This window comes from Colius striatus, chromosome 20 (genome assembly GCF_028858725.1).
Source record: "Colius striatus isolate bColStr4 chromosome 20, bColStr4.1.hap1, whole genome shotgun sequence".
NCBI lineage: Eukaryota > Metazoa > Chordata > Aves > Coliiformes > Coliidae > Colius > Colius striatus.
In genome coordinates, this window is record NC_084778.1 from 3,962,919 (window position 1) to 4,192,921 (window position 230,003).

A 230,003-nucleotide genomic window follows, 5' to 3' on the forward strand; every position below is an offset into this window, starting at 1 on the left:
TTTCTTCTCTCAACACTGTGTTCTGCTGTGGCTGCTCTGCAGCCTGGACCTCAGCTATTTTTGTCTACCTAAGAACTTTCATCACCAGTGAGATTTCTTGGAAGTGCTCTGCTGGAAAACCAAGTGCTGATTTGATCTTGTGAAGTGCTGCCAAACGGTATTAGCAGTTTTAACATCCCTGCTGTGGCATCGTCCCTCATACCCTCTGCAAGGAATCTGCAAAGGCCAAGCTGCTCCATCTTTCCAGTTCACAGTTTACTGTCAGTCTTCAGGAGGACACCACACTCCATTGCTGGAATCACTGCAGAGAGGGATGTAGGCAAAAGCCAGAGTTTCTGAATCACCATCTTCTCGAGTGCCAGGGCTGCAGCTGTCAGCAAGCATGAGCACAGGGCAGAGCTGAGGAGGAGGCTTCTTGTGGGTCAGACTTGCTCACCCAGGGATCTGGAAGGCAGAGCTCTCTGAGGTTGGCCCAAGGAAATGAGAAGGTTTTGTTACTGACTGCTGAGAAAATGAGTGGATGACTCATCAGGCTTCTGCCACACGTGGCTTTTACAATTGGTTTGTTGAAATTCCAGGTAACTGGGCTTTTATCAGCTAAAAAGGGAAATGAGCTCAGTTACTCTTTTTAAATCCAGAGCAGTTTATTTGTAGACTGACGGCTTAAACCTATATAACAGTGATCACTTTTGAGACAACCAAATTCCCACTTGACATTCCTTCTCCCTTTCAGTTGAAGAATGTCCTGAGGACCAAGGTCTTGCAGCTTTGCCGGTTTAATTAGATCTGGGACATCTTTTTTTGATGGATAATCCTTTTTCCCTGCTTGTCCCTCTCCTAATGACTGCACACTGCAAATGAGCCCCAAGAAACAGGAGCCAATTTACTCTCCTTTTCATCAGAGCCCTTTTAGTGCTGCACACCACGCTCAGCTTACACAGAGTTTACATCATCCAATCACAGGATCCCAGAATGCCGTGAGATGGAATGGCCACGCTGTGCATGGTTCCCCTGAAAATCAGTTTTATGTCCTAAACTCAGCACTTGTGTCTCCAACAGGAAATGCCAGAGCTGGGAAGCAGATGTCTCCATGAGATACCGCTGAGAAGTTAAACGGGAATCAACTGGAGATGGACACTGCCAACCTTTTATGGGCTGCAGTGCAGTGTTTTCAGAGCAAGCTACTCTGCTTGTTATTCCTTATCCTCTCACCTGCCTCCAAAAAGGAATTGAGCAAAGATCTGGATGGAGGAGGAAACTCTGAGGGGCTTAGATATCTCCTCAGGCACACCGTAACAAAACATGGAAGGGCATTAAAAATGTCTTTAATCCCCTAGAGGTCTGGCCTGAGGCAGAAGCACATTCGGGCAGATCACATGTGTTTGGATGGGCACTGGGAGCAGCCCTTTGGCCCCTGCACCTCTCAGCTTGTGGCTGTGCCCAGACAAGAGCCCACCCTGCACCTTTCCCAACGCCATGCTGGGGCTTTGTCTTCAGGCTTTATGTTTTGGAGAGGATGCTGCAGCATGTGCTGACAACTGTGTCATGACACAACCACACAGAATCACACAGAATCACAGAATCTTAAGGGTTGGAAGGGACCTGGGAAGCTTATCCATTGCAACCCCCCAGCCAGAGCAGGGCCGCCTAGAGTAGGTCACACAGGAACCCAGGTGGGTTTGAATGTCTCCAGAGGAGACTCCACAGCCCATCTGGGCAGCCCCTGCCAGTGCTCCCTCACGCTGAAGAAGTTCCTCCTTATGTTTCTTTGGAACCTCTTTACGAATTTGTTCATGAGGTCACCCCTCAGCCTCCTCTTCTCCAAGCTCAACAGCCGCAGCTCCCTCAGCCTTCCACCAGAAGGGAGATGCTCCACTCCACCACCTTTGTGGCCCTGCTCTGGGAGAATCATTGTGCGCTGGCATTTCTGCTCTGTACGCAGTAACTCGGGCTTGGATTCTCACTGCACTAGCAAGCCCCCGCCGTGAGCCCCTGCCCTGCTCCTTCGGGGGCTTTCGGGAGGGGAAATGCTTAGAGCAGGAAGCCAAGGGCCGCTGTCTCCCGAGGGCGGCAGAAATTCCCGTTCTGGCGGCGCGCAGGGGGCTCGGCTCGGCCCCCCGGCCCCGCTCAGCCCGGCGCGGCCCGCAGGGGGCGCCCCGCTCCCCGGCCCCGAACCGGGCGCCCCGTTCCCCGGCCCCGCTCAGCCCGGCGCGGCCCGCAGGGGGCGCCCCGCTCCCCGGCCCCGAACCGGGCGCCCCGTTCCCCGGCCCCGCTCAGCCCGGCGCGGCCCGCAGGGGGCGCCCCGTTCCCCGGCCCCGCACCGGGCCGTGACGCAGCGCCGCGTCAGTGGCCGCCGCCGCCCCGCCCGCCGCGGCCCCGCCCCTCCGGCGGCCGCCCATTGGCGGGGCCGCGCTCCGCCGCCGCCTCCCGCTGCCCGGCGGCTCCGCGGCGCGGCGAGGCCGGGCGGGCGCCGGGGCCATGGCGAGCGCGGCGCGGGGGCTCGGGCTGGCGCTGCTGCTGGCGCTGCTGCCGGGCCTGGCCCGCGCCACGCAGAAGAAGGCGGAGGCGGCGGCGCCGGGCGAGACGCTGCGGTACCTGCACTCGGCCGAGCTGGGCGAGGCGCTGCGGGCGCTGGCGGCCGCGGCCCCCCCGGGCCTGGCGCGGCTCTTCAGCATCGGCGAGTCGGTGGAGGGGCGGCAGCTGTGGGTGCTGCGCCTGACGGCGGGGCTGGCGCCGGAGGGGGCCGGCGAGGAGCCCGGCGGCGCGGCCCTGCCCGGCCGGCCGCAGGTGAAGCTGGTGGGGAACATGCACGGGGACGAGCCGCTGGCCCGGCCGCTGCTGCTTCGCCTGGCGCAGGAGTTGGTGCGGGGCTGGACCGACGGCGACACGCGCGTCGTCCGCCTGCTCAACACCACCGACCTCTACCTGCTGCCCAGCCTCAACCCCGACGGCTTCGAGCGCGCCCGCGAAGGCGACTGCGGCGGCGGAGGCGAGGAGAGCGGCCGGGTGAACAGCCGCGGCCGTGACCTCAACCGCAGCTTCCCTGACCAGTTCGGGGCCACTGAGCCCGACCTGGAGGCCGTGCCCGAGGTGCGAGCCCTCATCGCCTGGATGCGCCGCAACAAGTGAGTGCGGCGTGGCCTGGCCCGGCCCGGCCTCCCCGAGCGATTCCCCTCGGCCTGGCAGGGCCAGCACTGGGCTGCGGGGTCACGGAGAGCCTCGGCTCTGCTCCTGGACGCTTCAGCCTGCTTTCAGGCTTTCCCAGTACTTCCTAGCAGGGATGGGAGGAAAGCTGTTTCCCCACCTGTTTCTTTCCAGCCTACCTCAAGTGTTGGGTTGGCACTTTATTGCAACCACGGACAATCCTACAGCTGATGCCCAGATTCACCCGTGGGAGAGCAGTTTTGTGGCCAGTTTGCTGTGCAGTAGCCAAAGAGCTATGCTAGCCCCTCTGACCACAGCCTGTGCCCTGCATGCATGCAGACATTCCTGGCCTCTGTGGCCATCTGTGTCTCTTCCCACCTCCAGCAGCCTGTTGCTCAAAACTTCTTGTCTGCTTTGTCTTGAGCCTGTCTGTTGGTCTCATTCTTGGGGCTGATAATGCTTTCACCATGATCTGTGGGATGCTTAAAATATTTGGCATTTACTGTATAACTGATCTGTTTACCAGCATGTTAACAGAGTTATGTTGAATAAGACTTCCCTCCATCTTCGTGTTTGATGTAAAAGTCCCTGGGTTTAGCAATAACACTGTGCAGCAGCGTTTCCAAATTCAGGTGCTGTCTCCTGTAGCCTCTTCCTTGTCTGTGCTCCTGTTGAAGCGTGCAGGACTGAGCCTGCAGCGCCCACGCCAACCGTTAGGCTCTCACCTTCCAAGGGGATGAGTGGTGGGAAACTGCTGTGCCTGGAGTGGGTCACTTTGGGAGGGGAGATGGTGCCTTTGAAGGCCAGCTCTGGTTTGGGGCCTGGGGTAGCCCTGGAAAATGCAGCAGCCAGACTGGGCACTGTCACTTTATTAGCTCCATATTCTTCAGAGAACTCTGGGTGGTCCAGACCAGTAAGGTCAGCACAATCAGCTGTGTGCAATTGTGCAGAGAAAGCCAGAAGGAAAGTCTGATCAGATACAAGCAACACGTTGAAACAGAATGGGAAGAGATGGAGAAAGGGAGAGAGGATGGCTGATGGCCACAGTGTGCTGTAGGACTGTGGGTTAGATCCAACACACACAACCTTCAGTATCATGTAGAACATTTGCTTAGTTTTAGGGAACAAAATTTGCTTGGACAGACTATCTTTATTAAAACTTGGTGGATGGTGATGCCCATGGGAGGGGAATTAAGGTGGTACTCTAGAGGTGTTAAGAACTCATGCATGTTATTAATACCATTTAAAAAATATCTTGAGTTTTGGGGGTTTTTGTTGCAAGTGTTGGAGGTGGAATTCATGTGTAAGCCAGAGGGAAACAGGAAGAACACTGTGCTCTGGATCCCTTCACCTGGCAGCACCAGCTCATACTGGTACAATTGTTAGACTAACATAACTACTGATAGAAATTGAATGGGTAAGCAGAGCTATTTGATTAAAAAAAGAGATAGTGGGTGTTATGCAAGTCATGTGTGCTATTTTAAGCAAGGCAAAGATATTTGTCATGTTACCTCTGCTCAGAAACTAAATCCCGTTTGACCGAATGAGGAGAGCCCTTTTCCCTCAGTGCTGGGTTTGGTGGAAAGAGGAAGAATGCAGGCAATTACCTTTGGGATTCATTGAAATGTTTGTGCTGCCAGGGATCAAATTATGGTGTGATCTAGGGCATGCTGTGCTATATTTTCTGACCTGGGATTCTGGCAGCTCTGTCACACATCCCAGTTTTATTTATGCAAGTCAGTTGTGTTGTACGTATCAGGAGTTGCTCAAAGCTTGATGAAGAGCTGTGGATGTTGCTGTATGCACAGGGTGCTGCTGTCACAGAGTTTGAGGGCTCTGTCTTGGGGTGCAGTGAGAACCTTGTTTAATCTCCAGTAATACCATGTGTCAGTTTGGAGAGCGAATAAACCAATCCTAAAGAGTTGGTTTATTGCAAGAGTCTGCTAACTTCCCCACCATGCTCCCCCTTGGACACTCTTCAGGCTGTCTAACACCCTGCTTGCCCTATTGGAGGCTGCTGTTAATACGAGGGAGTATGTCTTGTAGGTAACTCTGTGTTGGATGAGTGCATGTTGTTAACATAACCTTGGTGTAGCTGCAGCTCCATGGGCTTGTCCCAGCACAGGGCTGGCAGAGCAGGCTCTGATCTCTCCCTCTTCCCAAGGGTCAGCTCTTCCAGTGGGAGCATTTTGCTTTGTTGATCCCAAACAGAGTTTAGAGACTCCTGAGAACACAAAGTTTGGGTGAGAAGGCAGCAGAATAACTGGTTGGGTGGCTGTAGCTGGTTTCCTGTTTAAATTGTTCCAGTGTGACTCTTTTTCTTCTTCCCATCCGTAGGTTTCTGCTCTCTGGCAATCTCCACGGTGGCTCAGTGGTTGCAAGCTATCCCTATGATGACTCTCCCACACATAATCCCACAGGAGTGTACAGTAAATCAGCTGATGATGAAGTGTTCAAATATCTGGCAAAAGCTTATGCCTCACATCACCCCATAATGAGAACTGGCAAACCCAATTGCCCTGGCGAGGAGGGAGAGACTTTCCAAGACGGTATCACAAATGGTGCCCAGTGGTATGATGTGGAAGGTAAGGTGTGCCAGCTCTAACTCTGCTGCTGTGGATCCCCTGACAGACTGTCTTATAGAAACACTTTCTTGCTCCCACTGAGAAGTGGTGTCCAAACCAGTGGTGATTATCACAGAGGAAGGGACAATGGGTGAAGTGGTATTTTTAGCTTTGAGTGTGTTCTGGCAGCTTGAGATGAAGGGAGGTGGCATCACAGGCACACCAGTAAGTGCCTGATGAATCACAGCCTGGGAGATGTTCATAGGGAAGAGATCACAGCAAACTGGAGAATTCTTCCTGGCCCTATTAGATGCTGGAGAGTGATCCTGCATGGGGGAAGCATAATTTGCCAAATGACATGTCATTAGCTCTCTAAACAGCTACTAAATTTTGACACTGGAAAGAGGAAACTATTGTTAAAGGTATTAAAGCAATGCCAGTGTTCTGGGATGGTTTTTTAACTTCCAAACATGTGATGCTGTAGATTGTTATAAAATAGCCTTCTGTAAAACTATGTAAAATTGAATTATGTGGTCTGAGCTAGCCTAGCTGCTCTCACTGGACGTGGGGTAGGCAGCTTTCCTGACAACTGCTCTGTTGCTAGACCTGTGCAGAGAGTGATAACCAGCACAGCCTGTTCTTGACCAACAGTATGGTGGGATCTGAGATGCAGTCTGCTGGTGCTTCCAGGAAGGCTGCTGATTGTTCCATTGGGCAGCTACATTGGAGGGGTTCTGAATATAAGCAAATCACCTCCTGATGCCACCACTCTGGCTCAGACACACAGTGGGCTGCTCTGTGCGTGGGGGGCTTTGCTGAAAATAGGAGTTAAATGACACTTTGACGAGATGCTCCTGTGGAAAAGGCTCTGTGAGCTGATAGAAAGAGAAATCTTGGCTGTAGAGTTCCACCATTGTTGTGCTCCCTCTGTAGGTGGTGTACAAACAGGGCTTCACCTGGCAGTGCAGAAATTTCTGTGGTGAGGACACAACTAACACCTTGCAGAAATGATCTGAAGAGGTTGTGTTGCTTTACTGTGCTTGGGCTGCTCTGTTCTGCCTCCTGCTAGGGCTGAGGGATGATGACAGGAGTGCTGAGCAAATGGCAACATCAACTGTTATTTATCATACCAAGCTTACAACTTAATCAATTCTCGTGGTGTCTTTCCCAAACGTAGCCTTCAGAGCTGACTTTGTCTTAACTCTCCACTTTGCTTTGAAGGAGGGAGAGGGATCTGTTATTGGGTCTGAACACGTCATCTCTGTGCTGGAAGAGGAAGTGACTGAATCATTCCCCAGGATTTCACTGGTCAAATAAGATGTCGTGTTCAAATAAGATTCAGTTTTGCTTCTTTCTCTAGCAGCTGTCCAGCACACCAACCCTGGTGTTTGCTTGGCTCAAGGTTCACACTGCTCCTGTGAAGGCAGCAGGAGGAAGGTTTGTGTAATCTGGTGAATTTGCTTATGAGGGAACAGGATATCCTGGATGATCTGTGCTGCCTTGTTCTGGTGGCAGTGGTTATCAGCAAACATCTCGGGAGGTTTGTTAGCTGAAGCTCTAGGGTTTTCTGCCCTTACGAAGTGGAATGGGTGTGCTCTGAAGGAAGGGTGGCTCTAGAGCTTTGTGCCTGTTCTCCCCTGCCCCCAGTAAGCAGCATCAGGGTTCACTTCATCCTCCTGTGAGGATGCAAGATGCCTGGCTAGTGTCTCACAGACTGCCTTTGCCTTGTCAGTGAACAGAGCAGAGGTTTCACCTACTTTCCTTTCACAGGAAATGACAAGGTGTGAACTGAAGACCAGTTTGCTCTGTGCTGCTATTGCTGTGGTTTATATTATGTCCAATAGCATCCAGCCTCTGCAGAAATAAAGCCTTTCACTGTGACAAGCCACCGTGTCCAGCGCAGCACCAATGGCTGTGGGTGATTCACAGGCACAGATTACAGGGAGGATGTTGTGTGAAGTTACTGTAACCTTTCAAGGTTGTAAGTGTTAACATTTATTTTTGGTGATGGCTGAAGAGCAGGCAAAGGGGAATCAGTTGTGTGCAGTGTATTGTATGACAGTGGTGGCAAGACCCCCCACAGTGTATTGAGTCAATTGACTTGCTCAGCTCTGTGCCAAGGACTAGTGAGGCTCCTACTCGGATCAGGAGGCCTTTCCCAGTGATTGCAGAACTTCAACCTGTGGTAAAGTGAGGCTGGGGAAATCCCAGTACCCTGCAGGAGCTCCATGGGCTGAGCTGAGCTCTCCATACATAGCACACCGTTCTCTCAGCGGTGCAGGGCACACTTCTGACCTGCAGATCAGGTTGTGCCAGGAGAGGCTGCAGGCTCCAAGTGAACTAAAGCCAGGAAAAACAAAGAAATGAGAACATAATGTCTCAACAGGTGGAAATTTTCCTGCTACATTTTATCATGTGAAATCAAACATACTGGAGAGCAAACTGCCACGGGATTCATTGTCCTGGAGTTACCAGTGCAGGTTTATGCTGGTGCCAGGCCCCATTAACTTTCATTTGAGTTTGCAAACAGCCTCTTGCGTGTGTCAAACCGAGGTGGCAAGTACAAATCTTTGGAGTCATTGTTAAGGTCAAGTGTGCACAGAGGAAGATGGCTGTCTGCCAGACAGCTGAATTTGGCTCCTGCATTCCAGCTGCTATAGATAAGCAGTCTGTGACTGGGATGCTTTTTAGAGGCTCTTGTAGTGCTCTTACTCTTCCTTCTTTTTTAAGTTCTGGGGCTTTTAACTACTGAGTGTCTGAGATCAAGAATACACATGTAAGTCTGGACTGTCCAGGGGAAAGTGGTTAAGAAACTGCTTAAGTCTTATCTGTGGGAAGAACGTGCTTGCCTTTATTTTGTGAAGAACCCTATTCAGAAACTGAATTCAGTGCAACAGCTTTGTAAGGTCTGCTTGGTATTTGCAATCCCTTCCTAAAAGTTATTTTCCTTGCTAGTTTAACTCCCTAAATGTTTGAATTGTTTCTGGTGTCTGCTCAAAGGTACTTCTTCAGGTTGAAAGTGGGGTTATGTGGATGCCTATTAGGTTGTTTTGATGTGATTACTAGCCACACCGAGCCTCTAAACAGCTTTAGTGGCTTCAGACTCAGAGCAGTTAAAAGGAGTGCTAAGAGCAGCGGGTGCTTGTGGCATCACTGCAGTGGCCTCTGTTTCTTGGCTTTGGCAGAAGGCATTTGCACAGTGTGAGTTCTGGTAGAAGCTTTCAGCCATGGCTCTGGGATGTGCACAATTTGCTGCCCTTACATGTTTCTGTTTTCATAAAGTTCTTGCTGCCTGTTTTTCTTCATGAGAAAAATATTGTCTTGATGGTTCAAAAGTCTGGGCCTCTTTTCACACCTAACACGACCTGCTGAGCAGCGCTGTGGTGGTGCAGCTCTTGGGAAGAGTGCTTCTCTGAGAGAGCCCCAAGAAATCTGCAGAGCTGTGCTGCTCCAGGCTGTGTGATGCAGCTGCTGGAGTTGAAGACTCAAACCTCACCTCCTCTGAGTTTTAATGGTTACAGACTAATGGACCCAAAGCATTCTGTTGCTGCTCACCTTGGTCTCCTGCTATAAGACAATCAAATCTGTCCTCAGATTAAGCAACTTGTGCCGTGTATTTAATCACTTCTCTAGCTTGCTTTGTGCCATCTGCTCTCTCTGTAGAGCAGACACAACTGTTTCTTTGCTTTAACTTAGCTGCAGATCTCTTATCTCATGTCTGCTCCAACAAAAGCTGGAATTAGAGAGGTTTCTGCTCAGTGCAGTTTGAAAACAGAGTCTTTCCTGGCTGGCCTGGAAGACTTCTCCTGGCACGTGGTATATTTATGGTGTCTGGATCCCCAGGCTTGACTCTAGAGAGCTGCATTCTGCCTGATTTGAGCTTGCCAGGAAGCAGAGGCACACTTGTCAGCATGAACTCTGCAGACCTCTTGCTGCAAGAGGTCTGGGATCCTTGCCTTAAGTGCAGTCCTGTTGCTCAAGGAGTGAGACAGAACAGGAGAGAGGTTTGTTCTGAGCATTCTTGTGACTTACTGCCAGTCAGGGACTTTCCTTACTGGGACTCAAAGCTGCTGACTTCTGCATTGCTTTCCTCACTTTGTTGAGTGGCAGAAGCTTTACATAGTGTGGGCTGAAAGACACCCTGTGATTAAAAAAAATCTGCTGAATAAATCCATCAAGTTATCCCATGTATTACCCAAAGAGATAGGAGGAGTAGAAGCACTGTAGTGTGACAGCCCTCTGCCTTGGGTGTGCTTTTTGTGCCCTGCTCCTTGTGTGCCGTGCTCTGCTATTGACAGGCTGTGTAAGGATCTGTCTTTACAGTTCCAGATCTTCTCTGTAGCCAGGAGAGCTTGTGCAGATGGTATATGGAAAAATACATCATTCCAGTAAAAATAACTGTCCTGCTCTGCTGCAGGGCCGTGTGAAGGCCAGATATGTACAGTGGAAACAATCCAGATTTTCAGGCATGCAATGGACTACTTTGTCAAAGGGGCAGGCTTTACCAAACTCGATGTAGCAAGCTCTAATTTAGTCCATTGCTGCTCTATTATGAGTGAGCATCTGTCCTAAATTTGCTTGAATGGCAGATGAAGCACTAAATATGCTTCATAATGGCTCTGGTTTACGTATGGATGTTTTCAAATGCATTAGCGTCCTGCTATGAACAGATGGTTCTAGGCTGGCAAATTGTTTCACTCTGCACGGTGTTTACTGGTGAGGGAGTAGCCTGCTGTGGGTTAGTTTTCTGATCCTGGTAACAGGAGCTGAGTAAAACTGGGTATGTATCAGATTCACAAGATGAATTCCTCTAACCTTGTGAACTGAGTTTGAGTCTGAAGGTCCTCAAACACTTTTTGACCCCTTGTGCCGGACGGAAAAGTCTCTTTCCTGTTTTGATCTCAGCCCATGCACAAGCTGTAGTGCTGTTTCTGGCTCTAAGTGACATTTAATTTGTTGCAATAAAAGCTTCATGTTCCCTTAGCAGCAAGCTCCCAGAAGAACTGGGAAGTCTTTGGTGTGGTAACAACCTGCATGTCTTGCTGGGGGTCTGTCCTAAATCCTACTTGATGCTATCAGTCCATCCCTGCTCTACCCAAGTGCAGTGGAGCTAATGAATCCAGAGCAGTGGTCTCTGACCTTTTGGGACAGGGAATGCTGACAGCCACCACATTTATAAGCCTTCTTTCTCTGCTTGGTAAAGTGCTGCTGATAGCTTTTCCTGGCCATGCATTAACACAGCCTCTGCAAATGCCAGGTAGTGCATTTGCATTGTGATATCGATCCATTCTGGCCAGTTAATTGGCCAGCGCCCCAGAGAGTCCCTCATTTGTGCAGGGGCTTGTGAATGATTAGGAAAGTGCTCAGACAAAGCAAGCAAGGTTTATTAGCACAGCATTAATGTAACACTGTGGGCAAAGCAAAGGATGGGAGTGCAAAGTATGCATTTTCTACAGAGTTACCTGCTGGAGTCCTGCAGACTGGTGCCATGACATGTGCCACAGGCTGTCTTCTGCTTTCCTTCCTCCTCAAGTTTGCATCTGCCTCCTGCAGAGCAAATGTAGAGCTGTTCCATGACAGATCAGCTTCTGAGAGCCAATTTGACCTTCTCAGCTCATGGGGGAGAGGCTCAATGCCTGGGCTCCTGTGTCCAGCCGCAGTGGTGGGAGCCGTTCAGTTGGTGTGTGAAGGTCCCTGGGCTAAGTGGTCCCAGCAGCTGCTGTGCAGGTTGGGATGGAGCTGCCAAGGCCATGTCACTCCAATCTGCCTGGGCTGTAAATGAATCAGGTGTGTAACCCAGAAGATGTCACCAGTGTATGTAAAACAGTGAGATGTTTTCCATGCTGACACCACCACCTGATCTGGCGGTGGGAATGATCCCCTTATGTGACCGTGACATCTGGCTACAATCACGTGGTGGGATTTTTCAGTGACTCCAAAACCTGTCTCACAGACTTGTGGAGTTTTTTTGTTGCTGTTGAAGACACCCATGACTGTTTAGAGGGCTGAAGTCTGAGCTTGAGATCATGAGTGCTGATATCTTTGGGCCTCGGGTCCTGCTGGTACGTGACTCATTCTTGTTTGAGAAACAGGTTTGCTTGCTGTGCGTTCAACATCAGCTTCAGCAGTGGGGTCAGGACACTTGCTGGAACGAGGTCACCTTTTTGATTTGTAGCACTACCTGTGATTTCTCTGAAGGGCAGGAACAGCAAGGTGAGCTTAATAGCAGGAAACAACTGCATTCTGGTGCTCACAGAGGCTTGGCTGCTTTCACACTAACAAAGCTGACCCCGCATGCTGCAACATCCTTAAATTGATGGAGACTGTTGCTTTAGAGAGGAAATGTGGGAGAATGGTGGTTACTTGGCTGAGACACTCAGGGGAAAAGGCAAGTGACCCAGTTGTAGTTTCTGAGATGAACAAGTCTGTGTCCTGTTCCCTTTTTGCAGGACCTTGTTGTTGTGGGCTCACAGGAGTCCTCAGCAGTGAGAGAAGCATCGCTGTCCTTCCAAATCAAGAGGAGAGTTTCCTGAAAGTGACTTACTGTGGTTCAGGGCACACTGTCACCATGTCAGGCCTGGCTGGACTTTCTGCTAGGGCTGCTCTGAATATCAAATAAATAGAGACTTTCAGATGAGGAGCTGGAGGAAAAGAGCACCTGAGGAAGTAGAGAAGGGGAAGCATTGCTCTCATCTAGAATTTTGCTAAGAGTATTTTGGGAGAACAGCTCTGGGGTCCTTGAAACTGATTTTGGCATGTGGCTTCCAGCTGCCACCTCCTGGCTTGGTCATTTGGTGTGCTCTTTTGTATCAGAGGCCCGAAGCTCATTTTGGGTGCAGTAACTTCTCTTGCAGCAAAGCCTCACAAATCTACAGTAGCTTGGAAGGCATAGTGAAGGACTCAGCAGCACTGATGTTCAGACTCTGGTGTGTCTGCCCTGGTGAACTGAATTTATAGTGTCTGGAAAATATCTTCACCGTCAAATGAACCCACATGAATTTCCAAGTGCTGTGCTGTCAGCTCCAGCTGCTGCAGCAGTGAGACTGAAGGGGCTGTCATCTTTGAACTGTCTGAGGTTGATTTCAGTGACCCAGTGTGCCAGATACTTGGAGAAATGGAGTTCAGTCTGCCCCAGCACAGGCTCTCACGGTGATCTGGCCTGACTTAGATGGTTCACTCTGGAGCTAGAGCAGCAGCACAGTGGTGTCGTGGGGGACTGAAGGATAAGGGAAAATGTGCATCCTGTGGTCTGTGCATTGCTCTTGGCAAATGTCTCTGCCTCATTTTCTCAGGTGGGATGCAGGATTACAACTATGTGTGGGCCAACTGCTTTGAGATCACGTTGGAGCTGTCCTGCTGCAAATATCCTCCGACCTCTGAGCTTCAGCAGGAGTGGGAGAACAACCGGGACTCTCTCCTTGCGTTCATTGAGAAGGTAACGTGGGCTGGGATGGGCACGAGGGCAGCATCTGGGAAACTGCTGTGTCTGTAGTGGGCTGAGAGCTCTGTGTCCAGGTGCTCTTGTGGCTTTGTTTGCTGCCTGTGGTAACACAACCGCTGCAGTTGCTGCTCAGAGGTTGGTGGCTACAAAGCTGCTGTGTATCTCTGTGGTTCCGCCACAAAACCCACATCCTCTGCGGTAGCAGAGCTCTGCTCAGAGGGGCCTCGTGGGACTCAGTGTTAAACAGAGAGACTGAGCAGTGCAGGTCTCAGTAATGCACTAAGTAATGCAGTATGGCCCCAGTGCTATGAACCTCCAGTGATCTTCAAAAGCACCAACAGTGCTGAGACCTTGGCTTGCAGAGTCCTTTGCCAGGCTGTCTCGTGCTCATGTATGAGTTGACTAGGTGACTGTTTAGGCTGGGAAGGAAGGAAGCTGCATTTTGTCCCTTGTTATGACCTGTAACTCTGTATATACTGTGTGCCCATGCCAATGAATTGGAGGATTTGTTAGGGAGGACCAGTTGAGAGATCTTTCTGCCTTCCCAGTGCGTGCTGGAATTCCTGTCCTTGCTGTCTGGCTGAGCACTGTGAATCATGGTCCGGTGTGTCTTTGCCTGGCAGCTGTCCTGCTCTGCTGTGTTGGGGGAAGGACAGGGGGCTATTGCTGGCTGAGGACACAGTTCCCCTGATGTTGCCTGTCTTCTTGCATTGTTTTCCTCAGGTCCACATTGGTGTGAAGGGCTTTGTCAGGGATGCAGTCACTGGAGCTGGCCTGGAGAATGCCACCATTGTTGTTGCTGGTATTGCTCACAACATCACAGCGGGCAAGTTTGGTGATTACCACCGACTGCTTGTGCCTGGGACCTACAACGTGACTGCAGTTGTAATGGGGTAATGTCTCTGTGGCAGCCTGTGTCCACACTGCCAACTGCTTGTATTCCTTCACTTGATTTCTTCTCCCAAAGCATCTTGTTGTGTATTGAAGGGGCTTGACTGGAAGCTGCAGCAGTAAGGGACTCCAGCTTAGAGCTACAGCTGTATGTGTTCACCTCATGCCCTGCTGCAGCAGGGTGCTGTTGGGTGCAAAGCATTTTTGTCACCTTTAATTGCTTGTATCAATTGCATTTTACTTTCTGGGCAGAGGGAGAAAGTGGAGCAGAGTGACCTCAGTTTATATTGTTTAAAGTCAGGGTACAAATGTGTAGCTTGCTCCTAGGCTAGCCCTGTGAAATGCCTGTGGCTTCTTCCCCAGTGAGTCTGTAAACAGGAGCTTATGCCTCTGTGGCACAGCAAGGACAGCAGTGTAGGGGTCCAGCAGCAGTGGGATGAGTCCTGTCAGCTTGTTCACTGATGACTCTCTCATGTAATTGTTCACATCCCAGTGCATTTGGGCTGGGAGAGGTAGGCTGGAGTGGTGGAGAGGCTGCAGAGGGAGTTTGCCTCCCTGCTGAAGCCAGCTGGATTTACTTTCACAGATACACACCAGTGACCAGAGAGAACATTGAGGTGAAGGAAGGAGCTGCAACAGAAGTGGATTTTTCCTTGCAGCCAACTGTAATGCCACCAGCGCTTAACGTCACACAGTTCACAGCAACCCCTGCTCCTGTCTCTACCGTCATCCCCACCTCTGTGCAGGCAGAGCCCCCAAGCCCAACCTCTCTCCATCAGCCCATCCAACCTGTGGACTTTCGCCACCATCACTTCTCAGACATGGAGATCTTCCTGCGGCGCTATGCCAGCGAGTACCCCGGCATCACCCACCTCTACTCCGTGGGCAAGTCGGTGGAGCTGCGCGAGCTCTACGTGATGGAGATCTCTGACAATCCTGGCGTCCACGAAGCAGGTAACCTGGGAAGTCCTCTTTTTAGCAAGGCACAGTGACAGGCCCTTTGCTTTGAGAGACTCTGTTGGCAAAGCAGAAAGGAACGTAGAGCTGGCAGCTGTCTGAAGAGAGACAGCTGCTCCTTGCAGGATCCTTCCTAGACAAGGTGCAGTGGGTGGCACTAGTGTGAGTTAGAGCGTTGCTGGGATCAGCTACACTGGTCATAGAGCTCTGGGGACAGAAGGACCCAGAGGCTTCACTGAAGCAACTTTCATCCTTTTGCTGTTGTGGAAACAGAAGGGTAAATTTTAGGTAAACACCCTGCAGCCTTGCAGAAAGGCCTGAGACAGCAATGCTGAGGGTGATGAGATGTCCCCAGGCTGTAATGTAAGTGGTTGTAATTGTCTCTTTGCTATGGCTGTGTACACAGGTGAGCCAGAGTTCAAGTACATTGGTAACATGCATGGGAATGAAGTTGTGGGCCGAGAGCTTCTCCTGAATCTCATTGAGTACCTCTGCAAGAACTTTGGCACAGATCCTGAAGTGACTGACCTGGTCCAGAACACAAGGATCCATATCATGCCGTCCATGAACCCTGATGGCTATGAGAAGTCCCAGGAAGGTATTGTCTGCCTTGAAAAATCTGTGGGGTTTCTAGGTCTGAGAACAAGGCTTTGGATTCAAGGTACCTCTCGGAGAGATTTGGAAGCTTCACTGGAGCAGAAGTGCTCTCCACACAGGGAGGCTGGGAAGGGACTTGGTGCATGCTGTGGGATGAGAGGGTCAACCCCATGCTGCAGGATGGGCAGTCAACAGATGCTTGAAGCTGTTGGAGAGAGCTCCTATGCTCTTGTGCTGTATGCTGCCCCTCTTTGGGTTCCCTTACAGTTTGTGGCTATCCCAAGGCTTATTTTAATAAAAGACATTCCTTGGACACAGTTCATACTTTCTGTGCTTTGGTCCATACTCTTAGTAACATGCAATGTGGGAGCCAGGCTGTCTGCAGAGCGCTTGTCCAAGGGTAATATAGACTTTTATCATGATGTTGAAATTGGCAAAACCATCCTTCAGGGAAGTCCTTAAAAGTGTGTGACTCTGGCAGATTGGCAGAACAGTCTTCCAGAAAATAGTTCTGGCCAGCAGAGCTCTGTTTGGGTTTAACAAAGAACTTGTCTGACTAGTTTAAGAAGGTGAGCTCTGAGGTTTCTGCGGGTCATAACATCCGGCTGCTGAGATTGTTCATGGTTCACTGCCTTGCTGCTAGCTGTGGTCTGACTGGCACTGACAGCCCGTGCAGACACCCGCTGAAAGTGCTCTCTGACACCTCTGTGCACAGAGAAGGCCTGTTGCTAAGGGGCAATGTGGGGATCCTGTCGAGCTGGGGTGTAGGAAGCCAGCACTATTGTGTTCTCTGCTGTTTTCCATTAACTGACAGTTGTAAGCCCTGTAGTTAAGAGGATGAAGTGCCTCTGCAGTGAAGTGGGACCTTGCTTAGGGCAGAAGCTTGAACACGTGTTTCATTTGCAGGAGACAGAGGAGGTACCATTGGCAGAAACAACAGCAACAACTACGACCTGAACCGGAACTTCCCAGACCAGTTCTTCCACGTGACAGACCCTCCACAGCCAGAAACTCTCGCTGTCATGGCCTGGTTAAAGATGTACCCGTTTGTGCTCTCAGCAAACCTGCACGGAGGTACGGCAGCCAAACCGAGCTCCTTCCTTTGCAGTGAGGGCTGAAGGCTGGGAGTTTGCAGGGATATCTCTGTGATGTTCCAGGTGTGAACTACTGGCAGAGAGCTCTGGCCTTGGCCTTGATGTAGAATGGCAGGAGCAGCAGCAGCCAGGTTCCTGCAGCAGGGCTGTGGCTGTTTGCAAAGGGCCTACGCAAACAAAACATACACCAACGCTGTTGTTCATGCTGCTGGATTAGGGATCAGAAGCTGAAAACCACATCCTCAAGCACAGCTGTAGGGAGTTGAAAAGGCTGCTAGAGGATCCTAACCACTTCTCTGCAGGGAGCACGTGCATTGGGGAGTAGCTAGTGCACTGCTCACTGGAATGTGGGGATGGACTCTTAGCAGCTAGGTCTGGGAAGGGGATATAGTGCTGTGGCTGTTAAAGGCTGCATAGTATTTATAAAGTGAAGGGAACAAGATGTAATCCTGAGAGTTCCCTGCCTTGAATCACATGTCAGAACTATGAAATTTGCTGTAATTTAATTATCTTTTCTTCCTAAGTCTCTGTATTGCAGCTTATTCCCTAGGCAGTTTGTCTGCTGGCTTGTAGCTGTGGTAACTTGCAGGTGATTGCTTTGTGCTGGCACATTTAATTTTGTAGTGCAGAAGTACTGAGTGTGGGTAGGAGAGAGCTGGCAGCTCTCCAGGAGCAGTGGTGTCTGGGGTTCCACTCTGCTATTAGTACAACTTGCTTAGGAAAAGCTTCTAATAAGCCAAAGATATTATAATCTGTCAGTGCTTGCAGTAAACTCCAGAAAGCTGAAAAGGTACAGCAGTTGGGCTAAGGGCACCATGCATGTTCTAAGGAATTCCTCCTCTTACTTTCTCTTTTCTGTGAAAGTGATCATTGTGAGGTTGTACTCACCCTTCCTACATGTAAGAGCCAAACCTTTGATGGGTCATGGCTTGGCTTCACCTTCCCAACTGGGAGTGGTCTTATCTCTTCCTGTGCTTTTGTTGTCTCTTCTGTCTGTTGGGCTTCATGATTTGTTTTCCAAGTCTTGAAGCGCAAAAGACATGGCACTCTTTGGAGAGAAAAAAGACAAAATTCCTCTATTAGGCTGAGAGGTCATTTGGAAAGTGTGTAAGCATGAATCAAAGCTTGTTTCCCCTGCAGGTTCTTTGGTGGTTAATTACCCTTTTGATGACGATGAACAAGGAATAGCCATATACAGTAAATCCCCAGATGATGCTGTGTTCCAGCAGCTGGCACTTTCCTACTCCAAGGTAAAGCTCTAAGGGGAAAACAGATGCATCCTGCTGGGTTGGCTCCTGATGCTGTGAGGAACCTCCTGGGCAGCCTGTTAGAGGAGGGTGCAGGTCTTGTTGGGTGCCTGCTGTTGCAGGCACAGCAGGAGGGTCCTGCAGGAGGCTCTTATTGCATGAGTGGTTGTCCACTGTCTGTGGATGTGAGTGTTCTGTCTGCAGGCTCTGGAGGAGGAGCGTTCTGCAGACCCAGGGGCCATTGGTACTGAAGGGTGGTAGAAGTGTTGTACACAGACTGGGAGGGAGAGCAGGGATGTCTGTGGGCTGGGTGTGGGTGCAGTCTGTTTGTTCTGCAGCCATACAAACACCTCTATGTGAACCTCTGTATTTGGTAACCCTGAGTGTGTGACTAATGTTAGAACAAAAGTGCTCATGGCTGTAGGGTGCAGACTCAGCTTCACATGTTGCATCTTGTGTTTTAGGAAAATACAAAGATGTACCAGGGAAGCCCTTGTAAGGATATGTACCCCACTGAATACTTCCCACATGGCATCACTAATGGGGCTCAGTGGTACAACGTTCCAGGTAAAGTAGACCCAAAGTCTCCTGCACTGTTTACTTTCAAGTTAATGCATGTGCAGCTTAAAGAATTAAGTCTGCTCTGTCACAAACTCTGCATTGGTCAGCCCAGATTACTGAGATTCACATTTCGTTTATCACCTCCTAAATAATGTACCCAGATAAAGTTACTCCTGGGAGAAGGAATTTATAGTGTAGTTTTTCTGGCTATAGGCAAAGTGGTTTCATAACATTTTACAGCAGTGTATTAGCATGAAAAGTATTTACAAGAAAGTTATTTGTTTGCCATTTTGACATCCCTTTGAAGCTTGAATCTTGCCCTGTGTAAAACCCTTCTTTCTTTAGCTATAAAATACATGCTGTAGTTTGTACTTTTATCTTTCTCTGCTAGTCAATACTTCTCTTTTTTGAGCTTTCAGTTGCTTTCAGGAAACCTTGTCAAAAGGGGTATTTTTACATTCCTGTTGTAGGTGGGATGCAAGACTGGAATTACTTAAATACAAACTGCTTTGAAGTGACCATTGAGTTGGGCTGTGTGAAATATCCGAAAGCTGAGGAGCTGCCCAAGTACTGGGAGCAGAACCGCCGGTCACTCCTCCAGTTCATGAAACAGGTGAGATCTTTGGACCTCAAGCAATTGTGTGAGCTGCATGTGGGGTTTACTTTAACTATGCCAGAAGGAACAAACTAATCTGGGGGCTGAAGCAAGTGCTGCCTCTTGGCCAGACTGGGTACCTGTTCCACAGAAATCCTCATCAGAAGATGTCTCAACTCCTCCTCTCCCCTCCTTAACAAACCAAAAAGCTGTATGAAAACAGCAGCCAGGTGGGCTGTTCATTTCCCACTCTCTTGGCTTTGCTGCCTAGGCTGGAATGGCCCTTTTGTGTCATTCCCATCTGAGTTTGGGATTGGTGGTAGTCCTACACGCCTGGAGCATGCAAACAAAGGTGTGGAACAGATTGTGCTGTGGTGGCACCCCGAGGCAAACAATTGCTCATTGTACTCATCAGGTGATCTTAGTCCATGCCAGCTGCTGGCGAGTCTGACCTGAGCCCTTCTGGGGACTTGGTCCTGTGGGATTGCTGGACCTGCTGGGCTGGGGATATGTGTGTCAGGGCTCCCCCAGCCATGCATGGGGTGAGAGGCAGAGCGAGGGCTGGCACTCAGCAGGGCTGTGGGTCCGTGCACAGGTTCACCGCGGCATCTGGGGATTTGTGCTGGATGCCACAGACAGAAGGGGCATCCTCAACGCCACCATCAGCGTCGCCGACATCGACCACCCCGTGACCACCTACAAGGATGGAGATTACTGGCGCCTTCTGGTCCAGGGGACGTACAGAGTCACAGCATCTGCCCGGGGGTGAGCAAACAGCTGTATGGCTGACTTTCCACTCAGGAGTGGTCCCATAGCCTCCTGAGGGATGGAGAGGCACTCGTGCCTACCTCTGCTGTAAGCAGAGATAGCGATGTGCCACTACCCAGATGGCAAAGGCTGCTCACCTTGTGCTGCTGTACAGTCTAAATCTTCCCTTGTTTTGAGGTGCTGTGGGAAAGAAGTTGATAACTTGGTGTCTTTAGGGGAAATTCTCTTGCAGGCAGCTGCCTGTAGAAGTGACTTCATCACTTCAATTGCTGCCAAAACTTCTGTGTTGAAGCAGCCCGGCCTGTTGTTCTGCCAGTCTGCCACATAACCTTGCACCACCTGAGCCAAAAGCAGCTCAGTGCCATGTTGGGCCCTTGAGCTACTTCCTGTCTTCCTGCCATTCCCATGTCCCTTTGAAATGTTCTTGCTCTTCATTTTTATGCTTCTCACGTTTGGCTGGGAAGCATTAGCAGTCCCATGGGAGTGTCCAGTCAGGTAGGGGGATGGATAGCTTGTTGTGCAATGTCTCAAGTGCCTGCCATTTGCCTGTGCCTTCTCTTCCCTGGGCAGGTATGATCCAGTCACTAAGACGGTGGAAGTTGGCAGCAAAGGTGGGGTGCAGGTCAACTTCACTCTTTCACGGACAGACATCAAAGTGGAGGAGGGGAAGGTGCCAGTCTTGAACACCCCAAACACCAGTGACCCCAGTGAGAAGGAGTTTGAGACCCTGATCAAGGATCTCTCTGCTGAGGATGGCCTGGAGCGCCTGCTGCTGACCTCCTCGGGGGATATTGCTCCGTACCGATACCGCCCCTACAAGGACCTCTCAGAGTTCCTCCGAGGCCTCTACCTGAACTACCCACACATCACAAATCTCACCAGGTGAAAACTCAAAGCAGCAGTTCTCAGCTCCTTCCTGAGCAGCACTCTGTGATTGTCTTTTTTCAGATTTAGTTCGAGTTAGCTTGCCCTGAGCCAAAGTCTCTGCCCTCCTGCAGGTGACCAGCTGCTGCAGTCCTCTTTGTCTTTGTGACCTGTACTGCTTACCCTCTGTCAGCTTTAGAAAGCACATATCTCTTTGTCCCAGGACCTCATTTGCTTGTTGTTACCAGGCACAACATGCTCATGTGCTGTTCTTGCTGGTGCCAAGACTGCTTTTCTGATCTGTAGCCTCTATTGTCCTCCCAGTTGCATCAGCCCTGATTGTGTTCCCTGCTTTGCTCATGCTCAGTTTGCTAACTTAATGGCATGACTGAAGCAACAACTTCTCCATTACTGGAAATAGGTTTGCTTTTGTCCTCAACTCCAGGTGCTTTATAAATTAGTTTGATGTCCAGATGTATCCTGCTCTGAAGGAAAACAACAAAACTTTGTTTGTCATGGGCTATACAGAGCTACATGGAGCATTGGGTGTCCTGTACCAGACCTGCATATGTTCTTACACAGATGCTTGTGTTCAAACTGATAACTATAATGAATTCTCTTCAGAGCTGCTGCAGATCACCTCTCACAATGTGGTTATATTTTGTGTCACTTGTCTCTGCAGCCTCCTCGTGGAAGCTGGCAGCAGTTCCTTCCCACACTGGAAGGTCAGGCTAGGGCTGCAGTGCTGCTCTTGAGATGATGCTCTGGTTTCTTATCTCTTGGCAGTTTGGGTCAGAGCGTCGAGTTCCGTCAGATCTGGTCCCTTGAAATCTCCAACAAGCCCAACCAGTCTGAGCCTGAGGAGCCAAAGATCCGCTTCGTGGCTGGTATTCACGGGAACGCTCCCGTTGGGACAGAGCTGCTCCTGACACTGGCAGAATTTCTTTGCATGAACTACAAGAAGAACACTGTTGTTACAAAGGTGAGGAGCCAGTGCACAGGATCTTGGAGGCTTCCAACTATATCCTGAGAAGACAATGCTTCCTGGGAGAGACTTGTCTTGTGGCTTGCAGTGGTCCTGTGCGTAACAGGGAGGTGTTGTGAGATCCACGGGGCAAGTGGGAACCTCTATCTGCAGTTCCTAGGATGAGGCCCAGGCAACTGAGATGTACAGAGAACAAACCCTACTAATTGCTCCTTGTCCTGTTTCTCCTCCTTTTGTTCAGCTGATTGACCGAACTCGGATTGTGATTGTTCCTTCCCTGAATCCCGACGGACGTGAGGTAGCGCAGGAGAGAGGCTGCACCTCGAAGATAGGCTGGACTAATGCTCATGGCAAAGATCTGGACATGGACTTCACAAGTAAAGCAAACAAAAGCCAAGTGATATGTAGTGTCCCTGTAGAAATGCAGACTGCTGTAGAAGTGCCCTGCTAGGGGTAGATGTAGTGGTTTGGTTACAGGGTTTACCTGTAGAGAGCAGCACTCCTGCCCTGGAGCTCTGCTGGGAAACTTCCAGAGCTTGAGATCCCCCTTACAAAAGGCAATTTGCAGTCTCATATTTGCAAGGAAAAGATGAAGCAAAGTTCTTTAGGAGTAGTCCAGAGGTTAGACAAGGCCTAATGTATTCTTCCTGTTAATTGATTCCTTTCAAGCCCTGATTTCTGAGAAATGCCCTCTGTTCATGCTTCCCAGAAACAGTCTCCTTTCATCATGCTTTTCTAGTTTCCATGTAACAGCCTCTTGTGTCCATAGCACTGTATCAGCCCACCCTTCCCAGGAAAGAACCCAGGTTTGGCTGGAACCATACCAAATGCTTTCTTAAGAAAATGTCTATTTGATGACATAAGCAAAGGCCACTCAGATAGCAAAGGAAACTTGCCAGTTCTCTTTCCTTTCTTTTCTTGTGATTTCAAGGCAATAATTCCCGATACTCGAGGGCACAAGAGCCTGAGACCAAAGCCATCATGGACAGCTTGATACTGAAGCAGGATTTCAGCCTCTCAGTTGCACTGGATGGAGGATCTCTGCTTGTCACTTACCCGTATGACAGGCCAGGCCAGGCAGGTATGGCTGACTCCTCCAAGGGCTTGCACACACAGTCACCCTTGGGCTATCTCTGCAGAAGTTCATGTGACTGTATGATGTAAGAGCTTTCTGTACTGTAGCCTCTTTCTGTGTTCAGCCCTTTGTATGTGGAGCTGACAGTCTGTTAAATAAAGCTGAGAAACCTCACAGGATTCAATTAGGGATCAGAACACTCACAGTTTCCATTCAACAGTATTTCAACCTTCCCTCTGCTAAAGCTGCTATGAAGTCTGCTTTTGCTACCACCCCTCAGTATTAGAGGACATCTGGAATGCCCCTGAAACTGTGTCACTGTTTAACACAGAGTCATAGGGTTAGAATGGGCATCTTACACTCCAGTGACTAGGAGTTGCACACTCAGTGTCTCACTTTTCTCTTTGTAGTGGAAAACAAAGAAACACTGAAGCATTTGGCATCTCTGTATGCAAACAACCATCCACTGATGCATTTGGGCCAGCCAGGTTGTCCAAATAAATCAGGTATGTTTGGTTCAGTCCTTTGACCTCCCTGTTAGCTTGTGCTGGGCTCTGCTAGGAGCAGGTCACTCTAACAGCTGTGTTCTTTCTCTCACAGATGAGAATATTCCTGGTGGAGTGATCCGTGGCTCTGAGTGGAACAGTCACTTGGGAAGTATGAAGGTACTTCACAGCACAAGGCTTTCCATCTCTGTTAAGCATCAAAAAGCATGTTTGTTCTGTCGTCTGGGAAAAACTTGCCCACCTCCAGCTGCACTTGGCACAGCTTTTGAAACACCATCTCTTTTACTGTAACTGTGGGTTTTGGTTTTGCAGGATTACAGTGTCATATTTGGTCATTGTCCTGAGATCACTGTTTATACCAGCTGCTGCTACTTCCCGAGCGCAGGACAGCTTCCCAGCCTGTGGGCAGACCACAGGAAATCCCTCCTCAGCATGCTGGTGGAGGTGAGCCACGGGCTGTGGGAGGCAGTTCTGGCAAGGAATCAAGGAACTGGGCCAGGTGGGGAAGGGGGAAGAAGAGAGCAGCATGGAGAGTCTTTGTGTTTCTATAGGTGGTGTGTAATTACAGACTGTCATAGTTTAGACTCTGTTAGGAGTGGATTGAACAGAGGAACTGTTGGATAGATGGAACAGAGGCAGCAAGTGACTGGGAAATGTCTTGACAGGAGGGTTAAACATTTGTGCTGTGTTGTCTCATGGTGGGCTGAGCAGTCCTTGCAGTATTGTGTGCTCTCATTTACTAGGGGGGGTCAGGGATGGAGCACGTGCTGTGTTTTGAGGGGAGGGTTAGATCTATTTTAGTGACAAATGTGCTGTGGATGCTTTGATCTGAATGTGAAGTGTTTGAAATGCTTTATTTCAGGTTCATAAGGGAATCCATGGCTTTGTCAGAGATGAGAGTGGCAAGGCAATTTCTAAAGCTCTCGTTGTTCTTAACGAAGGTTTGAGTGTCTCTACTAAAGAAGGCGGCTACTTCCACGTGCTCTTGGCTCCGGGTTTGTATAACATCAACGTGATAGCCGAGGGCTACCAGCAGAAACATGTCAAGGTATGTGAATGTCTATGTCAGAGATCTCTTGCCTAGCTGTGGCTGTGTTTAGTGCCCAGGGCAACTGTTTTCCCCCTTGATATAATGGTTGGAGAGGAATTTCCCAGCACAGCAGGGTTGTTTTGGGCAGTAACTTTTCTTTCCATTGCTCCTGTCTTTGGCATCTGCCCAGTCCTGCACTGCTCCTCAGGCATCTCTTTTGTCTGGACACCTATCAGAGGTGCAGGCTTTGATACAGGCTGAGCTCTGGTGTCTCTCTGCAGGTCTTTGTCCGCCAGGATGCTCCCAGCTCCGTCTTCATTGTGTTTGACACGGAAAACAGGATATTTGGTCTGCCAAGGCAGCTGGTTGTAACTGTTGCAGGTAAAGTGACTCTTGACCAAAGCTTTGAGATTTCCTTTCTGTGCTGGTTCATGCTGACAGTGGCTCTTCACTGAACCGGAACAATATCCTGTGAACTTAGGCTGTCTCCTGCTTTCCCTTTTGAACATGTGCTTTTCCTTGCAGACTGGTCCAACAACCCTTGGTTCTGGTGATGGTCTGGGCTGATGGGAGGGAAGGAGTAGAGAGTATTGCAGGGGTCTGAAGGGTCCAGAACTGGTGTCCAGATACCTGGATTAGGGAGAGCCTGTTTGTGCATAGAGCTGGGACCAAAGAAATCTTGCTGCTTCACCAAGGTTTCTCTGGGCAGTGTGGCACCAGCTATGCATTAGGAGGTTGGGGGTTTTTTGTTGAAGTGGCAGCTACTGGAGAGGCTAGAGTTTATAGCCAGTGTTCTGCAGAAAAGCTCAGTGAGCACAAACAATAAAAGCCAGTGCAGTTCTGCTCCCTTGCATGGCATGTCTTCAGTGGGAGGAAAGAGCAGGGTCATAGTGAAGTGAGGAAAGTGGTTGTGACTGTAGAAGGGCAGAGAGATGGTGGCAAGCCTTTGAGTCTCTGAGGTGAGGGAACATGGCATTAACTTTCATGTCTTCTCTCTGGCAGCTGCAAGTATGTCTGCTCTTGTCCTCACTGCTGGGATCATCTGGTGTGTCTGCTCCATTAAGTCCAACAGACACAAGGATGGCTTCCACCGCCTCCGCCAGCACCACGACGAGTACGAGGATGAAATCCGCATGATGTCCACCAGCTCAAAGATGTCCCTCCTCAGCCATGAGTTCCAGGATGAAACAGACACTGAAGAAGAAACATTGTACTCCAGCAAACACTGACACCTCCAGGCAGGACAGGAGCTTCCCATGGACCAGGCCTGGTGGTGGGAGGCAATCCCTGTGGTTCAGTTTTGAAATGTTAGTTTGCAGGAGGTATCCCCCAGAAGTATGTGGGTGGCAGCTCCCAACTTCCCTCTCTTTGCTCTGTTCCTGTGTACATGCAAATTGGTGGGTGTTGGAGGCTGTGTTTGGGTTAAGGACATGGCTTGTTACATTTGTGGGTGAGGATCTGTGGGTTTAGGTGACATTGTTTCAAAGGCAACTTAAGGTGGCCAGGAATGTTCCCAGCACTTCCCCAGCATCTCAGCACAGTGAGCAGATGATGGGAAAGTGCCACAAGACCTGCAAGGAATTGTAGTTACAGAACTCCAAAGTGGTTTCTCTACCTGTTTTGATTTGATGTTTTCCTCTCAGTACCTGGGGAAAGCCAGATTCTTCACTTGGCTCCACGTTCTGCAGAGCAGCCCTTGGAAAAAGACCAAAAAAACCCCAAACCTTTGATTCTCAGTTGCTCCCTTGGAGCTTTTCCCTGCCATGAGATGCTGTGGCCTGCTGTGATCTGCAGTGGTTGTGGAGCACCTCTGGTGTATTGTTAATTCCAAGCAGTGACTTGGCATCCTGAGAGCTGGAGGAGAGGACATCCATTCTTGATGTGAGATGGAGAAAAGAGCGAATGTCAGAGCTTCACTGAACTCTGACAAAGTTCAATTGCTTGCCAGCTCTGCAGCATTGCTGTTCCTGACTTCTGGGGAAGAAAAAAGCTGTATCCCCATAACCTCTGCTTGCTTTTCGTTTGTGTCCTAGACCTGGTCTTTGGGGTCTTGTGTTAGCCTTACAACAGCAGTGTCTGAAAGAGCAACCAAAGGTTGTTCTAAGCAAGTGGATCAAGTGATTATGGTGGTTACTGTAGAAAAGCAGTCTGTTATTGACTCCCCCTGATCAGTTTTGCTCAAGTCCACCACTGTTCAGGAGGAATCAGTGGAATCTGACCACTGCCTTGTATTTGAGCATTACTGGGGCAGCAGGGAGAGGTTGTGGGACTATCCATGGCCCAACTTCAGTCTTAGATTTTGAAGAAAAGCTGCACCATTTGCCATTGTCCACCTCATACTATTTAGTGATCAGAGCACTTTGGAAACACTCTTTCATCGAGCTCTGGTGATGGTGGGTATCAAATGCACCTCACACTCCACTCTGTCTGGCTGTTCCAGCGTCTCTGAAGTGTGTAGCAAGAGCTCCACCTGGTTGTGACTGCAGTCGTGGCTGCTGCTCTGGGGGTGCAAGGCCTGAGCGAGAGCTGAATGGCTGTGCTGGAGAGGGGAAAAGCAGCCAAATTCTGCTTTGTAGCACTTGGCAGGAATTTGAAAAGAGGAGCCTCAGTGTGCATTCCCAAAGCACAGGCAGAGGGGGTGTGGAAGGGATGTACAGAAGGGCAGAATGGCTGAAATGTTTGATTCCAAAGCCCTCATACATCTCTGACATTCCTCTGCATTCTGGGCAGAATAGGGCAGAATTCTGGGGTTAGAATAGGCACTTATTTTCTTACTGCTCATTTTCTTCTTGAATCCTTTCCTGCCTGACCTGAGTGCTGCACTGCAGGAGCCTGGCACAGCCATGTCTGGGACGTCTGGTTTGCTGTGTGCTCATCTGTTCTCCAGCATCCTGAGGAGTTCACTAGTGAAACCTGCACATGGTATCTATGAAGGAATGTTTGCACCCAAAACTATGCTGGGATCTGTTGTACAGAGCTCTGACACGGTCTGCTCTGGGAGAACAGCACCATGGGCTCCCTGGTGAAGGCTGTGTCCTTGTTGGGCTGTGTCACTGTGGGAAGGAGTTGCTCCTGCCCTCTGCCTCTGGCAGCTGCCCTTCCAGAATCACATGCCTGTGGCCATGCTGTGTGCTCATCTCAGCTGATTTTGTGCAGCTATCTGGAGGACATAGCTAACCCTTACACACCAGTATGCCTTCTTCCCTGTTCCATGGGGCATTCAGTTGCAAGAAACGTGATAAGAACTATCTGGGGAGACGTGCTGGAAGGAGGGAGAGGAGGCCAAGCATGCCCCCTGCTCCTATCTTGCATAGCTCTGGGGTGAAAGCTGCTTTTGTTGCCTCTGTTCTGCAGGAGCTGTGACTGTCTCTGTGCCTGCCCTGCTCATCCTTCTGAGCCAGGGAGGGAGTCTGGTCTTGGGCTGTGACCCTTTTCCACGTGCAACAGGCTCCACTAACCCTGCCTGATCTCTGAGCTGTTCCTGCCTCTGAGAGCTTTACCAAGAGACACAGCAGGGTGGGGGTTATATGAAAGTTGAGTTGCAAAGGGCTCTTTGTATGCTGGTTGGGCTTTGTTTGGTAATGGACTGAGCTGACCTTGCTTTGTCCCACTAGCAATAACTGTGGTTAGGAGCTGCGTTTTCCTCGCAGTAGGTGTGTGTTTTAAGGCAAACGGAGTCGAGATGTTTTGCAGACATGTGAGACTTCCCCCAGCAGAGGCTCAGGTGGGGGTCTGGCTCTCGCTGCGGCACTGGAGCCATTTGGTGCCAGTTTTGGGAAGGCAGGAGCAGCTTCCCCTGGTTGTCTGTCCGTCCATCCGCAGCAGCGCCCGTGTCCCTCCTGGCCAGGAGCCGCCTCCCCGCGGGCGCCGGTCCCTGCAGCGTGTGGGTCTGTGCACTGTGCCTTCAAATGTACATTTATAAAGGGACTTGAATCGCCTCCTGGGACGGGGCGGCGTGAGGCGAGGCTGGGCTCTGCCCTCAGCCCGGCCCTGTTTTTTACCTGTATACTGAGAGCCAATAATCTGTATAAAACTATTTTGATGTCCACCGGGCTCCTCTCGTTCTTACCAAGGGGGTCTGGGGTGCTGGGGGCTGCTGTGGGCGGAGGGTGTCAGGGTTTTGGGGGACTGGGGGGTGCTCAGGGCCGGGGGGGGCGGCGCGGCTGGTGCTGAGGGCTGCCGAGCCGCTGGGGGGCGCTGTGGCGGGAGGCCGGCCCGGCCCGTGGGGCGCCGCGCGGGGGAGACGCTCCGCTCCGCTCGGCTCGGCGGCGCCGCCTCAGCGGGCCGCGGCTGACGTTGGACAACAAAGATGGCGGCGGGGAGCAGCAACTACTGGGAAGGCGAGTGGGGCCTGAGGGCGGCGGGGCCGGGGCGGCTGCGCGCCGCGGGGCCTCTCTGGGGCACGGCCCGGGCCGGCCAGGCCGCAGCCAGCGCCGGGGCCTCTCTGCCCGCCTGTGGGGGTGGATCTGACGCCGCGGGCGCCCGGAGGCTGCTCTGGCCCCGGCGGCCCCTCAGCCATGAGGCGCCAGTGCCCGGCTGAGCCCCGCGCCGCGGGGAGCCGCAACCCGCGCCCGACCCTCCTGGTGGTGTGGGACAGCGCCTGCGGGCGTTCAGCCGCGTCTTCTCTTCCCCTTTCAGCGTGGGGTGCTCCCCGGTCTCCGACACCCTCCCCTCCCCCAGGCCCATCCCTCCCTCCCTGGGGCTCCCGAGCCGTCTGTGCACCCCCCGGAGCGTGGCGTTCCCGGGCGGGTTTGTGACTTTTCCCCCGCTCTCGGTCGCCCTGTGTAGATCTCAGGAAGCAGGCGAGGCAGCTGGAGAACGAGCTGGACCTGAAGCTAGTCTCCTTCAGCAAACTCTGCACCAGCTACAGCAGCACCCGAGACGGAAGGCGCGACAGGTATAGGTACTAACCCGATTTTTTACGTTTTAAATGCTGCTTGTGGTACTTGGCTCTGTTTTACAGTCTGCTCAATGCTGGTCCCACCTGTGGCTTCTACCCTTATCTTCTCATGAAGCTTATTTCAGCACTTCTCGGTACGTGATGCCGGTGTTCTGGTTGTAACACGCAGTGATGTTGGCACGAGGGTTGGAGAGGTGTGTGGGTGGCAGCAGTGCATCGTGAGAGCGTGTGTGGCACCAGGAGAAGCTGGATTCACACCTCAGTTTGTAACTGTGGGGTTAGTGTGTGAACTCATCATAAGGTTTTTACATCAGCTTAGTTTTTTCTTCTCTTTCTTGTTTTAAACTAGCAGGAGGTTTTCAGGGACTTGGGTATTAGGGGAGTTTAGCCTCCTGCCTCACAGGTGGGCTGGTCTGGGATGAGTAATCCCAGTTTTAATGGTAAGGGAACTGGAGCACTGAGCAGCTGTGACCAATCCAAGGTTTGCACAGGAGACAAGCCTTCTCTTCACAAGGGACAGCTGGCTTTCTCTTAAGATGAGAAGTAACAGTGGGAGCTATATATGTTTATATATGTATATGGACCAGATAAAAACATGTGTTTATGAGTAGTTTCTGTTTGCTTTAGGCAGATTCATCTTTGGCTGAAGAATTAAAGTGATAAAACTCTTCAAGTCTTTCATGCTTTTGGGCCAGAGTTGAGGTCTTCCCTGCCATTCCACAGCACTGATTGTCCTCTCCTCTGTCCCTGTGTACAACCTTTAAAGACTGCCATTCTTTGCTTTTTAACTGTGGGTCCCATCAGTGGTATTAGTGGTGACTGGAACCATCTGTACCAGCGTGGGTATTTTTTGTTTAATTAAATTCTTTGACTGAATCCATTTTGAAGCTTTTTCTTGTTCTTGAAGCCTGAGAGAGCTTCAAGAATGATGATTCACTCTTAAATCAGATTCCTAGTCTCTATCTTGTTTCTGTCTCTGAGCTGTTACATGCTCTGTAATCTTTATTGTTTTAATCATTTTTGCTGTCCTATGCAAAACTTGCTTCTCCTACTCTAGTTATGGTAGATTGCCAAAGCAAGGAGTAGTCACTGAAAGGCCTCAGTTGTCATACTTGTGCAGGTTGGCATACCCCGTGTTGTGCTTCTGTTCTGTTGCTTAGCTGTGATTTTCATTGTGGTTTTAGCTTATTTTAAAAAGCACATAGGGAAAGTGTATGTATGAAGCTGCAGCTGTAATAAATTGTGTAGAGTGCTGCTAATTGCTCAGCAGGTTGTCCTAATGCTGTGTTATTAAGGTGTAACTGTGTAGTTGGTGTAACTTACTGGTACTGTCATGCTCCCTCCTGCCAGGAAATAAATCAAGCTTAAAAGTTGGAGAGGGAAAGGCATTGGTGCTACATCTGCTGGTAGCAGACAAATGTTTGGTGTCAGGCAAATCTTCCAAAGGCAGGTTGCATTTTTACCAAGTGTTAACGTGTCTTTAGTTCAGATAAGAATTAAAGATATGTATGATAAGAAAATGTAATTTGTCTGAACTTAATTCACGTCTGTAAGACACTTGGGTAGTGGAGCTTGGCAACATCTAACACTCTGTTTCCTTATTTCCTGCATCTGTGAAAAGAAGATTTGCTTTGCATTAACTATTTATCTTCTTTTTCCTTAGCTCTGACACAACTCCTCTCTTAAATGGATCAAGCCAGGACAGAATGTTTGAGGCCATGGCTGTAGAGATTGAACAACTTCTGGGAAAGGTAATTGGAGTTACTTCACTGTGGTTTTACTTCAGCATCTAGGAAATATCACAGCTCAAGATTTCTGTGGTGAATGTTAGGAAGTACTAGCGGGGGTGTTAGACAAGTGTTTCTGAAGGTATGTGTTGTTAGAGCTGTTTCCTTCAACTTAGGCTTTGCAACTTTCTTACAAGAATAAGCCATTTCATTGTTTCAGGGTTTTGTGGGTTTTTTTTCTTTCTCTAGCTTACTGGAATCAATGACAAAATGGCAGAATACACAAATAGTGCTGGAGTCCCTTCCCTGAATGCTGCCCTGATGCACACGTTGCAGCGTCACAGAGACATACTGCAGGTAACAAATGCACATCCTTCTTAGGTTTAATTTGTTTCTTTGCTTGGAATAACTCTTAGCAGTGCTGGTATCACAGTGTGCATGAATGGCTTACCAGAAGATTTAAATGCTCCTTGTCCTATCTCTTTATGTCCTACCGGTGATGGTACCTCACTAAGAAAAAGCAGTAAAGTGTGATGTCTTTTACAGAGCCAAGGGGGAAGGGTGCTGTCATGAATTACCTTGTCTGTGTGGTGTGTCACACAGCAATAGGAGAGGAAATGTCACATTTAAGATAAGAAAATATGATTTTTTCTGCTAAAGGGACTTGAAGGAAATGTGAAGGCTAAACTATAACACTACTAATTAGTGTTAGAAACCAACCATGTGATAAATCAACCAAACTGGTGATGTTTTCCTGGCATAGTAATGTTACAAATACATGGTTTATTATTTATTGTCTGGTCATATACATTATCTCTTTTGTACCTGTGCAATACACAATAGAAAAAGCACAGTGTTTGGTAGAAGCCATAGCATTGATATGAAAAACTCTGCCCAATGTTAGTGGACACCAATTACCAGTTAAATTGGTTTCTTGAACAAGTATTAGCTGCCTGAAATGTTTGCAAATGTAAAATTGCAACTCAGATGTTAAAAACCAAAAAGTTGTCTTCACTGTTCAGAAAAGACTCTTTGTGGGTTTTTTTCTGGTGTGACTTCACCGAGAAAATCCAAGAATGTCTTCACCACCTCTAGTAAGCAGGTGTTGCCAGAGCTGCTGATTCCACCAGCAATGTGAGATTCCAGCACGAAATAATAATACATCAGAAAGGCAGAGAGAAATGAGATGGGGACAAAGGCTTACAGTAGATTTCCCTCTGTGACCTCAGCTATCAAAAGTCACACATACTGCAAAAACAGTGACGTTTAAAAGTAATAGGCATTAACTCTCAAGCGTTTTTGATGTTATTTTAGCAAGTTGGTCTTCCACTTTCTAGTACAAAACAGTAAACATGTTAAAAGATGGTTGGATCACACTTGAGGATATTGCTTTGTGTTAAACTGATCTCATGGCCCACGTTTGACAGCAGTTGTTTCATTACAGGATTATACACACGAATTCCACAAAACCAAAGCAAACTTCTTGGCAATACGAGAAAGGGAGAATCTGTTGGGCTCAGTGAGGAAAGACATTGAGTAAGTAAATAGAGTGGTTTATGGCAGGGGCCTGGGACTATCCTTGGAGGGAGACGGCAGCAACCTTCCTGTAGGAGAGCACTTGGCATAGCTTACTCATCTGTGCTCTAAGCAAAGCAAAAAAAAGATACTGGGCATTAACAACTTTTATTAAGGTTGTGATAAGATTCTGCTTTGGTTTGGGGTTTTGTAACTGCAGAATGAATGCTTTTAAAGTGAAAGTCTTAAGTTGTGCCAGTTCACATTAAAAATATCTGGAACTTTTCTATTTAGTCACTTCAGAATAACAAAGCCTGACAAGTGTGTGATGCAGTTAGTATTGTCTAATGAAAGCTCTCTGGAAAAACTGGTTTTCAACTCATTATTGTTTACATTTTAGATCATATAAAAGTGGATCTGGAGTGAATAACAGAAGAACAGAACTATTCCTGAAGGAGCATGAGCACCTTCGAAAGTAGGTGTTATTTGTTTTTTACTCGGAACATGCTTCATTTCAAGTTTAGGTAAAAACTTTGTCCACCATGAATGACTTGCACTACGTGTTCTGTGGCAGCACTGCTGCTTATGTGGCTGGATAAGCATTTATTACTCATGCTGACTGTGAAATGCACATAGTAGACAATAGTTGTGATAGTTTTCAGTGATACTTGGCTTTAGGAACTTGTCAGCACTAAGTGACGTTTATATATTGTCTTCAGTGGACTTTTTCAAGTCACTTGTGACTCATTTCATGCTTCACCTCTCTTCTTAAGGAAGCCTTTACAGGATACTAACTGGGATGAGGGTTGAAACACAAACCAAAAAGCATCAGTGATTTTGCTGTTTTTCCCTCCTCCTTCCTTGGTCAGAGTCAGACAGAGAAAAACATTTTCCCCCTTTGGTCTCTGCTGACCGTGTACAAAAGGTGATGGAAGAGACTAATTCCAAAGTTATCTGTGCACTTAAAAATTGATTTTGTTTTACTGGCCAAGATAGCAAGCAAAACCAGAAAGCACTTTCTATACTTAACTAGGGCAGGAGTAGCTGCTTTGGGTGTTCCTCCTGTCAAGAAGTGGTAGTAGCCCTGATCTTGTGCCTCTGACTACAGCCGTGCTAAACTTCCATCTTACACAAGAGGGCAGACTTGCACGTAAAAAAGCAAAGAAGTAAGAAGTTACCTGTGGCTTTCTCAACTGGGCTTTCTGAATGGTAACTTCACTGTCTGTCCAGAGCTGCACAAAAAGCTTTCACAGGAAGTTAAACCCTACATTTTCGATTTTGACTTATCACCACTTTGTCCTCACTTCTCCTTAATGTCTTTCGAAGTTAATTGATTTAAAGCTTGAATTATGACTTTCATTAGGCTGAATTTATTATTAAATGTGTATGATGAAGAAATGTGAAGTTTCCAGGAAAAAAACCCCACAGTCTTACAGTTCTGGAGGTGGAATGTTAACTGGCATTGATTCTTTCAAGTACAACATCTGAAATAATCTAAGTAAACCCCATTCTTTCTTTCTTGATGTTATGTTTTGATTGGGGTTTTGCTTTGGTTTTATTTTTTTATGGGAGAGGTATGACATTTATACATTTGACATCTTGTTAAAACAGACTACAAATAAAATCTTTCTGGAATTGTAAAATAAACTTCTAAGAAACTGACATTCCTCTTGAGTTTCCAGAGTTTGAAAAGTTTGGAACAATAAAGAGAGGAAAACTTAAAGCATTTTATAAACATTATCTGTCTGCAGAATTTGAGCCTAGCATTTGTTCAGGCATTGATTACTTTCATCTCTTTAAACATGCCAAAATCTCCAGGATGCTTGTAGGATAAAAATGCACAATTATGGAACAGAGTGAAAAATAATATTGTATTTTTATTAATTAAAGTACTTTCAGAAACAGTTCAACATCTTCCATATGAGTATTTGGACAGGTCAGGATGTGAAAATAAAAGCTTAATAAAAAGGTCATGACATTGAGAAAAAGAAACCAAGAAATAAGTGTGACTTGGAGATCTTTAGGAAACAGAGCCAAAACTAATCATGGAATACTACTGCAAGGTGGAGATAACTGTGGGGTGTAGGAAGAAGCCTGGTGTAGAAGCAGAATACAACCTTGGCAAGAAACCAAAGCTTGCAAGATGTTCAAAACTTTTGAACTGAGAATTCATAAGCTCAAAAAGAGATACTGGCAGAGGGAATTACTAATGAGTTTCAACATATTTGTGTCTTCAGAGAAAGCTATTGCTGGCAAAAGGCTGTAAAAGCTAGCAAAAGGTCCCAGGAAATCACCAGGAGCTGGCAGATTACACCAAATGTGTTCCTAGGATAAGCTGACAAGCTTTATGTGAGTTTTGATGCTGAGTATTTGCAGTCCAGGGAGTCAAGGTGTTGGGCTGATTGATAGAACTACATGCTGAATATATGGACATTGTCACAAAGCCACAGCAGTAAAAATCCAAATGTAGTTTTAGTAAAGTTATAAAACCAATGAGAGGAGCTTGAAAAATGGAGATGAGAAGGTGAACTTTGCAAGTGTGTTATTATATGCTGCAAAGCAATGAGAGAATGCCATAGGAATGATAGATTCCTATCAAATACTGGAGTGTTCACCTGGCCTTGACCCTGCTTGATTTATGATATTAAGTACTTCACCCTATTACATATTTATTCCATGATCTGATAATGGAGAATGTATGAGCTATTACCCCTCTGCAGAGTATCAGACTTGTCTGTCTGCCTCTTGCTTTATGCACCGCGTGAGACGGTCAGCGGAAACTTGAGTTTACTCTTGGCACTGCTGTGGGTGAATGCTCTGTAAAAAGCCTGCTGGCAGCCATGGGCAGTGTTGTTAGTGGTGGGATCTCACTTGGGAGTAAGAGCAGGAGAGCCAGAAAGCTCTTCTCTGGGAGGGACTTGGGACAGAAGCTGGACCTCTGCTTTGTGCCTAAATCTGCACATTTTGAATGGCTTCTCTTCTGGAAGAAGAATGAAAGAGAAACTGTCTTAATTGTACACATGTAGGTCATCATAGAAAAGGAGAGGAAATAACATCTGTGAGCACAAAGTTTTGATGAGTAAAAGAAAGCACCAAGGGAATGGCAACAGCTGAAGTGCTGTGCCTGTAATACCTAAAGCTGCTCTCCATTAAGCTGTGAGGATCATGCATCCATTTGTATCCACACTCTGGGGGTGGGGCTGGGTGCTGTGTCAGGGCTGCTGGCACAGGCAGTGGTGCTCTGGGCCCCTGGGGGTGCTGGGGCAGCCCTCACCTGGGGGCACAGGGGGCTGAGCTGTGGTGAGAGAAACCACATTGTGTTCTTGCTTCTGAACCAAAAGCCTCATAGTTCAATTCATTCTGTAATTCAGCTGATTGGGAGTTTTATTGGGAGAGGAGATTTGTCTAGAATTTTTCGTGACTGCAAGTGGAAGGCAACTGAAGGGTGGTTTTACCCACCTCTGGAGAGGAAAACAATAATGCCTACATTTTTTAGTAAAACTTAAAGAGCCGTTGATTAAAACAAGCCCAGAAGACAGGTCTTGTGGAATATTGATGCCCTGTTCATGTTTTTGCCTAATACATCAGATCTTTTGGCATGCCAAATGCCTAAAGAAATACCATATTGAGCATGGTCCCATCTGCAGTTGATTCTTGGCTGCTTGTTTTCTCAGGTCTGTCTCATTCAGTACAGGTGTTTGTCTCATCTTTTTGCCAGGGAGGTAAACAAGTCATCCTTTTTCTTGTAATATTGTTTTCCATCTAAAGAAAACAGTTCTGATGAATAGGTCCAGCTTAGCATTTTAAAAACTGCTGCCTCAGAGGAAAGAGTCCTGTCAGCTTGGTGTCTGCCCTGAGAAATCCTGCATTCATTGGTGAGTTACAGACTCAGTCAGCGAAGCAGGGACTAATGTGTGTGATTTGAATTCACAATACTGTGTGTGTTTGCAAGTGACATTTTTCCTTGTGTTAGGACCTTGCATTGCATATGCATGATACCCCAGCAGGTGATACTGGTGAATTTGTGCAAAACATGGATGAAGGCTTCCAAGGTTTAGGTAGAAATTACAGCTCTTGCTCTACCTATGATGAATCCCCTGGAGATGCAAACTACACTGCTTAGTAGTCTCCAGCATTTGCTGTAGTAGGTTTGTTCTGTCGTTGCCAGGCCACCGTATGGCTATTGCTCTATTAATCAGCTCCAGTGCTCAAAAAACAGACTTTTGTCCTCTTAATTGTCAGAAGACTCCATGTTTCTGGTGAATGGTGCTAAGCAGTCCTTCCAGTAAAAACAAATTCAGCTAAGAGTACAGGTGTTAGTGATCCAGGTAGAGGAGATGAACCAGCTAAGGACATAAAATGCCTCTGTGTGTGTCTTCTAATGCTTAGCACTGGCAACAGAGAGGGCAGAGGTGCCAGAGTAACTGAATGGGAAACTTTGAAGGAGAAAAGGATGAGAGCAAACAAATCAAAGCAGGATGTGTTCTCCATGTGAAAGAGAAAAGAGGAATGAGAGAGGTGAGCAAAAGAAATAACGGGAATCTGCAGCAGTTGCGTCATGGTGCTATTAATAATACATACCTGCTCCGTGGAGATAGCTGGGAGAAAGGAATGTTTGTGCAGTACTCCATGGATGTGAAGTACACTGGACTACCAGCATATTTTTATGACCATTATTGTTGTGTTTCATTTTTTAGTAGAATTATTTCAGGTTTCCTGTTGTTGTTTGGGCAGAAATGGCCACATTCAGTAGAGAACAGTCACCGGGAAACGGCTTTCAAACGCTGTTTGTAATACAGTCCAGATTTTAATAGAGAGGGAGACTTGATTATTTTTCCTCAAAATATTGATGTTGCTTACAAATTCTTACTTTATTGCCAGTTTGCACAGAGAAGTCAGCTTAGTGAGCTGCAGAGACACCTTGCAGGGTTTCTGATGACGGGTGTGTCGATCTTTGGGGGAAAAAGCTACCAGTTTTGTATCTTAATTTCATTTCCTTTTCTTTTGTTATCCCTGTTCTCTGCTTCACACACCCATTTTCTGTGCTGTTGCTGCACAGCTTCCCATGGATTTCCATGGACTTCATGTTGGATTAAACACAAAGAACTGCTGTTGTCTCCCCTTCCATCCTCTCCCTTGCCTCCAGTTGCAAGGGGAGGACACAAAGCTGCCAGGGCAGTAACTGCTCTGGCTGACACATGGTTTGCCACTGCACCTCCTTCATCTTTTTCTTGGAAAGAAAGAGACTATAGGAAAAAAAGAGCTAATTCACCAGTTCTTTTCTCCTGAAGCAGCAGGGAGGGAGGAGTGTGATGAGCTTTTTCCCTGGCTGCCTGCTCTGCAGCCTCAGAACTGCTGAGCTCTACTTTAGTCAGGCCCAATAAGGGTTGAGGGCTTTTTTAATTGCAAAACTTGCTTCTAAATTGAACTTATTTTTTGTTCATGTCAAAGCAGAATGTGGTGTTCTCATCCCTCTATTCTCTTGATTTTAATACAGATTTTTAACTGAAGCAGCACTTGATAATGAATTATTTTCTTTGCTTTATAGCAGTTATGAAAAAACAAACCAGATCTGCTGTGAAAGGACAATACGTGCTGTCCATGGACTCAGCTTGGACTGTTGGCCAAGAAGCACTGAATATGGTGTAATTTGGCTGCAGATTTGCTGTGCAGTGGTAATGGAAGGCTGCAGCACTTTGTCTATTGAACTGGAAGATACAGTGCAAGGAGAGATTGAGGAATCTGGGTTAAATTGTTTCTCTGCTGGCCGTTAATTGCAAGAGCTCTCAGCTTTCCCAAATACCACTCTCTTGTTTTTTTTGTTTTTGAAATAAGGAAGTTTGAGAAACTATTGCATTAAAAGTGTGTGCTGGTGTCTCAGCCAGCCAGTCAGGATGGCTGGGAATTACCTTCCTGACTGACTTAGCATTGAACATCCCTAATACAGACTTTTGGAAGAGGGTTATATCCTCTGTCTGCAGCATAAATAATGTCAGCAGCACAAATGAAATGGTTTTCAGGGAAGGGATTTGAACAAGGGAGGATTTTTTGGGTGTTGCAAAAGCTTACTTAAAGATGCATAACAACTTGTCCTGTAATCCTGTTTCAAAATACAATTCTCTCTTCAGTTTTGCTCTGTCTCCTGTTTGCAGAGTTTTCTAAGTTGCAGTTATGCATCAGTGATTGCTTCCTACAGGCTTATCCTTGCATGGGATTGAATGGGTTTTATCTCCAAGCCTGCTGGCAGAAGCTCTGTCCTGAAGATTCATGGCAGAGTGGCACAAGGCCACTTTGTAAGTGGCTGGATCATCTTTCCCTTAACAGTCCCAGTCTGAATACAAGACTTAGGCAGATATATCCTCAACTGCAACACCAGACTGAGCACAACTTACCTCTTATCTTAGTAGTAAATGCTCCTGAGGGAGATTGTTCGTGTCTTCTGGAAAAAGTGCACCTTCACTGTATGTGACTGTAATTATATGGCTGTATGAGCAAGTTATTGAAGTGGTTTAATGAGAATTTGGGGAGATTCAAAGCTTGCAAGCAATGAAGGAGACACTCTTGGGTATTGTTATTATTTATAAATAACTTAATAAAAGATTGTGACAATCAGCCAAGCACTTCAGGATTTAAATGAGTTTTTCCCTCTAAAAATAGCTTGAGCTTCATTAAAGTAAAACCAACTGGCAATTTTCATCTTCTTGTGCTGCATTTAGGACTTAAAAAAAGCAAACCTAGCCCAAAGATTGTATTTGTCTCCCAAGATTGATTTGCATGCTTCCCTTATAGTTGGATTGCTTTAAAAAGTACTGTAATCAATCATTTCCCTCATGTTTGATGATTGATTGATATCTTTATACCTCAGTATGTCCAAAATGAATGATATTTCAAGAAAGATGGGGAGGGCACCAAGCAAAAAAGCAATGAACCCACCACACACATGCAGAAAACCTGCTTTGGGGGCTTCCTTTGTAACTTCCAGTATAAAATGGAATTAGCCAGTGACATGGACATTGGCATTAAGAACCTCAAACTCACTGTTTTTTGTTTCTATAAAATGGCAAGGTTTATACATAAACTTCCATGTACACCTCCAGCATCAAGGCTACAGAAACTGAGATCTTTATGGATGTCTGCAGAACCTAAAGAAGGAAAGTCTTCATGAGACATTGTCAAAGATTACCTGAGTGTATCGTGGATGGTTGGGACTAGAACTCAGCTCTGGGCTTTACCTTAGAAACAACACTATGCCCTTGATTTGGAGAGAGGGAAGGATCTAAAACCAAACTTCAAACTTCAGAGCTTCTTCTGTGTTTGCTTTTGAAGTTTCTTGCTCTTTTCAGAAATAAACAAGTCAGTGATGTGTGGCTTGTTTTTAGCTTTCCTTTCAGTGCTGTTTCTTAACTAGGACAGTTCCCCCCCGCCCCAGGGGCTGTATTGAAATTAGGATTTTGACAAGTGCTGAAATACTTCTTACATGGATTGGTTCTGAAAAGCAGGTGCATCTTTTGAACAGAATCAACAGTTGTGGAGTTCTATAGACTTTCTTTTGTGGAATGTGAGAGTCAGTTCTTGCTCTGACGTGGCATGCCATGTTTGGCAGTGTGGCTGGGCATTTCATTATTCTTTAAGGTCAGAAGCGCTTGCTCATTATTTGCTATTGGAACCTCCAGTAAAAGCAAGCTGTTGGATTTCATGTGATGTGTGTGGAGGTGTTAAAGAGTGATAGTTTCCATTTTTCTCAAATACAGAGCATACCTCTGGAAAGTTACCACAGTGCTGCATAAACATCATTCTGGAGTTTATTTAATTCGAACCTCTGTACTAATGAGGTTCTTGTCATTCTTGGCTGCTGAGTGGTGGCCTACACAGGCACCTTCGTGTGTTGCTTTACTGGTGGTTTGATAAAAGGCATTGACTCCCATCTCTGAGGATACATATTTTCTGTCCATTTTTCTATCAAATTCCCACTTAAAGCATTTCTGTTTTAACCCAATAATACAACTTTGCTTAGAGCTCATCAAGGACTTTAGTTTTGTCATCAAGTGGAAGATGCAGAGTGCTTTCCCTCTCATTTGAGAGACTTGTTTACATTGAATATAGTCACACCTCTGGAAGAGTGCATCATGTCCAGTCTTAGATGAAAAGACAAGCTTAAGATTGGGTCAGATTGGGTTGGAAGAAAAATGTTGAGATCTTCACCCGCTGGTGAATTGTACCTGGAATTTGGATTGTAGATGGTTTAAGTGTAGTGTGCACTTCATATTTTGAACCATGGGTGTTCATTATGTTGTGTAGATAAAGGTGCAGTTTTACTAATCATTTTGTGAAGTTTCTGTTCAGATAACAGGCAGGCAGATAGTTGCTACATTAAGTATTTTGGCCAAGTCCTGGGTGAAAGCCATATTGCTTTCTGTATCTACCAAACAAACCTTCAAAACCTCAGCAGGTGACAGTGCAGTTAGGAAGCAGAATACATTTCCATCAATGTGTATTTTACTAAACTCAAATTGAGTTGTCACCTTAGAGGTAACTCACACTTCATTTCTGTGTCAGCGTCACTAGGAATTTAGAAGATATTCATTACCAAGTTGTTTGTATGATGGGGCTCCTCTGGTAGATGTTCACCCTTGGGTTTTCTTTACTTGGTTACTTGAGTGTGAGGAGTAGAAAAATTTTGTTAGCTTTAGTCAAAAACCACTGAGCTAAAATGCCACAGATTGTGAACAACTTGTGTTTCTTGGAAGTTGTGCATCTATCGTGTGTGTGTGCCCACACAACCCAGGAGCCACAGCTTATCTTGGTAGAGCTCATTTTGTGGTGGGTCAGTGTTGGATATTGAAGGTTGTGGCTTGGTTTTTGAGGGCTTTTCCCTTTAGTTAAAGATGTAATCCAAATGATATCTTTTAAACCAAGGGGAGAGAATGAAAGCAGCACTCCCACTGAATGCCAGTCCCGCCTGCAGCGTGTAAAATTTGAGGAAATGCCGATATGGTCCATTAGTAAGTTACTGGAATTGTTCTGACAGTTGTGGTTAGTGGTAATGACTTACAGTAAGGCCTACCCTTCTCAGTTCATTTTGCTTTGTTCCTGTGAGTAATATGGAGCAATTATAGGGGAGGGTCAATCTATCCAGGAACTCTCACAACCATGGATAGAGGGCCTCTAGAAGCCTTATTCCGTGGTGCCATCCTGGCATTGGTTTGATGCTCACTAATAGGCAACCAGCTGCTGCACTTCATTTAGACAATGGCAGCTGTTTGCATTTTAAGTTTTTAACTGCGTTCTTTGGGTAAACTGAATGCTGCAGATTATTGAGAGGGCTCTTACTTCCTTATAGATTCACTTTAAAGGAAGAAGTATTGCTGTTGCTCACCCTCCTGGGACTCTCAAACATCAGACGCTCTCCCCAGTAGTCTTTCTATGTGCCAAAGAGCTTTCTTGGCTAACTCCTCCTTTGCAGAAATGTTTGTTTCACTCTGTTGATAATTCCCAGACAAGTTCATGGGGTTCAGTGGGAGGTGCAGACTGTGGCTTTTGGAAATCCAAGACAAACAACCCTCTGATGTTCAGACCTGTCAAGGTGGATCCCTGTGCTTGGGGATCTCCTCCGCAAACGTAGAGTGTCCCTTGGTATTTGTTTGCATACATAAAGCTGAGTTAGAAGCTTTTCATTGGTTACACTGCATATATAGACATGTTTGCAGACGTTAGCTGCAAAGAAAGTGCTTCTGTTAGTTTCTCTTAAATCCACATTGTTGGAATGGATAAGCTGCTGAGATGTTTACTTACTGATGTAGCTAGGAGTCCAATTTTTAGAGAATTTTGCCTCTGAGATAGAATTGCAGGTTGGAGGAAGGTTTCACCAGCTTTTTTTCCTGGAAATCCTTTGGCAGGTTCTTCCCTCTGCTGAAGGACATATCTTTTGCATGGTTTTCTTTTCTCATCTATAACGTACATGTGAACCATCTGGAAAGAAAACATCAAATAGTGTTAGTTAACTCCTGACTAGAGCAATGGATTGTGCTCCAGTGCCTTTCATTCTACATTTAACAGACTGCTTTCATTGATTAAAAGCAGTATGATGTTGTGCTGGTGTGCTTTTTTTTCTTTTCCAACATTGCAACTGTTCCTCATTCTTACTGAGAGTGCTTTCTGAGTGTCAGACAGCCCAGGACAATCATCTGCACAAATAAGCTTACGTATGTGTTTAGAGTCTGTAGGTGTGATGTTCTTAAGAACGTGTTCTTCTGTACATTGACTTAATGCTCATGGGTTTTATGTTTGATTGGTGTAGGCTCTTTCATTTTACCTCCTGCAACAGAAAACATAAAAACCTTGCATGTCCTTAGCATCTAGATTTGTGCTTTAATTGCCATATAAGGGGAACCCACAAGAGACAGCAGTTTGCCTCTATGTTTGAACCTTTCTCTGCTTTCGGAATGGTCTCTCTTCATCCCTGAAAATGCTCATTTTTCACCTCATGTCTTTGTTTTTGGCCAGCTGGAAACATAAGATTTATGCTTTGTAGTCAAATATGTTCCTTTTCCTCCCTGTGCTGTTGCATGCTGTGCACTCATGGCAGGTGCTACTTCTGCTCTCCGATAAAAACGCAGGAGTGAATTTTTACTGTCTGCACAGTCCTGTGTTATAAATTTTCTCTCTCTGGACCCCATCTACCCTAGGTGTCTTTGTCTTGCCATGCTCTTGTGTTGGGACTCAGTCAATGAATATGCTTCCACGTCAATTTTTGTCTTCATTAGCAACTGTAGGTGACTGTCCAAACTAGCTCAGCAGCTCCAGTGGAATTCACTCCATGACACTAAGTGGAATCAAGCTTGAGACAAGTCATATAAAATCTGAAGTATCTTGATTGTTATCACAGAGAGGAGAAAAGTGTTCTGCTTTGCATTCTTCTGCTTGAGTTTTTTATGATCTTCTGAATTTTTTAGATGACGAAGTATGTTGCTGGCAAGCAGAACCAATCGGTTGGAGCTGGGGTTTTTTGCATGTGTGTGCACAGTGTTTCTTTCACTCAAGTTAAAAATGATTACTATGATGGAAATAACTGACTGCTCAAGTCTGATTTGTTTCTCCTTAATCTGTATATTTGTATTGGAGTGTCAAGGTTATTTTGCAATGTTTCCTGGAATTTCTACTTTACTTGGTGATGCAGGGCTATGAAAATTGTGTGCAGTCGAGAGCCTTACTTCTGTATCTTGTTTTCCTGAGAAGTGTAGTGGGTATCTAGCTAGTAAGTCAGCAGTAAAATCTATGGATATGGGAGAAGCCCAGTTCTCACTTCAGTAATCATCTATACTTCTGAACTTTAACTACTAGCACAGAGATTTGCTTTGAAAAAAAACAAAGGCCATAAAGTTGTAACAGCTTGATGTGGAGAGACGTCTATCCTAAGGCACAGGTCACGTAATTTTTCTTTTGGATTAATTTACCTGTCTGCATATTTAAATGACAAAGTGTGCAATCTTTTCTGAAGACAGCAGTTGCACAGAGGCCTGATTGTTTCATATGCATGACTGCTACAGTTGGATTTTTGCCATTTATTACAGTAGGTGGTTTCCTCAGCATCTTTCAGCATTTCTTTCCTATAGTATTTTTAAATGGCTTCGTCCAAGTGCCATCTGTCTCGACAGGTGAGAGTGCATAGCTCATGGAAACAGATGGCAGATCAGATTAATACTGCCCAGAACCAGTGTTTGCTTGTTTGCATGTTCATAAGGTGATATCCACTGGTTTTGTATTTGCTTGGAAAGCAGAAGAATAAAGTTAAGAGTTTTAGTGGGGTTTTTAGTGGGATGGGAAGAATATACTGGAAGCTGTGTTTAGTAAATCTGTATTCTTCTCAGCTACTTCTTTAAGGCTAGAAGCATTAGTTCTGTCTGCCCTTACCTACAAATCAGGCATTCTGAAGAAAACTCATATGCATCTCGTCTTTTTAAATGGTTGGGTTGACCTCCAAGGAAGCTGAGAAACATTGATCCCGTGGCTCCAGATGCCTGTTAAACACCTGCTGTTGGTATTTGCATCTCATGTCCCTGTGTGTAGTAGTGAGAACTGTTTACTGCTGGATTTATACATTGTTATTAACTTCTGCCTGTCATTTTACAGGCAGCTCCATTTCCAGGGTTTATTTTTGTATGTGGGTATACATATTAAAAAGAATGCAGTAAAATGTAATTGAATCTGAAGGTTTTAAATACTTTTTGTGTTTATGTCTCTAATTAATGAAACTGCCGGACTACAGCTTTCTGTGGCATAAAAAGCAGTCAATTTCTCTGCTGCAAATTGGAAAACCTGATTTTTGTGCTCTGAAAACCTTGGAGAAGCACCCTAGTTCACATTAGGTCTCTGAATGTGTTCAACTTCCCTGTCCTCTTCAGTTCATCAACATACTCTTCATTTCATCAGTTGAAAGAGCTGCTAATGCTGGTGATTTTTCCCAGGGTAAGGTGTTCTTGGGTTTTTTAAAATAGGACTATTCTAGCAATGTTTTGTTCCACAGCATTTTTAGAAGTGTTACTTATTTACAGCTTGGCTCCTGGTATCTTTTAGTTGTTAATAGTTTTTTGTTTAAAAAAGGAGCAAACCTTTTGGATAATGATGCATTCCTCTGCACTGTGTGCTTTTCAGACTGTTTTCTGATGGTTTTGCAGTTTGTTCTTATTATGCACTGCCCACATAATACACTTGTCTGTTAGGGACTGTCTATGTACTAGAAGCACATTCTCAGTTGAATTTGATGTCTTTGAGAATCAGTGGTTATGGGAATCTTTAATGCATGGCTTTTCTCTTGCGCTTGCCTTGGGGACATTATCAGATGCTGTGAGACATGAGACTGCTGACATCATTCTGTGTACACAGCTATGGTGTTTTACTTCTCTGTACCAGTGGTAATAAATACCACACACTGAATGAAAATGCTTTTAGTTGACTGAACCAATGTACTGGCAACTGATGTGACTCTTAGGAGCAGGGCTTTGTTTTGGGAGCTGAAAGAAGTGTTCCAGTTCCAATGTTTCCAGTGTTTGCTGCCCCAGTTGAGTCCCTCTCAACTTAAAATCAGGCAAAATATTTTTAGTGCTCTCTGTGCTGTCTCCATATTTCAAGCCATGGACTAGACTGAAATAGCAACCTTCATGTTTTCACTCCTCTTCACAGACAAATAAGGACATTCTGTTAGCATCTCCCCGTCCCCAAGCAGTTTACACACGCTGCACAACGTGCTCCTTGGCCGTGCCTCCAGCTGGAGATGTGGGGGGATCTCCAGAATTTCTGTGGGTAGAAGAAAAGTTCCAAATCGAGTGGCTCTGGCTGAGTCAGAGGCAGAACTGTGCTGCACCGGAGGCTGTTGATATCTTCCCTTCCCAGGGTGGCAAAACACTTAGAACAAGGAGAGTGGAAGATGAGGACGGTCATGACCTTTCAGCATCTTTTAATCCTTTTAGTTTGGCAGCAATACATTCTGCTTTAATACTGGAAGCGATATCCAATGCAACATGTAACTTCTTTCTATCAGATTGCACTTGAAGGAAACCAAACTCACTCATTCTACAAGAGTTTGGGTAAATCTGTGAGTTAAATGGAGCGATTGTAGGGATGCATCACTGTTTCTGCAGGATGGGAAGTGGGGATGCAGTCACCTCTCCTATGTCAGTGTAATATTTAGGGCATTAATTACTCTAACAAGACATGTTTTTCTGGGATGTCATAGTTGGCTGTAAAACAGCGACTAAAAAACTGTAAGAAGCTGAGTACAGAAGTGAAATTGCTCAAGTCTTCTGAGGATCTTCTTTGCCATCTTAGAATGTCTCACATCCATTTTTGAAATGAAGTGTTCTCTCTGTGGTGCTGTATTTTAGGCTGTCCTTTTCCCAGCGATGCTACACAGAAACTTGATTAATATGTGACAGCAAGAGGGAAGGGAGGTGTGTTATCAAGGTCTTTCTCTTACAGATGGTGTGTATTCTGCTTCCCATAAGCATTGCTTAATTCTCATCCAGCTTGTATTACTAGAGAAAGAACTTGCCTCATTAACCACCATAAAACAGCATTTGGTAAACTTCTTAAGCAGTGTTTTGAGATGTTATTACCTGGAACCAACTCTCAGCTTTTATTGTTAATTATGTCTTTTGAAGGGGGGGCAGGAATGACCAGGGTTAAAAAGCAATGACATTAGATACTTCCTTCTCTAATACTCCTTTCAAAACTGTCTTGCACTCTTGGTACACGTCAGGCTCAGTTAACATTAATTAGCCATGAATCATGCAACCCATTCCCCTTTTTTTGTGTCTCAATGTCTTTGTGTGTCCTCCTGAGCATCTGTTCTTGCATACAGTTAGGAAATGCTCCTCCAGAGAATATTGCATAAATCTTCTCCAAAGACTCTCATTATTTATACCAAATCCATGTAGTAGCAAAAAGTATCAACATCCAGAAATAAGGCATCTAGGGGCAAATTTGTTAAGGTTTGTATCATGGCAGTCATTGATTTAATAAACTAAGATAAAACTTAATGTTTGTTACTTTTTATAACTTCTGTTTCTTTCTCTTTTGGCTTTCAGCTCAGATCGACTGATAGAAGAAACAATAAGGTAGGAATGGGCTGACTAATTTTCATTATTTTCTGTACAATCAGCATTTACATTCAATTGTGTCCAAAGATATCAGTCATTTCATGTATACAATAGCTATTGTTCACAACTCAGGGGCAGTATTACAATGAAGTGGTGGGTTTGTGGGGTTTTTTTCTGTTCAACATTGACATAATGGTGTTGCTTAAATATTTTATTCATCCTAATTTAGAAAATAAGCACTTCTGTTTAAAGGTAATTAGCCCCTACAGAAATAAAGGGAACGATTGAGCAGAGCAGGTTGAGCTATTGAGATCTATTCCAGTCTCAAGCTGTTTCTTCTCACAGTGAGCCTCTTCAACAGGATTTTCTGTAGTCATTCAATGTATTCAGCACCCTGGCATGCAGCTAATGTAGGTAAGGGCTTTTACCACAAGGGCTTGAGAGGTTATTGTTGTTGAACAGGTATTTATCTTTGGGGTTTTACGTGGTTTGAATACTTGAGCGATACCTTCTCTAACTGATCTGGGGATTTTAGCATCACAAATTACTCTTTATCATCTGTGCCCTTCCCAATCTTCCATTGAACTCTGAGATTTTGCAAACGAGTAATTTAGAGTGCCCAGCTTAATGGCTTTAAATTTTAGATTATTGCTTTAAAAAAAAAGGGAAGAAAGCAAACAAAGAGATGCTTACAGATAATGCATGTGCTGGCATAAGTCATGGCAAAGAGGAATGAGAGGTGCAGCAAGGCTCTGTGTCCATTAAGGGCTGGCTAGCTTAAATACACACAGCGGGCACGGTGTAATTAACGTGGTGAAAGAATGTGTTAAACCACAGTAAGGTGCAACGATGAATCAGAAGTGATCAGTGCAATAATGCCTGAAAATGCGGATGTAATCTCACCACAGCCTCATAGAGGCACTTGGCAAACTAAGCAGTTCTAGTGAATGCTTGTTTTACTTTGGGGTCTAGTCTTCTCTTGATTAAAAATCCTCTCCTTTATTGCCGTGCTTGGAGCCCTAATTTTCCATCTCATATAAATGCAGAACATTTCTTGAATCTCTTACTTGCTGCCACTCAGGTAACTGGAGCATTAAACAGCATAGGGTGATTTATTGCATTTAGTAGCCTGCAGAGTGACTGCTATTTTGTCATTAGAGCTCTTTGCCTTTTCCTTTTGGTGATGTGTCATCACAGAAGCTGAGCATAGGTGTGTGATGAGTGAACCTCTGTGTTGATTTCCCCGTGCAAGGGAATGGAGTCGTGGCAAACTGGGGCTCAGAACAACGCACCTGCCCAGCATCCTCCCTCAGTTTTGATCTCCATGGTGTCCTCAGTAGGTGTCCTGGGAGGTTCAAAACTGCTTTGTGTTGTGTTTGGATGAGCTGTGGTCCCATGGTTGACCACAAATTGACTGTGTCCACAGTGAGTGATTGTCACACAACAGTCCCAACCGCACAGCTTGGGGCAGAGCTCCTTGGGGCTGTTCACAGTAACATTCCTTCTGGTAATAAATGAACTGTCATTTTTATAAGAGGCTGGAGTGCAACCAGCCTTGTTGTGCCATTTATTATCTGTAGTAAATGAATCTCATGTAGTTGCCAAAAATGTTCTAGATTTCTTTTTGTAGCAAAAGAGCCTGTTTAGCAACTGCATTGAGCAGGAAATGTAATTGCATTTATACCATCTGAATTCAATTCCAACTCTGTTGAAACAGGAGTGAATTTTTTTAGTTTACTCTTTTTTTCTTGTCATCCCAAGTAATTGCAAGGATTCAGGTATGATATTAATTTGTGGCAAACCCTGCTGCAGTTTAAGTGATTTTACCAGATAGAAATTTACCCAGCCCCCAATGATCAATTGCTTTGTCTCTTGTAAACCAAGTAAAAGGAATTGTGCAGGGAAGGCTGTCTGAATGCAGATTCTTTGTGTGAAGTGAGAGGTAATTAGTGTATTCTGGCTACTGATGCTGCTCTGTCTTCAAGGTTTACATTTGCTGTAGTTCCTTACTCATTATTTGAGTGTAATTTGGGAAGTCAAGAAACTCCTGCTTATTTTTGCTCAGAAGTTGCTATTTAGCAGCAATTCTAAATACTGGGAAGTGTTTAGCAGTGATTCCATTGCCAGGGACTCCACAGTTAGTGCTCTGACTTTATGCAGAGAACCAAAGGAGTGCAGAGCTTCACCCTTCCTCTGTGTGGTTCTTCCATGGGAGCAAAGTGAATATATGGGCACTTAGGCTGACATGAGGCAGTACCTAAAGCAATGGGCAGGACTGTTGTTCCAGATGTTTTGTTAGTACTAAACTTTTGATCACTTTTTAAATGAGTTACATGACATGGGTTCTTACTGCAGCATATTTCTTTCCAGAAATGAGTGGGATGTGCTACTTTGTACTGCAGTTCTTTTGGAACAGCATTCACTTCTCTTGGCCAGATTGAAATCTTAGCATAGATTTTGCTTAATATGTTTGTTGTTCTCAGGTTTTCATTTTCAAACATTATCACATTTCCAAAATAGCAAATGATTTATTTCTTGTTTTCTAACAGCTTCTGTTTTTAGGTTGTCTCAGTTTGGAATTTTTTATGGTTTTGCATGTACAGTGTGACAAGTTCTTAGGATTTTATTGTCGTGCTGTTTCTGAGGCCTAATTCAAGGCTTACTTGTCAGTGTTTATCTATTAACAGATTGCACTACTCCACTCCCACTCTGAAGCCAGACCAAAACCATTAGATTTCATTTCAACAAAGATAATTTCCTTGTGTATCTGAGGTATTTCTTTAGGTAATAATTAGGATTTGATAAAAGGGAAGCTTTCACTTGCATTGAATCTTGACTTGACAGAATGGAAAGGAATGAGTTAGATTTGAGTCTAAGCTTTTTTCAGAAGAGCCTTGCCAGAGTGCCTGGGCAAAATCACTTGCATTTCTGGGGAGATGTTCCTTTTATTTCCATGTCAGGCTTCATGAAATGACACAATAGTCTTTAAAGTAACTGTAAAGATTGTCTATGTACAAAATGCACGTATGTATATTTATTTGTATGAATATATATGTCTATGCAAAGGATAAGTGATCAGAATGTTTACAAATTTAAAATTAGAGCTTACATTTCTATGCAGAGCCACAGAGTCCATGCCCCTAATCACAGCCATCATCATGTATTTGCATGAGCAAGTGTGATTCACAGAGTACAGAGCGAAGCAGAAGCTCCAGTAATAGATGAATTATTTGATTTTAAAACCCATCTTGTTCCTTTAGAGCTTTGTTTTCATTCTCTATCAGAGTAGATTTGACTGAGCTGTCTCAATGGCTGCAACACGGAGTTGACTTTTTGGAACGTTTCACTTGATCGTGAGCTGTGTGTGGCTGCCATGTGGGGTGAAAATACCCGACAGCTTAAACATTTGTCTAGGTAAAAACACTTTGCTTCCAAGTCAAGCAGCGTTAAAAGTGTATCTCTGCATGTTGGACTAGTTTGACTGTGATAATGGCTGAAAGTGTTTATTACTCTGTACTTTTTCATGCCAGTGAAAACTGCAAACGATGTATAAATATCAGATGGTTTGCTTCTGAAGAGAAATGTGGTTCTTGTGTACTCACAGCACTACTGAACACTCAAGGACAAACTTGAAGTGTAAGTGAAATTTTGAGGAAATAGGGCTGCAGGCACAGGGATTTCAGATATTCCTGCTGCTTTGTGGCAGAGTTGAGTGGGCTGTTTATGACCTTGGCCTTACCTAGAAGAGATTTCTCCAGTAGTGCAGCAATCTTTAATGTTACACTTAGCAATGCTTTAGTATTAGATACAGAGAGCAGGATACCATCTGGTTTTAGAAACTTGGTTTACACCCAACCCCAGTAGTTTAAGCCAATGCAGCACCAAGAATAGTTCATGCTGGTTTGCAAATGAAATCTTAAATCAAGGTCATCTTGATTCCAGTAAGAAGCATTTAATCTTTTATTGTAAATGTTGTCTAAGAAGTTCCAAAACATAAGAAGGGTGTACTCTTGATTTAGAGATATTACAGTGTTGAGTAGCTAAATGGGGCCAATATTGTGAATGGGAAGAACATGATTAATTTTTTTCAAATGTGTTTGTCAGTGAAGAAGTGGCAACAGTAAGTCAATGAGCATATGTTAGGGATGGGAATGAAACCAAAACTGTCTAATGAGGAAGCTGCAATGCTTCAGACTGTACAAGACCAATCAGTGGACTCGTGCCCCAGAGCTGTGTGTTTTCTGGTAGTTTTTAAATTTCATAGCCTTATTTACAGATAAAGAGGCTTAGGTAATCCAGCTCATGTTTTGAGTAGTCAAATTATACATGAAGAACAGTGCTTTTTACTTGGATTTGGCTTGGTTACTAGAATCCAGTTAAACCCTTGTTCATGGCTGTCACAGTTGCATTCATTACTAGGCTGTATCACATTAAAAATGGTAAACACTGCATTTGTTTTCTTCAGAGCTCTGCAACTCTGAAGCCCATCCAGCTAAATTTTTTCAAAGTGCTGGATAAGAGACATGAAGGAGATTCCAGTCTTGTAATGTGAGAACTTAAACAGTTAGATCCTGCCTTTTTATATGAAATGGACAGTTTCACTCCTCAGATGTTAAAGCAGGAACCTGGTGTTCCATGATAATCTGTAATAATTATTTCCAAAGGCATTTTGGAGGTGTCTGAGAAACACTTTATATGCTGGCATTCATCTTGTGTTTTCACTTCTGTAAATTAATGGATGCTTTAATGAGTTATTGGATGCATCTTTCAAAAACATGGGGCTTAATTCAGGAGTGCTTTGAGAAAGGCTGTATTAAAACTTCACCTGGACAAGTATTAGGTCAGGGTGGGGATGTAAAGTAAGCTGTAGGTTACTGAACAACCTGTGTCCTATGTACAATGAGGAAATCTTTTGTTTTCCAACTTGGTTCTAGTCTTGCAAAATCTTGAGTGCTCTTCTCAGTAGCATCTGTAATGCTTTGCTAGCCTGTGGCTTTTTACTTTAGAGGGCTAAAATACCTATGTACTGAATTGTAAATGTGTGTCTCAAATGCCATATCTTCTCATGTGGGATATGATTTGATGTACTTACTGTTCTAATTTTGTAGCCCCTTTTTCAGACCTAGATGATAACTGCTTGTTTAATATACAGCTGTTTATTCTCTGTTCAGAATTACTGCTAACACCTACTGTTAGATGCTTTCCTTTACATGCTCGTGAGCTCCTGGGTAGGCAAAGATTTGAGCTTTCATTTCTCCTCTAAGATAGTTTTCACTTCCTTTCCTTCTAATTTTAGTCCTGAAAAGGCTGTCCTGTGTAATCAAATAAATTGGTTGCATTTATGGGTTAAATGAGTTAGTGTATCTGCAGGAACAAGCACACACAATGTGCCAAGTTACAGTAGTTCCCTGTCTGAGATGCTGCTTCTGTGATTTTTGGGAGATGAAGAGCATTGGTTAACTGACTCAGGCAACCCTGTTTTAAACAAGGAGGCAACTGCAAGACCCTTTGCTTTCAGTTAATCATGAGTTTCATTTTCACTTGTGCTGATTTGGGACTTCAGAATTATAAAAGAAAAAAGTACTGTGTGTAGATAAAAAATACTTGAAGGTTTTTCAGAGTTCTGCCCTGAAACTTCCTTGGAATTTTTTTTTAAATCAATTTCTTCAGAATTTAGTGTTGAAATGATAACTCCCATAAATGATAACTCCCATAAATGATAACTCCCATAAATGATAACTCCCATAAATGATAAATCCCACAGAGCTTCTGATTAAAAATGTCCGTGTTTCTCTGACATGTTATCAAACTGTTTATATTCCCTTTGACTGATAAATTTCCAGTTTTCTAATGTATGTCCAAGTTTACCAGAATGCTGATATAACCTTAAAATAAGGTATTGATTTACCCTGTCAATGAATGTTTTTCTATTTAAAGAATTGCTGCATAGAGCTTTTGGAAGAGTATTTTCTGTGACATGAAAGCTATGAGAGCCATAGGCTGGCCCTTCTGTCACCTGGCTCACACATGTTTGTGTGATGAACTTGTCTTGCTTTCCAAGGTATTCTGCTCCTCCTAAAACCAAAATCATACCACTGATAACACTTGAGCTTTGGCTTGGTAAGCTTTTAGTTTTTATGGGCAAAACCAGAGCTGGGAAAGGCAGCCTCCACCTGAAGAAGTGGCAGCAGATCTTTTTCCCTTCAGTTTTTTTCTTTCTGTTTGATTTGTTGGGTTTTTTTCTTAATGTTCCCTGGCCCATTACCAGAAGGCTGAAGATACTATATCAAGGGTTAGTTGAGAGGGAGTAGGCAGATACATATTCCCAAAGGAACTCAACGCTCCAGAAATGTTTAAGGGTCATTGATCTGGGATGTTTTCTTTTTCACGGTGTTTGTGAACTGTGACACTGACCTTTTGCTGTAGGTCTTAAAGGACAATTGTTAGACTTGGCTCTGCTGGCTTTGGCCAACTATTCTTGTGATACTGGCTGTAGTGCCGCAGCAGAGAAGCCACTGGATGATCCCGAGCTGCTCAATCCAAGTGTCATTTTGTTCAGAGACAAACATGAAATAAAATGTATCTAATGTATTTGTTATAAACCATCAGAAAGGACAGTTCTGTGTTTAAAAGTGCACAGATAAAATGTGTGTGTGTGTGACTGTGTGTTGGGCCTGGAGGAGATATGCCAAAACTTTGCCTGTTTCAAGCAATGTCAGTGTTTTCTCTTGTGAGTGGCTTTAAATGATTTCTCTTTTTATTTAAGTGTAAGGGGTAGAGATTAATGGAAAGAAATGTGGTTTCATTCATATTGCTTCACGTCATTCATTGTTCTCTAAAGAAGCATTGCCTGCTTGCTTTCCTCTTGTTTTAGCTGCAGATTATTCTTAGCACCAACAACTTCATCCACTCTTTTTCTTTCCCCAGCATTGCCATGGCAACTAAAGAAAATATGACTTCTCAGAGAGGGATGTTGAAGTCAATACAAAGCAAGATGAATACCTTGGCTAGTATCCTTTCCTAAAAATTTGTGCTGCCAGTGCATAAGAAGAGGTGTGGTACAATCTGTCACTGTCATCTGGGAATCAACATGCTTTGCACTGTCACTGGCTGTATAACCTCTAGTGGTATTGCTGTTCATGACAAACAGATTGTTGTCTTACCAGTCTCTCTTGATAATCTCACTGAAGCACCTTCATCATGAATGTGGTAAGTTCTTTTTACTCAAATTCGGATTCTGCAACCACTGTGGCTTAATTTACAGCTGGAGATCTGCAGCAGCATTTAATGACCTTCCCTGCTGTGTGTTTTCATAGAAGTATCATTTCATTGTTCTTCCTGCTTTTTGCTTTCAAGACTGAACTGAAGCTTGGCATACATTGCTGCTTGTTATGGCTTACAGATAGAGTATTCATGACCTGAGTATTCTCTTGTGTGTCTCAAGTCTTCTTCAGATTATGGCTTGTTTGGTTTCCCTTCATATTCTGTGCTCATGGCTAAATATTGTGCCAGATTGTCAAGTCCTGCATGTTTGTCATTTTCCCACTTACTCCTTCCTTTGTGTCACAAGGCCCAAAGAACAACATTAGCATCATTTGATGAGACAGATTACATCCTGAAGAGATGTATCTTGGTAACCCAGGAATTTCATTACCCTTCTTAGCTGGTAAGAACAACCAAAAAAAATTCAATAAGCTTTGGCCTTGAAAGATTCTTGATTCCAAGACATGAAGCTCTGAAACTCATTACCTTGTTGGCAATTGCATTTTGTACATTAAGAGATAGATTTACATCCCTCTGACTTTACAGTGGGAGGAGTTCTTCCTTCTGTGCTATAGTTGAGCAGTGTGTGGTCATGCAGTGTGCATGAGTCTCTCAGTCAAATGCCTTTGGTTCTTCCTTTCACCAGTAACAGAATTCCATCAAATACATTTCACAGATGTTTTATATAACTGCCCCCCCCCCTTTTTGTTGTTCCCATTTAAACACAATTATTAGAAGTAGCTAAGCCTCACATATTGGAGATTAAAGTATATCCAGTGCTGGTAATTTAGGTGATCAGGTGGTGAATCCTGTGTAAATGTGAACTCTGAGCTGTTCTGGTTTCTCTTTTCTCTGATTGTCTGTTATTAGGGAAGTACAGTGATAATCCTGCTAACTATCAATTGGGTTTTTACTGCATCTGCTTTCTCCAGCTTGGGAGTAGCTCTGCATTTCCTGCACTATTGAGATTTCCACATGCAGGTGCTGTTTGTTGTTAAGACCTTGACTCAGACTGCTCTAAGATCGTTTTCCAGCAGTGAACAGCCTGATTCAAAGGATCAACCTTCGGAAACGACGAGATTCCTTCATCTTGGGTGGCATTATTGGCATCTGTACCATCTTACTGCTGCTATATGCTTTTCATTGATGGATGTTCCTCCCTGGACTCTGCTAAACTCATCACCGCCATCCCTTTCCCCCTAGGCAAGGAAAAGTGAGCAGGGGAAGTGACAGACCTCAAACAGCCATCTCCTCGTGGCTGAGAGCATCAGCACGGTGTCTAGAGCTTATGATGGTAGACTGTGACACTGGTTTTGGGTTAAGCTGCAGTGTTTCTCCTTCCCTGCCATTACATCTTCTTTTGGTTAAGTTTTGTGGGATTTGTTTATCTCTAATTCCCTTTCTCACTGGGAGGTAAGTAACTGTGAGATACTTACCAGAGCTGGAAGAACAGTTTCAGTGCTCAGTGGCACTGGGCAAGTCTGTTTTAGGCTGGTAAGTGGGAAAAGATTTAGGCTTGCCTTGGATGGAAACTACAGGAAGGCAGTTCTGTGGGCCAAGCACAGTCCTCCACACCTTTGCCCTGTGAGAAGGATATTGCAGCTTTAAGCCATCAGGTTGCTTTACTACTAAATACATGTTCTGTAATTCTTTTTAACTCATGGGTGAGATACTAAGGGGGTCTTTTTCTGCTTAATTTGTGCTGTGAAAACTGTGCTTCACACAAACTCCTCAAAGTAAAAAACAGACCAACAAAAGGATTGTTCACTTTTTGCACAGAATATGAATTACCTACCCTCTGAGGAAGATTTGCAAGGTTTCTTGTGGCTTTAAAGGGACTTACAACTCCCCCTTTGTAAAAAGGGAGCACAATGTCCTAGCAACTGTTTACTATAGTGTTCAGTCATCTGAAAAGTGACCAAACATGAGTGCACCTAAAAGCAGTCTTTTGGGTGTAAATACTTTGTTGTCTGACATCATAAAGGTCTTTCTAAAGACATGACGAGCAGTTTGAAAAGTCTGATGCGTAATTTAGAGACAGTTATTCTAATAGCATTAATATTTTTACACTGTAAGTAGGATGTAAGTTAAACTGTCAGCTGGAAAGAATTCTGATGGTTACACCTGAGGCAAATGCATCTGTGTGCAAAAAGTGTTGGACATTAACTCCTCATAGTACAGAACTGAATGTGTGAATAGCGAGTCACAGAATCACAGAGTATTATTTACATTACCTGAGAGGTGCGTGGGAGGGAATCTTTGCTTGTCCAGCCATGCAACATGAATGTGTTTGTGTCTCTAAACAAAGCTAATGGCTTTGATGTTGCAGATTCACAAATTATGGGATTTTCTGCTCTTTCAACAGCTCTCTCCTACCTGTCACATGATAACCCAATAAATTCCAGCTGAGGCACTGCAGTATCTTCCCAAGAACTCCATTAACTCTTTTCACAATCAATTTACAGCGCTCCTAACAGATTTCTTGTCTGCCATCCCCCACCAGTGTCAGATTGCCTCCAGGTCCTTTTGTGGAGCAGAGCCTAGAGGGATGGACACAATTTTTTACTGCTTTTTCTAGTGTCTGTGAAGTACCTTTTGGAGGGAGTAGAGCCTCTGTGCCTGTGTAGCGTGCAAAAACCACACTGTCGCGCCTAAAACCTCTGTGTGGATTCCAAGCTTTATTTGCAGAATAATAACTGTGCTAAAGAAGTCAACAAAGGCTTCTGATCAGTCATCTTGTCACTGGGATTAGAAGGCATTTGGAGTTCCCACATGTGGGGTTTGTTTTTTTAACTAAAGGATGATTATTTGGTTGTTTTGGAACGCTCCTGGTTCGAAGGAAGTGTTGGTTAAAGGGGTTTGTGAACATTGATGGATGAAGGAGGTTTATTAACAAATCCATGTGCTGGGAGATCAAACCTCTTCTCCTCGATGCTTTTTCTTTGATTCCACCACCACCCTAAGGGACCCTGGTCAGCAGTCATGCTTCTGTTTATGTTTTGTAGGATTTGGTTGCTCTATAGTTGGCAATATGAGATCTGCGGTATCGTAAATAAATCCACTTCTTTGATCTGATAACCAGTCTTTTTACTGGACTTAACTGATTATTTGGTGCATATATTTAATCTTATTGTGTGAAAAAGCTGCTATGGAAAATATGTAGATTATAATACATATGTAAACATAATTGATTTTTTATGTTATGAAAATGTTATGGAGGAACAGATCTATTTTAGTATAAAATAACAGAAATATACTGAATTATCTCTGATAAAGCTTTACTGGAAATGACTTCAGTGTTGGCAGCCCCTCTGGAGTTTTTATTTGTGTTGGTTTCAAGACAGAGTTTTGTGTTGGGAAAATACATTTAATTAACCTTGTAGTCTCCTCTTCACCATCTTCTCGTGAGCAGTGCGAGCGGGCATTCTGCTTTGCTCTCTGAAGTGGCCTCCTTGCATTCAGCCAAGGGGAAGAGCTTGTTAATCCTCCTGGACCTGTAGTGAGAGCAACAGACTGTAAAATGAACACAGTGGATTGTAGTATTTAATCTCAAATCCCAAAATATGGGTTTGTATGTCTCCTGTTGCTAAATATGTTCTCTGAGTTTTTCATTCTGTGTGGTTCCTCTTGCTCTAAGGAAAGGAAAAAAAACAACCTGTGGTTAAAGAATTCTCATTTCTGCAAATCCTGGCAAAACTGCAGTTTTGTAACACAACCAAATAGAACTGTGCTAAGAAAATCATTGCCAAGCCACAGAAATGAAGCCAGTAAATCTATCATATCTCTACAGGGCACATTTCACATACACACACTCTCTCTTCAGATTTCTGCTTTATTCTTGCCATGACACAAGCACCTACTTCAGGCCCATCCAGCAGCCCCTTAGCCAGGCCTCAGAACCTGAGGGATCCCCTTGGGAATTTTTGATGCCCTGCTACATGAGGATTTTTAACCTTGCTCTTTAGAATGGTCTTTTTTACATGTTTTTGCTGATCTTCAGGTTCTGGTTGCTAGAGCAGAGGAATGGCATTCTGACAGCATCCAGGACTGTGTGTTCAGTCAATAGTGAGCACAGTCTGCAGCCAAAACTGATCCCCAGCCCTTTATGCTCGAGCAAGGCAGGAGGAGGGCTTTGCCCTCTGTCTCTGGGACACCTCTGTGGTGCTTCTCTTCCTGGGAAGACCCAACATTTTTTCTTAACCAATATTTATTTCAGGAGCTGTTGCATGTTGAAGTGTGGGACAAACTCCTGCTGGATCAGTTACACTGAATAATCAACCAGAATTCTTCAGCTGTAGTTTCAGAACCCCTTTCCTTGATTGCTCTTAAAGATTAGTGTGAGAAGAAAGAGTCAGTTCCTCACTGGATGTTGAAAACAAAAGAGCAGAAGTAGATTTTTAGGTGGTGTGGAAGTTGCAGATAAGTTGCTGACAGCTTGTGCTCTGGGGCCATGTCCTCTTAGGAGCTGCCATCTGAAGCTCCCCCAAAACTGCCCAGGGAGCAAAGGCTGGTTCACCACTTGTCTGTGTGTAACCCATTGCATCAGGACTATTTCACCTCTCTCCACATAGCAGCCTGTTTCCCAAAATCACTTGATGCATAACCTTTCCCTGTTTTTATTTCCCCCCCTCCAAGCTCTCATTTGAAGCAGGAGGGAAATGTACCACCTGTGTCACTTCTGAGGGAGGAGATCATTCCAGAACCATCTCTGATGATTAAACCCTTCAGAGCAGTGTGGGCCTGTTGAACAATGTGCAGTACAGGAGACTGCAGTGAAAGACATCCTGAGGCAAAACTGAGCCATGTTCTAGGTAACATCTGCAAGTCCTCTTGGTGCCCTGTGTCTGTCCTCTCAACTGTTGGTCTGTCTGCTACTGAGTGAGGAGAGCAGTTCACATAATCACTCAAGACAAAACCCTTTCTCAAAGAACAGCCCAGTCCAGCCCATGGGAATGAGTTTCTAATTGCACTTTGAGAGCTTCTTGAAACTTATTTTATTGTCACTTGTAATTATTTTTGTCCTCACCTATTGTGCATTCTCTGTATTGAAAACAAAAGGCTTTGATATGTAATTTAATAATAAATTAGAATTCTAAGCAAGGTGCTTGCTGCTTTCCCTGTGACAGTCTTTGCCTGCCTGCATTTCAAGGAAGATGCAGAGAAGATTCCTCTCTCCAATTTGAGATTGTCACTGAGCACATGAATTGATGCATTCTCCATTCTTGTACTGAATGCCAGATGTGGTGAAGCATTTCCTGACCCAAAACCCTGGGTCTGGTGAGATGTGTTCCTCCTGTGTGTTCAGACCTGGATTGCCCTTCTCTCTTTCAGGCAGCTTCATTGGAAGGATCTGAGTATGGTCACAACTTTTAGTTCTTGCTAGTTTTCTTGGTGGTTTTCTTTAGAGGCAGGCTTTAAAATGCTGTCTACATATCTACATGTCCTCATTTCAGCTGAGATTGGGTTAATTTTCTCCCTGGAAGCAGGTACAAGGCTGTGTTCTGGCTTTTAAACCACAACATCAAGGTATTAAACATTTCAATCCCAGGTCTGAAGACCTTTCTCAGCATAAGGTGCCTCCTCTCCCTTTTCTATACACATCTCAGGAGTTTGACATCATTTTTTTCCCCCCTTCTTCTCCACCCACAACACAAACACCAAAAACAAGGTGGTACTTTGGAAATGGCACAAGCAAGTGTAACAACTCCATCAGGTTCTGTCAAATCCTGTAGTTTTCCAGTGCTGCTGTGGTCTGGATCCCCTCCATCCTCAGGTATTAGGACAGGACTCATCTGTAGCTGGTGGGGGGTTTTTTTGCAGTTGGTGCTAAATCTTTCAGTGCCACTCAAATCTGTTTTTCTTGAGCAAAACAATCTGCCTGGCAGCGTGATCCCTGTCTGCATCAGGCTGGGAGTGCAGAGGTAGGTCCCTTCCTTTCTGAGCTGTTGTGCTGTGCCTGTAACGCTGCTTTAAAACACAGGGAGATTTCTGCATCCTTAACGTGCCTCCTAAATGTCTGGGAATGACTGTCTGCTCACCCCAGGGACTGTCTTTGTTTCAAGGCAGGGAAGAAACTTCCAAAAGTGTCTCAGAGATGGGGAGGCAGTTGTTGCAGGTGGTGTGCAGTGCAGCTGGTGCTTGCAGGCGTGGTGCCGGCCGTAAGTGGTGCGTAAAATTCCATCTTCGTCTGGATTACAAAATAAATTATTCACAGCCCAGAATCCTTTTTTCCAGCTCCCTGTACAGTCAATAATTTATAGTGGCACAGGCATAAGATACATATTTTTAACCATCCTCCTCCCAGAATACCGTGGTTCATACTGAAAGCTGCTGTCCTTCCTGACAGGCTCAGGCACGGGGGTGTTCCTGCATTATGGATGAGCTGAGCCCTGGTGCAATTCCATGAGCAGATTTCCTGCTGAAAGGGAGCTGAGCACACTAATAGAAATTCATACAGAGGGGCAGGAGTGTCTTTGTTTTGCTCCCTCTCACTGGAGGTGGGAGATGTGCTGCTGGGCTTGGTTTGGGAATGTTTGATTAGAAAACCTCCACGTTTAGAGCAGGTATTTCCATTTTCTGAGTGCCAGCCCTTCACCAACACAGGGCTTTGCAGGGACAAAAGCTGCACTGCCAAGGCTTGTGCCTTAGCATCTGGGATGTGCTCATTAAACACTCTGAGCCTGCTGTTGCCTTCATCTTTCTCTTCTTTTCAAGCTGTTTGAGACCGTTACAGGCGCCTGTGCTGCTGCTCATCCCTTCCTTCATCCCCCCCCATCGCTGCAGCCCTCCTTGCTCCCTGTTCTTAATGGGACCCTGAGGCTTTGCTAACCCAGTTTCAGTAGCACTGCTAGAGAAGCAGAAGGCTGTAAGCAAAGTCCCTCTGCCTTTGAAACAGCATTTGCAGCGTGCTCACTGAGGCTTATTTTCTGTGTGTCTTGTCTTCCACACCCTGTGAATCCTCTGGCCAGTGGGGTGAAGTGGAGAGGTCTCCTGTCCCCATGTCCCCTTGGGTCTTGCATCTGATGTGGTTTTGCCTTTGCTCACTGCACAGCCCCACAGATTCCCCTCCCTTGCTTCCTGGGTGTTTGGCTTCAGCCAGACATTTCAAACACGTGAGTTTATTTTTGGCCTCATAATTGTCATTTCTTTTAAACAAACCTCTCCTTCCTGTGAAGCTCAGAAAGGTGATCCCAGGGGGACTTGAAGCCACACCTCAAGCTCTCCCTGAAAATTCACTGATGGCTGCTTTGGTGCATGAGCACATTGTGCTCCTCCCCAGGTGCTGTAGACAGATGGGCTTTGGCCCTTCACATGTTGTTTTCTTTCTTTTCTTGTCTTCCTTGCCCATACCCATCGTCTGACGTGAGGCTCCTGGAAGTGAGGGCACTGTTCTTCATCTTTTCTCTTTCTAAAGGTGCACTGTAAAGAACTAGGAGTTGTGAAGTCCCACTGAGCTGCTGGCTCTATAGTGGAAACTTTCTGCAGGTGTTTGCCTGGGTCTGTCACCTGCTCCAGCTCCCTCTGACTTCAGACCTGTGCTGAGCTGGCGTCTTTCAGGCTGAAATGCTGCTGAAATGTCAGATTTTGAAGGGAACCTTTTTCTTAAGACTGCAGGATGCTCAGGAATATTGCAGGTGTAAAAAAGAAACGATGAGGAGCTGTGAAAGTGCTGCTCATGTGTCCCTGGGAGGTCCAACTACTAACACAAAGCATTTGTTACGTTAAAAAGTAACTGGCCCACACAAGGGCCTTGTCACCACTGATGGGTGCCTGAACAAGTGGGAGATCCCCTGAGTATCCCCACCTTCCAGAGCAGGGGACAGGCTGAACTGACACTGTCAGCCTATCTGGATATGGGAGGAGCAGCTGAGTAGAGAGGCCAAGTGCAGAAGGGGGGATATGTGGATATTTCCCTGCTGTGCTATAATTGGAGTTCCCTCTAGGTCAGGCATGTATCACCAGGGCTAAATTTACTCTAAAATATTACTGAGGTGGGGAGGTTTGTGACACAGGTCTATAAAAGCATGCATTGCTTATGTAAAGAAAGAGGCAGGAGGGTTCTCAGCTGCAGCAGTGACATCCCTGTTGTGTGTGCCCTCCTGAAATAAACAGGGCTTTGTGTTCAGGTAGCAACTGCCCCTTTGGGTTGTGTCTGCAGCCTGAGGCAGGGCTGGGGGCTCTGCTGGCCAGCTCTTCCTGTGTGTCCATACATTGCAGGATATGTCATTTCCAAGCCTAAACTCTGGCTGAGATGGAGAGAGGTATTGTAAAAACCCACCAGATATTTGGGAGAGGATCAATTGTGGTAACACTTCAGAGATCCTCCAGCTTGAGTTGTGCTGTGGTGCCTCTGGGAGGGGACAGGAGGGATGTGAGGGATGGTGCTGTGGGCATTTTGGCACCTCTCAAAATCTGAGGCTCCTGGAGGCAGCTGTGTCTGCTGGCAGAGCAGCCCTGGGTGCTTTCCTGTGTCAGGCACACATTGGCCGTCCTGCATCACCACCATCCTCCTGGGCTCTGACCACAGCCACAGCTGCATCCAGGGGGAATGAGCTTCTCCTGCAGAAAGAGACATTCCTGAACTCAGCAGCCAAGTCCCTCCTGCAAGTGTGGTGTCCCTGATGCCCTTCAGAGGTGGGTGCTGGTGGCTGTGGGTGCTCTCAGCAGGAGGGGTTAAGATGAGCCATTGCCTGAGGAGAGGAAGAAGAGCCACAGCCATTAATCCATGTTTGGGGGGGACACTTGAGCTTGTACCTGCTTTATGTTTTGCAACCAGATAAAAAATAGAGCATCACTTTAGAGCTTTAAAGATTGCAGGTCTTACCAAATTCCTTCACTTCTAAACTCAAATTCCTTTCATTTGATTAGGGTTTGCGTTGTGCCTGGGCCAGCTGTTTCAGGGCAGCAGGTAAGGTGCTGTTCTGGTTTTCCGCTCAAGTGGAACCAAGGCAGTGATCCACTTGCCTCTCTCCTCTCAGGGGAGTATAAAACACAGGGTTTATTAAATCGGAGATGAAATAATTGGAAGAAAATGCTTTGGAATCTGCAGCCTGTAATTAAACATTTCCAAGAGGCAGCGAGGTGCAGCAGGCTCAGCAGAAAGGCCTTTTGCTGGGAAGACTTCCCTCTTTGCTTTGTTTCACGCTGTGTGCTATTAAAGCAAACAACTTCTCTGGCTTCAGAAGCCTTCTGCAGCTCCTGAGCAAGAATAGCATCTAACCTTAGAGCTAAGCTGGAAACAATGAGGGCCATCGGTCCTTTTTTCCTTTCTGAGGTTGCAGGATGGGAGCTTTCATCTTCTGAAGGATGCAGCAGTAAGCACCAGAAAGGACAGAAAGGACTCTCATTTAGAGCAGTGCCTTGACCTGCATGTCCCTGTGCAAGCCAGGCTCTCTTTTCAGCTGCAGAAATCCAAACCACTGGTTCCTCTACAAAGTTGCACAGAATCCCAGCATGGTGGGGGTTGGAAGGGACCTCTAGAGCTCGTCCAACTGAAGATGGAAACATTCTTCCTTGTGCTTTTAATTTGTAGCTCCTGTCTGGAGCAAAGTCATGGAAACCAGTTGAAGAACTGGTGACCAGCTTTCTGTCCTTTGCTTGACCCCCAAACCCTGTGCAGATTCATTAGCAAAGACAGGCACAAAGAGGTGAATGGAGAGCCTATAGTGTTTAGTAGGAAATATACGCAACATGGAAATTGGATGTAAACCTCTTGCTGTTCCTTTGAAAATCTATTATACATGAGGCCATCAGAGCAGCAGATTATTAATAAAACAGGAGGCTAAAGCACTTGGCACTCCCACCTCTTTAGCAGATCATCAGAGGCAAGGCTGTCAGCTTCTGACTTTGAAGTTTGGAACTTGGATCTGCCCAGCGCTCGGGTGACACAGTCAAGGTGCTCAGAGGGGAATCTCCCCACTGAAGAGAAATCTCTCTGTGGTGTGGAGAGGTCTTATGTCAGTGAAATCCTCCTCCTCCAGAGCAAAACCATTGTTCTTTCATACTTAGCCTCCCCAATTCTTTAAGCAGTGCAATAAGAAGGCCAAAGATGACTTAAAGCAAGCTCAGACATCGTGTGCTGAGATGCAAATCGCATCCTTTCCTCGAAAGCTCTCCCCACCAGGGCCACTCTGCCCCAGACATTTGTTATGCATGGGTACCACCAGCCACAGCCACAAGTCCCTTTGCTTTGCTGAGTAGTGGGAAGTAAGTTACACTGAATCTTCTAAACATTTACCTTTTGTTTCTCCATTGGGATGGGTACTGATGTCTCTCTGGACCTGGCCTGTAACCACAAGGGCCCTTGAGCAGACAGCAATGCTGCTTCAGCATGGGCAGCAAGGGGATGCTGCTGTTGGTAACATGGGTGTCATGCAGAGTCCAGCCTCAATGCAAAGTGGGAGCAGCTGCAGTGTGGGGTAACCTTGGACCTGTGTGGCTGTGAATATTCATGGCTGGGAGCTCTTGAAGATAGGGATGTCCTAGCCCTAGCTGTGGGACTGGCTGTCTCTGCAGCACAAGGCAGATCCATGTGGACCTGTTTCCCTCTGCTTCTCCCTCTGCCTTCTGACTATATATATCCCTGCAGCTCACTGCACCCAAAATACCAGCTGATCCACTTGCTCTTGAAGTGTGAAGCAACAGTTAAACAAGTAGTTTGGATTTTTTTTTCCTCATTTAGACAGAAAAAAAGCCAAGTTCAGCTTTGACCATGCATGTTACATTTTAATTTTTGCTCATGCCAAGAAATACAAAGAAAGTAGATAAGATACACCATACCATCCTGCAGGAAAAGAAACATCCATCAGCAAAGAGAAGTGCCCAGCTGCAGCTCCTGATGTGTTCATGCTGTGTGTGGAACGTGGCTCTTCCAGTTTGGCTTCAAAGCAAGAGGAGCCAGTGCATGGATGGTGGTTGTGGCCATGTGGGAGAGACCCTGCACTTCCACCCAAAGGATTTGTTTCCTGGGCCCTCATCTAACAAGGGCACCTGCTGCAAAGGGATATCAGGGTTGCCTTGGTGAATCCTGCACACATTCTCTTTCTGATGTTTCTTATCCTGGATGGGTATTTATAGGTTGGAATTTTGCTACCTACTGGTGTCAGCAAATGCTTTACAAATATTCCCACTTTGAAGAGGCTGCTTTCCCCCCACACCCCCTTGGCCTGTGCCCAAGCATGGGAGTTTTCATTCCAAACCTCCTGCCTTTGCCAAAATTAAAGGATGTATGCTGAAAGAAAATCAACCTGAAATCTGAAATTGTTTCAGCTTGACTGTGCAGCCTTGGCTGTGGTTCTGTGGTAAGTGACAAAGTGACAGGGCAAGCTTGGGGTAGCAGGGAAAAACAGGGGAATGAAGTCATGGGACCAGCCCAGTGGGTGCATTTCTGCAGCCTCTCCCTGGACTCAGACCCGATGGAAAAGGGTTTTGATATCATATACAAGGCAGGATCTGCTCCCCTTGTCTACATGGAGAAGTCTGTTTGGAAGGTACATGCTGGAGTCTCAGAGCCTTTAGAGGAGCAGGTTCCCTGCCTCTCAGTAACCCATTTCAGTGAAGCCCAGCTGTGACATCTCATTGCCAACAAGACCTGTCCCAGAGTGAAGCAAAGGCAGAGGACAGGAGGGAAGAGCTGTGACACTGCTGCATTGCTCTAGGGGCAGAAACACTGAGGGAAAGCCATGCAAAAGATGGAGAGAGAAGGGTGAACAGGAACAGAGTGAAACAGCACGTTGCTGTCTCCTGATGGACCTTTTCTGACCCTTGGTCGTTGCACTGTACAAGAAGCTGGTTTGAAACCAAGCCAGCTCATCTGCTTGGCAGCAGCAAACTGCTTGTTCAGCCTTCAATCTAGCACTGCTATACCCAGCAACAGCTCTTCTGTGCCACCCCACAGAGCCCTGGGAACACCAATGCCAAAGAGGTGCCATCAGCCATGGCTCTGCTCGGAGACTCTTCCCCAGCCGCGTATTTATATCCCACCAGGACCTCGCACTTGTCGATCGTTAACTCCTACTTGAACTCACATTTAGAGTCGTTTCCCACCTTCTCCATCTCTGCAGCAAGCTCTCCTCCTACCAGCTCAGCTTTACTGTCAGGTAAGGCTGGATTGCTTGGTGCTCTGCCTCTCCCCTCCTGGCTGCTTCACCAGGGGGGAGAACTTGGCCAAATCCTGAGGGTTTCTTGACTGTTGCACTTGCAAACACAGAAAGCTCAATTCTGAAGCGTGTGCTTAGAGGAGCCAAAAAGCAGTGACAGGAGTAACAGGGCTTGTTTGTGGGGATGGAGAGGGAAAGATTTTTTCATGACTCAGGTTTCATGATCACCCTCCTGTGTGCTGAAATCAAAGGTAAGAAGAGGCGTCATCGTGCCTGGATGTGGAAAAGAAATGGTGCTTGTGCTTAGGTGAACACTAAATCAGCAAAAATATCATGAGGGATGCTGTTGTTCCCCAGATATAGACCAAAGGAAGAACTGCCTGCTGGTGGCCTCTGGATGAGGTTCTGATTCACCTCCTGGTGACACAGTCACAGGGGAGGTGTGTGTCAAACGATCAGCAACTTCTTCCTTCAGATAAATACAGCCAAAAGAGCCAGAGGCAGCTGAGATGGGGTAAAACTGTGTGTGACATGGAGGGCAAGGATCTAGTGGAAAAGGCTTTGCAGAATACCAAGCTGCAGACTGTACAGGGAAGCTGAGAGCAGGGAGAACTTTTCCAGGGAACCCAGGGGAGTTTGTTTCTCTAGCACTGGTGAGCCAGGTCACAAGGAGAGAAAAGATTTTGTCAGGAGTTATTGTGGAGGTTTTCCTCTGGATTTAAATTCAGGATAAGAAAGTAGAAAAGCTGCATTCAAGGGTGCAGCACAATTGTGTCTAATCAGAAAGATTTTTAACTGAAGGGGATGTGTCTTAGGTTTTGGTTTTTATTATAGTTAATAGTGAGCTGTTGCCTCAGCAGCCTGATGAGACAGAAGCCACAAACCACGTTTGGGTGCCTGCAACAAATCATCACCATGGAGGGGAGGTTGGAAAGCTTCTGCCTTCTCCTGCATTCAGGTGAATTCTGGTACCTCTATCACTCTCAGCTTCACCAGCCTGGGACTTCTCCTGGCCAAGGATCATTGCATCTGCCTCACAAAGCCCCCTTGTTCCCAAGACTTGCAGGTATCTCAGTCCATTTTAAAGTGGTGTGTGTGTTTTCCCAGATCCCTTTGGAAAAAGCAGATTCAGAGGCAATCTATTCATCTGTGGTTCTGCTGAGGAGAAAGAAAAAGGGGTTTGTTTTTGGAGCTGTATGGCTGCATGTGACTGTGAGCAACTTTGCCATCCGTGCAATTAGAGCAGCGTAGTGCTAACCCACCTCGTGGGGGGTGGCAGGGTTTAATCCTTTCAATGTGGTGAAGCACTTTGGATGAAAGGCTTTATATAATGATAAAAGAGCATTTAAATTCTTACTTAATAAACACTTGGCCCTCTCAAGTACTATAACTCATAGCAGCAGTTTTCCCTGAATGTCAGCTCTTCCTGCCCAAGGAGGAGTTTGCTCAGCTCTTACCATAAGCTGAGTTTCAGCAGCTCCAAGAGCAAAGGGCAGAAGATGCAACAAACAGGCAGCACTGCCCTTACCCAGCTCAGGAAAAAAGAACTCATTCTTCTCAGCAAGAAGCTTTTGGGTTGAAGTGTTAAAGAAGGAAACGTTGAGGGGATTTGATGGGATGTCATCAGTCATGGAATGAGAGTTTGAGTCTCCAAGGGAGGGTTTCTGAAGGAGAGATCTGGTGCCAAGGGGCTCCCTGGCAGCAGCTCCAGGTGGGAGCTCACACCCAGCAGCCCTCAGTGGTCCCTGTTTGCTGAAACTCACAAAAACATGAATTGCAGAAGAAAGGTGGTAAATTTTAGAAGCCAATAGTTTGTAAGAAAGAGCAGGCAAAGGGAGTGGATGGGACTGGAGCTGAAGAAAGTGCTGTAGTGATGTGCTATTGCTGTAAGGCCCTGGAATCCCTTTTAACGTAGAGGGGGAAAAAGGCTACCAGTGTGTCTAGGGGATTTGGCTTTCTTAGCTCCTGGATTCAAATAACACTTAGCAAAAGAAAACACTTTGAAAAGGAGCAGTCAGACAGGTGACAAGAGAATTTTCCCAGCCATAGCTGTGGCTTTGCACATCAGTTGCTGCAGTGCATCCCCACCCTGTGCTAACCCCACGGGTGCCCACTCACATACCCAGAGGAAAAGCCAGTGCCAAGCAGTTACCATGCTGTGAAGTTTCTTATGGTGTGCAGTAGATTCTCCATGTAGACAAGCCCTCAGGAGCATTAAGTTTGGTCTAAGGTTTGGGGTTTTTTTGGGGGAGACTGGTGGTAGGAGCAGAAGTGCCCTGAAACACCTTCTTTCTCAGGGAAGTCTGAATTTCTAGGCCCCAGGGAGTGCAGCTCCTGGCCATGGACTTCTGCCTGCAAAGTTTGGATAAAAGAGACAGGCTCAGCTAATAAGGAGCCAATGGATGTGGCCAGAAGCCATCTACAAAGCCTGAATAAAACAACAGGCAATGAAACTTTGCATAGTCTGGGTGGTCAGATAGAGAACCAACCGTGGCAAGGTCAGGGTGAGGTGGGGGGAAGAAGGGATGGGGCTGGAGGGGATGAAATCCCCTGGGAAACAGCCAAGGAGCTGCGTGGTGTGGAAGACGTGGTGGGGAACCTACAGGAGCAAAGTCTGTTTCCTTCTTACATGAAATATAAAACATTACAAAATAATACTGTCAGTGAACTGACCCCAGCCAGCTCCAGGGATGCTGGAGATGTTCAGAGATGCAGAAGAGCATGTGATGGGTGCAGGGACAGGATCTTAAACTCTTCCACACCTCAGAAGATCTCCTGGAAGGCCCTAAGCTGAAGCCCAGAAGGATCCAGGAGATGAGCACTGGCAGTGGCAGGGGCTGGATCACGCTGAAGCTTTTGGGTGATGGACATGACGTGACACAAATGTCTAAGTGGGTAGAATAGGCCCTCTGTGCCTTGATACAGCTGCTAGATTAACCAGGCTCTCTTCTCAGCTGCATGAGTATTAACCTCACTTTGGGTACACAGAGAAACATGTGGGTTCACAGAGAAAGCATTAGTTTTCCTTCCATTAAACCTCTCCCCATGGGATGGGGGTGAGGAGGAACCTGGCGTCCTCACGCAGCAACATCCTGCTCTGCCAGCTCAGAGATCTGCCCTAAGTGATAAAAGAGCTTGTAGGAACAGACATGGAGAACATTCCCAAAGGCATGCAAATGGTCATTGTCTCTTTTTGTTTGTTTGTTTTCATCAAAAATACAAAAGCACCCACCACATCCTCCAGCTTCAGCAGCTGCACTCAGTGCTGAGCAGAGCCATGGTCCTGCTGCAGCTCTGCTCTCCCTCCTCCTCCTCCTCCTCTGTGGAACAGCTCTCAGCTCCTCGTGGCAGGTTGAGGTTTGGGTTTTGGGTGTTGTTTTGGTTTGGGTTTTTTTGATGAATTTGATGATTTAAAAACCAACAACTCCCCAAAAATTCATTGACAGGTGCCCAAACTCTTCAGAGGATTCCTCAGAGTGTCCCGCTCTCGCTTGAAGCTTTTCCTTCAAAACAAGCTGCACTCTCAAAACTCTCCCCTTCTTGTACTTGAGTTGTCTCCCCGCTCCGTGAGTTTTGCTGGAGGGGAATGAGGTAGTGGATTTCCCCTTTCTCCTCTCCACTCAGCATCTGATGGTCATTCCTGGTCCTTCTTGTGGTGTTTTAATCCCATCACGTGTAGAAGCTCATTTCCCCGAGGCAGTGCCGTAGAAGCGTGTGTTCCCTGTGCTCTGCAGCAGGCTGCCCAGGGCTGCCCACCTACACTGTGACAATTTTTTGTTGCAAGGCTGAAAGTAAAAACCCCAAAAGGAAAGTTGTCTTCCTCCTCTTCGAGGTATTTGCATGCTAAAACATCTTCTAGGAAACTGTAAAACAGAGAGAGCCATAGGGCAGTTTTCAGGAGTCGCAGAGGTTCCCCTTATGCTCTTGGTTTGGGTTTTGTGTGTCCCTGGGGTTCCTGTTTGCCTGAGCTGCCTGTTGCTCATGCTGGTTTTGGCAAGTGGGTTTGAGATTCCCTAAACATCCTGGGATTGCATTTCTGGGCAGGTTGATTTGTATCTTGAAACCCTTTGGGTTTACCCCACTACACTCTTCTAAACCCACCACGGCCTTTGCCAGGGCAAGACCCTCCACCTGGAGAACCCTGTATGGTCATTGCTGCACCATGGGACAGCACAGGGAGAATTTTCCTTTCTGGTCATTTGAACCATGTGTGTGGCTACTCGAGGAGCCTGCTTTTCAAGGTGTTTTGCATGTGTGTGTGGAGCTGGTGATGGTCAAACCAGGCTGGACTGTACGGTGCCCAGTGCCCAGTTAAGGGTGGGACTGGAGCATCGCCTGTCCCTGGGTGGTGGGCAGGCACATCCATACACTGGGCTAGAGGCAGGGGGAGATTCCTGGGCTGGGGAAAAGAGAAGGAGATGTTACCTCTGACGCTGAGTGAAATGTAGAGCACGATGATGATGGTCCCCAGGATAATGGAGACGATGCTGAGCAGCCTGGCCATGCGGCCGAGGCGCCGGGCTCCGTCCACGTCCCCTTGCTGCCCGCTGTTCCTTGACTGGGGGGAAACAGAGAGAGGCTCTTGAGAATCAACGTGGCTCTGGAGTGACTCTTGGGCTGTACCCCCCAAAATGAGAGCTGCTGCATCAGTGAGGGCCTGGATCTGCCACCCTGGGCTCTCACAGCATGGCACATGGATCCCCTCTGTGAGCCCACAGCTCTAGCAGCCAGCGCTCTTGCTGAACTGACGTGCCCAGAGAAACCCACCACACCATTCTGTGCCCTGGCTAGGGGCTGGATTGCTTCAGGGCTGTCTTTTATTGTAGTTTTTGTATTTATTTTATTGGAGTGACTAAGAAATAGCCTCATTGTGGGCCAGGAGGCACAGCACAGCCTCAGCCAGCACCAGCCCCTCTCTGACTCCTTCATGGAAAACCCTGAAATTCTTGACTTCAGTCCGCAGAGCAGCTCAGTCCCACAGGCTCTGCAGCCCCCAGGGCCACCCCTGCCCTCTGCAGCTTAAGCACAGGGAAAGTATTCTGCCTGTCTTCTGCCAAACTATGCATTGAGAAGTGATGTTTATTGTGAATTTAACCACCACTGACCAAAGGAAAAAAGGCAGTGACATACCCAAATCAGCACATAGCCTCTGCTGGCCATGGGAGCTGAGTAAGTGTGTGACAGGAATGGGCTTTGATAAAGTGGACAGTAACTGCTGCCTCATCTTGTGATGAGATGTGCTTTGATGCCTCTGCATTACCCTGAACTTCTGCATCAACGTAGATGGGTTGTGTTCACCATCTCTGTTTTTAAATGCAGTCCTCCTACAGTGAATTCCTGCTCTTGAGTGTGCTGTAAGGAGAGAAGGAACATCCCATGTAGCTTCTCTATTCTGCGTCTGGTTTTGCTGTGATTTCCCTTGCTGCTCTAATTGAGCAGCAATCTTCAGGCAGCTCAGTGAAAGCTTTTCCTGCAACTGAAAGAAAGGGCTCCCTGGCTGTGACAAGGCTGAGGAATGGCATGGGGAAGGCACTGGTAGGTGCCTGGAAATTATTGTGCATGGACTCATTAAAGGATGACGAGAGATCCCCAAGAGCCAGAGCTAGATCAGCTTGCACTGACATTTGGTGGGCATCAGAGGAGCTCTTGCAGGGATGAACTGGCACAGGAGGGGCTTGGTGGAATAAATTGGTCCTTGTCTTTGGAACAAGTTGCAATCCAGGGTGGATGGAGAACACAACTTGGGGCTTCCCTTGGAAACTTTGCTTTTCACTGCTCAGTCAGGGTTGGTCACCCATGGGCTCAGCAGAGATCCAGCCCCACACTGCCGCTGGGGCCACAGCTGCAAGGGGCTGGGGGGGGGTTGAGCAAAATTTGGGCTCATACCCAAAGAGGAAAGACATAAGATTGGATGAGCACAGGCTCACCAAGACCTTTCGTGGTGCCTGTTGGGGCAGCCGAGGATGATGCTGTGGGCCGAGTTCTCTGAGCTTCAGTGCTCTTACTGCCCTGTGTTCTGCAGTGCTGCCTCCACCTATGCCAACCTCACACAGCAACCTGGAGACCAATCCCAGTTCATCAGAAAAGGCATAACACACAGATGCATGACAAGCTTCCAGAGTAAGTGATGAAATAAGGACTGAGCTGGTTTCTCGCTGTTGTAATCGGCCGTTTGGTTCCCAAGCGAAACGTACAGAAGGGAAGAATTGCAGGTGAGGGAGAAGCATTACTGCAGAGGGAAGAGCCCACAGTGGGAGCATGCTGGGCTCCCTGCACTCAGCCAAGGAAGGACCTGGCACTTAGCAGAAGGGCAGCTGTGCAGTACCACGGGGAGGTTCTGATGGGGAAATTACTCAGCGTGTGTCAGCATTTGCTGTGTGTGTGATGGAGAGGCTGCAGCCCCTCCAGCAGCACTACAGGAGCTCCCTGCTCAGGAAGGGTTCCCTGCCAAGGGTTTACAAGAAGACAGAAGAGGAGAATTGAGGAGAGGAGGCCTAACACAGCTCCAGCATTAACCATGAAACACGGTGGGGAATTCAAACAAACAAATACTTGGTGTTCTTAGCCCCTTTCCCACACATCCCACTCTAACACCACCACCATCCTGGCAGCATCGTGACCAGAAGGTCCCCAGCCCTGGCTGCTGCTCCATAGAGCTCAGGTAGGTGAAATGCAGCTTTGGAGGTTTCCATGTCCTCATTTTAGTTTGTATCACTATGTAAATAACAGCAGAGCCTCAAACAGGCAGTGGCTTCCCCTGCATCCCTGCAAACATCCTCCTCTGCTCCTGTGCCACCCTGTGTACCAACGTCCCCACCGCCGACAGCAAGAGAGCTCGAGACTTTGTTCCTCCTGATCTCAACAGCACGTCTGACAAGACCATGTCTCAAATCCATGAGATGCTGCCAAGAGCCTGTTTTCATTACAGAACAGGTGACAAAATGAAGCCTTTTGGGCTGGTGGCGAGAGATGGAGAGGCTGCAGTGGCCCAGGGATGGGCAAGGTCCCTGCCCTGCTCACTGACAGCTCCCAGCGTTTGGGGTTTCTGTTTTAGGCAGCAGTTCTTGTAACAAGTGTAATATTTGTGCAGGGTGTGGGTTAGATTGCAGTGAAATAAGCAGGTTTAGCTGTCTTCTAAGGAAAATATATAGGCTAAAGAGTTTGATGTGTTTATCACTACAGCTTCTGGAAGTGTTTGCTGCTCTCTTATCCTGAACAATTGTGAGAGCCAGCCCTGGCATGGGGTGTTTAGCAAGCAGTTGTTACTGTAGATATATTATTCATCACCGTGGAATGGTTTGCTCACAGCTCTCTAGTATCACTAATCCTGTGTTTTGCTTTCCACATGAAAAGCATTAACATCTTGTTTATTAGTCAAGAACATCTCAGAAGAGCTCAGGGGCTACAGGGGAGCAAGTGACTGACTGTGCCAAGAGACTTTGAGTTATAGGGGAGGGCTGGCAAACCTGGAGGGCCCTAGGAGTGGGGCTGGAAGGGCATGTTGCACCACAGCACCCATGGGGCCAGGGAAGGCTGGTTGATTCCAGACAGGTATTAATCTTACCTGTTTTCAAACTGCTCTCTGTTCAAGTTACTGTTTTTCCTCCTGATAGATCACCTAAGTTGTCTGATTGCAAATGAAGGTAATTACTTTTCCGTGCTAGTCCCAGGGATGGAGAAGACAAATCTTCACCTCCTCCTCCCCACAATCTTTCCCAATTTGTGAACTGCCTCTGGATGCACTCTGCTGCCTTCCACCACTTACTCAGAATAAATCATTAATCCTCAACGCTTGTGTTTTGCTGGAGGAAACATTCTGAGAGAGGTATAAGTCAGCATCAGGCTCAGATAGATGACTGTGCCATTTGAAATGAGTAAGGATAGTTTGACTTCTCCCACATCTTTTGTGAGTGACAGCACTTATTTTGGACACCAAGTGTGGTGCAGAATTGCCCTTGGTGTTACTACATGCTGCTTCTGGCTGGGTCCATCTTTCTTTTGCACTTCATTTGTTTGGGGGTTTGTATGCTGGTAAGTGACCTCTCTGCTTCTTCCTCTGCTGTGGCTGCACTTTGGTAGGAAGGGGTTCAACAACAGCAATCATATGTGTGTGTGTGTATTGTGTGTGTGTGTGGTACTAAGCCCTGCCCTGCACTCCTCTGATGTGGGTTTCATGGGGCTGCTCTGCCCTTGTGTCCATCAGCCCCTTTATCCAGCTTGGGGAGGAACCCAAACCCCTTAGTACAGCCAGGTCCTTGCTTGGTCAAGAAAATGCATCCAAGGGTCAGTGGAGGATCTTCCAGGTAACTCATTGCCACAAGGCCAGCACTAGCAGGAGCAGGCCAGGGCCTACAGCAGATATTTTTTCCTCCCCCTCTGGCCACAGAGCCTGCTAGGATCTGAGAGCAGCTTCTAAAGGATGATTTATGAAACACTGAACCCAAATGCATTCATTTGCATTCTCTCTGAGTTACTGCTCATTACCCAGAAGAAAAAAAAAAGCTTTCATGTGCAAAAAGCAACGACTTGGGAAAGAAAAATACAATTGCAGAGCTGAAGAAAGGTCAGCACATTGTGGAAATCCCCCCTGCCCAGGCCCTGGGAATCACAAAACCTGCCTCTTGCTCAGATCTGCACGTGATCATAGTTCTGGGGTTTGTTCTATGGGGAGACCTAACCCTGTGGGAAGCTTGGGGGACACTGGGAACTAAATTCCTGCCTGGTGTAAGCAGGTGAAGCACCAGCTGATGCCCTGAGAGCTGTTTCTGCTGGCAGGAGGACCCAGCCAGATGTTTCCTGGCTCCCCTGGGTCAGTATGGAGCAAGGATCACTCCTGGTCTTGTTGTGCTGGGGCTCTGCAGGGTCTGAGGGTATAGGCATCAGGACTAGAAAAGGTAGGAAGTGTCCCAGGGGATATGGAGTGCCAGGGTGACTGTCAAGGGGACAGAAGATGCACACTGGCTGCTAACATGCTCATCTGAGTGCACCTTCTGCCTCAGTGGCACCAGAGGGCTGGGCTTGGGCGTCTACTTCCCTGATCAACACTGGGCCTTGGAAGCAGAGAACAGCCAAATGGTCTTATTGCCTTGTTGGCCCTGCCTCCCTTTGTGTTTAACACAGTGAACACACACCGGTACCTCGCTGCCTCACAGGATTAACTGCCTCCTGCTCTTTTTCCACTGCTTACTCTTCTGTTCCATAGAGTTTATGTGGCCCAAGGCACATCCCCACCACGCTGGAGGCTCTAAAGCCTGCAAGGGAGAGTGTGAGAATCTATTTTGCATGAACACTAATGTGGCTGGAAAATCCCCATGAGAGCCCTTGTTTATTACCACGGCTATGCAATACCCAGCTGCCTTCCCTCTCCTTGCAGTGCAAAGCCAAACAAGGCTGGCTGGCTTCCCTGTATGGTGCCTAAACAGGCTCTGCCACACCACTGTAGTATGCAGATGACAGCTGGCACTGGCAGAAATGATGATTCCTCCTCAAAATGGAAACTGGTCTCTCCAGAGGGCTTTCTGTGGCAACTGCTTGTGTCTGCCTTCAAGTTGGTGGTGGCTTTGGGGGAAGTGCTGGCTGCAGGTGCCCCTCAGTGTATTTCTGTGTGGTAAGCAGGTAATTGCTTTCCCTGAGCTAATTTTCAGAGACATGGCTCTGTTGCAAATCAAGGGCATAACATGTGCCTGGGGGCTGTACAGCAGTGGGGCATCGTGGTGGGTAAGGGGGTGGCCATACTCGGAGGGCTGTGCTGACTGAGCCACTGGCACTCGAGATGGGTGGGAGGTTGGCTGCCTTTATGCTCCCCTGCTCTGATGTTGGTGTATTTGCTGAGCTGAGGCGATGATGTTTAACGGAGAAAATCGCTTCCCCAGGCCAACCAAAAGAGCTGCAGGTGCAGCCCATCCCTTTGAAGCGTCCGAGGCCAGCAAGCAGCCTCCAGCCGGGCTCTCCCCGGTGCTGCAGGGCTGGGCTCAGCTGCTGGGAGACGCGGAGGGAGATCCCTTGTCTTTTCTTCTCCTGGTAACTCCTTCCTGGGGAAACCCGGCGAGCGAGCCGCTCTGGACCGCTGCCTGGCGACGGGGACCAAGCCGGCCGGAGAAACCGGCAGGGACCGGTGCGCCCGGATCTCACCCCCAAACCCCGGGGTCTGAACGCCCCGTTCATCTCCATCCCGCCACCTTCCCGTGAGCTGCCCCGCGGCTCGGGCGCCGGTCCCTGCCCGCCTCCGACCGCCTCCACCCGCCCCCCTGTCCCCGGACCGCGCTCCGAGCGTCCTGCGGGAGCTGAGCAGCGGCACAGCCCCTCCGAGCGCCCCCGGTCCCATCCGAGCGCCCCCTGGTCCCCGCCGAGCGCCCCCCGGTCCCATCCGAGCGCCCCCCGGTCCCCGCCGAGCCCCCCCGGTCCCCTCCGAGCCCCCCCGGTCCCCGCCGGTGCAGCACCGCGGACAGCTCCGGGCGGCCCCGACGCGGGTCGTGGCGGGGGTCGGGCGGGTCCGGCCGCGCGGCGGGTCCCGCACTCACCATGATGGAGAAGACGAGGGCCACCACGTTGATGGGCCAGACGGGGCAGAAGCAGGAGAAGATGGCGAGCACCAGGTAGTCCCGCGGGCGGCCCTGCTCCGGTGCCGCTGTGCTGGTGGCCGTGGAGGAGGCTCTGCCCAGGCTGAGCCGGGACGGCGAGAGCGGGGGCGCCTCCAGATGCCCGACCGACACCGACTTGTAGGCGAGCCCGTGCCCGTTGCGCTCCGTCTCGCCGGGCAACGCGGCCGTGAAGGATTTGGAGCCGCGGAGGCCCTTTTCCTCCCGGCCCTCTGTAGCCGCCAGCAGTTTCTCCGTCTCCTGGAAGCGGGTGGGCAGCACCGTGCCCGAGCCCGAGCCCGAGCCCCCGGGCGCGGGGCTGCCGCTCGCCATGGCCCGGCGGAGCGGGCTCCGAGCTCGCCCCGCCGCCGTCGCTCTGTGCTCGGGGCCCACCGCCCCGCGGGAGGCCGTGCCGGAGGAGGGGCCAGCCCGGCTCGGCCCCCGGGGCAGGATTGGGGCCGTGGACCGCCCCTGGGGTGTCCCCGACCCCCTCCGCTCCCGACCCCGCGCTCAGCCCCCGCCCGACCCTGCGCGGGCGGCGCCGCTGCCCCCGGGGATGCGGCGGGGAGGGGCGGTGGGAAAGCCGGGGGTCCCCCGTCTCCTCCAGCGCGGCCCCCCCCCCAAAGGTCTGTCTCGCCCCACCGACTCTCCCCTCTTCGCGGGGGCTCCCCCGGGCTCCACTCCGCTGCAGCGGTACGCGAGAGCACGGCCCTGGACGTGGCAGCGGGGCTCAGCGGCCGGCCCCAGCCCCGGGCGTGCCGGAGGATGCCGAGGGCAGCTCTGTGCTGGGCTCCGTTACGCACGGCCCTGCTATCCCTGGGTCCCTCCTGGCTGGAAAGCCTTGTCCCGGGCGGGTGGGGGACATGCCCAGACCCACAAACCCCTCCCTCCCTCGTCGCTGCGGAGCGGGGCTGGAGCTGCGAGCAGGCGGGGGATGCTGCTGCTGCCCGGAGCTCGGGTGATGTCTGGGCTGTGGATGCGGTGCCCGGCTCTACCCCTGGCTCCAGTCGCTCAGGAGAAGCATTTTCTCCGGGCACCTGGTGAGAGGCAGCCCCGGGCACGCTGTGCTGAGCTCAACTCACCCTCCTTGTGTGTGGGTGACTCTGGGGACAGGGATGCCAGGGCAGTGACAGATACTGTCCCCACAGAGGACCTGCAAAGGAGAAAGGGTGCTGGTGCAGGGATGGGTTACATCCTGCAAAGCAAATAAAAGCATTCTTGGGATCAGGAGGTAAGGGCCAGGAGGCAGAACTAAACAAACCCACCCAGCCTGGATGACTGGCAAAGATGGATGTTTTCTACCCATTATGTATTATGCTTCAGATTCAAATTTATCAGGGATTTCCCTGGCAGTGAGGCTCATCTATGGGGCACATTCAGCACCTTCTGCCTCTTCAAGAGGTGCCTAAGGAGCCTGCTGCCAACCAGAACCTACTGCCTCGCCCTGACCGGAGCCTGGCGGGCTCCTTCTCCCCCTACACATGCCTCCCTGGGACTTATCCCATCCTGCAGCCCCCAGACAGAATTAGGATCTGTGATTTGTAGATGTGAAGCTGAGAGTGATGGGGTGACGCTGCCTCTGCTTCTCTGTCCATCTGCTTCCATCTGCCTTGCTTTGACTGACCACCAAGGCTGAGGATAAAACGTGCAGATGCAAATGCTGGGAGAAGGCTCCATGTCTGGACTAGTGATGGGTTTCACTTAAACCTCCCTTAAATGCTGGTATTGCTGGGCTATCACTCCTCATGTGCTGATGGAGCAGAGCAGGGGGATGTGCTGCTTGGGTGAGATCCAGAGCAGGGAAAGCCACCTAAAGCAGGGCTGCTGCTAGGAGAAGCAGGATTCCTTCAGTGGGCATCGCTGCAGGCCTTCTCCTGGCAAGGGGGATGTCTGTTAGAGATTAAAGCCAAGATGCCTCACACCGTCAGCATTTTAAAGAGGCTCCTTTGCTGAGCGAAGAGCTCTCTCTCCTGGCTGCTGATGGCTTTTTCCTGCTCATTGCCCAGCTCCCTTGTCCAACCCAGGGATTCAGGGAGGAGGAGAAGACCCCGGGAAGGGATTGGCACACAGGAGGGAAGGGTTGAAATGGTTGTTTCAAGGGTGTGGCGGGGGAAGAGCTCAGACTGCCCTTGGTGTGTTGGCAGCCGGTGCTGAGGCTTGGCTGGGAGCACTGGGGTGGGAGCAGCAGGGCTGGAGCAGCTTTGTGGGGGCTCGGCACTGCAGGAATCACACATTACTATTTGCTTTATCTGCTGGCTGTGGTGTGTGTGGCTGTAAAACACTAATTCCTGCAGCAGCTCCAGTTCCCTGAGCCAGTTCCCAGTCACTCTGAGCTCTCTAAGCCAGAGGGAGCGGGCCAAATGAATCTATTTAAATTCCCCCCTTCCTCCTGACCAGGAGCCTGTCCCACCAGAGCCACTTTGCCACGAACAGGAGGAGACCACAAAAGGATGGTTGGGTTTTATGAAAGCTGACATCTGTCCCCCATCTCGGCCTGGCCTCACAAATCTGCCAGGCTTATCATCAAAACTCCCAGGGCACGAACCTTTCCCTGCTCTGCTCCCCTCCTTCAGCAGCAGGAGCCAGAGCCACCAGCCAGCCAGGGGCTTTAGCATGATCCCCACGGCCCATCTGTCCACCCCACACATATTAACAGCCAGTGCCCTGGGGTTAGGTTTGCAAGGCATGTTTTCTCACAGAGCAAGCAAAGGAGAATAAATAACAGTGACAATCAGCATCAGTGAGTCCTCCCAGTGAGAAACACGGAGCTGGCGCTTCCAGAGGACTTTCCACCTCCCTCGGTTTGCCCACAGAGCAGAGACCCACAGCTGGGCAGCTCTGGGGTCCCGAGCACTGTGTCAAAGGCTCAGGGCTCTCACGGGCGTCACGACTGAGCTCTGCATCCCGCAGTGTTCCTCTGGCACACAGTGATCCCCTCCCGCTCCCCCGCTTGTCCCGCGGATCCGTTACCTGCCCGGCACTGTCTCGCCGCCCCAGCACTGCGGGTCAGTGGATGGGGAAGCACTGCTGGTGTCCCCAGCTCTGGCAGTAGCCCAGCTGCCAGGGGACCACCCCAGGCAGGGGGTCGTGCAGGCTGCCCGGGTACCGCTGCTGGCAGGCGCCTCGGAGCCCCAGGAGCTGCGTCCCGCTGGAGCAACAGGCAGGGCTGGGCACGGGGCCATCCTCCTTCGGGCTCTCGTAGCGATGCAGCTGCCTCTCCGGGGGCAATCCGGCGCGGAGAGGGGCCGCAGGGCAGCGCTGTGAGCCGGCGGCGGCCGCGGGCTCCCGGGGCAGCGGGGGGCGGCTGTTCCCCGGCCCCGGCTGCTGCGCGGGGCTCCCGGCGCGGCCGCGGCACTCGGGGTGGGCGCAGGGCCAGCGGCAGCCGGCGCCGCGCAGGGACAGGGACAGGGCCGTGATCCTGCTGATGGCTCGCCGCAGGGTAGCGATTTTGGAAAGCCTTTTGCCCCCGAGGTCGTGTTTGAGGGCCAGGCGCAGGGCGTTGAAGGCTTGGTTGTAGTCCAGGATCCTCTTGCGCTCTCTGACGTTGGCCGCCATCCTCCTGGCCTTGGAGCGCGCGGGCCTGCTCCTCTTCCTCACCTTCATCCCTTCGGTGTCCCCTGCGCAGGGGGCCGCTTCCCTCCCCGGGGACACCCACACACCCTGCCCGCAGCACGTTGGGGTCACGGCTCCTGCTTCCAGCTCCTCTTCCGAGCTCTCGGGCTCTGGTGCTGCTCCTTTCCCCACGGCTGCCCCGGACATGGCTGTGAGCAGAAGCACTGCTGTGGTCCTGCCTCCTGCGTGGTGTGGGACACACTCCTCCCAGCACACACGGCTGCCTCTAAAAACCCCGCCATGGGGTTCATCACGTGCCTCTCCCTCCCCCCGACCCTCCTCACCTGCCTGCAGGTGCTGCCTGGTGCACAGGCACCGGTTGAGCCCTGCCTGGCCTCTGCCTACGGGGATGATCCTGAGCCAGGGGCAGCGGTGCTGAGGTGCCCAGAGCTTGTGGTGTGATGCTCCCAGGCCTCAGCAGGGGAAGCACCTCTACCAAGCACACGTCGCAGTGGTTACTTTAGTTTCTGCTGAGAGTTTGGTCACTGCAGGAGTTGCCTGTGCTGCTCTGCTGGGTGGGATGGCAGCTCAGCCTGGGTCAGGTTGTCCCTGGGCTTTATATGGTGCTGTGGGGCATCACCACCCTGGCATGGGGCTTGGGCTGAAGCATTTCTGTTGTTTCCCAGCTAGGGGAAACTGAGGCACGGGCTGGTGAGGTTACTGGGGAGAGCAATGAGTCTTGTGCTCGGGTGCAGGAGAAGACAAAATGATTCCTGCTCCAGGAACAAGGCTGGAGCTCTGAGCTGCCTTGAGACGATGCCTTAGGGCTGCTCCACGCAGCTGCACCCCAGCCAGCAGCATCTGTGGGCACAGAGGGAGGTGGGTGCCTGGGCAGGAGCAGCCCCAGGAGCCAGCAGAGGAATGTGTGGGGCTTGGCAGGTCTCTGCCCTGCGGAGCAGGAAGCAGGAATGTGGCAGGGGGAATTGGGGTAGGTGATAAAAGAGCTAAAGTGCTACCTGCCTCCAGAGCCTTCCTGTCCCTTCACAGCAGCGGGAAGCCTGAGGGGAGAGCTGTCTGAGCACTTACTCTGGGCAGGACGATGCTGAAAGCAGCTCCTTGTTCCCTGTACCCTCAAGCTGGAGGGACAGAGGGACTTGCCAGGTGTCCAGAGGCCGTGAGGAAGGCCAAGTCCCCATCCTCTGAGCACTGTAGGGCTGCCACGTGTGTTTGCCCATCATTTCATTAGTGAGCAGTTGCTAAATGCTTTCCTGTGACCTGTTGAAAAATGGCCCAGGAGTGGGTTTGACAAATTGTTGGGGTGACTGGTGCAAAAGCAGAGCTCCTGGGAGAATGTGCCCCTCTTGATCCAACCCTTCCTGATTGTCCCAGCTACATGTTTGATCAATAGCTACAATTAGTGGGGGGCTATTCGTCTATTGCCCTTCTCCTCTCTGGGCTCTTTGAAGTTGGAGCTAATTTAGGTGCCTCTGCTCCAGGAACCCAATAAATCAGAAGCTGGGGCCCTGAGGAGAGGGGAGGACCAGGCAGCAGGACTTCAAAGGGAGGTGAAGCTTGCAAATATTTCTGAGCACTCACCTGAGCTCACTGTGGCCCTCCTGTTCTCCCCAGCAGCCCTCTGGCTGCCCAGTCTTGCTCTGCCCAGGAGCAGATGCTCCCCTGGCCACTGACGCAGTGAGCTCAGCTCAGGAGCAAGAGGCTCTTTGGGATTCTTTGATGTGCATTGAGCCCACTGAGATGTGCCTGTCCAAAACCCAGCTCAGCAGGATGGATCCCTGCTGCAGGGATGTTTTTGCTGGTGTGAGAAGTTCGGATGTTGAGTGTGGAACAGATCTGGAGGTGTCTGAGTGGCACAAAGCCAGTCCCAGGCGGGGTGGTGCTTGAGCAGAGCACAGGCAGCAGCCCCAAAGCTGTCCTCATCCTGCACACATCCCCCAGGAGCTCACTGAGGAGTGCTGCCGGGACTTCTCAACATCTCAGCTCTGGGCATTCCTGGCTCTGCTGGGATCCAGCCACAATGGGAAGCAGCAAGCCCAGACTGTAAATCACGGGCCAACGGATGCCACCTGCCACCTGTAATTAGTGCATCCCGCTGGGCCATCCCCACCTCGTCCTGGACACTTCCTACCGAGGTGCCCATTACAGGGTGGGGGGCCAGCAGGAACGCCCAGCCCTGCTCCTGGGCCCTCGCTGATTTATCACTGTGGCTGGAGAGATTTATGGGCTGAGCTGGGGAGCCAGAGATGTGTTGTAGAGCTCTGCTGGGCCTGACTGCCTGACAGATGATGAAAGAGCTGTAATTATGCGTCGCCACTCATAAATCAGGCCACTCACAGCACCCCTCTGCTCCTCCCCAGCCTCTACAAAGAGGTTTGAGCCCCAGGGATATCCCACCTCACCACCACGTGTCACATCAAGCTTGGGGTACTACTGAGTGCTGGGCACCTGCCCGTCCTGGGCAGCAGCATCACAGCTCTCACAGCCCAGAGGCACCTTTTGGGTGTCTTTGCCCCTCACACTGCTGAGTGGAGCCTGCAGCTCCTGCAAAGTGCTCTGGGCTGGTTGCCCCTCACCCACATCCATCCAGCACCCCTGAACTGCTATTGCTGCCAGGTCAGAGCTGTTGGGGCTGTCTGGGAGCATAGTCCTCATCAGGGACTGAATCCTGATGGGGTGTTGTGAGGGCAGCTGACGTGGGGGCTCCCTGGTTCCTGGCAGTGTCCCAGCACCATCCATCCTTCTTTAAGGCTGCATGGAAAGGTACAGCTGTGCTGGAGGGAGACCACGGAGAGGCAGGAGAGCCAGGGGCTGGCATGCAGAGAGGTGCCTGCCCATGCACAGCTCCCTGCACTGGGGTGGTGACTGAAGGGAAGGAGGAGGTGGGTGTTGCAACACTGCCTGGGCCTTGTGGGTAAATAAATAGGGTGCTTTGTTCCTGGTGGGGGAAGGCAAGGTGGCACAAGGGACAGGCACGGGCTTGTGAGTCATCCTCAGGCAGTGCATGGGAGGAGGCAGGGGAGGGCAGCTCTCTGTGGCCATGCTGCCTGCAGGCTCCTGCCTGTGCCCCTGGGCTCCTGACACAAGGGAACCGCTGGCTCTGCCCAGGGCGTGAGGTTGGAAAGCTCTGTCCTGTGGGGTGGGAGTGAACTGAGGTGGGCAAAAAGCCTTCTGTTGGTCTTCATTCCCCACCTCAGAAGTTGGTGCCTGCCCCTCCATCTAGCAGGAACGGCCCAGATATGTCAGCACCAAAACGCCCAGGCACCCCGACACAGGGCAGAGAGACCCTCACCAGCCTGAGGATGAGGATGGCCAAGAGACGAGCAGAGCTCCATAGCAAAGGCACATGGTGGCTGGGGAAGGGCAGCTCGGGGGCACAGGGGCTCCCCCGAGCCTTCGAGGCTCTGTCGTTCCTGGCTCGGGGACCGATTTCTCGCAGTGCGTGGGTGCGTTTGTGTCATTAGCTGCCGCTCTGTCGACTGCTCCGACGCTGCCGGCACCGAACGCTTCCTCGCCCGCACAGCACCCTCCGGGCCCGCGCCCCGGGGAAAGCCGCCGGTGTGCACGGACGGATCGGACCCCGAGGCAGCCGGGAACACGGGCACATCCCTCGCACCCCGCGACCCATCGCGCACGAAGGCCCGGCAGCGCCCGCGGTGCCTCGTCGCGGCAGGAGCGGCGGCTGCTCTGCCCGCCGCAGGTAACCGCCCGCGGCCGGGGGGCGAGGGGGCGGTGGCAGCGCTGCTCCCCGCCCCGGCGGGGCCGAGCCGAGCCCAGGCGGGGCGGGCCGGGGGCGGGCACCGACGTCAGGCCCCGCGGCGGCGGCGGGGGCGGGGGGGGGGCGGAAGGCGGCGGCGGCGCGGGGGGAAACTTCGGTGCGGGGCGGGGGATGGCGGCGGAGGGCGAGGAGGCGGCGGCGGGCGAGGCGGCCCGCGCGGACTTTGCGCGGCACTGGCAGGCGGAGTTCCCGGGAGAACCGGCCCCCCGCATGGAGCTGGGCTCGGTGCGGGCGATGGAGCGGGAGCTGGAGCGCTGCCGCCGTCACCTGCGCCGCCTGCAGCGGGCCCTGGCCGAGGAGCGTTTCAAGGTGGGCTACCTGGAGGCGGCTCTGGCCCGAGCGCCCCCCCCCGCCGCCCGCCCCCCGCCCGCCGCCCGGCCCCGCCGGCGCGTCCGCGGGCAGCTCCCCGGAGGGCGGCAGCGGCGGCAGCTCGGACGCGGAGGATGCCTCCTCGGCAGGTGGGTGGCGCGGACCGGCCGAGGGGGAGCCGAGCCCACCCTGCGTCCCAGGGCATCCCACAGCTGGGACGACGATGTCCCCCTCCCGCCCCAGCCCCTGAGCCGTCCCCGTCCCACGGTCAAGGGCATCCCGCGCCGCTCCAAAGGCATCCCTGGCCTTCTTGTTGTCCATCCTGAGCTCCCGTGGCATAGTCAAGGGCACGCCGTGCCTGTCCGTCCCCGTGCCATCCTGCTGTGAAGGCCATCACAAGCCCCTGTGCCCTCCCAGTCAGACAGTTGTTGCACCTTGTGCTGTGGCTGCCTCCATAGGTCTCCCCTGGGCTGTCCCCATCACCAAGCCAGGGGCATCCCATGCCATCACATGGCTGAGGACACCCCACACCCTTGTGCCACCCCCACCAGTTAAAGCCAGCCTCAGCCCTAGTGCTGTCCCCATCCCACCACTAATGTTACCCGCAGCCCCTGTGCCATCCCTGTCCCGCTTTGAAGGGCATCCCATGCCAAAGCCCCAGCCTTGGGCATGCAAGAAGGGAGGGTGGCCAGATGGTTCCCTGCAGCTGGCTCTTGCTGATGTGCCAGTGGCCATGGAGCCGCCTCTGGGGCTGAGCCACTGCGGGAGAGTCACTTCCTGCAGCTCCAGGTGTGACCTGGCTCACGGGACACCTCTGCTCCACTGACACCCTGTGGGGAAGTCCCAGAGCTGTTCAAGCAGAAGCATGCCAGGGTGCTGAGGTGTCCTGAGCTGGTGAGGTATCCCAGGCTGGTGAGGTGTCCCGGGGCGTTTCACTGGGTGGATTGAGGATATGGTTAATTTTGCAAGTGACTGGCTGTTTTGTGGCACTGAAGGCACAGCCAGTGCTGCACCTCTCACGCTGTCCTACTTCCAGTGGCCTGGAAGTTGTTATTGCATCAGCTCTAATCCCTGTTCAAACACAGTTCTGACAGCTAGGGAATGTCACTTTTTATCTTGCTAATTCTGCTGCTGACTTGAGTTAATTTTGTTCTTGCTGGATTGTTTGGGGTGATGGGTTTTTCTCCCCAAGGCTGTATCGTGCTGGTTTAAGATTGCCTGGTTAGCAAGTGCTCTGATGTCAAACTGTACTCAATACACTTTAGTGTAATTTATATTTATTGCATTAGTCTACAAGGCTGGAGAACAGCTCAGTTTCCATTTCACCTTCCTGAGCTGTCTGGAGGTGAAATGTCCAAAGTATGTGGCTGCTCTGGGTGTTGTGTCCCTCCGTATCGCTCTGGGCTCACTCACACGGGTGTTTGTGCCTCTGCCTGGTCAGCAGGGACTGGCTGTGGGAGCTACTTTCAGCCCCATGGTGAGGACTAAGGGCACTGGATGTGTTGCCTTCCAAGGGCCACCCCAAGCCCTTCTCCAGCTCCCTGTCAGCAGGCACTGGCTATATTTTTTGGAGAGCTGTTTAGTGGTTGAGGGAGCTCGAGTGTGTTGGAGCAACTAAGTACAAATCCTGCTGATTTATACTTGGACCCTGCATTTTATTTCTATCTAGGTCAAGTTCCTGAATGTTTCCAAATGCAGGACAGTGCCAGGCTACTCTCAGGCTGAGGGGTTGTTGTAACAGGAGCTAATCATAAGCCTTTAAAGGTCCTGCCTTTGTAACTTGGAGGGGTTCTCCATCCCCGTTCTGCCCTTCCAGGTGACTGGACCAAGACCTCTGCAGCTGGTCAGGGTCAGTCTTTTGGGCAAAATCTTGAAATGCAAGCTTGCATCTACTGTGCTTAAATGTTGCCTCTTCCTCCTCTTTCCCCAAATGAACCCCATCATGGTCCTCAGCTCCTGCACTCATGTGAGGAGGCAGCATCCCCTCCCTTGAGCACCCAGGCTCTGCGCGGAGGTCAGCTGGCGAGGCGATGAGCTCTCCCCAGCCCTCTCCCCAGCCCTGTCCCAAGCCTTTCCCAAGCATCAGCACTTCTCTTTGTCGTGCTTTATAAGGGCTCCTGTGTGCAGTGACGCCGCTGACATTTAAAAGCCCAACTTGAGAGCGCAGTAACGCGCGTGCGGTCGCTGCCGGGATCCCGCTGCTCCAGACACTCAGTTAACTTCTTGCTCCCGTTGCCACCTTCTCACTTCTCTTTATCTTTCAGATATGGTTAAAATTGGCTGATCACGGTGCTGTTTGCATCTCCTGCCAGCAGTCCCAGCGGTGTGTAACTCAGTTGCTGCTGCTCTGCCTGGATCTCTCAGTATTTAATGTGAATTTGGGGGCCTCAGAGTGCTGAGGCTGTGGCTGAGCAGTCGGTCGCTGTCGGTTTCACTGTAACCTACAGCAGCATTGTCTGGACAGGAGGCAGAGTTGAGCATCATCTTTATGGGCATTATGAGGCAAAGGCAGTGGTTTCCTTTAAGTAGCTTGTGATTAATCTGATTTAAAGCGAGGAAATCTGCAAGATGCCCCTGTTTGCAGCTCTTGCATGAGAGCAGCACGTGTGACAGCCAGAGACATGGTCCTGGCATCTGAGATAACGCCTGTGCCAGCTCAGCTGGGACCAGCAAAATCTGAGCGTCAGCGAGCAGATGGCTAAAAACAAAGCATGGAAAGGACTGAAATTCCCTTCAGCTCGGCCATCACCTGTCCCTGTGGCTAAATGTGCAGCTGGGCTCGCAGCTGAGGATGTGTGGTGTCAGAAGGTGGGTAGGGTGTGCTGGGGCACGGTGGGGCTTCAGCTGGGTGCTGCCTCCATTGCCTCCCTTTGCTGTGGCAGGAGTCTGGGGTGAAGGGTACAGTGCTCTGGGTCTGAGAAGAGGGTGAGCTGAGAGGATGGGATTGTGCTGGTGACTGGGAAGAGGGTTGTGGTGATGCTGATTGGGAGATGCTTTGTGCCCAGCAGCTGGGTAATGTGCACAGAGGCAGAATAAGCTCAGCACTGGGTTTCCCCTCTTTGCCCTTGGGAAGCAGGAAAAGAGGTCGGCTTTGCCACGGAGCTGGGATGCTGAAAAAGCTCCTGAAGCTCCCCTGGAAGGCTGCTGGCTTCAACAACCCCTGATCTGCTCTGTGTAGCACCCTGCACCTCAGAAATGCAAGCTCTGGGGAGGGGAGCACTGGCATAGCTGGAATGGTCCATGTTGGGGTTGGCTGGTGGATCTGGTTACAGCAGGATGCTGCAACTGTGAGCTGTGCCATAAATTAAATCCCTGGCCCTCTGTTTAGCTGGAATTACAGTTTCTGTCATGCAAAGGTCCTGGAGTCACACAAGCCCTCCTGCTCACCCCACCACACTGCCTTTGCTGGTACCTTGGGAAAAGGGAAGACAGGCTGCTGGCAGCAGTAGAGGGTGGTGTGTGTGGAACAGCAGTGATGTGTGTGTGTATGCTGGAAGGGCTGAGAAGGGGAAAGGGTTCTGGGGCATCTGGAGTCCATCATCTGCCTCATCCCCATCTGAGGGCTGGATTGCCATGGTGGTGTGCTGGGGGCTCCTGGCATGGTTTGGGTAAAGGCAGGGCTAGTTGTTGTTGCTCTGTCCCCGCTTTCAGCTCCCGTGCTGCTGGAAAATACTCGATGCTGCAAAAGTGGCATCTCTGTCCTGGAGAAACTCCTGTGCAGCCAGGCAGGTGATGGGGCAGAGCTGTGGGTAAGGCTCTCTCCTGCTGTCCTGAGCCACCCTTGAACCCTGTTGGTTTCTTGTCCCTTTCTTGGAAAAGCCTCTAAAACCTCAGCAAAAGTGGAACAGAAAACAGTGAGCAAAGTCCAGAGTTTAGCCCAGTGCATCTCTTTCTGTGCAGGGTAGGTCATGATGTACAAGAGGTGAAGGAGCTGTGACCCTGCAGGGCTCAGGAAGGAGAAGCGTTGCATTGTCTGTGCATCCATTTCTCCTCCTTTAGCACCAGGAGGGGATCTGGGAGTCAGTGCTGAAGTGGGGAGATGCATGGGTGGGAGTTATCCCTCACTGAGAGTCCATCCACCACCTCTGTGTCTTATTTCTTTTTTTCACTTGTTACTTCATCATATTTCCCAGCTGATGGAAAGATCTTGTTTGGCTCCAAAGATGTTGCAAGTTCCTCTTCTGGCTGGGGAAGGCCAGGCGGAGTCTCAGTGTTTAATGTTGGCTGCTTAGGCAAGGACAAAACCACAGTGTGTGTGCACGTGTGTGTCTGTGCCTGCTGGGGACCTTTGAACCGTCTCCATCTGCTCAGGGGCCCAGCAGCCTTTCAGGAGGTGGGTTTTCTCCATGAGCCACCCTGATGGCAGTGTGACAACAAGCCCTGCGTGACGTGGGGCTGCCTCCCTGGAGAGCAGTGCAGCCCGAGACAGGGGTAACCTCAGGGTTAACTCTGAGGCAGGTTGGCACTGTTAAAGTCATAAATAAATGCAGTTCACAAGGTTATAAAAAGCCTTTGAGCAGAGCAGTTGCTGTTTAAAAGCATCGCTCAGACTGGTAAGTGCTGGTAGCTGGAGTAACTTCCCTGTGATGCACAAATAGCAGAGGAGCTGGAAGAGCAAATGAAAAGCCTGTGACCAGCTCTGGGGCACCACTGGCATCTCTGCTCTGGGGCAGAACTGGCAACAGCCACAGCATCTGCTGGGGGAAGGGGGGAGAAAGAGCCTATCCAGGCCCAGCACCCTGTGAATGCCAAGCAGGATGGACAGGAGGTGGGACAGGGGTCCCTGTCCCTCCCTGTGGGCAGGGGGCTGGTGGGTGGGGTGGCTCTGGAGGGTGCATTTGTGCTGCTGCCAAGCTGTCATGGCAGGATCTGGCCTTCCTCTGGTCTTCTCCCCTCTGCTATCACCTCTCACATCAGCTAAGTGTGGTTGCAGTGGGAACTTGGCTGCTGGCCAGCATCATGAACCTGCATCTCTTCCAAACCAAAGCCTCAGAATTGGTGTGAGTGTTCCTGGGGTAGCTGCAGTACCCACTCTTGCCAGCCACGAGCTGCCAACATCTCACCCACAGGAGATGGGTCTGGCTGCAGTATCCCTGGGCATCTCTGTGTGCTGTCAGCTGAGAACAGCCCCACTGGCTGGGTGTTTTTTGGGGCAGAGATGATGCAGAGCAGAATGCAGGCACTGGGCTGTGTGGTGTGCCCGGTGCCCTGCAGCAGGGAAGGAGGGACTGCAGTTCCTCTTTAGGTGCCAGCAGTGCTGTGCCCATTGTGGGGACGAGTGCTGTGGCTCAGCCCTCGTCCCAGTGCCCTTGCTCCCCCATGCCTCGTGCTGCAGTGGCTGGTTGTGGGGCCATTGGTAGTCCCCAGGTAGGAAAGGCAGCAGCAGCGCACACCAGAAGCCCTCATTAGATATCTGACTACAGCCAGAATTGCCCTGAGGAGCCTGAATACATTTGCATTGTAAGTCTATTGAATTCTGGTTTAGGTTTTTTTTTCCCTGTGAAGACACTTCTGTGCAGTGGGGCTCTTTGTTCAGCTCCTTCCTCCTCCCCTCCTGCCCAGCACAGCCAGTGATGCTGTCTGCTGGGATCCCAGTGGATGGCTTTGCTCTGTCTTGTGCTGGATGAACAGAGGGAGATGCTTTCCCCAGTGCTGGTGGGGAATTAACACTCCCTTGGGTTGGAGGAGAGCCTGATTTAGCCAAGGCAGCTCACTAAGAGGAGTTTAATTCTGTGCTGAGGAGGTGCACGTTCAGGACACCCAGCAGGAAGGATCTGCTGTGCTCTTTGGTGGGGAGGGGGGAAACATTTTCATTTATCCCTCTTTGCTCTATCTGTAACCTCTGGCAAGGAGGTAGCTGCTGCTCTGCACCAGTGAAGCTGGTAGCTGCTGGTCTCTGCCCAGACCTCCTGGAGAGCCCAGCAGAGTGGGCACTGGAGGAGCTCAGGAAGCTGGGCTCTTGGCTGGCATCTCTCCCTGCAGCCCTGGGCTCTGCAGCCCTGGCTTTGTCCCTCCTCCAGGACACAAAGGCTTCACCTCTCCCAGCCAAAGGACTCTGGCTGCTCTCTTAGTTCTTGTCTAATGCTGCCACTTGCATGGTGCTCCCCACCACCCTCTCCCCTTCCACTCTTCCAGGAAAACACCCCCTTTGCCCCACACCAGTCTTGCAGGTGCAGGTGGTTCTGAAGCTGCTCTCGGGTTGCTGCCAACCTCAGGAACCCACCAGCCCTGGGCAAGCTCTGAGGCTCGTGTGGCTGGAAGGAGCCTCTTGCACAAGAGTCCAGAAATAGCGAGGCGTGGGCTGGTGGGCAGGGGCTGGGCAGAAGCCAGACAGACAGGCAGACACCAGGCAGGCTGCACAGGGCTGGCCCATGGCGGGGAGGAACCGCAGGACATGGTGTTTGGCTCATGCTGCAGAGATGCTCCCAGCTGGAGCTGCGCTGTGGTTGGAGCTGGGGGCGGTTGGGGGAGGGTTGAGAATGTGGTTGGCAGTATCTCCTCACACCCAGGGCTGCTCTGCAGCACTGCAGGGTGATGGGGTGCCTGGGTGTGGGTGGGTGCTCCCCCGCCCCCAGCCTGGGGGAGAGAAGTTCAGCTGCTTTGCAGAGTTTGGGGGTTTGTTGATGTTTTTGCAATGATAACAAGAGCACAAAATAAACCCAAGTAACAACAGAGCCCAGTGGCTTGGTGGGGCTGTTTTGTCCAGGCTAGGCAAGGGCACCTGCCTGGGTTGGTGTGTGCAGACAGATAAGTTGGGTGCAGGATGAGGATGGTTTGGGCATCTCAGGGCACGGGGAGGCTTTCTGGGATACCTGCCATGGGCTGCGGGGTGCTTGCCTGCCTGGTCCTCCTGGGCCATGGCACTGCCAGGGCCTGCTGTGTGGTGACATACCAGGAGTGCTCAGCTGGCAGAGAGTGGCCTTTGGGCTTCTCAAGTGCTCAGCTCATGCCCCATTGTTGGATAAAGCAGATGTGCAAAGGAGGGTTTGCATGGTGTTGTGGAGAGGCTGGTGCCACGGGCAGGAGTGGCCAGGGAGTGTGTGTAGCTGAGGGAAGCATGTGGAAAAACCCTGTGTGTGTACAGAGAGATGTGCATGGAAAAGTGGCTGCCCCAGGGGGCTGTGGGCTGCCTGCTGTCCCCATGGCTCTCAGCTGCTATGCTAGTGGGGGAGCAGCTCTGCACCTTGTGCTGGTGCTGTGCTCCTTGAGGTGTGAGGAGAGAGTGGTTTCCTGCTGTGGATGGGGTCGACGTGCTCAGCTGAACGGCTGTCGCCTTCCTGGCAGCTCACTGTGCTGGGTGGCAGGGCCTCTTGCTCTGAGGGGCTGTGGGAGGCGCAGGGTTGGGCTGGGAAGGATGGAGGGGACCCTCCACCGGAGCCTTTAAGGGTCGGAACAGGGACAGGCCGTGGTACCCAACTGGAGCCTGGGCAGGAGCAAATGGGGGGGACTTGGTGGGAGCTGGAGAGCAGCAGTGTCACATCGTGGCCATCCTTCAACAGGGCTGGCACTGCCCACACTAATGACTTGGGGAAAAGGGCACTGATGGCACCAGGCTGTGCAGGTGTAGGGGTGAGGGTGCCCAGCAGCATCCTGTGGGGTGGCCAGAGCGGGGTGTGCTCAGCTCCCCAAAATTCCTGGGAGCAGGGCAGGCGAGGGGTAGGACATGGCAGCTGTGGGGCTGCACCCTCTGACTCAGCACCCAGTGACTCACAGCCCGTGGGGGTGGTGGGCTGTGTCTGTGGGTCCTTGCCATGCTGGAGCTGGATGTGACCCCACAGGGAGGTAAGAGCTGTGCCTGGGAAGAAGAACAGCTCTTCTCTTCCTGGATGCCAGGTGCCAGTGGCTCCATCTGCCCCAGCCACGCAGAACCACAGCCTTGGCATCGCTGAGCTCCCCTAAAATGCACTGGCTGCATCCAAGCCTGGCATGGACTTCCCTGGGAGCAAGGATCAGGTGGTGGCAGCACCGTGGCAGGGTCCCCTCAGGTTTCCCAGCGGGGAGGGATTGTCTGTGCCACCCGTGTCCTGGCACTTCACGCTCCGGTGGCTCTTCCTGCCCCTTGTGTCCGGCAGGGCTTTATCCCTCCTGCCTGGTTCCCATCTGTCTGCAGCGCCTGGTCCAGGCCCTTCCCTGCTGAGCCCGCGGGCAGGATGCGGCCAAGGGCCCCGGGTTCCCCCCTGCCAGGGCCGGGCAGCGGTGTCAGCACTGGCTGAACCAGGGCAGCCTCTGCACTTGAACACTTGGCTGGTGCCCTGACATATTGGGGTTGATGACTCTGGCACTTTGCGTTTCCTTTGGCTACACGCAGCTGGGGAGGGTGCTTTAACCCCTGCCTGCCTGTGCCCCGCACTGCTGACCCCGGGTTTATGGGGCAGGGCAGCTCCTGGACGCCCTGGTTCCTCCCACGGCTGCTGGAGCCGGGGAGAGAGGGGCCTGGAGGAGCTTCAGCTGTAGCAGTTTGAGGGGCTGATGAGGTTTTCCTGGGGAGTGGGTGCAGCATCCTCGGGCCATAGGAAGAAGGTAAGACCACGGCAGAAAAGGTGATGCAGCTGGGACCCCCACTCTCCTTGGGGCGGCCCTGGGGAGCAGCGGCACGGCCCTGTGCCACCGCCCCCCTGCTCCTCCGGGCTCTGAGGAGGGTCAGCGTGGCTGGTTGCGGGGGGCCGCCGAGCTCGGCTCCCCCCAGCGAGGCAGGGGCGGGAGGCGGGACGCGCTGCCATTGCCAGGCGGCACCTCCTTCCTCGGGCACCCCTGGCAGAGGAGCCGCCGAGCAGCCGGCCGTGCCCAGCTCGCTCCCCCAGCCCCCGCCCGGGCCCGCGGCCCCCCGCCTCCCGCCCGCGGCCGCCGCCTTTGTTGTGAGATGAGAAGGGGCTGAGCGGCGGAGCAGCCGTGCCGAGCATGGAGCCGCTGAGCCACCGCGGCCTCCCGCGGCTCTCCTGGATCGACACCCTCTACAGCAGTACGTGGCCGGGGCCGGGGAGCCAGCGGGGGCGCGGGGGGTGGGCGCGGTGCGGCGGTGTGTTACCTGTTGTGTAACGCTGCGTCGTGCCGGGGAGGGATGAGGGATGGATGGGGGATGCTGTGCCGGCCAGCCCGCGCCGGGGAGGCTCCGGGGCTCAGCCGAGCCCGGGGCAGGGGTAGGCGGTGCTGGCGGGTGCTGTGCCCCCTGCCCGGGGCGTTCCGCGTGCCCCGCTGCCAGGGCAGCGCTGGCTGGGGTCGGTGCGGCAGCCCCCAGGCTCCGGGGAGCTGCTGCCAGCGCCGGGAGGCTGCGTGATGGGTGGCGGAGGCTCCGGCGTGGAGGGGCTCAGCGGGGCTGGAGCAGCCCGACAGCTGGGGATGCCCACGGGGGTCCTTGGGGCCGCGGATGCTTGCTGCCCCGGCTCCTATCCCTGTCCTTCCGTGGCTGTGGGGAGACACCTCTCTCCCAGCCGTAATTCTCGTAGCAAGCTCCAAGGTGCTGTGCCGGGGCGCTGTGGCAACGCAGGGTCGGTGACTGGGGGCTGGGGGTGTCCTGCAGCAGCCCAGGGCTGCGACAACCCCCTGTCCCCATCCCATGGGCTGGCAGCAGGGAGGAACGAGCCTTGGAGCTGTGCCAGTCCTGGTGCTGGGGCAGCCGTCTCAGTGGCAGCCAATGACAGGGGATGGGGCGGGGGTCAGTCAAGGGGTTCCCGTTGTTCCTTCTGGCAGAGGGCTGAGCTGCGTGGGCACTCTGGGAGTGGGTTTCAGGGTGCAGTGTTGAGTGTGGAGGCTGGTGTTTGTGGAACAGCAAGATTTGGTGTGGGAGCATGGGAAGGTGGGATGCTCTGTAGGAGGGGGCACAGATCTAATATCTGCCATGTCCTGGAGGGGGCAGAGGCTGCCAGGGGGCATGTTGCAGCCAAAGGTTGAGTCCCCCCAAGGTTTCCATCCCAAAGCCTCTGATACCTGTCCTGGGGTCTGATGTGGCTGTGCAGCTTGTACAGGCATCTGGGCTGGAGCCTGAAGGCCACATCTAACCTCAGACTCTGTGCTCTCCTTCCCAGCCACGGCATCTCTTCAAAATGATGGCTGTGCAGTCCCAAATCCTGCTGTGGCCATCTCTGGGAGAGGCCCAAGGGAGGCTGCTCACTGTGCCCTGTGTTTTGGGAGATACAGGGCAGGGTCTGGCCTTCATCACACCAGGGAAGGAGGCGATGGTGCAGAGGAGATACTGTTTGTGTTGAGGAGGCCCGTGGAGGCAGGTCTGGGCCCAGCTCACGCAGCTGTGTTGTCATGGTGAATTTTCACCCAGGCACAGGGAAACCGCGGCGTTTCCCCAAAAGCTCGAGGCTCCATGCGGCTGTGGGGTTCCTCCCAGCAGTGGGATAGGGCTGGTGAGCACTGGGGTATGTTGGGGCACTGCTGAGGTGCCAAGCAACAGCACACACCTGGCTGCAAAGTGAAGAAAATGCCAACATTAGCTGCTGTGTGATGTGCTGCCTCTGCCCAGGCTGGGCAGGAGCCGGCTGCTGCCCTTGGCTGTGCTCCCAAGAGGGAACCATCACACTGGGATTTGCCTGGGTCAGACGTTGGAAGACGTGGCAGAACAGAAACATTATTTTCCTGGGGAAAAGAATCCCCTATAGGGATGTGTTCCTGGCTCTGTCACCCTCCAGCCCACAGGACCCCTGCCCTGATGAGTATCAGCATCCCACGTGAGGCTGGGTCCAGCTCAGGGCCATGGGGCTGTGTGTGGGAGCTGGGGTTACAAGGCTGTTTCAGGTTGGGATGTCCTTGTCCCCCCCAGAGTCGCTCCCCTGGGCCAGGCTGCCTCCCTCCCCTTGGTCCCCATGCCTGGGGTGGAGCAGGAGGATTTCCACTGCTGCTAAAAAACAGGAGCAAAAATAGCGCTGGGTTTTGGCACGGGCACAGGAACAGGCTGCAGGGGCAATGCAGCTGCAGGGGGAGGAGGGAAGCATTCAGTTCAGGCTGGCTGGGTGGCAGGAGCACCCCACAGGCAGGGAGACACAGGGGCCACCCCCTCTGTGTCCCCTGACCCATCCTGGCTGCATGGTGGTGCTTGGTTCCCTCCCTGCAGCGAGTGCTGGGAGTGTTGGAGTGATCCTTCTGCTCAGCCTCCCCAAGTTAGAGCCCCATAAATACTGCATGGCTGGGGGTGGCACAGCTGGAGGCACAGCTGGAGCTGTGGAGACATGGGTCTGTCCTTCTGGCAGGCAGCACAGGGACCCTTTCCCTGGGTGTCTGTTGGGGCATTGCCTGGGGGTTTTGTTCCCAACTAGGATCAGAGACTGGCGTGTAGATCAACTGGGAGCAATGGCTGCGTGAGAGTTGGGCTGTTCCTGTGTCCCCAAAGGCCAGTCCCTCCCCCCTCCATGTCATCAATGCCACCTTCTTCCCTCTACTGCTCTGGGTGTCACCTTCCAGGGTCCCCAGATGCCTCATTAAAGCTATGTTCCTCGTTACCTTGCTGATGAGCCACCTCAGCCTGGGTTGCCAGGTGCCCGTGCCACTCTGGGTGCCCCTGTAGACCTTAGCACCAGACCTTGGAGACTGTCAGCTTTGTACACTCTCTGCTGCTCTGGCTCCTCCTTAGACCCCACCTGGTGGGGAAGAGCACTTGGGTGAGAGGTTTGGGTTTCTCTGGGGCATCCCCAGCCTGGTTGGGTGGGCTCAGGGGAGCTGCATGGGTGTGTGTGCCAGGGAGGTGGCCATCATAGAGGGATGTCCATGTTGTGTTTCTCATGCTGCCTTGCTCCTGGCTAGTGCTGGAGGAATCCCAGCTGGGACCTGTCAAAGGCAGGAAGGATGAGGGACATCCCACCACGAGGAGGCAGGACAGGTTAGAGCTGGGAATCCCTTTTTCCTGGATGCTGAGGACCAAGGAGGCTTATGGGCTCTCCCATCTTTGCCCATCCCGCTTGTCCATTCCCAGTCAGCTCCTGGCTTGAAAGGGGGGCTGCAGTGTCCAGGTGAGGGTTGCACTCCAGGCTCTGAGGGATGGTTATTAGCTGCTAATTGCTAGCAAAGCATGGTCTGAGAGGGGCTGTGGTGTCTTGGCAGATGGGATGCATCTGGTTCGTGTCAGAGCTCTCCTCCATCCCACGCTCAGATGAAGGACAGGACCTCCCATCCCTCCCCACTGACTCCTGGCCTCAGCAGCCTTTGCAGTGCTCTTTGATTTAAAGATTCGTCCACTTTCCATAATGAAGCCAAATGCAATATTAATGTGCTGAGTGGTGTTGGTAGGAGTCAGGGGAGTCCTTGGCCAGGGTAGCAGGGCTGTGGGGGCATGAAGTGGCAGCCAAGGGGTCTTTGGTCCGGTGCTCCACATACCCTGTTTTGGCCAGGACATCAGCCAGGGTGTCTCCACAGTCTGTGGCCAGCAAGGCTGTGGGGACAGCCCGTGGGGCTGCTGGGGGTGGGGAGGGGTTTGAAGGGCTGGCGTGGGGTTGGGGTGGGCAAGCCGTGCCCGCTGCCGCTTTGGGGGCTCCCAGGGGGGTCTTGGCTGCAGGCCCCGGGTGGGGGTGTGGGCTGCACCCCGCGGCCATCCCTGCCGCAGCCGGGCTCCCTTCCCCCTCCCCTTTGTCAGCATCTCGGGGCTGCTGCAGCCGCCTCTTCCCGCCGCCACCGAGCCGCTGCCGTTTCCATGGTGACAGGTTAGGATGTACCCCGGTCCCCCGCTGTGCCCCGGGGACCTGCTGCAGACCCCGGCCCCCTGCCTCCCCTTTTCTCTCTGCTACAGCTCCCCAAAATGACTTTCCCTCAGCCATAGGTGATGGGGCAGGGGTGGGTGTTGTGAGGCATCCAAAAATAGGTGCTGGCCTGGTGTGGTGGTGGCCTCATCCTGCCATGGGGTAAACAGACCCCTTCTGCCACACCCCCTCCCCACCTCCAGTGTGGTCCTAGCTGCCCACCCTCCACGAAGCTGCCACCATCCCCCTTTTTCTGGGAGGGTGGCACTATCCTCCCTGCTGCAGACCCAGGCATCCTGGCACCCATTCCCACACTGAGGAGGATGGGCAGAGAGAAGCGGGAAGGACGGCAGCCGTGGCTGCCGGCTCAGCTCCATCTCTCCCCGGGGATGGCACGGGGATGGCGGCTGCCAGGCGGTGGGGTGTCTGGCAGAGCAGCTGTCCCTGTACAGAGGAGGCCTGAGGCTTCTCCATGCCATTAATTATGCAAATATAGGGAAGTGTGTCGAGCAAAGGATGCCTTGCAGGGCTGAGGATGCTCAGTGTGATGCCCTGCCTGCCTGTCAGGGCAGGCAGAGAGCAGGCAGCTGAGGCTGGTGGGGTTGCTGTGGGTTGTGCACATCCATGTGTGGCTCAGTTTATCAGACACAGGGCCAGCTGCCCATAGGTAGCCACGGGCTGAGGCAGTTTCAGCGTGCCCTGAGGTGACCCTTGGCTGGATCTCACCACCATCCTCTCTTCCCCTGGCAGACTTCAACTATGGTGCCGACGAGTACGATGCTGAGGGCAACGAGGAGCCCAAGGCGCTGCCGGAGGGCTCGGAAACCATGCCCTACATCGATGAGTCGCCCACCATGTCCCCCCAGCTCAGCGCCTGTGGCCAGGAGAGCGGGGACGGTGTCTCGCCCACACCCACCGATGGCCTCAGCACAGGGGTAGGTGCTCAGGACGTGGAGCTGCGCGCTGGGTTGATTGAAGCTGAGGCTGCAGATGCCCAGCTCGGTGGTGTCGGTGGTTCTCTGGTGCTGCTGTGACCTGAAGGACTGTCCCCTGGCATCCCAAACCCTGCTGGCCCTGGCCATCTGGGCTCCAGAGAGCAGCACCTTGTTCTGCTGCTGATGGTGAGGGTGCCACGGCAGCGGGACACGTTGTGTCCCTGCCCCATCGTGCCACGCTGGTGGCAGAACCAGGACGGGCTGGTTCGAGGCGGGTCTGGATTGCTGGAGCTCAGCCGAGCTTACTGGGAAGTGTGGGGTTCGCTGGGTCCCCTGCTCGGGAGCCCTCGGGGACAGGCAGCGCCGGGCCGCCGGCTCCATCTAGCGGCACTTGGGGACGAGCTGCCAGCTGGGGACGGACACCTCGTCCTCCCGTGTCCCGTCCCCCACTCCCTTCTTAACTTAAGATTTAACCCCTCCTCTCCCTCTGCTCCTCCGAGAGCATCCTCGGGAAGCCCCCGGGGTTTAGCCGGGGCGTTCCGAGAGAGGGATGCTTAGAGGGGGGATAGTTTTGGAGGGATGCCTTTGGGGGGTTATTTTTGGAGGGATGCTTTTGGGGGGATGCCTTTGGAGGGATGCTTTTGGGGGGTTACTTTTGGAGGGATGCTTTTGGGAGGATGCCTTTGGAGGGATGCTTTTGGGGGGGTTACTTTTGGAGGGATGCTTTTGGGGAGCTGCGGGGTGGGAAACCAAGGGGGAAAAATTGTTTTTTCTAGCCAGGAGAGCCCACCCGGCTGCCAGGGCTGGAGGAGCTGCCGGGGTCCCGCAGCGGGCTGGGGGCTGGCCGAGGTGGGAACAGTGAAGGCTTTTGTCGTGGAAAGAGTTAAGCCCTTAACCCGGATGCTGAGGCAGAGGAGGCGAGAGGTGTGGCTTCCTCCCCGGGCTGCTGCTGCGCGGCATCTTCCTCCCGGCACCCGGCGCCGTCCCCGGGGACTGAGGGCGAGCTGTGGGGCTTCAGCCACCCAGCTGCTCTCAGGACCCTGTCCCGGGGCTGGCTGCAAACCACCCGGTGTCTGGGGCCCGTGTCATGCCCCAGCCGTGGCATCCCGGGGCCGGGGTTTGCCCGCAGAGGTGCTGTGGGCGTCGGGCTCTGTCCGGGGGCCAGTTAGAGGTAGCAGATGGTGGTCCACAGATGGTGGTCCTGGCAGGGAGACCCCGGGGGCCGTGGGCAAAGCAGTGCCCTTGGGGGCTGGTGGAGCGTGCTGGGGCTGGGCACAGACAGGGGAGCTGGTGTGGCTGGCACTAATGGGATTGGGGGCTGTTGGAGCTGAGTGCCGGCTCTGCCTCCATCTCTTTATCTAGAGCTGCTTGTGCCAGAGCTCAGTGTCTGAGCACGGATCATCCCACGGGTCTGGCCTCACGGTGGGCAAGGCTCACGTGCGGGTCTCGCTGTGTCACGGGGTGTCAGGCTCACCCTGTTGCTCTTTGGTGAGATGTGACTGGCTTTTGGAGGGCTGGAGGAGGTTTCTGGTAGGGCATCTGTTCTTGCAAATTCCAGGGGCAGTTGTGACCATGTGTGGGGACCACTGGGTGCAGACAGCCTGTCCCTCCCTGCACTCCCACCCGGGAAATGTGAGCACTGTGGTCATGGTCTGTGGAGTGGTGACCAAACCCCTGCTTGGGTGCTGCCGGGTTTGGCACTGTGGGTGACTTTACCTCACTCTGGTCATCCAGCTGCAGGGGGCAGGGTCCTGGTTCCCAGGCATAGACCCCTCTTAGCAAAGACTGGGCAAAACCTGATCTGTCACATGGACACAGCACTGGGCACAGGCTCTGCAAAGTCCCCGTGTCTATGTCCCTGCCCACTTCTCACGGCAGGAGGTTGTTCCAGGCTCGGACAGGCGCAGGCTCCTGCGGGCAGAGCACATGCAGCTGCTGGTTCCCCTTTTGCTGCCGAGGAGCAGGGGGAACTGCTGAAATGACTCTTGCGTTAGTGTTCCCTCTTCCAGCCTGTTCTTGCCTCATTTGCCAGGGCTCACAATGTCCCTTGCAAGCATCATGCCACTGCTCCCAGCCCCAGGGTTGTGATCCCGGTAGGGTGTGGGGCAGATGCTGAGGGAAAGCACATGTCTCGGCTTCCTTACCCTGCCTTGAGTGCTCTCTGGGGCAGGGAGAGGCCCGGTAGCCTTCTGGGGGATGCATAGCAAGGTTCCCTTAGGGATCTGCTGCTGCTGCTGCCCTCCATGGTCACTTCTCACTAGTGGCAATCCCCGTGGGGCCACGGCGGGTGGGACGGGAGCTCTGCCGTCAGTGGCTGCTCTGCTGGGAGGGGGCTCAGGGGATGGGGGGAGCAGGGGTCTCGCTGTGCATGCGGCGAGGCTGGGGCAGGCGGCAGAGGCGATGGCGGAGCAGCCCCACCTCCAGCAGCGCCCGCAGATGCATTTCCTGTAGCGAGCGTGCAGGGCGGAGCGGCCGCGGGGCTGGGGCCCTGAGCTCAGCCTGGGACACGGCTGGCAGGGGCTCCGAGCTCAGCCCTGGGCACAGCAGGCAGGGGCCCTGAGCTCAGCTTGGGACACAGCGGGCAGGGGCCCTGAGCTCAGTCTGGGACACAGCGGGCAAGGGCCCTGCGCTCAGCCCGGGACACGCACGGGCTGTCCCTCCCGTCCCGCAGCCGCTGAGCCCGGAGCTGCCGCTGAGCCCGGGGCTGCCGCCGCCAGCCCTCGCTCGGAGGTGGTTGTGCAGCCCATGGTGCTGTGCTGGGGCCCGAGGCTGGAGCCGGGGCAGGCGGGAGCACCAGGGATCCCATAATGGCTCCTTTCATCCCACGGCGGTGGCCGGCATCCAGGGCTGAGTCAGGCCTGGCCAGCTCGGCTGCGTAAGCCCCTCGCCTTGGAGCCTTGCGGGGTCCCTTCTGCCCCCTGCTGCCCCGCCGGCCATGGAGGAGGAAGAGGAGGCCATAGGGTACCTGGATAAAGTGCTGGAGGATGAAGATGACTCCGAGCCCGGAACCCCCACCAGCCCCGGGTCTCCGTTCTCAGCCAGCGAGAAGGTGGGAGGCAGCGGCACCCCACTGCCGGGCTGGGCAGTGGCTGGGGGGGACACGGGGCTTCTGGTGACCCTCAGGTCTTAAGGTAGCTCCGGGGGCAGTGTGGTGGGTGCCGATGGGGGCAGAGCTGGGCAGGGGGAGCATCACTACGGCCCCGCTGCTCCCCAGGACTGCCTGTGGCCGGGGGCACGGGGCAGGGCTGTGCCAGGCGTGGGGTGTGTGGGGCTTGGCGGGTGCTTGCGCAGAGCGGGATGTGCACCCGGCGCTCATCGCATGGGGGAGCGGGGGCCGCTGCTGCTGGGAGGGTGCTGTGTGGCTCAGCAGAGCCGGCGCCGGATGCTCAGGAAGGGGCTGACCACACTGTCACTGTCTGACTGCATGGCCACCAGCAACCCCTAAATGGCTGCAAACCCCAGTGCTGAGAGGTGGCTCCAAGGGCATCCCCATGCTGGCAGCACCCTGCTCTTGCCTGCCCTGCCAGGATTGCCTGGGTGGCCCACCCTGGGAGCCCTCCTCCTGCCCTGCTCTCCGTGGGGTCTCCTGCATAGGGTGGCCCCTGGGCCCTGCTTTGGGGTTGCACCTCTGGGTGCAGCAGGGTTCCAGCTGGCATCGTCCCTGCAGGGCACTGTGGGCCCCAAGCGCACCCCTTTATCTCCTCAGCTCCTGCGCAGGGCCCAGGCTGGGGGAAGCAGGAAGAACCCATGACTAATGCGTGGCAGAGAGCCTGTGAGCTCCTGGCACACAGAACTGCCAACCCCATGCACTCTGCTGCTGCACTGGGCACCGTGGGCCAGCCTGAATGGTGCAGCCTGACAGGGAGCTGCAGGGTGGGCACTCCAGTGGGCACGACAGCCCTCAGGATGGATGCCAGAGCGGGGCAGGGAGATGCTGACCTGCAGCCTTGCCCACCCCAGGGCTGTGTCCTCTTAGGTGTTTGCAACTCCCAGGCCCCTTGGCACAATGGCCAGGGCTGACAGGGGCAAGCAGTGTGGGCAGAGGTGAGGCAGCACCAATAACTCCCCCAAAACCATCCCATATGGCTCATTGCCTGGAGCAACCGATGTTTCTTGGCTCTGTTTGGCCCCTCTCTGCGTGGAAAAGCCTGGTTCTAGTGTGTCTTTTAAGAGGGGAAGCCAAGGCAGTCCAGGGACTGGGATACACATACCAGGCTGCTGACAGAGCCTCGCTGAGGGTCCCAGAGCCCACTAGTCCAGCCACACATCCTGCCTGCCGTGAGGAGCAGCAGACCTGGGTGTGGGATGAGCTGCCAGCAGCTGGAGTGGCAGTGAGGTGCCCCACAGCCCGGGACCTGCCCCTGTGCCATGGAGATGGCACTTTTCCCAGGAAAAGCCTCAGCTAGGGAAAAGGGTGGTGCTGGATCACATGGCAGCACCATCAAACGCCAGCCATGATTTCACCGGGCGTCTCTGGACTCTGCCCTGGGTGAGTGCTGTGGTGCTCACACCACCCGGCAGCGTTGCCAGCGGCGCCGGGCTCCCGGCCAGGCGGCAGCGGGGAGGGGAGCGGGGCCGGCACAGCCCGTGGCCTCCCAGCTGGCTCCAGCCTGGCTCTGCTGCCCGGCGGGCACGTGTCTGGCCCTTGCTGTGGAGCTTCCCCGACGCTGCTGGGGAAATGCCCAGCCAGGGATGCCCGGGATGAGCTGCTGGGCTGTGGGGTCTCGCCCCGTGCTGCCTGGCTCAGGCGGGCTCCTTGCTGTGTTGCACAGGGCGAGAGAGAGGCTGGCAAGGGCCTGGAGATGCGGAAGCTGGTGCTCTCGGGATTCCTGGCCAGCGAGGAGATCTACATCAACCAGCTGGAAGCCCTCTTGTTGGTGAGTACAGCCCCCAGGCCCGACACCCCCTCCAGGAACGTCCCTCAGGGAGGAGGGAAGGATGGATGGAAGGATGGAGCCATTTCTTCCAGGACAGCCTCCCCCAGGCAGGCCTGGCCCAGGCACTACCTGGGCTGGAATAAAGCTGCAGGAGCCCTGCCAGACAGCCCTGCTCTGGCCCAGCTGCCCCTGTCGTGCCTCTCCCCACTGCCTGTGTGCCTGGCAGGTTTTTATGACCCTGCTTCCTCTTACAACTCTCTGGCCCTCGTGGCAGATGCCGTTGCACAACACAGGGGTCACTGTTGCCATGGGCAAGTCTGTGGAGATGCAAGAGCCAACAGCAGCCCCTTGGACCCATCCTGGGCAGTCCCTGCTGCTGGCTCAGATCTCCCTCGTCCCCAGAATTCCCTTCCTGACCCTCATCTCAAACACTTTCCCTTCTCCTCCTTCGGCAGCCTATGAAGCCGCTGAAGGCCACTGCCACGACGTCGCAGCCTGTCCTCACCCTCCAGCAGATCGAGACCATTTTCTACAAGATCCAGGACATCTACGAGATCCACAAGGAGTTCTATGACAGCCTGTGCCCGAAGGTGCAGCAGTGGGACAGCAACGTCACCATGGGCCACCTCTTCCAGAAGCTGGTATGAGCCTTCCCCAGGTCTTACTCTGCTTGGAAGAGGAGAACTGGGGAGATGGAGCCCCATGTGTGGGGCTCAGCCCCATGGCGTGGCTCAGCTCATGCTCTGCCATGTGCTCATCAGTAGCTGTGGGACTCGTTGCATCCTTCCCTGTGGCAGCCAGTGCTGCCTGAGTCCTCTCCTGCTGGGCTGGGAGTTGTGGAGCCTCTGTGCCCTTTGCCACAGCGGGACTGCCCACAACTGGCACATCCTGGGTGCAGCCATGGTGGGGTTTTGGCTGCGGGTAGATGGTGTGGCTTTACTGTGAGGCTTGCAGGACCCCAGGCGTGTGTGAGTGACCCTCTAGGGACAGACAGGAGATCGCTGCTTCTTCACTGCCCACACTACAGCAGCGTCTCCCCAAGGTCAGGCTCTGGGTCCTGCTGCTTTGGACTCGCACTAAGAGCAGGATCTGTGCCCATGGGTGCCATAGCCATGTTGGGGAGGAGGAGGGACAGGCCAAAGTGGTGCCAGGAAGTGGCTGTAGCTTTACCCTCTGCTGCCCAGGCACTCATTACCTCTCCACTGGATTTTGGAGGTTTGTGAGGGCACAGGGTTGAGCAGGAGCCCCATCATCCTGCCCTGGATGAAGGATTTCCCTGAGGAGCCAAGCCTGTGGCTCTTTAGCTGGCTGTGGTCTGGTGGAGCATCCTGCTGGGGGAGAACAGCTCTGCTGCAGGGGAGCTTCAGCATCCCGCCGGGTGCCTGGGTGACCCCCCCTCCCCACAGGCCAGCCAGCTGGGGGTCTACAAGGCCTTTGTGGATAACTACAAAATCGCACTGGAGACGGCAGAGAAGTGCAGCCAGAGCAACTACCAGTTCCAGAAGATCTCAGAGGTAGGCTGGGCTGGGGCTGTGCTGGGGCTGGGAAGGGCAAAGAACAGACTGTGCCTGTCCTGTGGAGATGATGTCCCTGCCCCGGGGACTCTGAGGGACTGTCCTAGGACAGGGCTGTTGGTGGCTGTGCTGGAGGGTTGTGGTCTGTGAGTATTGTGGGGCTTTGCACCCCACCTCACTGGGGTGGCTCAGGTTGGTCTCAGTCGTCACTGACAGCATTTCTGGGATGCTGGAGCAGCCTGCACCTGCCTGCCCCATCCCCTGAGTGTGGGTGCTAGGAACCTGTGGCTCACCTCATGCTGACTGCACCTCCGTGCCTGGCTTCTCTACAGAACCAGGGACCTCCGTGGCTGCAGCCTGGCTGCCCGCTGCCACCAGCCCCTCTGCAGCAGGGCTGTTCAGCTTGGTGGGACAGCCCTGGGCTGCTCTGGGGATGGGTGTCCTGCTCCAGGGTGCACTGAGTCCACCATGTCCCAGCCAGAGCTGCTCCCAGCCAGGCAGCATCGAGGTGCAGTCCACATCTCCACCCCAGCACCCATGTGTGGCCTCTAGAGCAGCCAGGCTGGGGCTGGGGGGAGATCTCAGGGTGCAGCAAGGATGAAGGGGGACCCCATGACCTTGAGCAACGACCTTCCTCACAACCCCAGCCCTCCATGGGCTGTTCTGATGGGCCCTTTCCCTCCCCAGGAGCTGAAGGTGAAGGGCCCCAAAGACTCGAAGGAGAGCCACACGTCGGTCACCATGGAGGGTACGGCGGGCACGGGGAGGGGGCTGCAGCCTTTTGTGTGCGCGGGACCAGCGCGGTGAATTCCCCGGCACAGCCCTTTGTGTTCCCATGTGCGGAGCCGGGGAGGAGGAGGGACACACACACACACACACACACACACACACACGCACACGCAGCTCTTTAGGATGCTGGGGGTGTGCAGCCCCCCACCCCGCGCCCACCCCCTCGTCCGCACCCGCCGGCTGCGCCCGGAGCCGCGCTGAGGGGCCGGGGCCGGTGCCGGTGCTGTGCCCGTGCCGGTGCTGTGCCCGTGCCGGTGCTGTGCCGGTGCCGGTGCTGTGCCCGTGCCGGTGCTGTGCCCGTGCCGGTGCTGTGCCCGTGCCGGTGCTGTGCCCGTGCCGGTGCTGTGCCGGTGCCGGTGCTGTGCCGGTGCCGGTGCTGTGCCCGTGCCGGTGCTGTGCCGGGGCCGGTGCTGTGCCCGTGCCGGTGCTGTGCCCGTGCCGGTGCTGTGCCGGTGCCGGTGCTGTGCCCGTGCCGGTGCTGTGCCGGGGCCGGTGCTGTGCCGGTGCCGGTGCTGTGCCGGTGCTGTGCCCGTGCCGGTGCTGTGCCGCAGCCCGGCTCAGCTGCCACGGGGCGGCAGAGATGGCTGCGTGGAGACGGGGCTGCCATGGAAATCCTGCTCATCGTCCGGCTCTGCTGTAACTGCACCTACGGTGAGGCGAAGGGGGCGGCTCCGAATTCGGGTGCCGGTGGGGAGCGCCGCTGCGGAGCTGCTGGCCCGGGGCTGGCTGTCCTTGCTCGGAGCGGGGGCGGGGGGAGGTGTGGAGGCTGCGTCTTGCTCTGCAGCCTGAAGTTGGGAGCGTCTTTGTTCCAGGCTCTATTGAATCATCTTGGCTCTGGCACACGCGGCCACGCGTTTGCCTTCCCCGGTGAGGGGCTGGGGTAGGCAGGGGGACCCCCATCCCTGCCTGGGCTGTGCCATGGGGACCCCCATCCCTGCCTGGGCTGTGTGTGCTGTGGGGATGGTGAGAGGGAGGGATCCCTGTTTGCTTGCTGTGGCTGTGGGGCTGGAATGCCCATCTCTCCGTGGCTATGGGGGGGAAGAGGCACCGGACACCCCTGCCCATGTGGGTCCCAGGCTGGTGGAACTGTGCTGGTGACCAGCCCAGCACTCCTCCCTTGTGCTGGGACAGGGCTTCCCTGTCAGCAGGACAGTCCATCCTCTGTGTGGGTCTAGGGTGGGGGAAAAGGGGGACAGCCTGCCTGCCCCCTCCATCGCAGAGCAGGGCTCTCGCTGACTGCTGCAGGGAGTGGGCTCTGGTGACATGGAGTGTGAGGGATGCAGTTCAGGATCCAGCCCTGTGTCCTTGCCTCCTGAGCAGACCCCCCCACACCATTCAGCAGAGCAGCAGCACAGTGAGGGTGGGCAGCATCTTTCTGTCCTCTCCCCCAGCCTGAAGCTTAGTCCTGCTTGGCCCTGGCAGTTTGGGGAAGTGCTTGGAAGGGAAGACTGAGAGGCATCGTCCTGGCTGTGAGCAGCCCAGGGAGGCACACGAGTGGCCGGGTGTGGAGTGCAGCACTCTGAGTGTGCTCTGTGCCTGCCCAAAGAGCCAGGAGGAGGAGGAGGAGGAAGGGGGTCTGGCTGGTTGAGGTGAAACATGCCTCTGAAGAGCTCCTGGGTTGTGTTTGCTTCTGAGAGCATGTATGGCAGGAGAAAGAGGATGTCAGTGCCCGATGTGTAGGGCAGTTCTGCCTCCCTGCTTCACGTGTAGTTGTGGGGGGCTGTGGGGAGAGAACACGGGGCAGCAGTGCTGGGATGATGCCTTGTGCCCTGTGTTCTGTGTAGGTGACTGACTGTGGGGTGACTTTGTGGGTGAGTCTGTGTTGGCTGACTCTGGAGGAGCCTGAGTTCACCCTGCAGCCAGGGCTGGCTGGGACAGGGGGATTCGGGGTGTCCCATGGGGTGTAGAACCCAGCAAGGGACAGGCAGGGACGAGACCTGCTGCTGAGCTAAAAGGGAAACTGAAAAAGCTGCTGACTGCAGAGGGTGCTGAGCAGCTCTTCTGCTTCACAGCCACCACACAGCAGCCCCGTGGGGCCAGGTCCTTCCCCCCGGGGGGGAATGTGCTGGCACAGTCCTGATGGGGACACCCCACGCTCAGGACAGAGCAGGGTTCACAACAGCCTCTCTGCCTTTGCCACGTGTGACGTGGCAGCAGAAGTGAGGGGAACATGGTGTCCCCGTGGAGCCCCGTGGAGGCAGGGATGGGCCTTGGGGCCCATGTGGGGCCGTGACTGGAGCAGAGCACCATGCAGAAAGCACCATGCAGCAGTTGTCACTCCAGTGAGGACCCCACAGACACCCACACTGCTGGTGAAACCCTTTGGGTGCAGCCCTGAAATCAAGATGCCCGTGGGGCAGTTGCTGGCACTGGGCTCTGCCCTTGCCCCACACCCCAGCCCAGCTGTGGCTGCTCCACATGAGCTGTGACATTCAGCCTCAGCTGCTGGCAGTAACGTGCTGGTCCATGCAGGATGGACCCCAAATTCTCAGGGCTCTGTGCAGACCTAGGAGGGGAGGATCTCTAGGCATCTCCCCTTCTTGCCCCCATGGGATGGGGTGCTGGCTTGAGCAAGTGGGAGAGGGGCTGGGACCGCTGCAGTAGATGGTTGCTGACACCTTCTCTCTCTCCACAGCACTGCTGTACAAACCCATCGACCGGGTGACACGGAGCACCCTCGTCCTGCATGTGAGTGTGACCCCAGTCCCAGGGTGTGGGGGGTGGTGTGAAGCTCTGTCCCCATTGCTCCCAGGGACCTGGAGGGGCTCTGGAGTGAGTGCTGCAGGCAGGGCAGTGCCCTCAGGCCACTCACCTGCACCTCACCCCTTCCAGGACCTCCTCAAGCACACTCCAGCCGACCACCCTGACTACCCACTGCTCCAGGATGCCCTCCGCATCTCACAGAACTTCCTCTCCAGCATCAATGAGGACATTGATCCCCGGAGGACAGCAGTCACCACCCCCAAGGGGGAGGTGAGCCAGGGGGGTGGGCAGTGCCTGGGCACAGAGTGAAGGCTCAGCCCTCTGCCGTGGGGTTTGGTGGTCTTTGCCTGCCCTGACTCCAGTCCTGTTGCCCCCAGACCCGGCAGCTCGTTAAGGATGGCTTCTTGGTGGAGCTGTCGGAGGGCTCGCGGAAGCTGCGCCACGTCTTCCTCTTCACCGACGTGCTGCTCTGCGCCAAGCTGAAGAAGACAGCGGTGGGGTAAGGAGGGAATGTGTCACAACCCCCACAGCCTCCGGTGGGCCTGGGAGAGGGGTTCAGGCATCGCTCAGTGCCCACGTTCTGGCCGCAGGAAGCACCAGCAGTACGACTGCAAGTGGTACGTGCCCCTGGCCGACCTGGTGTTCCCCTCGCCGGAGGAGTCCGAGCACTGCCCGCAGGTCCATGTCATCCCTGACCACGAGCTGGAGGACATGAAGATGAAGATCTCGGCCATCAAGAGTGAGGTGCAGAAGGAGGTGAGAGGAGGATGAGGGTGACAAGGGTGGATGCCTTCCTCTGGGTCAGGGATGGGGCATGGCGGGCCAGAAGCGCCTGCAAAAGCTCCTTGTCTGCTCCCCACCTGCAGAAAGCCAACAAGGGGCAGAGCCGGGCCATCGAGCGCCTCAAGAAGAAGATGTTTGAGAACGAGTTCTGGCTGCTGCTCAACTCACCTGCCATCCCCTTCCGCATCCACAACCGCAACGGGAAGGTGAGGAGGGCGGGCAGGGGCTGGGCTCAGCGCTGCCTGCACACAGCCCGCTGCATCGCCCTCTCTCTTACAGAGCTACCTCTTCCTGCTGTCATCCGACTACGAGAGGTCTGAGTGGAGGGAAGCCATTCAGAAACTGCAGAAAAAGGGTAAGTTTGGGGCTGCCAGGGCGCTCCTGAGGCTCCTGCTCCCCTCCCCAGGAGATCCTGCAGGACTGCAGCCTGCTGCTCTCTGCTCCCCATGGCCGGCACCGGCTGCATCCCTCTGAAGCTCCTCTCCTGTCCTCTCCCAGACCTCCAGGCCTTTGTCCTGAGCTCAGTAGAGCTGCAGGTGCTCACGGGGTCCTGTTTCAAGTTACGCACTGTCCACAACATCCCAGTCACTAGCAACAAGGATGGTGAGTGTCCCCTGGGCTGGTGGGTCCCCCTGTCTGAGGATGATGCTGGGGAGGAACTGTGGGATCCCTGGGCTGGAGCAGATCCCTGCTGGCAGGGGACCGTGGCTGTGCAGGAGACAACAACCCAGTAGGTGGCACTGCTGGAGCAGAATCAAGCTCCCAGGCAGAGCAATCTTGGCTGCAACGTGGGGCTGCTTTTAGGGGTCTCTCTAGCATGCCCAAGGGCAAGACCAGAATGTCCTCATGGTGAGACTCAGCTTGCCCTACTGGGAACCTGCCCCAGGACTGTCCAGCAGCAGAGAAGCCCAGGATATCTGTTAGGAATGATCAGCAATGGGGAATATGTGCCCTCTCCCAGACTTTAGGGATGCCCCTTTGAGGGACTAGGGACACTGGGGTGTTACTGCGGGCACCCAGTGCTTGCTGTGGCAAAGGCTGCCTCGGGGCTGGCAACTGAGCCCTGACACAGCCTCTGCTCACCCAACAACAGATGATGAGTCCCCTGGGCTGTACGGCTTCCTGCACGTCATCGTCCACTCTGCCAAGGGCTTCAAGCAGTCTGCCAGTAAGTGTGGTGCCCACCCTCGCCTGGAGGGGCTTGTGTGATGGGGAGAGTGGGGGTCCCGGGCCCCCCAGGAGCTGGTGGGAATGGGATGTTCCTCGGGCACTGAGCAGTGTCTGCTCCCCCAGACCTTTACTGCACACTGGAGGTGGATTCCTTCGGCTACTTTGTCAGCAAAGCCAAGACCAGAGTTTTCCGGGACACCACCGAGCCCCAGTGGAATGAGGTGAGAGGATGGGACACAGGGAGGGGACTCTGCTCCCCCTTTCCCTTCCAACTCTAGTTTTGAAGCTGCTCTGGGGTGCTAGGGCTGAGCCATACTCCCTCTGTACCCCAGGAGTTTGAGATAGAGCTGGAGGGCTCGCAGTCCCTGCGCATCCTCTGCTACGAGAAGTGCTACGACAAGACCAAGCTCAACAAAGACAACAACGAAATCGTGGACAAGATCATGGGCAAGGGGCAAATCCAGGTATGTGCTGGAGCTTTTGGGCATCTTCAAACCCAAGGGTGGACCTCTTGAAGCCAGGCACCTGGGCTGGAAGGGTTGCCCTGGAGTGAGGCCTGGCAGCATGGGCAGGCAGCTCTGCTTTTGGGAGCAGGGTAGAGGGATTGTGGCTGGGGACTGAAGGCAGCAAGGTTGGTGATGGTTCCAGTGTGCAGTGGCTATAGGAGAAGGTGGGACAAAGTGAGAAGGGGTCTTGGGGAGGTGGCAAAGACAGCGGCCACCTCCCAGACGTGTATCCAGCCCCAGCTGAGCTGGAAGTGTTTTGTCTGTTTGGCTGCTCTCTGTGCTGGGGCCCCGGGGGGCTGCAAGGAGGGGGCTGGCACCTGCCCCAGGGTGCCTGCATGCAGCTGAGCATGCAGCCCCTCATCCCTTCCTGCCAGCCTTGACTGTCCCCCTCTGCCACCATCTGCTTCCCCTGCGCCTCCATCAGCCGCTGTTATGGCAACGGGGGTTTCCAGGGCAACGGCTGAGCCACCTCTGATTGGCAGTTGCCAGGCAGGGAGGATGGAGGCCAAGGCTGCCCTCAGATGGTCTCAGGTGAGCAGGTCCCAGACATGGGGGGACAGACAGCCCCCAGACCCTGCATACCCCCAGCACCCACCTTGGCCAGGCTGCAGGGAGGCCTGGGGCAGTGGGGGATGGTTTGGGATGGGGGTGCCCCTGTGTTTTCCTGGTAGGAACCCCTGGTCTGGCTGCCCTCCCCACTGTGTGGGGGACAGCAGCACGCCTGGGACACAGCCCTCAGCCCAGGGCCACTTCAAAGGGCCCAGTGTGGCTGCCTGCTCCGTGGGAAAGAGGCTGAGGTCAGGTCCCAGGGGAGCTGGGAGCAGCAGGGAAATGCTGCAGGGAAGGGGACGGTGCTGGGGTGGCACAGGGTGGGAGACAGAGACTTGGCTTTGCCTGTGGCTTGTTCGTACCTGAAATTACCCCACTGCTGCTCTCTCCCTAGAGAAATGACAGTGTGGGGGTGGCACTGGGCCAAACAGGAGGGCTGGGGCAGGGAAAGGGCTCGATGTCCCGTGGGGATCAGTCCAGCTGTGCTCTCGGAAATAGCCTGGGTCAACAAACATGAGTCACGCTGGGAGACACGGGGGTCGGGCTGGGGACAGCACAGCTTGTCCCTGCCATGCAAAAGCTGTGGGGGAAGACAGGGAGAGAGAGGAGGCCCTGAGGCTGCTTATCCTGAGGAGAACCTGGCTGGATGGTGCAGTGTCAGACCTGCCACAGCTCAGCCCCTGCCCCCAGAGCGGGGTGGAGGATGGGGCAGCAGGGCTGTGGGCAGGACAGACAGTGCTGCTTTGCCCTCTGCCATGAGCTGTTCAGGAAAAGATCCTGCCTTGGATGGTCCTTCCCCTAGTCAGTCTCTGGGCTTATCGTGAGCTGCTGCTGGTTCCAGTTAGCACAAGGAGTGGGACACATTGGCATCGGTATGGCAAGGGCCCATGCTGTGTGTGGGGCTGGCAGGATGGCTGAATTCCCCTCTCCAGCTGATGCTGTGCCCGCTGCCCAGCTCTAATCTGATGGCCCAGGCATGTGGGTCAGCCGCAAAAGCAGCTTAGTAGCATCATGGGCTGGCAGGAGCAGGTCAGCGTGCAAGGGAGAGGCTGCAGCCTCTCTGTGGGGGCAGCGGGGGCCTCCCAAGGCCCTGGAGGTGCCATGGGTGGGAGTCACATCCTGCTGGCACAGAGGGTGTTGCTGGGGCTGTGTTTGGGCTGGGTTTGGCACCAGCCTCCTCTTGAGGATCATGGTAATGAGCCCCAAGGGGTCTGCAACGAGGAGAGTGTCAGACCCCTACCCTGAGCGCCGTCCCTGTGGCTGGTGGAGCAGTGCCCTGTGCTACTGCTCAGGTGGGAAGATGTGTGGGGACGGCTCCACTGAGGCTCCTGGTTGGCATTAACCCTCTTTTGTTGTTGTTCACTGTATTTTACATGCAGTTTCCAAGGCTGGGATGTGTCGTGGTCAGGGTAGAGGTGCCACAGGGGGCTCTTGTCCCCATGGAGGCTTTCATGTCCCTGACACTGCAGGTCTGAGCCCTGCTCTGAGCTATCCCAGTTGCTCACAGCAGCTGGACTGTGGCCAGTGGGTGCTGGCAGGAGTGTCTGGTGCTGGGGAGGGTGGCAGACAGATGCTGGGGGTGGGCAGAGCAGGCTGTGAGCATTTGTGCTCACCTTGCAGAGGGGAGAAGCTGGATCTCGCCTCCATGCCCTAGGGTGGGCAAGGAGATGGGCAGAGGGTGCATGACGTGGGTCTCGGTGATGGTGCAGGATGGAGCAGCCCCTTCCTCAGCCTCTGTTTGATGTGTAGGGGGTGAAGTACAGCCTGTGTTGTCATGGGCATGGTGCCTGCTGTACCCACAGGGAATAGCTGCCTGTCCCTCTGTCCCCCTTGCTGTGCTGGGGGAGGCTCTGGAAGGGGCAATTTATGGTGTTGGGGCTCCCCAGACCTGCAAGGATCTGTGGACTCGCGGCTGCTGAGGGCTGGACTGGGCAAGTTCTGACCTTTCCAGGGCTGGGATGCAGGGCAGAGCCCTGCCTGCACCCCATCCTCCTGCCCTGCCCCACATCACCCCTTGGCAGTGGGGCTGACGAGGGCCAGAGCAGTCTGAGGGGGACATGGGAGGTCCCTGCCTGACGGGGAGATCCCAAAAGTCCCGGCCGCTTGCTGAGAGCAGGCGAGCCAGCCTGGCCGCGGGGAGCCGGGGATGCCGCGCCGATGCCTCCGGGGCCGCTGCTGGCAAACGGATGAGGGATATCGGTGTCTGTCGGGGGTGGGGAGGGGGCCGGGCAGCCCGTCCGTCCCTCCGGAGCGCGGCGGGGGAACGGGGAGGGGGCCGGGCAGCCCGTCCGTCCCTCCGGAGCGCGGCGGGGGAACGGGGAGGGGGCCGGGCAGCCCGTCCGTCCCTCCGTAGCGCGGCGGGCGGCAGGCGAGAGAGAGTTAAACGCGTGGGGGCCGCCGGAGGGGGGTGTGGGGGGGCTGCCTTTGAGTCACTTCCTCGCAGGGGGAGGGAGGCTTTTGGGGCTGCCGCGCTGCCTCCCGGCGGCTTGGCTCACACGCCGAAGATGCGCCCTGCCCGCTCGCCTCCCCGCAGCCCCAGGCGGGCTCCGCTCGCCGGCCCCCGCTCGCCTCCCTGCCGCGGCTGAGGGGATGCGGGTGCTCTCGTAACGCCACGCCGGACACCCCCTCCCCGGGCCGTCCCGGCCGCCCCTCGTCTCGCCTCCCCTCCCCGCAGCCATGACGGAGGTTGCGGTGCAGCCGGCCGGCGGCCCCGGCCCCGTGGGCGAGCGGCCGGAGCGTGGCGTGGAGGAGCCCGAGGGGAAGCGGCCCCCCAACACGGGAGCTCGCCTGTGGGGCCGGGTCCGCAGCAAGCTGCTCCGGCAGAAGGTGCCTCTCGCCGGGTGGGGGGTGGCTGTGGGGGGACAGGGGAGGGCTCTGGGACGGCTGCAGTGTGTCGGGCTCTGCCGTGTGCGGGGGGGGGGCTGTGGCTTTGTGGTGGTGGCTTTGTGGGGCAGGGGGAGGCTCTGACAAGGGGGTGGTGTTGCTTGTGGGGAGAGGGCTGTGGGGTCCGTGCACAGAGCAGGGAGGCTTTGGGAGCTCTTAGAAGCAGTTTGCAGGGATGAGGTACTTGTTTCTCTCCTTCCCTTTCCCTCAGCATCCGTTGGGGGGGCAGAGGAGTTGAGCTGTTTGCAGTGCAGGGTCCTGCAGGAGGAGGACAGGGAGCCCCCTGCCCAGCCCCGCAGCCAGCCATGCCTGTGTGTCCCCTGGCTGCCTGTGTACCCCTCTTGCTTGGTTTGCATCCCCCCTCCCCAAGCCCATCCAGGCTTCCCCCAGCTCTCAGCCGTGTCACAGCCACTTCAGCCAGCGCTGCCCGTGTGTGTGGGCGGATGGAGGGCAGCGGTGGGCAGGGGGGTGACTGTGATCTCCTGGGGAGCTCTGGGGGTTTCCCTCCGCGGGGCTGCGTTTCCCGGGGAGCTGTTGGCTCAGCTGCAGCTGCGGGCAGGAGCTGCTTGGGCCCGCGGGGGTTCGGTTTGGCAGCGGCAGGGCTGAGGTCTGGTCGGCGGCAGCGGGGCCGCCTGTGACGCAGCGGCATTAACCTCGATTCTGTGCCGCCGCCGCTCCCGCTGAGGGGATTAAGGGGCAGCCAGGGCTGTGAGGGAGCCTGCTGCTGGGTCAAAACAGGAGACAAAACATGGGTTTCGTTTCCCATCCCCACTACGGCCTCTGACCGGGAGGTGCTGGGACTGCAGGGGCAGGATAAGACCCTGGTGGATCTGTGCCTCGGCTGGCTGTGCTGCAGGTGCCTGTCTGCTGCTGCTCGGTCGCTCTCAGGGCTGTGAATTGCTGCGTTTTGTGGGGCTGTGCTTTGTAACATTTGTTAGTGTGGAGGCTGCTCTGGCTTCTCCCCGGGGAAGGGGCTGCTGGCAGGGAGGCATCTGCTTGCTGAAGCCAGGGCAGCCATGGGAGGCCAGGCTGCAGCATTTATGGTTGCTGTGCTGATGCCCTGGTTGTAGCAGCTCCCCTAGGATCCTGCTCATCAGGGCTGTGGCCTTGCTGGCTGAGTCACGAGTACTGTGGCACTGGAGAGCTTCCATGGAGGTCTAGAGTTGTCCCAGCTCCTCACCTGGAAACCCCAGTGGCCCAGCACTGCCTGGGTCTGTCTGAGCTGCTGCTGCCTGCACAGGAGCTATATCCATGGTGCACAGCCTTGGAGGTGTCTTGAGGACAAAATCTGAGGATGTGACCTGTTCCCTGGAGCCAAGAGTCACCCTGTGCATGAGTTGAGGAGCAGGCAGGGCTGTGGGGGTAAGCACCAGCAGGACTGTGGGATCCCTGTGCTCCTGGAGCCTGCCCAGGATGCCCAATGCACTGCAGGGCTGCTGGGATGCTCATGGCCTGCCATGCTGCTGACCTTTCTTCCACAACCTGAGGCCTTGTCCTGCAAGCAAACACCGTTGGATAGTTTGGGAAAATGGAATAATGGCACATCCCTGTGCCTGGGAGCGAGGGGTGTTTCACCTGGTCACAGATCAGGGTGGCACCGCAGCGGGTGCTGGACTGGGCATGGATGCCATCGCTGTCTGGGGCCCTGCAGGAGGGAGCAGCCCAGAGAGGTGCTGGTGACAGGGCTGAGAAGTTCCCTTGGACACAGGCTGGTGTTTGAAGCTGACTGATCTGCCAAAGAGATCAGGTGTCAAAGCAGACACCTGGGACATCAGCGTGTCACTTGTGCCATCCTGCCCAGCACAGGCACAGAGGCCGTGTCCCAGGGCTCCCAGGCCAGCAGTTCCCCAGCAGCCCAGGACATCTTTGTGTTGTGCTGGAGCGTGGCAGCTCCTTCTGGAGGAGGAAGAGATGGTGGTGGCAGCTGAGCTGGGGCGTTTGCCAGCGCTGTGTGGGTAGGAGCTGCCTCTGGCTCTGTGGGTGGATGCTCCTGTCCATCCTCCCACACTTGGAGACGAAGCATCGGCCGTGGCTTTGCCTGCTGCAGGGAGCAGGCAGCGTGGCAGTGCTGGCTGCTGCATGGGGTGGAGGAGCACTGGGGCCAGGCCACAACCCAGGACCTCAGAGTGCATGGGGACCTGCCCCAGCTGCAAGGGAGCTTGGGCCAGTGGCACTGGCTAAACTAGCCCAAAATCAGGGCCACGCTGGTTGATGTGGGGAACTGGATGGAGGTGATTCTGCCTGACTTTAGGCCAAGTGGCTGCAGGGAGGTAGGGTGCTTGGGGTAAGGTCTGTGGTGCTTTCAGCAGCCAACCTGGCTTTTATTAAAGCTTTCTTTGGAGCCCAGCTAAAGCCCTTCCAGATGTGAGCTGCCAAGGCCATCAGAGCCAGGGGGACCTGGGGGATGGGGAAGGCATATATGCTGGATGTAATTAAACTCTTGCTGCAGAGTAGGGAGGCACGTGGCCCCCAGGCTGGCTGGAGGGTGAAGGGCCGCAGCCTGGGGCTCACATGTTTGGAGACTGCCATGAGCAGGGCTGGGCTGTAGGGGGAAAAGTGATCAAAGCCCTGTGGGACAGGCAGCGTTGGGTTCGTTTTGGCTGTGGTGGGTGAGTGGCAGCACCGTGAGGTGATCTGGTGCTGAAGAGGGGAACAGAGCTGGAGCAGTAGAGCTGGGTTTGGTGGTGGTCTGGTGTCCAAACCTGCTGTAGGGCCCCATGGGAGCCCAAGGCACCTGTGGCCTTCCTCTCCCTCTTCTTCCTCCTCCTGCTCTCTCCACTGCTATTCTCAGCGACACCAGTCTGGAGTGCTGGGGAGGGCTCCATGTCAAGAACCATTCCTGGGCCATGCTGGAGACTGCAGCATTCAAGGCTATGCTGTAGACTGTAGTGTTTCCTGTGACACCAGAGGCACTGAGGAGCTGCTCTGGTTCACTGCGGCACAGGGCTGGGTGTGGGGTGATGCCACAGTGCTGGGTCTATGCTGAGAGCCAGGGCATGGGGTCTTTATGTGTGAGAAGGGAAATTATGGACCTTCAGGTCTCCATCATCATGACATGCTGTGGCTTCATGGGCAGCTTGAGGCTGGGGCCAGGGAACAGCAGCTCCGTGGCTGGAACAGCAGCTCTGCACATCTTTGCTCTGTCCTGAGCATCTCCCATAGCAGCAGCTGTAGGAAGCTCCCATGTCCTTGAGGAGTGACCCTGCACGCTCGTTCCGAGCCTGGCCTGGCAGATGCATGCACACAGCCCTGGGAGCCCCCCCAGCCCCTGCCCGCTCCCACCAGCTCCCACCTCCCATCCCCTTCCCCCAGGGGACATTAGTGCCAGGCTGTGCCCCACTGCCTGCCCCACGCATTACAGGGATCGATGGGGCTGGATCAATACCACCAGCTAGGGACTGAAAAGCCTTTTGGGAGGCAACTGCACCCACCTCTGTCCAGCCCTGGGGCCGGGCAGCCACCGCGGCACGTGCCGGGGCCTTGGGAACGCCGGCACCTCGCCGCAGCAGCCGGGCGCCTGGGCAGCGGCACCGCGTCCCCCGCGAGCCCCGAAGCCAGAAATAGCGGAGCTTGTCATTCCCAGGGGTTATAAATAGCCTTGGCTATGGGGAGATGTTGTTTTTCTGCATGGAAAATGCTGCCCTAGTTCTGTTTCAGCAATCTGCCACCAGAAATAGTCCTGATTTCTTGGAAGTTTCCTGCCGCTCGGGTGTGGGTTAAAGTGCTGCCTCGCAGGGGCTTCGGGGGAGGCTGAGCCCCCCTGGCCACAGGGCACAGAGCTTCCCCTCTGCATCCTCCTGCCGTGGGCAGCACAATGCCAGGGGAGAGCATGTCCCGTGCCCCACACTATCTGTGGAGCAAGGGCTTTGCCGTGGGGCTGGCATGGGCCTGTGTTCCCATGGGCTCACGTACCATGTCTCCCCGCAGCTGGATCCACAGGCCGTGCAGACAAAGAACTGGCACATGGACGTGATCGAGATGAACGGGGTAAGCAGGGCCATGGGGACACACTGCCCCTCGCTCTGGGCTCAGCCCCTTCCCTGGGGCTGTGACATGCCTTCAGGCGATGCAGAGGTGACAGGCTGCTGGGGCTCACCCCCTGTCTCCCACAGATCAAGGTGGAGTTCTCCATGAAGTTCACAAGCAGAGACATGAGCCTGAAGAGGACCCCATCCAAAAAGCAAACCGGTGTCTTCGGGGTCAAAATCAGCGTCGTGACAAAGTACGTGCGGGGCTGAGGGGGCTGATGTGCCCCAGCCTCTGTGGGTATGGGGTAGCACCACGTCCCCTTGCCCCCACCAACACCAGAGAGATCAGCTTTGGTCTCTGCTGGGAGCTTGGCTGTTCCTTGCCCCAGGCCCCGGGGTGTGGAGGGCTGGGCTGGCTGCTGCGGGGTGCCTGGGAAGCTGTTCTTAGGGCCTCCCTCTCTGAGCCAGGCGCGAGCGCTCCAAGGTGCCTTACATCGTGCGCCAGTGCATCGAGGAGGTGGAGAAGAGGGGCATCGAAGAGGTTGGCATCTACAGGATCTCTGGCGTGGCCACTGACATCCAGGCACTGAAAGCTGTCTTTGACGCAAGTGAGTGTGCTGGGGGATGGCTGCCCTTTGCGTTATGTTCCCCCGGGAGGGTTCAGAGGCATTGAGCCCTCCCCTGCCCTCAGCCCTCCACGTCCAGGGTCTGCTTATTGCACTGCATCTGTGCAAAACGTGCTGCTGTGCCCAGGAAAGGGGCTGGGGGTGAGGAGGAGGGTGTAGCTGGGAAAGCAAACGCCCAGAGCTCCCAGCCCTGTTTGTGCCTCGGTGTGTGTGAGCTGCTGCTGCTCCTGGCTGGCTCCTGGGAGACACTGAGTCAGGGCAGCGTTGCAGATGGATTTGCAAATTGTTCCGCAGCCCGTTGCCCAGCCAGGCGGGAACCACTCGGCTCTCCCCAGCCCCAGCCTGGCTCCGGGGGCTGTGCCTCCCGCAGTGCCGTCCCTGCAGCCTGCCCGACTGGTTGGGGTGACACGGCGGGGTGAGAGCTGGAGGGGAAGGACACGCGGGAGGTGTCCCATGTGGGTGCTGTCTGGACAGATAACAAGGACATCCTGGTGATGCTGAGTGACATGGACATCAATGCCATCGCTGGCACGCTGAAGCTGTACTTCCGTGAGCTGCCCGAGCCCCTTCTCACTGACAGACTCTACCCCGCCTTCATGGAGGGGATCGGTAAGGGCTGGGGCATGGGGAAGGGGCTGGTGCCTAAGCATGTCTCTGTGTTTGCCATTGTCTGCTCTGGGATGGGAGACTCCTGAGGGTCCTTCCCAGCTCGGCCCTCTCGGTCCTGGCTGTCCCTGCTGGCTCCAGGCCAGCGCAGGGCTCATGGGGCTGCAGGCAGAGCCATGCAGGATGACTGACTCCTCATGCACTGGCTGCCGGGAGGCAACTGGCCATGGTGGGTCCTGCTGCTGCACAAGATGCCTGTCCTGAGCCGCCCCCCTCCTTGTCTCCAGCCCTCTCGGATCCTGCTGCCAAGGAGAACTGCATGATGCACCTTCTCCGCTCTCTGCCTGACCCCAACCTCATCACCTTCCTCTTTCTGCTGGAGCACTTGAAAAGGTAATGGCTCGGCTCGTGGGCCTGGGGGCTGCCTGCTGCAGGTGGGAGGTGCAGGATGGGTCCATCTCACTGCTTCACCCTGGGGATGGGATGTGAGGAGAGTTAGAGCTGCTGTCTGATTCCTGTGGTGCCTGTGTGGCCCTGGGCAAATGGTGCTGTGCTGGTGCAGAGCAGGGCTGTGGGTGGCAGCTGGGGCTGGCAGCAGCAAGTCGGTGTTGGGCAGGTGGCAGAGTGACCCTTTCCTCTCCCAGCCCCTCCAAAGAGGATGCAGCCCCAAGTGTGTCCCACCTGCCCTGACTCCCTGGGCTTCTGCACATTCACCAAAGTCCTGTTCAGGCTGGGAACTGGCACATTGTGGGTCCCTTTGGCTGATATCAGTGGTAGCTTCCCGTGGCTCCTCTCTATGGGCTCCATAGGATGCTGGAGGGATCTGGGAGCTGTTCTGCCCCACAGAGCAGCCCCCAGGGCCACTGACCACTGTGCCAGTGGGGACTGTGAAGCTCTGCAGGCAGCACATGGCCTCTGGTAAGATGCAGCCCATGTGCAGCTGGTTGGATGAGCTCTGTGGGGAGCAACTGGCTTGGGTGTGGGACAAGGAAGCAGCTGGGAGCTGTGCAGTGTCCCCCTTAGCAGGAAAGCTGAGTGCTGCATCCCTTCCCAGCAGTCCAGCAATAGTCCCTGCAAACCAGGGTGCAGTAACCCCTGTAACTTGTCCATGGTGGGTGGCCAGGACCCAGAGACAGCTCTGCAGACGTGTCCCAAAGCTGCAGGTGAACGCCCTGCGTTGTTTGTCCCAGGGAGAGTGCGGCAATGTGTAGTTTGATGGGCTTTATCTTTTCCCACATGAAGCCCATCCTAATCCGGGGGTGTTCAGGGGCTTGCTGAGAGCCCAAAAGCCATGGAGGGCAGCAGGGCTGTGGGCAGGATGGTGGTGCAGCATGCAGAGCTGGCCATGACTTTAGAACCAGGGCTTGTGGCTCATGTTACTTGCATCATGAATCTTTTTTTTTCCCCCTCTCTGGTTTGGCTGAAACCAAACAGAAAAAATTATTGGTGCTGGATTGGGGGGTGGGGAAGGAAAAATCCACTTCCATCCTGAGAACTGGGCACAGCCAGTTCCCACATCTGCTCCCCTGGCTGGGGCTCAACGGTGCAGCCTGTGCCGGGGAGCACAGCTGCCTCCTAACATGGCAATGTGTGGCCCTGCTTCCCTTGCTGCAGGCTGGCCGGGGTCCCACAGGGTCGATGGGGTCGGGAGGCTCGTGGGGAATGTGTGTGGGGAGGCACAGGCTGGTGCAGAGCTCCCTGTCCCCTGCCGGGGCGCGGGAAGGGGGGAGGCCCTGCAGAGCATACGCCAGAAGGGTTTGGTCGCTGCCACATCACAGCCGGGGCTCCGGGCCAGGCCCAGTGACTCTGTTGGAGGCCGTGAAGGGGGCAGAGCTCTCCATGCTGCACCTGGGTTTGCAGCAGCCCTGAAGGGTGATGACAAGCTGGAGGTGCTACTCTGGGGCTGGGAGATCAGCACTCGCCCCCCGACTCACCCCCTGGTTGCCCCACTCCAGGAGAACAGCGTTAAGGGCTCATGCTCCCTCTCTCCCTGTACCTGCAGGGTGGCTGAAAAGGAGCCTATCAACAAAATGTCTCTCCACAACCTGGCCACGGTCTTTGGGCCGACACTGCTGAGACCCTCAGAGGGAGAGAGCAAGGGACACCTCACCCTGGCCTCCGACATCTGGTCCCACGACGTGATGGCCCAGGTGAGAGCTACGCTGGCAGTGTGAGCCCACATCCCACACCAGCAGCCCTAGGGTGGGGAGCAGAAGGGTTCACCTGCTTGTCTGGGTAGATTCGTCACTCTTTGCTGGATTTGGCTGCACAGGGACAAGCGGGGAGATGGCAGCTCTGCCCTTTTCTGGTTTAACACCTTCCCCCCCGGCTCCATTTGCCTGCTACAGGTCCAGGTCCTTCTCTACTACCTGCAACATCCTCCCATCTCCTTCACTGAGCTGAAACGCAACACACTTTACTTCTCCACGGACGTGTAGCCTGCAGGGAGAAGGCACCAGCTGCAAACACTCCCAGCTCCCTGCTGGGGCACACGGACTGATGGCAGCCCCCCAGGGAGACCGGCCCGGACCCAAGGCCTGCAGCTCCTGTACAATCGCGTCCCAGTGGCCCGGTCCCGCCGCAGGCGCCGTGCTCTCTGTAAAGTAGTCGTGTCTCATGTCCCTTCTTGTGTTCAAGAATTGTTTTTATGTATATTTGTTCGACGAAGAGGTAGTGACTGACAAGGGCTGTGGACACAGGCTTCCCCCTTGGCTAGTTTTCTCCTGGACTCCTTTCTGCCTGCTCACTCCTCCCAGGCTCCCCCTCGTCTCGCCCAGCTCGAAGCCTGCAGCCTCCCACGAGTGCCTGTTTCGCTGCCCAGCTCCTCTGCCCCACACCTGCATGTGCAGCACCACCTCACTTCAGAGGCTGGGAGCTCACAGGCCTCCCTTCCCCGGTGATGGTGACGACCAGCTCTGCTTTTGCTTGCTGCCTGCACAAACGTTGGACCCCGCGCCTGGATCCTGCTCTGGCCCCAGCAAACCTGCGAGAGTGGAGGAGCAGGGTGCTGCTTCTTCCTTGCCACGTCTCTTCTGGGTGCTTTCGGGCCAGTCCCCTCTCCAGCCTTTCTCCTGTGCTTTGCCTTTGTGTGCGTGTAGCGTGGTGGTTACTTCCCTCGCTGTATCTCGCCTCTGAGTAGCGTTTTGGGGTAACCCATCACACCAGGCTGGAGCGAGAGGTGCTGTGCTGGTCTCGATCCAGGGCAGGTTTGAGAGATGACCAGCTGGGCAGGTCTCTTCCTCTGCCACAGGCTGATCCCAGCTCTGTGCTCTGGCACTCATGGTGTCCCGTCAGAGCACGTGGATCACACCATTTCCGCAGCGAGCCCTGGTGTGCTGGGGAACAGGGTCCCCAGAGCTCTGCCGTAGTTTGGCACACGTGCCCCTGCCAGCCTGGGGTTGCTGGTGCTGGCTGTGTGCTGTGGCAGAGCTTGGCAGGGCACCAGCATTCCTGCTGTGGTCATGAGAATGGGGAGGGTTTTGTCTCCCTCCTTGGTCTTCCCTGCTATCCCAGGCACTGGGCAAATGGCAGCATGTGGCCCTGCCTCAGTGCCAGGTAGGGTGATGGAGGCAAGTGCTCTGGGGCAGCTGGATGGTCACTCAGCCTGGAAACCAGTGTAGAGGGACAGGAGAAAAGTCTTCGTGGCCCTCACTATCGAAGGCACAAGTGCTTTGTTTCCTTTCTCACAAAGCAGTTGCTGCTGGGTTAGCCATGCCCAGCCAGCTCAGGTCCATTTTAGTTAGTGGCTCCAGTTCTTCACCCCCTAGGCTGAGGGCTGAAGTTGTCACGCCTTGCCCCAAGGCACGACAGCCACGTGCCTGGTTCCTGGCCTGTCCTCCACCCTCCCAGGTAGGTGCTGGTACCTGTTGGGACACAAACCCTTTCGCTCTGTGAGCCGAGTCCATGTTCTTGTGGCAAAAGCCTCTCCCCGCCCACCCCCTTCCCCCGCGGCGTTGGCTCTGTGCTCTCCTGTGCCAAACGGAGATGGATGAGAAGTGACCGAGCAGATCCTCGCCAACAGTGGCACTGCCTCTACCTTCCCCACTCAGACTGTTCCAGGTAGAGCCCGGCCGCCTGCCACTGACACACCAGGTATGTCCTCAGCCCACCTCCCCAGGGAAGGCACCACCTGCCAGCCCTGCACCAGCAAAGCAACTCAAGGAGGGGAGGTGTTTCAGTCCCCCTCCAAAGGGCTCACACTCCAGACCCTGCTCCTCTTGACTACCAGCTAAACAGAAGGGAAACAGCATTGCAGAAAATAACCAGGCATCTGTCTTGGCCCTGGACCCAGGAAGGAGGCCGAGTTTTAGATCTGACTGCACAACGGATCCCTGTGTGTGTGTGTCTTGATTTGTTACACGCATCCAAGTCTCTGTCCATGATACTGCCATTCCAGATGGAGACTCTGTACAGCCAAATCCCTCCCGTGCGACAGCGGCTGGAGGCCGGGTCCACACAGCCCCGGCGCAGGGCTGCAGCCCTCCCCGTGACTGCCTTTGGCTTGTCCCTACAGGAAGGAAAAGAGTTTTTGGGGGGTGGACTCTTGCAGCTACAGGTAGAATAGAACTGTTAATTAATATTTGACTTTCAAAGGTTGTTAAGGATATATTTTTGTTTGTGTTCTGTTTCAATTCCTGTAGAGTATAAACTTTAAATGGCTGTAAACCATGTGAGGAGAAAAGAAAGAACGTTAATAAAAATGCAAAGCCCCAACATTTGCACAAAAGGAGCCCTGTGGTGTTGCTGTTTGCACTAACTGATCACCTTGGCACCACAGCTTCTCTTTCTGGCATGGAAATCTTGCTAGTTGCACTTCAAGCCAGTGGTATAAGCACAGGCATTGTGCCAGGCAATGTTTTAAGAAACATCTTATGGTTTGGGCTACATCCTTGCATTTCTGTACATTCTGGAGGTAAAAAAACAACTGTCTGGAGCCAGCCTGTTTAATCAGCCCTGAATTACTCAAGCTTAAAATTCAGCTGACTTGCACAGCTTCTGGCCTGAGGATACTGAACAGGTACAGCAAGGGACATCAGGCAATCTGGAAACCTCATCTGATTGATCACATGGTGCTGTCTCCCCACTTTTCATGGGGGAATGGCAGACAACGTGCCTCCAAACTGACCACTGTTATCAGCCAAACAACACTGCCAGTGTTGTTCTTCCAAGTAAGTGCCTGCTGTCACCATGGAGGGATATCAAACTGTGGGTGCAAAGGAGGGGAAGTGGGTGGGAAAACCCTCATTAGGTGTGTGCATTGAACCTTAAATTCCACTGCCTCACAAAGATGGGGGAGGGGGCTCACGTTGTGGAGTGGCTCAAGGAAGGTTAAAATTAGCCTAAACCTTTCAGAGTATAATACCCACCCCCTGAGCTTGAGTTAGAAGAGCAAGAGGGCTGATACGAATGCAGCTCAAAAAGGGAGCAGCTCCTTGAGCTAATGAACAGATGTTTTAACTTCAGTACCAATCTTCTGCAGAAATAACACTTCCCCCAGAGTAATGCTGGGGCACGGGGAGGTGGTACAGGGACGTGATGGGAAACAGCCTGCCTGCTAAGTGAAAAAACAGTTCTCTAACAGCAGTTTATTCTCACAGCTCTGCTTTCTAATCTCACTATCAAACTGCTGGAACCATTGGTGTGAGCCTGTGGCAGTTAAAGCAGTAGCAAGATTATTTGTATTCCCCACAGTGAGGTTAAATCAGGCTAGCCAAGTGGTTGCAGAGAATTATACTTCTGCAATAACTTCTTTTTTGTTGTTGTTTTTCCCCTTAAACTGTTTTATTCATCTGCCAGTAACCACATGGTTCTAAGGCTAAGGATTCCTTCTTGCTTTTCCCTTTAAGACATGGTAAAGAGATCTGGCTCTCATCTCTGTACTTGAAATAAGACAAGCTGTACAGATGGTGGTTTGTCTTCAGCTGGTATTTTAAGAAAAGCCTGGAACAAACTTATTTCTCCACAGGATCTTACCTCTTCCCAACAGAGCAGCAAGCTGCAAACTGATAACTGTTAAACACTTGCAGCGTGTTCAAACACAGGACAACCTCAATCACTGCGTTTCTTTCTGAAGACTGTCCTGCCTCTTGTGATGCCAGCAACAGACTTAATCAAAATCAGACCCAAAGGACTGAGAGAGCTCAGAGGCCAGGCTTATTTCCTGGAAACTGAAAGTCAGCTGATTTATCCTGGAGATGCTGCTCCCTGTGCCTGGCTCCAGCCTCGTGTACTCCCCGAGCCTGCCCGAAGCAGCACGCCAGGGCTCGCCGCCAGCCTGTTGTTAGTCACTGAGGAAGAGCAGCCAACAGCATCCAGCTCGCGCTGCTGAGCACTCCAAAGGCAGTGGAAAGGTGAGCCTCGTGGTTCTGCCATGCTGCAGGCTCTCAGGAGCAGCGCTGGGACAGAAGGGAATCTTGCTCGCAGGAGGTGCCGCCGTTACCGTAGGTAGTAATCAATTGCAGCGGAGAAAGCGGCAAAGCCCCCACAGCCGATGACCCCTGCCTTCAAACCAGCTGCAACGGAACGAGGGGGAGAAGAATGAGACCAAAGAGGAGAAAGATTTTTTTCTTCCCAGTAACTGGGAAGGAGTTTACACCTGCAGGAACCTGGTGGTCTGCTACCCAGGAACACTGGCACTACCACTGCCCAAGATGAGAGGGAGAACTTGGCACACGCTGGACTCAAAACTGCCACGGCTGGCCTGGCTTGGCACACTGCCTGGGTACTGTGTCTCCCCCCAAGGGACAGAAGAGAAAATGCCAGTGGCCATTGTTGATTTCAGTGCTGTTGGACTCAGGATAGGAAGAGCAGCTACTGCTTTGAAAAGCAGGATTAGGTCCAGGACACACACAATTTAACAAGCTTAATTAGGAGCACTTTCTTTTATGTGCTAAGGACTGGGGTTTTTTTTTCTTAAGGAGAAGAGAGAGAGGTTTGATATTTCTGACAAGCAGAGCAGCCCTCTTCCCATTTGGGGCTTTTCTCCAGTTGTTAGCCCTCAAGGCTTCCCCACGTTTTCATTAGTGCCTTCTGGACTAAAATCCTCGTGCTCTTGCTCTTTTATAGCTAAATAAAATTGTCTGTTGAACTGATAGTTAAGAAAGAAGAAAAGCACTTTATACTCTGCAAATTAACAGTTACTGCCAGTGAACTAATATATATATATGTAGAGCTCTGTTAACACAAGAGCTGCAGCTTCAGCAAGTTGCTCAGCATGTATTTTTGGCTCCCTCCTCACAGCACTGCAGAAGAGTGTGGATTGCTAACACCATTTCCAGCTTTTGCTTTAAAGTCAGTTCTCTTGATTTTCCTCCAGTTTCACTGTCTTGTACAATCAACCCTTCCCTACCCACCCATATCTTTCAAGCTGACAGGAAAGGGATAGAGAGCAGTTCAGCCAGTCTGGAGTACACTCTCACGTTGACATCACCATAACCCCATGCAAAGAGATATGTGTGTTCTGTTCAAAACATCCCCCACATTTGCATAACCAAATTAGTCTTATCACAGAAACAGTTCATAGCAGGCACTACCAACCTCTGAAGCCAATTGCTCCTCCTGTGATGCAGCCACTAATAACACTGTTCTTCCAGTCTGATTTGCCACGATACTGGGGAATTAAAAACCAGGATCAACAAATAAATACAGAATAAAACCTCAGTATCTCTACTAATACCAAGAGGGATTAAACGACCTTCTTTAGCCCCTTCTCAGCTGAGGATGTTTTTCCCTCTGTTCTCAGCAGATGGCCTCCTGCACTCTCAAATGTAAAGCTTGTAGGGCCAGGAGAAGAGGAAAGAACGGGTCACCAGGAAAGGTGAGACAAATCCTTATGGTGCAATGCAGTGCTACAGCAAAGGTTCTCAGGTGAGACAGTACAGCATCCAGAACACTGCACTGTGCATTAGCACCAGCTCAGAGATTTTAAAGGCACTATACAACCGTGATCCCGGCCATGCAGCCTGGTTCTCAGCACAGGTTAGAGCCACAGCATGCTGCTGACAAGCATGTACTCTTTCCATGAGCCAGAGCATGCTGGTTTTTCACCAGGGCAGAGATCTCTTTGTTCTGCTCCATTGTGCAAGCAGATCCACCTTTCTTCTAGATGAGTTAAGAAACAATTGTGTTGTTCAATTAAAAGGCAGTGCTCAAACACCTAACAGGGTAGTTTTTCTCTTTAAGAAAACAGATGAGAGATTTACCATTGAGCTGAACAAGGTCATTTCTTGCTGTAGGGGCAAGATGAAAACAGGCCTGTTACTTAAGAACTTTCATCAAAGGATCCATTTCTGCATATGGAATTTTGAGAGGCCCAAATTACCACGTTGCAGCTCAAAGTTTGACGTTTTAAAGTAATGAGTACTTGTAGGCTGGGTTTGACAAAGGAATGTCAATACTTGCCAACACATTCTGGACTTGAACTGAAAAGGACCTCACTACTGCATGGTCTTCAGCTTATTCTGTCACAGAACAGCAGTTGTGCAGACAGGTCTCAACACTGGAAAGCTTTGATGGCCAACAGAACTAACTAGCCAGCTCTCTTGCCCTGTTACAGCAGGGATATGCATACTTACTTGGATCTAGTGAAAGAGATTATTAAGAGTACAAGAAAACATTTCTTAATGCTTAAGAAGTGATTACTCACAGATTCTACCACACATTCAGTGCAGGAGAACATGGCCCCCACAATGGCAAAGTTCTTTGCATAGGAGATGCCTCGCTGCCCCATGTCTTTGAGAACCTCTTTGGCGGTTGGCGTGCGATAAGGATCCTTGGGATCAAACCCAACGTTGGTGTCGATGCCAGCTGTGAACACACCAAATGCACCTCCCAGAACAAATCCTGCAACAGACAAACAGTACAAAATTAACTTTGGGTGGGATTTGAGCAGCACATTCCCTGTAGGCACCAGAGGATCTCTGCTCCCACTGTCTGGCAATGCTGCAGCGTGAAAGGGGCAGTGCAAGAGCACAAACGGCCTGTCTCTTGCTACTACAGTGATGCTGACACCCTCCTTGCTGACAGCTTGTGCTGAGGAAAAGCCAGAAGTACCTTTTCCTTTGCAAGGCAGGCAGTCAGACAGAGATCCCTGCCTGGGACCTGTGACAGACACTGCAGGAGGCTTAAAGGGAGGTAAATTGAACACGGGGGTGCCTGTGCTGCAGCCTCTTCTCCAGCCGCCCCTTTCCCATGGGCCAACCCCCGCCCCACTCTCTAACCCCCCCGACTGCTGCCTGCTCGGATGACCGCTCCCGCTCAGCGCCTCGTCCCTGCAGCCTTCCGCGGCTCCCTCAGCCGCTCCCGCCGCACCTCCCACGCAGGACAGCGCTGTCTTGAAGGCGCAGCTCTCCATGGCCCGCTCCACCATCTTCTGCTCCTCGCTCTTGGGCGGGCTGGGGATTCCCCCGAGGGCGGCGGGGTCCCAGGCGCGGGGCCGCCGCTGCTCGCCCACCAAGTGCTGCAGCAGCAGGCTATACTGCAGCGGCGGCGGGGGCGGCTCCGGGGCACCCGGAGCGGGGGACGACGGCGGCACCGCCATGATCGGCCTCAGACCGGCCTCAGACACCCGCCGTGAGCTCGGTGCCGCGGCTCCCGGCAGCCGCGGGGGCTCACGGGAGCTGTAGTTCCGCCGAAGCGCGACGCCGGCGGCTCCTCGCCTCGCTGTCACTACGCGTCCCAGCGTGCCCCGCGGCAGCGGCCCCTAGCCAGAGAACTTCAACTCCCGTCAGGCTCCGCGGTGCGACAGCGGGCGGGTAGTTGTCGCGCGGTGCCTCACGGGATTGTCAGTCCCTTGGGAGGCAGCAGGACTACGTTACCCGGCGTGCTGCGCGCCCTCCCCCTGGTGGCCGTTAAGCCCGCTGCAGGTGAGGCGAGGGCTCCGCGGCTGGAGCATCTTCGAGCGGCGGCGGCAGCGCCAGGTGAGCGCGGCTCGGGCTCGGGCTCCGGTTGCGGCTGCGGGGCGCTGGCGGCCTCGCCCGGGGCAGCCCCAGGCTGAGGGAAGGCTGAGGTGCCGCAGTGCGGGACGATGTCCCTCTGTCCTGGCGGAGGCGCGGGGAGGAGGGCGGGAAGCGCTGAGGTGTCGCGCGACGGCGCCGTCCCCCCGCCGTTCCTCCCCCTCAGGGGTTTCTGGCTGCGCTGGTGTCTGTGGGCAACAGGTCCCTCACACGGAGGGGCGGCTCATGGCTGTGGTGCACCCCACGGGCTGCCGGCTGTAGGTGTGGAGAGGCTGGAGCCTGCGGTTTACCCCCAACAGCCTTCAAGCGTCGTCTTGAGGGGAGACGCACCATGGCACCTGAGTCTCTGAGCTCAGGAAAGGTATCATGCCTCTTCTGTATTTTCCACTGGCTGGGGGAGAACTCTATCAGGATGTCTCTGGTAGCTTTTCTGAGGAAGCCCTGTCTGCCTCTGGCATAAACTGCCAATTTTACTTCAGGACCTGTGTATATCTCAGGCATACAAAGTAACCAAAATCTGCCTTTTTGTCACAAAGTCTGACCTTAGCTCATGTCGAATCAAATAGAAAGGCTGGCTCTTGGAAGCTTGTTCTGTTTGGTTGTAAGGTGAGAAATGTTTCTTTTTACCCTGAGTAAACAAGGTGCTGTGAACATTAAAGCATCTTTTATGTGCTTTGCTTGTGTTGTGTTTTGCTCAGCCTGTTTTACTTTCTTGTTCTTGTGGACTAGAAGCAGTTTTTTATTCAGCTCAGTGCAAATGAAGGTGGTTATGCCTTAAAAATACCTTTCTTGACTGCTTTTTTGATATATTTTTTAACGTCAGTTTGAAAAGTTACCCACAGGTTTTCAAACCCCTGAGAAACAGCTGTGACTGTTTCAATAGGCTGCTTCAAAGTGGTGTAGTTCAATCGCTTAAAATCACTTGAGTTAATAATTATTTTTCAACAATGTATTAAGTATGAAATCTTCCTGAAACACAACTCTTTAGATGTCCCAAAGTAATAAATTTTCTCTTTTTTTTAATCCTTTGCACTTTGCCTTGCTTTATGTCTTAGTTTCAGACCGGATAGGTAGGTTGAAATCATAATTAAATTGATGGCTGTACCACTTCAAATATTTCATTAGACGAAGTTCGTTTCCAACAACTTTCCTCTTAAATTCCAGTGCCCTCTACAGGCTGGACCAGCAGGTTCCACCTGCCCACTGCTCTTCCCTCCACTTTTGTTTTTCACTCCTTTTTCTGTCTGTTTCTTTGTTTTCTCTCTTTTTTTAAGATCATAAACCATTGGAAAGCATGCTATTAAAATCTACTAAAACAATATCTGTACAAGGTAGAGAAGGTTCCTGGCAGGATGATCTCCCTAAGGAGCCTTGAACTTCAGATTTCAATCTTCTTGATCCAAAATAACCTAGTTCGGCTGATCTTGAAGTCACACTGCAAAGCCTATTTTCTATAGGTATAAAGAGGGGAAAAAAAAAGCTGTGTTGGATCTGGGATCTGAGCACTGACAGTTTACACGTTATAGCTGGAATATTGTTTTGACTTTCTTTTCTGTGTTCATGGGCTTTGAGGAAAATGCTGGCTTAGTGTTTATTTGTAACAGTATATTATTATAAATATGTATTTTGTGAATATAAATATGCATGCTTGAGGATTTGAATAATCTCAGCTGCCTGCACAGACTTCTCATGTGAGTGAAATCAGGTGGAGGATTAAGGCTTGGAGTGAGAATCTCAGTGTTCAACAAATCTATAAGTCGTTTGGATAAAACTTTCAGCTGCATCTTTGTTTTATAAACATGTGAATATTTGTTGTTGCAGATATGTGTAGCCAAAGCATTTGATCCTCTTCCTTCACCAGGCTCTTACTGGCTGAATGTTGTCCCTGAAATCATGCTTCTCTTAGAGCTGTGAAGTCCAGTATAAGAGCTTGGGTTATTTTTTAACCTGGCCTAGTCCCAGATGAAACAGTTTTGTTTCATGTGAGTGTGCCTCCTTCCTGTCTGATGTCAGAATTGGGTGCAGATGATGAGGAGGTTTTCTGCTGCCTGCAGTGCTCCGGCATGCTCAGAGTCTGTTTCAGCAGAGGGCAGCACGTGGGGATGTTAAATAATTGCGTTTCACTTGACCTTTCGAGTGACTCAGTCTTTCTCCCACACTTAAACATTCTCCAGACAGGATAAACCATGGAAATAATGGGGCTTTTGTCTGAAATCCTGGTTTTGCATATGTCTCTTAGTTGTAGAGCTCCCAGGTTTTTACTGGGCTTTGGCTGTCGTTTTTGGCATTGTTATTTCAAAGAAAAGTTTTCACAGTGCTCAACTTTATTTTGTGAAACTGCCTGTGCCAGGGTCTTTTGTGAAGTTATCTAACTGGGCAGGAAGAGGCTGAAGGTGGAAGCCAACAATAATTAGATTAAATCCATTGTTTTTCACTCATGCCTATGTGTCTGCACCTTTTCCCCCTCACCAGAACTGTGATGATCTAAGGGAATGGGGGGGGGAAGGATAAATTAATGAGTATTTTAATGAAAAAAATAAACACTTTAAGTAGACTGAAAGTAAGCAAGAAGTAGGTTTAGCTGCTTTGCTATTGGTCTTACTGCTGACTTTGCCTCTTGTGTAGCTAAGAAGTTTTCAGTGGCTACAAACGGATGTGTGCTGGGGCCTGCTGGGCTCTGTTTGTGGCAGCAACACTTAATGTTTCCATTCTGTAGTCTCCTCATCTAGATGTTAAGTCTGATGCTTTCCTACTTCTCATCCAGGCTGTGAATGTAGTATTTTTTTGGTGTTTAAAAGATTTGGGGTTTGAAAGGGCATTGGAGAAGTGCTTTGTGAAATATACCTCAACTCAGTGAAGGAAAGGTGCTTTAACTTCTGTACTTCTCTTGGCTTTTATGAGTTTAACCAATTAATATTTCTGAGAGTGCAGTTATTTTCTTCCGAGGCAGCAAGGCTTTCCATGTTGGGAAACACTGTCACTACCATGGCAAACAGCTGAAGTACTCAAAAATGTTAGATTGTAGCTAGATGTACATGGGATTCAAAACTAAAAAACCATCCCCATTCACTGGGTTTTAAACATTTTTTTTAGGTTAATGTAAGATAGACTGCAGAGAGATACTTCAATCAAATCTCCTTTTAGGATCAGCAGATTCGTTCCTTGTGACTCTGCTCTGTTATTCAGAGAGAAGGAGCAGGATGTGGGTTTTCAAGATGATTGTTTGATCCTGTCTGCTCTCTTTAATGTTTTAGACCTCAAAGTGTGTCTCCTTTTTTGAAAGTAAGGTGGTTTCTTTGTGTTTGCCCCACTTCAGCAAGTTAGTCTTCCCCCTCTTTGCAATTTCCCTAATCTAACAAGTACTTCTGTTTTCACCTATGGAATTCTAAATGCACTTGTGTTGTAACTCATGGTCTAAAAAAAGATCTGTATGAAGTTTCAGGCATCATCATCTCCCAGGGATTTTGGCTGTTGCTATAGAAGCCTAAATTCTCTTTTGAAAGACCTTTCCAATATAAAGAAGTTGATACTGGAGGAAAGTTGTCATGGAAATATGCAACAAAAAGAGAAAGGAAAACTCAGTTTGATGATTGTTACGTAGGCTTAGTGAGCTTTGTGAAGTGGCCTCAGATGCAGAGTTCTGCAGATTCTCTTAATTACATTCCAGTGGACTGGAACTCTACAGACTACAACCTAAAGACGTGAATTGTTTAATATTTTTATAATTAAAGATACCTCTTCAAGTTGGTGACCTTCATGTTTATCCAGATTCAAGTTTCCTCACTGCATAATAATGTCTAAAAAGCAATATACTGCTATGCCTTAGGCTAACCAACACCTCAGATGGGGAGACAAACTCCCTTTGAAGCTGAGTTTGTGGCTGTGTTGCAGGAGCAGGACTCATCAATTCCCTGGTGTTCAGACCATTGGTGTAGTCACAGAAAGCAATGTTCTGCTGGTACCACTGATGTTTCCCTGTTGGAAGGATTCTCCTTCAGGTCATGCTGGTAGGCAGGGGAATTTCCACCAGCCTGGTTCTAGTGTGGGATGAATTGTAGCACAGCTTTTTATTATACCTCTGGCAATGAACTGCCCTGAAAGGACTGCGACCATGATTGAAATGAGGCTTTCAGAACCCATTTTAAAATAACTAACTAAAAATAGTTTATTCTGCAAGCCTCAGTGCAGTTTCAGACTTGAACAGGAGTCCTTTGTGCCCAGTTAAATGGCAGTATAAACAGATCTCTCATCATAAATTTCTTGTCCATTTATACCATCACAAAGCCTGGTTGGCTTCTTGGTTTCAAGCTTTTTGTGTCTTTCTTACTGAAGCTCCCTAATAAATGTGATTATGAGTGAGCTACCTTTAAATATCTATTACCAGTGTCACCATGGTAACTGTTGGAAGAGTTTCTTGCTGGTAGAAGGTTTTCAGCTTCTACAGGGCAAAATGCTTAGGCTGTTGTTTTGATGGTCTGAATGAGATCACACACAATATCAAAGAGGAAAAAAGAATATATGTTTTCATTTTTATTAAAAAGAATGTCAATGATACTGATAGGAGTAAGATTGATTATGGAGTCTGTCCTCCAGACAGAGAACAGAGGAGTTAGAGGGGGCAGAGACAGACCAAGCATTCCCTTGAGAGCATGCCTTCACCAGCAAGCTTCTGCAGGAACACGAGGAGGCCATTCTCCTCCAATGAACCAACACTTGGCCTTTCTTTTAAGACTGTCAACAAGTGAAGTAATTAATCCTAATGAAAGATGCAAAATCATGATGTTCCACTTGCCACAGGAACATGCAGAGTCGCTGGATGATTCAGTGTGGAGTGGAAAGAAATTGAGCTGCCTTGTGTGTTCTCTTCTCATATCTCTGTGTTCTTAAACTCCTAATATTTTGCTCTAAACCTTCAGCTGCTGTGCACCAGGCTAGCAGTGCTAGTTGGGTGATCTCCAGAGTGTCTTTCCTGCTGTTCTGTTCATAATCTTCCCAGTTCCTTCTATCACATCTGTTTTCTTTCTCAAGTTCTTGTTGTGTGGCAAATCAGTTCCCTTTTACTCTGCAATGACAGTTGTTTCTGTAGGCTTCTTTACATGACAGAGTCACAAATGTCCCTCATGTTAACTTTGTCACCTCAGGACGTTTTTTTGCTTTATGTGTGGTAAACGGGTAGCAAACTCCATAGGATACTTTTCCTTTTTCATAAGTGACTTTTGTTATTATGTTTATTGTGTGCCAAATTTGAACTGAGGGTTTAAAATCCAAAGTAACTAAAATCTGCTGTAATTGTGTTTTACCAACCAAGAAATCCAAGGAAATAATTTTCATGAGAAATCCTGAAAGGAGGACTTGGATCTTGGAATGACTTTTGCTTGCATTATATCACTGTGTTCTTTCTTAATAGTTGTTCTGTAACACTGCAGTCAATACTGGGAGGATCTCAGTGTTTGGGTAGTTCAAATTTCCACTGCATGGTTAAAGTTCTCTAAGTTGATTTAAAAGTTTAGACAGCAGCAAATGTGTTCATTCATACAAGCTGACTGGAAGCAAGGGATTGCTGAACTTTAGATTCTTCCACTTTTCTGGGTTTGGTTATGTCCCTAAAGCCAAAGTCTTATGCTTGGATTCCGCGTGCCTGTATATAACAGAATGCATGTCTTCTGCACACCTACTGACACATTATATGAGAGAGAAAAAGCAATGGTCACTGTATGTCCTTTCTAGCTTGTGATGTTTTGTTGGTAATTTAGGTTCCTTTGTTTCTCTGCCTTTAAAACACATGAGTTACTAAGCTACTGCAATGATTAGCTGATTCAGTTCAAGTAGTCTCTAAAAGACGCACAGAGTAAGAATAAGACAGTAACTCTAAGACATTGCTATATGGGGAATCAAACTTTACCAGTAGCTTTTGTTCTGAGATCCTGATCTACATTCGAGGGCTTGTTCATCTCCTGGGACTTGAACTCCTTGTCCTTCATCCGTTTTCTCTGTTAATTTGTCCCAGTTTTTGTTGCTGCTGGGCTCCCTGTGATGCACTCTGTGCATCTAGGCATACCCTGCAGTTCTGCTTCCATTAGGGAGCTGTCAGCAGTTCCAGTGCAAGTCCCTCTAAAACAAAGCTGACAACTCAGGTCTTTTATTTGCATCACCCTGAAATGCACCAAAAAGTTCAAAGCAGTGGGACATTCCTCTGCTATCCTGTTGGGGATTTTTAATTCTAAGGCAGCCTCCAGCACATATCTCCTCCAGTCATTAATTTTCCTGCACAGCTCTCCATTGTCAGTGATCAGCAAAATGTAATTAAAACATTTTCTATTCAAGGCTCCTTAGTGTTTCTAATGGATACCTGTTGTAATTCCTTTCCTGCTAGGTGAAAAAATGCAAGTTTTTCCAGCATGTGATCCCTCTTGGACAATAAGCAAAGGGGGCAAGTAGGGTTGTGCAGTATTTTGCCTGTGTAGGTAGTAAAAACTTGCTGTGCTACTTGAATATGGTAATTCTCAATGAATTGTTAATGAGTGCCACATTATAAACTATATATCAGAAAACTAACAGCAAGGAATAACAAAGAATGCAGCTACTCCCTTTCCTCTTAAGTTTTTCATTTTGTCATTGAAAGTAAAAAAAACTCACTGAAGTAAAAAAGAGTGCTGAAAGTCTTATCTTTCTGTTTCAGGGAAGAGCACTTCAGTATTGCCTTTTCCATGTACCTAGATTTAGCTGCATTTTCAATAGAAGGGTGACAATCCTTGGCTTGTTGCTGTGTCTCTGAGGCCTAAGAAAGAACAAACATTGACAGTTGCAGAGAAAAATTCTTCTTCATTTTGCCTTTTTCTGTGGCTTGGGTTTGGTTTTTTTGGTAGGTAGATATCTGTTAACTCTTCAGTGTTCTACTTGGAAATGATGGAAAGGCTGAAAAATGCTGGTGTCTCTTACAGACTCTTACTTTTGAAATGGTTTCCTAATTCTATTTTTGACTTAGTGGCTGTTCCCTTGGAAATTTTGAAGTTGTTGTCTGGCCTTCTGAAATTTTGGCAATAGGCACCAGAAGAAGCTGTTTTTCTTGTCTCCTATAGCACTCCATGTTCCATAAAACATATCTGCCCTTTTTCCAAATTGAATGATTCTAATCTCTTCCAGCAACAAATATTTTCTCTAGCTGCAGGTCAAAGCAGGTAGCTACACCATAAGCTGAGCCTCTCAGGTATATGAGGAAGAGCATGAAACTGTGCAGTAGTCTCTGAAGAAGAGGGATAAAAATCCAAGTTCTCCACGTCAACACACAGAGCTTTCTTGCACTGATCCAGCCTTTTTGGCAACAGTTGCAAGATTTCACTTTTTATATCCACCCATTTGATCAGCATCATCTTGTTAACTGAACAGCAGTTGTTTTTGTCAAGATGGAAAGTGGTGCCCCATGATTCATTCTGCAAATGTCCACTAGCTGCTTGAACTTCCTGACATCTGTGATGGAACAGAAAATAAAGAAGTTTGTATCAGTTATGTACAAAAAGGAAGAAAGCATGAAGTGAATGCTGTCCCAAAGCCATGGCCTGACTCCACTAATACTCACTGTCTGCTGCAGACTTTCCTTTGTAATTACTTTTGGTTTTATAACTCCAGACAGTAATGTTCCAAGCCTTATAACTGAATTAGAGACTTACTTTAAAGCGACATTGTTATGGATATAATAGCCTTGTTTATGGAGTTTTTCTCCTTTGTAATTAAGGTTGTGGCATGCACAAAAGCATTTAAATATAGCATAAATATCTGTAAATGCAAAGATATTTTAAATCTTATTCCTTGTGTGAGCTTTTTTCATGCTTTTTCTGTGCATTTGCTTCTCAAATGAGCTATGCTACTAGAAACTCTGCACTTTGCCCATTCCATTCAGTTGTGTCTCATCCATATTTGTTCTTGCAAAATTACACAGGCAATACAGGTTGCCATGTAAAACATTTAAATTCCTCAAATACAGTACTTTAAAGGTGTATTGATTAGTGGGATTTGGTCTTATTATCTCATACCTTGTTGCAGAGTTGTGGGAGCTAGCAGATTTGAGCAGCATGCAAGCAATATGCTCACTGTTATTTTGTCTGTCAACTAAGTTTACCAGCTGAGTGAGAACCTCACAGATTCCTAAAAAAATAATATATATTACTACTTGAAATTGTTTTGGCATCCTAGCTGTGTGAAAGTAATTATGGTGAAGGAACTGGATGGGCCACAGGCTCTCTTTATGGGCCTGGCCAACTTACTTTAACTGTCTGTTTCTGAGCTTGTTGTTCATTAAACAGGCAGTTTTTCAATTCAGAGAGTTTTGTGCTGATTAGTTTTTTAGTCTAAAGAGATCAGATAATTATAGCAGTAAGTGCTACCAGAAAACCTCTAAATAAACAAATGTACTGTCTCATCTGGTTGGGTTTGGGAAATGGTAGGCCACTATTCCAGCCTGACTGCCAAAGTTGAAGCATGTAAATGCTGGGACTGTCTCCTCACATCCAAGCAGCTTTTAGGTTTTGGTCAATTTATATTTATCACAGATAAAAATAACTTTGTAAATGAAATATGTGGTAGCTCATCTCTCCCCACTCCCCTCATTTCGGTTTGTTCTTTTTCATGGCTGAAGCATAGGAAAACCTCTTGAGCTGACAATGCTGCTTTCCCACTGAGTCCATATGATCTCACCAGCAATGGCAGAGACAGTGTGCTGCAATCCAAAAAGTGTATTTGTTTTCTTCAGACAAAGAAGCTCTTCAGCAAGATTGATGTAACTGATGTCCCTCCTGTTCATGAGTTCAGGGTCCAGGATCCTGCAGTCATTTATTTCTGCATCAGTGTTTTTAAGCTGTATCTGTTAAATTTTGAAGTTGATCCTTAATCAAAGCAGAGGAAGTGATTTTCAGTCCCTCCATGGGGCACCTAAATGACCTCATTGTCTGGGCACAACTCACTGAATGTAGTGTCACTTCCTTGGGGAAGATAAACACAGTGCACGTAGATCACAGCGACACAAAGTACTGCCCCCTTATCTGAGCTGTCAATAGTCTAAAAACTCTGTTAGATGTGTAAAAATACAGAATAGGTAAGTTCTTCTACCTGCAATCACACAGCCTGTCTTTGGATACTGAAGAAAGTGTCAAAGTAGACTGAATAAAAGGATTGGTACTGCAGGTGTTGGTGAACATGGAATAGCAGCTGGCACACTTACTTGAATGTTTAGGGACTTAATGGTCTATGTTTGTCAGGTCTGACACTCTATCACATGCCAAGTAAATCATGGTGTGGCCTTTTTCTTGTTCTGATACTTTAAGATTTGAAGGTGAGAGTTCTTTGTTCCTAAGAATATAGTAAGAAAATGGGATCCTAAATTTGTAACCTTCAGAAAGGGTTCAGCTTGAACTCAGTCTGTGTCTTAAGGTATGGTTACTCTGCAATAACAGTAGTGGTGCCAACACTGAACTGAAACATAAATTTACTCTTGGCATGACATTAACTTCCTTTAAGCCCCTTTGGCACTAGAGTAAGGAGTTCCAGAGTGCACGGTGAGGTTCAACCATTCAGATGTAGCAACTCTTTTTAGGCTCCCATTGTGAGTCTTCCCTGTTGTGAGACTAGTACTGTAGCATCTACATTGTGTATCTGCTAGGTTCACACTGCTGAGAAAGCATCTCTCTCTCTGCAGTTCAGGAGAGAATTCTTGATCTGTCATCACAGCCTGAATGTCTTAAGTCAGAGACACGAGAGGGTGAACAAACATCTCTCTGAACCGAGTCAAACAAAAAGCCTAGCTCTAAACACCTTAGGTTTCAGTGGTTTAAATTTAACTTGGGCTTTGATTTCTCTTTGCATCGCTTCTGTTTCCTCCAACTTGGTGTCATCTTTGCCTGCTTTAATTCTGTTAAGGCCTCTAGCCCTTTCCTTCCTGTTTTCAGACACTAAATTATCTTCAGAAAGCATAAGAAAGAGGAACAATCTTGAGTATTGCTCACTCTTATCCCTTATTTGCACTCTTCCAAATAAAGAACAGATTGACACTTCTTGGACAGCTTAAGAGAAGTTACTCAGGACTGATTCTAGTTACATGAAGACAGAGGTTTTTATATAAGTATCTTCTTTACCTGCACATGACTTGTTTGACACAATGATGGAGGCAAGGGAAATATCAGTAAAGTGTCCTGCCTGTGACTGCTGGCACTCTGTGGGGAGAGATTATTAGCATAGAATAGAAGAGCTTCTCAAAGCTGCTTCTGTGTTTTGCTCTGAAAAAACGCCTTCTTTCTGTGACCACCTCCTTGCCCTTCCTACGTTGTATGTACAGCATATTTTTACTTGACTGGATCATGCAGACCAATCTGGGTTTTATGCCCTCTGCCTAGTGTCTGGTTCTACTGGGGATGATGAGATACTGAAAGAAACTCATCTGCTCAATGGATTGAAGCATCTCAGTATTTTGGAGGTGGGATACGAATGACTTTCTTGCTTAAATCATCCTTGCTTTGATGAAAATATAATATTTCTCATTCCCCTGAGTAAGCAAGTGTGCATATGTGTGTGTGTGCTGAATGCCAAAGTGCTGGTGAAGCCAGCTTGCTTCCGTATGTGAATCATTTCTCAAGCAGCTCTCTGTGTCTCACTGCAATGTGGTTTTCCTCTCAGGGAAGTACTCAAGCCCTGAATTTTCAGTCTGGCTTGCACATGCTCTCAGAAGCTAGTGGGAGACCGTTTTCTTTTCAATACAGAAAAGAGGACAAGCTTTTACTGTAAGTATTCTGACATATTTTATTTTTTAAGGTGGGATCTGTATCTCTAGAAGGGTTCAGGGATCAGTACCTGGGATCAGGGATCTCCTGAAGTGAATGAACCTGCTTCGCTCAACACTACTGTTTTCATAGTATCTCACTGTAAATGGCACCGAAAAAAAAAAAAAAGTACAGTGCAAACAATTCTGCATTAGCAGAAATTAGATGAGGGTGGTCCAAAAGCCACTGAAACAACACAAATCCCACCATGGGAGTCTGAGAGCTGGCTACTATATTTTTCTTTTGCTCAGCTGCGTAGATTTAGTGACAGAAGGATTGGAGCTGTTTCAGTGTTTGTCTGCTTTTTTTCTTGGTCAGTTTCAGCTTGTGCTCCAAGTGAAATAGGATGTTCCTCTGCTACTGCATGTTCACATAGTCCAGTCAAGAAAGAACAGAAAGGCAGAAGCTGCTAAGCAAATAGGTTTGGCAGCCAGTGTCTCTGCAGGGGATCCATGAAAGCCTTGGGGAGCGTGCCAGACTGGTACCCTCTCAAAACACTACAGCAAAGAGCTGTTCGGGTTCTCAGCAGGACCCTTTAATTGTAGCAGTTTAACAGTTGTCCTTAAAATTGTATTTTGGACTGAAGCTTGATCATAATAACAATAGTAATAATAGCATTTATATAGCATGCAGTATGGCAAAGTTATAGAGATGTTAAGTTCTGTATATGTAGCAGTCAAGGATTACTGGTAGAACTGGTTTAAAAACAGGGGTTTTTGATCCCTTCTTTTGTATACAGTTTTAAATCCTTCTAGATGTCCTCTATTAATCCTTTCTGTCTTGCCTCCAAAGGAGACTATTTTGCATGTTCCTATTTTACCTTTTCTAAATTACAAAGTGCTCTCTGCCTCTGTAATGGGAGGCAAGAGAGTGTTTGATTTTTTTTTTTTTGAAATACAGTGCTCTTTGTGTGCACAGCTTGACAGATGACTAACACAAGAATACCTCATCCTAACATGCACACGTGTATGTATTGCCTCTTCTCTTTCTAGTTCAGGTCTAAAACAATTTAATTTCATTATCTAGCTTTCCAAGACAGGTCTTTCAGTCCCGTAGTGGTCTCCTAAGTCACAGTTGTAAACTGGTGACACTGTTGCATAAATCTGTTCTGTTCCTGTTTGGTATGACTTTTTAAAATGCAGAAGTTCTGTAGTTTCTCCTGTAGTGTTGCAGATATGTTCTCATCTTTTCAAAGAATCCTTTCTGTTAAAAGTTCATACTGTCATTCATGTAAATGTTTAGCAGTTCCCAGTTTATTAACTTTAATAAGTGATCTAGTCTGCACTTTAATGGAAGATAAATATCTCCTTAAGGAATAGCTTCTGGATCTAAGTTATTTCTCTGCTTTGTGATGGATGGAAAATGGGAGTCAGGGAAACATCCCAGCATGTGGCAATTTGTGGTGCTGCTCACTTGCACACTGTATGACAGATGTTGATCTTTCTCTTATTTTTACTTTTTTGTTTTTTCCCATGGGATTCCTTTCCAAAGCACATGAATGAGTCTTCTAATAAACGTGCTATTTAGTGAAGAATTCTGATCCCACTTTTATAAATGGCAAAACTAAAGCAAAGAAAGTACAATAAATCTGTGTGGAGCTTGGAATGCCAAGCCAGCATGTTGACTGCAGTATCACCTCTCCGTGCTTTGAAGGGCTGGGCCTGCTAGTTGCTGTTCGTGTATAAGTTAGGATTGCCATGTAGTCACATGCTGTGTGTCTCTGCTGTTCCAAAACCCAAGATCGTTCCTTTCCTCTCTCTTAGATTTATCCACCCTCTGTGCTGCAGAAAAATGTAATGACAGGTAATTATCAGGCAAACCATTTGTAATTATTCTTAATTTCTTTAGCAATTATAGAGCAAGAACTATATCTAAAATGAAACCTTTTTTTCTTCCTTCTTGTGGGCTGGCAAAACATGAAGTGTTAACCGTATGTGTCACTTTCTTTGTGCTGTATTCACTGGGACTGTAGTTCAAACAAAACTGGATTAATAAGCAGTAGCTACCTTGAAGTGATTCTTACACATTTTATTCTCAAGCAGTATACTGAATGTAAACATATCTATTCAGGGCAGAGTCGTGTTGAGGAAAGCCCACAGTGACCTAATCACAAATAACTATGGCATGATTCTAACTTCAAAAAGGAAGTAAGTTGGAATCAATGCATCATTTATACCCTTTGTTACTCTTTCATCTCCAACAGGAAGGTGTTAGCACAATGTAGATGATACAATTTCCCAGCTTGCCATACATTGAAGTAGTGAGGGAAACTACAGCTTAGAAAAATGCATCCTCCAAATTATATAGTTGTCAAATCACTTCCTAGATACAGTTTTGACGTGACTTGATAAAACTTGGAATTTATTGCATCATGCATGAATAGATGCGTTCTGTTGCTACATGCTTTCATGTGTGTTCTCCCAGTATGAGAACATGTTGCCCATGCCTGCCTGCCTTCCTACAAATGCACGTTGCCACCCTGCCCTTCTTGATTATATCTTTTTCCTTGCATGCATCCACCAGTGATGTGATGAACGTGATTCAGAATTGCCACACTTGAGGCTATATATCTTTGCTTTGGAGTTACTGAAAGATTACAGCAGTCTTTTGTCCTTTCAACCTTACCAAGACAACACAGCTACTTAAACCAGAGAAGGATGGTGGACTGATAGCCAGCATGCAGTTGTGCTTCATGGCTTCTTCAGGTGTCACACCATCCAGTTGTTGCTGTCCTTCTGGAGTGCTGTTGAGCAGAAAATTACAGATAGATTGGGATTTTTGTTTCCTTATCCACGTGTTGTTTATAAGATGTGGGGTCATAGGGAGGTAGCAGAGTTTTTCTGCAATATGTACTGGTGACTGGTTAGATAATCAGTGTGAGGATGGAGAAGGAGTAAATGAAATATCCATGTACAAACTGTGTAATTTAAAGTACAGGAGGAGCATGTTCCCAGATACTTTAAAGCACAGTTTTGGTTTTATTTTTAAGTATCAGTCACAGTGATGAGTGACAGTTCTAGGTATTTTATCTAGAGAAGTAGCAAAAAATAATGTCCAGTAATATGGAACAAGGACAAGATAAATGCAGCTAAATGAGAATGTTTTGGTAACTTCAGCGTTGTTTTTTTTTTTCCATGGGATCTGACTAAGAATAAAAGATTGACAAATCTAAAACTCCAGGGAGAACTTCTGTGGAGGAGAGTGGGCAGAAGGTTTTGTGCTGCTCTCATCTGTCCATGCCTGGAAAAGTCATCAATGACCCTAATGGTTGCTGTGGGAAGAGGATTTTATTTTGAGCAATGTTGTGACATGGAGTTTTGCAGTTGCTGACCTGGACCTGGTCATCTTGTTGAGATGGTTTTGGAAGCTGAGTTGAGGGCCAGAAATCTGTCATTTGTGGCTGTCTGGAACTATCCTCACCTAGGCCACTTCTGATGTAGTTTAGACATCCTTGTAGCCTTTTGGTATGTTGAGGTACTGGTTAATAAATATAAATTTTAGAGAATTATGGAAAACACACTAAGGAAATAACCAGGAAACAGCTTAAACACAAAAATGTGAGATATTTTCCTATCACTGTGACCATAGATCAAGTAACTTTGTCTTTAGGAGTTCTGAGAGAGTTTCCATTGTTTGTGTGGTTCCATCTGCTACTGTGAAGGGAAAGAAAAGGAACTGGCTCTGCAGTAGTTGCTCATACTGTAGAGGAAGGGAGCCATGTGCTCTGTAAAGAACATTGTCTTCTGATACCATATTGAAAGTGCTCTTCTGAGGTTTTTTAATAAAGACTCCTACAAAAGAGTAATGAAAAGAAACAAACAAAAAAGCGAAGCACACTGCAACCCAGAAGAGTCATTTTCATATGAGGATCCAGTCTTCAGGCAGCCTTGGCACACTGAAGATTTTTAATATGTGGCTCTTGTTTTGTCAATGATAACCTGAGTGACTTTGGGCATGTATATGTCTTAATTTCTGTGAATTTGTTTTATACCTAAATTTATGAACACCTTTAGCTCTTTGCAAAAGGAGCTGGATTCTGTAACTGCCTAGCTGTATTATTACAGTACATTTTTCTCCACTCTTGAAAGTTTAAAAAAAAAACACAACTGAAACCACCTTTGCTTGAGGCATGCATAACACCAGCAGAATTTGCCCTGCTGTAGCATGCAGGCTGGACCTGAAAACTTCCATGTGATGTCTTGTCTCCTGGTACTCTACCAGCAAAACATGAAATTTCAGTGGCAAACGAGATTGGAAAACAAAGCTACAGAGGAAGACCAGAGCAAACTGCTGCTCAGTGTTTGGACTCAGATTTATAATTGATTCTTTTTCTTTGGCCAGCAAAAATAACAAGAGCCTTAGAGATGAGGTTTTGGGAACTGGGCATATCTTGTGTGTCCCTTTGAGTTGTGTTTGGGTGGAAGAAGGTGATCTGTTTTGTGTGTTTTTTGATTTGATGTGGGGTTTTTTTTGTGGGCTTTTAAATCCAATTCTAATGAAAACTAAGCTTTCCACTAGCAACAACCCAGCAAGTGTCTCCCCTTGGAGGGTTGATGGAGGAAAATTGCCCTGAGCCTTAAAGACACTAAAATCAAGGTAACAGGAACTAGAGAAAACAAAGGGTGGATGTGTTAGGTACAGAAACACTACACACTTTGACCTGCAAGGAGCAAATATCTAAGGAAGACTCTAAGGATGACCAAAAGAGTTCGACAGTTTGTATTTGCTAGCCTGATCTTATTTCCAGACTGGTTCTTACCTGTGCTACTTGTCTCCAAGTTACCAATTACTGTATTCGGCTATCGACTTCTTTGGTTTGTGACCCTGGCTTGATTCCTGCTATCAGCTAAGAAATCAAGATGAGTCATATGGAAGCATCTGTCGAGCCTAAAAATTGTTTGAAGTTAATTGATGTGGAAGGCAGAAAATAATTCTGTTTTAGCCCAGCTGGCTATCCTGCCATATAGCTTCCTACACACTCCTAGAAAATACTTTACAGTTTACTGAACTTGATAGATATTTCTGTGTTCCAGTTGATAGTTTGTCTGAAAATAACAGGGAATGATTAGGTTTGAAGGAAAATATATAGGCACGATCAGATTCTGCGTGCTAAAATAAGCAGAGGAGAATTGTGCTTTGATTTCATGAGATTGTGTAATAAAGGTTCTGGAATAGTCTGACCTTTTGATGTAATGAAAGTAACTGAATTACAGGAAAATGGCACTGGGAACTGGTTGATTTTAACTCATCAAAGTCACAATCTTCTGTCCTTTGACAGTCCTATCTGTAGAGTTGGTACTTCTCACCTCATTTTTCAGAAATGCTGGGCATTCACAGGTTTCAGTGAACCTGTCATATCTGGTACATTACCCTCTAGATCTAGTAATGAGCTTTCATAGTTCTTTTTCATTCATTTTCCCAAAGCAGCTTGAATGACTCTGCTTTAATTTAACTGTCCTGTTGAGCAAGTAGTGTTACAGGCAGACATGAGCACCAAAGCACAAATCATGTACATGGGTACAGCTAACTTGTATCTCCAGCCCCGCAACGGGGTTTTCCCCGTGGAACTTCATTTCTGCAGCTAGGCTAATGAATTTTTTTTACTCAGTGGCATTAACTGCTAGATTTCTCAGCTGTAGATGTAATATTGCTTGTCATCACTCAAATCAACCTGTCTATTCTTTTTAGTTATTCAGAGTAAACCAACCTCTAATAGTCAGCAAAATGTTTCTTACAAGTTTGTTTTATAGGACTGGTGAGTTACTCCTTTGATGGATACCCAAGCCTTAGGATCCAAGAGAGCTAGTGTTATTTCTGCTGATGCCGACTGCCTTTCAGAGTTAGGATAAATTCTTAATCCAGTTTTTCTAGCCATAAACTGGGAATAATTCTAGGCTAGTTCTAAAGACTTTTATTAATAAATGCAGGTGGGCTGACTAATAAATAAATGGCTGCATTCTCAGTCATGTAAAATGGACTGTCTTTTCACCATAAAACTTCTGCCATCTGCCAAAATAGTCCACATCAAATTTTTCTAAAAACTCTTTAAAAATACCAATGAGAAAGGATGAACTATGTAATAGCATGGCCTGAATTGTTGAAGACTGATGCCTTCAGGGAATCCTGAGGATTTCTGAGAGAAAAAGCTCAGTCAGGAACAGCTTCACTGATTATCTTATTTTTCAGCACCTGTTTCTGGGGAGAGGTATTCAGACACCAGTACTCTCTGCAGTTGGGAAGTGATGGCAATAGAACTGATTTTGCTGCTCTGAAGCAGCATACTGTTGACATGAATTTTCATTTATTTCAACATGGAGCTACTTCTTAGCTTCAATTTCTATATGTTATCAGAGTACAGCTCCAACCAGGTCATACTACAAGGATTTAATGCTAACTGACTGCAATCACTTTAGTTACCTAAATTAGTGTTTTGGTTGACAGTTCACTACTTCCTACCTAACTCACTCTATGAGCCATTTTATGATAGTGAACTTAAGGGTTTCCCATTCTCCTAACTGCCCATGGTTTTCATGAAGCTTTTTTCTTGTCTTCCTGTAATGCAATAAAGTGAATTTGGGGGAAAAGCTGATGTTGAATCTGAGAATGAATCTCATAAAAAAACCAGCAGAACTTCTTTTTTTAAACTCTTTTGGGGGCAGTTTCATTTAGTACTCCTCCTGAAGCAGTACTTCTAGTAATTCAAATGTGTGTCAGCTCTCTAGGAATGACAGCAGCCTGAGATGTGTGCAGCTGGGCTTTATTCTTTGAAGCACATATAAGGCTTGTGGAAAGTATTGGATCCCACTTCAGAAATTGAAATCTTTTCTCTACAAGGCAGATTCAGGTTAGTTGAATCCATGACAAGCCTTACCTCCATCTTTTACAAATGCTGATTCCCATAGAAATACATGGAAAACTAATAAACCCTAATAAATCCAAATGCTTTTCTCGATTTTAGTTTCATCTCCTTGGCATGATAAAATATTATTAAATCCACGTGGCACATAATTCAACTATCATTACATGAAAAAGCCAGTTTGCCTCAGGCTACTGGCTGGATTTCTTGAGTTGTGGTGGTTGTTTTTTTTTAATTACCTCATCCTTTTTACTTCTAACATCATGGTCTAATGAGCGTATCGCTCCACTGCAGCTTCAAAATGCCATGGATGACTCAAATTATTTTGGATATCAAGAAAGCATCTGTACAGCTTAAGGCAGGAAAGTATGAGATACAGCTATGAAGAATCCAGAGGGTATAATAAAGCAAAATGCATGTGCAACCACTGGATCTGCAAAAACCAAAATCTGCATAATTTGGAGATCTAATCAGGAAGATAGCTTGCATGTGTAGTTGCTTGTTCACACATATAAACACAGTGAATAGTATGTCTATTAAAAGATAATATTTTAAAAATAATATAAAGCACCAAAGCTTCCTAAGGTAGGTCATGAACTGTAGGAATGCTAAACATTATTAGCTATTGTAATATAGCTTACATACCTGTTGGTGCTTTAAAAAAGGAGCCAAGTGATCAGCATAATCATGAAGAAAGCCTACTCTGCTCTCTCCTCTAATGAGATCAGTTGATAGCTCTACACTGTATGTTTTAAGAATTTGAATAGAGTAGTGACCATACTTAGTAATAATAATAATAACTACTAACTTTTTTGTTGCTTTATTTAGGAGCTGACAGGTTAGAGCTGTGGAGGAAGTTGACAGCCCTCCCTGCAAGAGGTACCAAGGATAAATAGAGGAAATGTCACTTGTTAGCTTTGTTAGCAGTGGAACACTTGACATTCCCTTCTGCCTCTGTGCAGCAAAACATTCCTTAAATAGGTTGTCGTGGCACCTGGATAATGCTCTTGGGGTTGAATACAACTTGACCCCAAACAAATTTGTTTCCTGTGAATTCAGCGAGTGTTTTACTTTAGGAATCTGAAATAAAGTTCAAAGCAAGTTACAAGACGTGTTCTAAGCCCTTCCACTGACTCAGCCAGAAATAAATTGTTTCAGCTTCTCTGTCAAAGGGCTACTGTCCAAGTTCACACTGGCCCAGCTGGACTCCTGTGTGATAAACAGCACATGCTCACTGCATTCCCTTAGCTGAGACACTGGGCTGATATATCCATACATCTTTTGGTTACCTGTTTAACAGACCAGAATCAAGTTAGCCTCTGCCTACACCTACTGATAGGCAGCTATATCCTGTCTGTATTTTGGAAAATGAAGCTGCAGAAGAAAAATGTTGCTTGTACTGAAGTGGGGGAGGAGATATCGAGCCATGTCCCCATCCCTCCCATTCCCAACTCAGCAGGCTGGTGGCACTTAATGAGCTAGCTTTTATTATTATTTTTATTCCTCTCCTTGTTTAGATTGGGCAATGGCTGGTTAAAAATTATGGCTTTAGAGCTACAAGAGATGAGCTAGCTATTTAATCATTAACTGTCTACCTACTGAGAGAAACAGACTAGTTGTTCTTGCTATAGTTGTTTGGCTATAGCCAAAAGAAGGAATTCACATCCATGTGCTGATCCCTGGCAGGATTCCTCTCTTGCATAAGCTTATCTCTGAGGAATAGTGGATCTGGATTTTTGTTTGCAAGAAAGTTGATTTTTTTTTTTTACCATGTTTTGTAAATCTTGGTATTGTGAAACAGCTTTTTATCACTGTGGCAACACCAACTGCTGCTTATCATATTTTGCATACAACTTGAGAAACTTGCTTCTCATGTGACCTTTAAAAAAAGTGTTATTTCAGTCAAATATGATGGATCTAACAATAAGTGCTTTTCTTTTTATCCCAAGGTTGTCTTCAACTGCTGTGGACTTCAGTGTTCTCAGTCACGCTCTGTCCTTCAGCATTTGCAGGTGTTCTGCTGTGGCTGATGGAGGTCTCAGACTTAACAGTCCCGATAAAAGTCAAATGTTCTGTCTGTGGACTTTCATGTTATGTGTCAGGATGAAAAACTTAAGTGGCTGCAGTCTGCTCTAAAGCTTTCCCTAGGCTGGATTTTGATGTGTATAGAGAGGGAATAAAGCTTAGCATAGCCTTTTCAGCCCTTTAAACTGATGCCAGATGTCTCTGCTTCCCTTTCAGATGATATGAAGACAGTTTGTTTTTGTGTCTATACATGTATATCTACATATAATTATTTTATTTTATTAGGGTCTGTAGACTGAGTTATTTGGAAAGAAAATGAAGAGTACTGCCAGGCCTTGGAGTGCAATGGCAAAGCAAGGGAGTCACGGGATTGACAGAGGGAAACCGCTTCCCACCACCACGACAGGAATGAAGACATCAAAGTCTTCAACTTCGCTTGCCTTTGAATCTCGACTCAGCAAGGTACTACCCTGAAGGGACTGTACAAGCATTTTAGCCTTGTTCCAGGTTAAAGCTTTGGTTCAGTCCTGGAACATTACTGCACCCTGGGACTTGGAGTGGGCTCAACCACTGTATTAAGCATACAGAGATAATAACTGTGTTGTGTATTAGACTAATGCATGTTTCTGAAAATATTTTGCATGTGCTTTTCAGTAAACAAGAAGGGTAAGTAGCTGAAATCATATCATACTTAAGATAAGGGATTTCCAATTGATGATTGCATTAGATCTTGTGCTGGCTGCTCTTGTGTTTTATTGCAGCAGCCTGGACTGCTCAGCTAAATGACTTTCAGATTTTTGGCTTGGTCTCCAGTGCGTTGTTTGTTTGTGTCAGACAACCTAGTTTATGAGGCCACAAAGTTTGGTGACTCCTGTTTGTCAAACACTGGCAGTTGCTTGCTGTTGGAATATCTGAGAAGTCTCTTTGTTGCTAAGGTCACCACTGGGGGTCACCACTCTGTGATCCTGAGTGGAGAGACAAGAGTCAGCGGATCTTTTTAGGATCTTTTTAGGATCTTTTTAGGATCTTTTTATTTAGACAGACAGATGAAATGACAGTTATTTACTGCCTTGACCTACTTGATATGTCAAGTTCTGCAACTGGCACTTACCTGCACAGGCCCAAATACCTGACTAAATGTAAACCAGTGAGGAAATATGATGAACGCTGTTCAGAACAAGATGTGTGTCTACAGTTGCTGGTAGTCTACTTCTGTAAGCTGTTTTCTCCCTGCTTTTCAATTATTTCCTTATTTGAATGGTGTTTCCCATTTTTACTCTTCACTGGTGAAGTAGTGTCTCTTAACCCACTTCACAGATCTCTAGAATGCAAAACAAATACAAAAATAATTAAGAAAACCCACTTATCATGGTTACCAAAGCAGTATTCCTCTTGGGTTACTTTATGGTAATATTCATTTTATCTCAGGAACCATGCCTTTTGAACTCCTTGATGGGAATATTGAAGGTCTTTAATTCTGGTTGCTCACAATCTGTTGCAGCTGAAGAGGGCGAGCAGTGATGACATGCTTACCAAACCTGGGGCAGCAGCAGCAGGAGTCTCCAGGCTGAGGAAGACCATTACAACAGGAGCAATTTCTGAGCTTGCTGAGAGTCGACTGAAGCCCAGCACAGGTAAATAAAAAACGATTATGCAAGACAGCCTACTTTATATGAAGTGTTCTGTGCGTGTTGATTTGTTGAGATCTTCACAGAGGTTTCCTCATCCCACCTTGTAGCACAGCTATAACTTACTGCTGTGATACTTACGACGAGACATACTGTGCCTTGCAGGCTGGCCTTGTGCTGCATCCTACACCCGACGAGTCGGTAATCCAAACCCGAAAGTGAGAAGGAGGGGTTTGGGGGAGCCCCCGCGACAGTGCTGCCGGCCCTGCCGAGCCTTGGGCGGACACGCGGTGGCGCCGGCGGCCCGGCCCGGCCCCAGTACCACACAGTCTGCTCTCTGGAGAGCAAGACATCAATTACAAAGCTTTCTCTTCTTTTTTTAACGTTTTGATTACGTTATCAATAGCGTTCTGTCTTCACTCTCTACTGAATGAGCAGAGCGGTTACCCTGCTGCTCCTGAGACAAGGCAGAGATATGAGAACAGAAAACCAGCTCTTGCATCTTCATATATGGCTTGTGCTCCTAAGCTACAGTGTGGCATGCTCTCTACCTCAATGTTAGCCCCATCAGCTTGTTCCCACTGGTTTCAAATCTAAGCCTGTTTCTAACAGCAGCGACACCATCTGCATATCAAGGGCTTCTGTGCAAATGCTTTGGTTTCCCCCAGGAGCTCAGCAAACACTTGCTTTTGTCTGCTCCCTGGTGGCATTTCCAAGGGAATGTGAGATCATATTAAATTTGACCATGACCTCGCTATTTGTCACAGCCTTTGCAGGGTTTGGCAGTGTAACAGAACAATGTTACTAACCAGAAAGGGGGTTCTGGGCTGGAGATGGGGGGGGAGTGAAATTCTTTAAATACTTCCCCCCACCCCTGAAAGAAAATTATGCATCTTGTAATAGCTTAAATGCTTCACTGTAACCCAATGACAGATCCTGTTTTGCAGTTAATCAATGTGTAAATAAATTTAATAGTGACTAGTAATCCAAAGGCATTTGAGATTTACCAGCCAGTAAAGAGGCATGATGCTGGCAAAAGATGCTTGGGAGGAGTAACATGAGGAGAAGAAAACCTGTACAGATGATGCAGCATAGGATCCTGGGAATGCAGCCAGGGAAACAGCACTGCAGGGAGTCCAAAATGGAATACATATGTCAGATACAAAAATACTAGCACTGGAATAGAGAGCCCTCTTCTGCATGCACGTATAATAACTGGGATTGGAGAAGGAATAACATTTGTGATGATGATTGCTTTAAATACAAATGGCTTATGGAGGCCAAGTTACATCTGGGTATTCTTTTGCCAATTTAAAAATTAGATCATTAGCTCAGACCTCATATATTGCTTTGTATCAGCATTTGTAGAAGTATGAATGGGAATATCAGTGCTAAGCAAAAAGGATTCAAGTGTGGAGCTATGTATATTGTGTCAATAAACACTAAGAATATATGTGCTACCCCTCTAAAATTCATTTTAATCTAGAGAGAAGTGTGCTAGGTGTTATGGGGCTATTACAGGTGTGTGTACAAAAAGACCCAAATCTTACATATCTTATTTTTCACAGTTTCCTGATTTCCATAGCCCAAAAGGATGCTTTTAAATCTAGCTGTATTCTGAGAATGTGTCACTATCATGACCACTGAAAGATCTTGGACAATAGTGAGCAAGGTCACAAAGCTGAATGCTACTTTTAAATTGTCATACTATGAAAAAATATCAATAGGCACATTATAATGTAGTCTGTTGTTGCTAAGAGGAAAAATAAAAATTGGATGAGACAGAGGACACAAGATGTTCTTGGGAACATAAGTAAAAAGGAGAGAACATTTTCTGCTGCTATATTTTATTGAAGTGGCATCCCAAATAGTCTCTGTGATCAAGGCTACACTGCAATGCTAACCGACTGTGGAGCTCATCCAAGTAAGAATGTTCCTGTAGCTGGAAAATGCAGATGTTTGTGTACATAGTGAACTGTAAATCTTGAATTTTGTTCTGAAACTACTTTCTCTGGCTTGTTTGGTTGCCTTCCTCAGTTCTGTGTTTTCCTTTCATGTCTTAACTGCAGGCATCATGTCTCCCCCTTCCCCTTGCTTGTGGTTTTTAGTTTGGGCTTTGTCTGTCTGTTATTCAAGTGGGAAATTTGATTATTTTACTGAAGCGATATTATATTAGTTCCAGCTATACTCTGGTACTCAGTATTCCAGTCTTGTGTAAGAAGGATTGAAAGAAACGAGATATGGAAATAAGAAAAAAAGCTTGTTTCTTTCATCTTTGGGTGTGACTGTCCCAACATTTATGTGTTGACCTTGAGCAATAGCATGTGTTCCCAATGCTGCAGATAATAAATAATTAACATCAAGATTGCTTGTTTAAATAGACTTGCTTCTATGCTGCCCTTGCTGCAGTTTTAAGTTATTCATTCTAGCCTTTTGCTGACATAACTACCCCTGCCTGCCGTGTTGGAAGCTAAGGCAGTAAATCATACGTGATTTAAGGAGAGGTGAGGCCAATCTCACGTCTCCATTCTTGGCAAGTGGAGCTGAGCAAATAGAACTGGAGACAGATTCTGCCTGGAAGTTCTGTGCTGTGATATTTGGCTTTGTCACTGCTTGGCAGTTTTGAAATCCCAAGTAATGGGAAATGACACACAGGGAGAAATAAATGTCTTGGATTCAGCTTCCTTATTCCCAGTGTTATGTCCTTCCATGTACCCTCCTGAAGTAGCAATTTGGTTTTATGTTAAAAGCAAACTTACAGAGCTCTTGCACTGTTTTTAATGTTTCAGCAGATGCAAAAGAGCTGGGAAAATTGCAAAACAGGAGAAAGAGGTCACTAATATTGGAAGATGTTGATGTTAATGCATGCATTTGTAAAGCCATCCAATACATGAAGCCATCTAGTAAACAAATTATTTTTAAACATTGAGGTAGAGAAGTTTATATCTTCATGAAAAACTAGGACTATCTTCTCCTTAAGGTTCAGGATTACAGGAAATCACTAATTTTTCAGATACTAATCCTTTGAGATTTGCAAGCTAAATAACCTTAAATAATGCAGTTTCACAGAGACTTTCAGAGCTGCTTATGTGATCATATACCTCTCAGGAAGAGCTCTGCATTGTAGAACTGATATGCAAATGGAAAATGTGAAGTTTAGACAAGTGAAATTATTTGCTCAATGGATCCTAGAAGTCACTTAAAATCGTTGCTCTCAGTTATGTCATTCACTCCCTACAAACTCCCAATTCAAGCACTTTCTGAAAATTTCCCTCAAGACTGTCTCATTTAATCATATTCATGTGCTTCCCTGGTGTTCTTTCAGTGCCAGCAGCTATTATCTGTCAGGTTTGACAGGAACCAAAGAAAGTCTTATATTGGCCATTGGAAAAGAGCTCAATCCAGGGCGTGCAACTGGGCTGGGCTGTGAGCACATAATCTGAAAGTATTTAGAATTTAGGCATCCCTGATCCTCACAAATATATTGATTTTGATATCAAGCTCTGCCTGCTCCAATATGGAATATCAGTTATCCTTGAAATGTAAGTAAAAGCTGTACTTTTTCTCCACCAGAAATGGCTATTTATGCTTAAAATGGGAAAAATCAATAATCGTCCCCCATTTTCAGCCAAAGCTGAAAAGTGTGTTGCTTTCTGTATGTGCCTGCTGAGTTGATTAACATCAATGGTTGAAGCCAGTGCTAATTCAGGAGCATAGAGGAGGGAAACTCAAAGATATTAAGAGCTTCCATTATCTCCTAGGCATCTAGCATTGAGACTCTGAACTCTGCAGGTTACCCAGACAAAAGCTACTAATCCCAGAATGGAACATTTCCAGCATTAGAAATGAAGCTGTGCAATCCATGCTGTTGTAGTAACCCCAGTAAATTAAATAGTAAAAGAAATATACCAAGAAGTTTACCATAATCAGTGAAGGCTATAGAAGGACCTGAAGTCCATATTCTGTTGTGGAACAGTTTGATTTGAACACTAGTCAGTTCCAATAAGGAGGGCCTCTGCTTTGGTGAAGTTTTATGTGAATTGTTGCTCCCATTCCTGCCCAGTCGTCAGAGTAAACAACCCAGTGAGTAAATATGATACCTGTATATCTTCAATTCCTTCCTAGTCCTACTAGAGCACATACCATTAGGCTATTGCTGTTTGCTTGCCATGTACTTTGTGTAAAAAGAATAATCTTGGTTTCCCTCTAAAATAGTTGCTTGTGGCTTTTTTTGTATTGATAGTGATGATATTCAGAAAAGAGAGGCTTTAACTAAATGAGGCCAGTTGACCACTTCCAGCATTGGTGTTGGTGCTGTGAAAGTATCAGCATCACTTGTGAAACCTGGATGAGTTCAGTTGTGGTTGATTTTAGAGAAGAGACTGATGTGTGGTTTTATTGCACAGATCCCTCATTAGATATGCTTCTTTCCCATCAAAATTGAAAATGTGTCAGACTACAGATTTCAGAGCTTCCTGCACATTTATAGAATTGTCATTTCAAGATTCCTATTAGAGAGTAGGATAGGAACTCTATCAAATTTATAGTCTTCTTTCTGCTAAGTTCTCTGCTTGGTGAGTGTTTGTCACTTCCTGATGTGGGGTAATCATTGAAGTTAATGTGAAGCTAATACAGACCAGAAGCCTTTGCTGCATGGTCAGAAAAATCAAGAAAAGTATTTTTTTAATAGAAGCTTTCTTTAAAAAATACTTGAAAAAATTGTAATTGACAGTTTAGTTCTTCATCACATGCTAATGCACCCCAATTAGAACAGGAAAAAGGAAAGTGATTTCTTTTGAAGGACAGCTGTCTGACCTTGGGGCCCTTTTACTCTCCCATATATCAGTTTTTGACAGGGCCTGCTTTTTGTGATCTCACATCAAAGGACTACTACAGGTTTGTAGAAAGGTTGCTGTACTTTGCATGCAGAGTCGTTACTGTCTCATTTTTCTCGTGGAAAAAATAGACAAGTGTGAGGGACACTAATGAGATTGGTACGTTCTGTTCCAAAAGACTTCACTAGAAACCAAATGACTGATTGCATCTGGGGTTTCTCAGGAACAATAAATATGCTTTAAAGCTTCATCTGGAATGCTAGTTGCATTTTTCTACCCTTACCAGGTACAAGACACAGCTCTTGCATAATTTTTCTTCTTATGAAAAAGATTCTATCTCCAGACTTGATATAGAAAGGAAAAGAAACCAAAAAGATTGCTTTGTCCAAATGTCATTCAAATAGGCAAAAAGTGCTGCTGGAATTGAACATGCAAAACAATGTGGAAGTGCATGTCTACATTTACATCCATAGCTCTTTGTGTAGCTGGATACACATGTACATCTAAACATGCATAAATATCTGCATGCTTGGTTGTAACAAATCGGTGCAGTGTGAATCTCAACCTTAACCTCTGTGACATTACTTAGCAAGCTAGTTCCTCTATCTGTGATTTCCCCAGGTAATTCATATGTCCACTTCTGATGCCTTTGCTGAAAAAAAATTCCTGTATGATGTTTGTTGACATGTCAGATTTTCACTCTTCTAATCTTTGCTCTGTCTTTCTGTAACCCATGGACAGTTCTACATCTGAGAATTGCTTGGAGTGGGCACTGCTTCACATGACTGTTCTTCAGAATTTTTTCCCCTTTGATAAATATATTACTCTAGTAGGATATTTTAATCAGAAAAGGCTCATATTCCAGGAGGGCAGAAGGAGTTCACTAGTTTGTTAATGAAATAACTGTGGTTTTATTAAACTCTATCTGTTGGCTCACAGTCTCAGTCTCGTGGTTCCTTGAACTAGAGGGATCCATCAATGGATGCTCTCTTCTTGCTCTGAAGGTAGTACATGAAGGTCAACTGGCATAATTGTTCTTGTGTTCTGTTACTGGCTGTGTTGTGTGAACCCCCTTCCATAACTGCGAATGGAGTGAGGCAATGCATTTTAGTCACTCTCTGTTGGGATTTCTGATACCTGATCCTGTCAAGGATAACAGCTTCTTTGAGAAGCATTCACAGGCTGTCTGCAGTGATCTTGCATTATTAAACAAGTAAGAATTAACTTCTGCTGACAACACTGTCTGCAGTATGTACCTTTTTCTGTTTTGTGGCTGTCCTAATCTGCTGCACAATTTAAATTTACTGCACTGAATCTCCATTAACACAGTCTGAGATTTTTGCATACAACTTCTTGTTAAAACAGCCTGTGAAATAGAGACCCTTTTCTCTGTTGTATATTCCTCTCAATGACTTGGTTGGCACATGTTTACCACCCTGGGACCTGAGCCAGTGTGGTAGTGATGTTGAAATGCTAAATCTTAAAGACTGTAATAACTTGACTCCTCAAATTGTTGACAGTTAATTGGCTCAAGCCAACATGTATAGGGAAGATTAAATCTGTAAGCAAACTGTGATGGTCACCAAAGCCTTGCTAGGGTACATAAACAGAAATGGGAGCATGCTTGGATGATCCAGGAGTGGTACAAATCTAGGACTTCTCAGTTTGTTTTCATTTCTTTTGAGACTTCTCTACTGAAGTTGTTCAGCAAAGTCAACACAATCTTGTCCTGACTACCTACCCTAGGTTAATTATCAGCTTTCCTTCAGCTGATTTGAAGATAAATGATCCTTAACAAAAATTCTCTGGGCTTAAATGTATCACAGGCAGAATGTCTTGGCATAGTGCCATGTGTTTGCACTTGAAGAATGGGAGGGAGCAAAAGAAAGGAATGCAAAGCTGGCCTGGTCTAACAAGTATGCATATCAGGAGAGGGCTTGGCATTCCTTGTGTCTTTTTTCCACTGTTTTTCTTCAGCAGCTTTGGCTTACGTTAGATTTTAGTACTGTAAAGTAAGAGAGTAGATTGACAGCTACATCTCAGATAGGTTCCTGGAAGGCTGTAATTCCATGCCACCAACACAACTATGACCTCACCAAGTATCCTCACAATAAGATATTTGTTTTTAGCATGGTTATTCATGGCAAGTAAGTCCTGTAATTTAACTACTGAGTTGAAAGAATTATGTATATTCCATCTTGAGTAATTCATTCCCATTCTCACTGTATAGTAAATGTGTGTTTGTCGGGTTTTATTGGCAGTCCCACAAGTGGTAGCAACAAAGGACGAGTCAACCAGGGGATGAGCCTAGGAAGATACCATGTAATTAGCTTTATAGATGAAATTGTTCATTCATTTTTATATCTTTATTACTGAGGAAGAAGGAAAAATAATGTAAAATGTGCAGGTAACAAATAGTTGCCTAAAGATTTAGCCCTACATTTGCTGTAATTTATTACCTAGTCACCACACCAGAAGTCGTGCTTGCCATTATTCCTTTTTCTTCAGTTTGAGCTGCAAGCTCCACAAACAGTAATCTCTTATTCATGACTTCTGCTCAGGTTAGAGCTGTATTTTAAAATTCATGCCTCACCTTTCACTATGGACTTGGCCTAGAGGTCTTTAGTCTGAACTCATTCTCCCTGTCATGGTCTTAGAATGTTCTGATTTATGTTTTGTGCCACTGTCCAAAGGAACAGATTGGTTCATCCAGTCACGACTCTTCTACAGACTTCAGGTGTGTTTGTTCTGACTCAGTAATTATATTTTGTAATTACTCCAGGCTTGCACTCTGTTACACTATTCCCTTTTGTGTTACTAAAATAGAAGGCAGGTGTTGAAATAGTAAATGCTCAGTGTTTGGATTTATCAGCCCAAGAGATTATCTTGGCTAATGCAATCCCTCTGGTGAATCTTGTTGAAGGAAAGCAGAAGTTGCTCTTTAATCCATAATAACAAGAAAATGTCTTTGTCTTGGAGATATGTTTCAACAGCAGTTGGAGGACATTTGTATTTGTACCTTTGAGAGGGCAAGTTGAGCATCCATACTAGTAAAATACAAGACTTAAAGACTAAGTTAACTTTAGAAGTAGAATGCACTATCAAGAAACCTTTTTTAAAGGACTTGTATAGCTTAATCATTAAAGCATCTTATACTTGGCATGTCGTAGGACAGAAGTAAATGGGAGTTTTGTTTAATGTTGTCCAAATATGGACAACTGTATGAAGACTTTTAGCTTTATCAGAGAAAGAACGATGCATAACTTGAAGACAGACAACTAACTCACCTTGTTATACTGAAATCATAGCAAAATTCTAATATACTTGAATGATTTCCCAACTAGCTAAGATTCATTTCTATATGTTTTATTTTCTGTTTTGAGCCTAGGATATATATTAGTTAATTATTTCTCAAATTGTTTTTAACTGTTAAGGGAAATTGTTGAAACCAGCACTTTGAGAAGATGATTCTGTTACCTATTCATGTAATGGAAAGTGATCACTGGACTAATTCATTAGTATTGTTTCCCATGTTCATCGTGAGTCTGTTAGTGAGGAGCAACTTTATTTCTTTCTCTGAAAGATGGGCTGTTGGCCAGTCTCTGTGGATAGGCCTGTCTTGTGCAGCTGCTCTTTTGGTTCTAGTTGCAGTCAAATATTGATGATAGATATACAGTAGGTAGATCATATTTGTGGTTGCAGCTGATGGATGTACTATTGACTATGAGGTTTAATGGTTGGGTTTTTTCCAGTGCTTGCAAGGAACTAGTATGAGGGGAATTTTGGAAATCACTGCAATAGTTTTTTAGAAAAACTAAACCACCATGTTCTTGCTTCAACCACGAGAATTAGGTATTAACAGTATTCTGTGTATCCTGTACATTTGTTTTTCCCGTAGGGAGGTGAACCTGCAGTGTGCTGACTGTTCTCAGCACCAATTGAGGCTGAGAAGAGCTGGGGATGCTGAGGCTCTTTCAGGAATAGCCCCAGAGGCTATCAGAACAGGTCTGACAGACAGGACTTTTCAGAAAGCACTTATGCTCACAATCATGGGAGCCCAGTCTCTGTTTGCAGTGTCTTTTAGGTATTTAAGTTTTCAGAAGATGCTGAGCATTTCTGAAATTTGGTCCTCTAATGCACATGACAGTTCAGTTAAGAGCCGCCCTTAACCAGCTGCATAGGTGTGTCTCTGCTTCACAATGTCCTCCGGCGGATGGGCAGAGTCTGCCCCATGGTACGCATGCTTCAGGTATTGGGAACTGGGGGCAAAATGACTTCTGTTTTTGCTGTGGAGGCATTTGACTGTTTTTGTCTTCTCTGAGGGTCTGTCTGTCCTTCATTCCCTGCTGCATTTCAGTGTTTTGTTTGGAAATTCCCTAGTGCATGGTCTAGAAACAGCCCCCTGGCCATTCACCCCTCTGCAGCCACGGCTGCTCTGGGGCACTGGAGCTCTGCTCGAGTCTCTGAGCCAAGTTCTTGTCTGGTGGAGCTCGGTTCTTGGCTTCAACGGTACTTTCCTCGGAACCGGCTGCAGTTTGCACTTTCTGCCCCTGGGTGGCTTACCCTGCTCGGCGAGTCACTCCTTTCTCTGCGAGCTCCCTCGTTCTTTCTCTGCCTCTTTCTCCCCCTCCTTTTATTCCAGCAGTCAGGCAGCTAATTAACTGCACAGGCCGGCCTTCGGTGCATAATATTGTAATGAGGTAGGAGGGAGAGCCCCAGCTGCTCCAGCATGAGCAGCAGGCTCAGTTCCTGGTGCCAGGAACTAGGAAGGAGCTGACTTCTTTTTCCCTGTTCAAGTTGACTGAAGCGTAGCCGTTAAAAGCAGACAGAGGCAGGTCCGCCTCTGACACCGAGCATGAGCGGGGCGCCGGGGTCCTAGAGGAGCTCGGGGAAGAGCCGGGGAGTGACCGAAGATGGGCAACCAGCCTGGGCGAGCGGAGGAGCACGACCAAGGTCTGTAAGGACCATCCGGAATGCCGAGGACTGCCTGCGGCTTTCGGGGCTGTTCCTGCAGGGGATGGGGTTTTGTTCTTCGGAGGGCGGGGGGGTTTAACCGCCGTCTCCCACTGAGCGAAAAGGGAGACTGTTGTCAGAGCTGATGGCTTCGAGCCTGCTAGAGAAATCACTACTATTTACCTTGAGCCTTGTAAATACTGCTTGGTACTGCTGTGTACCTGAGATCACAGCACCATCTGTAGGGAAGCTTTTTCTGAAAGAAATCCTTTGCTGGTTGGAACAGAATTCCTACAAGGGAGGGACTCGATTGCTTGACAGATATTATTTTATACAGCCTGCATGATGCAGCTAAAAGAGTTACAAAGCTGATCTAGTGATGTACATGCAACTTGTCAGGATCTGCAGCTTGGCTGTGTTGGCCATGATGTTAGCCTTCACCATTGTTCGTGGCCTGAGGCCTGAAATTTTCCAGGCCTTAGAATTTAAAATGCCTTTGTGGAAGGTCTTCCCTGCATTGTCCTTTCAGAAATGTGGTGCTTTGCATGTTAATCAGTAGCAGATTTTATAGAAAGCCAAGAGCTAGTATCAGATACATCTTAATTCTCCTTGTGCCAAATGCCTATACTGCACTCTAAGAAGGCTGGTAATTTGTTCCCGATGCTGTAGTACTGTTTTGGTTGCCTTTTGATTTATTTTGCTTGTTTCTCAAATGTCGAGTGAGGAAAAAATCCTCAAATAAGTAGACCCACTGACTTCCGCAGTTTCTTTCTTAGTTTCTGTTTGAGCTTAGAATCCTTTAACATACAGAAAATTGGAACTGGTTGTATGTCCTGCCACTCTGTTTCTTACTGTTGCCATGGGAATTTCATTCACAAAGTTCCATTAAAGTTATTGCTTGATCAGAGTTTCTTAATAGCTGCATATCAAATCTGAAGTTATAGTTTTAAAAGCAAATACCTATGTACCTGATCTCTAGTAATGTTGGGAAAGCAAGAGGCTGACAACACTGCATTGCTACTCTAGGATCTCTCACAATAGATCTGCCAGTGAGTGCTGGAACAGCAGTTAGGTGTAGTGGAGAATTCTCTAGCAGTATGTTAATCAGCAGGCTAATGAAGAACATAAAAGCTGCCAGTATCCAGTCACCAGAAGAAATGCTGCCCTAAGGGAAAGCTAAACTTTAGGCTGGACAGTATGGCTGCCTACATCCCCAGTCCCTGAAATCTATATTTCACTGGCCACTGGCAATTATAGAAGCCTTGCTGGAACCAAACATGTTACTGTCATTTGAGGAGAGATAGTACTGATAATAAACTGAGGGAAAGATGGGTAATGGCATGGGGAGGTACACTGTTAACTTCTGATCAGTTTGAGAAAACTGACTCTGATTTTACTGGGCCAGTGGGAGAATTTGAACAGCTTATTGCTATTAACATAGATGATAAGTGAGCATGCAGACCCCCTATGGGTTTTGAAAATCTTTCATTCTTTGTCTTCTCCTTTCTTTGATTTTATTTTTTTTATTGAAGAGGAAAGAGTTCTGCCTCTGTTGCATCTCAACAATTTAAAAACTATTCTAAGTGTAAGCTGTGCTAAGTCTTGGTTTAATACATCCTCACTGTTCATATGACTGAAAACCACAGCATTCTGTATTGAACTACGTTCTCAAAGCTCTGTTTAATCATGGAAAAAAGTTGCAGGAACATTTCTGCTGACAACATAAATTCTGACAACATATTCCTGGCTTTGGAAGTCGGAGGATAACATAAAGATATCTGAAGCAGAGTTGGAGTTTTGATAACTAGAATGCAAAACTTTTTTGTTTCACATTAGAATGTGGTACATGGAAGTATCTCTTTTAGGCTTTGCTTTGCTTGGATGAACTTTATTCAACTCTCATTTAGGAATACCTACATCTTGGACAACTGTGGTACTGTAAGTTTGATCCCTTTGGAGTACCCAAAATAAAACACTTGTTCTTCCTATTGGTGACACTGAAGTCTTTAAAAATCTGATCCTAAATGATTCCATTATATTATTATGATATAGATAATAACCTAGAGTAAAGTACTTAATTTTTATAGACTTATGAGAGCGTGAGGTACTGGAATAGGTTTGTCTATAACAGGAATAACAGGACATGAGGATGCATGGCTTTTGGCTAACAAGGTTATAGTTCTAAGATAAAGATATATTTGGTTTCAAAACTAAATAAAATAATACAGGTCCCAGAATCAACACTTTCAGAGTCTGACAGTGCCCACGAGAATGATCCTAACTCTGTACCTGACAGTCAAGATTTGCAATATAAAGATACAGCTGTGATAACCCCAGGCTCTATGTGGGCTGGTTGATGCTGCCAAGGAACAGGAAGGAAATTATTGCCCACAAGCTGAGCAGTTTGAAGTTAACATGTTAATACAGGGGAATTGGAAAGAAATGTAACTAGCTGAGAGAGACTGGGATTATGGAGATGTGAAGACAGAGAAAGGGAAGGCACCGTACATTGCATCTTTCTTGCAAAGTAATCCACTGCTAGTATCATCTAATGTATGTGTTTTGAACAGGAGATGTACAAGGCTCTCTAACAACCCAGTATCATCTGGTTTTAAGTTAATTCACGTGTTGTGAGGAGTGTAAGAGCGTCTAAAAAGGATTTGATGAGATTACTTGTTATAATGTTAGCTTCTATAGCCTTTCCCTAACTTCTAATTTAGAACTTCTTTTAAAACACTTCTGCCATCATTTGTAAGAGTTTTTGTTTTGTGGTGTGTGGCCCAAGTTTGCATAACTTGTTGGCCAAAACTCTGCTACTTGCAAGTGGGTGCTTTCCCTGCTGTGCCTGAGTGCTCTGAGCAATCATAAAGTATATGGAGGTTTATGATGAAAAGACCTGTAAAGTAGTACAGAAAAAGGTGTAAAAATTACTGTAGCTTGTCTGAGAGTTTTCTGCTTTTGAAACTGGCTACCATGAGCTAAAGGAACTGCTAGTAAATGCAAGCACAGTCCAGAGCACCTGTGTGAGATGGAACATTTCATGGGAGTGGTATGGAAGAATACAGTGTTACCCAGTGCACCATATTTACTGAGAGAAAGCCTTTCAAACATTAGCTTGCCTTGGAAACAGTGAGGCAGCCTGGTTTTCTGAAGAGGAGTGCTAAGATTCTTTAACACTGGTTGACACGGTGATGGTGTGGTTTTGTTTATCCTCTAAGCATCTGCAGGTGATAGGATGATTAATATCTTTGGGAAGAGGTGGAAAAAATTACTCAATATGTACAAAAACCTTTTTGAAAGAAGCAGTTGAATGGGAAATATTAGATCCTCTAGTTGGAACAAGATGATGGGTGGGGTTATCCAAGGGTTAGACTTTTTTTTGGGACTGTGCTTATTTGTAAAACATGCTTACATGGCTTGGATGAGAATATCAAGTGTCAGTGAATACACTAAGCCAGTATTGATCTGTTTTCTTATGTCTGTTTTGTCCTGACTTAGGGGTGGCTTCATTTTGTGTTTGAGGAAGGGATTCTTCACTGTAGGACATACAGTTTGTAAAACATACAGAGACTTTTAAGATAAAAGATACTATAGAAATACATTATTTCTTGTGATTTCTGTTTTTCTTTTTTGGGGTGTGTAGTCAAATATTTTCTGGATACTCTCTTTAGTCTCTCTCATCTACTTCTCTTCCTTTTTCCTTTCTTCTAAATATGGGAGCCATTCATTTTAACTCTGTTACATGTCAGCACATCACTTCTGCCAAGCAAGAGCTCAAGAGAACAGATGAGTTTAATGATGGTGTGAGGGAAAGGGAGGGAGGCGAAAGGGGCCAGCAAAGCTAATGAATCACATAACAGCTTTCATGGAAATAGCGACGGCAAGTCATGTCCTCTTCAAGCTCGAGCAGTGAGCTGTAGACCTTTTGTTCCCAGTGCAGCCAACAAACCACAATTTGCTCTCCAGTGGATAGTTTAATTCCTTAGTCACCTCTTCCTCCCACGAGTCATTCTTGCATGGGGGTTTTACAAACGCTCTCATTCTTCAGAGTAGTAACACACTGCTGATTAAACTGGTATTGAAGACATTTATTTTCCCCTGGAGGGTAACTTTTACTTGTCATAAGCCTCTCTTCCAAGGCCAGATAGGGCCAGCTCTGTTGATTAGTCTTGTGATGTGAGTTGAGTGGACTGACATTATTAAATCATTTGAGAAATACCAATGAACAGATGTCAAATGGCAGTAGTCTTTTCTGCTCTGCAGGCCAGCGAAACAAGTACAGCCAAGAGACTATGTCACAGTTTGGACTGACCTCTTAGAGGAATTTAGTCATAAGTATGACTAACTTTCTGTCTCTGAAATTATATATTGGAGGCAGAGTGAAGTGAGGTCCCCTGGTCCCAAGGTGAGAGGCCAATGAATGCTAGATTAATGGAGGAGATCGATAAGTTCTCCTACACTAAAGGAAGGGCCTTTCCAGCAGTTTCCAGCATTGACTGGAAGACTGTGCTGAGTGGGAGTACTTTGTGGGCAGGACCAAGACTTTTACAAGAAGAACTTTAAGGGCATGTCAGGCAGCAGGATGTGGTTTATGCATTTTGTTTTGTGTTAGATTGTTTTGCTGATGAAAATTAAAGCCATTCTTGCATGAAGGCAGGGAGCTTCTGCTCAGAATCTGACTGAATGAGCTGGTAGCAAGAGCTTGTCCTATGGCGTATTGTTCTTTTGCCCCGCTGCCGGTGGTGTCTTAAAATCTATCAATAGTACATCAATATGATAGGAAATGGAAAAGCTAATTTTCTCAGAGATTGTTTTATTAATTTAGTTGGTGCAGTGATAAAGAAACAGCCAGTGGATGGCTGTGGTTGTGTGTTGGTTCTGACACAATATTAAATGACTCAAGTGAGGGGAGAGGTTGAAAGGAGGAGGAGGGAATAATGCTGACCTTGGAGAAAAAACCAAGCCAATTCTTTTTGTTTGGGTTATATTTGGCTTCTCAAGATATTAAAGTTATAAAACTATCCAAAGAAACTTGAGCAAATACTATACCTTGGTTTTCCCACTGAAACCTGCCAGAGCCCAGGAGGTATTCAGGAGTTTGTTCAGGGGCAGATCTGTGTTTTGAAGCTTCTACTACTATGTCAGCAAAGTAATTTCTTTCAATTTTTTTTTTTCTCTTTTGAATTCCTCCTCTACTAATTTACTCCTCATAAAATCTCCTGATTTCCACTGGGAATGTAGCTTTTGGAACAACATGAAATTGTAAAAGTGAAGCAAAGTACTTCTCTGATTTCATTGGCACTGTAATTTGATTTTTCTGTGATTCTCAGACTGCCACTAGCAGGTCAACAAATCTTTCCATCTTTCATTATTTGTTTCAGTATTTTCCCATGCTGTATGTCTGTGCAACTTGAGCATCATGATTAAAGGTGATACAAAAGTGAGGATCTGTGATGATAATAGACACTACTAGATTTTCCATGCATCAACTTTTTTCTTCCTATAATCCATAGTAGATGTGTTCATAGATGTCTTCTGAAATGTTCCATCTATTATATATGGGACATAAATGTTTTTCCATAAGCACCAGTAGATATGGATTGCATGTTCTGAGGCAACTACTCTGTCCTGTGTGATCTGTGTTCATTGGTTAGTTTGCTCAGGCTGCAGAACATCACCAGAACTGCATTTTTCTACCCTTTTAATTAGTCTGCAAAGTACACAACTAGCAAACTCTATATTTTTATCAACAGTGAATTTGATTTTGATGATTGGAAAAGTATACCCTTGGGAAAATGTAAAGCTGACATGAGTTTGCAGGGTCCGTTTTGAGCATGCATAAGGGGGTATGTTGGCTGAAGCAGGGACATATTTCTTCAGTTCATTACTAAAATGAAAGAACTGCACAGTTTTTGTGTCTTGATTGGAATTTGTTCAAATGCTTGGGAAAAATGTAAGGGACTAAGTAAATGTGTCCATGTCTTGTGAGCAGAGTTACATTCCTCTCATTTTTGTCAGATGCTTTGGTGCTAACTGTTAAACTTCACCAGTGAAAGGGGGACACTACTGAAGCAAATAAGAATTTTCCCAGTTACTTCAGTGAAATTGTATTTGTTAATGTATGGAAAAGGCCTTCAGGGACATGATGCATTTAGTCATCTCACATATTGCACTTATATTGGGTGATTCATCTTTCTTCCCCTACTGAATTGTACTTAATCTGAAACCTTTCTTGCACATTTTTTTTTGCCATGGACTGGTGAACAATATTCAGGATAATGTGATGAATGGTAATTCAGCAGAGGTCATTCCCCATGCTTGTGCAGAAGAGAACCAGCTCAGCAGTAAGGTCCATTACTCACAATGAGCAACTGGTGAGGACGGGACTGAGTTTGCATGAGCATCAGTCCTTGCAAGGACTGGTGCTCTCTGCTCAGAGAAAGCTCACAGCGTCAACTCCCTGAGAGCACAGTAGCCCTGGTGTTTGTCTGTCTGCAGTGTGATAAAATAGTTGCTAAATTGCAGCTTGTAGCAAAACAGTAACATTTTACCTCTTCCAAGGGTAAAAGAAAAACAGGAAAACCCGGTATGTCCCAACAGAAGCAGGTCTAAGTCTTGTTCCTAAGAGCATGTAATGTCAGCCATAGTGCTGGTACTGTAATGCTGGAAAGGAGTAAGGCAGTTGTGTCACCTCCATCCCCAGCTGAGAATGGAAAGTGTGCTTCAGAAACGTGGGCAATTTATTTAAATCTTCAAAGGTTTTTAAACCTCATTAGAGTGGAAGGTTGTATGCAGAAGACAGACGGGTTTTGGCTGGCTAAAGCAATGTACAGAAATATTTAATGTTATGTTTCCAGGCCTCCTAAAGTACATGTCAGTAACTTTGCTTAACCTGAAGCTGAGTATCCATTCTGTCCATGGGTCCTAGGCTTATGATCTGTCTTTCCCAAAAGTGAGAGACACGAAGCTTAGATAGCATTTCTCGAGACTTTTTCTGAGCAAAAGCTGGTGAGGATGAAGGCATCAGAAGGGAAGGGACAGTGCTCTTTGAGAGTCTGAGGACATTTCCACAGTCCTTATCTTCTAGATCTTGAGAAATGCTGCTTTCATAAAACCTTGTTGAGTTTGAAGAATGGACTAATCATGTCAGAAATTACTCTCAGCCTCCTCCACACAGTTTTCTTTGAGGCTGGTTGACCGTGAAAAGTCTTTGACTGATCTTTTAATTAAAAAGCTCATTTTTTTTACCAAGGAGTTGAGACTGTTCCTGCTTTGAAGTGGGCAAATTCTTATAGATAAACATCTCATTATGTTTATTCCCCTCTCCCCTTCTGTCTCCTTTTCTTGATGTGTCTCATCCTGTGTTGATAGTTTTAATGATATCAGTACAGTTCCTAGTATGAGCTGTTCAGGACAGTGCTAGCTGAGTCCCTTTTCACTATACTAGGCAGTGCTAAAGCTCTGGATGAGCTGTGGAAACTAAATTGCAGTCCTCTCCCCACCCCCTCACTGAAGCAGACTGGAAATGACAATAAAACTGGGTTTATTATGTGGTCATCACATTTTATTAAACAAAAGGCAATTGTAATACCAATGCAGTGCATACTGGTTATTAAGCAAATTAAAAACCAAATAAAAGGCCTCTAGCTTTTAAGTTCTGCCCTTTGTTTTAAGGGAGGAGGAGAAATCTCTTTTCATGTTTCCATTTGTGATCTCTATTTTCCCCCCACTCTTTCTGGATTAGCAGGGCTTGAGAGTTCATGAGGAAAGAAGTTATTTTGGCTCAGTCAGTCCTGGCCTTTTGGCCAAGCATGGGGCAACGTTCCTGAACTGGAGGGTTCAGGTCATGGTTTCCTAATACAAAGCACTCGACAGCAGTGCTGTGTAAAGGCATTTTTTTACTGCCCCATTCCTCTGTAAGGAGCTTGCTGCATCCTCAGTGGTACAAGCTGAAATGTTTATGGGAAGGACAGAGAATTAGATCAGGATCTGCCTTTAACAAAGAAAGCGAAAGGGGAGGAAAAATGCAGATATTGGTTGTATCTTTATCAACTCCATGAATCAGTTCACATCATGGCCTCATGAGCAGTTAAATACAATGAATAAATTAAGCTTCAAACTGTAAAAATGTTGATATTAGGCATTTCTCCAGTTAAAATTGTCTTTTGGTTACCCTTTGTGTGTATAGATATGATGTCAGGTAGATTTTGGTAGCTTAGAGGATTGATACACAGCACTTGACTTTTCTGGAAGCAGCAGGCTTCTTTTCATTTCCCTTTCCTATTGAATTCTTGGACCAGGAGGTTTAAGGTGACTCTTCTTCATTAACCTCCAGGCACAGATCAGATGTTAGTGGTCAGTTGTGACAGCCATTGTGTATGCACTGTGCATGGAGGAATTACTACTCTATAATAACCATTATTAATTGAATTGTTATGGCCATATTTGGGGTTAGCAGTTTTCTGAGCTGAAGAGAATTATCTTCTTGTCTTCAAGCTAGAATCAAGGAAAACCTTTGGGATTCTTATCCCTGGGAAAAATCCTACTACAGCCATATGAGTTGAGAAATTTTCCTGCCTTTATCTTAGAGCAAATCTACTGCTTTTTCTGAATAGCACCTTCCTGGGGGAAGTGTTGGTAAACTTCAAGGATGTGCCCCAGAGCAGTTATTAACCACCTTCAACAGCAGAAGCTTCAACACTACCAGGTAGGAAAACAAAGGAAACCCCAGACTTAGCAACCAGATCAAACTAAAAATCCCTTATTTCGGTGAGACACACGAGGTTTTGTCTCTGTTCAATGAAATGTTCGTGTTTATGGATTTTTTTTTTTCAAACAGTTGTTGTTGAAAAAAATCCCCAGAACAGAGTTTGGATTAACATTCATTTCTCTGTAGATAAGATGATTATACCTGATCTCATCTCATTTTGACAGGTGCATAGGCAGGAAATGTTCCAGCACAAACAAATCAGGAAGCTTCACAGTACACAGAAATCCCTGTAGTTTTGGTGTGCTTACTCACAAGGATACAAAGTCAAGACCTACTTAAGGAATATAATATTAAGCTCTGATGGTTGTGGACATGGTAAAACTGGATTTTAAAAAGCAGCAAGTAGAAGTGATTTTTATTTTCTTAAAAAGGAAAATTGTGAACTTCTACCAGCTTAATTTTGGGATAATGCTACACAGAGAAAAGTTTTGTCACTCTTTTTTGGGGAGTAGGCAAGTGATATAGTTAGCAGGTGACTAAAATTTTTGGCAGGCCCGGTGGTATTAACAGCTCCCTAAAAAGGAGACTTGAGTTTGCCAGGGGGACATTCCAATAAGTGTGTGATCTAAAGTTTCTCTGAACATTTGCTAGACCATTTGCTTTAGATGTCTCAAATGTTTGTTATGCCAGGTTGCTGGATACTCTAGAAACCCAAAGCAGCACAGTGGTAGATTGCAATTGCCTTTGTATTCTGCACCCATGTTGGCAGATACAACGTACATTGTATGGTTATTCCATGGGGTTTTTCTGTACCTCATTCTAGAGGTGGATGCAGTGGTACTATCATGATTCTCATGGTGCCAGAGGCTTATGGCACAGGAAGCCCCTTGGATGCTTCTTGACTATTAAACAGATTTGAAAGTGAAAATTGTGTTTGTGAAAGCAAGGACTGGGCATGCTAGCTAGAGACACAGACACAGACCAATTTGTGGCTTCTCTTAGCTTTGCCAATGTTATTCACAGATATATCTTTGGTCCTTAGACTTCTGAGCAAAGGTTCCCTCTTACAGTACAGCCTGCATTGGTTTTGCACTGGGAACAAATCTGTATTGTATTCAAGGCAAGCATATCCAAGCTTGAGTTTTTATTTGAGACTTAACAAACCTTCAGAAAACCCCAGTTAATAGCTTAAGAAATGTCCAGAGGAGCTCTTTTGTATGGACACTGGCATGTCTCTCCAGGTAAAGAGATTTTAACTACTTTTGCTGTTATTCAGAGAGGAATTATATGTGAACAGGCCCATACAGAGGAAAGAAAGTCAGCTGAAATTCACAATGAGACTCTGTGAACAGGATTTTGATCAGATCTCATCTCATTTACCTTCTGAATGCGACCTTGTTTCCACTGTAATAGCATCGAGCTATGATAATGTGAACTTGAGTGTCAGTTCTTGTTGTGGCTGTGCCAAGAGCTTGGAACCACCAGATGCCAAGAAGAGTTGATCTTTTTCTATTTGCATTTTAACACTTTTTTGGATGAGTTAAATGTGACTTTCCCTGTAAGATGGAACAAGATGACAGAGTTATTGATCAGAGTGAATCCAGCAAGCTGCAAAGAAAATATCTCAATTCCTTAAGTGTGCAGGAGAGATTCCCTAGGTACCATCTCTTCTAAAACCACTATATAACTTACTGAAGAGGACAGTGAGAATAGTGATTTGTGTGGATTCTATGAGTACTGGACAGAACATCTGTACATTTTTTGCTTGCTTTAGATACTAAAATTTGGATTAAAGGGAAATGCTTCAAATACAAGGTCATCTCTGCTATTGGGTTACATTCCTACCATGGGAGAGTCTCCTCTAGTGGCTACCCTTCAAAAGAATGTCCTACCAGTAGTTCATCTGCAGATCTAAACTGATGACTAGTAGTTTTGTCATGACTTAGTCTTGGAGTTAACCAAATAGTGCCTTTTCTTGTGTTCTGCTTGAACTCCAAATCTCTAGACTCATATTTTCTAATTAAAAAAATAAACAGACTTTTACAAAGCCTTTAGCTCTTCTGTCTCTGTGGTCTTAAATTAGGAGTTGTTCAGATCAAGATGTGCTTATTGCCACTTTTTCTTTGGAACCTCTGGTAGTGTAAGTTTTCAGATATAGGCTATCTTTTGTTCCCTAATACTTTTTATTTTTTACTTCTCCTTGATCTCTTAGTCTTTGTCAATAAATAGATACCTGAGCTGCTTTCATACACCTTTTACAGTGATTATATGGATCAAAGTCTTTGCAGTAAGTCTTTTTAGCTTTTTCACCCGTTGCATGTTGTACCTTTTCCACAGGAAACGGGTCACAGTCAGTCCAGACAGTGCAACAGGCCATTGAAATTCTCCCGAAAGAGTTCATATACCAATTACTTCTTAGTCTCAGTGTTTGCTGAGTGAGTAGGCCTTATTTGAGCAGATGCTTCTATATAATTAGTGTTAGGTTATCAAAACCACCTTTGTTGTTTTGCAGCCATCTCCTTGTCTTTTTTTTAAAGCTAGGTGGAGTCCAAGTGAACCTTCCCAAAGAGTTGCTGACCTGTAAAGGTGGTGGCTTTATGACTAATACTCTGCAAACAAAGTAATTCAGGAGAGCTGTGACTGGCCAAGCCTAGGTTTGCTTTCTTTTTTGTTGCATAAAGACCAGTTGGCAGAGAGCTTTGTCGTTCTGCAGGACAAGAGATGAAAAATGGTGTGTTCTTCTGAGTTGCTGAGGATTATCCTAAGGAGTATCCAACACGCTTGTCACTGAAACGTGCTGGCAGCTAACCTGTTCAGCTCATTCCCTTTGTGTATCAAGCAAATCAAGCCGTGATAGTTTGTCACAGTATTATAGTGTCATTCTTTATTCTGACTTTTAGCTAAATTGATGTGGGACAAGAAATTTTAGACATTTCACTCTCAAGCATGAAGTTCTAAATAGCTTAAGCAGTTCTGAAGAAAACAATAGGTACTGATCTGTGTCTGGCACTTCTGTGTCTTTGAAAATCTGACCTTCTGCATCCAGTCCTACTCTCTTTTTACCCCAAGAAGCCCAGAGAACTGATTTGGATCTTCTTGACACAGCAGCCAAGTATTACCTGAGGCTTGGGAGTTCTCTTCATATGGCAAAATGTATTGAAATGTTTATCATATTGGAACAGAATTCCAGAACAGCATAAGAATCATGATCTTCTGTAGCCAGGGAGCCTATAAATTAGCCCCTAGTTTCTGGTTGCTATCTCTTTTGTTTTGTTATCCTTTTTTGAGGTAGGAGGGATAACAGACACATAGACAGTGGAATGGTCTGTTAAAAATGTAGGAGCTGGCCTGAAAGAGATGTAAAGAGCAACAGAGAATCACAAGAGTACGAACTTGTCTGCAGGCAACAGTTCGCCTTTTTGAAGAGTATGAGTGTAATATTGCAGAGTGCTATGAATAGCTTGCTTTTATTGCTTGTTTTCCCCTGCTTGCAATTCAAATAAGGTATCCATTGTTTAAAAACATCACACCAAGGATGCATCTGTCTTCATGTGTTAGCCTTATATGACTGAAATGCTTTCTGAAATGAATCGGTGATCAGCATGCCTAAATGATATAGATGAATTCTACATGCAAGAGACTTAGTACCTACTGAAACTGTGGAAGAATGAATGGCTAATATGGATTTTAAAATGTGTTAAAGAAGAAAATCTGTTTTTATTGTTCTCAGTTGAAAAGTTGGCAGGATTAAGATTTAGGAAATAAGTACAATGTGGATCATTCCCTGTTAATTCAGTCCCTGGAACATCAGAAGCTCATGACATTGACCTTTGGGTTATTAATATGTTGATGGAGGGGAGGATTAAGAAAAAGGCAGGTTGTGGGTTACAAATGGCTCAAAGGCCAGAGGCAAATTGTCTCATACTGACTCCAGTTCTAAAAACCAAATTTCAGGCAGAAGTTAGAACATTTCCAAAGGTCCAAGAGGTCACTTCCTAACTGTGATTCTTCCTGTGCTCTGGGATCGAAAAAGCAGGTATTTGATTAGTTTTACTTAAGAGTCAAGTAAAACAGATGTAACGTCAGGACCAGTGCTTCACTGGGAAGACAGTGATATGTGCTACCTCAGAACACAGACTGTGAAGGTAGATACATTTATCAGATCCTCATTCCAATCACGTATCTCCCTGTGAATATGGTAAAATGTTTGCCACCTACTCTCCCTTACCTTGCTATCACTGTCCTACTGCATGAACTTCTGAACCACAGGCCTATGTTTTCCACTTTGGGGGACTGGGAAATGGTTTTCTCCATTCCATAGTCCGTTTTCTTCTGGTTGTGGATGGTGCTGTGGAAACTGGTGTGACAGGTGCTGAGAGCTTAGATCAAATATAGATCATTATGTGGAAAAAACAAAAGAGTAATCCTGATCCTTCTGTGAAAAACATTGTAGCTGTGCTGAAAATGGGATTAAAATGGCTAATGATCATCATGAAGGGTCAACTTTTATCTCATTAGAGTCTTGCTTTGTTTCTGACACCAGTGGAAAGTCAGTGAGTATTTCCTGGCAGAAAGTGCTACAAACAATAAAGCAGCACAGCAGGCTGCCAGCCAGGAGCTCCAGGGTCCTGATCTTTACTGACTTACTGTGACCTTGGGAGAGGCATTTCATTTCTCTGTGCTTTCCTGTCCTGTAACCTCGAGTTGGCAATTACGTGTTTCAGGATTTGAGTCAAATAGCTGTTAACTTTAAAGCATTTTGAAATTTATAATCTCTATGTGCATGTTAGGTTTAATCCTTCACACCAGAATACTATGGCTGATACTGAAAACAGGAGTTCTTACTGGACACCAAGGCAGGGTATGTAACGATGAGATGACTTCAGCCTGAGCACAACAGTTTTTCAAGTGAAAACTCTCAGTGGAGCGATCACAGTTCCTCTGCAGTGGGTGTGGGACTGGGAGAACAGGAGGTTAGGTATGGTGGAAAGGGAATGAGAAATACACTGTTGGTCAGAGATAGGCTGAGCTTGGATATGTGGGACAGTGGGAAAGAGATTGTGCTCAAACTTGGCAAGAGAATGTTAAGCAAGCTAGCAGGTTGGGTAGGGTGGGTGAAGAGCAAAACCAGCAATGAGACGCATAGTGTTGTTTTCACCAAACAGAAAGGTATTTAATGGTTTGAGGTTTGTCTCTTTTGAGATGCAGGTCTGATTATTTTTTCTCTGCCCTGCACGAAACAAGCAGCACTTTCCTTGCAGTGAAGTTGTGCATGATTCCAGCCACTTTAAGCAGAATAAATCAACGCTAGATTAGATTCTGCAGTTTGGCAGACATGTGTCTGTCTGGTGTCTCCCTTAACCCATAACTAGTGTGGGGTGCTGAGCTAATCAGGTCACCAGGGTGACCGTACAGCCCTAAACACAGTTCTTGCATTAGGAGTGCCTCAGGCTGTGGGGCTGGCAGATCCATTTATAACTGCTAGACTGCTCAATTTCAAGGTCATTCGGGGGGGAATCACCCATAAGATAGACTTTAAAAGTAGTGCTTATACTTGCTTTGGTGCTTTGTAACCAACATGCATATGCATCAGAAGTATTTCTTTCCTGGTCTCTCTGTGGCTTTTTAGTATTGCATGGCACTGTTTTGGAGAGAGGAAAATGCGTAAACACTTCATGCTGGTTGGTTAATGGTTATTGATGGATAGCAAATGCTTTGTGATTTATGGCAGAACGAGTCAGCAGAGCATGGAGTCTTACAAAACACATGGGACAGGTTGAGTAAGCTCAGAGCCTGGACTGGTTGGTGAGCTGATGAAGTACAGATAATCCCAGTTAAATATCTGTAATTGTTATCCTGACGTATAGGTCTTCCATTGCTCAGGATCATGTTGCAGTTGTCATCTGGTGGTAATTAGAAGCACCCTGACCTTGCTACCAGAAGTGCTACCTTTCTCTCAGGAAGAGGTGTGTTTTTCAGGGCCGTGCAAGTTATACCAGTGTGTAGCAGCATCATTGTCTCTTGTAACATACACAATGCTGCCCAGTCAGCACTACTCCATCGAAGAACGTCTGTGGCCATCTGCAACGTGTATTTTACATCTTAAATCTGTAGTATGATTGTGGCTTGTGTGAGTACTTCTGCTTTACTCTTAACACTTGACCTACTGTATATTCAAGAAACATTCAAACAAGGCCTGGTGCTCTCTCACCAGCATGCCTGGGGCTCACCTCATGTGAACCTTTGCCTCTGAGCAAAGAGGAGCTGTGCTGATGGGGTATTTTTCTGCTGGCAGTGACACGTCACATCATGGTCCATTCAGTTTTCCCCTTACCTTTCGTTTTATGGTATTAGCTGCACTGACACTAAAAGCTTTGCTTGTCTGCTGATCTCAGTGTGAATGCAGTTTACAGGGGCCAGGTCTTGGCAGTTAGGAGCCCTTGAGTTAAGAAAAGGCATGAGCAGTGAGACAGTGACTTCTCAGATCTGGAGTTCTAACAGCAGCCATTCCACTTGCAGTGGAAAAACTCCCGATCTCTGCTTGCCTTGCATTTTTCACTGGAGAGCCCGGAGCTTTCTTGATGTGTTGGTGCCTCCAGCTGTAGATGACTAAATGAAGCTGTGTGGGCTGCTGGCTGTCCGGTCAGACTGTCCCTGCTATCTCTTCCCATAAACACTGGAGCCTTTGTCTCTGGCCTTATCGTGCCCTTGCCATCACAGAGCTCTTTCTGTGCTCTCCTCCCAGCACAGGCCTCTGTGTTCAGGGGTCTTTTCTTCAGCTGCTCTTTGTCTCCGGGTGTTTATTGTGCCTGCTGCAGAGTGTGTTTGTTTGGGGGAGAGGAGGAGGGGCTCCTGTTTGCCTGTGGTTTATAAACCTAGTGCATTCTTCAAAAGAGATGCTGAGCAAACTGGGTGGTGTTAATATTAACCCTTTGTTGCCCTTCATTACTAAGAGATATTTCCTCAGTGTGTGAAAAATGCTTTGAGAGGGTTATGAAGTTGCAACATAAGGCAGTAGCCATGGAGTTGTGCAGAGAGAGAGTCTACTCCCTCTCTGGCCTTAACTACAATTTCATTTGCTTTTTTGGGTTGGGGTTTGGGGTTTTTGTATGTATGTGTGTGTGTGTCTGTGTGAATGTTACACATGTGTATCTGCAAAGAGAGCTTCCCAAACTTGGGAAGATGTAATTGATGCTAGGATTTTCTCCCAGAGTCCTTCTGGAACTTGTTTTCATTGCAAACACTGGCTCATTAGCCCTTTCTGTTTGCATAACTGGCTCATGCATCCTGTTTATGTGGCTACATCAGATGATATCTCTTCATTGTACTGTCACTGAAAACTTTATGGCTCTGTCCATTAGCGCTTTACCTTCTGAGGAAGGTCCTGAAAACAGGAGTTTCTTAAATTCACAGTGTTGCCACTTGTGTTGCCTATAACACCTCCTATTCGAACCAGCTATGCTTTTTTTACCAACTTGTTGATACGTTCATGTTTAGGATGGCTCTTGTTGTTTCTTCAGTACTTATGGTTCCATATTCCAAAACATGAACATTAGCAACTCAAAAGCTTTATTTCACGTATAATGGTATAGTGCTTTGTCATTAAATTGCTTTGGAGTTAAACACACCAAAAACTCCACACCAAAACCAAACAGTACAGTATCAGCTTTCTGATCTCCTTTTGTCCTTCCTTTGTAAGTGAATGGGAATTTATAACACGAAAACTCACTCATTCTCTTCTGCACAAAGCAACACAATTGACTTAGTGTTAGAAGTGTCAGGAGACAGTTTTATATTTCCCTGAATCTGCAGTCACCATAAGTGTTTCAGACCTTTTGAGGATGATCTGCACAAACGGAGCACAATGCAAATGCATTAGTTTCATGTCTGATATAAATTTTTCCAAGACAGTACATTTCGCTCAGTTACTGAACTTTTCCCCAGAAATTCATGGGTTTAAATTCATCATTTCACAAAGTGTAAATATTTTGTTTAGTTTTTCAAATATTTAATATCCTGGTATTGGGGTTTGCAGTTCTTGTTTTGCAGCATCTGCATGTTATGTTATTACACTGGGAAGAAGTTCAGCAGACTGTGTTGCTTTGGGGGGTAGGAGAGGAAGAAGTGCAAAATAATAGAAACCTTTGTGAAACACAAATCCACCCACTCAGTCACACAGAATCACAGAATCTTAAGGGTTGGAAAGGACCTCAAAAGATCATCTAGGTACTCATCCAGGTGGGTTTTGAATGTCTCCAGAGAAGGAGACTCCACAGCCCATCTGGGCAGCCCCTTCCAGTGCTCCCTCACCTCAACAGGGAAGAAGTTTTTTCTTATTGTTTCTTTGGAACATCTTGCGTTCCAGCTTGTAGCCGTTGCCCCTTGTCCTATCATGACTAAACCTATTCCAACACTCCAGTGGTATTTTTCAAAGAGTGCTTTATCATAGACTCATAGAATCTATCATTGTTGTCATGTGACTTGTTTCCTTTATGAACTGAATTTGTCTTATCTATTTCTCTTTTAAGGAACAGTTTCAGCTGCAAAGCGCACAGGGATTCCAGCACCCCGGGAAATATCATCATCTGTATCCAGAGAGAGAGCTGTATTGCGTGGTCAAGCCAACACTAGAAAAACACCACCCAGCCCCACCTCTTCTGGTACACCAACTCCTACCAAACACGTGCGCCCCGCTAGCAAGTCCAAGCAAGAGAATGAAACCGGTGACAGAGCTGTTCTGGAATCTCAGGTTAAAGAACTCCTGGCAGAAGCAAAGACAAAAGATTCTGAAATAACCAAACTCCGTTGTGAATTGAAAAAATGCAAAGAGAAAGGGTCACTTAATGCTGAAGGAATGGGTGCTTCCAACCAAACTTTAGAACCAGTCTCGCCTGTTGACATAGACCCGTTAATACGGACCCTTCAGGAAAAAAACAGGACTTTTCAAAAAGAACTCGCTAGCCTGGGAGAAGAAAATCGTGTTTTGAAGGAGAAATTGCTTTATCTAGAGAACTCTCCTCTCTCAGACACAACAACAAGCAGTGGAGGTGACAGCAGCCTCCCAACCCCAACTACCCAAGAATCCAGTTTTGGAAGCCCATCAAAAACTGTGTCGAGAGGGGCCATGGATGAGCACAGGCAGCACGGGAATGGGGGTGCACTGCGCAACTCAGGTTCTTCCAGCAGTGATGTAACAAAAGCTTCCTTGTCACCTGATGCATCTGATTTTGAACATATAGCAGATGTACCTTCCAGGCCAACATCCTCCAACAGCAACCAGTTGAAAGGTTCCAAATGCTCCACTACAGGAAGTTCTCCTAACAATATTAGTGACATTTCTGTTGCGTCTCTTACAGAGAGAATACAAAAAATGGAGGAGAATCACCACAGCACAGCAGAAGAATTACAAGCCACTTTGCAGGAGCTGTCAGATCAGCAGCAAATGGTGCAGGAGCTGACAACAGAAAATGAGAAGCTGGTGGAAGAGAAGGCTCTTCTCGAGACTTCCTTTCATCAACACAGAGATAGAGCAGAACAGCTGAGCCAGGAAAATGAGAAGCTAATGACTCTTCTCCAAGAGCGATCCAAGAATGAAGAGCGAGCTCAGGAGGCAAAAGTCCTTGAACTGGAACAGAAATGTGCAGAAGTTCTTGAAAAAGCACAATTTGAAAGAGAGAAATTGCTAAACATTCAACAACAGTTAACCAGCAGCCTACGGAGCTTAGAAAGGGCACATCAAGATTCCCAGCAGGTGGTTAAAAGCCTGAGAGAAGAAAATGAGAAGCTGCTTAAACTTCTAGAAGTGGAACAGCAGAGCAACAGCACAGTGACAAAAACTCTGGAGGACTGTAAAATTGCCTTAGAGGGTCTAAAAATTGAGAATGCCTCTCTCAAAACTCAGTTAGAGAGTGAGAAACAAAAGGCCGCAGAAATCAATGCGATGGGATGTACTACTGACAACTCTGAGGTGCAAGAGATGCTGAAAGTAGCCCATGCAGAAAAGGATCAGTTAGAAGCATCTTGCACTGAGCTTAAACAAGAGCTGCTGAAGGCAAACAGTGAACTGAAGCACGTTCAGGGTCTGCTATCTAAGGTAAAGCAGTAACTGCTGTAAAATAAAATGGTTCCTTATCTGTCCTTCCATAAATAAGTAATCTTTGGTCTTTAGGTAGTTATTGAACCATTGATTATAAGTTTGCAGGATTTAAATTCCCTGAAGTATTTTCAAAGCTGAGGGTCATATGATATTGTCAGTTTCTGCTGCTACATGCATATTTTCCCAGGAATAACTGTTAGCATAACTGTGTTAATGAATTCAAAACTAATTTCCTCATGTACCTTCTGCAGAATGTACTGTCTTAGTAAATGTTTGTGTTTCTCAAAACTGGAGCAAGAGAACAGGTCAATAAAAAATTACTTGAATGTTTTATGAACAAGTATTAGTGAGAGAAGAGAATAAGTAGATAGCAATGAATATTCAATTAAATTAATAATGACTATTACTAATGAACTGTATGTGTCATTGGTCATGAGAACACAAGGACACGAGCTAATGCTCAGGGAAGTTGATGTTTGCAGCATGACTAATGACACATGATCAAACTCCAGATGAGATTCTATCCATAAACCTAAAATACTTTTACAAAACTGAGAAGTATTCAGTTTTGGGATGGGTATAGCAATGGCAAAAAAGTGGGTTTCTTTTAGAGCAGCTTTTCTCTGCCTCATTTGATAGTGTCTAAGCAAGCTGAAGTCAGTTACTGTTTCTGTTTTCCGTGTGATCCTGGATGTTCGGAAGAGAGCTGCAATGTGAGGCATCATAAAACAAGTGTTAATAAAGCACAAGCCTGTGATTATGTCCCACTACTGCAGAGAGAGTGTGCAGCCTTTCCTGTATGGGGATCATGTGATGAATGGTAAAATTGGCTAGTAGCAGAGGAAGAGTGCAGTGTCAAAAAAGCACCTCCATGACCTGAGTGATTTAGAAAATCCAGATGTCCTTTGAATTTACACAGGTGACCACAGCAAATGGAGTTGTTAGAGGAAGCTCCCAAGTGCTTACTGGAGCTGCAGTTCATGAAGAGTAAATGAAAAACTGCTGAGTGTTCAGACTCAATACCAAACTTTTATTACTTGGTTTGGAAACCACAGATTTCCTCCTTTTTACTCTTCCTTTCCCTCAAATTAAGCTGTTTTGAATCATTGGCTATTTGTGACACCCAACCAAGACCACAGGCTTCTGTAAGGCTGCCCTTCAGTCAGGCTGTGCCAGTGCTGCTCACTGAATTGGCAGCCAACACCTTGCTTTTCTGTAACCTGTTCATACTCTGGGATCTCCCCCCAAACCTGGAAGCACTGATCTGTGGGCCTGAGCCAACAAACTGAAGTACTGCAGATTCCCCCTTCAGTAATTCCAGATGTCCTGTATCCAGACATATACTACTTATCAGCAGTAGCTAGCTGTTCTGTGGATGTTTTCCTAATCCATTGAAAATGCACATGGTAGAAGCAGCAAAATTGTTAATGTGGATGAACTGATTGTTATCTTGGCCCTAAGGCAGTGATTTCACTATCATAATGTGATACATAAATAGATGAGGAGCTTTCCAGGAATTTAATTCCTCTCTGTTCACTACCTGCAGAGATTGCTTTGTAATTATGGTCATCATACAGGAAATGTAATTTCCTTTGTAGCGCCTTGTTTTGTTATCTTTATTACCAGAGAAGAAAACTGACATTCACAGTTCGTCTATATTTTGTGCAACTGTCTCATTTGCATTGAAATTCAGTTCATACAATGCTTAGAACACAGGTTCCATTCCCAGGTCAATGAGAATGCCCAGTAAAATCTCTAATGAGTGCTACCCATTAAGAGACACAGACAGACCTGCAGCTTTCTTTCCTCCTCTCCAGGCTGAGAATGAATGTGGTCAGCTGAAGGAGATGTATGACCGGCAAGCTGAGCAACTGAGCAGAACCAGCCAGAAGCTGCAGGAAAAAACATCAGAGAATGAAGCAGATATAAAAAACCTGAAAGAGACCATTTTTGAATTGGAGGACCAGGTGGAACAACATCGTGCAATAAAACTTCACAATAACCAGCTCATCAGTGACCTAGAAAGTAGGTAGAGCTGAAACAGAATTTAACTTATTCAGGAGGCTCGGTTATGGCTGTGACAGAGGGGAGGAGGCATGTCTTTATACATATGACAAGGACCTCACTGTAGAAGTATGCCAGTTTTGGCCAGTCCTTTCTTTTCTTTCTCAAAAGTCCCTATTTTAAAACTTAGTGCTGTAGGAATACTATTAGAGACAGTCTCTAAGCCTCATTCTTCAGCAAAGGATGCATTGGCAGTGCTAGAAACTGGAATGACGGGCCTTTTAAAGAGCTTTTAGAGAGGAAAACTGGAGCACTAGCAGGAGCTGTTTAGTGGCTGTGGCATCAGGAGACAGCAGAGCAGCTGCTGTCTGCTGGACTGTCTGCACATTTTGCTTGGCAGTGCTCCCCCCAGTGCTCCAGGGCTACGTGTACTACCCAAGTGATCCTGCACCTTGAAAAGTCTGATACAATGCCTCAAACTAATTTCAGAGTTACAAATCTACTGTTGATTCTGTTCCTGATCCACTGACAGAGCATCTTATGTTCAGTTTAGTCTAGTTAGTGGCATTACTAGAAGCAAAAGCAAGTCACAGAACAGTTATGGTTAGAAAAGACCTTTAAGATCATGGAGTCTAACCACAATATTTTCCTGTTTTTATTGTTCCCAGGTAAAGCAATGAAGCTGGAAGAACAAAAACAAGGTACAGAGAGGCAGCTGAAGGCTTTGACTAAACAAATGAAGGTAAGCCTTAGACTCCATGACAAAAGTAAGCTGAGATTTTTATTGCAATACTGGATTTGAGAGAAGCACAGTATTTTTCTAGAACAATGATAGAAAGTTCTTTCTATGTCCATTCTTCATTCTCTTGACTCATTTCCTTGCTTGTAAAGGAAAACCATAATACATCTTTTGCTTTTTCTGCTTATGCACATCTACTTTGAAACAACTGTTCCTGCTTCATCAATCATTGGCTGAGCTCTTTTCAGCAACAGTGCTTCTGGTAGTATCAGAAGTCTGAATGATCTATAACTATAGGAAGAACTTCAATTGGGTTTTTTTTTTTTGTATTGGAGTGGAGAGCTTTAGCATCAGCTTCTTTGTTGGCAATCTCATCTATGTAAAGAGGCAAGTTGCTTGTGATTACAGAAAGAGATCGATAACTAAGCGCTCAGCTCAAGTAGGTGCATTTTTACAGCAAACAGTTTGGGGTTCTAATTGCTCTTTCTAGGAAGATGCAGAAGAGTGGAGACGTTTTCAAGCTGATCTACAGACTGCAGTGGTTGTAGCCAATGATATTAAGTGTGAAGCCCAACAGGAGCTCCGTGTGGTAAAGAGGAAGCTTCAGGAGGAAGAGGAGAAGAGTGCCAGACTGCAGAAGGAGCTGGATGAAGTGAAGGGCAGCAACAGGTTGGTTACTTACAAAGGCCAAGATTTGAGCTCTGTGACTGCTAACATGCATGTTAACAGTGCTTTGTCAATAACTCTTCATTGGCTTGAACGTGCATGTTGTCTGTTTTTCGCCTCTTCTGACAAATTTTGTTGTCTCTTCCTGTAAGATGTTTCTGTTCTTTTTTCTTTTTGGCACTCTGATTCTGTCAACTAGGCCATGAAGGTTTTAATCAGCAAATATTAAGTAATAACAATTGCCAATATCCTCTTATAGCTCTGTTCTCAATATGGTATTCCACTGTGGTTTATTGTCTTCATAACTCTCTGTGCAGCTGTACTAAAACATCTGTGGGAAAATTGGTTACATGCATTCAATGGGACATCCAGAAGAGAAGTGCTTAACATGAGTCAAGGACTGTATGTGTTCAAGTTAAAATGAGAACTAGCTGGACTCCTTTGTTCTGCAAGTCTGATGTGTTGACTTGACCGTGTGATCATTAGGGTTCCTCATTTCACATCTCCTGTCCTTAATTTGAAGGGTTAGCTGTGTTACATGATCTGGACTGCAGCCTGGGTTAGCATTTAGCCCAAAAGTGACTTTGTCATGCAGTGGACTTACCTGTAACACAACTGCTGTATTCTCAGTGGTTGGAGGGGGTACAATAATTGTGAACCACTCAGAGATATAGCCCAGCATGATAAGCTGGATACAGGGGAATTCCCTCTGTGGGAGTGTAGTAAGAATAAAGGTGACTTCTACAATTGAATCTGGAACCAGTACAGACACTTTACAATGTGGCTTTTATGCAGTGCATGACCTTTTATGTACCAAATTGCATTCTGAAAATCATACAACAATTGAAGTACTAAATTAGAAGAGATGGAAGACAAAAGATGTCTTAGAAGGAAGAAACATTTCTGAAGAAGGCAGTGCTCTGTTCTTTTTTCTGCACTGACACAAGCAGAGCCAGCAGAGATGCAGTGATGAAAGTTTGTACTGGGGGAATGAAGAAAGACAAAATAACACAAACAGTGGTAGTATTTATAAAAAATATGTGCCAAATTTATTTTGCTTCTCCAGATTTTTGCATGTCATCTCTGTCTTAATAGATTAATGGCCACTGGTAGAACAGCCAAAGGAACACCATGAATCCTGTCATTTCTTTCAAATGGAGTAATGATCCAGCTTTATGTTGCACATGTTTGCTCACTGTTTTCCATTCAGGAGTTTCCACAGCAGCTGCACAGTAGACAGGAGTAAAAAGATGGGGGAGCTCTTGTGTGGAGGAGGTGTATGGATTCCTGGATTGAAGGAGCAGAAATACTTTTCAGAAAAATAAAAGGATGTGTTTAAGCTCCAGTTTCATTATCAGAGTCCCCAGTGGATGCAAAGAAAAGCTATTACAGACTGTGTATTCTGACAAAATGATTACCAGACAGTGCTTAAGTTCTGGGCTCAGTTTCCATTCCTAATTTGTTCTTAATGAAATTTCTCTTGTTTAAAGCAGGGTCCTTGTATAAAGCAGGAATCATGTACTTGTAATTTTCCCCTCTTTATTATGTTGGTTTTTAATCTGAAGACATATTTGATAGTACTTAAACAGTATTGAAACTGGGATATTTATCTTCCACATATATGGGACATGGCTATATTGTCAGCTCTTTGGCCTAAGAAGCCTGAGCTGCAAATAATCCTTTAGAAATTGGATCCACAGAATCCATAGTTCCACAAGGAAGTATTCAGACACATATTTAAGTCACTTTTGGCATTTGTCTCCTGCTCTTTCACATACATACAGATCTATGTGTCTTTGCATCATGTTGACTATCCATATAGCTTGCTTTGAGTATTACATTGGTCACAGAGACAGATACACTGCCTGCAGTGGGCAATATTTATTCTCTTTCAAAGACAGCTATTGAAACCAAAGTTTGCACCTATCAGTTTCACCAGTTTGCCTCAGTATCCATGCAGGGAATGCATAGTTTCTGTTCTGAGTGGCATGCAGAAGGCAATAAAGCCTGTGTAAGCCATTGTCTAAACAAAGCAGTGGTCAACAACTGGAAATCTAAAATGGTACTGACCTGTAAAATAATTCCTGTAGTCACCAAAGTTCCTGCTGAGTGCCAGTTCTATGCTCCTAGCTACTTTTGCATTCCTGAGATCACTATGTTCCCCAGCACCTCAGCTTCTTTCACCCAGCAAATTCTAAGAGTATTCTCATTTTGCAAAGGCTGCTGCTCACAATTAGCAGTAGGTTCTGGTACCTGCGGTGGCTTTTAATGCACACTCAGCACTGATGGAAACGGTTTGTAGCATGATACCTTTACACAGTCTGTAAAGTATTCCTCATATTTGCTAATGCTGAGCAGCTGTGCACTCAGCTGAATATCTGACAGTCCCCAGTGAAAGTTTCATGTCTGATAGGAAAATATGCCTTCCAAATAGCTTGCTACTCAAAGGTTTTTGGCAGAATCTCATCCATCTCCTGAGGGTCATTAGACTCCACCTCATAAATTGATCTTGAAGCCAATTTATCTTCTACAACATCCTGCCATTTTAATGTTTGTCTGTGGCTGCCTGAGTTCCTGCCTCCAAGTTGCTTTCACCGTTACATTCTTCTAATCAGACAAAAAGTCATTTTTGGTTCAGGAACAGCCAAAGAACTTGCAGAAAAAATCCTGATGAGGTCATCAGAGTTCATCTGAATGAAGGTAAGAGCCTCCCAAAGGCATCTTTAACACAGATTAAATGTCTAATTCTATGACTAAGAATGTTGGGGGGGAGGTTGGACCGGCATCAAACAAAGGGAGCAAGGAAGAGAGGAGTTAACTTGTCCCAAGTTAGTTCTGATTGAAACATACAAATTGATTAACTCATATTTCAGACAGTCTTCTGTGATATTTTACATCTTAATAAATGTTATTTCTCCACAATAAAGTGCAAAAGCTTCCAGTCTGCTTTTGCATCACTGTCTGCACACAGGTGGTGGAAATGGAACTTATATAGTTTCCATCCATGGAGGCTTTCAAGACCAGACAGGATAAACTCCTGAGTAACCTGGTCTGAACTCATAGTTGACACTGCTTTGAGCAGGAGTTTAGACTGGGTGACTTCCTGAGGTCTCTTCTAACTTGGGTTGTCCTGTGGTCCCATAGCAAGTTTCATCTTTTCAGAACAGTCACCTTGGAAATAAATTCATTTCTATAGCTGATTTAGGATCAAATATTTAAATGCTAAAAAAAAAAAATGCTATGTTGAGTTTGTGACACAAAGTTAGAAAGTTATTGCTGGAAGTACCCAAATTATGGATGGCTGGTTTTGGCTTCATTATACACCCATTTCCAGGCCTTTCTGGAAGTATGGTGTTTAGCAGCAATGAAAGCTTCAAGGTCTTGCTCTGTCCCTTAAAGTTCTCAAAATGACTTTGGCACTGTAACATTGTGCCTTGAACCAAGAACATGGAGGGGAAACAGTGGGACTGGGAGTAGTACTTGGAAAACAGAGAAAATCTATCTGTAATTAGATGAGCAACTTCTTAGAATAAACAACAAATTTAACCGAAGCTTCAAACGGAAGCCTGAAGTGAAGATTGTGATGTCTCCCACTAATTGCTTCTGTTCTTCCTCTGAAAGTCTCAAATGCCCCAGCATGGCAGCGTTTACATGCTTTTTCTCCTGGAAATAAGCTTGTACTGTGTATTAAACCCTGCTGTCAGTCTGTATGTGCTGATGTGCTGCTCATTTGTGCCTGTGTTTTGGCAGTTGTTCTGTCTTACAGAGGTTTTGATAGTTTGTTCTGCTCTCACTGAAGGAAAGCTAACTAGACTGTTAGAGCAGAGTCCTTGTTTGTTCTAGTTAGTGACTCCTCAGAGTTGGAGGGTTTTTTTACACTGCATGGGGATTATTCCATTCTTAAGGACCCTGAAACAGAAGCTATGGTGATACAGAACAGAGGCAGAACAGTTCTAGTTGGCTGGATGGGTCTATGATGGGTCATTTTGAATGAGTAGTCCTAAATGATTAGAGGAAAGTCAGAATCACCACCATCCCTGTCCTTTAAAATTGATTCTCTGGCTTTAAATATTGATTTTTTTTTTTCCCTATCTGAACAACATAGATTTTTTAAATTGTCTTTTTTATTGTGGCTTGCTCCTCACATCCCCAATCTGAGTCAATGGAGTGTTAAGGCACTCCTTGACCTGTCCTAGCAATGTCATCAGCATTTTTCCCTTTTATTAAATGATGATGGGAAGTTAAGTGTGAAACAGAGAGCTGTACCTCAGGATAGGCATTGTATTGCTGCTTATAACTTACCTGATCACTGTCTGTATCTCCACAGGTGCCTGATCTCTACCAGCTAACACAGCCCTGAATGGATGCATAGCCAGGCCTGTGAGACACTTCAGGACATATTTTCATCTTGCAGCAGAACAAGGGAAGTTGCAATTCAAGAAAGCATCTCCAGTTTTTTTATTGCCCTGCAAAAGTCAAGTGTATTGCAAAATGTGAATGCTGCTCAGGTCCTCCTCCTCCCTATGGGCAAGAACCTGTTTCTTTGTTTCAGAAGGCTTCTCTCTTCAGAAGACTCCATGAGGCAGAACAATTTCTGAGTTCATCTCAACCCAACTAGGCCATAAGTAGTAACCATGGAGGTTTGGGGAACTGAAATAACTGATGGCTTTTTTTGAGAGATGAGGCTATTTGTCCTGAAACAAATTCAAACGTGCCATTTCATTATTCCACAAATAAAACTGAGTGTGTATGTCTAATTTGTAAAATATAAAGCACATACACATTGTGAGTTCTCCATGTAGTATTATACTCATAGATCTATCTCTATGTCTATAAATACGTGTATGCATAAAGATCGGTATGTATACATACACAAACTCAAGCCATAGGTTACTGAAATCCAGCAGGAAGACTGAACAGAAACATGAAGTTATTTATTCAGTATTCACTTCTTTAGTTGTTTCAGACTCTTAAGATTGTATTGACAAGGCACTTGCCACTGGGTGGCATGTCTGACTCAGTGTGTGCTGGGAGGCTGGGTGCTGCCCAAGGAGCACGTCCTGCTGGGACTTTCACAGGCAATGTCCTATGTGAGGTTTGTCCTGGCTGTGAGAATTGCAGATGCAGAGATCCAAAGGAAAAGAAATCAATATACCAAGCCCCCCTTGTAAATGTCCTCTGAGAAAGGACTCTTTCTCATGCCCTTAACTCAGGTGAAGTATGATCAGGGAGAACTTGCTGAAGTTCAGCTTTGCAACTGGAGACACCTGGAGAGAGCTGTACTTGGATGCTAAGAAAAAACTGGGAAGTCACTATCTCTACCAGGAGATCATCAGGATTCATTCCAGGACTGGAGTTTCATGATTTGGCTGTGGGATTCTCGTCCTTCCCTTCTGGATGTGAAGACCTAGCAAGGGCCTGGTCTCAGAGCAGGCTGAGCTAGCAGAGAATTCTGCGGATGTCCTGGCTTTGGCATGGCCTTCACCTTTGTGCCGTGCTACTGGAGTGTATGCATATATGCACACTGTGTTGCCTTTCTTTTCTGTGCTGGCAGCTGTTGAATGTTGGGTTTTTATGTTTGAGAAATATATATTAAAGTGCCAAATAAATGTTTAAGTGTCTGGAATTGTCTGCTGCCTACCCTTGGCCTCTCTTCTGTGCATCAGTAGCTGGGTGTCTCTCTTCTGTGTCTCTTGGGGTTCAGGAGGATTCACAACAATGGCAGAAACTAGATTGCAGAGTAATTGTTTCTGAAAAGATGGTTTTGTGGTCCTAGGCCACCTGTAATAGAGGTCATCAGAGCAATTCAGAAATTTCACAAACGCGAAGGCAGCTGTTGCCAAAATCCAAATCTTAAACACAGAAAGACTTGCAATGTGTTGGTGGTTTGTTGTCCACACCTTCCAAACCTGGAAACCAAGGAGACTGTCTAATGACTCTGGCCATTAGAAGAAAGCTCACTGCATCTACTTCTCTCACCAAAGAATGAATGAAACTAAGGAGTGGTTTTGTGAAAAGGACTTTTTAATTCCTGTGTGGCTAAAGTGCTCTGCTTCCTCCTGGAGCTGCTCCACTTAGACCAGCTGCACTTGCAGCATTTAGCTGTGTAAACCATTCATTCTAGTTTCAAAGAAAGCGCACAGCAGTAGATGATGTTTTGTCCAAATCCATCCTTTTTGTAGCAGAGCTTGCTTAATCTTCTCAGATGGCCTGAACTATACTAAGCTGAATGAATTCTGTGCACAAGGAGTCATTTTTGGTTTGAAGTTACAGCTGGACACTAATCTTTCTAAGTTGTATTCTCCTGAATGAGCTTGCTACTGCAAGTTAAGCTCCTGCTCTTCTGCATCTCTATTAAGAAACCTGCATCTCCTTATCATACAGATTTTTCTCTTTTAAGAGGGAAGGTACTCACCAAGTTTCATTACTCTCCATTGCTTGTTGGCTGGCATGTGCAATTTTAGTTGAAGCAAATAGGTCTCAGCGCTGTCCTTTCTTCCGTTCATACCAAGGCTTGCAGCATGAGAGGCCTCAGTTTTCTGATGTGATTGTGTTTAATCTAGGAGGTTGTTTCAGAATGTGTTAGTAGCCTCTTACAAATAGGCAGACTTAGATTATGAGAAGCACCCTAAAAAAATTGGAACTGGTAGTAGCTCCAGCACTTGAATCTTCCCAATTACTCTGTACACTGGCAGAATAATGGCATGGGATTTCTCAGTGACTTTTTTGTGGCATGGTATGGGGGTTGCTCTAGTTCCTCTGACTCTATTTATCATGTTTGCATACTTTTGTAAAGACTAGACTGAGAAGACGATTCTGTGAGGTTTGAGCTCTTCTCAGAGTTAAATCCTAACCAGTGAAGTGATGTTACCCAGATCATACCTCTGGCTTGCTTTATTCTCAAGATTTGGCAGTTGGTCTACAGGCATTTACACTTCCTTTCTTACTCTGGTGATACTCCACAAACCTTGTTCATACCCTTGTTACCTAGATAACTAGTCAGAACTCTTACCTAGTGGCTTATTTAATTCATAGAAGTATAATGGGTTGCATTGAGTGGCTTGGTATCTTGAGGCAGAAATCTGTCCTTGCTCCATGCCTTAGGATTCCTTTAGCGTTTGTGTTTTCATGTAACTAAAGTGCAGATGCTATCATCTATTGATTTGTTGGTTTTGCTTTATGAAGCCACACATGAAAAAGTGAAGGATAAAACTTCCAGTTAGTCTGCAAAACACTGGCTCCCTCAGAGCCCAGTGAATCTTGTCCAATCTGCCTATCCTCCTTATTGGATTAAATGGAGAATGGAACTGAAATGACTTTTTCTCTAGCCATCTGCAGGCTGCCCTGGCATACAAGGAGCTTGAATGAATTAGCAAAGAAATAGCCAATGTCTACTTAAAGACAGCACCTTCTTAAGCTCTGCTGAAAATAGAAACGTGAGCCACTCATTCTCTCATTTATCAATACTCTTTAGCCCCTTGCATTTTGCAGACTTTGATGCCAAAAGGGGAAGAGTAAGTACATCTATTTTTAGCTCAACAGAAGGTTTAAGTCTATAGGCCCTTTGACTTCGCCAGCCTTTTTATGAAATAAATTTTGAGTTTGTGTTCATGCAGCTCTCAGTGCCTCCTGTACCTAAAATTCAGGGAAAGTGGTGACACCTCAAAACCTGTAGATCTTAAGCAGCTAGAAGATCAGGACAGTAATGCATAAATACTCTCTTTTAGCATGACAAGACTTTGTTATCTAATTGTAGCTTTTCTAAACTAAAGCTGGGTAATTCCACTCCACATCTACCTGAGAGCTACCAGGTAAGTACAGTGTCAGTGCTAAGCAGTGAAAGCCTGGTCCATAAAATGCATGACTAGAAGCAACAGTTATGCTGTTTGATTGTATTGGCTGTCTAACAGAGCTGTGGACTTACTAACTCCTTGAAGTCCAGCACTTAACCTTGACTTCAAAATTTCTTTTCAATGGAGTAACTTAATGATCCTTCCTGTTAAAAGAGGAACTTTATTTCTATTTTGAGAATGTCTATCTTCATTTCAGTCATTGAATTTGGATATTCTTGTATCTACTAGGACAAAGCACTGAACAGTTCTCTTCCCCATATAGCTGCTTATGGGTTGTGATTGAGGATTTACTTGTTCAGCAGATGTTCTTGTTAATAAGCTGTAAGAGTTGAGTTTCCAAAGCTTTTCATTATGAATTATATTTTCTGGTTTAATTTTTATGACTCTTACCTAAAACCTGTTTAATGACTTATTGCATTTTCAAGTATGGCATTTTAACTGGTAAGAATTACTCCAGCAGTGATCATGACAATTAAAAACATAGAGTGTAAATAACATCTTTCTCTTTGGTTACTTTCCTCATTATACACTGAGGACCACAGTAGCCCCTTGGCCTCTCTGCTGTATTGAAAATCCATCTTCAGGTAATTATCAATGATTTTTCACAAGTCTCATCAAAGTGCCTTTTTCTATGATAACCCTCCATCCTGTGTGAAGATGGGGAATGAGGATGATACAGTTAATAGCCAAAAAGTTGATTAGACTCAGTGATTTAATGTTTGCCAGGTACTCTGGGAAAGAACATGAATGTTCTAATGAGTGGTCCATATTCTGGGCATGACAATAGAAGATGTGCATCACTGGATTTGCCTTACTCTGCAAACAAAAACCTTTAATTTCTGCTTGCAGTTGCTGTTGCCCCTGACTTTGATCTGGTTTCTGCTTTGCAGGCTGATGGCTGAAGAGGTAGAATCTCTAGAGGCAGATACACCCAACCGCTGGCAAGGAGTCTGCATTAGCAGAGCATCTCCCACACCGTCAGAATCTGCAGCCACTGTGAAGTCACTGATAAAATCATTTGACTTAGGATGCTCAGGTATTTGAATGCTCTATGTTGTAGTAATTTTTTTCTAGCAGTGGGCAGGTGATTGTTGTCATTTTGTGCTGCTTCTTCCTCTTTAATGGAAGTGCTCAGTACATAAGTATCTGTAGAATGTCACTACAACAGTGGTTCCCTGTTCTGACAAGGAGATAGTTTGCTTTGAAATTAAATGTTTCCATGTTTTTCTCTTGCAGGTACTACTGGACAAAATATCACAGTTCAAAAAGTCCCCAGGAGCCCTCTGAGTGGAATCCCAGTGAGGACAGCCCCAGCAGCTGCTGTTTCCCCCATGCAGGTACAAGGAGTTCTTTCCGTCCTGGTAGTTTTAAAATGGGTAGATGCAGCGTTTGCTACACCATGATATAGCTTCAACATGCCAAGATGTATATTTGACAAGGGGAAGGGGAAACTCATCTGTTTATTTGCTCTTGAAACATCAAATGCTGTAGTGCTAACAAAAAGGATCAAAGTGAGTTTGTCTCTGACCTCAGCTTAGAGGTCTCAGTGGACGGATGTGAAGTTTTTGGAATACAATTATGGACTTTAATCACTGTTGACCAGAAAATAGGTTTTTATTATTGAGAGTGAGTTACAAGAAACATCAAACTACACTAGATAGCTGGCATGTGAGTTGTGAGACGTTGTAGTACTACCTCTGTCACTGCACTAGTTAGTTAACTTTCCGTGAGCAATTTTCAAGCATGTGGTGCAATATTAGTGGAGATATTGCTTTTCTGAACAATGGAGAAGCAAATGCACTGTGCTTCCTGATTTCCACATCAGACTGCTAACCTTTCTAGGCTAGAGAAGCCATTGTATGGTGTTTGACCATTATATGGTGGCCGTATTTAGAACAGGATATTCCCCCCTTAATCTGGGTGGAAAACAGTTGTGCGGTTTAGGTGAGTGTTCTGAGAAGCAGTGACTTTGAAAGACTGCTTAAGAGAAGTGAGAGCACACTTCCTTCAAAGAGTTGGCAAAATAAGTTTAAAGAGTAGGATTAAGCACAGAGGTCTGGGAACTTTCTGTCACTGCCTGGCTGAGGGGACAGTAATGCAGACAACTTGTATTGGAACTGCAGAGAAAAGAATCCTTCTGACTTACGAGCTGAGGTGCTGGAGACAGAGGCAGGGTTAGGAATAGGCATTCTTACTTTAGATTTGTGACACCAGTTTATGTTTGACAAGAGAAAAAAATGGTGCAAATCAAAATGTGAAATAGCTCAGGAACCAATGTATTACCAGCTAACAATATTATCCCTTTCAAATTTATCCAGCTCTAGGTACAACTGATCTCTTGTTGATACCCCTCCCCCTGCTTTGTGATCTTGAGATAACAGAATCTTCTTTCCACTTGCCTGTTTGAGCTTGATGACTGATATTTCTAAAATTTTCTTTTGTGTATTTCTTTCACAGAGACATTCTGTTTATAATAATGCTAATCATGCCAAGCCAGCCAGCAAGGGGGTTACCAGACACACAGATCTTTCAGACCTTCCTCTTGCAGGTACGTTGCAGTAAATGCATAAATGGTGCCTCTTTTTACTAGCGAAAGTTTGTCATCAGCTGTTGGCCTCTGCCTGGGCCATTTTGCCATTTCTCATACGATCAAATGAAACATTATAAAGTGTATTCAGACCATTTGTTTTAGAGTGCATATTAATTTTGTCATGTTTCCATTTCCATCTTGATCATAGCCTTAGAAAACTACAAAATAGCTGATTTATTATGGTGTGCCAACACAAACTTGCTGCCTTTATTCCAAAGTATCCGTGGCACCTCTCTAATCCATGCTGTGGAACTAGAGAGGGTTGGATTTTGTTCAACATGTATGTATTTGGAACAAGTCCAAAGCACTGTCTTTTGAGGGTTTATTTGTTTTTAAATTGAGCTTCATCTGAAATACATCAATACCGATGTGACTGCTTTAAGAGCAGTCATATTTGGGCTTGAAATAGTTTGTTTTGAGAGTTCTCAAGACATGCATTTGTTTTCATTTCACACTTTGCTTTTGTTCTCTTGTCATTCAATATTCTTCTTTACCAGTATTTGTTTCCCATTTTCTCTAGGGCCCTTTATTTTTATTATCTAGTCCTGAATGTAGTGGTTACATTGGAATCAAAGCTAGTAGCAACAGATTATTGAATTTTTAAGGACAGATGAAGTATTATATTCCTGTAGTTAAACCTCAGTGAAACTGCAGGGAGGGACAAAACCAATCACAACTTCGTCATTAGACTGGATTTTCTTCAATAGCTTGCTAGTACAGGAGAGAAATTAGACTATCTCTTCACTTATACACTCTTCAGATAACTTGCTAAGCTTCCCCTTCCATCACTCAAAGATAGAGACACTGTATCTGAGCAGCAATACAGGTTTATAGGGTAGATGGCAGCATAAATAATGTCTGTGCTACTGGCTTCTGGAATAGTAAATGCTAAGAAAGAAGAAATGATCAGTGGAACAGAAAGAGGTTACTTATTTGTATCACTTGGTTTCCTGAAAATGTTTTGCATCAGAGTATACAATAACCTTAAACAGGACATAAGACCTTTTTAATCTCTACCATCTTACTGTAAAGTGAAGTAATCTGTCAATATAATGTCATATTTAATAATAAATATCCCATTTCAAGCTATGGATAATTACTGTTATTACCCATAGACAATTGTTCTGTAAAAATCTATTGAAATCAACACATATTTTGTTAGCATTGTATGGTAAGAATCTAAGGTTGTTTATCTAACAAGTTCCTGTATTTACAGCTTCTCTTTGTACCTTGGTTTAATTTAGTTGCAATAATCCATAGCAAAGGCTTACTCACTATAGAGTTGTAATAGCTCTGGTTCCAATCTAAATAATCCTGGAAGGCAGTTGATCCAAGGCCTGTGCAAACAACATTGAATTAAAAAATATCCCCAAGGAAATTCAGAGTGAAGTAGTCTCCATAATAATAATCCTCTGGCTGATTCCATCTGACCAGTATCCCAGCAGGGTTCTGTGATGTCCTTAATGTAACCCAAATGTTACATGGTTGGAGAGGAGAATGGATGCCTTTGCAGAGAGAGCTGATCTTTTCAGTTAGAATCACAGGTTTACTGATTCTGTCCTGGAGTTTCTAGCAGCCAGAAATAAGTTAAAGGAAGTATATTTCTCAAGTAATATTAGTGAAACTAAGCCTCAAAGTACAAAACTGGATACTCTTAACTTGTACCACTTCAGGCACCACTGTATAATTCAAGCCAGTAACCACAAAGTTTCTTTAAATAGTGCAAACAGAATGTGATTTTCCTTACTCATGTTGCATGTTTTTCACACGATTATTATTCAGTTTCTCATTCCAAAAGACTTCTCATATGCCCTCGTCTTCTCCCCATTTTCTTTCCAGCTAGCTATAAAGGCTATAGGAAGCACCTATCTGGGATCCTTCCTTCTCCCTTGTTTCTCTGTACCATGCATGAACACATCCTGAGTGATTGGTGCAGCATTTCCTAATTAGAGCATGACACTCGCTAGTCTAATTATGTTAATGACAGTTTAACAGTGCCTTTTTTTTCCTTTCTTATGAACTAGTGAGAAACCTACATTTGCCTTTATAATGTTCAGATTTTGTTTATTGATGTGCCTTTTTTAGTAGATTGATTTCTCTAAGCAGAATATTCTTAGGTTTAAAATGGTCCCAGAAATCATTCATTGGTTGTCTGATTGATATGGTTATTTAAATGTGAGGCAATTCCCCATGTATCCAACATGATGAGGAGCTAGAAGGTTTATACACATTTGGAATATAGAGTGGAAAACCATCACAGAGACTTAAAAAAAAATATATTCTGTGTGTTGTTTCTTGTTTATTGTGGATTCATGGTACACACAAAGAAGGGATGGGTGAGTGGATAGAAGGAAGTCACACTTCTAGGTGATATGGCATTAATTGATAATTAACATAGGGAGCTAATTGAAAAGGAGGAGAAAAAGTTGTGTTCCTCATTCAATTAATTTCTGATAACAGCTTATAATGGCCAAAGATCCTGGCTTGCTGACAGTTTGTCCTCAGAAGCAAAGCAGCCAACTTTCCATGTGTTACACATTATTCTGCCTCCTGAGTGATGTGCATGGGGATATAATTTGATTTCTATAATCTCTTTGGCTTCTCTCCAAAAATCTTCAACAACTGATTCTGTGCCTACTGATTTTATTTCTTTTATTTTTATAAATAAGCACTCACATGCAATTGTGTTTCATAACAGATATTTTAAATGTAATATTTGTAATAAAAATATAGCTGCATCTGCTAGGAATAGATTGATACTTCCCAGAGTTCTGTCAGAGAAGATGCCAAGCATCCTGTGATAATAAGTACATTTTACTGCTCTGTTGAGCTGAGTTGTATTTGGGAGATGAGGCTTTCTTCTTGTAATTCTGCTAATGGCAGAAAAGAAATTACTGTACAAGAACTGGTCAGTCATCTGGTGAAGATATCTGGTGATCAGCTTTTGAACCTTTAAGACTGTAGATTTTGGTATTTCCCCTCATTCACCTGAGGCCCCTACCCCCCAGCAGGAGTATCAATCACAGGAAACCAGGCAGTCTGTACTGTTGAAATCATCAAAGCCATTCCTTGTTATGATCACCTCTAATCTGCTCAAGGTTTCCTAGCCCCATGTGTGTTTAATGAACAAATGAGTACATTTGTTTAGAATCAAAACAACAGACTCCATATTGTGTGCTGGGTGGCAGGACAGTGATTAATCAGATTCCTCAGACTGCAAACTGACAGCTTTTTTTTAATCCCCACAGACCTTCTGAAGGGGAGAAATGAAGAGCTGAAACCAGACCATTACCTCCGTAAAAGCCCCTCCCTGGAATCCCTGAGCAAACCTCCAATGGCCTTCAGCAGCAGAATGCTTACCTCTGCCCCCAGCAGCTTGAAACCCCAAAGCAAACTCAGGTACCAACTCAATTTCCTAGCAAATCCCATCACACTGGACAGCCAGCATTAGCTGGCAGCAAGATGAATATTTTAATCTGGTGGATGCCTGTCTTCATCTCTGTCTCTTGTTAGCTAGTCTGTTCAGTTCAGATATCTGAATTGGGGTTCTAATAACCACAGTGACATGACAAAATGAGGATAGCAAACTTTCAGGAGCCACTGTTCTTGTATACAAGAGTTCCATCATGTGTATGAGTGGTCAACCCTGATTATCTTAATAAAGCTTTGCTTATTATGATGAGTTAAAAACTAAAAGCTTTCAGGTCTAAGGGAAAGCTGGACACAGGATGTTCTGTCTGGAGAAAAAACCATGTATTTCCCCTGACCTTCACCATTAGTTCCAACAGTAGAAACTGTAGGGTGGAGGCAATGGGGGTGTTTTGATTGTTGGTTGGCCTTTGACTGCAACATAGCTTCCAGATTTCTCATCTTATTCAATAACTCATTCTGCAGCAACTCAATTGGATGTGAATCTGCTGTTACAGATTCTCTAGATAGTTTCTTTCAGTTCTACACCCCAAGTCCTAGTTTTCAATAGGTAAAGCAAAGAGGTTTCTTGAAAATGTTGTTAGTGAAATTGATGAAAATAATAGCAGAAATTCTGGGTTAACACATGCCATCAGATATCTGCAGGCTGCTCTTTTTCAGCTCTTTATATGCATTGATACCAACTGCATTTGTCTCATCTAAAAGCAAATACAGAATGCAAGCTCTGACAGCTATTACAATTGATTTACATTTAGGTTCTGTGCTGCCATTCTACTTTGTCACAGAGATATTAATTACACACTGGTTAAAGGTAAGAGACTTCAAGCATATTTATCTTCTTCTCCCTTACACTTCCCTGAATTAGTGTGGAGAGAAAGGACCCATTGGCAGCTCTGGCTCGAGAGTATGGTGGTTCAAAGAGGAATGCTCTGTTGAAATGGTGCCAAAAGAAGACTGAAGGTTACCAGGTGAGGGAATAGGTCCATTTTTACTTTTCTCTGGAGAGTAATTCATGGTTTCCTATGGGTGTGCTGTATGCAGTGTCACTTCAAAAAATGTGTGTGTTTCAATCTGCTGATTTTTACTTCTGCTGGATGTTTCTATCCTCTTCCTTCAGATTTATTTAACATTGCAGTTCCCAATATTACATTGTCCTGAGTAATTAATATGCAACCTCCAAAATATTTACTGCATCAAAGGTGACTGATGGTGAGAAGCTGAGTGTGTATGTGCAGCAGCTTCAATTTAGCATTGACTGTAGAAATTACATTTTACTATTTCTGTAGGCTTCTGTGGGTGATGTGCTATTGTGAGAGTTTTCACCAGGCATTTCTGTGAAACCAAAGAAATATTTCCTTGTGTGGCCTTGACCAAATGAAGTTTGCACCTTGGAGCCCTGTTTAACAGCATTTTACAAAGCAAGTTGTGACTCCTTAGAACGTCTCATTTCTTTGCAGAGTGATTTTCACTCTTAATCAGGCATAATGATTTATCCAGTTCTTGTTTGGTCATTGCTGTGCTTATCAAGCTTTGGCTAGTGTTTGTATGCAGTTCAGTTAGGCCTTTGGTTCTGCTTGCAACTGAGCTGTAGAAAGCAACTACAGATGACAGTTGAGCCAGTGATATAAGCTGGCTGTGCAGGATAGTCTTGGTTTGAGATAAGGTTGAGATTTTTCTTTCTTAAGAATAATATTGTTTGTTACTTAGTGCAGGAGACAAAAGCAGTGATCACCACATGACATGCACCCTGGAGCAAGCCTTTAATGAAAGCAGAGTCCATCTTTTAAAGTAAATAATTGTATTTCTTTTTCTTTGCAGCTATGTGTTTATGAAGCATTAGCTGCAGGATGGAGGGGTTTGGAACAAAAGACAGTAGCCTTCCCTTTAAGTGAATTGATCCATAAAAGTTTGTCATTTCTTGGTACTAGCATATTCACCTGACTTGCATTAATTTCACAGAAGGATGGGTATTGGAGAAAGCTCTTGGCTTTAGATACACCTTAGAATAAGGCCAGGGTTAGTGTTTAAGCTCCAGTTCTGTGTACTGCCTAAAAGGTTACACTGTTGTCCCCTGAAATTGTATGCTGTGTTGATTTATTTTATAACTCATCTACTAAAACTCTCCTGATCTTGTGTTTGAAAGTGTGGGGGAACATTCTCATCCAGTCCTCAGAAAACGATTCATGAAGTAAAGCTTTTCCAAGTCTAACTCCTGTTAAGCCAACAAATCTACCTCTTGAGTAACACTTTCTCCCAACACTATTGCCCTTTTCTGTTTCAAATGACACGTATGATAGGCTTCCTCCACTTCTCTTAAAAGTCTGAGTTCACTTTTAGAAGTGTTCCCTGAGAGTCAGCTTGTACTTTTCTTTCTCTGATTTCACACAAGTTGGACTAAACTTATTGCTTTCAGAAACTGTTAACGTGGCTTTGCAAATACAGAGGTCTGTCTTGAACCTGTAGGCACTAGACAGGCGACAAGTATTCCCTTTGTGGTAGAAGAGGAAAGGAGTTTTGTTTTTCTGTGCTGAATCTAAGTGGTGGAGCTAACTGTGTATCAGATAGCAGGCCACCCAGGAGGTATGCAGGGCAATCTGGGTCTGTTTGTTTTTCCTTTTAGTATTAGCCTCTGGAGGAAAGTATATCCATGCTTCAGAGAGCAGGAGAAGTCTCTGCTTTATAAATGGCTGCTGAAGTGTTGTTGCTACATGATTGTCCAGATGATGTTTCAGAAAAAGCTTTGTTGTTTTGGTTTCTGCTCTGATGAAGCTCTTACTCTGTTCATGGCTGTCATCTGTTTTTACTCCTTCTAAAGCAGCTGAATGAGTTTTAATTCAGAAAACTCAGAATGAGTAGGTAAAGCACTGCAAACACTGTAATCCAGGACACTGAGTAGTTCAGACTGATGTAGTGAGTGGCCTTACTACCCAGAGTGTGAGATCTCAGGGCAAAACTTAGATGAACAAAGATGGTATTGATTTGTGGTGAGAGTCTTGCCCTTCTATCTTCACTGCTTTATTTAGAGACATTATCTCTTGGACATTGTTCCCAAGATTCTCATTCCCATTGCTCTTTTTATGATGCATTCAGTAACTCGTCTTGAACTTGCACTCATACGATAAGACTGATATTAAGCTCCACAGGGAGTTTTTATCATTCTTGAGTACAAAGCGCTGGAGTGGAGTAAAGAACGTCATCCTCCTTCCTGCCTGAGCCACTGCAGTGGTGGGAATGAGGTAAGGAACCACCAAGCAGAGCCCTGGTGACGTGTGTGGCTTCTTTTCCATAGATAATACATCTGTCTGTGAGTCATCATCTGTGCAAGTCCCAGTATAATCTGTCATGGTCTTTGAAACGTGAAGCCCAGAACTACAGATAATTCCATATGCAAACTGTTTTCAGCTCCATGATGCAGTGGAGTGAGAGAATAGAGGACTTGCTACTTGGCTGCTTAACGTCTCTTCAATGCCAAAGGGTACTGCCTTTGAGGTTTAGGAACAGTTCCTGGTCTGAGCTAGTGAGGATGAGGGAGGTTCCTTTCTCTGTATATTATGGAGATTCCAGGTTTCATTAAACATTATATGAGCAAAATGGAGTAGGATGACCGATACTCTCAGTAGCAGCTACTACCTGTGTCCCAGATTTCCTGAGGAAAGCTGGATTAGTGACCTAGAGAGGTATCTGGGGATAAGACCTGAGGACCAGCAAACAAGGCTCCACTTTTTAAATGCTTTAATCCATACAAGGCTTATACTATAGATAGAAATTTGCATCCTGCTCCTGGCATATATTCTTGTGTTGACTACAGCGGGAACATTCCCTGGCTTTGAACCGCCGCATGTTTCCCAGGAGGCAATCTCATTAAACAAGAGAGGGACACTGGAGGGAATTGAGAGAAGAGTAACACAATTAGTAGTGGCCTGAAGGGTTTTGTTTGTTTTTCAAGAAAAAAAAAGAAATTGCATGAGTTTACAGTAACTGAGGGGAAATGTGAAACATCTACATTTCTCTTTTCTGCTAGGACATCTCTAAGATCCTTATTTGAAAGTAATTTGGTATCAAAAAGATGTGAATGCTAAAGAGAAAGTAATTATTTAGAGCATGAAAACAGTCACTAGAATGAAAATAAAGCAGAAGGTCAGTTTAATGACTAGGAGGAAAGAAATATGAAAGAAGGATTGCATAAACTGTGGCATGTTTGGTCATATGATTTCAATTTACACACTTGAGTGCCTGGATGAATGTTATCTGGAATTCTGGCCATCAGTTTTGAATAACTGGGGAGGTGCTAACAAAATCTCAGCAGTAAAAAGAATTGCAGTGAAATAAGGCTTTGGGCTCAATGACTTTGTGCAAAGCTTCCTTGAGGAAAATCTCCAGCTTAAAAGCTAACCTTAATCTAATGTATGGCTTCATATAAGAATTGTACACTGGCACATGATCTCTTTTGCCAGACATGGACTGTTCCTTCTGCCTCTCTGCATTTGTTGACATCATAGTGTATAATGTAGGGTGATGAAATGACCAGACTTGAGAACTGCTTTTGCGGCTCTGGAACTCAATTACCACAAGTTCTTTAAACCACAGAGCCTGCTGAGAGTAAGTTATTTCTGTTAAAATAGCTTTTTCTTTGTTGTTTTGTGGTTTTTTTCATCTATTTAAAAAGATGATACATCATAGCAACAATGTGAAGTAGAAATTGTGTGTCTCTCTTCTAATAGGCTCTATTCCAATGAGTCGGAACTCCTGGAAGCTGCTGAGTCATTCCTGTTGCATTATCACCTTCCATAATCATATCATTAGTGACTGTGGCGTTATTTAAGTGCCCTGGTTCTGTTTGCTGTCTGTAGATGCCATTTGTCAAGGGGCCAAACCTCTCTAGATTGTCTATTGCTATCCACAGATGTATTGTGAAAACTCGAAACATCAAGAGGCACTTAACCCATAACCATTAGAACTGAGGGTTATTGTTTCTGATGCACATACCCTGTCCAGAGAGAGGAAGGAATTGCTACCATGTTAATCAATATAGTTTGCTTAAAAGAACTATTTTAATGTTTTTTCCAACCACTACACATCCATCCAATGGCACAGAGGAATACAGATTCTGAGACCACGTCTTTTCTCCAATACATAATCACGGTGATGCTTTATTAAAGTTATATTTGGTTTAACAGAACCCATTTGGGATGCACTGGTTGGAGAGCCACGATTTCTTATGGTAAAGCTATCTGTGCAGTTGTCTTAAGTAAAGGAGAGCTAACTAGGAGAACACAAGGAATGTTCTAGAACCAATAAAGGGAAATGGCAGCTATACTCCTGAAGACTTTAATATATTTCATATATTCCCTGCCTGTGCATTGAAGCTGTTGCATTATACCTCACTGACCATGACAGTGTATCAGCTTATGGAAAACGGCAGTGGGCATCTTCAGGAGGAGAGGCAGTGCTCCCTGTTAGCACTGACACCAGTATGAGATGGCTGATAAATTGCTATTGGTCTTACAAGTATTTGTGGGACCAGCTTCAGATCTGATTTCTTACCATCTGAAGGAATCTCAACAGCCTGGCAAACTACTTAACAATCTTTATGTAGCTTTCATGTTGTACAAGTAGTTCCTGGAGGAGAGAATTCCTTTTAATTATTCAGTATAACATACATGAGCAACTATGAGCAAAGCTTGAAGAAAATGATTTATTTGTTTCCATGCCTTATTCGGAGTTCTTTGACTTTATAGAAGGTCCCAGGAACACTGTGCAATTTTAGAAAGTAGACTTAGGAGTGTGTAGGAACTATTTTTAGGGCAACACTCTCTGACATTGTATTGTTTAGTCTGAATTAGCAAACTACAAATATCTGTATGCCCAACCATTCAGAGTGTTTGCCTCAAACATTGTGAATTGTTTTTTGAAACTTCCTTTTCTCACAACACAGATAGTTTTGGGGCTCTGGTGAAATACTCTGATGGAGACTGCAGCCTGGACAGTTTCCAGATATACAGATTGGCATTAAGAGGAGTATAAGTACTTCAACCTTTGGTTTTGTTGAGGATATTAAAAAGTGCCTCTCCAGTGTAGTACCTCAGCTATTCAAAAACAAGGGAAAAAACCCCCCTACCCTGGAGTATTCCCACTATTAAGGCTCTTCCAGCCTTGAGAGACAGAAATTGGAAACAAATTACTTCCGAACATAACCTGAAAGGCATTAAGTGTAATTCTGAATGCTTTTACTACTACAAGCATAAAGCTGGCACATCAGACTGTGTAAAACTGGGTATCTCTGCATAGTGTAATGTTCTTCATGTAGGAAAGATGCAAAAGCTTAGGGAGAAAAAATAAAGGCTGTTGGAGTATTTGCTGTTTATCAAGTAATTACAGCAAGAGACTGGTTGACTAGTGGTTTGGCAGTGGATATAATATAAAGCTTTTTACCCTTTTGTATTCAGTTGAAACTCAGACTAATACTAGTTTTTTGTTTATGACTTTGTGGCTTGCTTTTTCTCACAGGAATTTGCATTCCTTTTCTTTTTGTACTAGACAGTTTTCCCTCCATATCCTTTGTGTTCTCAAGCCCTATTCCATGATATTATTATGCTTTTTCTCATATTTTTTGGTTCATTTGCCTGATGAATGAGATCTATCATGGATTAATTGTGGCCCAAATGTGTACAAATATAGGTGGACTGATGAGGACATAGTGTATTCCCTGTGGTCAAGTGGCCATGGGGCCAATACATTCTCATTAGGGAAGTGAACTCTGCTGCTAGGACAGCCATCTAGGACTATTTTTTTTTGACTGCTGATCCGTCAAGCAGATATATTTCTATATATCTGCTACACATTGGGCTACACATTGTGGGGATCTGTTTTACAGGAGGTCCAAAAGCTCCTTCATGGCCAGTTGTACATTACCATGTCTGTGTTTGATGGTTTCTTCCTTATTCTGGAAACTGAGAGTTATATTTAGAAACAAGAAGTCTCATTTCTTTGTACGTCATTAGCGTGGGTAGTTGACATTATCTTTCTACATTAAGCAACTACTGTCTCAAGTTTCTCTGTCTTGCCTCAGCACTTTGCCCCACTCAAACATCAGTTATGCACCGTCTCAGACCACGGAGGGTGAGCAGAGACTGTGTGGCAAATGCTACCACAGTGCTCACAGTGATTCTCAAGCTGGCAGTTCTAGTTGAATCCAAGAGCTGAAAAGGCAGGATCGGCCCTCTCCACCTCTGAACCTGGGCAGAATAGAATTCCTGTGAATCAGTCAAACACTTTCTTTGACATTAATATAATAGAGCTTAGTTTTAAAGCCTTAGCACAGCTGTGCAGTGTCCTAAAGAAATAGAGAACCCAGTTGCTTCTTCATCACAGGATGTGCCCTTGTGTATGATAGTGATTCTCTTACCCTTGTCTACGTTACTTTTTGTGTTTGTGTCAAGTGGCATAAAACTGCTGCAGTATGTTTCCAAATTGTATCAATATTATATCAGATTAATCTCTCTCTGGTATATCAACATTAACCAGGGTTTTATCTGAATCTTTAACTAGTCATGAGATCTAGGTTAGTAGTGGCATCCAGTGATTCAGCAGTGACACTGGGGAGTAGATGTAGAGATTTTCTAGCCACGTTTCCAAGTGAGGTCTTTCAAGCAATGAGGATGGGAGGTAAATCCCATCTGCTGTTACACACAGTTTACATGCAGTCTGGAAGGGCTGGAGTCCCACAGTACTGTGATCTTGTATGCTGAAGCTCAACAACAAAACAAATAACTCCCAGTATATGTGATGTGGGTGAAGAAAAACACTAAACAACCCCCCTGCAGATTTAAATGGGCAACCATCCATTCATTCTAAGCAGCATTCATGGCAGAGTATCTCTCTTCTGGGGATGACTGGGAAGGTTTCCTTTCTGCCACACCAACCTCTGTGCTTGAAGTTAGAGGCTGATGGCCAGACCCTGCTGAGCAAGCAGGGGAAAAAAAGGCTGTGTTAATATTTACCAGTACCATTAATGCAGCAAAGTGTTTCAGTGGCAAACAATGACACTTACCCTAAAGGACCATGTGCTGACATCTCTCTTCTGAGAGGATGCACATGCTTCCTAAGAGCTCTGCATTTTTACATTTAGGCATTTAGAAATAGGATATATGTGCAATGGATTTTTGCCATGAAGTTGATAATATATTCCATGAATTTCTGAGAAATGGATGAAAGTTCTGGAGCTCTTTGTGTTTCTCTGATTTTTGCTGAAGAGGAGGGTGTTGACTTGAAAGAGGCTTTTCTGATCTACGCGAAAGTGAAAGGGGGTCTTGGTCATGGCTATTGAGATAGGAGGGATTATCCTGTGTTTAAATAAAAATTAGCAGGAAGTTCAGCAGGAATTTTGCTCCCAAGGCTGCTTTGGACCATTTTTGTGACTTTGGCAATCTTGCATCATGTTTTTCAAATATGATATGATAGGTCATCATATCATATCACTGGAGTGAGATGAATTTCAGTAGCATTTGGAAAGATGCTCTGATAGAAAGGGCAATCTTGGGAGTTTTTAATTAATGAAAATATGGGCTTAAAATGTCAAGGTATTCCCAATGTTATTTACAGAATAAATGTTATCTTTTTCTAAACAAAACCACTTCTAGCTGAATGTCTACATACAGCTTCTTTGTATGTCCCAGCTGGACCCAGAGTTGGTTCTGCAAAATAAATGCAGCAGCTAAATCATGGCACGTTGGGTATAATCAGGCTAATTACCAACATGCAAGCCCCCTTCACAGTGATGCCAATGCATAAATATGCTTCTCCAGTGTAGCCAAAGAACTTGAGCCAAGCTCTACCTTTTTTCACATAAGAGGCTTTTATCCTGTAAACAAATAGAAGTCTCTTGATTGGAGGGATAAAATAAACGCCCAGGCAGCGCTCTCATGCGGAACTTTCTATCCTGATGGGTAACTTTAAAAATAGCATTTACATTCTATCCATCCCAAAGTCCAAGACACTCTCCTTGTGTTGCCTGGATGCAATGACAATCAGTGAAAACACTGAATTGATTGGTCACCAGCTGGAACAGCTCCAGCCCCAGAATTTAACCAGGAGAGAGCTAAGCCCTGCTGCTTGTGTCATGAATATTCCTTGCTGTTGAGGCTTCTCTCTACCTTGTTTCCTTCTCTTACCTTGAGCCTGCTGCAGTCTGAAGCCTACCCCTCTGCCCAGGAATTCCAGGACATGACTAATCTCTGAGCTCTCAATATAGATAATTAGAAATAGCTGTGGGAGCAGCCAGTGTGGTTATTAGCAATTCTACTCCAGGACTCCAGGCAGGAAGTAGCTGTGCTGCTGCCTTGGTCACAGAGGGCAGCTAGTTCCTCCCCTTCTCTCCCTCCCTCCTTACCCAGAGTATCTGTCTGGTCCTCGGAGCTGTGCTGCTGCATCTTCACTCTTGCAGCCTTGAGAATGAAGGAACACAGCCCAGTCTGTTTCTGGTCTGTGGCAAAGTTGATGAAAGTATTAGTTGTGTAGCAAGCGGAAAGTTATCTTTCAGCAGGTGGGCATGACAGGTATGATTATACTGAAGAGCAGAAAAGAGATGCATAGCAAAAATAGTAAATCACCAAGATCTAATGGGGTTATTACAGTGAGGAGAACCTGTGAGTTTCTGGTCTTTCTTGCATCTCTCTCCCTCTAGATTTATCTAACACTTGTTTGCCTGCTCACTGAGTGTCACAGTGGTGTAAACTGCAGAAATAGTCACACTCCATACATGTCTTTTGTCACCATTACCTCATCTCTGAAACGGCCCACAGACACCCATAAAACTCCTTCAGCTTATATCAGCTCTCATTTAGCCCTGTATGTTTGAGTGGTAAGAAGCCAGCTCCCTGAGAACTCAGGAGTTATACATACTCTCTTTTTCTCTCTTTCAAGTGGAATCTGGTGTGCAAAGTGATAAATCAAGACTCAAAATTAGGAATGTGTGCAAACTCCTGTTACTTTACTAGCCTTTAGTGAGAGCTTTGAAGTAGGTTACCTTTAGTAATGAAAGTTGTCATGGGATAATTCATATTCAAGACAACTCATGTTATGTGCTAGGAAAGGCTCAAATACATTTGCTGAGTGTTATGTGCAGTGTGGCAGCAGCTACTCTCAACCCCTGTTCACCAGAAGTTGTTTTCATTTGAAAAGGTCAGTCTTTATATATAAAAATGCAAACAAACCCTAAAAACTGTAGGTAAGGCAGAGTCAAGTGTTTGCCAGTGCACACAGCAATAGATGTGATGGGCAGGAATGGTGCTGTTTGGCTCAGTAGAGAGGTTACTCATACCTATGGTTACAGCAATGATTTCAGTGTCAGGAGTAGCTGGTTTTCCGCTTGCCAGGCAGAGGAAATGGGAAGTCACATAATTACTTATCACATAGTGCCTTAAATATCTCCTATTTGGTATTACTTTCATTTTCTCTTACTGTGAACTGTAGCTATGGCAGCACCACATCGCTTTTGTGATCAAATACCGGAACTAAATTGCCTTGTAGAGGTCATGGACCTCCTCAGTACCTATAAAGAGCGAGCTGAGCTTGAAGAGTGCACAGATCATTTTGGAATGGCTTTACAGTTTACTCTGAATGATGTCTCCGAGGCAACTCCTATCAGATAATCTTGTTTCAAGCACAGAACTTGAGAGCATCATGCTACCTATTCTTTCCAGTCTGACTCAACTAGGAAAGGTAATGGAAACAATTGGGTGTGCCTGACTTTTCGGTATCTTCTGAGATCTCTGACTTTTGAGAGATTAAAGAAGTTGAGAGCTAAACAATCTTTATGTAGTGATACATGGCAATAAGCTTGTTAAATTTCCTCTTTCTAAATGCCCCTCCTCCATGTGACTGCTATAGTCAACTGATGTTTGATGTTTCTATAGATAAATACAATTGTAAGCTTTCTAATGTCCTCACTATGCTGAGTGAGCTCATTAGTTCAGACATCCTGAGGCAAATGATAAACTGTAAACCCAAGGCAACACCTGTGGCAGTAGCAGAGCAAAGAGCAAACAGAACCTATGATAGGGAATGGGATTGCTTTATAAAAAGAAATGTAGTAAATGAGAGAACCCGTAAAGAGCTGGCACCAGTTCCTTTGCATTTCACTGTGTTGTAATTACATATTTTAATAGTCTTTTTCTCACAGCATTTTATGTTATCAGAGCTATGTTATATCATATGTATAACCAGCATTAAGACACATGACTTACTGACATGACTGGTAGAAGCATTAGAAATAATAGATGATGGGGACAAAAACTCAGAGTTTCAGTGAAAGGTTAAAACAATTCTTAAGGAGAATGCAGCTGCCTGAACCATTTGAACTAAGGATATTAATACAGCCTGGAAGATAGAAGATCATTTGACTTCCTTCCCAATCTTGGCTAGCCACTTAATCTCTACACAATAAACACTATGGCTGTTCCACAAGCTATTCTAGATATCTCTTTTTTTAATCAAGAGACATTACTTTATTGTGTATTCCACTTAAGAGAAAAAGATTTTTTAAGAGAAAAGTTCCTGGTAGTAGATTGACTGTGATCCACAAATCACCTCAGACTTTCACCCATTGAAATTAGCTGTGTGTAATTGTCCAAGTCATCTGGGTGCACCCTGTAATTACAGAAAATCCACGTTCATGCCTTTCGTCACTGTTGACTAGACCTGACCACACTTCTCATTCATCTATATTTCAGTAGATTGCCCAGATGTTTTATGTCTTTGCTGGAGCATCTTAGTTTACTAGAGTGTTTTGTTTGCTCAGAAGGTTAGGTCGTGCTAAAAGGAGTCCTTCTTCACTTGTGTTGCTTTTTAGGAAGCATTTAGAACTTGCCTATCCACAGCTCAAAGCTTATATGCTTCCTTTGAGTGGCTGAAGCTCACTCATGTGTTGACAACCACTTAGGGTGTAATAATCCAAATTAGACTTATGATTTCATGCAGCTATTGTTAAAGATGGGTGGAAGATGGCTTTCAAGGTTCTTGTTCAGATTTTACATTAGCAAGGTCAGAGATCAGATTTGCAGAGATGTGGCTCATGAAAAGGAGGTTCCTGCTCAGACATCTGTGTCTATATGTAAACACATAAAGACACTGAGCTGAAAGACATTTGGTCTGTGGGGATGTAGGTCTGGTTCAGAGGCAGGAAGGATTGCAGAAAGCTGAGACAGTTAAGGGGGAGCTGCTATTAAAAAACAAGGCAATTCCTGTTGGTTTATTCAGTATATTTCTTTTAACTAGTTCTGTCTTCAGTGTTTTTGTTCTATATGGGCTGAACCTCAACAATTAGCCACTCTGGCATGTTCCTGGTGTGGTGTTTTCTGCTGATGACTTCTGAGAGGTAGGAGGGCATGTTGTGTGTTGACCAGAGAGGGTGGGCAGAAGGATGCTAAGGGTCATATTTATTGCAGACTTTTTTCCACAGAGTTCCAGGCTGGCTTCAAGATGATCCATGTCTATAATTCATAATTCTAGGTCTTGTGGAGAAAATCATGACAGAGCTATTGCTGTGGGCACAGTAACATCTGTGTAGTGGGAATATATTGTGTCAGTATTTTAACCTACTCAGGCTGTAACAAAGAGTGCATGATGTCATTGTTGCTTTTTACTGAAGACTTGGAGCTGAAGATGTAGTGAAATCTAATGGTGTGGATGTTTTTCCCTCAGATAAACAAGAACCTGTTTTTAGTGAGGACAGTTCACACAGATATCCCTGTGTGTCTTCACCATGGCTCTCATAGCACTCTATTATCTGCAAGCAAAGGTCCTGTTCCTGGGGTGGGGGGGCTAAGGTTAATGACTTGCAGATGTTTAGTGTCTTTCAGACTTGACCTGCCACTAATATCAAACATAACACATTTGCTCTCTCAACAGCTTTGCCTGGATTTTTAGGGTGTTTTTCCTTTGTTTAATATCAAGTACTTTTAATATGCACAGAAATGAACCACACTGGGTGCTTTGGGGCTTTCAGATAACTGCACTCCCTGGTGTGCTTCCAGGTTCCAGTCTCTTAATATTCCCAGTGCATGTATAGTAGCTCACTCATGAGCTTTCATTTGAAGTGAATGAACTATTTTCACTGACAAGAAGCCTGGGAGCTTCACTGGAAGTAGTTTAGTCTGGACACTTCAATGCTCTACACAGTATCCCAGCAAACTTTGTACCCTCACATCTTTCAGTGCTGCTTCTTGCCACACAGAGCATGTAAAGATGGTTATGCCATCATGGTGTAAAAATATCTCTCTTCTGACCTGATATTGTTTTCTTTCAAGATTTTCAACTTTACACCCCCGCCTCCCCAATTATTTTCTTAGCAGCACCATGGAAGGCCCAGGTCAAGTGCTGCACAATATGGATATGATATGTCTGCTCCAAAGGAAGGTGGTAACCCTCAGTGCTGCAAGGCCTAAGCTACTTGGCTCCTCACATGCAGTTTTTCAAAGCTTGGGGAGACAGAAATCCCCAGTCTCCATCCTGCAGCTTGGAAGTGTATGTTAACAACCAGCATGTACACAAATAGCTCCCATGTATTCTTGGACTGTGGAGAAACAGAGAGGTGGGGCACAAAGACTGAGACAGGTTCCACTGCCAAAATAATCAAGAGAAGTGAATATTTTCCAAGGTGCTCATTCCCTAAATTGTTTTCCCTTTTTTTTCCCTCCTGGCTTCAGCTGTGCCAGAGATGTTCCAAGAAAGCAGAGTGACTCTGTTTCAACTTAATTCCTTTTGGTGTGGTGTTATGGGGAGGTATTACAAGTTAAGCTGCAGTGGAGCAAAACACAGATCATTTTCATTTACCATGTCTTATGTCCCAAATTGAAAAGCAGTTAACACAGAATCCAAGATTAAATGCCAGAGGTGGAGTTAATACCACATATGAAATGGAAATGCATTTGTTTAGAGGAAAAAAAGACAATTCATAGATGCTTGTTGGATATGAGAACGGCAACTAAGTGGTTTTGAGTATATCTGAAGTGTTTGTTGTTGTATTATTAACTGAATGGTTGAGCTGAACCTTCAAACATTCCTTTTGGGTTTGCATTTAGGAGAAAAATTCAGATTTGAGTTTGTTTGTTGATCATGACACACCACTTTGCAGTAGATTTCATCTGTGGTTTAACTTGTTTGTAAGGCTTGGATCCAAGAATTACTGAAAATGACTGATTGGACAATGCTATTGGAGCTGTGAGGATTTTTGGACCTAGTTCTAATTTTACTGTAGACACTAGCACTTACCTCTAGATATTGTTAGATGGGAGGAGAAAAGTTTTAGTTACAGTTAAAACTACAAATACGAGTAAATTATCAAACTGATGCTGGGTTGATGAAATACTGTAGGAAGGAACAGTTTTGTATCTCATGTTTCTCTCCTAATAGCATAATGAAAATGAGGGTAGGATATCATGCTCCCACACAAACGTGACTTGCCTTTTTGTCTAGTCCTGTTGCTTAACTAAGGCTTTGTTTATTCCTGTTTCCATGGCCTTTAGCAGAGAGGGTGAGCGACCTCCATTTTCCATTTCTATCTTACAATACCAAATGAGAATATTGGCATTTGCTGGTAGGCTATTTGCTGTTAAAATATATTGGCCTCAGTAAACACATGTCTGTAATTTGGCAGTCGGTCCTTTCCCACTAACTGCAGATTGATAAACAGTAACTAACTTGTTTGTCTGAAAAGCATCAAGAAAGCAGAGTAATCCACCTCCAGCCAATTCCATAACACAAAGTTGGACTTCCATGGTGTGACTTTATGGATTAGGCAAAGCCAAGGCAGCTTTCAGAGCAAAACACTATTATTTTCTTGTGGTGGTATTCAGCCACTACATGGCTTTTGTTTTATCTCCATTGACAGATCTTAATAGAGCAAAACACAATGCGGTGGCTGATGCCGTGGGGTAACGTCTGCTGCTGATGGCCTGCTTTCTGAGCCCATTAGAGTTGGAGATTTATTACAGCCACAGTATTTTAACCTGAAATGTTCTGTTCTGTATCAGCTGGAGTTCTGTTTGGACATTTATTACTAATCTGCAATCCTGTCTGACTGGACAAAGTCCAGGTTGGACAGCTAATCAGTGAGGCATTGTAAGTGAAGAGCATATGCTGAAATACTTCCTGTCTGGGTTTTAGTGCGTCTGCATTAGCTTTTGTATGAGATGCAATAAAAGCTTTGCCTTTTGGGGAATCTTGAAAGAAACCGGAAGATAGCTAATAAAGCAAATTAAGTGGCAGAGAAGCTGAGCACATGGGAAGATGTGGCTGGTGAGAATGGTGTGAGGGCAGCTCCACACCTGCCTTGCTGTGGGAGACAGTGCAGTACTATCACATCCTGGAGTCTTCCACCCTCCAGCAGCTGTTACGTTTCGAGGCAATGTCATTTAGTTCACTGTTTTCTTTTTAACTCATATTTGGAACTACAGCTGCTATTATAGCAACAAAACTTAGTCATAAGAATTCCTTCATGTGCTGGTATGGCCAGTCAGTGCAAACAAGAGCATTAGGAGGATCACCTTGCTCACAAGAGTATGTCTAGCTGTGCCTTGCAAGAGAATGCCTGTGCAGAACCCCGAGTGCACTCTGTACCCTCTGTCATCTTTGTATTTTAAAGGACTTCTTACAGACAGGCTGATTTTAAAATACCAGTTTCTGTTTCTGTAATCACTCTAAGCCACCTGTTGAGTATAACAGGTTCTGGACTTCACTTGTCATGAGTAGGGAAGCCAGGCTTCCTCTGTGCACAAGTGCACCCTTGTTAATGAGTTATGTGACTAGCAAAGAAGACTCCCACTGTCAACAAGGGGAAGGAAGTTGGTTTTTGGCCATTTAAATTTGCAACCACATGAGACTGTTTCATTCAAAACGTTTCCTTTTGGCTGCCCTTCTGTTGGAGCTGGCAATGGTGGGAGTGTTGCTACAGACTAGTCAGAGATTTTTCTTGCTCAACTCTGGGGTTTCAGTTGGATGTTGCTGATACAGCCCTGAAACATTGGTTCCTCAAGCAAACTCAGCTTTGTCATGTTGGCAAATGTGCAAAGACACAATTTAAATGTTTCTGTTGGTTTCTGTTCCATAGGGATCTTGTATTGTACTTGTTACCAGTCACACGGCCACATTTATTTGTCAGTGACTATGGTAGTAGCAGAGTGAGCATCAGGAAACCTCTGGTCTCTCCTCAGCTACTCATGGCTCATTTTGTGAATTAGGGTAGATGAAGAAATTTTGTATCTTAGGCTTCCCATTCTTTATCTTTTTTTAAGTGATCTGTGATGTGCAGATGAAAGATTCTGCATTGATGAAGAGAGAGAGAACGCAGACACGCACATCTGCCCAGCTCTTGGAAAGCTGCCAATTCAGCTGGTGCTGTTGCCAAGTTTGAGCCTCCCTCTCACATACAAGTTAAAGAATGTGCTTGTTTGTTCTTATTTAGGGCTTGAGGACTATGTCAGTATTTAATCACTTTGATATAACTTTTAAGAAGGAGCTGAATCAAGTAATAACTGTTAATTACACATTGTCATTAAAGCACGTAGCAGCTCTGGCAGATAACAGTGGTCAAATACACTGATTACACTGCCTCATCATTCTACAAATCCATCCTTCTGTTACACATTCTGAGAAAAGGAAACATGAAATTAATTACAAAACCTCATTTTAAAACATCAGTTATTTCTGTTGTAGGTGCTGGGGAAATGATATTTTCTAATTGGAAGGAACCAGGTAAAGGATTTCCTCTTGCCAGCAGAGGAAAAGTGCAGCTGCAGCATGTGCTGCAAGTACTGTTTGTCACCTTCTAGAAAGCACTGGAGAGAGTCTCTCTGTTTGGGGCCTGATGTGAGAAACATTTATCTCCTTAATAATCCCTTATCCAGGACTTTGAAACTTACCATCTTACTTGGTATCTTTCTGCTTGACATGGAAAAGAAGGAGAGAATGGAAAGGGTAAACCATGTTCCTTTAATATACTTGAGTTTTTGTTTTGTGACTGCTTAAAAGCTGTTGTTAGGAGATATTTTTGTTGTGTAGCACTGTTCAGGGATGGTTCATGCTTTCTCTTACAGAATATTGATATTACCAACTTTAGCAGCAGCTGGAGTGATGGGCTGGCCTTCTGTGCTCTGCTGCATACATACTTACCTGCACATATTCCTTACCAGGAGCTCAACAGCCAAGATAAAGTAAGTTTTCTTGAACCTGCTACTACACCATTTGTAGAATTCACAGTGATGGATGTGTGGTGGAAACAGAGTGTTGCAAAGTCTTGACCTTGATTGATGCAAAGTAAGTAGATAGGTGCAACAGTGAGAGACAGGTGTCAGTTGAGAACTTATAAAGCAAACAGACTGAATGAAAAGGGGAAGGAAAGCCACAGTGAACTCCCAGAGAGAAAAGCAGGTACTACTGGATAAAGAGTAAGTGATGAGTTACCTGAATCCAGTGAGTGAAGATGGGTATCCCTTTTGAAAGGCTGAAGCAGTTCCAGACTCCTGGATCAGTGGGCAGACAGATCATTCATTGAACTACTTGGACAGCTATGTATCTAAAAGTCAGACCATGTCAGCACATTCCAAATCCGTTATTAAGACCCTCACAAAGCAGATGAACCTGGATTTAGTGGATTTACTTCAGACAGCTAGTATCTGTTACAATAAGAGTTATACTATATACAGGAATGCCTTGTATTAGTTAACACCTCTTCAGAAACCTTTCACTCATAAAGACAGAACCTCAGTGGTGTTTTTTATCCAATTGTAATCAGTTTCACAAGAATGTGTTTGTCAAAATCAGCGTCTGTAGCTTAGGCAAATAGCAGGTGAGCTATTGAAAGACAAAGAACTTGTTTGTGAGTATGCCTCACTAATACAAAAAGTGTCTGTGCAAAAGTGTCAAATCTGTGGTTTTCATTTTACAAATACACCTATTCATTTACTCATTAAGTAGAGGCAAGGTGGGGCTCAGGAATCATACTTTAATGATAATCCTTTTGAACTTGGTTTTATTTTTACAGAAGAGAAATCTGCTGTTAGCATTTCAAGCTGCTGAAAGTGTGGGCATCAAACCCAGCCTGGTGAGTAACCTTTATAGCAAGGGAAAATTTGCTGCATACACCCCTCCAAAGCTGTTGTTGCTATGTGGCCAGTCACTCAGCTTGGACTGAAAATGTTCATATGCTAGGGAAGGCTGCACCACTGTCTCTGAAAGTTCATGGTGTTAGGAGACCTTCCAGGAAGAATTGATAGAATCATAGAATTTATATAACTTGAAGGAACTTCTGGAGGTATCTAGTATTGAAATGAGACAGTATTGATTATGTCCTCCTCTTGGAAGCTGACACCAGCTGATTCCTATTTTCATGGCTAAACTTGCTTGTTAGACAATTTCTTTCTTTTTGTTATAGTATTTCAATAAACAGAAGAGTAATTTGTGTGTGAAACTGTTTAAAAAGCCTTTTCTTAAATCAACAGTAGGATGACAAAGGAGAGATAAGTTTAATATGGAGGAAAAAATACTATGGTGTTCATGAGCTAAATACAGAATTGAAGACATGCAAAGAAGCAGCAATTTAAACCAAGTTTTAAAGAGAATTGATCTTTGATTGGAGATGGAAGAAATCTTTTCAGGATGTAAAATGCACATGGCTGTTTAACCTAGCTTGTCAGTGAGTTTCAGAACTACCCTCGGCCACTAGATCATTGCCATGGACTTTTACACTGCATGTGGCTTTAAGGAGCTCTGGAGTGGAAGCAGAAGTAGTGTTCAGTAGCCACAGTTACTCAGAGGACCCAGTGATGTCCCCAGTGCTGGTGTTTGACAAAGTGCTCACAATGTGTCTGTCCTGTGCAGGAACTCAGTGAGATGATGTACACAGACCGGCCTGACTGGCAGAGTGTGATGCAGTACGTCGCCCAGATTTACAAGTACTTTGAGACCTGAGATGCAGAGCAAGAGGTGGACAGAACTGGGGAAGAGAACAAAGAAATGCTACAGATGCACTTGATCACTTTAAAAGTCCGCTTGCTCCTCTTCCACAACCAACCTAAGCTCTTAGTTTGAAAGAAAGCTCTTTCATAATTTTTCTTACATCTGAAACCACAACCAAATAAATATCCATTGTCCATCCATACAAACCAAATTCATCTGTAACTTTATTGTCAGGTGAAAATTGCAAAGCATTTTTGGACACATGTGGAATATTTCTGAAGAGGATCCTGTGTGCTAAACAATTTCTGCCTTGAACCAAACTCCACCACCAGGAGACCTGCTACAAAATGGAGTTGTAAATCAATAAGGACTGTGCTGGCACTCAAGGGGGGCTGGGAGATTAATATTAATACAGAAGCTCACAAAAATGCTCTTTTTGCCAAAACACACTAAACTCATCCCAAATGCTTGTTGTTTTGTTGCCTCCATATATTTTATAAAGCATCATGACAGATGCACTGAGGTGTGTGTAACTTTCACCTGAGTTGCTCTCATGCATCTGACCCAAGAATGTACTAGGTTGCTTGTCATAGCTTAAGCAACAACATAACAGGATCATTTGTAACTCAGAAACCACATTCTGTTCCATCACCAGTTAGTGGAAGAACTCTAAAAGATCCTGTTAGGTGCTGGGACATCATTTCAGATTAAACAGAAGTAATCCCTTTGAGGGAAAAATAGGTTGTTTATTTCAGCTTTGTTACTTGGTTACTGTGGGAAGCCAGAGCTCAGTTTCCCAGCTGACTGTGCAGGCACAGTTATCATAAGAATATCACAAAAGCAATGTACTGGTTTTAGTTTGCAAGGTGCCAGTAATCAGGTGATGAGTCTCTAAGCAATACAGTGACATCTCAGTAGCTGATATTTTTGTGGAGTGGGGTAACTTTTTCCTTCTGTGTTGATCCTGTGTAATCAACACAGATGTGTAATTGCTGTGTAGAGGCATGAATCCTGAGACAACCTGTGCCTGTCCAACAAAATGTAGTCCACAGGGCACTGTTAGATGCTTGGAAGTGATGTTACCCTGTGAAGGAACACAGTAATGTATTAGTACCAATGGCAGTTGCATCTTCACTCCACAAGTTACCAAGAATGTAACTGGAACCTCTCTCTGTGTCATGGAAATCTCTAAGGCGCCAGAGAAAAGCTTTCCAGCTCAATAATACTGTTAGTAAAATGTCTGAAAGATACTGTTTAATTTCCACTATTCCATTTCTCTTATTTCACATCATGAAGTTACATTTTCCATTTGTCTCCAAGGATAGCAGGATCAAACAGGCTGCTTAATTTGTTCTAGGAGAGCATACGTTGTCCAGGACCTCACAGAGGGCTGCTAGTTGCTTTAGATGAAGCTGGTAGAAGAAAGTTGTTTAGTTAGCATGTGTAACCCTGTGACCAGGCTTGATGTTTTGTGAATGTTCATCATGGGGAGCTAGGGATCATTTCTTACAAAACATAATAGTGTGTGCTCACTGCCCTTCACTCCTGAAGAACACTTGTGAAATAGAAACAAGCAATTGCACAGAAGAAACTTGGTGTCAGGCTTTCTGGGGCTTTGCAGGTGGCTGATCACAGCCTCTGGCTTCCCCACGGTGCTTTGTTGTTTAATAAACAACCTATTTCAGACTTTGATTTTTCTCTCAGCAAAATACAGGATGAAGGGATAGATGACAGTGGCCAGATCAGTGAGTGTACTGAACAAGAAGGGAGGCAGCATATGCCTGTTTTACAGGGGGAGAGGGACATCACTTGCTCTTAGTTTTAGTCTGACAGTGATTTTAATCCATTGGCCTCAGGAAAGCCTGATTCCAATCTTCTGCAAGCCTGTGTGATAAAGAAGGACAGTGGCATGCACTTACAGTGCCCTTGCACTCTGTGTCATCCTATACTGTGAGAAAGCAGTTGTAAATGCTGGCCAGAGTTATTTCTTTACAAGAGAGCTTTTCCTCGATTGAATTCACTCTCCAGTGTTTTTTAGCATACGCTCTGCCATCCCTAGAGAACGTAGGATGAGCTGCTCTAAGTGTTCTCAGATACAAGTCTCCTGTTATGTGGTAAGATGGAAGAGGAAAATAGCTGCTAAGTTCATGGAGGAAGGCTGTCAGGCTGCATTGCCTTGTGGATGCAGCAGGCTCTGTTCCCTTGGGGAACCCACTGGCAGAGATCCCAACTCTCCCCAGTGGGCAAGAACTCAAAGCATAGAGAAGCCAAAGCAGCAAATTCCATATTCCTCAGTGGGCTTTGGATCGGGCACTTGCAGGGATGAACGGGACTGTTTTAATTCCCACTGTCTACTTTCAAAGTCTGAGGGCTCCACTCCATCTAAGAAAGAGATAATCTTAACCCTCTGATCACTGTAAGTGTGTGTTCCATGTGACTGTCAGATGGACACCCAGTAACTTTGTTATCTAATGTCAGTAGCTTCAAGTGCTGTTCTGACATTTGCTCTAATCTGTTTTCTCTGAGACTTATTCTAACTTAAACCATTTGGTCTGATCTAAATGATTTTTGCAAGGCAATGTTTCAGTCATCTCCTTGCAGCTTATTCTCCCATGCCCTCTGGTAGCACAGACCAAACACTAATTCTGCACAGTTCTAATGGTATATTCTTAAAATGTTTTTGTTTACCTCAGAGTTGGAGCAAGTTGCTGTCTGGCAGTAGGAAAGAAGATACTCAGTTTTACCATTTTCTCCATGTTACTTTGCGGTCCTCAAACCTGCAGAACATCTCATTTTGACATGCAGGTACTTTGAGGTTGTTTTTCAAGGTGAATACTGTTTGTTTGTTGATTTCACTGTTACAGTGTGGTGTATTTTTTCTTCCCTTTGGACCTTGCACAATTCCATGGCTAGAGCTGGACTTTCAGAAATTACTGTTGTTTTTTCATACTGCCTTAACATTTGAGTATGAATTTAGTTTTTCCTACATAAGATGCTGCAGACCAGCCTGATCTTCAGAAAATCTACAAGCCCTTGTAAGACATCTCAAATTTGAACTGCAAAATTAAAGTTGTAGCTGCCTGTAAAAGGAGAGAGTTTGTTAAGTTAAGCTAGAGGATATAGGGATAGTCTTCATCAAAGTTCTGAGATTCCTCTGAAGCTGTCCTGGAATGGAGCATGTGATGATACGACCTGGATGGTGCAATGTGTTGTATCAGTAACAGTTTGCCTAAACTGCCTGAATCCTTTCTGACTGTGCCTCTTTGGAGTAATGGGTCTCTCCTTGATGCAGACAGGTGAAATCACTTCACCATGTCACCATATGCTCCCTAAATATACAGCCACCCATAAAACATACTTACACAGGCTTGTATGTGTGTAGTTGGGTAGTCTGTGGGACGACAAGACATCAAAGAGCTGATTTTGGATGAGCAGGTGAGAAGAATGGTTCAGATGGGAATTTCAGTGAAGTTCCATGGAGGGATATCGCGTTGTGTGACTGTTGTGCTGTAGCTGTTAGAGAGGAGATTCAAGTGGGGAAAGGATACAGCCTGACTCCCAGAATTTCTGATGAGTCACAGAAGGTACAAATTATTTCATGGCTTGGGAATGTACAGAGGCATTGAGAAGCGAGCCCAGAGTCAGCCTTCTCAGAAAGTTTTCTAGAAAGGCTGATGAGCTGTTTCTGAAAGTACAGAGTGAAGCAGGAGTGAAAGTCCCACGTGAGGAGAGGGGGTGTATGAGCCATACGTACCTGGGCCTTTGCAGCCAGCAAAGGACGTCAGCTCCAGAGTCCTTACTGACTGTCATCTTGAGTGGCATTTCTCCAAAGAGGGCAGCCTGGGGTGGATCTCAGAAGGTGAGGAGGGAAGAGAGAGCATGTTGCTCACTGCCTTTGCCAGGTTCCCCTTCCTGTGCCTGTGACAGTCACGGAAATGCGAGGGGGACAAAGCTTTCCAGGTTCTTCCCGAGCTGCAGCAGGGCAGCCGCACTGAGCTGAGTGAGCTCTGGCTTGTGCACGTTCTCCAGTTTCCTCTCAGTGAAACGTTCTCTTTTAAGTTTTGGCAGGTTTTCTTTTTGTAGTTGGAAGCTGTTTTTCCACAGGTTTTCTCTGTGATTCCCTTTTGTGTGTTGCAACCAGTTGTGTGCAAGTTTTCAGTCCCAACTAAGTGCAAAATCTACCTTTTTGCTTCGCTGACTCTTCCCCTTCCCTGGCAATGCAAATATGAGCATTGCCTCAGTAGTTTGTATCTCCCACATCTCTCTGTGCTTATGGTACCGGGTCTTCCCACAGGAAGTGTCTGGCAGGGCCAGCTGTGTGCAAAGCTGTGCCTTGGGTATCTGATAAAAGGCAGAGTCTATGTGGGATGAGATTATGCATTTTCCTGTCAGAAGAGGGCTTTTCCCTAAAAAGACTCAGGGCACTGAGCATTAAGACATTTTCAAACCCAGCAATAACTTCTACTATGCTAGACTATACTGGTTTTTACCAACTCTAGTGCCATTTCAACTCACCAGTACGGTGTAGAATCAAGCTTATAACTGACCTGCAATTAACACTTTCCTCAACTGGTGGTCTGTCTTTGTGTTTTTTTGACTTGCACGTGTGCCAAGTTCCACTGGGCAGTGCTGGACACAATGTTTTTGTGGATTTTAGGTCCAGGCTTGAGTTTGTCATGTGAGATAATCACCTCTAACAGTCAAGTACTTTTAGCTTTCCGTGTTGGGTACAGATGTTACACCGTGATCTAATTTATACAAAGAGCACACTAGAATGTACATACTGGGCATTGCCAAATTGGACATGCTAATATTTAAAGATTAACATTATTAAAATGGATGATGCAAAAAAGAAGTCTGTGTAATATTTCTAATAAATCTTTTCCCATTTCTGACATTTGTTGTAATGTTTCAAATATCTCCACATAAGCCAGATTTTTGGGCAGTCTGCTGGGAAGGAGCCAGGAGACTCCCAGGAGGGTGTTTTAAAGACACTCATTGATTCTTCTGTGCTGGTAGCAAGGAAAATTTGGTCAGAATCTTCTTTTCATAAATACATCAAATGCCATTTTTTTTTCAGTGACTTAGATGCATTTGATGCCTTCCAGAAGATTGTCTTGGGGATAAAGGAGTGCAAGATTCAGTTGCTGAAGCAGATAGCACTGAAGAGACAGCAGGAAATCATCCTAGTGCAAAGGCATGGAAAGAACACAGAAGAGACCATTGTGTCTCTGCATTCAGAGCTCTTAAATGACTAGAGGATCAAGAAAGAAGCGGGTCAAAAAGTGGAAGCAAGGACTCATGGCTGGAGTAGGTATAAAAATAAGTCACCAGGGAGTTAAGAGGCCAGATGAGTTACAGCTCAGAGTCCATTGAGCCTGGGAGAGAGCAACAGGACGTGACACTCCATGAGAGGGTGAGCACAGCTATGTATGTAGTGCTGCAAAGAAATTCCTCTGCCCTTCTGTGAGCCAAACCACTCAAACGTGAGGGGCTGAAGTCCTGTGGGCACACCAGTGACCAGGCCTGGCACTGGCCTGTTTCCCTACAGCAGCAGGGATTAAAGGCTGCTGATCTTTTGAAAGGAAGCCAGAGCATCCTGATGGAATCCACATCTCAAAGATTGAGCATCACCATCTGCCTAGTGACACTGCAAAGGAAAATCAGGCTGAGTTAGGGAAGAGAGGGAATAATAACTCCTTGCCTAAACCAGAATGGCAAGCAAGGACCCTGATGGTGGCATTTATTCCAAACACTCTCCATGGAGTAAAGGAGGGCTTCCTAAATTCTAGACTATATCCCTGGATGGAATTCCTTTTCCCAGCCTGCACGAAGAGGGCTGTAGGCACCTGCCTTTGCTGCTGGGCTCCAGCCACTCTCCAACCTACATACAGCTGAACTCAAATTCTGGAAGACTTTGCTTTTATCTCATGACAGTAATGGCAATGCTAGAAGAGTCAAAATTGCTGAGCCAGCAAACAAAGCAAGGAAACAAAAGAAAGGAGCAGTTGAATCCCTTGAGGCCTCTCAGGTACGTTTGTGTCCAGCTGGGTCAACGAAAGCTTAACAGAAAAAGTTCTCATTTACATAACCCAAACTGCCTGCCTCTCCCTACCTAATTATCATGTTTCATCTTGATTTTTAATGCTAGGCTGATCCTTTCTTCTGGCAATGTGACAGGCAAAGCAGTGCTGTTTTGGTGATTTGTCTGCTCTGGGTAGCTTTTTCTCTTGGCTAAAGTTAAGACCACATGAAATGGCAAACTAGATTTCCCAGCTTTTTCAGGCTGCTGCACTTTGTTTGGAAGGTTTGCTGTAGCTCACTCAGAAAGCACTAGACTCAATATTTGCACCTCAGGTGTCCTCTGTAAAGGAGTTCTCAGAAGTAGCCCTGTCTCGGGGAGCACAGGCTTGGATCATGCTTAAAGTAGAAAGAGCAGGACTCTGAATAGTTACAGTTGTGTGACCTTAGAATAAGGCAATTTGTTTCTGTCTATCTAAATTCCCAGTCCCTCCTTGATCTGTTTTCTCTGTCCTTTTGTCTGCCTCTGTCAGTTTTCAGCGGTGTTTGCTAGGAGCTGATACAGCCTCCAACCACAAGCTAGACCTAAGATGCAGTTTTACAATGGAAATCATTAATAATCAGACCAGACCAGGTTTATAGTGTTGTTTAGTCCCAACGGGGTGAAATCCTGGCTGTCCAGCCCTGCTCAGGGAAGCTGTGATCTCACAACTCCCTACTTGTACCTGAGACACAAGCAGAAATTGCCATGTAGCATGAGCTGGTTACAGGGTGGCATTCAAAGCCATGGGTGACTACCTCATTTCCATCTTCCTGCCACCCAGCCAGAGCCTGGCTGAGACATTAGGTCACTGATTTCTGTGTTGCAGTAACTGCAGTAAGTGAGGAGATCAAGGTTTGGAGTTTGTTTTTCCATGAATCAAGCTGTTACATATATATCTTTCATGTCCGGTTGCACTCAGCCTTTTTTTTCATGGGGATAGACTCCCAAGTCCTGGGATGTATGTAGAAAGCCAAAAATCCTTTCTGCCCTACAGACCAGTGAACAAAATTGCACATGGTGAGTCTCAGTCCCATTCTCTGTCTATAGAGAGATATGAACCTTCTGAGATATGGCTGTCAGAGTTAATCTGTTCTCAGTATGGAGATACCAGTGGGCAGCAAGACACGCAGTGACTTTATTTCATGTTTGCTTTGGTTTTAAACAAATGATCAGTCAAGATATCTCTGCCTATTGGCTCTTTAAAAACCTGTCCCCATAATCCTTGCTTGAACTGTAATTGCTACAAACCCCAGAGTCATGCTGTCACAGACTCACTCAAAGCTTCGGCCAAACGACGACTCCTCAAGAATACTGGTGTTCAAATGGATCCATTGCTCTGCTGCTCCACTTGTGCAGGTGACCTGAGCTGTGCCAGTGCCTCTGCCATGGTAAGTACGTGCTGGGAAGCTAGCAGAAGTTATCAGCCCAGCAATCAGGATCTGCAGTTGGAAAGGATGTGAGACAGATCTTGTTTTGGTCAGAATTTGCTGACTGTTTTTCTGACTGTTAATGTCTGTGAATTCCGGTGTTATCTTCAGAAAACAGGGTCTGCTTTGAAACGATTGCTCCTGAAGACTTTTGCTGCGGGACTTGGTGTTTCCATTACTGAAGTGAGCTGTTAGGTGCTTACAGACTGTGCTGTTCCCACTTTTCTTTTGATGGAATATACTCCAGATGGTTTAATTTATTTGTTGGGAAAAGCTGGCTTCTCTGTGGAGGTTGTCAGTGAGTAACATATGTGGATACATTTGCAAGTTGTTCAGCACAAGACTGAAACTGAGATTGGAGGTCAGTATTTTCCCAGGATTATTTGTGGCTGGTTGTGGATGGGGTGAGGTGACAAGGTTCAGGACTGCTGGCTGTACTTTCATTGCCAAGGGTCTCCTAATGCTTTCAGAACATGGATTGGGGTGGATAGAGTAACTCTCATCCTGACTGGTGCACTTTCTTCTATTTGGGGCAGAGAGTTTTGTATTTGTCTGAGCCCATCACGAGCCACGAGCACTCTGTGAACAGACAGACCTGCTCCAAACATGGATTCCAGCATTTTGAGGTTCACATTGAGTTAGAGCCCCTGGCAGAGACAGAGGAAAGCCAAGTGCCATGACCAGATCTATCTTTGAAGCTGAAGACAAAGCAAACAGCATAGTGTAAAGTTTCAAGCCCACAACAAGCAGTAGGAATCTTGCAGTCCCAAAATGGTCAAAGACCTTCCATGGGCATTGAGGCAGATATGCTGGTCACAAACATGGTTTCAATCCACATGAACCCATGTGGGGTTCCTTGATGTGATGAAAAGGAAACTCTTGTTTTCAGGAAAAGCTTATTCATGTGTTTTTCAGCCACTCTCATCTCTGAGCCAGTCCTTTCATGTCTCTCTTTAGTCACTAGTAATGCGCCTTTTACCCCAAATTCCCAAGCTCCTGACTCGTGAATGGATTGGACCTCAGAGTGTGGTTCTGTTGTAACTTCTGAACTGCCCTGCATGCTTACTTTGAGTGGCTGACTCTAAGCAGGTCTTTCTACAGACACTGGCCTTCAAAATCTTCAGCCACATCATGCTTTCCAGAAGTTCTCCTGGAAGAGCAGAGGTTTCCAGCGGGCTGTAATTCAGAACGACTGTGTTTTCAATTTGGCTTTTTAAAGAGCCTGTGGCTCAGGAGAAAGGAAATGGGATGTAAGCTCCAGTGTGCAGGAAGCAGTTCCTTCCTGACCCCTGTACTGAGCAGCTTCCAGAGCCAGGCAGCATCATACCCCATCTCTTTGGGCTGTCCCACTACGAGTGTCACCAGCATATATCAAATAACGGCTTTGGATCTCTCCTGCTCAGTTGTGATTGTGACATTTGAACGGGAAGTCAGTGCAGGTTGAGAAGTTGTGCTGGTTATCTGTGTGCTTGGAAGGTATAAGCCATACTAGATGGTAGAGAAGCATAAAGCCATTTGAGTAGAATAAGAAGTCTTCCAGATGGAGACCTGCTGGGCTGCAAAGGTCAGAACTGAAGTCGGGTAGCTTTACAGAACTTGATGCTGGAAGAGCACAGATGCAAACTCTGGGTAACAGGACCCTGAAGTAAATGTCACCCAGAGAAGATGGCAGTCACATTGTGGGGGCAGTCAGTGGGGTTTTTTATTGAGCATAACAGGAAGAAAATGAAAGCTGTAAAATGCCAATGTGGGTAAACATCATTCACGTATCTAGAATGTGAACTGCTGTCCCTTCTTAAGTACATAGCAATGACTGAGCTTTTATCCCTACCCACACATTGTCAGTTTAAGCTGGTTAAAGAGAAAGTAACAAGATTAACAGAATTAATGTGGGAGCAAGTGCTTTTTCTACCCAGCTCCACACAGACAGCTGTACACCTATGAAAAGCTACGTTTTACCACTTCCCTCAGCTTAAAAGAGGACGAGCATATAGCTGTTGAAACCCTTGTTCCACCTTGGTGTGCTGTACTTTTTGTCTTCTCAGATAGCTCATCCTTTCCCTCTCACAGTAAGCCACTCCCACACTCCAGAAGAGAAAGAGAATGAACTCCTCAGGTTAGTGATTCAGCAGGACATACCCAACCGTCCTCTCTTCAGGATCAAGCTCCTGGGAAGTGAGGCTGCCACCACGACTCTGCTTGGCATTTTCAGTTATAAAATGCCTGTTATTCTCCTTGCCAAAATTAGGACTACATCCAGGGCAGTTACAGTGAAAGCAGTGAGTGTGGCCTCTTGCTTACTTGTAAGGCAGCTCCTATATCCATTTCAGACAACCCACCATGTCTGAACAGCACAGCAATAACAATAATACATGTGTAGCTGAGCCCTTGAGAGCAATTGTACTGCCAAGGCTCTGGAGAGCCATCCTGGGATGCTTGCAAAGGGGCAAGTAATGTTAAATCACGTGCCATGGGATTGCCAGGTTCCAGGTTCTTCCCCTTCAGCTGTGATTGAGACAGTGCTCTCATAGTGACTAAGCTAGGAGGGTTTCTAATAAAGTCCTGCAAGGATGGAAAGCACACTGCCAAGTTCTTGGGCTTTGACAGTGTTCAGCACCAGGTTTACACAGAGCTTTTGATAGTTACAGGGACTGGACGGGACAGAAGACTGTGGTGGTGCAATGCAGTAGGGGCTGTAATCATGACATTGGGCTTCAAAGTGGTCGAGGGCAAATCGATCTCTGGAGCCAGAGTGGGACAGGCAGGCTGCTCCCTTCCTCTGCTTTGGCTGATTTGAGTTTTTTGTGTGTATTCTCGAGTTTTGCCATTGCTAAGCTGCACTTTAACACCTGAGGGGTCTGCATGGATCTGCCTGGGAAGGAAGGTTAGCTACAGGAGGCTGGGCAGGGTTTTCAGAACTCTAGCTGGGACCTGGGACAGCTTCATGGCTTCTCTATATGCTGTAGCTGTCCTCTGACAGCTGCAGATGATTGTAATCACAGTAACAGCAGATATTTATGAATCTTGGTTCCATCTTGCAGCGAGAAAATGGGCTGAAGGATTTGAATAGGATCCAGCTTTTCTTTAGAATATGAGCATAATTCTATATTTAGAGCAGTTGTAGTGCACCAATTTGAGTCTTCTCCTTGTACTCATTTGGATTCCAAATGTCACACATTTGCATAAAGCAGAGAGGCTTTGAACACTGGCGCTGTCAGGGTTGGGCAGGGAGCACAACCACTTCTCCTTGTTGTTGCTGTGTTGATAGGGAGCAGAGCTCTGGGTCAGGCACTTAGCAAGTTTGTTTTGTTAGGGGCATGAGGTTGTGAGGGGTTTGCCCAGGAAGGAGCTCCAGCTGTGAATGAAGCAATCGAAGGTTGTTTGAATTGCAAACGGCGTCACTGCCTGTCCAGCTTCACCCTGGGCCTTCCCCCACCAAGGCTGGCCTGGAAACATAAAAACCCTTCCACTTGATTTCTATGAGGAAATGTCTGTCCCAGCTTCACCAGCCAGACAACTGGGACCCGAGGCACTGGGAGCCCTGGGTGAGTGAGACCTTGCAACCAGAGCTCGGCACCACAGGGCTTCATACGCTCTTTGGTTTGAGCTGCAGCTTTCACTTCAAAATACTCCTGGAAGAGGTGCTTGGCTTTTCATCAGAGAAATGGTTAGTAAAGAAAATCAAACACAGAGATAAATGATAAATGGCTTCCCAATTGTCTCTTCAGATACAATTCAGCACCTCTGCTCAGCCAACAGCCTTCCTTTTTCATTTCACCACTGTTTACAGTTTATGTTTGTTCAGTCCTGTGGTGACTTTTTTGTTCTCTAATGAAAGGTGTAAGATATAACCAACACCTTGCAACGAATTCACACACCTGCATTGTCACGAGGTGGGTTCTGACAGGTAAGTTAAGCACCAGTTTTAAATTCCAGGATAATGTACATTTATTATCAGGCAATGACCCCGGGGAGTAGCAAAATCCACCTTTGTTGATCTGCAGTTTACACTCTTACCCTATTTTTTTCTGTTCTGTTTTCTAAGGGTTTTGCAGAGTGACTGAAGGCTCCAGTATGGAAATAAGTTTCCTCTGGAATTTCACTCTCTGCTTTCCCTTTCCCAGTCTCTTTCCAGAAAGAAAACCCCGCCTACAGCAGCAAACCTCTCCTTTGGCCATTCACCTCCATCACTGTTTACTTCAGAGCTCATCTGCACTCTTTGACATGCTAATGCTCAGCACAGCAATGCAAGCAATAAATATTCAGGCAGAGCTGAGTGCCTGTTTCACCTGCCTGCATACCAAGTCAGCCTCAAAAATCCCATTCCCTTCACCTGGCCTGTGCAGACCGCTTGCAGTTCAGCCCATCCTTGGCAGTACCACTTTGATGAGGGCTTTTGTACCTGCTGCATGGTGTACAGACTATGTTGTGCCTTGGGAATCCTTTCTTGAAGTCAGGTTTGGGACAAGCTATGTCTTGTCTTGCAAAACAACTCAGAAGTACTAGTGAAGACTTGAGCAGTAATGGGGATTCAGCTCACAAGGCAGTGCCAGCTCTGCCAGGTGAGTTTTAGCTGAGAGCTGCTGCCCCAGCACTCAGCCACAGCCCCCTGACAGAACTGAGAGTTCTTAGTTCAGCTCCTCATGTTCACCTTGCAAATCCCTACCATCACCAGGCATTCCCTTAGCTGACAGTCCCTGCAGAGAGGAGAAGTGAAAAGAGGTTGGAAATGCAACTGTCTGCTGGGGAGATATGTGCTGAGGTGTGCAGAGAGAGCCTCTGAGCCTCTGTCGACATAGAGGGCACATGCCTTGGCACAGGACTGTGGCACAGCCCATGCTCCAAGGCAGGGCTTGTTCAGAAAGCCCTGGGGACTGCGTCTGTCTCTCCTTCATGTTTCCCAGTATCCCCTCTCTGCAGGCTGTTTTGGGATGGAGCTGCCTGTCCACAGAAGAGGATGGCTGGCAGCTGCTTTGCTTGTGAAGCCACGAGGTGCAGAGCTAATGCCCTCTGCCACCCTAGAGCCAGTGCTACTGAACACAGCAGCAATGAAGGGTTGTCAGAGTACTTATGAGAAATGTGCCTGGAGCAGGTGATCTTTTTGTCTGGCATCTGCTGGTTTTGATGTCCACAGGATGTGTTTTGAAGCAGAGGCACTCCCACTGTAGTACTTGTTACCCTTCTCTTTAACTCTGTGTGCTTAGTAGGGGAAAAAACAGCTGTATGGATGGTTGACTCAGGAGTGTCTGAGAAAGCAAATCTGGCTGCAGGACCAGCAAGAACGTCCCAGCTGTCACTGAGGGTTTTCTTTGTGTTTATAGAGGGCTGTCAGGGCCCCTTGTCTGGTGTGTATGGAGAGAGGAGCGAGAGAGGGGCTCCTCACCAGCTCTTTGTGTCTGGGCCAACAAGTCCTGAAGGTGTCAAGACAGAGGTTGTTAGGGAAGTCCTCAATGAAGCCCGAGCCTGCGCAGAGGCTGAGAGGCCTCACCCAGAAGAGATCACAGAGGGCTGTAGGAAGCGGCCGGGCTGCGAAGCGGCAGCTCCGCTCCCCGGGGACGGCGGCGACAGAAGGAACGGCACGTACGAGGCTGGTGGGCTCCTGCCAAGCCACGGGGCCAAGGGCTACGGCCACACCAGGGTGCTGAGCCTGGCTCCCACCGCATCGCCACTCAGAACGTGTTTAAATCCGTTTCCCTCTGAACAAAAGAGCCAGATCAGTCCTTACACTTGAAAGAAGCAGGTTGGGGCCGGTGCTGTTTCCTACGTGAATGTTGAGAGGCAAATCCCTAGAGGAAAATAGAATCCAGGAAAATAATAGTAATGGTGATTCATCTGCCTCTGACATCTCAGCATCCAACGGTGCTCCAGTGACCTGTTGCCATGTTACTGTTACACTCCAGTTCTGGAATGGATTCTGCAAGCTTTGGGCTCTATTTACCTTGCCTGCCTCACTCCTTTACCCACAAGAGTAGAGAAATATGCACAGTATCACCTGCAGCTTCATCATCCTCAGAGCCCCAAGGACTGCAGAGTCTCACAGAGTTTCCCATCTGCCCCTGCTCAATGGATTGCTTTACAAGGCCAGCACATTTGGTTGGTAGTTAATGTAGGGTGTACAATGCCATGTATTTTAAAACAGGACTGGAAGAATGCAGCTGGAGGGCAGGGTCAGTACCTCTGGCTGGGAATGGGCTCATCCTGCTCTCACTGCCAGCAGGATTTAACCACGTTTGGTGGGACAGAGCTGAGCACACTTGTCCTTGGCCCCACTTGCAGCTAAAAGGTATTCAGAGTAAGTTTAGTTGCATCAGTTAATGCCAGACTGAACCACTGGACCTTGGCAAAGGCTTTGGAAAGCCATGAATCTTGTGTAGGGCAAAATCCATAATGTTCACAGTCCCTTACCACCTGTCTCACAGAGAGGCTTTGCCCAGAACAACCTGAATATGAAATTGTGGTTTCTCTGTCCATGTTCGACTTGATAAACCACAATTTCCCTTGGCTCAGCCTGTAAAAAAGTACTTCCATGATCTCAAAAGCAGATCCTTTCCTAATAAAAATGTATCCACTGCAGAAAGTTGATCCTGGTTTCACTGAAGGGCCATAAAGCAGCAGAAGGCTTCTGCTGGCACGTGCTTTAGAACTAGGAAAACAATGTGTGTGAGAGCCCTGATGTAAATCCATTGCTTTGGGGGAAAAAGTGCTTTTCCATGATAGTTTACCGTTGTTTACATGATTATAACAGTCTCTGCACTAGGGAAACTAAACTCATCACATAATCATAAACAAACCAAACCAGTGCAGACAAGTTCAGGATCCAGCCAGTGCTGAGGAAGAGGGAGCAGCCCCACGCGGTTCTCCTCACAGCTCCATCAGTCCTTTCAGTGCAGCCTCACGTTGGGATCACCAGAGCTCTGTGCCAACGGGAGAATCAGCCCTTTCTTTGTGGCAGCAAAATGCTGGGAGGACAGAAAGTCAAAGGTGTTGGGTGGGAGGGCAAGGGGCAGTGATACTCCCCAAGTCCCCTATTTGTCTAAAAGGAGCAGAGGGAACTTTGTTGGACATCCCCATCCGACTGAACACACCCCAGACATGGCTTTCCTTTATCATCCTGGTCCTGAGGCATTCTGCCCTGGAGATGACATGCTGCATTCAACAGAAATTCGTTCCCCTTCGTATCTGTCTGATCCAA

At 47.4% G+C, this 230,003-nt stretch overlaps 7 protein-coding genes across 18 annotated transcripts; 4 read left to right on the forward strand and 3 right to left on the reverse strand.

The window, feature by feature from the left end:
• Positions 1–2,471: 2,471 nt before the first annotated feature.
• On the forward strand, positions 2,472–28,367 carry CPD (carboxypeptidase D). Its single transcript, XM_062012145.1, has 21 exons — positions 2,472–3,125; positions 5,482–5,729; positions 13,001–13,143; positions 13,873–14,042; positions 14,627–14,994; positions 15,404–15,595; positions 16,501–16,668; positions 17,829–17,938; positions 18,400–18,502; positions 18,967–19,109; positions 19,687–19,856; positions 20,430–20,741; positions 21,510–21,705; positions 21,950–22,085; positions 22,640–22,789; positions 23,194–23,289; positions 23,384–23,448; positions 23,602–23,733; positions 24,152–24,337; positions 24,601–24,700; positions 25,322–28,367. The coding sequence occupies exons 1-21, from the start codon at positions 2,479–2,481 to the stop codon at positions 25,546–25,548; spliced, it is 4,062 nt and encodes a 1,353-aa protein (XP_061868129.1). The 5' UTR covers positions 2,472–2,478; the 3' UTR covers positions 25,549–28,367.
• Positions 28,368–28,555: 188 nt separating this feature from the next.
• On the forward strand, positions 28,556–59,418 carry GOSR1 (golgi SNAP receptor complex member 1). Of its 4 annotated transcripts, none has more exons than XM_062012430.1 (9): positions 28,557–28,659; positions 29,108–29,222; positions 30,883–30,970; positions 31,196–31,303; positions 32,391–32,482; positions 32,862–32,936; positions 47,044–47,073; positions 53,983–54,065; positions 55,341–59,418. In XM_062012430.1, the coding sequence occupies exons 1-9, from the start codon at positions 28,629–28,631 to the stop codon at positions 55,463–55,465; spliced, it is 747 nt and encodes a 248-aa protein (XP_061868414.1). In that variant the 5' UTR covers positions 28,557–28,628; the 3' UTR covers positions 55,466–59,418. The 4 variants fall into 4 exon arrangements, with proteins under 4 accessions (XP_061868416.1, XP_061868417.1, XP_061868414.1 ...); XM_062012431.1 differs by having other exon boundaries at positions 29,108–29,216; XM_062012432.1 differs by lacking the exons at positions 47,044–47,073; positions 53,983–54,065; positions 55,341–59,418 and adding an exon at positions 38,010–39,021 and having other exon boundaries at positions 28,556–28,659.
• Positions 59,419–70,271: 10,853 nt separating this feature from the next.
• On the reverse strand, positions 70,272–77,326 carry TRARG1 (trafficking regulator of GLUT4 (SLC2A4) 1). Its single transcript, XM_062012658.1, has 3 exons — positions 76,937–77,326; positions 70,842–70,974; positions 70,272–70,279 (listed from the first exon to the last, which is right to left on the reverse strand). The coding sequence occupies exons 1-3, from the start codon at positions 77,324–77,326 to the stop codon at positions 70,272–70,274; spliced, it is 531 nt and encodes a 176-aa protein (XP_061868642.1).
• A 2,673-nt stretch (positions 77,327–79,999) lies between these two features.
• BHLHA9 (basic helix-loop-helix family member a9) lies at positions 80,000–80,752 on the reverse strand. The gene has a single exon (XM_062012047.1). The coding sequence runs from the start codon at positions 80,750–80,752 to the stop codon at positions 80,000–80,002; it is 753 nt and encodes a 250-aa protein (XP_061868031.1).
• Positions 80,753–98,086: 17,334 nt separating this feature from the next.
• Positions 98,087–123,956, forward strand: ABR (ABR activator of RhoGEF and GTPase). Of its 4 annotated transcripts, none has more exons than XM_062012007.1 (22): positions 98,087–98,257; positions 103,036–103,130; positions 103,586–103,771; positions 104,537–104,644; positions 105,332–105,392; positions 108,069–108,121; positions 108,266–108,406; positions 108,514–108,635; positions 108,727–108,892; positions 109,003–109,125; positions 109,199–109,274; positions 109,418–109,522; positions 110,013–110,087; positions 110,213–110,310; positions 110,422–110,553; positions 117,955–118,014; positions 118,140–118,249; positions 118,464–118,603; positions 119,096–119,230; positions 119,515–119,620; positions 121,230–121,377; positions 121,576–123,956. In XM_062012007.1, exons 1-22 carry the CDS (start codon positions 98,146–98,148, stop codon positions 121,663–121,665), a joined length of 2,442 nt encoding a protein of 813 aa, XP_061867991.1. In that variant the 5' UTR covers positions 98,087–98,145; the 3' UTR covers positions 121,666–123,956. The 4 variants fall into 4 exon arrangements, with proteins under 4 accessions (XP_061867991.1, XP_061867992.1, XP_061867989.1 ...); XM_062012008.1 differs by having other exon boundaries at positions 98,087–98,253; positions 103,026–103,130; XM_062012005.1 differs by lacking the exon at positions 98,087–98,257 and adding an exon at positions 100,727–101,302 and having other exon boundaries at positions 103,026–103,130.
• TIMM22 (translocase of inner mitochondrial membrane 22) lies at positions 123,771–128,829 on the reverse strand. Its single transcript, XM_062012009.1, has 4 exons — positions 128,537–128,829; positions 127,872–128,068; positions 126,764–126,836; positions 123,771–125,739 (listed from the first exon to the last, which is right to left on the reverse strand). The coding sequence occupies exons 1-4, from the start codon at positions 128,763–128,765 to the stop codon at positions 125,663–125,665; spliced, it is 576 nt and encodes a 191-aa protein (XP_061867993.1). The 5' UTR covers positions 128,766–128,829; the 3' UTR covers positions 123,771–125,662.
• A 264-nt stretch (positions 128,830–129,093) lies between these two features.
• Positions 129,094–220,160, forward strand: SPECC1 (sperm antigen with calponin homology and coiled-coil domains 1). 6 transcript variants are annotated; one of them, XM_062012353.1, is made up of 15 exons: positions 129,094–129,144; positions 149,152–149,328; positions 150,368–150,500; positions 177,521–179,085; positions 180,906–181,113; positions 181,761–181,834; positions 182,322–182,500; positions 191,241–191,386; positions 191,587–191,687; positions 192,808–192,898; positions 196,189–196,339; positions 197,235–197,337; positions 213,460–213,576; positions 214,407–214,466; positions 215,243–220,160. In XM_062012353.1, the coding sequence occupies exons 2-15, from the start codon at positions 149,182–149,184 to the stop codon at positions 215,330–215,332; spliced, it is 3,165 nt and encodes a 1,054-aa protein (XP_061868337.1). In that variant the 5' UTR covers positions 129,094–129,144; positions 149,152–149,181; the 3' UTR covers positions 215,333–220,160. The 6 variants fall into 6 exon arrangements, with proteins under 6 accessions (XP_061868337.1, XP_061868336.1, XP_061868341.1 ...); XM_062012352.1 differs by lacking the exon at positions 129,094–129,144 and adding an exon at positions 139,884–139,946; XM_062012354.1 differs by lacking the exon at positions 129,094–129,144 and adding an exon at positions 146,728–146,829.
• The last annotated feature ends 9,843 nt before the right edge of the window (positions 220,161–230,003 follow it).

Bases quoted from the DNA above. Each gene is read 5' to 3' on its own strand.
- CPD (XM_062012145.1), top strand. From the start codon at position 2,479: ATGGCGAGCGCGGCGCGGGGGCTCGGGCTGGCGCTGCTGCTGGCGCTG. The intron at 17,939-18,399 runs GTAAAGCTCTAA...CTTGTGTTTTAG, and splicing joins TGGCACTTTCCTACTCCAAG to GAAAATACAAAGATGTACCA. The intron at 22,086-22,639 runs GTAAAGCAAACA...TGTGATTTCAAG, and splicing joins TCTGGACATGGACTTCACAA to GCAATAATTCCCGATACTCG.
- GOSR1 (XM_062012430.1), top strand. From the start codon at position 28,629: ATGGCGGCGGGGAGCAGCAACTACTGGGAAG. The intron at 28,660-29,107 runs GCGAGTGGGGCC...CGCCCTGTGTAG, and splicing joins GAGCAGCAACTACTGGGAAG to ATCTCAGGAAGCAGGCGAGG. The intron at 29,223-30,882 runs GTACTAACCCGA...CTTTTTCCTTAG, and splicing joins GGAAGGCGCGACAGGTATAG to CTCTGACACAACTCCTCTCT.
- TRARG1 (XM_062012658.1), bottom strand. From the start codon at position 77,326: ATGGCGAGCGGCAGCCCCGCGCCCGGGGGCTCGGGCTCGGGCTCGGGC. The intron at 70,975-76,936 runs GTGAGTGCGGGA...GTTTCCCCCCAG, and splicing joins CCCTCGTCTTCTCCATCATG to TCAAGGAACAGCGGGCAGCA.
- BHLHA9 (XM_062012047.1), bottom strand. From the start codon at position 80,752: ATGTCCGGGGCAGCCGTGGGGAAAGGAGCAGCACCAGAGCCCGAGAGC.
- ABR (XM_062012005.1), top strand. From the start codon at position 101,189: ATGGAGGAGGAAGAGGAGGCCATAGGGTACCTGGATAAAGTGCTGGAG. The intron at 110,088-110,212 runs GTAAGTGTGGTG...CTGCTCCCCCAG, and splicing joins GGGCTTCAAGCAGTCTGCCA to ACCTTTACTGCACACTGGAG. The intron at 119,621-121,229 runs GTAATGGCTCGG...CTGTACCTGCAG, and splicing joins CTGCTGGAGCACTTGAAAAG to GGTGGCTGAAAAGGAGCCTA.
- TIMM22 (XM_062012009.1), bottom strand. From the start codon at position 128,765: ATGGCGGTGCCGCCGTCGTCCCCCGCTCCGGGTGCCCCGGAGCCGCCC. The intron at 128,069-128,536 runs GTGCGGCGGGAG...TGTCTGTTGCAG, and splicing joins AGCGCTGTCCTGCGTGGGAG to GATTTGTTCTGGGAGGTGCA. The intron at 126,837-127,871 runs GTGAGTAATCAC...TTAATTCCCCAG, and splicing joins CTGAATGTGTGGTAGAATCT to TATCGTGGCAAATCAGACTG.
- SPECC1 (XM_062012353.1), top strand. From the start codon at position 149,182: ATGAAGAGTACTGCCAGGCCTTGGAGTGCAATGGCAAAGCAAGGGAGT. The intron at 179,086-180,905 runs GTAAAGCAGTAA...CCTCCTCTCCAG, and splicing joins TTCAGGGTCTGCTATCTAAG to GCTGAGAATGAATGTGGTCA. The intron at 182,501-191,240 runs GTTGGTTACTTA...TCTGCTTTGCAG, and splicing joins GAAGTGAAGGGCAGCAACAG to GCTGATGGCTGAAGAGGTAG.